Source organism: Phascolarctos cinereus, unplaced genomic scaffold (assembly GCF_003287225.1).
Source record: "Phascolarctos cinereus isolate Bilbo 61053 unplaced genomic scaffold, phaCin_HiC Scaffold_4;HRSCAF=312, whole genome shotgun sequence".
Classification (NCBI taxonomy): domain Eukaryota; kingdom Metazoa; phylum Chordata; class Mammalia; order Diprotodontia; family Phascolarctidae; genus Phascolarctos; species Phascolarctos cinereus.
In genome coordinates this window covers 353,929,399-354,217,756 of record NW_027555847.1, presented here as the reverse complement: position 1 = coordinate 354,217,756, position 288,358 = coordinate 353,929,399, and the positions used below count along the sequence as shown (strand labels likewise).

At 38.5% G+C, this 288,358-nt stretch overlaps 1 long non-coding RNA gene and 2 pseudogenes across 1 annotated transcript; 2 read left to right on the top strand and 1 right to left on the bottom strand.

The window, feature by feature from the left end:
• Positions 1 to 51,837: 51,837 nt before the first annotated feature.
• LOC110216067 (isocitrate dehydrogenase [NAD] subunit alpha, mitochondrial pseudogene) lies at positions 51,838 to 53,057 on the bottom strand (annotated as a pseudogene).
• Positions 53,058 to 99,203: 46,146 nt separating this feature from the next.
• Positions 99,204 to 219,067, top strand: LOC144456680 (uncharacterized). Its single transcript, XR_013485696.1, has 4 exons — positions 99,204 to 99,290; positions 175,478 to 175,537; positions 211,682 to 211,898; positions 218,947 to 219,067. It is a non-coding gene; the product is annotated as an uncharacterized LOC144456680 (long non-coding RNA).
• LOC110216072 (ribosomal protein eL22-like 1 pseudogene) lies at positions 150,801 to 170,168 on the top strand (annotated as a pseudogene).
• Positions 219,068 to 288,358: the final 69,291 nt, after the last annotated feature.

Genomic DNA, 288,358 nt, shown 5'->3' with positions numbered 1-288,358 from the left:
GGGTGAAAAAGCTGCCAATTGGCATCTGTTCTCATTAAGGTGCCCCAGTATTGGTCTGGGGATACCCTGATAGGAGTCTGGGACCTCTGCATATTTCAGTGAACATCCTCTTTCTGGGCTGGAATCCTCCCTGTGTAGCATTACTAGCCAGACCCAGACAGAAGTTTCTAGAACCTCTCTGTCTGTCTCTCTATGGTGACCTGGACTGGAAAAATGACTCACTGTGGCCTTTGCCTAGGATTTCTCCATCATAATTCAGTCTGGTGCATTTTCTAGATCTGTTTGGAGTTTTTTTTTTGTTTGTTTGTTTTCAGTGAGGGGAGAGTGGGAGCTCATTGTATTGCCTCCTTCTACTCCACCATCTTGGCTCCACCCTTCCCATTATCCTTTGATATGTAATGTTCTGTGGTCTATTTTGCAGGTGGATGAAATAAATGTTTTTATAGTTGAATATAAGTTGTAGGATATAAATTCAGCTTCTCTAGGCTGATTGAAAGTGTCCTCAGTACAACTCTTGTAGCAGATAGGATGATGGGCCTTGACGTGTACCTAATCTTATTTCTTTTTTTCATGATTTTAATTTATTCTATTTGGTTTATGTTGTGAAAGCTTTTCATTCCATCCAATTTGGACATTATGAGTCTTTAGCAAGATAAGATTAATCAGTATTTATTAAGTTCCTACAATGTGTCAGGCACTGTGCTAAGATTTGGATATATACAAAGAGGCAAAAGACAGTCTCTGCCTTCAGGGAGCTTACAGATTAATGGCAGAGCCAACATGCAATATATACCTACTTATATATGTGTGTATTTATATGTATATAGTAATCTATATGCAAGATAAATGAGAAATAATTAACAAAAGGAAGACATCTGAATTAAGAAGAGCTGGAAAAGGCTTCCTATAAAAGATCTATACTGTAAACCATTCCTCTTAAGCTTTGATAGATCAATGTTATATCTGGCCAACCATGGGCAATGGTTCAGACTGTAATAATGATCAGGTTTCATACAATTTACTGCTTCAGTTCTCTATTTTGAGGCCTGTTTTTATAGTAGGGGGATTTATTATCTGTCAGTCTAGGAAGGTACTGATCTTTGGACATAGAACTCTCGTGAACAGTTCATGTCTTACCAGGTATTTATAGGTGTTAAATTTTTACAGCCAGCAGTGATGTATGGCAAAATTTCTACTGTTTTTCCCCCTCATGATTTACATTGATTAATAATAGTTCTAGGTGCTTTAAGGATAATCTTTCTATAAATGTATTTTATGTGGCATTGACCTGGTCCTGAACTGCCACAAAAACTCCTCTTTCTCTGTTGGAACAGAGGCAGCTAGATGGTTCAGTAGATAGAGTTCTGGCTGCAGATATTTACTAGTTGTATGATTTTGGGCAAGTCATTTAGCTCTGTTTCTTTCAATTTCCTCAAATGTAAAACAGGGATAATAATAGTATCTACTTTTCAGAGTTGTTGTGAGGATCAAATGAGATGATATTTATAAAGTGCTAAGCACAGTACCTGGTATGTGGTACATGCTATAGAAATTCTAATTATTATTGTTATTAAATACACACAACTTAGCCATTTGTTCAATGTTTCTTTGTCTAAGTATATCATTGGTTGGGATCATGTGGATATTGCTTATGAAGGACCTTTCGATTCCACTTTCAGATCTTAGCCTTTTTGCAGGCACTATCCAGATCTAATGTTAAGTAATTCAGGATCCACAGGGAATGGAATACTATGTCATTTCCTTTTCCACTAAGGGGCCCTCTACTATGGACTCAGGCATGTATTTGGTCTGATTTCAGTCCTGAGGGAGCTTTGCCTTTAATGAGTGGGTCTAGGATCTCTTTTCTCATACTCTTTGACTTGATAAACCCCAATTCCATCATCCTAGGGAAAATATCCTTATAGCTTTTGTTATTGTCAAATCTAGGGTTTCCTCAAGAAGGAGGAGTAAAAAGGTATTCGTTGTATGATACAAATCTGGCAACAGAAGATAATTTGTTCTTCTATCCAAAAGAAATGCTGAGCATAAAAGACTCAGAGTACGTTAACAGGACAACTTAAAACAGAATTCAGTAACAACTTATAACTGCAATGACAATCTGCCAAGAGGCTGATAGTCCAAGCTCATCAGAGTATAAAGCAATTTGTAGGACTGCTAACTAAGCATTTTACATTTCATTTCAGCTCTGTTCTCTGTAAACCACTCGTGGTACATGTCTGTGGGTAAAAGAAGTAAGCTTGGGTCATTCTTCTTACCATCGCTTCTTACTATCCTCTACAAGAATGCTTGGTTTGCTGCCAGAGACTCAGCTCTTGCCACCAACCAGATGGGACCCTGGCTCTCCAGGCACCATGGACTCAGAAGGTCATCTCCAAGCTTGGACACATCTCAGGATAGATAATAATTCACCTTAAATCAGGAAAGGATAGGGGCAGCTAGATGGCACAGTGGATAGAGCATTGGCCCTGAAATCAGGAGGACCTGAGTTCAAATCCAGCCTCAGACCAAACACTTGACACTTACTAGCTGTGTGACCATGGGCAAGTCACTTAACCTTAACCAAAAAAAAAAAAAAGAAAGAAAAAAATCAGGCAGGGATAAACACAAAAGTGGAAAAGGCAGCCAGGGACCCAGGTGGATGTTTGTCTAATTGAGTCTACCTGCATTAACTGCCAGATGGCCACAATCACCATAATGCTGGTGTGGAGAAAGGTTAGCCTTTTCCTACCCCTCACCATAAGTGTCGGAGGTATAGGACACCATTTGTATTGTATAAGAACAAGATCCCAAGCTATAACCTCTCTATTCTTTTAACTGATGCAGCACCATACAATCTCTTACAGGACAGGAGCAGACCAAGAGACCATTCAGGGTTTGCTTTGTCATACCAAAACACAAAGTCCTTTCAGTGTTGGACCACTACACGGCTGGAAGCAGGACCCAGATCTCCCATGTGGTTGACTGGAACCAAGAACAGCAACTCTAAGCATGCCTCATGGAACTACCTTTATAAGTCAGTTCAGCCTCTACCATACTGAGGTAAGCCATTTATGGTTATATTTGATAAATTTGTTGGCGCTTATCTGTTTTCAGTTTTTACTGCTGCTTGTGAAATGAGTGCTTGTTTCAAAAGTATTTCTGTAGATTTTTGGTCTTTCTCTGAGAATGCCTATCAATTTTCTTCATCATTTTTATTGCAGAAACATTAATTTTTCTACTGCTACCTTTGGGTAATGGCTGCTGTATTTCATTAATATTGGAGAGAATTTGGAACTAAAAATAAAAAAAATTTTAAACATGTAATTGGGAAATGTTTAGCAAGATAAATGAAAACATAATATAATACTTTAGAAATAGCAACAATTGAAAATGACAGTGGTTGGAGGGGCTGTGGAAGGACCAATGTACTAATGCATTGTTGATGGAGCTATGAATTGGTGCAATCACTCTGGAAGGCAATTTGGAACTAAACTAAAAAAGTGACTCAAGTGTTCATACTTTTGACTCTGAGATACTATTATGAGACTTACACCCCAAAGAGACCAAAGAAGGAAAGAAACCGCAAGTATGAAAACATTTCCAGTAGCACTTTTTATTATAGCAAAGAATTGGAAATAAAGAGAGTTCCTATCAGTTGGGACATAGCTGAAAAAAATTTTTTAAGACTGATAGAGTGTGGATTTGAATTGTTTCAAACGTGTGCTTGCATTTGAGTTTTGATTTTAGTATGCCAGGAAGTCTCTTAACATTTTTAGCTACAACTGTCACCTGGATAACTTAATGCTCAGAGTGTCTTGCCTAGAGGTGGCATTTATTAGCATTGCCTTCATCCTTTGGTTTAATTTGATCACCAGATTAAAGCTTGAAGCCTTCAGTGTCCATTCTTTCTTAGCAAACTTTAGGAATTTTATACTCATTGAGGTTAGATGACATTTTCCATACCATGGGAGGTAGATTCCATGAAATGAACAAGCTGCTTAATATGTTTTTTTGGTGGCACCATGTGACTTCATTTCATTTATGTGTGCTGAAGGATTAATAAAATGTTTTGATATGACTCCCTCTGTAATTGGGAAGCCAAGGCTTAATTCTGTTGTAGACATAACAATAGATTTAAAGCTAGGCAGAATCACATAGGGCTTAAAATTTCTCCCTGAAATAAATTGTTCTTGACATTATTGTGTGGCAGTATACTCTCAACAGAGAACAGTTTTTCATGGGGACATCAAATACTGGAGAATTCTAACTCAAGTCTGTCGTATATATTTGCAGTACATGAATAAGTCATGAATGCAGATCTGAGTCAAAGGCTTTGCAATAATAAAGGCAGTACAAAGATTAAGAACTTTCTGGAGGCTTATTTAAGAATGACTGGATTGATAATATGTTCCTTTTTATACACCAAAACCCTTTGGCAGGCCCTTTCTTCTTCCTTTCTTTTTTCTTTTTTCGCTGCTTGGTTACTGTGTTTTATGTGTATGCGTTTTTTCACTGATGTAGCCTCTGAATGCTTTGTATAACAGAGCAGAATCATACACCGTTCTGCTATAACACCGTTCTCTGTTTTGAAAATGAGAATTTGTTTCAATGTGAGTGATATATGAGGGAACAATTTGAGTATAACTTGAATTTTGAGTTTGTTTAAGTGAGATTTCTTCTGCAAGAAATAGTAAGAATGCAGAAAACTGCATCACTTTATAATAACTCACAAACCAAAATCTTTCTGATCCCTACTTCCACAAGCAAACTTCAGGTCTTTTTCAAGATAAAGCGCCATATTTATTGTACATCTTCTGGTACAATAGGGGCTATGATCAGGGGAGGTTGGACTGAGCCATTCCCAGTCCCTTTCCCTTTCTTCCATGGCCTCTGGCCCTAGGCCCAGAGTTTTATCCTGTCCAACTTTCAGAAGACTTTGCCTGCCCACCCAAGCAGCAGCCCAAGGTCTTGGACTGCCTCATTTATTTATTGTATTATTTATATATTTCTTAATCACTTAATGTACATAAAACTGTCTACTGTTTTTATTAGGTTCCTATCTTTTTTTTAAAATGTGTCAACTGATGGAGTTTTTGAGCATTGTGCTTCTAATCCCATTTTCTCATAAGCACTGTTGTTTTTATTGTGGGATTTTCCATAGCTTAGTGCTTTTTGGAAGTGTATATGTAATATTATAGCAGAACTTGCTGTAATTGACCTATATTTGGAGGATTCACTGGCATTCTCATATTTGGGTAGTAGACATGAAATTCCATCCATTAATAAAGGTGGGAACAGGTTTTTGTCTGAAAGGAGGCTCTTCCTTCCTTCCTTCCTTCCTTCCTTCCTTCCTTCCTTCCTTCCTTCCTTCCTTCCTTCCTTCCTTCCTTCCTTCCTTCCTTCCTTCCTTCCTTCCTTCCTTCCTTCCTTCCTTCCTTCCTTCCTTCCTCCCTCCCTTCCTCCCTCCCTCCCTCCCTCTCTCCCTCCCTCTCTCTCTCCCTCCCTCCCTCTTTTCATTCCCTTCCCTTTTCTTTCCCTTCCTTCCTTCTTTCCTTTCTCTCTCAGGGTCATAGGATTGTTGGAACTAAAAGGGGCTTCAGAGAACATTTAGTTCAATTCCATCATTTATGACAAAATTGAGGTTAAATTACTTGTCAAAGGTTACACAGGTAACAAGTGTCAGAGGCAAGATTTGAATTCTGGTCCTTTGACTTGAAAGTCAGTGTTTTGTCCACTATACCATTCAGCCTACTTGTGTCCCATTCTATTGTGGGGCTAGATCCTGAAACCTACATGTTTTTGTTATAATTAAAAATAATTCATGTGTATATTAAAATATCAATACATTCTCAATACCCTTCTTTCTCAACTGCTAAATAATTGGTCAGATTGATGTTTGCCACTTATGGTTTGATGTAGGTATACCTAGAGTCAGAGAGATTGCCTACAGCCTCTTCTTTTCAGATACTTTTAATCTTATATATCAGTGACCCACCTGTCAATTTGCTAATATATACCTGGGTAATGATAAGGAAAAAGAAAGGAGATAGAATTCCAAAACAGAGTTTGACCAACCTACTTCCCTGTTCACTGACTCCTCCTACTCCTACTTCCCATTCACCCTTTATATTCATCAGGCTCTTTCTCTTCCCCATCATGTTTTCAACTACCTCTATCTTCCACCCCACTCATGAAGTTTGGCAAAGGATCTTCAGCTTTTCCAGAATTTATTCATCTAGACACTTAAGAGATCACTCTCTTTACTGTGTGACTCCTCCTTACCTTTCATTTCACTCATGAAAAACTGATAAAGAAAGTAGAGCCCCAGCCATTGTAAGGCACCTACATGGTATCACAAAGTATTCTGACTCACTGCTTGGAATCAATGGTTTGTCTGACAGCAGGAAATCCATTCCTGCTGGAAGATTTGTTTATTTTGTGTTCCTACCCTCACTGTGGTATTATGGCCTGGGCAGGTGTGCTCTGATGAGCTATTCCCTAAGTGCTAGTGCTGGATTTGGGTTCAAACGGCCATTTTGATTTTTAGGGGCTAAACAAAGATAAGATTGTGCCATTTTCAGAACACCACTGGAAAATATATCCTGCCCTTTGACAGTTCAGATGGGAAATATGATATTTTTGTGGTGAGGGAGAAAACAGGACCAAAAACACAGCACAATGAGGAATGGAAATAAAGAAAAACACATCCCCAGAAAAAGCAAGAGAGTAAACTAGTGGGAAAGCATGTGGCATATATTTACATGGACTAGACAAGCTCCCTATCTTTTTGGATCAATTTCTCATGTATACAAGGGGACCACACAAGGTTTCTTATAAAATCTGACTGGAGTGTATTTTGGGAGTCTCCCCGCCTCCACTTCTCCCAGCTTTGTTCCTCTCAAAGAAAAAAAAAAAGGAAATGAATTTCTAGGTTTGTAAGCTGAGTGGCCACAAAGCAAGGACGTCAGCACAGTGTAACAGCAAACCTATATAGCATCTGATTCCCAGTACTGGCCTGCTGCCAAACCCTATGGTAAACAAATGTGCACCCAATGTTTTAGCCACAAGCGAATATAAAAATAAGTCTATTCAGTGAGCTGTTAAATTATTACTCTTCTGGCACAGTGATTGCTTCATCTGAGACTAGGTAGAGGCATTTACACCAATATATAAGATTAGGGAGATTTGCTTCTGTCATTGGTTGTCTGTGTCTATGACACGTGAGGTCTACTGGGGTCAGTCTCTCAGTCTTGGGGCAGTCTCTATATCAGCCATTCATGGGCTTCTTGTGCACAGAATAACCCAGTCCCAGGTTGGATCTCCCAGGCTGGTGCTGGGCTGGATGGCTCTTTCTACTTCTCTCTCCTACTTCTGTTAGAGACCTGGCACCATCTGGAACCACACCTGAGGCTGGGTTTGCCTCCATGTGAGATTATTTCTGGGAGTCAGTAGGGATTAGCTAAAACTTGGGCTGAATACATAGTAAAATGTCTTATTTGTTCAATCCCATTGATACAGAATTCAAAATTCAGACCAGGACTCAGCTGAGGATTACTTTTGCCCTCATGTGTAGGGAGGGAGAAAGGTTTGCTAAACAAATAAGAATAAAAATAAGACCATATTAGCCTACTTGAGAGAACAAACTTTTCCAGCATGCTTAAAATGACCACAGAAACCTCTCTTTTCGTGAAAATAATTACAAATGACCATTATTTCAGCAGAATAATATTATCCACCCAGGCTAAAGAGGCTGCATGGTATGCTGAAAAGAACACTGGACTTGGGAGTCGGGAACATAGATGTGTCTATGGTAGGATGACCATAGTTTTGTTTCAGGACAATGAAAATTAGAGAGGGCCAAGGGCACTTACATTCCACGTACATTTAGAAATAGCTGAGCATAGCTCTTAATTACGAAGAATAATTAATTAAAATAGGAAACTACGGGGTGGCCCACTTCCTCTCCTAGTATTCCCATTCCAGCTGAACTCTACTCTTGCCAACTTCCTCCTCTCTGACTTTTTTCTTCTCCCCTGTAGCCTTCTCTGAAATGATTTCACTTTGCCCATGGGGCAAGGTCTCTGTCTTCCTTACTTGAGGTGGTATCCTAGGGGTCTCTCCCCCTCCACGATTATATGTCCTGCAGTATCTATAAACCTCAACAAAATTTGTCTAAAACAGTTGACTTTAGGGCCCACTCCATGTTGCTCACATTTTGTGAAGGTTGCCCTGGGTGCTAGAATTGCTAGTTATAACTGTGGTCAGTAGATACTTATTAGCTGTGTGACTATGGGCAAGTCATTTAAACTCTCTGAACTTTGGTTTCTTTGTCTACAAAATAAGGATATTTGCCCTACCCTATAACACAGGATCATTATAAGGAAAGTACTTAGTGGCTATAAAGTTTATACAAATCGTTAGAATGATTAACTATGTGAATGTTTCTGTTTAGGAAAGCTTTGATAACTGTTTGTTCCCTTAAGAATAAATCCTGTTACTGGACTTCGATGACTCTGGAAGAGAGAGTGAGGCCGACAACTTTGACAGCTCTGCCTCACTTACATACAATTCACCGAGAATCAAGACATCACCCCATGATATCTTTGGTCCTCTTCCAAAATGAAGGACAAGGGGCAGCTAGGTGGCACAGTAGATAGAACACTGGCCCTGGAATCAGGAGAACCTGAGTTCAAATCTGGCCTTAGATACTTGACACTTCTTGCCATGTATTCCTGGGCAAGACACTTAACCCTGATTGTCTCACCAAAAAAAAAAATATGCAAAAATTCCACAATGAAGGACAAACAATAGTCTCTATTTTATACTTATCACTGAGTTAGGCCGGTCTTCCCTCTTCCTCTCCCTAGTTGGTATGAATTAAAGAGACAACAGAGGTCTTCACTCCATCACTACTTACTTGATATATGACCTCAGGCAAGTCATTTAGCTTTTTGGGAGGTTTCAGTTTCTTTATCTGTAAAATGAAAGGCTTAGACTAGATGACTTCAGTGGTCCTTTCCAACTCAGAACCTATGATCCTGCACTTTTTTGGCTTGGCTAAAATTCTCAGAAAATGAAGATCCTAGGTTCATTGTCCTAGAGCTTGGAAGACAATCAGAGGCCATCTAATCCAACCCCATCATTTCTGAGATGAGGAGGATGGAGATGCAGGAAGAAGTGTGTATGTGATGTGTGATGTGTGCCCAAGGTCACACAGGTAATAAGTGTCAGAGGCAGGATTAGAACCAGGTTCTCTGATCACAGATCCAATGGTCTAATAGAAACAGCTTAGAGGGTTCTAGTTTTCCTTTGGGATGTTTTTAATGTGAGAGCAACTGTTCCAAGACAAATGGCATTTCAGTAGTACTTTCTCTTAATTGCTTGCTGACATGTTTACTACTTTGATTTAAACAACTGGTAACCATACTAACTTTCCCCATCACATGGTGACTGTGTAGCTTGGAGCACTGCAATGGAGGGTAGGTGCAGAGTCAGAAGGACCTAGGGTGGAAGCCCAGCCCTGCTACTTAGGAAGCACAAGGCCTTGGATAAAAGACTTGACCTCTCTTGGCCTCAGTTCTCACATTAGTCACACGAGGGGGTGGAGCCAGATGGCCTCCAAAGTTCTTTCCATATCTAGGTTGTGATGCTCTCTGAGAAAGAATTCTTGTAGCATCTGGGTCCTTCCGAGAGGCTATGGGAAAATGGAGTTTCTTGACAACAGGTATCCCTCGATTTACAAAAACAATTACATCCTAGTAAACAGACTTCTTTATATGGTCCCATGAAAGGAATCCATCAATAGAATGAGTTGAAAAAAATTTGGCAAGGAAATTATTGAAATGGTGCTCCACCCTGATATAACAGAAGTGGGATGTTGGAGACCGCTCCTAGTGGCTACTGAGAGCTGACTGTTAAATTTTCATTGTGATCTCTTCTGCCTCAGAAATCATCAAACATTACGATTTGGGGCTTGATTTGTTTTGTTGATTGTCTAAGCTTAAGAAAGTGATGTAGAAAATGTTGATAATGCACATTAAAATTGAATGCATGTCCTGCCTACATCTCCTCCCCCTCCCCTCAGTGGATTGTTAATCATTTACCATCACACTCCTGAAGAGAAGCATTATTCTCAGTAATACCTATAGTTACTGGATCTGGATTTGGAAGTGAGAGGAAACTTAGATATCATCTAAGTCCAATTCCTCTCCTTGGAAATTAGAATTCCAAAAGGCTGTCACTGGCTTGAGGTCACACAGCTAGCAAGTTTTAGAGCCAGATCAGGCATGAGTCTTCTGCCTAAATTACAGTGTGCTTTCCTTGCCTCTACCCCAGGAGTTCACTTGTCCTTTGTAGTACATGGTAGAACTTCTTTTTTTTTTTTTACTGTTGATTTTTTTCTTATCCCCTTTTAGATCTCAGGCATTTATTCCATGTCCAGGGATTTCTTGATTTGATATTCACTGCTCCAATGATTTGCTTAGCTTTTCCTTTGGTTCAGGAATTTAGTGCTACTGGTTTTTTCCCGGATGGAGAGTTAGATGATTTCCTATATTTCTGATTTCTAATAAATAAATCTAGATATGGATAGAGAAAGATAGAAATATGTATCTATCTGCCTTTATTAGATAAACTTAAAATGTAGAATTTTAAGTAACAGAAGTGATATTAGAACAGAAGGGGCAGCTGGGTAGTGGGGTGGACAGAGCCCTGGCCTGGAGTCAGGAAGACCTGAATTCAAATCAGGCCTCAGACACTTACTAGCTGTGTGACCCTGGGCAACTTGTGGCAGTAAAATCTAAAATGAGCTGGAGAAGGAAATGGCAAATCACTCCAGTATCTTTTCCAAGAAAACCCCAAATGGGGCCATGAAGAGTTGGACATGACTGAAATGACTGAATAACAGCAGAGAGCAGGAATAGAATATACATCATCAGTAGTAGTTGTTACTCTGGTGTTTGATGTACTGCAAAGAGGCAGCTGGGTGATGCAGTAGATAGGATGCTGCGGTTGGAATCAAGAAGACCTGAGTTCAAATCCCACCTCAGACACTTACTTTGGGCAAGTCACTTTACCTCTGTTTGTCTCACTTCCCTCAATTGTAAAATGGTGATAATAATAGTACCTGCCTCCCAGAGTTGTCCTGAGGAGGAAATGAGATAATATTTGTAAAATTCTTAGTGTAGTGCCTGGCACATAGGAAGTGCCATATAAATACTAGCTACTGTTATTGTTGTGCTGTTATTATTATTATTATCTTGATAGTTCATTATATTGAAACTACAGGTTGGGTAAAATTAATATGCTTCTCTTTATCACTTCTGTTACTTAAAATTCTACATTTTAAGTTTATCTAATAAAGGCAGATAGATACATATTTCTATCTCTTTCTTTATCCATATCTAGATATATTTATTAGAAATCAGAAATATAAGCAATCATTTAACTCTCCATCTGGGAAAAAACCAGTAGATAAAGAATTCCCTTTCCCGGGGCTGTGATATACAGCTGGACAGACAACTCATAAAGCTTCTCCATTGGCACATATATCTTGGACACACATTGCAAATGGACAGGAAGGAGAAGGGTGGGATAGATCGCCTTTGGGAAATTATGCAGTCCTTTTCGTGAACCCATGCTTCTCCCTGAAACAAAGACCTATCTTTTTAATCCCAGTATTCTCCTGGTGCTGTTTTACGGCTGCAAGTCATGCAATAGCTCAGTTTCCTAAGAAATGAATTGAAGGTCACCCCGTAGGCAAAAGAGAGGCTCATGGTGGGCGGTTAGCCATCTGATTAAGATAGAGCCTTTTTAGAATGCATTTCCATTCAAGTTTTCTCAGAGTGCATTTATGTGCCATGGAGTACTACATTTATTTCTAAGCTGGACCTAACAAGCATAAATTTTATAACCTTCTGATAAGAGATTACATAGGACAAACAGTGTAAAGAATGTTATTCAAGAAATGTATGACTGAAAATTGAAAAAAAAAGTCTATTTACATAGTCAGAGTGAGGGACTGACAAACTGATGAACCACCTATGTGCCCTATTGGCATCCATGAAACGTCAAGAGGAAGGTCCCCACTATATTAAGTGGACCCTATGGAGAGAGGAGAGGATATAAAGGGGGAGGGGAAAGGGGAGATCTCGGGATGGGACAAGCATAAATGGCCTGCAATCTGTATCATTGGGGTGATTACCCATGTTGATGAAATCACAGATTAGTTGATGTAACTATTTTTATTGTTGTTGAGCCGTTTCAGTAACATCCAACTCTTTATGATGCCATTTGGGGTTTTCTTAGCAAAGATCCTGGAGTGGTTTGCCATTTCCTTCTCCAACTCATTTTACAAATGAGAAAACTCAGGCAAACAGTGCTAAGTGACTTGCTCAGGACCACACAGCCAGTAAATATCTGAGTCTGGATTTGAACTCAGGTCCTCCTGACTCCAGGGCCAGAGCTTTATCTACTACACCACCTAGCTGCCCTGATATAATTATTAAGATACCACAAATCCTTGCAAAGTGGCTGATTGCCTTATGTAGAGGTAACACTGGTTAATGAATTTAATAATCCCAGGATTATTAAATTTAATACCCAAAAGTACCAGGGCCTAGCTCAACATTACAAAAATATTTTGTTTTTAGAACCAGAGATATTTCCTCTAGATTTTTATCCCAAAATGGTGTTTAAAATTTTGAATTTGATTTGAAGTGAGCCTTAATTTTACTCTAGTCATTGGGATCAATCTCTTTGGTGACCAAGACAGTCCCTCTTAATGGGATATTTACCAGGTATCACTAGCCTGATGGATGCTAGATGAAACAGGCAGCTGGCCCTATATGTATGGAAAGACTAAGATGAAAAAAAGAGAACAATACCAAGAGATAATGGCCAACAATAGTGACTCGTTGGCATGGTAATTATTTATTCTCATGTTTCATCTTCTCAACCAGATTATAGCTCCTGGATGGCAGGGACTATGTCTTATACATCTTTGTATCCCCAAAAGTACATTGCACGTAATAGGCCCTTGATAGGAGGCTCTTGAATCACTTTCCCAACCCCCATTAGCATTGGTAGGCTGGGTCCCCAAAAGGTGACTTACCAGTTGTTCCCTCAGGATTCTAAGAGACCTTGAAGAGGCTTCCACCGCTCAGCCTCTCACAATGTTTTTCAGTGGATATCAATTAGCAGACAAATTTAATTAGCTTATAGAAACAAGCATTTGGTAAGGTGATATATTATTACCAGTTAATATAAAATGTTGCTCTCCCTTCCCCCCACCCCAAACCAGGAGCAGACTCTTTCACAAATACATACAGAGACCAGGGAAAGCAGACTCAAATATAGACAACGTGATGTGGCATTCACAGCTACTAGAAGAAGCCCTTAAGTGTCATGTAGATTTCTGCTAGACTCTTTAAAGAATCCTGAAGTTAGTTAACTTTACTCAGCATGTCTAGCTATCATCCTAGGTTCTGGATATAGACGTTGCTGTCAGCATGTTGAGGAGAAGTACAAATCCAAAAAATGGATGAGAAATCTCAATCTAAAAAATTCATGAGGTTTACTCTGGTTCAGGGTATATGGGGGCTGAAAGGAGAACTTCTTTCCTTCTCCCAGAAATTCCTTCTCAGGAGCTTGACTGAAACTGACTCTCTTCTCTAGGCTGCCAGATATCTGAGCTGAATCAGTTTCATCTTTTATACAAAATCCACAAGATGTGACAGTCTTTTTAGTCAATTGCCAACCTTAAATCACTTCCTAAGGCAACAGAGTCATTCCACTCTATCCAATGGCTCTCATCCTTTCCCAACTTGATTAACTAGGTTGTTCATACTTAGTTTAATATGGTTAGTTGGTTGGTTGCTTGATTTGATAGGCCTTGATAGATTGGTTGATTCAGGCCTTGTCTAGCACTTGTTCATATCTAAATCATGCCTCTGATCGATTCAATGGAACATTCTTGTTATACTTAGGATGAATTTCCAAACTTTTAACTGCCAACTCTCCTACCTATTTTTAAAAGATTTTTTTTGAGGGAATATCTTTCGTTTTAACATTGCTTTATTTCCTGCTATATCCTTCCCCACCTCCTCCCAGAAAGCTATTCCTTATAACAAAGACTTCACTACTATGTCTGCATCCCAAAGAGATTTTAAAAAAAGAGAAAAGTGCCACTTGTACAAAAATATTCATTTCAGCTCTTTTTGTGGTGGTAAAGAATTAAAAATTGAGGGGATGCTTATCAATTGGGGAATGACTGAACAAGTTATGGTATATGAAGATAATGGAATACTATCATGCTGTAAGAAATGAGGAGCAGTGGAATTTTGGAAAAACCTGGAAAGACTTACATGAATTTATACAAAGTGAAGTGAGCAGAACCAGGAGAACATTGTATGTAGTAACAGTAACAATGTGTGATAATCAACTATGAATGACTTAGCTATTCCCAGCAATATAATGATGGAAGAAAATTCCAAAGGACCTATGAGGAAAAAATGCTATTCACATTCAGAGAAAGAACTGATGGAATCTGAATGCAAATTGAAGCACACTATTTTCACTTTATTGTTGTGTTTTATTTTTCTTTTGGTCTGTTTCTTCTTTTATAACATACTAATATCAAAATGTTTCACATGATTACATATATGTAACCTACAGCAAATTACTGTCATAGGGAGGGAGGAAGGGAGGGAGGGAGAATATTTGGAACTCAAAAATTTTAAATGAATGTTAAAATTTTTCTTTACAGGTAAATTAGAAAAAATAAAATACTATTAAAAAAGAAGCATATGTTCTATTGGGATGGCATGGTAGAAAGAACAGGCAAAATAAGTAAATTTTATGTATACACATACACACAGTAATACAAGGGAAGAGGACAGTAGCAACTTGATGGATCATGATAGACCTTGTGTAAGAGATAGCATTTGAGCTGAGCCTTGAAGTCAGAGAGGGATTTTAAGAGGCAGGGGTAAGGAGGGGAAACATTCCGGGCACAGGGGACAGCCTGTACACAGGCTCAGAGACAGAAAATGGAATGCTGTATATGGGAAGGAACAAGTAAGACAGTTTAGCCAGAACAAATTTATTTGGTGACATTTCTCCCATAGAAGGATTTCTTAGCTTGAATAGTTTAAAAAAAAAAAGAGTGGTGGAACAGGAGAGAATATAACAATTAGTGTATATTCTGGTTGTTAATTTCAAGTCCTTTAAATTGTGGTTGTTCAGTCATGTCAGACTCTCCATGATCCCACGTGGTATTTTCTTGGCAAAGATACTGCAGTAGTTTGCCTTTTCTTCTCCAGCTCATTTTTACAGATAGGCAAACTGAGGCAAACAGAGTTAAGTGACTTGCCCAGGGTCACACAGCTAGTAAGTGTCTGAGGGAAGATTTGAATTCAGGAAGATGAATTTTCCTGACTCCAGGCCCAGCACTTCATCCACTGTGCCACCTAGCTATCCTCTAAGTTGCCAGTCTCCAGTTTCTATACAATTAAGTTCTGATTACCTGTGCTCCTTTGTACTGTGAAAAGTAAGGAGAAAGCAACAGACACCCCACCCCCAACTCATTTTAGCCAGCAAAATGAGACTATCATTAACTATAACTGAAGAGGGGAATTACTTTGTAAAAGCTTGAAAATCTTTTTTGAAGAAGTGCAATATTAAATACTTTTAATTCCTTTTAAGTAAATCTGTCACATAGATGTCCTTCCAGTTTTGCTTTAGAGAATGAAAAATAATCACTTACAATTAGTACACTGATTTTTTTTTGTATGCAAACACATGCTACTGAAGAACTGGGAAATTTTGTCCTTTTATAGAAGCTTAAGCTGGCTCTGCAAAATTGTTCATGCCATTAATTTGTTTAGCAAATCCTTTCCCCCCAGGTAATGCAGTGGTCAACTCCAGACCAGCCTGGGAGAATTATCACAAATTCTGGGCTAGTGGAGTCTCAATGAATGATCTTTTATAGTATTTTCACTCTCTGAGTAGGCTGTAGGAAGTATAGGGAGAAATGGGAGGTCTAGAGGATCCACAGACTGAGTGAAAATTTCTTTGAATAACGGAGAATGGTCTGTATGTACTTTTCAAAGTGTCTGATTGCTGTTTTCCTGTCCTCAGTCCAAACTTTCAGAGTAGTCAGGCTTTTAATAGTTTATGCCTGGAACCAATCTCTCATAAACTAGATTTTCTTTACTGTCCTGTATTGCTACCATCAGAATTGGTCCACGTGCCTGCACCAAATGTTTGGAGAGCTGCTCTGATCTAAGGGAGAGTAAGACCAGTAACTCCATTTGCAGGGTGGCAAGTGTCTCCTTCCTGGAATTGACGGAGGACTTCCTGAGGGGCTGAGTGTTTTTTTTTCTTTCCAGGCAGGGTGGAAGGAATCTGTAACTAGTTGTTTGTGTGCAGCAAATATGGGCTCTTGGACAGATAATTATTAGCACAGTAAAGTGACTTCAAAGAGAGAATTGAAATTCTGAGGCTGTGAGATCACGGTAGATGTGAGTACAACTTTGCAGCATTTGATTACTTTTCTCCCTGGAACAATATGGAAGGTGGAGTACATGTAGCTTTCTGGCTCACATATTGACCCTGTGCTCTGTCTGAAAAAAAAATACTGAAATCTTAAGTTATATGTTGATTGTGCCCATATCTCTAGTGACTTTCATGTGATCTTGGCCGGGCAAGCAGCTGCTCATACAATTGAAAACATCTTTAACTGTTTCCAGAAAGCATTTGCAAACACTCTTAAGTAAGGTTACATGCTTACGGCACAGCTCTAAGCCTCAATTAAGGCTGTTACTGTGTAGCATTCACTGCCTCTAATAGCCTGACACCATAATAATATTATACAGTATCCTGAGATAATGAGAAGAACGTCTAACATCTGCTCACAATCAGAGAACAAAGAAGAAGAGAAGGATGACCCGTATGTCGGCTGGAAAAGTGCTGCCTTTGCTTCATTGGAGAAATCAGATGGATTTGCCCAGGAAATGTGTTCTGCCATCCTGTGTCAATGGACTAGCATGATAGATGAGACTAGAACAACACAAGCTGGAGCCTCAGTGAAGCTGGCTTTGTCAGAGAGCATAATCGTGAGCTTCCTCCAGAAACAAATATTCTCCTTCAGATGGTGTTGTCAACAAGTCAGTCAACAAGCATTTGGTAAGTGTTTACCATGTGCCAGGCGCTGGGTCCAATTAGTTGATAATACAGTTAGGAATGGAGCTACCAAGAGCTTAGGTTGCTTTGGACAGATATTTGCTTTTTGGTCCTGGAGTCAGGAAGATCTGAGTTCAAATCTGGTCTCAGATACTTACTAGCTATGCGACTCTGGGCAAGCCATTTAACCTCTGGTTGACTCAGTTTTCGCATCTGTAAAATAGAGATAATACTAGTATCTACCTCTCAGTGATAATATTTATAAAGCACTTAGTGCAATGTGTGGCACATAGTAGGTGATATTTAAATGCTTATTTCCCCTCCCCATGTCCTCCCTCCCCCCACCACCAATGCTGTCCCTACAGTCCATGTGTTATGGTTGGCACCTTCTCCCTACCTGTCCCCTTATTCCATTTCCTCCCTCTACTGAGGGACAGAGCATCACTCATATGGACATCTAGGGCATAGCTTGCCTGTGAGCCAGCCCTTATTCTAGACCACTCTCTGGTTTGCTGGAAATTAGCTAAGCCAGAACCAGTTTCTGGTCCTGTCCATTCCCTGACATTATGCATGGAGCAACTGAACACCAGAAAGAGACTCATGATCCTGGGCACACGGGAGACATACCTGTCTCACGTAAGGGCCAGGCTATATATATTTCATGTTACCAGGAATCAAGGACTTCACCAGAGAAAAGTGAGTGAGCAGATTTTCCAAGGACACTAATTCTTGCAATAGCCTCTTCTCCAAATCTGTACATTAATCTACAAATTCTTAAATAACCCTCAACATCCTGAGGCTGGTCTAATATGCATGGACAGTTAGAAAAGGAGATCCATGTTTTCTTATAGATTATGCCAACTTATGACATGGCCTAAATAACAACAAATGGCATGTATTTAGCCCTTGTCATACATGCTTAATTCATCTTTGTAACAATACTATGAGGTAGGCACTGTGGGTATTCCAGCCATTTTACAGATGAGAAAATTGAGATTCAAAGAAGTCATGATCCATCAATCATCACATGTGCTCGTGAGCAGCAGAGGTAAGAGCTAATTCCAGGTTGGTCATTCTTCCCACTAGGCTGTGCTGCCTCTCAAATAAAGGAATCTTCTGTCTTATAACTGTTACCCATAATAGCAACAGCTATTAAAGCAATGTAGCAGAGTAGAAGCTTCAGAGCAAGGAAGATCTGGGTTCACTTGGGAGGGATCTGCAGTGATGCCAGTTTAGCCTCAGAATCTTTGACTCTAATATGCTATTTTCCATATTCACTAAGGAAAAATCAAAGACTCAGATGTGAAATATTTTACTAATGGTGATAAATAAAGTAAGCCAGTGTCCAAATGGAAAAAATAATTAAAAATTAATAAATAATAAAATAGCAGATAATTTATTGTATAACATTAAATATATAATATTAATAATATTATATAAAATATATTCTATTTATAGTATACCTTATAATATATGTCATATATGTCACATGTGTCATATAGTGCCATAATATTTATAACATACCATATATAATGATAAAATTAAAATAAAAATTAAAAAACCACAGTATTAATTACCATTCTGTAGTGCCCTGATGCTTCATCACAACACAGGGGTGATACTGGGTCCTCCCTCAAAGGCTATACCAGTAGAACATAAGTTCTGACAGATTCAACCATCCTGGAAAGACTTGCACATGGTTCTGAGAACAGATTTTTGCACATTCTCCAAGGACCAACTTACAAAGAGAGAGAAAGGCCTATCACCAGTAGACTTGCTATTTAGTGATGGATTCTTTGGCCAGGACAGTCCACGAGCCAAAGAAAAGTACCAAATGACTCTCAGTCCTGTGTGGTCCTCTTCTGCTTCTGTAGTGATGGTTATGGCAAGTGGCAAAAAGGAGGTGCTAAGAATCATCTGTTAACATTCATTTAGCTTTTGGTACTCTTAAGTGTGAGTTCCTTGTCCAATGACTAATCAGTGGACATACTACTGAAAGTATTGAATCATATCAATCTTGACATTCTCACCACCATATATGAAACCAAACTATAGGAGAGTGCAGCTAAAGTTTTTCTAAGGACTTTGCTGCCATTACTCAATTGACTTCTCACCCTGGAACAGACTTCTGCCATGCCAGTCCCATCCTAATGCCCCATTCTGTCCCCATTTCGCCATTGGCAAATGCCTTTCACAACCTCCATTTTGGATATGGGCCCAGGTTGATCTTGTTTCATTCCCCTCTAGGCTGTGTTTCTGCATCTAAGGGATTTGCCACCATGACTCAATTGCCTTTTCACTCTGAGTTACCTCAGTGCCTGGGTCTTCCTCACCCTGAAATATAATATCCCATGCTGGCCCCCTTCTTCCTTTGTTTAGTTCTTTTTGGGGGGGGCCCTCCATTTTGGGAATGGTCCTAGTCTGGCCATGCTTCCTTCCTCTCCCAGCTGTGCTGCTTACTCTACTGACTTTCCCACCATGCCCCCTTGAGGGTACCCCTTAATCCCTTTCCAGATTCTTTTCATGTATTGTCCTTTTCCCATTAGAATGCAAGCTTTTTGAGGCCAGTGACTGTCTTTTTCTTTTGATTTTATATCCCCAGCTCTTAGCATAGTGGCAGACATATCAAAAGTGCTTACCAAATGCTTGTTGCTTGCTTGCTAAATATAAGGATGACCCAGAGGTTCTCTTTAGACAGACAAATAAAAGGAACTGGCTGTGTGAGTTTCACTGTGCTATGAAAGGCAACAAGAAACATCACTTCACGGGGTCTTTGGTCACCTTGTATTGCAGTGTTCATGACAAGTATTTGCAGAAGGGCACCCTGAAAGTATTTGCCACTTACGGACCAGCATATGCTGCAGAGGATGAAGAGATGGAGAAAGTATGGAGAAAGTAAGCCCCTCCAAATTAAATCAGCATATTCTTTGACACATAGTACTTTTTGATGCAAAGGTAAGAATAGGCCAGGATGAGAAAAATATGTTGGAAAATGTGGAGTAAGAGGAAGGAATGAGGGAGACCTATAGATTCTACAGTAGCTTCTTGTCATGATGAATACTTTGAGAAAAGAATCAGAAGATGATGTATCAAAAAAGGAATTTTAGATCATGACTCAAATAAGAGTTCAAGCTAAAGGAGCCTGAACAACAGCATGAGAAAAAGGCTTCAAAATAGATGCTGAAGGGCTTGTATACATCTTCCCTTATGAGAGATGAGGCCACGTTATAGTCAAAGAAGAGTATATGTTGTCAGAGAGCAACAGTGACTGAGAAGCCCAGGAAGAAGCAATCATCAAAGACACCAAGCAAAGAGAAAATTAGCACTGATGCCTAGTCTAGGGGAGCATAACAGGGAAAACAGAAGATCCAGGGACACCTGCTCTGTAGAGAATGATGTTCACTTGACATTATCAAAGGACATTAACAAGCAGTTCTGCAGTGCTGGAGGTTTCCCTAGGCACATGTATTCCTTCTGAGGCTGTCCCTCCACCTTCTTGGATGTGTCCTGTTCTTCACTCATGGAATGGTACCTTTTGGGAAAGCATACCCATAGATATCTGGTGGATCATCTTGTCATTTCTCTTGCTGTGATATTTGAATGTAACCCTCCAATTCATCGTTTTGCAGTTGTCACAGTAACATGAGATAGGGAATGGTCTTTTTGTGGGTGAAAAGGACATACCCAGAACTGGTCAGGTTCCACTGGACTTTCCATTGACCTTAAGTAGAATTCTGGCAATAAATATACAAGGTAGCTGCAAGTAAACAGATCTTACTGCATCTCATGTTCCCATGGTAATACTATGACAATGGAGAATGGGGCGGTGCCTTTTGCTTTCAACTGATATGAACTCTGGTTGGTTAGTTAAGAAAATACCAACCTAGAGGCCTGTTGGTTGTGGCATTGAGTGGCTGTTGATTCATAAAACAGAATGTTTTGAAACCTTGTATACTTTTTTAGTGGTCCCACATGTGATAGGGCTCTAGAGGCTATAAACAGGTAGAAGGTGGATGTGACAAAGGCAAAGGAAAGATCTTAATGAAGTTCTATAAAAAAAAATTTGAAGAGCTAGAGATTTCACATTCAGCTGGAAGGATCAGGGAAGGTTTCATGGAGGAAATGACACCTAAGCAAGGCTGTGAAGAAAGAGAAGGATTATAACAGGTAGAGATGTGGAAAGGGCTTTGCAGGCAGGAAGAATGGCCTGGGTGAATAACAGAAGCAAAAGAGGACAGAACAAGATCAGAAAAGAATATTTGTCCACTAGGGTGCATGAATGAGAATAGAGTGAAATATGCCTGGAAACTCCCTCTTCTTCCCTTCTGTTACATAACTAAACACCTTGATATCATCCTCTATTCACTTTTCCTTTACTCCATTCTCCAATGATGAGATGTCCCCTCTTTTGGCAACCCCAACCCATCTCCATGAACCTTCTTGATTCTGACTTCTTCAGCAGAGTGATCAAACAGTATAATAACTGTGAAGTGCTTAGCACAGTGCCTGGCACATAATAGGTGCTATGTAAATGCTTATTCTCTTCTCTTCTCTTCTCTTCCCCCTTTCCCAGAATTATTTTATTCCCTCCATCTCTAATTATTATTCCTTCCATCTCTAATCTTAAAAAAAAAACACTTCTACTGGTTCACGCCCTGGTGTCTACAAACATGCATATTCACATAACTCCAATCCTTAAAAAAAAACTCTCATTCAGTCCTGCTCTACCCTAAAATTATCATGCTTTATCTGTCTTCCATTTCACAGAAAAAAAAATACCCACAATAACCTGTCTATTTTCATTGCCTTGATTTCCTTTCCTTTCATTTATTCTAAACCTTTTGTAATATGGATTCCAACCTCATCACTCAGCTGAAACTGCTCTTTCCAAAGTTACCAGTGATCTTTTCATCACCAGATCTGATGTCTGTTTCTTCATCTCATCCTTCTTGACCTTTCCCATGCATTTGACATGCCTTCTCTTCTTGGATACACTCTCTCTTCTCTGGGTTTCATGTCATTGCTCTTTCTGGGTTCTTCTACTATCTGTGTGACAACTCCTGTTCATATTCCTGCACAAGAACATTTTTGTATTTTCTTTTTTACATTTGGGTACTTTACCTCCATCTTTGACCTTCTAGGGGTATACACTTAATAGTGGTATTGTTGGGTCAAAGTTTTGGTGACTTTTGGGTATAGTTTCTACTTGTTTTCTAGAAAAATTGGACTAATTCACATCTCTACCACCAATGAATTAATATGCCTTTCTTCAGTCCCTCCAACAATAGGCATTGTCATCTTTTATTATTTTTTTTGCCAATATATTGTATGTGAAATAGAACTTTAGCATTGTTTTAATTAAAATTTTTCTTGTTATTAGTGATCTGAAGCATTTTTTCCCATATCATTGTAAGTAGCTTGCATTTTGAACTACCTGTGCATATCCTTTTAACGGCTCTTATTAATACTAATGTGTGCACATGTGTATACATATACACACATGTATATGTGTATATATATACATACATATATATACATATATATATGTATATATATGTATGTACATATACACACATACACACACACACACACACACACACACACACACCTGAGAGGTTAAATGATTTGCCAAGGGTCATACAGTCAGTATGTGTCAGAGCCAGGACTTGAAATCAGGTTTTTCTGACACCATTGCCAGCTCCCTACCCATTATGCCAACTTGTGTCTCCCTATATATCACAATTTTTTACATATATTGGATTTTGGACTTTTATCAGTAGTATATGCTGTGAAGATTTCCCCCCAGGATATACAAAAGGCATATTCTTCCCTTCTCTATTTCAAAATTAAACGACTTTATATTTGAATCATGTATGCATTTTGAGGTTATCGTTGTAGATGGTGGTCTACACTTAATTTCTGACAGTTTGAAATGCTTTATACTTCCTGCCCCTCCCTGTGTCCAAGCCTCTCCTCTTTCAGACTTCCTTATTTTCATCAAAGACACACCACTCTTCACGTCATTCAGGTTCTCAGCCTTAGAACTGTTTTCTTTTCCTCACTCCCCCTCATCCCACATATTAGATCAGTTGCCAAGTCTTATTAGTTCTAGCTCTATGATACCACTTTAGTCTATCACCTCTTCACTCATAGTTATCACCTTAGCTCTGGCCTTCATCACCTTTACTGTTGGTCTCCTAATTGTTCTCCCTGCTTTGTCTCTCCCCTCTCCAATCCATCCTCCATACCAATGTCTAATAGAGGTCTGACCATGTCATTTCCTTAATCAATAATCACAAGTGACTCCCTATTACTTCAAGGACCGAAACAAATTCATACGTTTTGTCTAACTTACAACCTGGCTCAATCCATTTTTTCCAGTCTTTTTATACATTATTCCTCTCTCTACACTCTCTTCAACCAAACACACTTTTTAGTCATTTACCATACGTGACATACCACCTCCCTTCTCTGTGTTTTTGCACAGACTATCTATCGGCCTTGCCTGAAATTCCCTCCTTTCTCATCTTTGCCTTTTAGAATTTCTTCTTTCCTTCAAAGTTTAGCTCAAGCACTACTTTTTATAGGAACCCTTTCCTGACCCCCTGAGATATTATGCTTTACCTTTTAAAAATCACATTGCATTTATTTTGAATATGCTTCTTTATGTAAATGTCTCCCCAATAGTAAGTCAGCTCCTTTAGGGCAGGGAATCTTTATTTTTGTCTTTTTATCTTCAGAACCTTGCAAAGTGCCTGGATCATAATAGATACTTGATAAGTGCTTATTACTTGTTCGAAAATATAAGTTGAAAGCAGATGGTGGATATTTTTAAATGGCAAGCTAAGGAGTTTATACTTTGTTCTATAGACAATTGGGAACCATGAAAATTTGTGATCATGAGAATAGAGTACATTGGTGAGTAAATAGAAGGCTATTAAAATAGTCTAGGCTAGAAGTGCTAAATACTTGGGAGGCATTAGATCTGCAGGTGGAGAAGAGTGAGTGGGTGTCAAATATATTATAGAGGTGAAATCAGAAGGATTTAGCAATTAATTGCATGCAGATAGTTAAAGAAGCAAAAAAGTCAAAGATATCTCTAAGATTTTGAGCCTAGAAGAATAATAGTGTTATTAACAGGATAGTAGTGTTATTAACAGAAACAGGAAAATAAAAGGGGACAAAGGTGTCTAGGGGAAAGATTATGACTTTATCTTAACCTTGTTAATCTGATTGATTTATTGGTACAGCCAGTTGAAGGTGTTTAGTATGAAGCTGGAAATGTGGACTTCTGGGTGACCAGTATTGGAGAAATAGATTTTGGAGTCATCCAGATAAAGGCTATAACTGAAGCAATAGTAGCAACAGGATCACCAAGGGAGAGAGTGTGGAGAAAGAAGAGAAGAATGGTGAAGGCAGAACCTTGGAAAATATTCATACCTCAAGGGTGGGAGAAGAAGATGAACTATTGAAAGAGGGTGAGAAAGTACAGTCAACAGGTAGAAGGAAAACAAGGGAGAGCAGTGTCATAGAAGCCAAGGGAAAAAAAAAGTATCAAGAAAGGGTTGATCAGTGGTGTTAAATGCTGCACAAAGGTGAAAAAAAAAGATGAAGATTGAGGGGGGAAAATCATGAGATTTGGCCATTAGGAGATCATCAGTATAATTAAGAGAGGATTGCTTCAGCAGAATGATGAGATTGGAAGCCAGACTGCAGGGGGTTTAGAAATGAATGGGTATTGAGGAAGTGAAGCAAGTATAGGTTTGGCAGAGAAGGACAAGAGAGAAAAAGAGCTTGAGAGGGCAGTAGTAATGAAGGAAGGTTTTATTATTATTTTTAAAAGGGTAGACAAGAACTAAACAAGACTGTAAATGGAGGGAAATGAACTAATAGGGAGAGACAGATTGAACATGAAAGAGAGAAAGAGAGAGAGGCAGGCTAGCAACAAAGAATCTATTTCTCATATTTCTGATCCAGAAAGAATGCCTATTTGCTAAAAAAATGCTCTGGGAAAAGTTTATTGAGTGACTGATTGACAAAAGAAGTAAAAGTAATCGATCTGTACCTGGTGCTAACATTGATTAAAGAAAATCTAGCTTATGAGAGAATTTTTTTCCTTTACATGTTATCAATTGTTTGACATCATCAGAAACTGGTGGGTGAGACTTCAGGCTGCCTGGGACATGGTGGTATAACCTTAAATTATGAAGACCCCTATACAGTTTTAGAAAAATCTCCCTAATTGTTGCTAATCTAGTTGGATTAGATAGCATGGCATAAGACAAAGCAACCTGAGCTTGTAACACTGATTCTCTAACTACCCTCTCTAGTGTTATTGCTGGAGGAACATGGAAAATAAAGGCAGAAATGTGGCCAGGCAGGAGAAAGACAATGATCTTGTCCTCTGGGCTTAGTTTTCATGCTTGCTTACACTCATTCAGATGGCAAAACGCCAAGGATTTGGGGGACTGGCAAAATTTTTTTGTGGCTCAGACTCACATAGAGACCCAAATAGTTCTGTGGGTTTTTTTGAGGGGAGCCCCACCCCCACCTCTGAGATGGAATTAGAGACATAGGATTCCCAGGGAATTAAGTAGTAGTTAAAAGATTTTCTAACCTTAAGTCAAACAGAAGCTCAGAGCCGAGACTTGGTTCCTGATTAGTCATGTTTCTACTTAGTTGGCAGAATAGTCCATACTCCAAAAGAGGTTTTACTTCTATATGTGTGGATGTGGTTTTTGTTTTGGATAGTAAAAATCTCTCATAGTTAAGGATCTGGGAATAGACAGACTCTTCTTATGTAGGAGAACATTACTTTAAACAGGTTGTTCCCTCATACCTGGAATGTGGGTAGTTCATAGTACATAGGGTATTTAATAAATCTTTGTTGATTGAAATACACACTGGACAAAAGGCTATGTGTGTGTTGTTCAAGAACCAGATGAGTTTAGTTTAGAGGTATTCATTACCAGAAAATAGCTAGCTGTAATCTTTCTCTCTGTCTCTCTCTCCCGGGCCACAGCAAGTAAAAAAGACCATTTACCAAAACGTGGAAGATTGTGCTGTCATGACATGGTGCACCCATACTGACAAAACCATAGTTTGTTAAAGGATTGGGGTATCCTAGTCAGGATACAAAATCTCCATAATCAGAATCTTCAAATTAAAGGGACTTTAGATGTCATCTTTACCAATCCATGAAAAGGGAGTGATTCTATTTTTACTTGAATAACTCCAGTGATGGCAAATTTACTACCTCTATTTCTCATTGAGCAGAGACATTCCAAAGTATATATTCCCTCCAAAAAAGCATAAATTTTTGAGGAGTGAAAAGCCATTTTTTCTGAAATTTAAATGAATAAGCAAATGAATGAAAAACATTTTTAGAAGCTTTCACTATAATGGGGGGACAACAGAGAGAAGTGGTGTGGTGCTCAAACAGGGGTATTTTGGTCTCAGCATGGATGGCAAGGATGGCAGGTGGAATCATAAGGAAGCTAACTGATATACTTTTAAAAATTATGAACTTAACAAACAGCATCAAATAAACATTTCGGTGTACTTAGAACAGAAGAAAGGAATTCTCTATACATCGTGAACTTCTTTTACATAAAGTTTGTTTTTAAAAAGTACATATTAAAATTAACACAATAGTAACAGAAGTACCCTACTTGTTTGTTTATGTCCCTTTCTGAAATCTCTCCTGTCTTTTTCTCATTATTTTTAAATGTTTCACAGCTATTTTTATCCTTCTTTTGCATCACACCATTACTTATTAATTGTACGTTTTCCCTACTCCACAAATAAATGTCCTGCCTTGTAACAAATAAACATAGTCGAACAGAAGAGATAATCACTTTGGCAATATCTGAAAATGGACATCTCATTTCAAACCCCTTTGCTAACAGACAGGACACATACTTCATTAGCAGTCTTCTGAAGTCATGAATTGACTAGAATTCTTCAAAGTTGTTGTCCTTTACATTATTATAATCATTGAATAAATTTATCTTCTGGTCATGTTTGCTTTGTATCAGTTCATACAAATCTCAGGATTTTCTGAATGCATAACATTAATCAATTCTTATAGCACAATAATTTTCCATTAATTGCATATACATATTCATATAGCATAATTCTTTAAACTATTCTCCAATTTATGAGCATATACTTTGTTTCCAATTCTTTGATACAATAGTGTTGCTACATGTATTTTTGCACATGTGGGTCCTTTTCATTTGTCTTCAGCATTTTCAGGGCATATACTGAGTGGTGGTATTGTTGGGTATCCTATGCTCAGCTTGGTGATTTTGGGGGCATAATTCCAAATTGATTTGCAGAATGGTTTGATCAATTTATGGCTCCACCACTGATTCATTAAAATTACTGTCTTTCCACAGCTTCACCAACAATTTATCTTTATCTCTTTTGATATACCCTTTCCTAAAACAAAAATAGTATCAATTTGATTATGGTTCTCAGAGCAAAAAAGTGAAAATTGGCTGAGGAGTGGGGGTGGTGGGTGGGTAGGAAGGAAGGGAAATGACCTAAGTGGATGGCTGGATTGTATATGAAACATGGTCTGATGATCTGAGATCTAAGAGTGTAAAACAAACATGTCTCCAGTGTTTAGTGTCCCAGCTCTCCTTTTCTTATTTCCCATGAAACACTGGGCTTACTTGAATTTATACTTCTGTTGAGGCAGCAATTGTTAGGCTCCGAGGGGAGATAAAGCTTTCATGAATGCAATTTTCCTGTACATTCAGCATTTCCCATGTGCCAGGATATGAATTTGTTTGATTCACATCCACCTGGTCTTTCTCATATACCTGGAGGGGTCCATATGCCACTGAATCAGTTTCTAGTGGTTTTTGCTGAGAATCTGACTCACAGATTTCTTACTTAGAGCATATGCCCTAGGGCCCAGGATGATCCCAAAAGGCCATTAGTAATACCAGTAGTGTGAAAGGGGTAGACTGTGGAAGAAGAATTCTATGTGTTTCTCATAGCCTCAGAACTAGTAACAAGGAGGAAATGTTGCACAGAAGCAAATTTTGACTAGGAAAAAAGCTCTCCCCTTGAGAGATGCCCAGAAGTGAAATGGGCTGCCTCAATCCCTGTGACTTCCCAGACCAAAACACACACTCTGGTCACCACTCCCCTCTATATGTTGAGTCATGATGAGAACATGGAACATGTGTAGATATTCTGTAACCGGTTCCAGTCTGCTAACCATAGGATTAAGAAGGAGATGCCTTCAAAAAGGCCTGAATCGGCCTCAGTTTAGGCTCCTTAGCTATTTTGTCTTCAGCTGTTTGCTGATGATTTGGCTCCTTTGCTGACTGGTGAAAAATGGTGGTGTCCAGAAAGAATTCTTGGGCATTCTCCTTGAGACACATGGCCCAAAGAAAATGGCCCTTGGTCCTTGGCCTCTGTGATTGTTCTTTAGTTCTAGGTGAAGGGAGAGGGTTTTTCAGTCATTTCAGCATCAAAGAGTGATCTTCAAGATTGACCTTCAGGGACCATTCTAGGTGTAGCCAAGATAAGTATTCATCTAGCATTAATGCTCCATTTAGATGTGAGTTGAGTGGGATCAATGTTATATGGGAACTGGGCTAGGAGTGTGCTCCCAAGGCATTGGAAAGAAATATTTGTGTCTTTGTTGCTGTTGTATCTTTGAAGTAAATATTCCTTTGTAAAATTGATTTTAGTAGCTAAATGGATTTGGGGTACAATTCACTGATACCTAACAGTGAGGGAAAGCAGCCAGTGGGGGCTTGTGTAATAAAGATGAGACATATCCCCCCACCAACTCCTCATGGTACCCTAAAACCCTGAGGAGGAGATGTAGCTAACCTTGCTCTAAAAAAAGAACTAAAATTTACTTGCTACATTTGCTTTTTGTATTTGTAACCCTCATTCTTAGTACAGTGCCTACCACATAGTAAGTACTAAATAAATGCTTTTTAATTCATTTGTTTTATTCTTTTATTCACAATTATTGAAGGCCTTCAACCAGATAATAATCAATCATTGAGGGGATGTTTGATCTAGTATTGGTTGGATTAGATGGCTTCTGAGGTCCTTTCTAATTCTGATTTTGTGATAGAAATGATTCTACAAGCTGCACATGGAGGTCAGTCTCTACTTCACAGTCATGCCATGTAATAAACAACCCTTCTTTTTCCTTCAATAGCAGCAATGACTTCTTGTTCCTAGGCTCTGGCCTCCTTTTCTTTTTTCTTCTTACCAATGTACTGACATTAGAAGATTTTGGGTCCAAGGGAGGAGAAAATATATTTCATCACAAATCAATGAGTTTGTTTTGTATATTTTACTGTCCTTATTAAGAAATTTTAGCACATCAAAATTTTGTTATGAAAAACCAAGTTTACCTTGAGGGCAAAAGGATAACTGAGTCCAGCTTCTTACTGCTTTGCCAGGTTCAATACACAATGTTCTGTCCTTAATATCAAGAGTCCTTGATAAAGAGAGCAATCATCAATTAAACAAGTAATATTTTATTTCTATAGGGGGTTCTGCAAGATGCTTCCCTCATAAAAACTCTGCAACATAGTAAACTGACTACTGCTATTTTCAAATGAAAACCCAATGCTCAGGAGGTTGAGTGACTTTCCCATAGGCACACAGCTGGAATCACAGAATTCCATAATTAGAAGGGATCTTAGCAGTTGTCTAGTCCAACTCCTAGCTGAAAAGGCATCTCTCCTACAAGCATTTCCACCCAGGTCTTTTATCTTCAGGTCTAACATTTTCTTCAGTTTCTCTATGCTGTCTCTATAACAAGTGAACAACTCAGTAGATCGTTAGCAGGATCAGGAATAAAACCCATGTGGAACTAATCCACTATTCAAGTAATAGGCAATTTGAGAATGCTGGTCAAGCCACTCCTGATTCCAAGTCCCCTATTCTTTCCATTATACCGCTCTGTGTGCCTTAGGAAACAAAACACTAAGTTGAGACCAGAACTATCAAACTAGTCAGAGATCATGAAGTTGTTCATTAATGAGCATTAGTGATAAAAATTCTAATCACCAAATCTCAGAGTTGAAAGGGGCTTCAATAACCATCTAGGTCAACTAGTATCTAAACAAAAATCCTCACTGCAGCACATTAGACACAAGGATCATCCAACTTTTGCTTGAATCCCTCCCATGAGAGGGAATCCACTACTTCTCAAGGCAGCCCATTCCACCTTTGAATAGCTCTGGTAAAAGGTTTTTCCTTACCTTCAAGTTTATTTCCATTATTTATTTATTTTTGCAGACTGGGACTCCCTACCTCACTTTGGCCACTTCTGTGCCTAAAGCCATTGCCAAAACACTCCCAATCACTGATTGGCATGGAAACTTTGATGTCTGTTTCTGATCTGGGCCAGTTTGTCCCTCCTTAGGCAGCCTGGTCAACCCCTACCCATCCCAAAGGAGTCCCCCTCTCCTGGTTATTGGAACTGGTCTTAGCATGGACACCAAGTTAGTTTAATCTTGATTCAGCTCAGAGCTCTCTATGGGCTCAAACACTCCACTAGGCTTAGTTTTCCTACTAGCAGGGACTGTGGGAATGCTACCATACCAAGCTCTTACCTTAAGTTCACCCTCTTGCTTCTAATTCTAGTCTCTGAGGTCAAGCAGAACAATTTGAATTTCTCTTTCATATGATAACCTTTTCAATACCTGAAGATAGCTATTGTGTTCCTTCCAAAGTATCTCTGGGCTAAATACCTCCTCTTGTCTCAGCTGGTCCTCATATGACCATGGTGACATGGTTTTCATACTCTTCTCAGAAAATCAATGCCTAACTATTATAGGATGTTGATAAGAAACATTTAATGCTTGATTCATTCAGCTCTCAAAATATTTCCTTCTTCAGTTAATTTCCTTCATATGTAAGATTATAAAGGCAGTAGAAATATTATCTCTATCTAAGTGATAAGAAAGAAAAGAGATTTGGATACCGAGGGCCCAGGAACATTTGGGAGGCATCTTGGGAAAGAATAAAGACAGATAAATTCTTTTCCTCCAAGTATGGAACACAAATATAGGGAGGAATCTCTAATCTCCAAAAGACAGAAGCCATAGGTTTATGCAATTTTGAACCAGGAGGAATCTTAGAGGAGATTTAGTCCAGCCTTATTATTTTAGACATTGAGAAATTGAGGTCCTGTCAGTGGGTATATGACTTGCCTATGATTTCACTGTTAATAAGTAGCAGAGTCAGGATTCTGACCATGACTTCTGACTCCAAATCTATGGTTTTTTAGGAACTCTAAAGATAAATTGATCTACCCTTTCATTCAACAATAAATTAACCATTTTCTTTTTGTGAAACCCTTGCTATGTGCTGAAGGTAAGGAGATGGAGGAGAATTATATAAACTATAGATAAGACATTTTCTGCCTTTATTCATTTTACAGTCTAATAGGAGTGTAGAATACGGCCAGATGGGGTCAGAGATTTAGAGTTGGAAGGAATTATGGTTATTATAGACCCAAAGCTAGGAGGGACTCTGGAGGCTATGTCTAACGCCTGCCCCTTGTTAACCAATGAGAAAACAGAGGCATAAAGAGGTTAAATGATTTGTCCAGGGTCACAAAGTTAGTAAATGTCTAAGGCAGAATTTGAACCTAGGTCTTCCTGACTCCATGTCCAGTGCTCTATCTACTATGCCACATTGCCAAATCTAATACACAACAGTCTATGAAAATACATTCGATATTTGAAAACAAAGTGCTATGTGACGTCTAGTGGTAATGTTCTTTGGGAGGCTGTTACCACCTGGGAACATCACAGAAACTTTCCTGGAGGAGGAGGCATTTGATTTAGGTTTTAAAATATGGTTAAGACTTCAATAGGCAAAGAAACAGAAGGAGGACACCCCAGGCACAGGGTAAATGGTAGCAATGACAGAGAATAGCAATATATTAAAGAAGAACTCTACCCATGTCAGAAGCAAAGGGAAATTGAGGTGCCCAGATTCACGAGCTCGGGAGAAGGATTAGAGATGTGGAAAAAGTGATTTTGGCTACAGTGTTCTGTATTCTAGCAGCATACAGAATAATAATCACCATCCAATTCTGGATCCTGGGCAGTGAATTGAGGCACAGGTCTGATTATTATTTGGCTTAAGGATCCTCTAAATCAATCAGTTATTTCAGCAAGAATCAGGATATCCCTGTAATACCTCATTAATCACTCCCTTTGGAAAGGTGGGAAGGAGGAGGAAGCATATGTATTTGGTTGTCTGGCATCTCTCATCCTAACTTTCCATTTTTGTGTTTTCCTTGCTAGACGATGTTGTAAGTTTGAATCATGTTGGACAGTGTCCTAGTTGGAGAGTCAGTTTTGAGAATGGAATGCTAATAGTTAGTCAGCATCAGGCAAACTGTGAAACCAGAAAAAAAAATTTCCTTTACGTGCCAAAAGTTAGCTCTATTCTTGAATCTCTGTGTTTTTAGACAAATCATTTAACCTTTTTGTGTTGCCAGTTTCCTCATTGGAGAAATAAGAATAATAATGATATTAACCTTTCCCTCTTTACCATGTGCTCCCCCTCTTCCCTCACTTCTGGTTATTGCCAATAGATAACTATAACACAATACAAGCTCCCATTAGCATCACATTTTCAAAACATTTTTGGACCATAGCTCTGTGTGGTAGATAGTACAGAGGTTATTATCTACATTTTACAGGTAAAGAAACTGTTAGTCAGTGAATTTCCCAGCATCCTATAGCTGGCACCTTGTCAGAGCTATAATTTGAACTCAGGTCTTAGGCCAAGTCCAGTACTCTTTCCAGGACGTCACATTGCCTGAAAGATTATGACCCAGTTAGCCACCAACTGGATCAAACCACAAACCCACAAAAAATGCACATCCTAAGACAAGATGGCTAATTTGAGAGGGCTGGCTCAGGAAAGACTATTTGGAAGAGAGTCTTGGTGCTATTTTTCAGTCCTTCATCCTTTTCTTTATGAAATTTGACTATAAATGAAGCTTTTCTCCTTGTCTACTACTTTCCAAAAACCATATCAAATGGAGCATGGGAAAACATTTTCCCCAAATTTTGGAAAGAGTGAGGATAAAACCTCTCCTGAGAAACTGTGAAATCTAGTTATACTTAGCGATGGTTGTATTGGCATCTGAATTCCTTAAGGAGAATGTCACACCAAGCATGACTTCAGAAGACCAACAGCGAGGCATGCTCACCTCTTCTCACCAGAGAGACATCCGATGTCAGAGTGGCCCATGTTTTTATCTGTTTTATGCAGGTCTATTTCTTTGTTACAAGGAAGAATTCTTTTGAGAGGTTTGGGGGCTGCGTCATTGGAAGTACAGGGTTATTTAAAAATCAATAAACTTAAAAAAAAAGAAGTCTAAGATTATGTCTCAGATTCCTCCAAAAGTTGGGAGAAAAAGATTCCAGGACCAGATGAGGTAGAAAAGATATGAGTTAAGAGGGCAACATTTAGCTAGAACCCTCTTATCATTATGGGTTGTTGTGTAAAATTGTCCTGTTGTTGAAAGGAACCAATGATTCTAATGTTGGACAACACTACAACACTTAGCTTTTGTTTTGGGTATGGGTAACTTTATTTTGGGCAGCTCGGTGGTACTGAGCACTGAGTCTGGAGTCAGGAAGACCTGAATTCAAATCCAGCCTCAATATTTACTTGCTGTGTGACCCTGGGCAAGTCATTTCACCCTGTTTGCCTCAGTTTCCTCATCTGTAAAGTGAGCTGGAGAAGGAAATGACAAATCACTCCAGTTTCATTGCCAAGAAAACTCAAAAATGGGGTCACAAAGAGTCAGACAAGACTGACAACTGAACAGCAAGAGCCGTTATTTTATACTTCAGTTGGGCTTTAAAGGAATCAAGAAAGCATTTGTATTTCTTTTTCTTTCTGGGGTTTGGAAAACTTGTTCCCAGGGTATGCCTGGGCCAGATGTACAGAGTACAGTGTGTGACCATTTTATAATCAGTCAGAGCATTCTTTGTCTTGGTCCCTTGGTGTTGGATGCCCTTAACCAAAGACAAGTTCAACTTTAATCATAAAAATGCCAATTAAGTTATTTCCAATTCTCTCTTGTTCCTAGGGGGAAAAGGAACTTAGTTTATTTTTGGTCTTTGCTCCTACCTTTAGGCTTTGTATTGTTTTAATTACATGCTGTATCTTCTCCAAGGCAAGGATATTCTTGCCATCTCAGTGTGACAGCATGGTCCCTCATATTCCTAGCTGAAATTTGACAAATAGATGGGAACATTTGCAACATGTTCATTTTATCTCTGAGTGTAGCTGCCAACTCTTGAAAGTTAATAAGGATATTTGGAGAGATATTAGGGAAAGCCCTTAACAATTTTAAAATACATTGGATTTGGAGAGATGGAGTGGAAAACGTTTAGCCTTTCACTAGAGCATAGGGAGCAGAGAACAGCTCTTGAACAGGGACAGCTGGTGTGCATGTAAGCGTGGAGCTATTTGCATTTTAGCTATTAGTGTCTAGTTGGCCTTTTCCACTAATGCTGCTCATGTACTGATTGTTGGTTTCAACGATTTTCTTTATGAAGATCTCCTAATCAATCGCCTACATGGTTGTTCCATTTAATCTGTATTCCCTAGATTACTTCCTGGAGTAATTTATTTTACATTTTGCTAGATTGAGCTGTGTTTTTCTACTGTCCCTTGGTCCAATTACTTAAATGATCTAAATCAATTTGATTTTAGTTATGTGGTCTCTTATGATTTGCCTCTCCTCTAAGTTTACTATCATCTGTAAATGAGATGATTTTATTCTCCATGTCCAGACCACTCAAATGACTTCTCTATTATGTGGGAGATGCACTTTAATCTTCTTACTTGAAAAAACCCAAGTTATTCTCTTTGGATATGGTTCATTTCTAAATTTCAAATTCAACAAATATTTATTGAGTCTGGCACCAGATTAGGATTTGCATGTGTGCCCTATGTAGTTTGATTTTAAGTCTTCTTCTAAGCCAGGTGGCACCCCCATGCCTCCAACCCTTTCTCCTAGCTTTTTAACTGTAGCAATGAGTTTTGCCTGGGAAATCTTGTCAAATATTCCAACATCAAATGTGACTCCACTGAATTCCTATCAACACTCCCCTTGTGGTGCTCAGTAATAGGGCCAGTAGGTTAGATAACCAGAGGCATGTGTGTGTGTGTATGTGTTTATAACCATACTTTCTTGCTATAATTAAGCTATGCTATTCCAGGTGTTCTCCCACCACAGGCCTTAACCTAGTTTCCAAGGTCTCCCTAATAACAGATGCTAAATATATTTGGGCCTGGTTTGTGTCTTGGATTTTTTTTTCTTTTTAAATCAATATAATTTGTTACTTTTTCCAATCCTGGGAATTTCTCCTTAAACTTATAAAACTTAAGGAAGATCCATCAAACTTCCTTAGTTTCTCTAACCCAAATGAACTAAGACCGGATAGTAAATTTTTATTAGCTTTCAGTCTTGTTTAAGAATATCTAGGAGTGGAAATGGAAATTATTTACTCTTGGAACCCTGCTTATTTACATAAGACTGTAGATTTAAAGCTGGAAGCTCTCTGAGAGGTTATCCAAGCCAGCTCCTTCATTTTACAGATGAAGAGATTGTGGCCTAGAGACAATTTGTCCCAAATCACATAGGTACCAGTGGCAGGGCTGGGATTTGCATGGGATTCTTTTGACTCTAAGCCCACTGCACCACCCCATCTCTCTGAAATTTCCTTAGGTCTCCTACATTTTCCTGTCCTGGGTGTAACTAACTGTTTGGCATTTCTTTTTGTTGTTTGCCAATTCCCAAGGCTGATTAGTAAGGTATCAACTTTGATAGCACAAATCCCATTACAACAAATTCCCTGTGTAACAAAGAGATTTCTAGGGCTCCAAATCTGCTTCATTTCCTTTGGGCAATTTTTGATATGATAAAATCCCAGTTCAAACAGAATTTGACTTGTTCTCCAGAGGGAATGGGGAGATATTTTCTGAAGCCATTTAGCAGCTCAGCAGTAGAGACATTCCAAGAACACAGGAATTCCACATTTGTGGATATTTGCACTGATCAGTCGACCATGCTAAGGGGCAAACTCCGGGTTAGATTTTGAGTGACAGAGATTTGATTCAAGCGTGACATTGAGAAGGAGATTCAATTACCTGGGTGTAGAGTTTACTGAAGGGAAAGACAAAACAAAGCAGGAACTATGGTGGCAACTGGGAAAGGCAGAGAGCTTCGTGTCAGATGGAAGGAAATGATATTAGTCTGTTGTCTGAAAGGGCAGAGATTACGTGGATTATGCTAATAAATCCATGAAACATTTTTCAAAGTGGTTTGCGATTCAAGACCTCCACAGAAAGCTTTCTCCTATTACAGAAAAAATATGGTCCAGTCTATTAAGAAGAAAGAAAAGACCATCATAGAAGCCATTTTACAGGCACTAAAAATATTCCTCATTTTTTGTGATATTGTAAGTGAAAGAAGTCTCTGGGTTTCTGATAATAGAACAATAGGTTACATCTGCATAATCCTTTTTTTCTTGGTCCTGACTCGGGATTTAATTGATATAAAGGGATACTCTCCTTCTACCAGAACAGATCAGCAACAGTTGGCAATTTATAGTATTAGACAGATGCCTGGGCCTTGAAAAATTAAGTGACTTGGCCAGAGTCACTCAGCCACTGTGTCAAAGGCAAGACTTGAACCCAGGTTTTCCTGACTCTGAGGACAGCTCTCTAGCCACTACTTTGCACTACCTTTCATATAATGCTTTACTGTTTATAAAATGCTTTCCCTTTGGCCTTGATAAATGTTGCTTGGATGCAACGTTGGATACTTCCCAACAAAATGCTCAAAAAATTCCTTGCACAAAAGTATATTTTGGCTGAAAACCAGTTGAAAGCACTTTCTAATGGGGTGATTGTGATTGATCTCATTTTAATTCTTTCTTTCATAGTTTCCTGAGGATTAATAGAAAGGAACGTTGCGTGCTTTAAATTTGATAATATGGCACTGACGTTGTCTATAAGATGTGGCAAGTATTATACCCACTTACGATGAAGGAGATTGAGAGTTAGCAAGTTTAAGTGACTTGCTCAAGATGACACAAACCCTGCTTTTCCAAATCCAGATCCTGGGCTCTTCCCATTAGACCTCTACTGGTTCCCTCCCATTGGTATTAGGATGTAGTCATTTTGTCATATAGGCAGAGAACGTGATTTTTTTTTTGCTCATAGCTGTATTATATTCTGACAGCTAGGATAAAGCTATTGCAAATTCACTATAACTTAAAATATTTGTGCTACAGCTTAACACTGCCAGGATCCATGTATGCTCATAAAAGGGAGGCCCAGTTAAAATCTTTTGAACATTAAGACCTAAATGTTATTTCTGCAGAATATTCTGCTTCTCTTCTTTCATTCCAAAAGTGAATTTTTAAGGGCCTTGAGGATTTAGCAAAACCTGAAATCTATCCCTGCCTCCTCCACAAGTTGATTTGCCTGTCTCATCAGAAATAAAAAGGAATACCTAACATAAACACTTAGCCTGCTGTGAATCACTTGTTCCTTAACTGTAATAAATTGGTTGAAATAGACTTATTTGAAGATTTTAATGTATTCCATCAATGGAATGCTTTTTGCTAAAGGTTCTCTTCTACCACATTAGATTAATGGACAAAAAAAGGTCAATTTTATCTTTACTCTGTTGGCTGATTCTGTGCTTCCCCTCACCTAGCCTCCCACTGCTCTCCTACCCACCCCTGCTCCTGCTCCCTCCCAACCTTCCAATGCATTTGCTTAAATGGAATGAGGTTGGTGATTTTTTTTTTGTATCTGACATTTGCTAGAGAAGAAAACAGTGTTTCCTCAGATGATTGTGTGTGTGTGTGTGTGTGTGTGTATGTACTATGCATATTATAATGTAACACTTTTGGGGGGACACAAAGAAACATTTGGCCAGAACCTTTATACAGAAAAAAATAAAATAAATCTATAACTTAACAGAAAGATTTTATTTTCCAAATATACTATTATACAATGGTGAAAACAGATTATAATGTTGATCTTTGTAATCTAGGCCTAATTTATTTTCTGTCATTTTAACAGTTGATTCTAAACTTGAGGAGAAGTTGTGAGGGGCAGCTAGGTGGCACAGTGGATAGAGCACTGGGCCTAGATTCAGGAAGATCAGAGCTGAAATCTGGCCTCAGATATATAACACTTACTAGCTGTGTGACCCTGGGCAAGTCACTTAACCCTATTGCCTAGCCAAAAAAAAAAAAAAGAGAAGTTGCATTGACTCTTGGCTTTAGGTCATGTGTATTATAGCTCTTGTTCTTGGATTCAGACTGACGTGAATAGTAGGGGGACTTGGGTAGATACTTAGGACAGCCAGAAGGAGTCAAATAGCCTTGGAATCTGGCACCATCAAGACTTTAGACTGGATCCCAGACTTAGATTCTAAAGACCTTCATTCCCTATGGAATAACCATGGAAAAATAGCAGGTCAAACAAGCGGCACTGACATTCTCCAATTGGTTGCTACTTGTGGGTAAGTTCAAATGGAATAGTAGGAGCCAAGATGGTGGATTAGGGAAAGCAACCCAGCTGACCACTCTCAACATTTCCCTGCGAACAACTTTAAAATAATGCCCCAAATCAAATTTTGGTGCAGCACAGGCAACAAAAGGTTGGGGGAAACATTTTTTCCAAACTAAGAAAGTTTAAGAGGTCAGTAGGAGAAATCTGTGTCACTGGGATGGAAGCCTGTCTAGAGCCCACACATAATGTAAACAGCAGCAGCAGCAGCAGCAGCAGCAGCAGCAGTTTTGGGAGTTCACAGCCCAGACAGTAAGGGAGTCAGACAACTGGTTACAAAGAGGTTCCAGGGGACCGTTTGCTGGCGCTGGGTATAGCTGGCACTTCTCGGCAACTCTACTGCTCATATGCAATTCTATCTCACATCTGCCAGATGGAGAGAAGTGCTGGAGGTTGGTCACAAGAGATTGGGGCCTCAGTCACAGTTTCAAAGCAAAGAGAACACTAGCACTTGTGGCTGTAGGGGAGTAGGGGCCCTTCTTGAGTAAAGATCAGAGTACAGACCAGGAGAGCAGTGACCACACCTCTCCCAAGATCATACTACCTTGGAAGCACTGAAAACTTCCAGACCCCCAGAACAAATTCTGAAAATAGGAGCATGAAAGAGCCTAAAGCTTGGCATAATGCCTCCCCACATCCCCAGGTGAGCAGAGTCCAACTTTAACATAAAGTTCAAAGTGAAGAAATAGGTTAGAAAAATGAGCAAACAACAACAATAGAATCTGACCATAAAAAGCTACCATGAGGCAGTTAGGTGGCGCAGTAGATAGAGCACCAGCCCTGGATTCAGGAGGACTTGAGTTCAAATCCAGCCTCAGACACATAACACTTACTAGCTGTGTGAGCCTGGGCAAGTCACTTAACCCCATTGCCTAGCCCCCCCCCCAAAAAAAAGAAAGAAAAGAAAAGAAAAGCTACAACAGTGGCAGGAAAGACCAAGACATAAACTTAGAAGATAATATGGAAATAGCTACAAAAAAGGCCTCAAAGAAAAATGCTAATTGGACCCGAACCCTACAAGAATCACTGGAAGAATTAAAAAAGAGATAAGAATGGTAGAGGAAAAATTGGGAAAAGAAATGAGAGTGATGCAAGAAAAATATGAAAAGAGAATTAAGTTTGGTAAAAGAGGCACAAAAAATACTGAAGAAAATAGCCTCAATTGTGTATTGAAATGTAACTTATCCAATAGCGAAATAAAAGGGGAAGATGATGAGAGAAGAGGGATGATAAAGGGGAGGACAAATTCAGGGAGGCAGTGGGTAGAAGCAAAATAGACTTTTGAGGAGGGATAGGAGAAAGAGAGAGAGGAAGAAACAGAAGAAAATGAGATAGAGGGAAATACACAGTTAGAAATTATAACTGAATGTGAATGGGATGAACTCACCATGAAACAGAAGCAGATAGCAGAATGGATTAGAACCTAGAGTCTAACAATATGTTGTTTACAAGATACACACTTGAAACAGAAAGACACACACAGAGAGACACACATGTTAACACAGAGTTAAAATAAAGAGTTTGAGCAGAATCTAATATGCTTCAGCTGAGGTAAAAAAGGCAGGGCTAGCAATCATGATCTCAGATGAAGCAAAAGCAAAAATAGATTTAATTAAAGGAGAAAATCAGGAAAACTACATTATACTAAAAGATAGACAATGAAATAAAAAAAAATCACAGCAAGTTTCTCTGATAAAGACCTTATTTTTCAAATATATACTTAGGATAGAACTAAGTCAAATTTATGAAAAAATGAGAGCCATTCTCCAACTGATAAACAATCATAGGGTATAAATAGGCAGTTTTCAGAAAAAGAAATAAAGACTCTCTATAGCCATGTGAAAAAAAATGCCCTAAATCACTATTGATTAGAGAAATACAAATTCAAACAATTCTGAGGTACTACCTCACATCTATAAGAAATGACAAATGCTGGGATGACAGGAACAGGTACACTAGTGAACTTAAGGTGGTGAACTAGCCCAACCGTTCTGGAGAACAATTTGGAACCAAGTGCAAAGGGCTATAAAACTTTGACCTAACAACACCACTACTAGGTCTATATTCCAAAGAGATCAAAGAAAGAGGAAAAGGACCTATACATACAAAATATTTATAGTAGCTCCTTTCGTGGTGGCAAAGAATTGGAAATCAAAGGGATGCCCATCAACTGGGGAATGACTGAACAAGATTGTAGCATATGATTGTGATGGGGTACTATTGCACTATAAGAAATGATGAGGGAGGTATTTTTGTAAACCATGGCAAGACCTATATGAATGGATGCAAAGTGAAATGACAAGAATAAGGAAATCATTGTACAAAATAATAGCAATGTTGTTACAATGATCAACTGTGAAAGACTTGACTACTCTGATCAATTTAATGATTCAAGACAGTTCCAGAGGACTCATGATGTCCTGATGATGAAATGATGTCCATGATGAAAAAATGCTATCCAGAGAGAGAGAACTCTGAGTGCAAATTGGGGTATAATTTTCTCACTTTCATTTTTTCTTGATTTTAGAAAAATACGACTAACATGGAAATATGTTTTGCATAATTTCACATGTATAGTTGATATCATATTGTTTGCTTTTTCAATGGATGGGGAGGGGATGAGACAGAGTGAAAAAATATGGTGCTCAAAATTTTAAAAAAGAATGTTAAAAATAAATTAAAATGTTAAAAAAGAAAATAATTTTTAAAAAATCAGATGGAATAGTAATTGGGGATATTTAGATTTCATTTAGACGTTTAGCTTCCTATAAATCCTGAAGAAAAAAAATTTCCATTGTTAGCATCAAGCAAAATCCCAGGGCTGTGATCTTGATCATCTGCCCTGACCTCAAGGAAGAAGCAAACTGGGGCACCCTGGTCTTTGTAGTGCTTAACAGAGCCCCAAGTCATGGGAGCTCCTTGAGGGTAAGGGTTGTTTCATTTCTTTTTACTTTGTAGTCTCAGCAACTATCACAAGGTCTGGAACATGGTGGATATTTGATAAATACTTGTCAAATTAAATGAATAAAGCAATGAGCTAATAGGCTGGACAGAATGATTCAAGGTAAGACATGACAATTTTGAGTAGGAAGACACGTTCCCTTTTTCTTAGTTCTTTGGTGCCCTTCCCCATCTAGAACACTTCTGCTCTGTCCCCTGAGAGGTAGTGTGATGGAGTGGATAGAGAATTAGCCTTGATGTTAGGAAGGACTAGCTTCCAGTCCTGCTTCTGGTACATATAGGCTGTGTGAAACTGAGTATGTCATTCATCCTCTCAGGGCTCTAGGAACGATAGGATGAGTAAGTTTTGATGGGAAGAGAGGATCAGATAGGTTCAAAGCATGGTTCATTGCAGTGGGGCTTTGGGTAAACAGAAGGAAGCGTGAAGACACTGGGCACTCTGTGGTTTGAAGGTCCCCCAAAGAGAAAAAGAGGCTGAGAAACACAAGAAGAATGCTGAAAAAAAAACTTGCCTACTTTATAATTTTTCCTGGGATCAAGCCTGTCCCCAGTCATTGAACACAAATGAAAAACTTTCCATTCTATTTAATGTTTGTAAACATGTCACACTTCTTGGATGCTTATACTTATACATATAATTAGAGATAGCTTGCTATATATAACAAAAGGTATGTATTTGAAGGACTTTGTGATGAGAAAACACTACATAAATATAATGCTACATTTATGTTTAATAGCAATAATAAATAACATTAATAAGTGAAGTTATTACATAAATACAGGAATGATTTATGTCTTGGTCAGTGCAAAAAATTCCTTCACTAGCCAGTCAATTAATGTTTATTAAGTGCCTGCTCTGTGCCAGGCAGTGTGCTAGAAAAACCAGGAAAGACAAAAGACAAGCTCTTCTGTTGTCAAGGAGTTCGCAGTGTAATGGGGCAGACAACATGCAAACATCTATATAGAGACAAACTATATACAGGATAATTTGTAGATAATCAACAGAGAGAAGACCCTATTAACTTTGTTATTAACAGGAATTGGGAAAGGCTTCTTGAGGAAGATGGGATTTTAGCTGGGACTTGAAGGAAACCAGTGGTTAGAGATGAGGAAGCAGGGAATTTTAGACATGGGGGACAAGCCAGTGAAAGTGCTGGGAGTTGAAAGATGGAATGTCTTGTCTGAGGTGCATTGGGAAAGCCAGCTTCAGAGTACTTGGAGGAGTGTAAGGTGTGAGGAAATGGGAAATGGGAAGGGCAGGTTATGAAAGGTTTTAAAAGCCAAACAGAGGATTTAAAATTTGATCCTTGAGATAGGTGGTAGGGAACTGCTGGAAGTTACTGAGTACAGGGGGTCATGACATGGTCAGATCTACATTTTAAGATCAGTTTGACAGCTGAACAATGAGAGAGAAGGAGGGAGAAAGAAGGGAAGGATAATAGTTTGATTTGCTTCTATTCAACAAGACATTTGTTAAGTGCCTTCTGCATATGAGGCATTATACTATATATTGGGGATAGAAACACAAGAGTAAAAGCAGCCCTTCCCTCCAGGACCTTATATTTACAAGGAGGAAAAACCACATATACAGATAAATAAATACTAAATATATACAGGACAAAGTAAACATAAATAATTTGTTGGGATATTAAGAAGTCACTGACAAAGGGGAATGAAAGAAAAAAAGATGAAGAAAAGGAGGAGTAGGGTCACTGAGGAACAAAAATGTCAGAGGGATCCTTGAGGGAACAGGTTAGGAAGGGGCAAGAAGACAAAACCCGGGAGGGTCCTGTCCAACACAGTCAACTTTGTGACCTTTCTGACAGTGGAGCTGCTTCAACTCTTTGGGTACAATCTGTGTGATTATTGGTTCTTGGAACAACAGTTTGCCCTCCCACCTCAGTTTAATGTTTCCGCTGGCTGACTTTGCTTTCCATGTCAAAGTGCAGCGGGCCTTTAGTGAAAGCAGTTTATTTACATGTTGAATGTGAACTCTTAAGAGCCGGCTGTAGCTCTGCACCTCTTAGAAAAGGCCTGACTTAGGAATCAGTGCAATGGATCAGCTTTGTCTGCAGGACAGATTGAGGAGAGGCCATTTAAAGAGATTAGAGCTCCTCTTTGGGGGACAGCTGTGTATCTGGGCAATATTAGTCAGCTGCATGAAAGATGGAATTAATGGCAGAAGGGAGCATCCAGGATAATAATATTCAAATGGATGGGTGCCATAAAACATTTTAAATGGGTGAAAGGCACTCTTTGAAATACTGAGGTCAAAATGTTAGGAACATTACTGGCTCAGTTTTCTCCAGAACCTTAGTCACTTCTTGGCCGCTGGTAACTTTGAGAAAACTAGAACTTGGTACTAAATGACAGCCATGCTATATACATACATACGTATCCTGGGATCATTCAGGCCGCTTATGCTAGTGCTTCTCCTGCTTCTAGGGGACAGCTGATGGTGCTAAGAGACCTCCTGCCCCATGTACTCTGTGTCAGGGGTACGATGAATGTCTTGTCTTACACTGTGATCGTACCTTTATTTATGAGACTTATTAAGACTTACTGCTCTTTTGCATTGTTAAATTTGCAAAGATTCCTGGGAATTAGCATGAGCTGATCCAGGTCCAAACCCAGATGTCCCCCTCCCACTTCAGCGACCCTCTTACCGCTTTAGCCAGTAATAATTCCAGATGATTTTCTTTGTTTGGATTCATCTTTGTGAAGAGGGAATGTAATAAACGCTTATATAGCACCTACTACATGCCAGGCATTGTGCTAAGCACTATCCAGATAGTATTCCATTTGATCCTCACAGCAACCCTAGGAGGCAGGTTCTATTATGATCACCCCCATTTTACAGATGAGGAAACTGAGGTAACCAGAGGTTAAGTGTACTTGCCCAGGGTCACACAGTTAGTAAGTGTCTGAAGCCAATTTTAACTCAGATCTTCCTGACTCCAGGCCCAGGCCTCCATCCATTTTACCACCTAGCTCCCTCTAAATTTTATTCGAAATAAATGAAAATGAATTTTTATTTGAAAATATTTGAAATGAATCATAGCTAGTATAGAGTATGAGTGTAATATTTAAGTCTATACATTATGGCCCACTGTGGAGAGAATAATACTAGTTGACACTTGCTTAGGGATGTAAGGTTTGCAAAGTGTTTCAAGGACGTTCTATCATTTGGTGGCTCCTGTGAGGTAGTTACGATTATTAGCCACATTTACAGATAAGGAAATTGAGGCTGAGAGAGTGTAAGTGACTTTCCCAGGGTCACACGACTAGGAAACACTAAGGAAGAATTTGAAGTCTTCTTGACTCTGAATCCAGTGTTATTTCTCTGCACCAATCTGCCTCAGATTGCACTGTTTTCTGAGGGCATTAGCCTATCTTCAGGGAGGTTGACCAGAAATATTAAAGGTCACTATTCTCTATGTTCTTTCTCTTGGTGACCCCTTCCACTCCAATGGAATCAACTATCTCCTTTATGTGGATAACTCCTACTTTCTTCTTACTTCTGTACTCTAGTCCCATGTCTCTTTCTGCCTACTGAATTCCCAGGAAACATCTCAAATTCAACATTTATAAAAGTGAACTGCTCATATACCAATCCCCCCACAACTCACCTTTGGCAAAAGTCATCCTGACTTCTCTATTTCTACAATAATCTGCTTCTTCCCCATTAAACTTTTACTTATTCTTGAGTATAGATGAGGTTTCAGATTCACTCTGTCTTAGACAAGGTTCTGTGAACGCTGTGATCCAGTGATACTAGCCTTCTTTCTGTTCCCTGCATAAAACCCTCCTTTTCCTGACTTTCATGCATTTTCATTGTCTGTCCCCTACACCTGGAATGAACCCCTTTTTCAATTCCTCCTCTTGACTTTCATGGCTTCCTTTAAGTCTCAGCTAAAATCTCACTTGCCACAAGGAAGCTTTTCTTGGTCCCCCTCAAGGCTAGGACCTTCCTTCTGAGATTGCCTTCGTCTACATTGCATGTGTCTTGTATGTAGGCAGCTGTTTTCATGTTATCTCAAAAGCCGGGACTATTTTTGCATTTCTTTGTATCCTTTACACTTAGCACAGTGCCTGACACAGTGAGTGCTTAAATAAATGCTTCTTGATTTATGAACCTAGGTACTTCAGAGATTATCAAGCAACTGGTAGCTTTGTAACAAAAGTCCTTTTCTTGTCTTCCTTCCCCTTATATACCTTCACATATACCACTTGACTTAAATAGACTAGTGGAGTCTCCCAATAGGAAACTCCTCTGACACTCTGAGGAATCAAAATGACTAGATAACTGTTCTAAGCCAGTGACCAGAGGCCCTGACCCTGGACATAGCACACGCAACATTTCAAGGAAGGAAGGGGTAGGCTGAGGAGTGTCCTGACAGAGAACTTCACTGAAAGTGCTGCTCGTGATAACATGAATACACAAGGCAACCTCAGGGAAAATGTGACCAGCAAACTGATGGAATCCATCTGCTAGTTCATATAGTCCTGCCTTGTGCCCAAGGAGCATGGAGCAATGGCAGAAACATTGACTCTGGAGTCAGAGAATCTGGATGTAAAGCTCACCTCTGATGATCACTAACTGTGTGACATTAGGTAAGTCATTTAACCTCCCTGAACCTCCATTTCCTCATCTGTAAAATGAGAGTTGGACTAGATAGTCTTTTGTAATTCTATATTCATGATGCTTAAAGAGGGGTACCACGATGCTCTTGTGATGCTTTGTAGCATCTAGGGTGCTAGGAAGAAGGTCTGGACCTAAAGGTTTGCCAGCAGCACCTATCCAAAACACTTGTCACCATCATCTGCAGCTTCATTGGTGGCCTACAGTCTCTCTGTAGCCAAGGGAGTTCTAGGGATGTAAGAACAGCCTGTGCTCAGTCACACTATTTATTAATCATTTCATCATTTATGTTAATGGTAGCATTATTGTCTCATTCTCTTAGGTCTGAAATCTCAGTGTCATCTTTGACTCCTCCCTCATTCTTGTCCTGCATCATCAAACCCCATGACCAAATAAATATAATACACACGTACATATTATAGACACATATATTTTTCTTCAGTAATTTATGTGTGAAAATTGAGTAGTTGGAGAACTTTTAGGTCAATAACTAGGGAAATATGGATACTGGAACAGCTCTATGATTATGGGGCAAATGTAACATGCCCATTCTTAGGCAGAAGATGAGAATTTTGTTACTAAACATTTACTAAACACATCTTATGTACCAGTCATTATCTAAGCATTGGGGATAACAATAAAAGAGGCAAGAGTCCCTGCCCTCAGGTGTCTTACAATCTAGTTGGGGAGACAGCAAACTATAAGCTATGGTGGAGTCATTTGCAGAGAGGATGCAGCATCAAAACTCAGAAGAATAAGAAAGAGAGGTAAAAGGACAGATTTCAGAATTGTGTTAAAGAGAAACCATAACTCTCCTTCTGTGCTGTCATTCATAGCTTGGCAACTGAAATCCCATTTTCTCCACCAAATATTTGACTTAGAAGACTCTCTCTTCCATTCTCATGGTAATTACTACCTGTACAATTAATTTGATGACCAATTCAATTCAACTAGGCAACTAATTATCAAAAATATACTGTATGCAGGGCACTCTCTTAGTCACTGATTTAAGGTTTAGGAATAATATAGTCCCTGCCCTCATGAAACTTATAGTCTAGTAAAAGGATGCATGCAGAGTGCAGTGGAGAGAGCTCTGGGTCTATAGTCAAAGGATGTGGATTTCATTTCCAATTCTGCTACTAACTACTTGTATAACCTGAAGCAAATCACTTAATCTCTCTGGGTTTCCTCATTTCTTAAATGAAGGACCTCTAGATTTTAGTGCACAATAATATATTGTCACTTTTTAATTAACTAATTTGAAGGTACTTGTAAGACTTTCATTCCAATTTGAAAACTTGGGTTTTGATGAGTAAGAAAGAAGAATGTGTTCTCATTCAGTGGTATCTACTCTTTGTGACCCCATTTGGGGTTTTCTTGGCAGAAATACTGGAGTGGTTTGCCATGACCTTTTTTAGCTCATTTGACAGATGAGGTACTGAGGCAGAGTTAAGTGACTTGCCCAGGGTCACACAGCTATTAAGTTTCTGAGGCCAGATTTGAACTCAGGAAGATGAGTCTTCCTGAATTTAGGCTTGGCACTCTATCCACTATACCACCTAGTTGCCCCAAGAAAGAAAACTGTAAGTGAATAAATTCCTACTTGGGTTTATCTTGCTTATCTGAAGTCAGAGTATTCTTGCCTAAGTCATCTCTTCTCCTTCCCCAACCCTCCTACTTCCCACAAAACTATAAATCCTTTGAAGACAGGTATACTTTTGTATCCTGTTCCTCCATGCCCCCTCCAAATTACCCTCAAATTGTGTCACTGATACTGGAGGTATGATCATCTAGTTGACCTCTCTTATTTTTCAGATGAGGAAAGTAATTTATTCAAAGTTATACAGTTTCCTAGTGGTCATCCTGAACTCAGCCTTTTGTTGTCATTTCACCATCAACTATGGTGACGGAGATTAACTCTATTCATATTTCTTTGCATCTCATCTAGGTTTATTGACCTATTCGGAGAGAAAGACATGACTATCTATAAATGGGACAGTTTCAACATATAGACCATAATGTACTGTGTTAGTCAGACTATATTAGTTCCCTAGCCCAATCCATCAATTTTGTATAAAACTTGAATGCAGACTATAACTGGTATTATTTTTCAGTGCACACTTTTTCCTTTCACAGTATATTTTACCTTTCAAATACATCTAATTTTAGATGTGTGGCCTACATTTGGGAGTGGCCTATATTTTGAACAATACACTAGGTCTCATAAGCCATTTGCAGAAACCAGTACGTTTGAAAACTCAATGCAGATCTTCAAAATTGAAGCTATTAAAAGATTCTTATACTTTTTTGAGTTTTTTAAAAAGTTCAAATGTAGCTGATTTATTTTGATTAATAATAATCATAACTGTTAGTATAATAACAACTATACCTTATACTTGTAGAGCTCTTTGTACTTTCAAATTATAGAATATTATTTAAAATGTGTTATGTGTACCTTCTTTGATGTGACTATCCCAGGAAATTCATTTTATACCTGTTTATTTTCATAAGAATATCATTTTGTCACCTATACAAGAGGGGCGGAGCCAAGATGGCAGCTTGAAAGCAGTGACTTGCTTGAGCTCTCCCCCAAACCCCTCCAAATACCCGTAAAAAATGGCTCTAAACAAATTCTAAAGCAGTGGAACCCACAAAAAGACAGAGTAAAACAAGTTTCCAGCCCAAGACAGCCTGGATGGTTGATCAGAAAGGCATATCGAGCCAGGCGGGAAGAGGAGCGCAGTTCGGCATGGGCATGCAGGCCGCAGCAAACCTGGAGCAGGCCTCAGAGGAATGAATCACAGGCAGCTGTGGCAGTTTCCAGACTCTTCAATCCATGAATGCTGAAGACAACTTAGAAGGTCAGTGGGAAAAGTCTGTTTCTGCGGTGCTGAGAGAGGAACTAGGTCAGAGCCAGCTCCAGATTGCAGAGTGCCAGGGTGCAGGCTGTGTTCTGAGCTTCCGACCCACAGACTGAGGGGGAATCCAGTGGCTGATCAGAGAGGGATCGCAGGGATCTCTTTGCCAGTGCTGAGGCAAGAATCTTTTGCTTTGACTGTGCTTGGATCTGGGTCACAGTTCTGGGTGGTGGTCCTGGGGTGAGGAGGAACACTGGCTTGGTGGAACTTGTAGTGGCGGTAAAAAGGAAACCCTCCTCACAGTTCCAAGAGAGAAAAGACTGCTTGTGGCCAGTTGCTCAAAGACCAGAGCACAGGCCAGGAAAAGAATAAACACCTTGACCCTTATCATACCACCTTGCAAGAACTGAAAATTTATAGGTCCCTAGAAGTGGCTCTGAAAACAGCTATACAAACCCCTGAAGCTTGAGACAGTACATTCTCCACATTGGAAGCAAACTCTTACATTAACAAAGAGTTTAAAACTCAAGTAATTGGCTGGGATCATGAGCAAACCTCGCAAAAAGAGTCAGACTATATTATCTTACTTTGGTGACAAAGAAGATGAAAACATACAACCAGAAGAAGACAATAAAGTCAAAGCTCCTACATTCAAAGCCTCCAAGAAAAATATGAATCTGTTCCAGGTCTTGGAAGAGCTCAAAAAGGATTTTGAGAAGCAGGTAAGAGAAGCAGAGATAAAACTGGGAAGAGAAATGAGAGTGATGCAAGAAAATCATGAAAAACAAGTCAACAGCTTGCTAAAGGAGACCCCAAAAAATACTGAAGAAAATAACACCTTAAAAAATAGCCTAACTCAAATGGCAAAAGAGGTCCAAAAAGCCAATGAGGAGAAGAATGCCCTAAAAAGCAAAATTGGCCAAATGGAAAATGAAGTCCAAAAGATTACTGAAGAAAATACTTCCTTTAAAATTAGAATAGAGCAATTGGAAGATAGTGATTTTATGAGAAATCAAAGCATAGTAGAACAAAGCCAAAAGAATGAAAAATTAGAAAACAATGTGAAATATCTCATTGGAAAAACAACTGACCTGGAAAATAGATCCAGGAGAGAGAATTTAAAAATTATTGGACTATCTGAAAGCCATGATCAAAAAAAGAGCCTAGACATCATCATTCAAGAAGTTATCAAGGAAAACTGCCCTGATATTTTAGAACCAGAGGGCAAAATAGAAATTGAAAGAATCCACAGATCTCCTCCTGAAAGAGATCCCCAAAGGAAAACTCCTAGGAATATTGTAGCCAAATTCCAGAGTTCCCAGGTCAAGGAGAAAATATTGCAAGCAGCCAGAAAGAAACAATTCAAGTATGGTGGAAACACAATCAGGATAACACAAGATTCAGCAGCTTCTACATTAAGGGACCAGAGGGCATGGAGTATAATATTCTAGAGGGCAAAGGAGATAGGATTACAACCAAGAATCACCTATCCAGCAAAACTGAGTATAATCCTTCAGGGGAAAAATGGTCATTCAGTGAAATAGAGGACTTTCAAGCATTCTTGATGAAAAGACCAGAGCTGAATAGAAAATTTGACTTTCAAATACAGGACTCAAGTGGAACATGAAGAGGTAAACAGGAAAGAGAAATCATAAGAGACTTATTAAGATTGAACTGTTTACATTCCTGCATGGAAAGATGATATTTATAACTCATGAGACCTTTGTCAGTATTAGGGTAGTGGAAGGGGAAAAAATTATATGTATGTATGTATAGATAGATAGATAGATAGATAGATAGATAGATAGATAGATAGATAGATAGATAGACAGGGTGAGTTGAAGATAAAGGGGTGATATCTGGAGAATAAAATTAAGGGGTGAGAAAGGATTATGCTAGGAGAAGGAGAAAGGGAGAGATATAATGGGGTACATCATCTCACACAAAGCAGACAAGAAAAGGTTCTTACAGTGGAGGGGAAACAGGGGAAGGTGAGAGGAAATGAGGAAATCTTATTCTCATAGGATTTGGCTTAAGGAGGGAATAACATACACATTCAATTGGGTATGAAAATCTGTCTTACCCCACAGGAAAATAGGGGAGGAAGGGGACAAGAGAGCAGGGGGATGATAGAGAGAAGGGCAGATTGGGAAAGGGGTAATCAGAAGGAAGTACTTCTGAGGAGGGATAGGGTCAAAAGAAAGAATAGAATAAATGGGGGGGCAGGATAGGACTAAAAAATTTTTTTAAAAAATATCATTTTGTCTTGTGTTAGTATCTTATTTTATTTCTATGTGTACTTCACGGAAAATAAGGATTGTCTTTAAAAAATTAGCTGTTTCTCCTATTAATTCAGTGTCTTGATCTTTACAGCAAGTCTTTCAATTGAGGAAAAAAACTGTTCTAACTGAAGTAAAATGATTAACAGTGGAAAATGACAGGACAGGACTCCATCCTTACAAGATACAAAACATTTTCAGCAGAGAGACATTCAATAAATAAAACAAAGCTTTCGAAAAAGGTCCATTGGAAGCAGGTGCTGGAGGGCACTTGTGGCCCTGGCCACAGAATGTATTAAGAACAGGCCAGATTTAAAATGTTTGTTCTGTCAAGAAATATGCAAGCCCAGTGTATATGAATGGTAGATGGTCTACAATGGGTTTTCCTGTTGTGTACCTTGAGAGTGACTGCTGCAAAGCGACTAATGGGAGAAGCTTTAATTTGAGTTAGGTCTTCTACTTGGCAGCAGATTTCTTCTATGAAGTCTGAGCATTTGGCATTCCCTCCCAAATCTTTTGTCAAGCTCTTACTGTCTTTAATTGTTGCAAAGCATGCCTTCTTGATCTTTGCCACGTGGTCATGCATCCCCATGTGCTGCAGCATCAACACAGCACTCAAAAGCAGGGCAGGGGATTGGCCATGTCTTTACCAACAATGTCTGGGGCTGTTCCATGAATGAATTCAAAGATTTGTGATTCCCATGATGCCAAAGTTTTCAATTGGTTTGATACCAAGATTCCCCATCAGGCCAGCACATAAATCACTAAGGATGTCTCCATACAAGTCTGGCATCACAAGAACATCAAACTGGAACAGATCTTGGTGCCATATTCAAATAAACTATATCACAGTATATCTCATTAAATTTAACATCCTTATAATTTTCTGCAACTTCTCAGTACTTTTGGAGAAAAACCCATCTGACATTGGCATGCTGTTTGCTTTGTGCACAGCAGTTATATGGCTTCAGTTATTGTTTCTGGCATACTCAAAGGCAAATTTGGCAATACGTTTGCTTGCTTCTTCAGTGATGAGTTTCACAGTCTGTACAACACCATCAACAATCACATGCTCAAATCTGCTATATTCACTTTCAGTGCTCTCCCCAATTGTGACAATATTTATTTCCACTTAAGGGGTTTCCTAGCCTTCATTGGAGACACATGGATGCATACGTGAAGGTCAAAAGTTTTATGAAGAAGTACATTCAAAGAAAGATGTCCAGCTGCTATTGGTGTCTTGAAGAGGATTTTCAGTCCCATCTTGTTTTTGTCCATGAGTTCTTTGGGTTCGGGAAGAATCACCCACTTTTCTCCAGGTCCTTTAATGGCAGAGACATTCCTCTCTTCTTACTGAAGGGGTGCTTTGGCAGCATCAAAAATCTTGATAACAGAAGCTGAGATTTTTGGTCCAATATTATCTCCTGGGATTAAGGTCACTATCTGTGCCTGTTTTGGGTTACTGAACGTTCCCAGTAGCCGAGATACCTTCCAGATCCACTTGGGACCCGCCATCATGTAGCCTCTTCAGGCACAAGCTGTGGTTACACACAAACTCCCCTGGGCTGCCCAGGCCCTGCCTCTTGAGCCCACTCCAGAAGCCTTGCCCCCAGAAGCCCTATCCTCAGCAGAGGTGAGGGAGTGATCTCATAAAACAGATAAATAGCAATTATTTCTGTTCTGCCCCAAAACCCTGAGTGTCTTCCTCTCTCAGACGGATTCTTTTGTGAAGGCAAACTAGGCCTTTCCCCCCCCCTTTTTTTTTTTTGGCCTCATTTCTTACCTTGCCTTAATCACTGAATGAACATTGCCTCAGACAAACTGAGACCTGCGAAAGGCCTTAGTTTAAAAAGGCCAAGGTCTCCCATGGCATTAGGGCTCTCTCTAGTTGTCCTGATGTATGCCTTGCCACTAGACCCAGATGGCTCTGGAGGAGAGAGTGAGGCAGAGACTTGCAAAATCATCAGCAATGATGACTTTGCAAGTCTATGCTTCACAAGTGAATTGGATTTAAGTAAGTCAAGATATCACCCTCCTGATGTCATTGCTCCTCAGAATGAAGGGTAAACAACAACAACAACAATTTCAATACACACACATGTTGAGTGAATTCAAGATTTGAAAAATTGAATGGTGTATGAAGCTTGAAGGCAATTAGGAAGTTTGGGATATTAGAACAGGAAAGGGCCTTAGAGGCCATTTAGCTTAACTCCCTCATTTCACAGATGGGAACGCTAAAGTTCAAGCAGGGAAGCCACTGGCCTCAGGTCACACAAGTAGCCAATGGGGAAATCCGCAAATTGAGACCAAGGCTTCTTATTCCAATCCCAGGGCCCTTCACATTATTCTATACTATATCTCATGGATTAAGTGCCTTTGGGTTAGCTTGTCAAAGATGGACCAGAATTTAGGAGGTGAAGGGAGAAAGACAGAGGAGGGAGGGATTTTATGCTTGGAGGACAACAGAAGCAAAAGCCCTTGAGGCAAGGTGGAGGGTGGAGTGTTTTTGCTTTCACTTTTTGTGGAGCTCATTGCTTTCTTTTATCTGGGTTTTTTTTTTTTTTGTGGAGGCAATCAGGATTAAGTAATTTGCTCAGGGTCCCGGGGCTAGTAATCTTCTGAGGCTGGATTTGAACTCAGGTCCTCCTGACTCCAGGGCTGGTGCACTATCCATTGTGCCACCTAGCTGCCCCTCATTCAGGGGCTGGATATAGATAGGTTTTGCTGAAACCAAATTATTTAATTAATGTTTTCTTTTTTTCTTTATTGCATTTTCAACATGTGTCAGAGGCCCACACAAAGCAGACTGGCTTAATTCAGAGAAACTCACGCCTCTCCCCAACCCAAGCTGTTTGAATTCAGTCAAATGGCTAGATTTTTTGAACTTCATCCTTCCAATCCATCCTCCACCCCCCCTCCCCCATGCTACTGAAGTATCTGGTCATGTTGATAAGTAGTCTATTAACTTGAAATAATACACAGCATGAAGAAAAAGGCATCCTTCCTTATCCCAAATACAATTGAGACCAGACTTGCAGTCAATTCAAATTCTTGAACATAAAAGCAGATACATTCATCAAGTGCCCAAAAAATCAACTTCACAGATCAACCTTGTGATTAGTCACTGGCCCACTCTGTGGGCTGAGTGATATTCGGAATGGGCAAATCAGAAGGAATGTATTTGTCTCCAATGTCACTTATTTACCATCTGGGTTACTCAGGAAGGGAGGACAGGCTGGAAAGATTTTTTTCCCCTAGGTTTGTGAGGATTTTTTTTGAGGGGGGAATTTTGTTTACAAGGCTGGAGTAGACTGTCTTGTCTTTTTAGGTGGGGGAACACATTTTGTCCAAGAACAGACTGGAACTCAAGCCTGAGATGGTGCCAGGGCATCACAGAGGAAAGTGGAAACTTGATGTCTCTCTGGCGAGTTTCCAGTATTTGGATGAACCAATGAATATTCAGATGGTGAAGTGGACTTTTTGACTTGAATCAATTTTGCTCTATCTGTCTCCATGGATTAAATTAACCAGGTACTGTCAAATCTCCATTTTAGGCTTACATACAGACCTACACTCTAAAAGAATGGGGAAAACCCCCCGAGCAAAAGGAATCCATCATATATTTTTTTTAATATGCCAGACATCATATGCACTTTGATGGACTAAAGTCATGGCCCCTAAATTCTTCCATATGAGTTGTAATATTTCATGGAAAATGTGGTTATTTGGGTTCCTTGTGGCTTCTTCAACCCCAAACAAATCACACTTTCATGCCCTGCACCTTAGATGAGAACAACATGGTTTTCCCAAATCTGATCCTTCCATGATAACTGACTTTTTGAAAATTTTTTTTAGGCAATTGGGGTTAAACAGGGTCACACAGCTAGTAAGTGTCAAGTGTTTGGTCTGAGGCTGAATTTGAACTCAGGTCCTCCTGATTCCAGGGCTGGTGCTCTATCCACTGCACCACCTAGCTGCCCCTTGATAACTGGCTTATAATAAGCAATTATTTCTTCAGGTTGAAATAAAATGCCAGTTCTTGAGATTGTGCAGTGCTAATCTGTCTTGGGGAGAGCTTATGCTCTAGTTCTCACATAAAGTTGTTTATCATTATTCTTATTTTCAACAGCTACAGATGACTGGCAGATATTTCATCTGAGACCTTGCCAGCCAAGAGCTACACTTGCATCTCTGGGTATAGAAATTCCCTTCACAGAATGTACATTATAAAGGTCTAGATTCTACAAAGGACACTCCTTTGAATTCAAGCATTCCCATCACCTTATCTGTGCATTGCAGGGCCTTGTACAGGAGTATACATCTCCAAGTTCTAGACAAACCAAATACTTTATATTCTTTTTTAGGCTAGTTCTTTTTAGAAATTACTTAGGACAATGATTTCTATACATAATATATACACATCATACATAGTGCACATATTACATATAATATAAGTCATCTTCAAGTGAGATTTAAGCTGCATGCAAGATGGTGTTCTGCCTTGGTAGAAGGAGTCACCAAATTAGGAGTTGCTTACATCATCATCGTAGCCAACATTTATATAAGTGCTTTAAGGCTTGCAAAGTGCTTTATGGATGTTATCTCTTTTGATCCTTTTAAACAACTCTGTAAGACATGGAAGAAAGGAGAGGAGGGAATAAAAATGTATTAAATTCCTTCTTTGTACCAGGTACTATACAAAGCACTTTATAAATCTTATCTGAAGAAGTAGTTGCTGTTATTATCCCCATTTTACAATTGAGGAAACTGAGGCAAGTAGAGGTTAAGTGATTTTGCCCGATGTCACACATCTTGTAAATGTCTAAAGATGAATTTGAATTCAGAACTGTCTGACACCAGGCCCAATGTTCCAGCCAATGTGCCACTTAAGTAGGTATTATTATTACCATCTCCATTTTATAGATGAGACTGAGAGAGGTCAAAGAATCATGGATCTGAATTCCCTTAAGCTCTTCCTCCCCCCCCCCCAATTAAAAATATAGATTTAGAGCTGTGGTCCAATCTCCTCATTTTACATATGAGGAAACTGAGGGCAAGATAGGTTAAAATGATTTGCCCTAGCTCTCATAGGTAGCAAGTGGCAATGACTTCAGTTCCTCTGACTTGAAACCTTTTTCACGCCAAGTATATATGCCTAGTGTACCATCCTAACTCTCCAAATCACACACAGCTAAGCAGTAAAGTCAGGCTAGAACCCAGGTTGTCTGACTCCAATCCAAACTGATCCAATCTAATAAACATTTATTAAGTGCCTCCAATGTGCCAAGCACTGTGCTAAGCACTGGGGACAAAATCAATTAAAAGAAAGATAGTCCGTGCTCTCAAGGAACTTACAATCTAATGGGAGCAGATAACACACAAAGGAGGCAGGAAAGAATGGGGCAGGGTAGGGGGAATTCCAGACAGGAACCTTAGTCTGTGGAGCTGAAATCAGGCAGAGCAGCAGATGCAGAGTGGAGGGAGCCAAAGGGTCCATTTTCTGCCCTCAGTAAAGGAAGGCATTGGGAGGAGTTAGGTACTTACTCTACTCTTCCTCCTTCTAATCAGAGGAGAGATGAGGCCCAGGGAGGTGGTGTCAGACAAGGCTTCACTTAGCAGCCTAGTGATTCCAAATCAGTGTTTCTACTATCCCAAGCTTACTTACCATTTGTGATCCTGTGTTGATCCAAATGCTTTTGTTCCCATATCTGAAACCAATATTTACTTTTCTTATAGGAGCATAGATTTAGAGCTGGCAGAATGTAAGGGTGTGTGTGTGTGTGTGCGCGCATGCGCGTGCACGTGATGAACCTTTTCTCAGAATGTTTTTGACTGCGTAAAATAAAATACATAGGATCACAAAGTAACCCTATTTTATTGAAATAGCTGTCGAAATATATTTTTAAAAAACCAAGTTAATGGACCCAAAATTAAAAATCCCTCATGAAATCCAGCCTCATAAAATTACAGGGGAGGAAACTGAGGCCCACGTGCTTTGTCCAAGGTCACAGAAGAAGTAAGTAATAGAGCTTGGTGGGATTTGAACCTGCAGTCATCTAAGCCTAAATCTAGTGCTTGCTCCTCCCGTTACAGGACACTACTTACTATAAGGGGAAGCAAGCTTGAGGCACTATGGTATAGGGGTGCTCCCAGAAGGATCAAAAGAAGTAGGCTTGAACACTTACTACCTGAATGACCTCGAGCAAGTCACTTTTTTGTTTGTTTGTTTTTTTGCTAAGCAATGGGGTTAAGTGACTTGCCCAGGGTCACATAGCTAGTAAGTATCAAGTGTCTGGTCTGAGACCAGATTTGAACTCAGGTCCTCCTGACTCCATAATGCTTTAAAGTTTAAAAAGCATTTTACATTTGTTATTCCAGTTTATCTCACAACAACCCTATGATTTAGGTGCTGTTTTATCTCCATTTTAAAGACGAAGAAACTATGAGGCTAGAAGAAATTAAGTGACTTGCCCAGGGTCACACAGTAAGTATCTGAGGCAGGATTCTAATTGAGTGCTCATGATTGCAGATCTGACATCCTGTCTCACAGAGGAGTTGGGGATTTGAACTAGACTGGACAATGTCTAAGGTCCCTCCTGACTCTAAGCTTTATTGATCTGAAGATAAAAGATATGGCCTTTGGAAGAGAATACATCTGGGAAGTGAAATAAGCATCTGGAAATTTGAACACGAGCTCTGCCAGTGCCTTTGGCAAATGACATAATCCCCACCTGTCTCCATTTTCACCCTTTGGAAAATAGCAGGAGCAGCACATGCTCTGGCTCTATTGAACACATGGAGGTTATGGCTGTGTTGGCTATTTCAAAAGTAAATGAGGGCCTGGTTTTCCTACTGCTGGTTTTTGGTTTAGAGAAACCTCACATACTGTGATTTTTGCCAAGGAACCTAAAGGTAAAGGTCAGCATGCTTTGTTCCCTGAAGGCTGAAACAGAATTTTGCTAATGTTCAGCACAGCCATTAGAATGTTGGAATCCAGTTTTCATTTGGGGCAATGAGGAGCTGGTAATTATTGTCACATCTGGGGTTGTTCTGTGAAATCCAGGAATTCTAGTAAACAAACTATAGGCTTGCCTTATTCTCAGCCTGGTTTGGGGACATACATGCAAGCTTCCTGCTGGTTTTTAGCATTCATTTACACCTACTGCAAGAGGCCTTGTCTGGGTTTCCCAGCTGGGAGAGCCTTTCCTCTGAGATTGCCTTCCATCTATTCTGTATATATTTTGGATGTGTTTATTAGTCATACATTATTTCCCCCATTGGAATGTGAGCTCCTTGAGTTTGCCATTTTTTTGTATCCCCAATGTTCAGTGTTTCATAATTTCCTTAAATGCTTGCTGACCAACTAAAGATGAAATGCACTTATCAGGATTCCTCTGAATGCAAAGCTTGACAGAATCCATAGGAAACGTTGATTTGCTGGGGTTTAGTCCTACTTTCCAAATAGTTAGCCATTAATGTGGGATAATGGAAAAATCGCTAGGATTTACAAGCTAAAGATGTGAGTTTATGTCCTGACTCCAACACTTATCAGCTGTATTACTGTGGACAAGTCACTTGACCTTTCTGAGCCTCAGTTTCCCCGTTTGTCAAATGAGGATAACAGTCTAACAATACCTAAGTGGGTTGTGTGCAAAGTTGTTCGTAAACTGTTAACGTCTCTATAAATGTAAGTTATTATTATCTGTCCACTTAAAGTAAATAATGATTTATGCTGGACCAGTTGTCTAGGATGTGGGTTTCATTTATTTTACTAAATAAATGTTTAGGAAAACCTCTAGTGGGAAGGTGACACTGATAATTTCTCAGGCAGCTGTAGTGAGTCTAAGTGAATGGGGGAAGGAAGAGGAGACCTAGAGTAAACTGTTTAAAGGAACAGCCTTCCTATTTGACTCTGGAAGGAAGCCAGGGCTAGGGGTACATATTAGTTATTTGTTCACATTTCTAAACTCACCTGTCTTAATGGTAACTCCTACCCCATCCTAGCTTGGACTCACTGTTGGAAACCCAGGAAGGGGTCTCCTACATGTCTGAAACAGTCCACCAGGGGGATAACTCTCTCTGGATAACTTGACTTTTGCTTGTCCTTAATTTGCTTGTCCTTAATTAAATCCTTCTCCAAGAAGAGGAATATAGGGATTGTAGATTTGGAAATAGAAGGGGACATTGGTAAAGATGAATGAATTCAAGGTGCCATGATTCAAGTTGAACATCAGAGAGGTGGTAGAACTGAAAACATAGGGGAATGCAATTGTGGGAAATCCAAATCCAAATGATTGAACAGAAACACTGTTCTTTCAGGATTTCCTGGGAAAGTCGCTTCCATTCCCAGCAGCAGTCAGGAATCCAGATTTACTTTTTGGCTCTCCAGTAATGCTCACTATCCCTCTTGGTGAGTAATTGCATTTCTCTCTTTTTCAGGTTTCTGGGCAAAGTAGAGAACCCTCCCTACTTCCCCTCTCTTCCTTAATAACAGAGCTGGTGATGATTTACCAGCAAGATAGCTGCTATAGCCTTGGCTCAGATACAAATATATGTAATCAAGGAAGGCATGGGTGACAGCATGGACAGGTCTCTTAGGTTTGGAGGTGGGAGAGTACAATCCATTCAAACCCAGTCAAGTCTCTTGAAAGGAATTTGAGCTTTTGAGGGTTCATGCTCATTAATTCTTGGCCAAATGTGACTTTCCATTTCCAGGGAAAAGATTATAAATCGGCCATTTGGACTTCAAAGGGATAGTATTTTGATGCGTTAAGTGTATATGAGAAGAAGAAACATGTGGATTAAATTTCCCATTCAAATACTTGTAGACTTGAAAACAAGGGAAAAAAGAGCTTGGCCAAGAGGTTCTGGGATTTAGCTGAAGAGAATGCATTTTCAGATTTTAAAATGTTGATTTCCTCCCACTTGTCCTTCCACGGAATGATGGACACATACCTGATATAAATACAGAGGGCAGCAGGGAACAGAGTTAGGACATACACTTCCTAAGGGCAGAATTGCTTCATTTTTGCCTTTAGATCCACAGTGCTTAGCACAGTGCTAGCCACAAAGTAACTACTTAAAAATGCTTAACAATCAACTAAAATGAAGTTAATAGGATCATAAGATTTAGTGCTGGAAGGAACCTTACGAATCATCTTTTTGCAAGGCAGTATGGTCCAGGGAAAAGGATTTTGGATTTCCAGCTGGAGAACCTCACTTACTACCTTTGTTACTCACGGCCTATGTGACCTGGCACAATCACTTAACCTCTCTGGGTTTCAATTTCCTTATTTATAAAATGAAGGATTGAGTTGGATGGCTTTTGGTATCTCTCTCACTTCTATAGATACAATTCTGTGATTAATATATTGGAATCAGATGATCTGAGTTCAAAACCCAGTCTCTGCTGCAAAGATAGTATATGTTTAGCTTTAAGTCACTTAACTTTGTGGGTCTCAATTTCCTCATCTGTCAAAGGATAAGGATGGACAAGATGACCTTTCAGGTACCTTCCAGCCCTAAATCTATAATCCTATGATCTCTGAGTGACAGAATTTACTAAAAGGAAGAAGGATCTAGACTGTCTTCAGAGGGTCACTGTGGTTTGCAAAAATCCCAAACCTAACCAAACAATTTTTACTGGAATGAAGGCCTGGGAAAATGAAACACCAATTACGCTGGCGACAAGTGTTCTGGGTGCCTGTGGCGTCATTGCTCAGCTGGCTGGAGCCTAATGAGTAGTGTCCTTGCCCTTTCCGCCCAAGGCCATTACCAAGGTTTGCAGGACTCTGACTAGACTGACACTTAAAGGAAACTGAAGGAAAAACTAGCTCCCTTGAACTTGGCTGCCCAGTCCCAAGGCTTTCCAATAGCCTAGGCTATGGCTCACTTTTGCCTCTTGGAGTTTGGGATTTCCAAAGTCTACTTTCCCTGTGGAAATGGTCAATAGAGAAGGCAGAACTGTCCACTGCATCTGACCTAGCAGTCTTGATGATACACCATTCTTTCTCCCATATATGACAAGTGGAAAGATCCCTTGATCCATTGTTGAGTAATGTAGAACAAAGCTGGGTTCCCAGAAGGATGTGGTCAAAAGTTAGGCAGTTAAGTCACTTTCATATTACAGGGTGTTGACCTTGTTTATGTTTTCTTGATATAGAATCCCAGAATCTTCAAGTTAGAAGGACTATATACTCCAACACATACCCAGAGAAGAAGCCTTCCTGTGATATACCCAATACTTAATATACCCAATAAGTGGTCATGTAACTTTACTGGAAGACCTCAAGGGAGGGGAATCCTACTATCTCCCATTCTCCTTGTGGCTAGCTCTAATTGGAAGCCTTTCCTGACCTCAAACTTAATTAAATTTGCCTCTTTGTAACTTCTACCCTTTGCTGCTCATTCTTTTTTTCTGGGGCCAACTAGAGCAAGTCTAATCTCTCTTCCATAGAATGATCTTCAAATACTTGAAGACAATTCCCATATCTTCCATGCAAACTCCAGTCTCTTCTTTCCAAGCTAAATATCTTTATTTTCTTCAACCTATCATTATATAATATGGACGTGAGATCCATCATCCTGGTTTTCCTTCTTTGAAGATCCTACAGCTTACTGATGTCCTTTCTAAAATCTGGTGCCTAGCACTGAACACAGTACTCCAGATATCAGCAGAACAAGGAGGAGTAAAGCAGGACTCTACCTCCTTTTTCCTTGAACCTATGAATCTCTCAATGCAGCCCAAGATACCATTAGCTTTTCTGGTTGCCATATCACAACTGTGTGCTTTCAGTCTCTTACAACACCCCCCATCTCGATTTCTAATTATGTTTCCCCCATCTTGCATCTGTGAAGTCAAATAAGTCTAAGATTTATATTTATCCCTATTAGATTTCATCTTAATAGTCTCAGCTCCATGTTCTAATTTGCCAAGATCTTTTTGGATCTCAACTCTGTCATCCAGCATGCTTAGCAATCTCTCCCAACTTTGTATCATCTGCAGATTTGATAATAATACTGTCTGTGCTTTTATCCAAGTAATTATTAAAAATCTTAAACAGCACAGGGCAAAGTACAGACCCCTTGGGTACTCTTCTGGAGTCCAGACAAGCTGACATCAAACCATTACTGGCTGCTCTTTGAGTCTGGCTACTCAACCAGTTGTGAATGCAACTGTGCTATTGTCTAACACACACATCTGTGAATGGAGAACTCATTGAATATAGGACCACACAGAACAGATGCTCTGAAACAAGAACGATAGTGTTGGCGGATAGCAGACCATTGAGATATGGAGATGATTTTTTCCTCTCTGATTCCTAGAAAGCTCTTAGAAGAATCTCTAGAGTTCAGATTCAGTTAGCCTGATTTCCCTCCTCTTTCCCTCAGGACTCATCTTGTGTTTTCACTTCATAGGAAAACTCAAGCGCTGATGTAGAGGAGAGTATCTATGAACTTACAGCCCTAAGTAAAGTATTCTCTTCAAACTTACCTCACATTGGGTGGGTGGTAAGAGATCCTCTCCCTCCCTGGGCTTTGGTGGAAGGGTCTAGTCTTCCAGAGAGATGCCCTTCTGTATCATGGACTCATAGAGCTTCAGAGCTAGAAGGGGACCTGAGGGAGCATCACATTTAACCGCTGTATTTCATAAATGAGGAAACTAAGCTCAATATAAGCAAAGTGATTGGTATAATGGGAAGAGTGGTAGATTCTAGTCAGAGGACCTGGGTTCAAATCTGTACTCTGCCATTTACTATGTGAGCCTGAGTAGGTAACTTCTTCACACCCCAGTTTCTCATCTGTAAAATGAGTAGATTGGATTTTTCATGTCATAGTTCCTCTCTATGAATCAAAAGTTGATAGTTTAATCCACTAAAAATTATAGAAATCATATGAAATTTTCTCTGTAAACCTTAAAATAAAAAGACTCTAAAAATTATAGTGTTACTTGGGGGCAGTCTATGTAGTGTCTAGAAGGGCATGATTAATGATACAATTTCCTGAGTGTTCACGGTAACTTTTTTTAAACTTACAACATGCATACATAAAACAAAAACCCAAACAGGTAATTAAAATGCTTCCCATTTCTAATGAGAGGTCTCTTTGGAAATATGGCAGGCAATCTCCATGCTCAGCTTCCTACTTTTTATTAACTGACATGTTAAAGAAGAAAGCCATATCAATTTTATGTTCCCATGGAGCAGAAACTAATTTTGGGTATTTTAGGCCTGAGAAATTTATGGGCAAACATCAGAAACTTCTCTTGGAATCCTAAGAGAGTAGTAACATTCCAAAAATTGGATGGATTTAGTATCCATCCCATTTAAAATATGGGTTCCTGTTAAATACATGGGTATCCCTGAGTAACCTTCTATTATATACTATTTTCCTTTAAACAAGCCATGGAAAATGTTAGGATTCTTTGGTATGTCTCCCTCACTAATTGGGTCACCTTGGAGATGACATCTTTGAGCTGCTATCTTGATGGAGGGCTCCCTGGGTCACAGGTGCCTCAACCACAGCATGCCACTGGCTTTGACCTCTGAAATAGAGGGCTGCCTGAGCATCCATGGCCAGTCCAGTGGGAGGAGAGTATACTGGTGCCTGGGAAATTAGACTGTGGGGGTAAATCTGAGGTCCCTTTCTCCATCTTCCTTGAGTGAGGGCCAAGACTGCGAAGGAAGGGTCAGGGGGAGGAAATTGAAGTTTCAGTTATACACATGAAATGCTATCTGAAGGTAAAACATGAGATTTTATGTTTTTATGACATACGTTAGTGATTAACTGGTTAAAATTCCTGGTTGTGGGAGGGGCTGTCATTTCTTGGGAGATGATAGCTAAGGGAAAATAAAATTGTAATACTTATTCTGATCAATTAATTGCTTTCCAGAGAAAAGAGAACTTTCAGAGAAAGATATTCCCTAGGAGTTGAGGAGAGATGGGAATCTTTTGTGCCTACAAATCCTTTTTTTTAACCTCTATCCTTTACTCCCATTTTTTCCAGGATTTTCTGTGATCCAGTTTTAAGGATTTAATGTGACTATTATCCCCTTCATTGGTCCCTGCCCTCATCATCATTCACCTAGGCTATCACAATAGCCACTTAATAAGCCTTTACATGTAACCTCTCCATTCTCTGACCATCCTCTACAGAGCTGACAAAAGGCTGCTCCTAAAGCAGAGCTCTGAACACGGACTTCCCTGCTCAAGAAGTATTAGCATTTAAAGCTCTTTATAGTCTGTCTGTGGTCTGTCCTTCTGGATTTTTAATGTATTCCTTCCCTCTCACATAGATTATGCTCCAAACACACTGGTTCTTCTGAGACTTTGCCTTTTCACAGACTAGCCTCCATGTCTGGAGCAATCTACTTTCTCACTTTTAATTCTCATTAACCCTAATTCCCTTTAAACTTTAGCTCAATGCCACCTTTTTTCAAGAGACTTTTCCCAATTCTCCCAGCTGTAAGTCTCCACCCCCCAAATTACTTTGTACTTATCCTATATTTACTTCTCTGCAAATATATTATACCACTTCAGTCACCTTAAGGATACCCCTTAAGGACAAGGGTTATCTTCCTGGTATAGTTGTATTGTCAGTTCCCAGCAGAGTGCCTGTAGAAGTTTAAATCTTTCCTGATTGATTGATTGATTAATGGGAGAGCACAAGTACCAGCTACATCCTTGTGGCTGGTAGTAGGATGACCCCTATTCCCACATTTTTTTTTTGGTATCTAAAAAAGATCCCTATACAAAAGCAGAAAGGAGCTAAGAGCTCATCCTGTGATGAGCTATGGGGACTATGGGGATTAGTGGCTTTTTGACCTCAGTTTTACAAGACTCCTTTGAGAGTCTAGCCAGACAAACCTAAAACATAATTCTACTCTTCTTTCAAGGTCTAGCTCAAATCCTAAGGATTTTGGGTAGCCCACAAAAAATGTAGGGTTGCCACTGTGCACTCTCCTGTTTGTCATGTGACCTGCGGCAACCAGCCATGGTTAGTCTGTCTCTAATCTAACCTATCTTCGACCTGAAGAAGTTTAATATATTTTAATTTTGACCCCTACCTACTGCCGAGTTGTGCAGGTCTGTCCAAATTCCTTCAGGGACCTATCCTGGATCCTTGCAGCCCACATCAAGCTCTTCCTTCTATCCTTCTTATCCTTACTACTTTTTTTGGTGCTGATCATAAATTGTCTTTTGTTACTGAGAGAAGGGGACTATGTTTAATATTCCTTCTGTAGTCCTCTTCCTAACTTTGTCCAGTGAGGCACAGAGTGAGTTTACAATATATACTTGTTAAATGGATTTGGATTTAATTGCTGCTCTGTGTGTGTGTGTGTGTGTGTGTGTGTATTGTAAGCACAAGCCAATAGGCTTAACAGTGAGTTGTGAGGTCAATACGAGCTAATGGCTCATTTGGCAGCTAAGAAAGAGAATGTCATATATGGTTACATGAAGACAGACACAGTGTCTAAGACTTAAACTTTCAGTGCCTCCAGCTTTCTGAGACTAGAAGTTGTAGACCAGGCACTGATAAGTGCAGAGGGCACTTCCTCATTAGAAGATTCTTATATCCATGAAATAACAAGTCTGGTCTCCCTCAAAAGAGTGTCTAGGACTAGAGAAGTCAAAACAAACTTTACTAAGTCCCTGATCACAAATAGAGTACATACTGATCTCAGTTCTTGGGTCATCAACACAAAGGACATTAAAAAACTAAAGGGTCCAGAGGAGGCAGCCAGTACAATGAAGTGCCTCTTGATTTGAAGATAAGTTAGAGGAAAAGAGATAAGTTTAATTCAGAGAAGAGAAATTTGGGGAATGGGTGTGCGACTGTTGTCTTGGAGTATTTTAGGTAAATTCTTGAGAAGAAGGGATTAGGTTTCTTCTGGTTGGTCCCAGAGGGCAGAACTAGAAGTAATAGGTAGAAGTCATGGTGAGGCAGCATTAGGATCAATGTATTTTTTTTCAATGTAAAGAAAAACTTAACCATTGGAGTCAGCCAAGAGTGGAATGGGCTGCTTGTGGAGCCTGGAACCGTAATTCTGCCCTCTAGTTATGAAAGCTCACTTTGGCCTCCAAATTAGGTTTGTTCTTTTCAATGTCTTTCTAATCAATTCAAGAGACCAAGTGTCTGCTGTGTGCAAGCTGGTCTGTTTTACGAAAAAATGCTGAAACATTTAAGAAATGTCACCAGCAGTTAAATTGAATTTTATTGCTTTTTTTTCCCAGAATATATAGATCCCTGAAAGACACCAGTTCAACCTAGATTTGACATTGGCTTATGAACCTACACTGACAATATAAAAGTGTACTGCTTTGAAATGACCTGTTCTTTGAATGGGCAATGAGGGAATAAAATCCATTTGTTTCTTGAAGATTTCAGTCTCAGAGTCTAACAGGTAAGAAATTTGATTTCTCTCTGATCATATTTCATGGCCACCATAAGTGACTGCTTGAAGATTTTTTGTGCTTAATTACTGCAGCTGGAACAAGTTGGGTGTGTTCCAAGTTCAGTGGTATGATATATGTGGATGACGTATACGTGCTTTTGCATATAATAAACGTGTGTGTGTGTGTGTGTGTGTGTGTGTGTGTGTGTGTGCATCTTTTCTTGTTTGCAAGAGAGAGGGATAGGAATGCTCCATTGCTCTCAACATTTGTTTCTTGCCTCTTCTTTCCCCTTTACTCCCTAACCGGGCTTCAAGAAGGCTCTATAAATGGCAAGGTCCCCAAAGGATGCCAGGACTCCATCTTAGTGCATTCTATGAGAATACTGATATTAGGCTATATTTCATATTTATGGTTGCAAAAAATCTATTACAAACATTAACTCCTTTATTCTTTCCAACAACCCTGTGAAGTCCCAGTGGAATTTTCACTTTACAGGTGAGTAAAAAACTTTAGAGAGATTAAGTGATTTGCTCAGACTCAAAGAGTGACAGAAGTGAGAGTGAAACCCAGAGCTTCTGACACCATTCCTCAATTCTATTATGGTAGCCCTGGCTGGAGATCTGGGATGAGTGAAGAGGAGGGGGTAAGAATAGATAAAAGTACTCCTAATGCCCCCTTGGAGAAACCACAGGCCCCCACCATCAACTTTGTGATACTCTTACTTCAAGAAAATTGTATGAAAGAGTAGAGAGCCCTTAGGATGATTGTCTGGGTTTTTACCCTAAAGAAAAGAGGACTTAGATGACCTTCAAGGCCCCTAAAACATTCACCTGAAAATTATCTCAGGTTTGAGTGTTGGCTCAGTATATAGGGAGAAGAGATATAAAGATGGAGAATTAAGGAATGTTTCAACTGTATCCCCATTCTGTACATAGCTCACATGGGGAGGGTCAAAGGCAGGACTTGATTATTTATTGTAATATGTGATAATAAGTACCTACCTGGAAGAGGGATTATTAGCACATGACAGTGAATTGTGGAGAGAGGAGCATAATAGTAAACTGTTCTGGAGGCATTGACGAATACATTGCTTAAAGTACATGCGCTACCTATGGGTATAACTCTGTATCTTGTAAATAATAGTTGTTGGAATTGTACCTCAGATGATCTGGTTATTTCCAAAGTGGTCTAAGGTTGCCACTTTGGCACTAGGCAGCGGTCCCAACACATTTCCTGTTAGAGGGACAGTATGGCATAATGGGAGGTCCCTTAGAATTAGATGACTAGGATTTGAGTTCCATTTACAGGGAGCATGACCTTGAGAAAGTGTCTTGACTTCTTTGAGACTTTGTTTTGCCATCTGTAAGATGAAGTTAATCGTCTCTGACCTGTCTATTTTGCAGGGCTGTGAGGATAAAATGAGAGGGTCTGCTCACGTACCCTGTAAATATAAATTGCTATATAAAGGAACCGAGGTGTATTCTTGTTTGTTAGAACTTAGCTTATTCTTTACTTCTACATTCATTTAACAAACAATCTTTAAATGCCTACTATTTGCCCTTTATTATGCAAGGAACTTGAAGTCCCACAAGTCTAGTGTTCTTTTAAACAGTATTATTATTATTTGTATTGGACAAGAAGAGGAAAGCTTCATGGTCCAGCATAGGGGTGGAGAACCTGTGGTCTCAAGGCCACAGGTGGCCTCCAGGCCACAGGTTCCCCACCCCTGGTCCAGAGAAAAGAATTTTGGCTTTTAGAGCCATAAGACCTGGGTTCATGTTCCACTTTTCCTATTATCTTTGTACTACTTTTATGTTGTTGTTCTTGAGTGATTTCAGTCATATCCAACTCTTCCTGATCCCATTTAGGGTTTTCTTGGCAAGAATACTGGAGTGGTTTGCCATTTCCTTCTCCAGCTCATTTTACAGAAGAGGAAACTGAGGCAAACAGGATTAAGTGATTTACCCAGGGTCACATAGCTAATAAGTGTCTGGGGCTAGTTTTGAACTCTGGAAGAGAAATCTTTCTGATTTCAGGCCCAGCACTTTACCCACCGTGCCACCTAACCTCCCCTTATTCCTACTACTTTTATGCCTCTGGAAAATTAATCTCCTTGCTTCTCAGTTTCCTCATCTGTAAAATGAGAGATTTGGGTTAGGTGGTCTCTAAGACCTCTTCCAATTTTAGATCTGTGATAAAAATGTACTTACGATAATATAGACTTGAGTTCTTCATAGCTACGTGCATTTCTAATGCATTTTCTTGGAGCTCTATGAATTCTAATTTTGCTATCCCTTCATTTGCCAAGATATGACAACCTCCTGGGATTTCAGTTTGGTCATTTACTATAAGGAGATATTCTTGAAAATCACATCAGTCTTAACACAACTGGGATTCTTAGAAAGCTCCAACAGGAAAGGAACCTTGTTAACTATGGTCAGGCTTGACAGATGGTCACCTACTCAGGAGCTAGTTTCTGAGCCTATATATAGGACCTCAATGATCAGGTCCCAGGAAGACTTGTACACCTTATGTGAAAGCCAAAGTAATAGTATACAAAGAGAAATATAACTGTGTTAACTGGATTCTCATGTTGGCTGGCCAGCCCGTTTTCTTTACAAAATGGAAACCTGCTTGAAAAATCTAGTTAAGACCATAAGGTAGTTTGGTGAACAGAGACTCAGCTGAGAAGAATTTGGATGGCCTCAAGGGATATTTCCATCCACCTGAGTGAGCTTGGTGAGTCACCCTTCTCCATTATAGAGGATAGATCTGCCAAATAGACTGGAATATTATTTCTTCATGGCACACTCTTCTGGATGGCACTAGAGACACACAATGTGTCACTATACCATCCCATTTTCTAGATTGAATATCAATCCACATTTTATGATTTCCCTATTCTTTCTTCTCTGAAACACCTTCATCTTCTTACTATATTTACATCCTATCCAGTGACAATTTATATTTAATATTATGCAGTGTTAAATGGAAAAGTCATAGAACTTAATTCAATGAGATAATTCAATGCAGTGAACATGCATGGTACTCTTATTCTGTGCAGGATTTGTTCTACATTCTAAGAGAGATTTGCAGATGAATGAAAATTAGGATAGTCGGTCATCAGAGATAGTACATTCCCTCTCACTTGAAGTCTTCAAGCGACACTGGATGACCAGTTAGTTGGTAAATTGTAGGGGGAATTTCCCTTCGGGTGTGGGTTGGACTGGATGGTCTCCCTAAGTCCATTCCAAGACTGGAGATCAGAGTGTCTACATAATTGAGAAATATTTCTTACTTGAAAACAGTTTTAAAATGTTTATGCTCTGCTGATGTTTCAAAAGGGTTAATTCAGGAGATGTTTTCTATTTCTCTCTATTATTTGAGGATGACTTCATGGAAAAAAAAAAAGGAAATCCAGAACCCCCTTGAATGAAGGAATAGGTCTTACTGGCTTGGAGTTCTCTAGATGACATTATGTCTTGACTCCCCATTGAATAAAGCAGACATTTTTAGGATAAAGGGAAAGCTTAAAGTATGGAAAGGTTTTTTTTTGCCCCACACATATAGAAGAGTCTCAGAATGTGGCTAGGCTTGGCAATGAAAATGGTCTTATCCCCTAAGTTTAGCAGTTCCTGGATTTTTTCCCTTCCCACTCATTTGCATGGGAGAGGCAAAAACGTTTTGTGGTTGAAAAACTGGGAGAGGTGAGACTAAACCTTGAGAGCTCTTGATAGGTTACAGAAAGGGTGCTCTCTAAATAAATTCTGACTGAGAATAAAATTAGCAAGTAGAAATTAACCGTGAAATTAGGTGGACTTTCTGATCCTGTCAAATTAAAACTTTCACAGAGTTTAAGTAACCAATTTAAGCCTAAGGGCACCAGCTTCTAGGAACTATTTAGGATCCAAAGGACTCTGTTGCCTGGGGTGAGGATCCTTCTAGGCAAGACAAACCTTTCTTGACCAGGATAGACATAGGCAGACCTCTTATGGAAAGAAAAGCCACTGAAGATGATTTGGTTTTCTTTTCTTTTTGTTTGTAATGACTGGATGTGTTAGGGACCTTCCCTGCTACTTCTTTGAATTCCCCATGCCAAAAAGCAACAGTGACTGAGCTCTAATAGGTGCTCGATTGACACTTTATTTTGCTGCATCAATTGATGTGACATTGAATAAAAAACAGTGTTCTTGGGAGGGTTTATCTTAGCCACAATTTAAGTTCTATCAGTCTCATAGAGGGGCCCTTCCTGTCCTGGTCAATATCCCTTTTTCCTATACCAGCCATTGCCTTTCTACAATTTGCTTTAGAAAAGGGGGGGTGTGGCATGGTGGATAGAATGCTTGACTTGGAGTCTCTAAGTTCAAATCCAATTTCTGACATATTCTAGCTGTGTGACCCTGGATATATCACTATCTCTCTGAGCCTTTTAGACCCCAAATTGATTCCACTAGCTGATTCTACCTACCTTACACAGGTAATAGCTGTCCTAGAAGTCTCACAGTAGAAACTTGGTTGTCATCTCTTTCCTTTGCATGCAAATGCATTTCAAACATTTTCAGGAATATATAATCAAATGATTGAGAAAAAAAAATCACTTTGCAAACATAAGCCCTCAGAAGTGAGTGATCAATATTCCAAACTCAGTGTGCACTTAGAGGCTGGTTACTGATATAATCAATTTCAGTAGGAATTATCTTCCTTCATACAGAGGGAATCAAGTCATGTTGTCTTCATATGGACCGATCACATGGTACATAATAGGATTTTTAAGTGAGTAAAATCCAAAGGAGGAAGGACACCATGAATAGCTTATCAGTCAAACAGGACAATAAAACATCAACTAGCTTAATGGAGCCAGTCACCTGCCTGTTCCAGGAAGCTGCCTAATTCAATTTCTCATCCCATGCAGACACTTGGGATGAGGGATCAGCCCTAGAACTGCTGCTGCATCTGCATTGAATTTTGATTTTTCTCATTTTCATGTTCTTTTTCAGCAGCACACCCAACATAGATAATCAGTTCAGAATGAAGTCTTCGTTATGTGGGCGCTCCTCTAAGCTGTCAGGAAATAGATTCAAAATAGAAGAAAAGTGGCCAGCCTCTTACCTGGTACTGGCCAACTTGCCGTATTATTACAGTCCAGAAACAACAAATGTATATTGCTTCAAGGCCTCTGAAATAATCGAGCCTGATGGAACAACCAATGTGTGAAACCTTAACTTGGTTCACTTTTTCTTGGGTAGATACAAAGAATGAATCTGGCCCTCTCTAAGAGGCGAAGGTAATTTTCTGTGCTGTGTTTCCCAGACATTGCTTGGTCTGGCTTTCTCACTCATGGGTTCCAAGTTCCTGGTCTCTTTGTCTCTAATGGAGGGATGTTTCACATCCCTGAAAGTGACCCACCTTTGCAAATGACCCAATTAGCATTCTTGGGGATGTGCAAACCACCTATCTTCCTCCACTGCAGTGCACTCTGACAGCAAAGCAGGGTTATTTAAGAACTTTCCCCGGGCCCTGTGGTAATATTGAATAGCATTAGCTGGTTCCAGCCTGTGAGCAAGGGCCGTGTACAGTTACAGAAGCAGGGAGCTTCGACATTTTTCTTGCTTGGCCTGACATTCTAGCGAGCTGCTAGATGTTGTAAACAACATCCAAACTTCACAGGCTTTGAATATGCTTCACTCACTGTAGACAGCGGGGATCATTGGAAATGACGAGTAATTTTGAATAAATAGGATTTCTTGTCAAGTTCAATGCAGAATTTCCGAGGCATGTGTTTTTGATTTTCAAGGCTGTGAATCTAGAGAGACAGGAGCTTCGAGGATAAGGGAGCTCAATCTGATCAGGGCTAAAGAATAAGATTTCCAAAAATTAAATAATCTGGGTAATACAGGTAATACTTACCACTTTAGAGGCCAAAATCTTGCAGGGGGTCTTTTATGCAAAGTTAATTGGATCCAGCTGCCACCCACCTCTATTCCAAACCAAATAGGACTTGGTTATGGTTTCTTTTCTTAAAGTTTGATAAGTAAGATATTTCACTTAGTTTTGGAAGAACTGATTTTTGGTGTTCTCATGGGCATGCCTGTATTCCCTCGACCTGTCTAGTCTACTACAACAGAAGCCTAGTCGCAGAGTTGGAGATTTCCAGCTGGAAAGGACTTCAGGGGTCATATGGTCTAACCCTCTCATTTTATAGATGAAGAAACTGAGTCACAGAAAACTGAAGTGATTTGATTAAGGTGGCACAGATAATAAGTAAAAGACAGACGCAGGATTGCAATCTAGGGCTCACACCTAGGACTCCTTCCATTGTGGCACACTTGTTCTACGATAGCGAAGTGCTATATAGTCTTGGCTTCAGTTCATGTTGAGATTAAACCTATTAGAAGATGAGAGAGAAAAAGTAAAAGAGTTTGCAGACCAATTCTATGTAAAGATGAATAACCAGGAGGTTTTCTCCTAAGTAAATCAAAGCTAAAAAGCTAAAAATTCATTAGCAAATCAAAGCTAAAAAATGTATAAGTTGAAATCCACATGGTTAGAGGCAGTATCCATATTGATGAGCATAGAAGGTTCCAAACTACTGAAAGCAGCATATAGGCTATTTGGTTAAACCTATATTTTGGAAAGGAATATTAGAGAAGTAATTCAGTGGAAATAACACTGGACTTGAAGTTAAGAAATTTTGAGTCTGAGTCCTGCCTCAGACCCTTTGTTGACATTGGGTAAGTCATTTAACTTCTCTTGGCCTCAGTTTCCCCATTTGTAAAATAGGGATAATAATAGTCTCTAAATGACAGGGTTGTGAGGATCAAAAGAGATAACATATTTAAACTATTTTATAGACCTTAATGCACTAACTATATAAATACTAGTTATTATTATTTTAAATTACATTAAATCTCAGCTTATCTTATGTTTTACAAAAAGCCTTCTTCAGCTACTCTAGCCCCACTGATCTCCCTTTCACTAAATCCCTATAGCGACTCTTAGAGTCAGGAATTTAAATGGTGTTCCAAAAGTCTCCCTGTATACTACTGACTCTAAGGATTGCTATCGAGATTCCAGTCATGTCTGACTCTTCATGACCCCATTTGGGGTTTTCTTGGCAAAGATACTGGAGTGGTTTACCATTTTCTTCTCTAACTCACTTTACAGATGCGAAACTGAGGCAAACACATTTATCTGACTTGCCCAGGGTCACACAGCTGTGTCTGAGGAAGAATATGAACTCATGAAATTGAGTTTTCCTGACTCCAAGCCCTGCACTCTATCCACTGTGCCACGTAGGTGGTGCAGTAGATAGAGCGCCAGCCCTGGAGTCAGGAGGACTTGAGTTCAAATCTGGCCTCAGACACTTACAAGCTATGTGACCCTGGGCAAGTCACGTAACCCTATTTGCCTCAGTTTCCTCATCTGTAATATAAGCTGGAGAACGAAGTGACAAAGTATTCCTGTATCTTTGCTAAGAAAACCCCAAATGAGGTCATGAAGAATCAGACATGACCAAAATTATTCAACCACAATAAACAGGGATTTAGAGAAAAAGAAATCAGTTTTAAGTTGAAAACTGCTCTAAGACTTTTGGGACATGCTGTATAATTGTCCTTATATCAGTTTGTGCATTTTCCTCTATTCACCGGATTGCAGATTTAGGACTGGAAGCAAACTTAGAGGTCAGCTAGTACAACTCCTCCATTTCACAGATCAAGAAACTAAGGCCTAGGCAAATGAAATGACGTTCTCCAGAAATAAGTGGCAGAAAATTAGGTTTCCAACCTGAGTCCTTTGACTCCAAAATCAGAGCTCTTCGAGCTTTCACCAACCTTTTGAAATGCTTATCTTTCTTCCCCATCTCTACTCTAAACTCCTTGTGATATCTTAGTACTTTCTCTGAACTCTCTAACTCTTTTCACTCCAGCCCATCACAGGGCTGGGTACTTTGCAAGACTCCACAAACACTTATTTCTTAATCAGAGTGGTAGTGAGGAAGGCACGCTAGGCCAAAATTCAGAGATGCTATCTATCTGTAAAACCTTGGGCAAGTCCCTGAAACCATACATCCCAGTTCCCTCATCTGTCAAATAAGGGAATTAAACTTTACTAGACCATCTCTCAGGCTTCTTCCAGCCCTACCATTCTATGATTCTGTGGTAAGACAGGCACTGGGGCTAGAGATCCTTGGTCTTTCACTGAAAATAGTCAAAGGATGGGGCAACCAGCACAAGTGCACCCGATACCTCCTCCCAGGAGTGGGCCTACTCAGTTGGCTTGCCAAGGTGGTATCAACTGTTTCTAACATCATAGTGGGGGAATCATGTTACTCCCATCATTCCAAGTGTGGAATTCTGGTGAAGACAGATGAGCTCAGTGCAAAGGAAGACTATTAATTGATGATAATGATGGTAATGGGATACAGTCATAACAAAACTAAGTTTAATGCAAACGGAAGTGAGCCTGCTCTGATTGTAAGTAGAAGAGCCTAAATTATTTGCAAAGTCATATATTTCCAAAATTATACGTTAGAAAAACAACTAACCATGTTGGTGTAGATTTAGTTTTCAACATCAGTGATGGATCCTGGTGTTTTTGTAACTGAGTTTGTACCTCATGCTTTCCTCAGTATCTAAGAGGGATTTCCCCACTCTCAAAATATCATCTTGTCAGAAAATCCTCTAAGGCAATGTAGTGCTTTCTACTAAGGGCAGGAGGCAGTAGAAAGAAGACTGTACATGGACAGAAGATTGTATATGACCTCATAACAGCTTTGGTTCTGCTGCTGACTAACTGTATGATCTTAGGAAAGCTACTTCCATCTGCAGGCCTCAGTTTCCTCATTAAAGATGTTGGATTCATAGCTCTTAAAGTCTCTGAAAAGAGACTTTTTAATTTTTTTAGGTTATTTTATTATTTAGGTTATTTTTTATAAATACCATTAGACTCTTAGATGACTATAGAATTAACTTAGGATCCACGTATTATAAGCAAACTTTTTCCCCTATTTTTTTCCCTTCTGTTTTTAGACCTCTTCTCATCTTACTCCTTCCCTCACAGGCATCAATGTGGAAACAGTTTAACATTTTGTAGATTTCCCAGTCCCATTCACTGGTAAACACATGACAGAGTCACCCAGTGAATCACTGGTATAAGACCTTTGCATTTTTTGAACTATTTTCCATGCTGAAATAATTTAACCAAAGGAATTATATTTCCCAATCAATGTGAGACCTGGGGGCAGTTAATAAAATCTTATTTAAATTTTTGAAAAATTAAGTTGGTTTTACTGAATTGAAATTTAATTCTGCTTGAATATTTTAAATGTTAAGGTTCAATAACAGTGGTGCCCTTTATTTTCATAACATAGAACCTTCTTTGCTACTTCTTAGATAGCAGCTAGGGGGCTTGATGGATAGAGTGCTGGGCCTGAAGTCAGAAGGATCCGAGTTCAAATGTGGTTTAGATACTTACTAGTCATATGGCCATGGGCAAATCACTTAATCTGTCTGCCTCAGTTCCCTCAAGTGTAAAATAGAGATGATAATAATAGTGTATCTGTTGGGAAGATTAAATAAGATAATTGTAAAATGCTTAGTACAGTATCTAACACATAGGTGCTTAAAAAATGCTTTCTTCCTTCTTGCCAGGGAGGCAGTGCTAGTTTATTTACTTTTTACTTTCTATTATGGGAGTCAGAATGTTAAAGTACTAAAGAGATTTCCTTTGAATAAGAAGACCTGGGTTCATGTCCCACCTCTGACACATACTGGCTATGAGACCTTGACTCAGTGCCCCAGGAAATATTGACTAAGGGTTGCTGAACGGTATCTGAATAGGATTGCAAGGAATTTCTTCACTACGAATTTCCCTGAAGTGATGAAAGGTCCAGACCAACCTCGCCCCCCAACCAAACAAAATTCTGCTACAATGGGACTGTTACTTCTAGAGGGTCATGGTCTGACAATTTCTTCACTCTTTCTGAAGTTAGTCTCTGCGTGTTCAACTGTAGAGATTTCTTGCTTTGTGGGTTATATTTAGCAAATGTTTCATATCATGCCAGACCCTTTTCCCTGCTACTTACCAGGTTCCAGGCTACCTTTTCCCACTTTCATTTGGCTCTAGGCAGCTAGGTGGCGCAGTGGACAGAGCACTGGCCTTGAAGTCAGGAGGAGCTGAGTTCAAATGTGACCTCAGACCAAACACTTGACACTTACTAGCTGTGTGACCCTGGGCAAGTCACTTAACCCCAATTGCCTAAAAAAAACCCCCACTTTCATTTGGCGAATATTCAGGAAATACAAATTAATTTTGCTGTAAGTCTAAGAAAGACACATAAATCTTTAAAACAAATAAAAGCCCAAGAATATATTTCAAAGTCAGAAATAAAGTATTTTAAAGATACCGGTTAATTTGGATCACTGCTTATTTCCACTGGCATGGATTTTGAAAATTGGCTATTTCTAAGAATTGAATAGTAATAATAATGGCATTTACATAGCACTTTAAGGTTATCAAAGTACTTTATATGTGTTATTTCTTTTAATATTCACAATAACCCTGCTTGTGGCAGGTGCTATTATTATTCCCATTTTATAGACAAAGGCTGAAGAGAAGCTAAGTCACTTGCCCAAGTTAAACATGGTCACTTGCCCAGGTTCTATTAGAGGCAGGATTTGAACTCATTCCCATTATACTACTTGGCTGCATAAATAATACCTAAAAATATGATCTATACCAATCAGTGGATTTTATTAGAGAAAATGTATGCAGTAGTTAATTGTATGTCTGCAGTAAAATACCCAACTGAAAAAAGCCTGGTGTCAAACACACATGCAGAATTTTAACATTTTATACAAATTAATGTCTTTAGGAAGAGTAAAAGAACAAGGAAGAACATCTAAGTTGTGACTTAGAGCCTTTCTCCACTGACAAAATAAGGCTTATTCCATTGGAAATGACTGGTGGATATGGGAGTTGTAATATTGTCTTATCATGGAAATCCTAGTGGCCCTGAGCCACAGATACACTCAGGTTCCTTCATAGGAGCCAATCATGTAGCTGCTTCTCATCACGGCGGTCTGAGTAGGATGAAATATGGGCAAGGCAATAGGCCTGAGTAGAAATTTTGTAAAGTGTATTGTTTGAAGTTGAGTTACATTAGGATCAATTTAAGGATCTAGGGATGTGTCTAGCCAAGAGAAGAGAAGACTTTGAGAGGGTGTGACTGTCGTCTTCCAATATCTGAAAGGCCCTCCTGTGGAAGAGATATCAGGCTTGTTTTGATTGCCCCCAGAAGGATGAACAAGAGAAATTGAGTAGAAGTTACAAAGAAGCAGTTCAAGATCATTGTTAGGCATAAAACAAACATAAAAATAACCTTCCTAATCTTTAGAACTGTTCATAAATGTACTGGGTTGCCTCAAGGAATGTTGGGTTCCTCTTCATAGAAAAGTCTTTAATCAGAGGCTTGTTAGTCATGTTGTACCAAAGATTCCTTTCAGGCATGGGTTGCACTATGTGGCTGTTCCAGTCCTTTCCAAATCTCCCATTCTGTGATTGTGAGATGTTTTTCAGTGTTGACAAAGTAATCTGGGCAGCATGACAAAGAAAGTGAAAATTTCAAGTGGGGCCGTGATCTGCCACCACTTCCTGCTGGCTTCCACCATTGATAAAATTCAAAATGGCAGCATTTGCCACTCTAAGTCGCTCAAATTTGCCTGATTTGGAATGCTCATTATCCTGTATTCCTGTGATATTTTCTGGCATAACGCTCGTTCTTTAGAAGTGCCAGTCATAGGCAACTTCTTTTGGACTTCTGGCAATAGTAAGCAGGAGTCTCGAGTGCATCACATGTGTTCTGTCTGCTCCCTGGCCCTGAGTCTAACTGCCATTACTTACCTAGATATTTGACTTTTAGGGGAACTGTTTGTGTGATCCTCTGCTTGATAAACTGAAGAACGATTCAACGTTTCCTTCACTTTCATTGCAGTGTAAATACTTTTTTGCCGGATAAACAAATTATTCATTTTCTTTTTGGCTTCCCTGTTTATTAAAATGTGAGCTCCTTAAAGGCAGGGGCTGGTTTTGTTTTTGTTTTTTTTTTAACTTTTGTACTTAGCACAGGGTTTGATGTATAGTAGGTGCTTAATCAATGTTTGTTGCCTGCAGACTGTTTAGATGACCAGGGTAGTGGAATTTGAAGGGCAACTTTGATAATCCTCTCTTTTCAACTAGGCAGAGGTATTGTGGGTTACAGCAAATATATTGTGCGTAGTTCTTTTCATTCCTTAGCTTTGGGATGAGAACTTCAGTAGCCTAGAAGGGGAGTTTGATTCCTGTGCATTTGTAGCAGCCTGATGCTAGACTCTGGCTCTAGTCTCACCCAGTCCAATCCACCTTCCAAGATGTCTTTAAATTAATCTTTCTAAAACACCACTTTCAGCAGATGACTCCCCTCATCAAAACCCTCTAATGCCTCCCATTTGCCTATGTGATAAGTACATCTTAGCCTGCTATTTAAGGCCTCACATAATTTAGACACAGTATAATGATTATGGAGAAAACTTCTTTTGGTTTCATCTCTATGACAAAATATCTCAGTGTTGTCATAGTTGTCACTGTTTTTGTTTAGTGTTTCGAAGACACAAAGGAACTTTCTCCCTTCCTCCTTCAATACCTTTAATCCTGCAACTAACAGCTGGGATTAGGTGGTTTCAAATTCATACAATCAGGATGGCAAACACATTGAATTAAATGACAACCACCATGCTTTAAGCTTGCTCAAAGTCAATTTGGGGATCAGGAGTCAGGAGACCTGGACCTAGATTTAGTTATATCTTTCCATCTCTCTGAACCTCAGTTCCTTTACAAAAATGAGGGATTGGATGCTGGATCATCTGTCCCCTCCACCCACATTCTAGGATACGATGTCTTTTAATCTTTACCTTAACATGAACCCTATTTCAATCAAACTGGTCTATCTGTGCCCCACTCATACCCCTTGGGTCTTCTTCCCTCCAAGGAATGCCCTCTCTCTTGGAATGCCCTCCAGCTACCCCACTGAAATCCTCCTCATCCTCCAAGGCCCAGTTCAAATTCCACACTCTCTCCATGTCTTTATTATGACCTAAAGGAGCTTTTAGAATGACTTTAACACCTATTGTCTATATTATTCATTTGGCAATTTAAATATACCATATTATAGTGTTAATTATTTTTTATGCGCCTATAGCTTATCACTCCAACAAGACTGTAAGCTTCTTGAGGCCAGGGCTATTACATATCTATTTTCTTCTTTACTTTTCTGTCAGTAGTTCTCAAACAGTTGTTGAGTAACTAGTATGTGCAGGGGACTAAGGGAAATATAAAGATAAATAAGATAGAGTACCTGCCTTCAAGGAAGTTATGATCAAAATAGGAGAAATAAAACAGAAATAGATAAAATGCAAAGTCGAGTGAGACAAGTTCACAAAAAAGATATTCTCTACTTCCAGGTCTTGTTGAAATGCCTCTGTTCCTTCAAAACCCAGCTTGGTAACTTGTCAGTTACCAAGTCTATTTGCCAATATCAGAGGTGCAAATGCTCACATTGACCAGTCTGAGCTGGCATCAGCAGCCCCTGGGGCATGTGGGACAATTATGGGAAGCATAGGATGGGTTGAGGAGCCCTGTTTGGCTGGCATAGGGTATCTTGCCTAGCCCAGAACATGCATTCAATAAATATGAGTTTATTGATTGATTATCCTTTTGGAGAAAGGTGAAGGAAGTAGATGGAGTGGAGCTATTCTGCCTTGATTTTACATCCTGTTAAAATCCATGAGACACCAGTTCAATTTCCCTCAACTCTGAAGGGAGGGTTGAGCAACTTAAGGGCTCTATACGTTACTTTGTTAGTATATCTGCATCTTGACCCCCACATGGCTTTATATGACAGGAAAATTCCATGGACTTGGTATGAATGGTCTGCCTGATGGGGGCTATGCAAGGGTCTTTTACTGGAGTAATGTATGCTTGCTTTTGTCCCGAGGATGATGAGGGCCAACATTTGGCCCTTGGAACCTAACTCTAACAAGTCTGCACTGGAGCCCTTTTGTATGGAGAATACATTTAGATGAATTATTCAGAAGCTTTTCTTCCCCCTGTCCAGAGCTTGACATTTACCCAACACGGTTACAGGATAATCATTTGTAACACTGACAGGGTAAAAAGACAAATCATCAGCTTTAAATTAAAAAAAAATCCAACTGGGTGTGTGTTGGGGTTATGGGTGGGGGTGGGAACACTTAAAACACAAACTCTTTCATTCAGCAAAATTCTCTACTATGGCTTGAACAGAAGAGAATTGGGAGGATCACTTTGGTGCTAAATTATTGGCTTAGCCTGTTGGTTTCAACCCAGGGGAAAAGGTAATTTGTTTTTGTTGTTCAATAGTATCTGACTCTTCACAACCCCATTTGGGGTTTTCTTGGCAAAGACACTGGAGAGGTTTGTCATTTGCTTCTCCAGTTCATTTTACAGATGAGGAAACTGAGGCAAACAGGATTAAGTGACTTGCCCAGGGTCACATAGCTAGCAAGTATCTGAGGCTGGATTTGAACTCATGAAGATGAGCCTTCCTGATTCCAAGCCCACTGCTCTGTCCACTGAGCCACCTAGCTGCCTAGGAAGGGTTATAGATGGGTCAAATTATAAAATCCAGGTGAAAATATTCTAAATTTCAGTTTTTAGCGGTGATGCAAATGTCAGTTTGACAAAACGTCTATCCTCTCCATCCCCTCCTCTTTTTGTTTTTGGCCCCTTGGTGTAGGAACCCCCAGGCGAGAAACTCCCTCTACTGATACAAATTAGCAATTTAAAGTCTTAGAGAGTTGCCTAGGTGGGGCAGTGAGAAGTTTAATCACTTTCCCTAATCATGAAGCTATTCTATATCAGGTTAGATCTTGAACCCAGGTCTTCTTGATTCCAGGACTAGCAGGCTGTTTCATTGATCACTTCAAACAAAATCCTATTCCTGGTGAATGTTGCCTCCTTTCCTTCCCATTCTTTCCAATCTCATAATCAGCTGGACTATCACCCTGTAATCACTTTGCTTCTGAAATATTTTTAGCTTTACCTGTACCATTGTTCAGAAGTCCTTTCATAATTTCTTTTTACTAAGAGGCAGTGCAAACCTTTCAAGTCATCCGATGGCTTTTAAAGTCTCCCCAAAGGCCTCTGCCAACCCCCTCAAGCTTTTAAAGAAAACATGATTCCATTGAAGCAGACACACTCGAGAGGCCTTTATACTCATCTAAATACCCAAGCCAAATCTATAGGCTTATGAGCTTAACATCTTTCTTTTTAGACAGGCCCTGTTAGGAAATCAGCATATATGGAGTGCCCATGGGTAAAGTCAAAGGATTAGACCAGTATGGGTCACCATTTCAGTCCTAGGGAGTGTTGGTTGTTAAATTTAGGTCTGTTGAATTACTTACCTCCAACCCTAGGATATTAAATGACAAAGACACCACTGTATTCTGATCACAGACGCAACTCTCTGCTGTTGCTTTTCTATGAGGCCCAAACACAGCTCCCGTGCTTCTTGCAGGTGTCAGCACTTCTCTCATACCAAATCACCTGGAATTTTGTTTATATGTTGTATGGCTTCTGGGATAGAATGTAAGCTCTTTTCTGGACAGGGCCTATTTCATGTTTGCCTTTGGATTCCCTGCACCTGGCACACAATATATGCTTGGTGATTGGTTGGTTTATAGACTGATCCATTAAAAAAAGTCTCCTCACAGGTGAGGTGGGAATGGGCCTGCATGGATAACAGCCATGTGTGCTTGCAAAATGCTGGCATGATACTTATTGCAGAGTGTATTGATTTCCGTGGTGATCAGTGTTTCTACAGTTGAACTCATGCTTTCTAGGCTATAATGAAGAATTCACTTTTCAGTATCTGGTTGAACATTTCCTTTCTCTCTAGTGACACCAAAGGTGGTCTTTTAATTTTTGGATAAAAGAAAGGACTCTCAGATACAGCCAAGTCAGGTTAAACAGGTAGGCTGAGTAGGCATCAGCCTTCATGGTATGACATTGGAATCTCAGGAAGAGTGTTTTTGATCCTCTTTCCTTGATGCTTAAAATTAATTTAACTGAAAATGATGAATTATTTTCTCATATTATTAGAAACAAGGTATCCAATTAAAATACCTTCGAATTAACAAATAGGCAAATTTTTACTAAGGCATAATTACTTTCATCATATCCTTTTCTAGATTGAAAGATCCTTGAGGAAGAAATCTTTTATATATTTGTTTGCTTCTGGAAGAAAGCCATAGGCAGTTTGGGTGGATCCCGGTAATGGAGAATGAATGAGACTCATGTATATAGCACAGGCAACTATAATTTGCATTGTAAGAGAGAGTACATACTTTGATGAGATCCATTTAAGTGTAGCCATGTATGTATGTGGGTACACACACACACACACACACACACACACACACACACCACACACACACTCTTATAAGCTCTGGCCTCACTCTTCCAGCCAAAACTCTATTGATAAGTCCCCTGAACCATGCTACTGCTCCGTCTTCCTCTAGAGTTCTAGAAGTACCCCTAAGGAACTACAGGGTTCTTCTAATGCGATCAGCTGGAGCTCCTATTTCAGGGTATTCTCCCCCAATACCAATCATCAGTGATTACTGTCCCAATATAATTTTCCAATAACAGTAACTCCCCAGTATCATCTAATCAGTTGTTAGTTCCTCAATTTCATTGATAGTTAACATCCATTAGCTTTTACAAAGGGATATCTACTGAGGAGATGTAGGGAGAATAGAAATACAATCACCTTCTCTGAATCTAGGACACACTCTCCCCTCTACTGCTTAGGTCTGGGGGAAAGTAGGCTGAAAGTGAACATGGCTACTATGAACATACAGCCCATCAAGTTTACTTCTGGGTATGGCAAAGCTGCTGCCTGGGTGGTTTGCTTGCAAGGATGGCTTCCAGGTCAATGGACTGTTGCCCCAGCTGAAAAAGATCACTCCTTGAGGCTGTGCCTTCTACCCTATAAACTGATTTGGAGATTTACATGTTCCAAGGACTGTATAACAGGAAAACCCAAGACTGGTGGGAGTTAACTTGAAGGTACTCCATATCTAGCCCTTGAAGGTCTGACTATGGAACTCTCCTGTTCAATAAACTGAGTGGCTCCCTGTTGTCTTTAGGATTATATACTGTACAACCCCTGTATTTGGCATTAAAGCCTCCAATTTAACTTCAGCCTACCTTTTTTATCCCTATTATACATTATTTCCCTATGGTCCAGTCTTCTCGCTGTTATTCACAAACAACACTCGATGTCCTGTCTGCTTACCTTTGCATTAGCCATTCCTCTTCCCTGAAACACATTCCCTCCTCATATCTGCCTCTTAGAATGCCTATTTTCCTTTAAGACTCAACTCAAGCTTCTATATGAAACCTTTCATTATTACCCCAATTTCTAGTGCTATTTCATCTCCAAATTATTGTACTTAATAATTTTATATTCTGTATACATCTCTCCAGATTGAATGGAAACTCGGTCAGGGCAGGGACTATTTCATTTTTCTCTTTGTGTTTCGGGGCCTTGCTAGAGTGGCTGGCATATTGCAGGCATATCAATAGTTGCTGATCAATCAGCTGATGAATGAATTTAGTTCTCAGTGGGCACATATCTCTAGCCATCTATTTTCCCCTTCTTCTTCCCATGAACTGTGAAAGAATGTGGTCTGATGACTCCTTAGGGGTCGGTTGCTTAAGTCCTGGGTAGTGCCTGTTGTTACATTTAAGTATATTTAATTACTTACCTCCATTCCCAGGATGTTAAATGACATGAATACCACAATGTTTTGACCCCTGAAACCACTATCTATTGTGTCTTCTCCTCAAGGCCCAATCTAAGTTTTCAGACTTCAGTGACCTTGTTTTCCTGTTTTGTCAATGATACACTTTATTTGGCAAAATAGCATTTATTAAAGAAAAAAAGCCTTTAACAACCCTCTGTATTTTCTTCAGTCAGTGAGCCTGGCTCTCACTACTTTGGTCAACTTAGCTGGTTAGAGCAGCTTTCTAATGAGGCCGAGGTCATGGGTTTCATTCCTTTGCTAGCCAGCTAGCTTAGAATAGAGGGAAAACTTTGTTCTATGGCCACAGCCTGCCCCACCTCCCCTCTCCATTCCATTGCTATGTGAAGACCCTGGGTAACAAAGGAAAAGTGGTGATAGAATGTGGGTGGACAGGGTACCTTTATCTCTACTGGAAAATCATCCCAAAGGGCATATTTTACAGATTAGGGCTAGAAGTGTCTCATGTATAAGAAAAAGGACCTTGATAGCAGCTCATACTTTCACAGAGCTCTAAAGTCTTCAAAAATACTTTCCTTATTCAGAAGTATATAAAGCAATATCATTAGCCCTATTTTACAGATGGGGAAATTGAGGCTCAGGGGGCTTTACCCTTGTCCTAGAATCAAATGCATATAGAGATAAATTGTCTCTTTTTCATTCTTACTTTGAAATTACACCAAGACAGCAGTCTGTCACCAAAATGAAACAGTTTTAATTCCTTCACTGTTTTCTGTAACTTTTTCTTTTAAGAGAGCAACAAAACTATCAACTGAGCTTTATGAGGCCAGAGCAGAAGCTAACGTTTGTTCTGCTGGTTGCCAATTCCTATAACTCTCACAGCAACTGGACAGCCTTGCCATGCTGTTTACAAAGACCCAGACCTGGAGAGCCGGGAGGAGTATTGTATTCCTTTTCCGAGACTTCATTAACTTTTAACGAAGCCTGCAACTGAATATGCACCCTTTTCCCCAGCAGAATTACTGGAGAGAGCAAACTCAACCACATGTGTCATGCTAAATAAACAACATACACTGTGTGCTTCTGGGCACACTTGGTAAATGCAAGTTCACTCAATTTACACAAAAGCCAAATGTGGTCACCCACATTAAGTCTCGTAGCCTCCCAAGAAGATCACGTGAGCTTACCAATCTTATCCAATCTTACCCCCCCTTTGTGAGCTAAGGTCAGTTCTGCTATAACTCTACATGTGTGTTCCCCCAAAGCAACCACACTAGGTAAAACCATTCAATAAAAACTATAGGGCTTATGGGTAAAAGGGTATTAGGGGCACAACACTCAAAAACTTAGTCACTGACACTTTAAAAACAAGATAGAAACCTAATAAAAATGGCAGCACAGTTTCTATGCATGTTAAATGGTTAAGAAATACATAAATACTACATCAGATAGTGGCAGCTTAGCAGCCTCCAGCTGCTGTTTGGCTTGCTCCCTAGTTCCCACAGGCCTGGGCTGGCAAGGTCTCCCACAGCAGACCACAGACTTCAAGTCTGAAGCCGAGGAGAAAGGTGATGGTGGTGGTGTGTGTGGACCAGCCCGCCGTGGCCTACTGCATCAGAAGATACACAATAAATATGTCACTTTACCTTGAAAAAGACCTGAAATTTGCTTGTGGAAGTGAGTGTTGGAAGGATGGCAGCTTGGGAGGTACTATGTTGTGTAGTTTTCAGTATTCTCACTGTTTCTGGAGGAAGAACTCTCACATAAGCAAATATGAAATTCAAGTCATGCTCAAATTGTTCTCTAGTGTAACAGTCAAGTTGGCACAAATTTGTATTTTCAAAACAATCATCATAGCAGAACTTACTATACTTTCAAACTGTAAAATGAGTGGTGAGTCAAGTCAATCCAACCTAGCTAACAGTCATTAGACCCAAAACACTGTTCAAGGTGCTAAGGCTAAAAAGATGGATAATAACAGGGTATTGACCTGTAAGGACGTTAAACCTGTGTGGCATTAAACAAGTTATTCAACCTCTATGGACCTCAGTTTCCTCATCTGTAAAATAAGAGAGTTAGACTAGGATGATCTCTAAGGTCCCTTTCAATGATAAATTCTATGATCCTATAGTTGGGAATAGAGTGGTTAAGAGAAGCAGCAAATATCTATAATGAAAGTTATGATAAATATATAGGTGATATCCAAATACAGTGATATAGGAAACTTAAAAAGGAAGCGAACATTCCAAGCTGGTACAGGTCATTAGGGAGGTATTATCAAAAGTTCCATGAAGGAAATGGCATCTGATTTGGGATTTGAAAGAAGTGAAGGATTTCAACAGGTGGAGATGTTAAAGAAGATCATCCTTGCCATGGAAGACAGTAGGTATAAAGGCATGAAGGCTGGAGAGAAATAGTTGAAGATCAGGTATGTATTCCATGGTGGCTCATAGAATATATTAAGGTGAATATCATGAAATGAAGCTGAAAAGATAGGTTGAAGGCAAAATGGGGAGGTTACAGATTATGGAATCACAGAATTTAAATGGGAAGATACTTTATTTGATATATGATATAGAGCCAATGAAGGTTTTTAAAGAGAGAATTGCATTAGGAAAATTACTTATGTGAGGAACAAATTGGAAATGAGAAGAGACTGTAGTCATGGATATTGGAGACTATTAGTCCAGGAGAAAGGAAATGAGGGCCTGGGCTAAGATGGTGGTGATATGAAAAAAAAAGAGGGACAGATAATAGATGTATAATGGAGGGAGAGTTGATAGGATTTCAAAGTGGATTAGATTTGGGGGTCAGGGACAGGCAAGAGTCAAAGATGTCTCTAACATGTCAATCATTGGTGACTGGGAGGATAGTGACATCTCCAACATAAATTGGTAGGCAGAAGCAGAGACTTAAAAGTTCAGTTTGGGATATAGTCAGTTTGAAGTGATGGCAGGATATTCAGGTCCTGAATCTTGCTAAGATGAAATTTTTTCCCCTTTCATCCTTTACCAAACATATGTAAGCTTATTCCTAAAAGGCTGGAAATTGGGGCACAAACATGAGAGGGAGTAGTATGCAGTTTACTGTAGAGGAAATCAATCAGCAAACATTATTTAAGTGCTTACTATATGCCAAGTACTATGCTAGACATTGGATATACACAGACAGAATTAAAATGGTCCTTGACTTTAAAGATCTTACATTCCAGTTGCTAAAGGTAAGAAATAATTGTAATAGTTTGGCCCATCAAGACTTAGTAAAGTTGAATGTCAAAAGTGGCAAAAACAGTCACTGACTTGTAATGGGGAAAGTCTTTCAGATGCAGGAAAAGCATTTCATACTTTACAAAGGGTCTCAGGTTTCAATATCTCAATTACATATGAAAAGGCTAATGACATGATGGGGCAGCTAGGTGGTACAGTGGATGGGGTGCCAGGCCTAGAGTCAGAAAGACTCATCTTCCTGAGTTCAAATCTGGCCTCAGACCCTTACTAACTGTGTGACCTTGGGCAAGTCACTTAACTCTGCTTGCCTGAGTTTCCTCATTTATAAAATTAGCTGGAGAAGGAAGCAGCAAACCACTCCAGTATCTTTGCCAAGAAGACCTCAAATGAGGTCACGAAGCATGGGACAGTACTGAAAATGACTGAACAGCAATAATAAAAATGAAATGAAAGATTTGCCTCTAGGGCACAGACTTCATTCATCCTCATCTGCATAAGATGTCAATAAGAGATAGCTGATAGGAATTGATCACTATAAGAAAAAAAATGGGTGTCCATTATTGAGGGAATTTGTTCTGACCCAGAAAAGATTATTGAATAGGAGAGGCCAGACCTTTCCAGCCTCCAGCCTAGAGATGACAAACTGTCAAAATACAGAGGCTTCTACCAAACCTAGGCTAATGGTCATGGCCCTTGTTGAAAGAGCATAGCAGCACTCTAGTCAAAAAGAACATTGTAATGTTCTTGCTTCAGGTTAGCAAAGTATGGATGCTGGTAAAGCATTGAGCTAAGAATGTTGCTTACATTTAAAACTACAATATAACTTTGTTATGACTAAATACCTTTACTAAAGAACTAACAGAATCTACTGGAAGCATACCAATGGGGACTTGTGAGCTAAAGGTTAAGAAGGTCCCAAAGGGATACCTTTAGAGCCCTGGGAGAAGTAGCAGCTGCCTTTCTGGGTATTCAGCCTGACACTACCAGTGCAGGTTGTGAGAATGATCCCAGAGACAGATTAAGAACACCTGGGTTCCAATGTTTGTTCCAACTCTTACTAGCCTTGTTACAATGGGAAAGTCACAAACTCTCTGAGTCTCAGTTTATCTACAAAGTTGGAACGTAATTCGTAGTACCCACCTTATAGATTTATTGTGAGGATAGTGTTTTGTATGCCATACAATCCAATATAAATGAGAGTTGTTACTATAATTCCACTTTGGGGAGACTTTACCAATCAGTGGGTGCAAAGTACTCTAGAGGGAGGAGAGAATTTTGCTATTCTTATATTTTTGCTTAGGGTGTGAGGGGAGAGGAGAAGAAGAAGAGAAGGGGGTAAAGAAACTAAATTGTTCCTTTTTCCCAGCAGGATGGGTATGACATCTCCCTTCTATAATGTCAGGAGAAGAAAAAAATACTAGTTTGGCTGAATGTAAGGAGCATTTTGGAGCACTTCAGGAGGCTTTTGGAGAATCGGGAGCTCTAGTCATTCTGTCTATCATGTGAGTTGTAATTAGCAGAGGAGAAAATGCTAAATTCTTGTGATGAAGGAGGAACAAGGGAAAAATGATGTACTAGTGCCAGTCTGGACTAAAGCAGCTTCCTGAGTAGCATAAATAATAAATACTGCTCATGGGCAGCATCATCTTCTAGAACTGAGAGAAGGGGTCTGAGCTCTAACCCTGGCTCTCTCTGACTCTCTGACTATTGGATGTTTGATTTGTCCTTTGTTCTCATCTTTTGATCTAGAAAAATGGGGATGGCACTATTGAACTCTTTGGAGTCTCTGTCATTCACGACTTGATGTCACTTGTAATTAAGAAATATAAGGTATTTTAGCTAAGTTTGCAGATAGACAATTTTTTTTCCTGGCTTACTTAAATTTTTACTTATTCTTTCCATCAGAGTTTGCTTTAGCACTTTCAGTTTTTAGTCTAACTTCTTACAGTGTAGCAGCAAAAACACTACCATGTCCTTATCTTAGCCTGTAGGTCCATTGGGGTCTATGTGGATGGTATACAAAGGCCAACTGTACCTTCAAGAATTGTCATATTTGTAGAGGAATAACCTAGTTTTGCATTTGTGTGGGAAATGGAGCAAAGTGCTTCCATTATCCCCAAATGGCCTGATTGTTAATGTTGTGTGTCATATGGCCATATGTTCTGCCATGCAGAAGAAAAGGTTTGGCTTTTTCTCTTTCAAAGAATTTTGAAAGTAAGATCAGAGAAAATGGAAAAGGACCTACATGTACAAAATTATTTATAGCAGTTCTTTTCGTAGTGGCAAAGAAATGGAAATTGAGGGGATGCCCATCAATTGGGGAATGGCTAAACAAGTTGTGGTATATGATTGTGATGGAATACTATTGTGCTATAAGAAATGATGAGAGGTTTTTTTCCTCCTGAAAAATCTGGGAATTCATATATGAACTGTTGTTAAGTGAACCTTGTACAAGGTCATGGAAATATTGTAACTACAATCAACTATGAAAGAGTTAATTACTTTTGGATCAAGAGAGTGACCCAAGACAGTTCTGAAAGACTCATGATGAAAAATGCTATCCAACACCAGAGAGAGAACTGATGAATTCTGAGTACACAATGAAGTATAATTTTTTCACATTCTTTATTTTACTTATTTTTTGAGACACGACTTATATGGAAATATATTTTACATGATTTCACACGTATAAGTGGTATAAAATTGTTTACCTTCCTAATGGATAGGAGAGGGGCTAGAGGGAGGAGGAGAATTTGGAACTGAAAATTAAATAAAAATAAGTCATAAATAGGTAATAAAATTTTAAAACTTTGAAAGTTAGCTTTTACCTGTGAGCAAGTTAATAATGATCCACCTACAAAGTAAGGGGGATGTAAGATCCAGGAAGGCAGAGACTGGGCTTGCTTTTGTCTTTGATTCCCTAGTACCTAGCACAGGGTAGCAGGTACTTAATAAATGCTTATTGGGTGCTCAGTGAATGCATCTAGGTTTGCATATTTTCTGACTGACTTGCGAGATGCTTGCTGTTCCAATCCTTGCATGATTCAAGAGGGAACATTCTTCCCCTCCATTTGAAGGGATCACCTGTTTTTCTTAAGTAATAATAATTAACAAGTAATATTTCTTAAATAGTAATAAATAAATTTTCTTAATAAAAAAAATCAATCCTCATATCAGTCACTTTCAGAAAACAGACTCCTAAGGTCTGCTCGGCTTTGTTTACCTCTACAATTTCTTTAGTGTTCTCTTTGCTTGTCCTGAGTTTGTTTGGCCTATTTACCGGTTTGGGATCTAGTAGGGTTCTAAAGAAAGGAAAAAATACAACCTAACTCAATTATTCAATCATTCAAATTAAGTGCCTACTTTGTGACATCGAAGCATAATGGATAGACAGTTGGCCCCAAAGCTAGGAAGACGTGGATTTAAGTCCCACTTCTGACACATCCTGGTTGTGCAACCAGAAGCAAGTTGTATAATCTCTAGGCGACTCTTAAGATTATGTTACAAAGAAGGCTCTCACCTGCACAAGTGGAGGGAGTTTCCTCATGAGGATTTCCCTATTGTGCAATAGTGAAGTAATAGGTCCAGTTGCTCTCCCCATGTGCTAAGCAATGATGTTACAAAGACAGAAATGAAACAATCCCTACCCTTAAAGAGCTGGTTTATAATATTGGATAATCAGAGCATAACCATGCTATGTTAAACTTATATATGTATATGCACGTGTATGTAATATGTACAGATATACACATGATTTGACCCAGAGTATTTTCACAGAGAGAAAAGTCAAGAGAAGAGAAATGGGTTATATTGAAGGAGATAATCTTTACCCCTATCCATCCCTATTTTGCACTCCCCAATAACACCAGGGAGGGGAGCAGGTGGTAGTACCCAGAAGTGACAAAGTTGAGGGAGGAGACTAAGTAACGCTGGTGTTTGATGTCACCCTCCAATCACATGTCACCTTCCAATCGCCTTCATTCCCTGTACCTTGCACCCCTCCCTCCAATGCTGATAAAGTCACAGCTGGCTTCTAGGGTGGCAAGACCACATCCAGTGCAGAAACACATTACACTGGACTATAATTCTTGCCCTAATAAGAGTAACCCAGCTCACAAAGGAGAAAACCAACCTGAGGAGCTGGACCACTGAGAACATGGCTTGATCATGAGATTCAGCTGTCTCTAGCAATCTGGACAAAGGAATCCATCTCTACCGAGACCACTGAGGTTGGTTTTCTCCTTTGTGAGCTGGGTTACCCTAAACTATAGTGGAGAGGTGTAAGGGCATAGACTGCTTGCTTTGGGGCTGGAATTCACCTAGCTTAGATTCTGTTTATACTATAAAACAAAAGTAAGTTCTCCTAGTTAGGTGGGGCACTGCCCAAGATCTTGGAGCATGTATCCCAAGGATTAGACCAATCTCATCCATCAGCCTTGTCCTTCAGAGACTGGCTGAATGACTTACAGTAGCTAGTCCCTGAAAGAGGAAATAGAAAGGAAAAACTTTAATCTTAATTGAACAATTGACTATTAATATAATAGAAAAATAATCATTTCCCTCAGCCTCTTGAGGTCAGAGACTGTGCTTTTATCTTTTCTTGTATCACCAGAACCTAGCACAGTGTCTGGCATCTGTAAGCCCTGATTCACTTGACTGACTGACTTTAGGCCTCCATTTTGGTCATTTGTTTTGGTGTATAAATACCATTTAACTTGAGGGGCTGGTTACTTATTCTTCAATGTATGGCACAGACTACATGTCATGTAAAACATGTTGGCATTGTAGAAAGAGCCTTGAATATGAAGAAGGTTCAAGTCCTAATGCTGTCACTTATTACTTGTGTGACGTCGGGCAGCAATGATAGCTGACGCTGATATAGCACTGTTAGGTTTGCAAGGCATTTTACATGCATTATATCATTTGTTTTTTGTGACATTCTAGCACTACAGGCATTATGCTCATTTTACAGATGAGAAAACTGAGGATAAGATTGAAAGATTCATCTGTGGTCATACTCCAACAGTAGATGTCAGAGGACGTATTCGAACCCACCTGTCTCCTGATGCCAAGTCTGTTCTTTCCAAGTTACTTCTTTCCATTATAACAAACTGCCTCTCCTGGGCTACATTGTCCCCTGCTGAGCGTCTGAAGGAGCATGGATTTATATGATCTTTAAGATGGGCTAACCCAGGATGATGGAATCAATGGACCTCAAACCCTGCAGTGAGTTAGGTGGGTGTCTACCCCAAGCATGTGAAGACTTCCCCTGGTGGAATGGCCAGGTGAGAACAATTTCTTCCAATGGCCGTGAAGGTGGCTGAAGCAAGCACTGTGAAGTGCTTAGAGCTTGGTCAGACATCTAAGACACCAAGGTCATCCACTGCATCCCAGGCCATTGCCAGTCATCCTGACTTTTGTCTTGCTACTGGACTTTGATGACCCTGGAAGAGAGAGTGAGGCTGATGATTTTGTGCAACTCTGCCTCACTTAAATCCAGTTCACCCACAAGTCAAAATATGACCCATGGTATTATTTTGGTCCTCTTCCAAAACAAAGAACAAATAAACAAAACCAAACAAACAAATCATGCCACTATGGTCCAAGGATATACTATCTTATAGTTTTATGACTAATAGTGAAGCATGCCTCTTGCCTCTGAGATGAATGAAAAGCCTGAGAGGTAGAATTCTGGGTAACAAATAATCAATTTATTAATTAGGCTAGCTGATAATCAATAAATTGATCATCAGTGGTTTCTCTTGGCAACCAAAGACAAAACCATGGAGATCCCTAAATGCTTAAATGTCTTTTGGACATTTTGGACAGATGAGTGAAAATTAACCCTGACTAAAGAACAATTAATGAGGGGGTGGACATATTAATGAGGAGGTGAGCTAAAAGTCTTCAGTTCCTCCTGCTGAGAACATGACTTAATCATGAGACTCAGCTGCCTCCAGTGCTCTGAACAAAAAAATTCACCTCTACCCAGACCACTCTAGTTGGTTTTCTCCTTCATAAGCTAGGTTCCCCTAGACTCCAATGGAGGGGTGCAAGAATTCACCTAGACTGGATTCTGTAGATTACTCTAAATAGAAGTAAGGTCTTCTAAGTGAGTGGAGGTCATTTTAAGATCAAGAAGCATGTTCCTGGATGATTTGGGCAATCTCATCTATCTACAATGTTCTTCAGAGAATGACTGACTTTCAGGGGCTGGTCCCTGAATAAGGAAATAGAAAAATGCTTAATCCTAATTTAATAATTGGTTATTTATATAATAGACAAATAATCACTTTTCTCACCTCTTAGAAGAAAGGAGGTAAACTATTAGTACAGAATGAGACATGCATTGTTAGACATAGCCAATGCTGATTTATTTTGCATAAGCGTACTACTTTGTTACAAGAAAAGAGTACTATTAACACTGAGAGAGCCAGTGGGAAATTAGTGGGGGGGGGCTTTAAAGGCTGTTAATAAAACATCAATTTTTTTTAAAAGGTCTCCTGCGGCTGTCTTTGTTTTTCTTTCAGATATAGTGTCTGTTGGGGGTCTTTTCTTCTGCCCTTGTGGGGTAGAAGGTCTAAGGGGATAGAAATGTAGAAGGTCTATTTATAGATAAGTAAAAGATTATTTCCCTAAAATGAGACATTTAGTTTGATGACCACTCCTACCTCCTACCTGCAAAAATTCACCCTTTCAGAAGGAGTTCAATGAAATACCAGGAGGCCCACAGGAGAAGACAAGGCAGGGGGAGATCCAGAATTGTGGTTTGCTAACTGTTCTATAGAAGCCTAGGGGACCTCCAGCAACCTCTGAAGAGAAAGCAGGGTTGTTGGAGTTCATACTGGCCCCATATTTGCTTCAAGTTTGGGGCTTCAGGAGCTCACACATACACAAGAATTCCCCAGCCTCCCAATGTTCAGAACACAACTGACTGGGGAGGATATTAACATTGCTTTTCTTAACAGTCTAGACGTGGCTTCCTGGAAATAATGCCAACTGGTAACAGACTGGAGGGCAAAATCCATCTTAGCCTTCCTTTCTTCAAACTCCTGGACCATGATTTTTCCTAGGTCAAGTTGTTGTCTGAGTGGAATTAATACTAATGAGCTGGAAGAGAATCACTAAGCTTGCTTCTAAGGAAAACAAATACATTTCCAGAGAGTAAATGGTCCTTATTTTTTTTTTCTTTGAAGGAAGATTCTGTCCTTTTCTCATCTCTGTCTTCCCTCCTCCAAGTATCTTCCTAGTTTGTGTTTGTTTGTTTTCTAGACCCTACCTTTCTGACCTGAAGGTAAAATTGGCCCATATTGGAAAACAGGGAAACAGTGAATCCTGAACGTACTGGCATCCACCAATTAAGGAACTTGAGAGTGTTTCCTTAGCTCTGCTGAGATGAAAGATTCCGCATTTTCTTAAGCCATTAGGAAATTGTGGTGACAAATTGTGTGATAAGTACTTCCTTGTGAACTCATGGTTCTCATCAGTCCCTGGAGCCTGCTGACTGAGGAGGTAAGAGCAGGCCTTCGGGGGTGACTGCCTTATTGGTCACCCATAAGTTTTTTCCCCTTTCATCTGCTTTTCCACTCCAGAAGCTCCGGACAGATTTTCAAAGGAGTCCACAAGAGAAGCTCCCAGTCTGATTGCATTCCTCAGACTTGGAAGAAGAGTATTTGTTTAGCTGAATTGGGGGGGGAGGTTAGGGGGCAGTCTCCTGGGGCCTGTGAAATTTTACTGAGCCGTGGCTGGGAGGGGTCAAATACCATGTTGGGTTTCTTTGTTTTATGCTTTATTGCTTTTTAAAACTTCCCTTGAAGAGACAAGGGAGGATAGTCTTGCATGTACTTTGGGTGAAGTGAGAGCCAAGCTTGCTGATGTCAAATCTGAATTGGGATGCCGTTCAAAGAACAGAGAGATTCAGAGGAAGGGCCTGGAGACAGGGGATACTTGAAGGAGCAAGGACAGATGGTAAACAAGAGACTGAACAGGGTTAGGGACATCCTGAGACAGGGAAGAGTACCCAAAGGCAATCAGGAGGCTCTTAGGTCACTTTCTCAATAAGATACGCCTTGTCACCATTTTAGTGATAGGCTGTTGGGTTGATGAATTTGACCCTCGACACAACTTTTATCCTCTCTGGTCCCATAGTGGCTGCTTTCCTCAGGAGAGAGGCACAGGATAGCAAGAGACCTAATGCTAATCATAGGTCTTTGAATTGATGGACACGTAGCAAGTCATTTCACTTTGGCTTCACTGTCTCTTTCCTGTTTTGTAGAATGAGGGAATTGGACTAAACAGTCTCTAGGAAGTCCTTTCCAGTTCTTCATTTTTGTGAATGAAGATTGATCAGAAGTGTCCTATTCCTGCCTTCATATTTCAGAGAAGTTAACCTGTTCTTGGAAGGTAGGGGACAGGGAAGATGTTTATCACCAGGGAAATAGTAAATAGCCAATATACTTGAAAAGATAGAAAGTAGCAGAAGACTTTTTTTTTAAAAAAGGCCTGAACTAAGTAAATATCTGGTGGTGGGGAACCTGTGGCCTCAAGGCCACATGTGGCCTTCTAGGTCCTTGGGTGCAGCCTTTTGAATGAGTCCAAGTTTTATAGAACAAATCCTTTTATTAAGAGATTTGTTCTGTGAAGTTTGGATTCAAAGGGCCGCACTTGAGGACCTAGAGCAGACCTGCACAACTTGGCAGTGGGTAGGGGCCAAAATAGGCTAAACTTCTTCGAGCCGTAGATAGGTTAGACTAGAGACAGATTGACCATGGCTGGTTGCCTCTGGTCCCATGACAAATAGGATTGGGAAAAGTGGCAACCCTACATTTTTCTCCAGCTTCCAGAGACTGGCAGACCTTCAGACTATATGCTGTACAGGCCTGACCTAAAGGGCCACAGGTGGCTTTGGGGCTGCAGGTTCCCCACCCATGTTGTAGACTGTAGAGTGCTTAGTGTACAGTAGGTGCTTTACAAGTGCTTTGTACTTCATTCATACAATGTAGTGTGAGTTCTTTTAGGGCAAGGACTATGCTTTATTTAGCTTTATATTCCCGACCATGCCTTATGCATGGCAGGTTTTTTATGACTAGCTGCCTGAATGAATATATAGAGGTATGCTCTGACATTCTCATTCCCATTTAAGCAGGGAAGGCCAGTTCTCCTAGGGAAGAGAATCTCCTTAAACTTGTATCTGAACACTTAGGTAGTATAGTGGATAGAACTCCAGGCCTGGAGGCAGGAAGACCTGAGTTCAAATCTGGTCTCAAACACTTGCTAGCTGCATGACCCTGGGCAAGTCATTTAACACTGTTTGCCTCAGTTTCCTCATCTGTAAAATGAATTGGAGAAGGAAATGACAAACCACTCCAGTATCTTTACCAAGAAAACCTCAAATAGGGTCATGAAGAGTCAGATATGACTGAAACAACTGAACAATCAACAGACTTGTGTCCGTAACATTTTGGTGACTGCATTTTTTTTTTCATTTTATTTGCAGAGGCAGTGTTGTCCAACAGATAGAGTGCTGGGATTGGAGTCATGAAGGCTTGCTGCTCATAATTCCATTTTCCGCACATACTAAAGATGTACTCCATGTTTGTCCCCCACCTTGCACATTGAGCAAATCTTGACTTCCCTCTGGGGCTTAAGCAGATCCCTAGGATTTATGGATTCACTCATAGTCAGGAAATCACATCTCTTTGTTGTATTTGTATTTAGGTGTATTTATGGGTAGACACCAAACAATTTGGGTTTTTGTTTTGTTTTTACTTGTGGTAAGCCAAGTTTGACACTGCTATCCATCTATAACCCTTGCAATGTAGCTGGTTATTACATGTGTTCAGACAGACCATAGGTCAAATCTTGATTTTCCTCTCCCTGATTTAATTTATACTATAAAATCTGATCTAATAAGTCCATTAATTATTATATTACATCTACTCCTGGACTCCAACCTGATCAATCAACTAACAAATATTAATTAAGCTCCTACACTATGCCAGGTAGTGTATAAGAAGTCCAGGGAATCAAAGACAAAGTAAGACTGTCCTGTCCCTCAAGGAGCTTATATCCTGCTATGAGGGGTTTTTTTTCCTAATAAACTGCTCAAAGGAAATAAGGTCATGAAGATTTTTCCTTTGTACAGGAGAAGGTAAGGACAGGTTTCTGGTGGTTCTTCTTGGGTAAAATGGCTGAGGGGGTTTCCCTCCAGGTCAAGTGTTGGGAGCCTGGGCCCATTTGTAACTCAGCAGATGTCTTTCCAGCTCCCATGGCTTTGTGGCTTAGCTACTACACGCAATGCATATTCCCTAGTACTTTTTCCTCTGGTTTCCAAATACCCATTTATTTAAAGGGAAATAGAATCCGTATGTTTCTGATTCATTTGCACTTAGCTTGTTAGCATAGTTTTGTAAGAGCCGGCTGGCAACCAAAAAGTCTTTGGAACCTCTTTTTAAAAGTTGTGTTTTCCAAATGAACAAATTTCTTTTTCTTAAAAAAAAGTATATATATATATATGTACATATATTCAACATATTTATATATTTTAAAAGATATACATATGTGTATATATGCGTATGTACACACACATTTATAATTTTTTTCATACCAACAAGTTGCAGCTTGGTTTGAAACATAAACCTCAGAAGGTTAAACTGATGTCCAAACTTAGCATAATATGCTTTTTACATTATCTGTTTGAAAGCCAGTTGAACTAGTTGACCTACTCTTTTCCGAAATGATTTCATTTTCAAAGGAGACACAAGATGCCTCGGTTTCCCATCACTGCCTTGTCAGAGCACGGGATTTGTTTTCAGAGGCAATCGGATCATCATTTGACTGAAATGAAAGCATGGAGATCTTAACTGCATATTTTCAGGTTGCTGGCTTTCCGCTGACCCTGTATTCATATGATTTGGTGGAGACTTTTAGTGGAAATTGGTTAGCTCCTTGGTTCATAAAGACAGACTTGGGAAATTACATATAATCACCGAAACCTATACTCAACCAGAGGAAAAACAGAAAGAAGCTGGATTTGCTCTGACTTAGAAGGATTTCTCAGAGATTTCTAATGAGAGGGGCACAAGTTCCACAGCTCCAAGTGTATCATTTTACCCACCGAGCCTTGATAGTAAACAGAACGCTGGGACAATGCAGCTTCCTTTCCATTGTGTGGTCGGCTCCTTCTGGGTCAACAATTGTGCACTGCTCAGACTGTTTCAAGGCTCAAGAGAGAATTGTCAGTCAGGTTCTTGGGGGAAACTGAGGAGATGAAAACAAACAAAGAGGTAATTTCCCCATGTTTAACAGCCACTCCATTTTCCTAAGCCTTTTATGTTAAGTGTATTTGTGTTCTTAGGAGATTTTAGGGCAGGATGCAGCTGACCTCAGTTTTGTGTAAATCTTTGAGCATGAGGGGAAAAAATAAACCTCTTCTGTTGTTAATGCAAGTCTAAAGGAGGAAAAGTGCAGATTTAACTTGTGTCAGTGATGCTAACTGATATTTATATGGTGCTTTTAAAAAGAGGCAGCCTGGCTTGTTTGAATGGAGAACTGCCCTCAGTCAGGAAGATATGGGTTCGAGTCATGCCTCTGACCCCCATGGGCTGTGTTATCCTCAGTAAGTCCCTTTACCTCTCAGTGCTCTGGGCAACTCTAAGTATATGAGTTGGAGAGAAGGTGCTCACTTGCACTGACAGAGAGAGCTTCCTCATTGTGAGTTCATAATATAAATCACAGATCTAATCCCCATCTCTTTCCCTTATCTTAATTGATATTCACAGCTGTGAGATAGGGACCACAGGCATAATCTATATTTTTACAGATAAGGAAATTGAGGCAAAGCCAGAATGTGAACCCAGCACCTCTGACTCTAAACCTGGCACTTCTTTCATAATTGTATATGGCCTCCCCTCAAAGAACAGTTCAGATGGTAGTGCCTGGCTGGTTGGATTGTGTGTGTCCTGGCAATCTCCATGTGACAGTGGACATTTCCAGAATAGTGAGAGATGTTTCCACTTCCATGAGAATAGTAGAAATTTGTCCTTGAGCACTAACACTTGACATTCTCCAAGGTTAAGATTCCCTCCTCCCTCTAGTGTTCCCAAGCTTCAGTATTTTGTGCTGCAGAGTGCAACCTGAGATGAGACAGCAATGTGCACTGAATGAGTTCTAATTACATTTACCTCTAATCCTACTCATCAGGCATGGCCAGCCAATGATGCATGTTGATAATGGTGACATCCAATCCCTGAAGCTCAGTTTAGCTAAATTCAACTAATGGAAAGCCCGTTCACCACTTTACATAAACTAGGGCAAACCTTCCTTCAGACATCGGCAATAAAGCTTCTTGTAATTGTGATTTGTATCTACATTTGGATCTGGGTAACACTGGTGCCATGTTGACTACTTTGAGACTGGTTCCTGTATTGCAATGGGGAAAATAAGGGAAAGGACAAAGCTTCTGTCCAGAGGACTGATCTAGATGAGGATGATGGACAATAGGTTCAAAATGCACCCTCGCCGATTTGCCTATGAAAGTAAAATTTTCAAATTGGGTGTGAAAAGATGGGGGAGCATGACCAATGGGGACTCAGATCCGGACTTATGCACAGGGGTCCTTGTCTGCAGTCACCTGAGGGGTTGGTAAACTTGCTTCTGAAAATGCATGATGGCATGTAATGGAGGGGCCTTCTCCTGGAGGCGATGATGACTATTTTCTGTCTGTTTACTACATGCTAACAACAAACCTTTAGTAGGCTGCTGAGGTAGATCTGAGTGTGCATAGGAGAGGGCACAGATAGGCTAAATTTCATTCTTTTTCTGATGATGATTGAGTGAAAAAAAAATGCTCTAATCCTTCAGGTGGAGATAGAAGTTTTGGGAACTTCTTTTCCAACTAGGACCACTATATGGTATCAACAAAAGTCTCTGTCATTTTTTGTTTCTATTGTATTTCATTCTCTTAGGAGAATGAGTGGAGGAGACAAAATGGATGTTTTTTGCTTTGTTTTATTTTGTTTTTATTTTATTTTTTTTATTTAAGCACCAAAAGAACTATCTGAGCAAGGTCCAGTAACTGGAGTCTATATTTTCTGGTAGCCAGGCCTGGAGAGAAGTACAGAGCCAAAGCTGTGGGATTCAGCCCAGCAGTTAACCTAGCAGGCACCGGGTGCAATAGGCCTGTGGCGGGGAAGTGAGACAACCATTGGGACAGCCACTCTAAGTTTCAACCTACTCTGTCTTTGGAGAATGGTAGGGGGAAAAGTATGCCCTGATTTGGGGGGAATATTTTCATACTTTAGTTCTACTGTATCTTTTCATTAAACACTCCTCTATAAAAACTTGTGTTTCGGTTATTTCAGTTGTGTCTGACTCTTCGTGACCCCATTTGGGGTTTTCTTGGCAAAGATAGTTTGCCATTTTTTTTTCTCCAGCTAATTTTATTGATGAGGAACTGAGGCAAATAGAGTTAAGTGACTTGCTCAGGGTCAAATAGCTAGGAAGTATCTGAAGCCAGATTTGAACTCAGAGAGATGTCTTCCTGACTTGAGGCCTGACGCTCTATATACTATGGCACCATGTGGCCAGCCCTCCCTCACTGTAAAATATCAAATAAATGGTCATCTAGCCTCTACTCGAGGGCCTCTAAGGAGGGGGAACCCACTATTTTTAGAGATAGCCCATTCAACTTTGGAAGAGATCTAATGAGTAGGAAGTTTGGGGGGGTTTTTTTGTTGTTAAGGAAGTTTTTTGTTTTTCCTAACACAAAGCCTATATTTGCCTTTTCACAACGTCTATCCACTATTAATGGCTGTGACCTATGGGGACCAAACAGAATCAGTCAAATCTCTCCTTGACAAGACAGCCCTTTAAAATACTTGAGCATAGTTAACATGTCTCCAAACTCTCCTCTATTCCAGGCCTACTTCCTTCAACAAATCCTCATAAGACATGGATTTCAAACCTTTCACAATCTGCATTGCCCTCCGCTGGATACTCTTCCGCTAATTAATGGCTTTATTCAACAATGGCATCCAGAACTGAGTATAATACCCTAAACAAAGTCTGACAAAGGCAGTGTACAATGGAACTCTCACCTCCTTATTCTTAGATACTTTTGTTGTTGTTTTGGAGGACAGGTAGGTAGTATAGTGGATGGAGTGCCAGCCCTGGATTCAGGAAAACTCATCTCCCTGAGTTCAAATCCAATATCAGACATTTATTAGCTGTGCAACTCTGGGCAAGTCTCTTAACTCTGTTTGCCTCAGCTTCCTATCTATAAAATGAGCTGGAGAAGGAAATGGCAAACCACTCCAGTATCTCTGCCAAGAAAACCCCAGATGGGTTGGATACTACTGAAATGACTCAACAATGACAACAACAAAGAAACGATGAATATAAATAATTCAGAGTATGGGAAGATGTATATAAACTCTATAGAGTGAATTACACAGAACAAGATGTGTTGTACTGGATAGAACACTGAACTTGGAGTCAGGAAGAGCTAGGTTCAAATTCTGCCACAGATACTAGCTGTGTGACCCTGTAAAAGTTACTTAAAATCGGGGCAGGTAGGTGGTGCAGTGGATAAAGCACTGGCCCTAGATGAGTTCAAATCCGGCCTCAGACATATAACATTTACTAGCTGTGTGACCCTGGGCAAGTCACCTAACCCCATTGCCTAGCCCCCCCCAAAAGTTACTTTAAATCTCTGTGCCTCAATTTCCTCATCTGTAAAATGAGAAAGTTGGACCCAGTGGCCTATAAAGTTTCTATCAGCTCTAAATTTATGATCCTATATACTCCATGACTATGAAAATGGAAATGGGAAGAACATAAGAAGAGAAACTGCATACTGTGTAATTATAATGACTAGGCTTGTCAACAAATAAGAAAAGAAAAAACACATTACTTTCCTTCTTTACAGAAAAGGGGACCATGAGTGTGGAACATGACTTATGCTGTCAGATTTTGTTGACATATTGGCCAATTTTTCAGAGATGCTTTTATTTCTATTTCTTTTTTTATTCTGTGTTATAAGGGATGACTTTCTGGACATAGGAGTAGAGAGCAATGTGTTTGGAAATGAAAGTGATATAAAAACAAGATATCAAGACAAATTAAAAATAAATGAATTGACTAGATATATGATCTCTAAGGTCTTTTCTAAGTTTTAAATCCTGTGAACTAACCTAATTTCACTTTTTATGAAAATTCCTTGCATGTTTTGCTAAAAATTGAAATAACTTGCTTGTTAATGAAGTTTTATTCTTTTTCTCACATCATTTGTTGTTGTTGTTCAGTTGTTTTTCAGTTGTGTCCAATTCTTCGTGACCCCATTTGGGGTCTTCTTGGCAGAGATACTGGAGTGGTTTGCCATTTCCTTCCCCAGATCATTTTACAGATCAGGAAACTGAGGCAAACAAGGTTAAGTGACTTGCCCAGGGTCACACAGCTAAGTAAGTGTCTGAGGCCAGATTTGGACTCAGGAAGATGAGCCTTTCTGACTCCAGGACCAGCACTCTATCCACTGCACCACCTAGCTGCCCTTCTCACATCATAATGCATCACTATTTTACCATTGAAATTTAAGCAAGACTATCCTTTGGATGGCTAATATTAATAAATCAACAAGCATTTCCTAAGCCCTTACTGTGTGCTAGGCCCTGTCTTAAATGTTGAGGATAAAGACAGTCCCTCTCCTCAAGGATCTTATAGGGAAGAGAGACAACGTGTACTTAAAGAGGTCTAAATAGGATATATGATAGAGCAGATGCAAAGTAATGTTGGAAGGGAAGGCAGATGCCGTTGGGAGACCAGGAAAGGCCTACTGGAGTAGGTAGCATCTGAACTGAGTCTTGATCTTAAGAGGCAGAGGTGAGGTTATTCTAGGCAGGGGTAACAGCCTGTGCAAAGGCCCACAAGTGAGAGATCGAGAGTTGTGTGTGAGGAATAGCAACCAGGCTGTTATAGCTACATTGCAGCATGCATAGAAAGGAGCAATGTGCAGGATGAGCAGAGAGATAGGAAGGAGCCAGGTTGTAGAGAGATTGTAAATAAGGCCAGGTTGTAAATGCCAAGTGAAGGTATATATATTGGATTCTAGAAGAGACAGGGAGTTCTTGAAGACCAGTTCTGCATTTGAACAAAAACAGATGATGTTCTTAACGCCTCCTGGCTTCTTAAATTTTTATTTTGCTCATGTTTTTAAAATATATCTAAAAGTGGAAGTACCTTGAGTTTAGATAATACCAGGAGATTAGTTCAGCTAGTTAGCTACCATGACAACATCCCTTTAAAAGAAGTATGTACTTAGTTTATTGAAAATATCTTATTCATAGGTAGTGGCAGGAGTCTGCCAAATAGCTTTAAGGTGTACCAGGAAAGAAAAGACAGAGGCATGTTACAAACCGAATTTTTAAAGTAAGATTATCCTTATTCTGGAAAGGAAGGAATCATTGAGAACAGATGGAATTTGTTGACTTTTTGCCATAGGACAGAGGAAGAAAAAGGTTTTCATTCAGTTTCGGTAGATGTGTGTTGGCTCACCTGGATACGTGGTGTTGATGGCTTTCTTGGAGGTCATATGACGTGGGCTTTTTGATTGAGCCTCTTTCAGAAACAAGTCTGAAAAATTTTAAGCAGGACAACAAACTCTTGTGTGATGTAGGCATTTCTACAGGGATGAGAATTACTTTGATTATTCTTGGATCCTGGGAAACAATCCAATTTCTTCCAATTACTCCAAACAGGACCCTGGCTTTCCTCCCTGTGTGATTTTTCTTGGTCTCAGTTTCCTCATCTGCCATCTAAGAAGTTTGGTCTCCATCTTTAACACACCTGCCATCTTTTGATCCTGAACATCTTCCTTGTTTGTTGGTTGATATATCATTATTTGAACAAGCTAACCTCTTCATTCTTTGACTGGATTCTTTTCTTTAAGATATGAGGTTTTGCCACAGTAGATTGTAGGAGCATTCCCCTTGTTCAAATAATGATGACATTGATATTAATAATGATAATAGCAAACATTTATATAGGCTTATTCTGCTCCAGGCCCTGTGCTAAGCACTTTATAATTATTATCTCATTTGATCCTTATAATAGCCCTGTGAGGTAGATGCTGTTTTTACCCCCACTTTACAGATGAGGAAATTGGGACAAACAGAAATTAAGTGACTTGTCCAGGATCACACAGCTAGTAAGTGTCTGAGTCTGGATATGAAGTCAGCGTTCGATCCGCTGAGCCACCTGTTCAATTGTTCAGTCATGTCTGAGTCTTTAGGACCCATTTAGGATTTTTTTTTTTGCAAAGATACTGAAGTGGTTTGCGATTTCCTTCTCTAGCTCATTTTACAGATGAGGAAACTGAGGCAAATAGGGTTAGATGACTTGCTCATGGTCACACAGCTAGTAAGTGTCTTAGGCTGGAGTTGAGTTCAGATCTACCTGACTTCAGGCCTGGGCTCATCTCGCTGCCCACTGAGCCACCTCTCTGCCTCTAAATGTGACTGATTGGGTATGAACTCACCCAGCCTGCTACCATATAGCAGGGAGATGCTGACTTAACTATCTAAATGATATTTCTTGCTGGTATAAACTATGTCTACTTATCTTTTGTCTGATGAGCCCATTAACATTTAGAAAAATTAATGTCAAGATCTCAAGGCTTCAACTTCAATCCATGCTGAGAATCATTTATCCTTTTCCATTTCATTGAGACATCAAGAGATAACTCTTTCTCCTGAGAGGCTCAGTCCTTTTCTGGAGGAACCAGAGCTCTTGAGAGGGGTGATGGCACTTTGCTTGGATGAAAGAAAAGGGGGGAAAAGAAAGAAAAGAAAGAAAAAGTATTTGTTAGGTGTCTATTATGCCTGGGCCCTGGACTAAATGCTTTACAATTCTCTCTTTTGATACTGTCAACAATCCTGAGAGGTAGGTGCTATTATTATCCCCATTTTATAGTTGAGAAAAATGAGGCAGTCAGAGATTGAGTGACTTGCCCAAGGTCACACAGCTAGAAGTGTCTGAGGACAGAGTTAAGCCTAGGCTTCCTGATTCTGGACTCAGTACTTGATCCATATAGTTCTGGGGAAGAAGAAGGGTAGAAAGAATGGGAAAGGATCACAAAGAAATGAATGAGATCTCTGTCCTTGGGATGGAGGTGTGGTGCCATTGACTTAAATCTGGAGCTTCAGTCACATATCAGAGGGTGGAATTTGGCCTTGACAATGCATTTCCATCAGACTTAGCCTTGATAGAAAACTTCTGGAAGGCATCCTGCCCTGGGGCTGCCAGGGTACAGGTTCCAAGTTGGCACAACTAGTCTCTGACTAATCTGGAAAAATTAACCAATGAGAATTAAGTGACCTTACATCACCCATAAAATTCTTGCAGAACCTTTCATGCCCTAGAGAGAAAGAAGATTATCAAGAGAGAAGGGGCTGCTTGGAACATGGTTGGTTAGTCACTGTTTATTGACTCTCGAAAAAAGAGGCATATTAATATTAATCAAAAGCTCTGTATGACTTGTCTGAATCCTAATATTTTTAGATGTTACTGTTGTTGAATACACAAACACACACACAGAGTTTTTTTTAAAGTGTATCCTTTGGTGGACAAATTGAGAATTTTTGCTTTGGTCAATGTATTCCCAGCACATCATAAAGGTTCTGGCACACAACAGGCACTCAATCAATGAACAAGCATTTATTAAGCACTTACTATTGCCAGCACCCCTACTATGTGCTAGGGATACAAAAAAAGGGCAAAAACACAACCACCACCCTCAAGGAGCTTACATTCTAACGAAGGAGACAACATGCATGTAAATAATAGTAATTAACATTTACACAGTGCTTAATCTATATCAGGCACTGTGCTAAGCACTTTACAATTATTATCTCATTTGATCCTCACAAGAACCCTGGAAGGTAGGTGCTATTATTATCCTCATTTTACAGTTGAGGAAACTGAGGCAAATAGGGACTAAGTGACTTGCCCAGGGTCACACAGCTAGTAAGTGTCTGAGATCAGATTTGAACTCATGTCTTCCTGACTCCAGGCCCAGTGCTGTATCCACTGCACCACCAGCTGCCTCATAAAAAGGGACACAGAAGATATACAGGGAAGTTGGAAGGTACCTTTAAGGGAGAAAGCACTAGCAGCTGTTGAGTTCTATTGAGTTAGAATGAATTTGCCTTATTTAGATTAAATCTGCACCAGATTTTCAGTTCAACAACTGGGAGATGATATATGCTGCAGGGTCCTCTAAAATTCTGGACTAAGAAAACCAGGACTAGCACAGTATCCCAAAAGAACAGTGTTGCTATTATCCTCTGATATGATCCCAGATAGATTCCAGAAAGAAAGGATTAGCAATTGCATGAAATGATGGCCCTTCTGGAAGAACACTTGACCTTAGGCAACATGTGTTCTATGACTTAGTGGTTAGATACCATTTCCTTTGAACTTGGAAATACCAATAGATTAGCTGGGCAAATTGAAAGCTCTACATTCTGCAGGATTTGAAAAATGGCCCAGATAGGAAAGCATGGCAAACTACATTGGTCTTAAATATTTCCGACATCTGGAGTCCCATGTTGAATAAAATAGTCCAGGGAATGGATCTGTCAGGCATGGATTACTTTAGTCAATTTGTCTTGTCTTCTCACAGTGTGTTGAGTAGCTCTATTTTTATACACTTGGTGCCATGTCTGCTCTTCTATGGGTACTTACAAATATTAACAATGGTAATAGCCAAGCAGACATAGAAGTGGTTATGACGTCTTGGCCCAGAAGTTGCCTAACCGCCAAACATAATTATAGTGATGGAAATGTCAACGCATCTATTTAACAATGCCCTTTCATAATGTTATGGTGATGGAGGGGCTTTTATCTAGTATATTCCTCTGAAAGAAAGGTAATTAATTCCTGACTCGTGAGGTACATGTTCTTGCTTAAGTCCTCTGGAGAAGGAGCTTCCATAACTGGACTCAGTAACTTCATTCCACATAGCTTGCATATCGTAATATAATAATACCTAGCATTTATATAGGAATTTAAGTTTTGTAAAGCACTTCATGTATATTGTTACATTGATTCCCCACAACAACACTGAGAGGTAGGTCCTATGATTATCCCCATTTTAAAAATGAGGAAACAGGCTGAGAAGTTAAAGTAACCTGTCCAAGGTCACCTAGCCAGTAAATATCTGAGATGGGATTTGGTCTCAGCTCTGCCTGACTCTTAAGTCTAGCACTCTACATACTGGGCTGCCTAGCTCAGCTATTCAGAATCATAGGATTTAAGGGCTAGAAAGGGCCTATCTATTCCAAGGGTTCTTAACTGGGTTCTGTGAACTTGTTTATAAAGTATTTTGATAACTGTATCTCAAAATAATTTTTTTTATGTAATCCTATCTATTTTATCTAACGCATTTAACACATTATTCTGAGAGGGACCCATAGAATTTCTTGTTGCTCAGTCATTTCAGTCTTGTCTGAACCCCATTTGGGGTTTTCTTGGCAAAGATACTGGACTGGTTTGCCATTTCCTTCTCCAGCTTATTTTACAGATGAGGAAACTGGGGCAAACAGGGTTAAGTGACTTGCCCAGGATTACACAGCTATAGTAAATGTCTGAGGCTGGATTTGAACTCAGGTCTATGACTCCAGGGCTGGTAGTCTATATCCACTGTGCCACCTAGCTGCCCATAGGCTTTACCAGGCTGCTAATGGGTCCATAACCCAAAATAAGAACTCCTTCATCTTAACCTCTTCACTAATTGGCCTTTTGGGGAAATGTGTTCTATATATTTCCAATCAATTTACAGTTAAAAATTTTCAAGATACACATTCAAAAATTGACTGAGAAGTGTGGAGAATAGAAGATTCTACTGTGTTTATTGTTTGTTGTTTAGGAAAAACCATTTGATTTGACAGAGCAAAATTTAGCTTTAAAAGATATTCTGCAACATGATGTCTCCTATTAAGATCATACAAGATTCCTTATTGGATATAAGAAGAGATATCAAACAAAGCATCAAAGAGATGCTTGCCAAAGTTGTTGGTTACTGATGTGGAGGGTCCCCTGCACCATGTCCCGCTGAAAGAGAGAGTGCTGGCAGATGAGGGCCTCCCGGTGCTCTTCATTATGGAGATCTTTGTACTGATCAAATCAAGCCCCAGGAGAGTGACAGCTCTTCAGTGAGACCCAAGAACACACCCAAGAAATCATGCAGGAAAAAGGAACCAGGAAGTGAATTATTGTCCAGAATATGATATGCAGTGGGGTGGGCAGCCCAGTAAGGTAGCCCATCGTAGACTCCCACTAAAGATAGGCAATAAAATAGGCCCAGAAAGGAACAGGAGGAAGAGAGCAGGCCAGCCAAGCCCTACCAACGGGGAGGTTGTGTGGTTTTTTCAATGATATCTATCTGTTCCCTGACACAAAACCCCCTATTTCTCACATCTAATCAACAATAACTTTAACTCTTTGACAACAATAATAATAACTTTACAATTAATTTCAATGATAAGATTATGTTCACTTTAAAATAGATTTTGCCCTTGGTCTCTTGTATGTACTGAAAGTATAAGAAAATTAAGGCAACTCTGACAGTCCAGGGCCCAATAAAGACTTTTTCCTTATCTTTCCTCATCTCCCTTCTACCTGAGTATTCCCATAGACAAAACAATCTTCTCTAAGTCTGGTTGGACTCTTCTTTTACAGGTGGTTCCTTTCATTAAACACATACGTCACATCAAATCCAGCTTGGAGTGGACCACGGGATGAGTACCTATCATAGACTTGATATTGTTAATACCCAAGTATTTCTCTGCTTCTTCTGTTCCTTAGCCCAGTGATGTATGGATATGAATCATGAAACAATGCAATCTCCAAAGAATCATAGTTATAAATGACCCAGAGGGCAATAGACAGGTATATGGTGGTTGTAAGTGGGCTATGGCCTACTACCAATGATGGCTAGCATGCAAGAGATAATGTAAAACAATAGTTCTTAAAGTGTGGTCCAAGGACCCCAAAAGGTCCCTCAGAGACCCTTTATCAAGTCTGTAAGGTCAAAAGTATTTTCATAATAATACTAAGATCTTTTAATTTCTAATATGATATAGCCCATATGAAACTTTTAAAATGGCTTTCAAGAATTAAAAGGGATACTGAGATAAAAAAGTTTAAGCGCTGTGTAAAAGATAGCCTATGGGACATATATTATTGGAGAAAGTAAGAAGTCAGCCACATAGATCAAGAAATAACATATAGAAAAACCTAGCACTGTACAGACGTCTCCCCAAATGCAAAAAGAACTGGAAAAAGGTCTCCCCGGTGCACTGAATGTATACTCTGTAGAGTAGCTATGGGAAAATATGGTCAAGAATTACAGAGGATGAGGAGGCATGCATGGGCTATGACCTTTATGTTTGGGCAGGATGCCCACAATAATGAAGTCATGGATTTATTGAGTCATGGAATCATAGGAGGTCAGAGCTGGAAGAGAAATCAGATGCCATCTAGTCCAGACTGTACCTGAGTAAGACTCTCCTTTACATCACACTTAATTATTGGCTAAGGTATTTTGCCTTTGCTTGGAGACCTCCAGTGAGGGGCAACTCCCTCTTGGGGCTCCCCATAGCACTCTTGTCTCGATTGAATGGTTAGGTAGTTCTTTACAGCCAGCCTCAACCTACCTCCCTACCACTTCTAGTTCTCTCCTCTGGAGCAAAGTAGATCGGGTCTAATACCTTTACCACATGCTGTTGTTCAGTTGTTTCAGTCAAGTTCAACTCTGTGACCCCATTTGGGGTTTTCTTGGCCAAGGTTCTGGGCTGGTTTGCCATTTCCTTCTCCAGCTCATTTTATGGATGAGGAAACTGAGACAAATAGGGTTAAGTGACTTGCCCCTAGTCACACAGCTAATAAGTGGCTAAGGCCAGATTTGAACTCAGGTCTTCCTGACTCTAGGCCCAGTGCTCTATGTACTGCATTACCTGTCTGACCTCTTTAGCACATGGGAGATCTTCAAATATTTGAAAAGAGCTATCATGTTCCCCAAGTCTTTTTATCTCCAAGTTAAAGATCCCTATTTCCTTCAATGATTTAATGAATACTCGTATCTCCTGATCTTTTTTTATTTTTAGGCAACTGGGATTAAGTGACTTGCAAGGTCACACAGCTAGTAAGTGTCTGAGGCCAGATTTGAACTCAAGTATTCCTGTCTCCAAGGCCTGTGCTCTATCCACTGCACCACCTAGCTGTCCCTCTTTTGATCTTAATGGTCTTTCCCATCCTGGTTGCTCTGATCAATGTTTATCAATGGTCTTCCAAAATTGTTTGGACCAGAATTAAACACAATATTCCAAATGTGTCCAGACTTGGACACAGTATAGGGTAGTTATCACCACATTGATCCTAAATTCCAAATGCTTCCCTTAATGTAATTTGAGACTTCTTTGACTGCCCCGATACAATATTAATTTATATTGAACTTGTAGCCCAGCATAAGACCCCTACATCTTATTTATAGGAGCTGCCTTCTAATTATATCTCCCTCATCTTGTTTGTAAAATTAAAGAACTGAAGAAATATAACCCAGCTTAGGAAACTGAACCCCAGAGTATAATTGGAAGTATTTATTGCTACATATGCAAGTTGGTTATAGTCATCATGCTCATTTTTCTATCATTCCTGCTCTCTGCCTTGGTCCTGTCTACAATTTTTTTTTTCAGTGAAACCAAAGAATGGTGATTTCAAGATTTAAATGAAATGAAAAGTAGTTCATCGTCCTTGCAGTAAAGTTAGGTTCCCATTGTCCAGCATGATAGAGTGGTTTATGTTCTTTAGTCAGGAACTTCATATAATAGAGAAATTTAGCAGAATAGTATAGAGGAAAAGAGTCATGGCAGGGACTTGCTCTACTACTAAGTAACTATATATCCTTCGGCAAATCACTTTTCTCTGGGCTGTTGTCCAGCACCAAAGAGGGATGAATCTAAGGGAGATTCTCGTCTTTCTAAGTTCATGTCAACATTACACTAGTTCAGACTGAAAAAGACACACACTTTCCTGGTAGGAAGAAAGGTAGTGATATCCTGGCTGGACAAAGACTTTCTGGTATCCTCCCTAACCTCTCATTCCTTCTAAGTTCTGCAAGACTTCTTCAAGGGTTCTATAAGGAACTTCTGGAGGTCAGGAGGCCCAGGCTCTGGGAGCATTTTGCTGCTCTCTGGTTGTTGTTGTTGTTGTGTTTGTCTTCTGTTTTTGGAGAGGACCATGACATCAGGGAAGTCATGACATGACTTGCAATTGACTTTGATTTGAATGAGGGAGGGCTGTGCAAGGTCACCAGCCTCACTTTCTCCTCCAGAGCCATCTGGGTCCAGTGGCCAGATATCATCAGGATGACGCTGGCCCTTTTAAGCTAAGATCTTTTCAGATTGTCACTTTGAATGAAAAAAAAATTATCAAACTGGGAGGGGAAGACCCTCAGGGTTGCTGGTCAAAAGAGAAACAGTTACTATTTACATTCACTGTGATCCAGGAGGGCCCAAAAAATAACTGTTAAGTGGTGCTTGGGCAGAGGCCTATTGTCCAATCTATGAGCTCCAGAGTGAATGGGGTTTAAGGCTTGGTCTTTGAGAAAGAAATCTAGCCAGTAAACCCTGAGAAGAAGAAAGAGACAGAGAGGGAAAAGGAGAGTGAACAACTGTCCTTACCCCCTTGCTTTCTCTCCTTCTTCCCTGGGGGTGGGGCACATATGTGAGGGGATTGGAGGGGGAAGTATTCCAACTTCTCTGGGCAAGGAAGAAGGAACAGAAGGGTGAGAAGGGGTTATCCTTACCCTCCACCCTCAATGTAACAAGAACATCAGTTATTTTGAAGGAAATTTCCAACGGACCAGCCAATAGATTGTTTGATTAGTCTTATGCCTTGTCCTGCTCTGAAGGCCAGTTTGTACATCAGTATCCATCAGGAGTTCCATTAGTTTCCTCTGGCTTTGCCCTACCCTGGCATAATTAGCCATTTTCCAGGACATGCTCCCCATCCCATGTAGAACAGGAAAAACTCATGCCTCGAGATCCCATCTGGCTGGTACTGGCTCACCTTCACTGTGGCTTTAGGAAAGGCCCCAACTAAGTTTCCAGAGTAGGACTCTGCTTTTGATCAACTGAGCACAACCCTGGAGATTTGGAGTAGTTTTATCAATGTTCCAGGTTTTCTTCTTCTTAAAAGAGTATAAGGGTGGAGTTGATTTACTCCACCAAACCACTGCATCCCACTTAAAGTAATTGACAAGATGCCTAATCAATCAATCAATTAATTAATTACAATTTCAACTTTACAAGGAGATCAGCAAAGAAACAACAACATGCCTAAGAGGAAATTTTTGAGCACCTCACTAAAGATTCCCAGAAATCAGGAGTTATGAGTTAGACCTTTGCCATTTGTACTTGCCAAGTCCGAGTCCCCTTTCCTCTCTGCATTAGAGAATCTCCCTCAAACTCCTCAGACTCTAGAACCCTGAGGGGGAGACTTGCTCTGGACTAGAGTCTCCTTTATGAGGAGAGGAGTTGGGATAGAGATCCTCAAAGCTTATATGGGTTAGGCTAAGAAGTTGTATTTTGCGAAAAAGAAGTTTTTTGGGGCTAAACAGTTCTTAGCCTGTAATAAGCATTTTTGAAGCCTCCCAAGAATTCAGTTTCACTTTTATAGTTTAAAAATTTGTTTTCCTAATCCTACTGGCTTAGAACATACAGAACAGATTCCTAAGGGGGCTACTAAAAATCAGTGCACGCCTGCATCTGCACTCCCCAGCAAGCTGCTGCAATTCTTTGTTATGTTCTTCAGGGCCAGAGCACTAGAATCAGGTCATTATCAAACTGGTCCCTTTTCTCCACTTATTGAGTCTTTCTTGAATTACAAGGCACATTTTCAGTTTTTGTGTTTGGTAACAAAAGCTGAATCAGGAGCCTATTTATATAATTTTTGGAAAATGTTGAGAAAAGTTGTTCTTTGGAAGTTTTTCCTTTCAATTATTTTCTCACTTCCTCTCCATACATCAGAAGGACTCTTCTCTAGGGAGCTATAAGAGCTCATGTATTGATTGATTAAGTGATTGATTGTATAGTGCAATGGAAAGAGTATATATGTTTGAATATACTTGCGTCTGTAGCTGTTGTATCTTCCTTGATAGAATGTAAACCTCCTGAGGGCAGGGACAACTTCATTTTTGTCTTTGTATCCTCAAAACTTAACATGGTGTCTAGTACTTAGTAGATGTCTAATAAATGCTTTGTTGATTGATACGTATACTACATATGGAGTCAGAGAACTTAGATTCAAATTATAGTTTTTCCACTTACTACCTATGTGAACTCAGTAAGTCCTTGACCTATCCTCAGTTTCCTAGCATCCTTTAAGTCCCAATTAAAATCCCACCTCCTCCAGGAAGCCTTCCCAACCCTTCTTAACTCCAGTGCCTTCCATATTTCCTACTTATCCTGCATATAGCTTGCTTTTCATATATTTGTTTGTATGTTCTCTTCCCCAATTAGACTGTAAGCTCCTTGAGGGAAAGGACAGTCTTTTCTTCTTTTTGTATTCCCAGCACTTACCACAGTGTGTGGCACATAGTAGGCATTTGATAAACATTTATCAATTGATTTGATTTTTTTAATCAATGAAATAAGAGGGTTATATGAGGTCTAACATCTAAGGCCCCTTCCAATTCTAACTCAATGAATCCTATGACCTATTGGTACAATTGGTACCATTATTGGTGGATAATTGGTACAAGCGGTACAATTATCTTAGAGTGATAGCACCTGAATATAAACCTTGACTCTGTTACTTATGATCTCTATGTTTTGGGGCAAGTCATTTTAGGTCTCAGCTTCCTCATATTTAAAAGGAGGGGGTTAGATTAGATGGCTGCTGAAGCCATGTGTAGCTAGAGATCTATGATCTTATGAACTCTGGAGGAAATGTTGACTCAAACTTGAGCATTTGTGTGTGTAAATCTTTGCTCAGTTTCATCTATTATTACCATTTGCAGTACTGTTTGTGAACCCAGCCTGCTTTATAAAATTATATTAGCATTTGTCCAAATGTTATATAAAAAGGAACATAGTGTCTCAAGGGAACTTAGATAAATGGTGAAATCGTTTGAAATGGAACTTTCAAAAGGACTTTAAAGAATCACCAGACTGTGTTGAACAAAGTGGATAGTATATAAAAGGAGGGTAACCAATAGCGCTCATCTGAAAAAAAGAATTCAGCAGCTTTGGAAGGCAGAATGGTAGAGCTGCCATTTTCTAGTTTCTTTATGCATTAGCTTTTTAGACATGATAAAAAAGTAGATTCCTACTAGCCACTAGAAGGATATTTAAGATCTAAGTTGAGCAAAATGAATTCAAGAATGTTTTCAACAATTAACATAAAGACCAAAGAGTCTTTGTGAAAATTGTAGTGATTACTGGAAATTCCTAACAGAAATTTAGGGTAATCTGTTGTTGTTGTTGTTGTTGTTGTTGTTGTTGTTTGTCCTTTGTTCTTGAAGAAGACCAATGACATCAGGAAGGTGATGTCTTGACTTGCAAGTGAGTTGGATCTAAGTGAGGGAGGGCTGTGCAAAGTCACTAGCCTTGCTCTCTCCTCCAGAGTCATCCAGATCCAGTGGTATGATATAGATCAGGATGACTGGAGATGGCTCTGGATTCAGTTGTAGACTTCGGCCTTTTTCAGCTCAGGTCTTTCCCAGGTCTCAGTTTTTCTGAGGCAACATCCATTCTGTAAATCACAGGGAAAGCACTTGTCATTTGGATCAACTCATTTGAATGATGTAGACAAAAAGAGCCCAATGTGTTGGACTCTTTCCCTTTCTACCACCTTCTACTTCCCCCTTAGCCTTCAGCACATCCTTTCTGGAGGTATTGAGATTATCTGAGAATTCATTAATTTACTGAACAAAAATTTATTAAGCACTTACTATTGAGAGAACACTGTGATCTTAAGTATTAGTGGGATATAAAATTTATATTAGACACAATCCCTGCTTTACATTCTAATGGGGGAAGATAAGACACAAATGCAAATAACTGAAGTATATAATATTATGTGATAGAGCTACAAAAAAAAACACTATGTGAAGACTAAAGGTAGACTTTTCTTACTTAACAAAGGAAGGTTTCATGGGAGAAGCAACATTTGAGCTGGACTAGAAAATAACAGGTAGGTGAAGAGGGAGAGTTGAGACATTTTAGGCCTAGCAAAGAATATGAGCCAAAGAATGGAGATGAGAAAATGCAGACATATTCATAAGGCAAAGAGAAGGACATTTTGGATGAACCATAGAGGGCTTAGAAGAAAATATTATGAGATAAGGCTGTAAATCAGGATGGAATCAGATTGTGGAGGTACTTGACCATTTCATAAAGGAGTTTAAGCTTTACGGGTAGGCAATAGAGAGCCTTTTTCAGAACAGCTAGGTAGCACAGTTCATAGAGTGCCAGGCCTGGAGTCAGGAAGACTTGAGTTCAAATTTGGTCTCAGACACTTACTAGCTGTGTGACCCTGGAAAGTCATTTAATCCTGTTTGCCTCAGTTTCTTCATCTGTAAAATAAGCTAGAGAAGGAAATGGCAGACCACTCTAGTATCTTTGCCAAGAAAACCCCAAACGGAGTCATGAAGAGTCAGACATGACTAGAAAATGACTGAACAACAACATTAATAATAATAATAATAGCTGGTATTTATATATTTCTTTAGGATTTGCAAAGCATTTTGCATGTTACCTCATTTGGTCTTCTAAACGTTCTGTTTCCTCTTCAATTCATTATTCCCACCAGCTTCCAAGAGTTTCAGGGTTCTTCAAGCTCTTTCTAAGGATCAGAGAGGACACCATGGCAAACTGCTCATGCCTGACAGCCAGTACATGCTCTGTCTGACCTAGATGAGTTTGGCAGTAGAGCACAAATCTTAGCTCTCTTGCTTTGTACCTTTTTCCTAAGCACAGGTGATTAGACAGTAACCCTGAGATGTACAGTTCCAGTTTTGGAGGCAACTTTATGAGTTGGAAAGGCTGGAAACCCCTGGTTTCCTTAGTTGAAGCTAACAGGCAGCTGGAGGAGGTTCTGCATCAGACAAGAATTCAACTCTTTCCTTAATTTTCCAGTAAACATTGACTTTGAGCAAACAATGCAGAGGCAAGTCATAGATAATAGGATAGTCGTCCTAAGAGTGGTTGTGGTAGAAATGGAGATGAAGGGCTGGGTTTGAGATGTTTAGGGGATGAGGATGAGTCTCTGTTATTTATTCAGAAAAGTTCAGAGATTCTACTGTTTCACTCTTAGGGTTTGCTTTTGAAGGTTTGATACTTTTTTTCAAACTGGATCTGTTTTCTTGGTTTTGAATACCCTGCATTTCACATTCTGCTGCTGTGTTTTTGCTTAATGAGGTTTCCCACTTCCACCAAGGACACACCTTGAGACAAAGGGAATTAAGGTAATTATTCTCAGAAAGTAGCAAAGGCAGACAGAAATAGCTGTGCATCTGGGTACATAAGTTATCATTCACCAGTTTCTTCATTCTTGATTCTCTCCTCATCTCATACACCATCTGTGAGACTTGCTTAATAAAGAGACCATCACAGCAAGGTCCCAGGATTTGGTTTTAATGTTTTTGATTCTAATTTTGCCTTTGCTCTTCACTCTTTGATTGGCCAGTTCTTAGGGTTTGCTTTTGAATGTTTGATGCTTTTTCAAACTGGATCTGTATTGTTGGCTTTCAGTACTTTGTATTTCACATTCAACTGGTATGTATACCTAGTTAAAATACCTGTGTTGTTATTTAATAACATCTCTCATTTCCACCAAGGGCATACTTTGAGAGAAAGGGAATTAAGACAATTATTCTTAGAAGGTAGTTGTAGGCAGACAGAAGTATCTGGGCACATAAGTTGTCGTTGACTAATTTGAAGTATGTTGAATGTTTTAAAAATCCCTGGACAGGCTGTTAACATGTGGATATGGACATACATGACCCAAACAAGGGAACACCTATGGGCTGAGCCCCCTAGATGCTTCCTCCACATAAGACATGTCCCAGTAGAGCATACTGGTAGAGACAGAAAGAAAGGCACCTTAGGATCCTAGACCACCACAGTGATGCCTATTCTTATGTGAAACATTCTTTCCACTCTTTCTTCCCCACTCCTTTTGTTCCTTATTAACTATTATCTCGGTTTTGGCAGAATCATCAACCCAATCTGAGAGGTACCAGTAATGTTTCCTAGCTCTTTATTCCTTTAATTAGACCCATTAATTAAACCCTGGATGTATAAGTGGAGTCTCTGAGGAGTCTCTGCACTTAAACCCAACCCTACTCCCTATACTGTTGCACAAAATGTCAGTCTGCTGTGAATGAAGAAAGGATCCATGGAGTGACAGTGTGGTGTGATGGACAGCATACTACTCCTGATATAAGAAGACCTGGGTTTGAATCACAGCTCTGCTACTCAGAATTATAACTAGGATAGGGCAGTTGGTGCTTTGTTCTTGTTCATTTTTCAGTTGTGTCCAATTCTTCATGACCTCATTTGGAGTTTTCTTGGCAAAGAGACTGGAGTGGTTTGCCACTTCCTTCTCCAGCTAATTTTATACATGAGGAAACTGAAGAAAACAGGTGTAAGTGACTTTGCCAGGGTCACACAGCTAGTAAGTGTCTGAGGCCAGATTTGAACTCAGGAAGATGAGTCTTCCTGACTTCAGACCTGGCACTCTATGCACTATGGCGCCACCTAGCTGCTCTAGGCACTGACATTTGGATAGCATTCTTCCTCCTCTGGAGGGGAGATACTTCCCATTGCAGTCCAGAGATTGCCATCCCCACACTTCATGGTCCTTGGCTGGCCTGTAGCACCCCCTATTACCCTTCTCTCCAAGTCAAACCTTAGGAAAGATAGTGACAACTGGGTCTCAGTCTAATAGAAGAAGAGAGCTACTCTTTCACCTGGTGAGACTGAGCTCCTGGGTCACCTCTCTGGGTCTCATTTCCCTCATAAATGAAATAAAGGGTGGTGATCTTTAGGGTCTCTTCTGACTCTAGACTAGATAATAATAGCTAGCATTCAGATAATGCTTTAAGGTTTACAAAGCATTTCACAAGTATTATCTCATTTTATTCTCACAGTAACCCTGGGAGGTAGGTGCTATTATTATTATTCCCATTTTACAGAAGAGAAAACTGAGGCTGAAAGAAGTTAAGTGGCTTGTCCAGGATTGCAGGGCTAGTGTGTCTGAGGCTGGGTTTAAATTCGGGTCTTTTGAACTTTGGGCCCATTGGGCTATCCATTGTGCCACCTGGCTGCCTACAGACAGAACTTGAGTTAGAGGGTGTAGCATGTCATAGCAATAGAATGTAAGACTTATAATCAAGAAGATAAGGGTTTAAATCTCTCTCTACAGACACTCATTAGTTGTGTGAACTCAGTTTCCTCATCAGTTAAATAAAGATAGTAATAGCACTCAGATAGAGCGCTAGGAGTCAGCCAGTTCATATCTGGCCTCAGATATTCACCAGCAGCTGTGTGACCCTGGGCAAGTCACTTAACTCTGTTTGCCTCAATTTCCTCATCTGTAAAATGAGCTGGAGAAGGAAATGGCAAACTACGTCAGTATCTTTGCCAATAAAACTCCAAAAAGGATCATGAAGAATCAGACATGTCTGAAATGGCTGAACAACAATAATAACATCTACCTCATAGGCTTATTGAAAGGATCAAATAGGATAATACATACACACACACACACATATATATATACATATACATATATGCATACATACACACATACACTCACACACACACATATATATATGAAGTGTTTTGCAAACCCTAAAGAACTAAATCAATATCAATGTAAGTGGTTGAGAGACAGATGGCCTCTGAATCAGGAAGACCTGAGTCCAAGTACTACCTCTCACACACTGGCTTTGTGACTCTGGGCAGATCATTTACCCTCTCAGCTCTCTGATCAATTCTTTCATGCTCTGAGTTGGAGAGAAGATGCCGAACTGTATTTGTGGGGGGAGTTTCCTCACCTGGGAGTCTCCTATCTCCCTGCTCAATTCCCTATCTTTATTATTATTGTTTATCTCACAAGGTGGCTGTAAGTGTTAGGTGAATGTTAGAAGGTCCTATAAGAGAGGTGGGCATGATAAGACTCAGTCTCAATCTACATCTCCCTGGTCTACACTTTCTAACAGACACACCCCAATAAAATTACAGTTCTTCTAAACCCATGCAGAAGCAGATGGAGTAGAATTCTGATTGGTGGTGGGAGAGGGGGGCAAAAGGGGGAGGGATTTTACTATCACCATGGTGTTGTTCTGGTTTCAAGTTCAAGATTCCAGTGACTTGAGCTGAAGTGTGATTGACCCAATGAAACCATCCTAACCCAATGTTCACCACTGTGACTGTGAACAGCTGCTGACAGAAAGTCTAGGAGATATTGGCTTACAAGTACACCACGAGTTTAATAATAATAACAAGAAGAGCTAACATTTATATAGTACTTGCTCTGTTCCAAGCCCTGTGCTAAATGCTTTACAAATATTATCACATATGATCCCTACACAACAGCCTTGGGAGGTAGGGACCATTATAACCCCCATTTTGTTGTTTCAGTGGTTTCCAACTCTCCACGACCTCATTTGGGGTTTTCTTGGCAAAGATACTGGAGTAGTTTGCCATTTCCTTCTCTGGTTCATTTTATAGAAGAGGAAACTGAGGCAAACAGGGTTAAGGGACTTCACCAGGATCACATAGCTAGTAAGTGTCTGAGGCCAGATTTGATCTCAGGAAGATGAGTTTTCTTGACCCCAGGCCTGATGCTCTATCCACCGTGCCACCAAAACTTGATTAAGTCACTTGCCCAATATCTTACTGCTAGTGAGTGTTTGAGGCTAAATTTGAACTCAGGTCTTCTGACTCCAGGCCAAGTGCTTTATTTACTAAGTCCCCTAGATGCCTCACCTGGGTCCCTGGACAATAGACCCAGTCAACCTCGGGAAGGAGATAGTAGATCTCACTGCCTTTTATTGGAGCTTCCTTTTCAATTTAACCAGAAGCAGCCTGAATCTGTTGTCTACCTACTCCCACGAATTGAGGTTCTCTCTATAGTTCCATTTCAATTTCTTATCTCATAGTTTTCCTGCCTTATTCTTTTCCTTTATCAACAGCTTTTTTCTTAGAAACAATTAAAATGCTCCTAGAGGCATGTTTTGAAAACCTACACCAAACTGGAACAATAATAAGTATGCTCTGGCTCCCAACAAGTCTAATTGAGTTTTCTGGGTGCCATTTGAAGCTGGAATTGAGAGGCAACTTGGTTCAGTGCAGAGAGGGTTGCTTGTGGCATGGGTGGGCTGGGCTTAGAATCTGAGTTTTGCTACTCACTACCTGTTACATTAGGGAAAACCACTTCATCTCTCAGGGCCAATTGTCATGATTAATTCTGCCCTATGGCTTTTTCAGATAGGGGTTTGATGGATAGAGGGCCAGTCTTGGAGTTAGAAAAACACGGTTTCATATCTTGCCTGTGACAAATGCTAAGTATGTGACCCTGAATAAGCCACTTAACCCCTTAGTGCCCTAAACAAGCATCTGGGACCATGAGTTATAGAGGAGATATACCTGCATTGGTAGTGGGACTATCTACACTAAGGGTTCTCTGTAGTTCTGAAACAAATGGGTAGGGGTAGTCTGGGAAACTTTCCATAGAAGGTATTTTTTTTTCTAAAGCAAATCTAAATAATTATTTTCCACTATTTGGAGGATACCTCCTGCTCAGTCCTAGTCCCATATAAGGCACAGCACAAAGAGAATGAGTAGTTAGATGGCTATAATGAATAAGGTGCTGGATTTGGGAGTCAGAAAGATCTGAGTTAAAATGCTGCCTCAGCTTACTAGCTGTGTGACCTTAAGCACTTGCTTAACTTACTTAACTTCCCTCACCCTTAGTTTCCTCATTTGCAAAATGGAGGTAAGAATAGCACCAATCTGACAGGGTTAGTGAAAGGATTTAATGAGATGGTTTATGTAAAGCATTTCACAAACACTGAAGCACTATATAGATGTTAGCCTTTTTATTATTGTTATTATCATTATTCATTATCATTATTTCTTTGGTAGTTCTGCCTCTCTTGCCTTAAGACACTAAATTTCAGTCTACAATTGCTTTCCCAGGACCCAGTGTTATAATTCAAAGCAAGCCTCTTGTTTTTGCAACTTGTACTACTGGGCTTACCACTCTGTAAATCTCTCCCTGGATTGGGGATCATGGCATAGCAAAGAGCTGAAGCCACACACATAGTCCAACAGCCCCTCCAGGATTTCTTTTTCATCCCTGGTGTGAAGAATGCAGCAGACCAAACATTGAAAATTGTGGTTAACCAGGAAGCAGCCCTCCTGATTGGCCAGGTCCTTTGGAGCAGAAGTGATCTGTAAAGCAAAGGTAAAGGCATTTTCCCATCTTAAATGGTTTATAAATAGTAGCTGAACACTTGGGACTGGACATTTACGTGGAAGGATTATTGCACCTTTTTGGGTGCTTTCAAGCTGGTCTAAATTTGACCACATACCTTACACTATTAAGCAGGCATGCGAGAACAATCTCTCAGAAATGCCCTGCTGGTCATGTCTTCTGGCTCAGTTAGATCATAGGAGCACCCCCACTGCAGAGCGTCATGACGTTATTGTCATAACAGAGACTACATATACGAGACTGCCTGGGACTTCTAGGTGATTCACTCCAGAGAACTGCAGGCACATTCTGTAAAGAAAGTCGCCTCCTGTATTCTACTTGTCCTCCTACCACAAACTCAGGTGGGTCTTCACCAAAGTTCAATAAAGCGATTTCTTTATTAATTATCAATGCAGAAAATCTACATCTTATTACATGATTGCAGTCTGAGATGATGGGACCAACAGACCTCCTTTCACATGCAGGTTAGATTTCATGGCTATTGAGGTCACTTCTAAGATTGTGTGATTCTGGACATTTGGCAAAAAAAAATGTTTTCAGATTCTGGAGCTATCCTTTTTAAGAAGGCATGAGAAGTTGAGAACTATGTATACTGACAAGGTCAAGACCTTAATAGTTTTCTTTCCATTCCTAATTCCACTCTATTAGAACTAACTAGACTTTTTGCTAATTTGAGGAGAGAGACCTTAAAAAAATTGTGGGGGCAGCTAGGTGGTGCAGTGGACAGAGCACCAGCCCTGAATTCAGGAGGACCTGAGTTCAAATCTGGCCTCAGACACATAACGCTTAGTAGCTATGTGACCCTGGGCAAGTCACTTAACCTATTGTCTAACCCCCCCCCAAATTGTGATGTCATTGTCTTTTGTATTCTTTTCTTCCCTTTTGTTCCTAGGTATACATTTCTCTTATCAGTGCCAAGAGTATATGGAATTCCCAATTCCCAAGAGAATGGGACTTATGAATATTGGTGAGTAGAGGTGATTAGCAGAGTACCTGAAGAGAAAAAAAAAACCCTTGGGAAAAGAGGTCCTGGGGTCTAATTCATGCTCCCAAAAAGCAAACAGTCCTATGTAGAGTCAAGCTAGAGTTCACAGGATGACCCATATCAAAGGGACAAGTAAGAAAGAGAGAAAGGAAATTGTGTCAGTCATCCAAGCCGAGGAAACCCAAATGAAGTTAGACAGAACATAGAAAAGAACGCTGGGCCATGGCTAAATTATGTTGTTTACTCTGCCCTAGGAAGAGCTATGATAGCCATATTCCTCATTTCCCTTTAATTGTTCAGGCATTTCTGGGCTTCTGGATATGAGGCCATGGGGGAGGAGAGTATATGAAACTTGCACCATCCCTAAGAGATTTAAGGTCCAGGGACATTCCTGGAGGTCTGCATGTGGTAAAAAGAAGGATTATCTTTTGTGAACTTCATTGTAGGGGTGAATTGGATGATATGTTGAATTACTCTTTTTTCTGGGTAATAGCAAATGTGTTGTTGTTGTTTGTCCTTTGTTTTCAAAGGAGACCAATGACATTACAGGGAAGTGGATTTAAGTGAAGCAGAATTGCACGAAGTTGTCAGCCCTACTCTCTCTTTCAGCGTCATTGAAGTCCAGTGGCAAGACAAAAGTCATGATGATTGGTGATGTTCTAGGATGCAGTAGATGACCTAGGCATCTTCAGTGTCTGACCAAGCTCTAAGTGCTCCACAGAATTTGATTCAGCCACCTTCATGGCCTTTGGAACAAATTGTTCTCATATGCCCATTCCACTGGAGTAAGTCTTCACATGCTTGGGGTAGGTTTATGGCCCATTAGTTATATTTATCCTGATTTAGCCCATTTGCTAACATAGTTTACAGGAGTGGGGCTGCTGTGTGTGTGACAGCTTCTCAGAACCACAAGTGAGTTCTACTTGAGTGCCAGGTAGACAGTAAAGGTGGATGAGCAGCCCTGAAAAGGAAATAGGAAAGAAGATAGGAAATGTGTAATAATAACATCTACTTATGAAGTCTTTTCTTTCTTCTCCTTCATGGAGAAAGGGGTGATTCAAATGAATTATTCCTAAGGATGTCTGTAAGTGGATCAATAAAAGCCTTCCAGTGATTAGGAAACTGACTGACCAAGAGTGATCCTGAGATTGTAGAATGGATGAATTAGTTTCAGCTAGAGCTCCTGTATGGACCAATCCCCTAAAAAAGCATTGTGTTCTAGAAATGAGGTCGTTCTTGTTTTAGGAATAGAGTTTAGGAGTTAGTCACAAGCCTGCCCCTGGGTAGATGTAACCTTTAAAAACCCTCATTTGCCCTACCATCCCCTCAACCTATCATCCTGTATTTCCTTCTTTTTACCACCAAACTCTTGGGAAAAGCTGTCTATATACACTGCTTCTTCTCTCTTACATCCTACCAAGTCTGGTTTCTATACCCACCACATGACCAAAGCTTCTCTCTCCAAGATCACTAGTGATCTTTTTATTGCTAAATCCATTGGCCTTTTTCTCAGACCTCAATCTGTGTTGACCTTCATGTGCTATCTGACATTGCTGACCACCCCCTCTTCTGATTACTCTCTGACTATTTTCTTCTTAGAGGCAGCTAGGAGGTACAGTGGATAAAGTGTTGAGCCTGGAGTCAGGAAGACCTGAGTTCAAATCCAAGTCCCAGACACATTTTAGCTGTGTGACCTTGGGCAAGTCACTTAACCTCTGTTTGCCTCAGTTTCCTCATATGTAAAGTAGGGATAATTATAGCACTTATCTCAGGGTTATTATGAAGATCAAATGAGATAATATTTGTAAAGCACTTAGCACAGTGCTTGGTGCATAGCAGGTGCTACATAAATGCCAGCTATTATCATTATTATTGTTATCATTATTCTTATTCTTTGGGTTTTTATGACACTACCCTGTCATGATTCCCTTTCTACTTGGTCTACTTTGGAGCTTCATCATGAATGTCTTGCCCACTATGGGACAGCATCATCGCTTCTCCAATCATCCTAGTTTGAAATCACAAAGTTAGACTGGAATGCTTTCCCCATTCACCCCTAGCTCCCTTTAGGACATGCCTACTGGGAGGTGAGACTTAGGATCCTCCTGAGCAAGTCTTAGTATCAGCATAAAACACATTTAGTGACTACCCCCTTCAACATTTTTGTTCAAGTCAAATCATGTTAATATAAAAATCAAGGGCAGCCTGAAAGGGAATAGGAGCCACGAAAGAGCATCCTGTTGGCCACGGGGTATGGAAGTGGGGGACACGGTCCTGCTTTGCTTGTGGTAAGGGAAGAGTTTCAGATCTTTTTTAGACTTTTTATCTGATAAAGCTCCCTCCCTGAGTCAATGTTCAGTGTCTGGTTGAACCAGGAATGTGAAAATAAAACTTTAACATTTTTCAATGGTACGTTTTAACTTGCCACACTTTAGGGTTGATACTTTTATGAAAAGAAAGAGGGTCATTCCAATATCTACATGTGGAGAAATCTAAAGTTATAACACTTTGCCAGGATTTACCCAGAAATGTTCTATCAGTTGACTCAATACTTAAAATGTTGTTGTTCAGTGGTATCTGGCTCTTTGTGACCCCATTTAGAGTTTTCTTGGCAAATATACAGGAGTGGTTTGTCATTTCCTTCTCCAGCTCATTTTACAGATGAGAAAACTGAGGTAACTGAGGCTTGCCCATGGTCCCACAGCTAAGAAGTGTCTGAGGCCAGATTTGAACTTGGGAAGATGAGTTTTCTTTGCACTGTAGTGCCCCCTAGCATCATAAAGTAGATTCATATATTTTGAGCAATTTGAGTACAGTCCTACTGAGATTCCATCATATTATTTAAATTTGTTTTCTGCCTTTCCCCATTTAGATTTGTTACCATACTGATAACTTTGTGGTATCTCTGTTATTTGTTTTAGAAGTGGCCCTGTTTACTATTGTGTTTTTCTATGAATTAAACTTTCTGTATACCATGGGGTGGGGCAGAAGGCCCTATAAAAATAAGGAACAGTTATTTATCCTGATAGGGAAGATAGAAGATGACTTTCCAAGAACATAATGAATTTAGATTGGGACATTTCAAGTATGAGGTAACAGCTAGACAACCAAGTGGAAATGTCTATTAGACTTGGAGATAAGGTTTGTGTTTATTCATTTGTCCGAGACATTTAATGCTTCTTTGTGTTTGTCCTACATTCTTTTTTTTTTCCAAATCCTGGTTTTTTTTTAATATAAATTTATTTATTTTTAGTTTTCAATATTCACTTCAACAAGTTTTTGAGTTCCAAATTTCTCACCCCTCCCCCCACCCCAAGATGGCATGCATTCTGAATACCCTTCCCCTAGTCTGCCTTCTCTTCTATCTCTCCCCCCTCCCTTCTCTTATCCCCTTCCCCTTCTATTTTCCTGTAGAGCAGGATAGACTTCTGTACCCCATTTCCTGTATTTCTTATTTCCCAGTTGCATGTGAAAACACTTTTTTAAAAACATGCGTTTTTAAAACTTTGAGTTCCAAATTTTCTCCCTTCCTCCCTCCCCACCCACCCTCATTGAAAAGGCAAGCAACTCAATATAGGTTGTACATGTGCAGTTATGCAAAACACTTCCATAGTAGACATGTTGTGAAAAACTAACTCTATTTCCCTTAATCCTATCCTGCCCTCCCATTTATTCTATTCTTTCTTTTGACCCTGTCCCTCCTCAGAAGTATTTGCTTCTGATTACCCTCTTTCCCAATCTGCCCTCCTTTCTATCATTCCCCCTGCTCTCTTGTCCCCTTCTCCCCCTATTTTCCTGTAGGGTAAGACAGATTTCCATACCCAATTGAATGTATATGTTATTCTCTCCTTAAGCCAAATCCTATGAGAAGAAGATTCCCTCATTCCCTCTCACCTTCCCCTGTTTCCCCTCCACTGTGAGAGACTTTTCTGGTTTTTTTTGTGAGATAATTTACCCCATTCTACCTCTTCCTTTCTCCTCTGAGTATCATCCTCTCTCATCCCTTAATTTTATTCTCCAGATATGACCCCTTAATCTTCAACTCACCCTGTGCCCTCTATCTATCTATCTATATATACATACATATAATTTTTTTCCTTTCAACTACTGTAATACTGACAAAGTTCTTATGAGTTACAAATATCTTTCCATGCAGGAATGTAAACAGTTCAATCTTAATAAGTCTCATGATTTCTCGTTCCTGTTTACCTCTTCATGTTCCACTGGAGTCCTGTATTTGAAAGTCAAATTTTCTATTCAGCTCTGGTCTTTTCATCAAGAATGCTTGAAAGTCCTCTATTTCACTGAATGACCATTTTTCCCCCTGAAGGGTTATACTCAGTTTTGCTGGGTAGGTGATTCTTGGTTGTAATTCCATCTCCTTTGCCCTCTGGAATATTATATTCCATGCCCTGCGGTCCTTTAATGTAGAAGCTGCTAAATCTTGTGTTATCCTGATTGTGTTCCCACAGTACTTGAACTGTTTCCTTCTAGCAGCTTGTAATATTTTCTCCTTGACCTGGGAACTCTGGAATTTGGCTACAACATTCCTGGGAGTTTTCCTTTGGGGATCTCTCTCAGAAGGAGATCTGTGGATTCTTTCAATTTCTATTTTGCCCTCTGGTTCTACTATATCAGGGCAGTTTTCCTTGATAATTTCTTGAAAGATGATGTCTAGGCTCTTTTTTTGATCATGGCTTTCAGATAGTCCAACAATTTTTAAATTCTCTCTCCTGGATCTATTTTCCAGGTTAGTTGTTTTTCCAATGAGATATTTCACATTGTTTTCTAATTTTTCATTCTTTTGGATTTGTTTTACAGTGTCTTGATTTCTCATAAAGTCACTGTCTTCCAATTGCTCTATTCTAATTTTTAAGGAAGTATTTTCTTCAGTAATCTTTTGGACTTCCTTTTCCATTTGGCCAGTTTTATTTTTTTTTTAGGGCATTCTCCTCATTGGCTTTTTGGACCTCTTTTGCCATTTGGGTTAGGCTATTTTTTAAGGTGTTATTTTCTTCAGTATTTTTTTGGGTCTCCTTTAGCAAGCTGTTGACTTGTTTTTCATGATTTTCTTGCATCACTCTCATTTCTCTTCCCAGTTTTTCCTCTACTTCCCTTACTTGCTTCTCAAAATCCCTTTTGAGCTCTTCCAAGGCCTGGGACTGATTCATATTTTTCTTGGAGGCTTTGGATGTAGGAGCTTTGACTTTGTTGTCTTCTTCTGGTTGTATATTTTGATCTTCTTTTTCACCAAAGTAAGATAATATAGTCTGACTCTTTTTGCTGCTTGCTCATGATCCCAGCCAATTACTTGAGTTTTAAACTCTTTGTTAAGGTAAGAGTCTGCTTCCAATGTGGAGATGTACTGTCCCAAGCTTCAGGGGTTTGTGTAGCTGTTTTCAGAGATACTTGTAGGGACCTGTAAATTTTCAGTTCTTCCAAGGTGGTATGATAAGGGGTGAGGTGTTTACTCCTTTCCTGGCCTGTGACCACAAGTATTCCTTTCTGTCCCTTTACTGTGAGGAGGCTTTCCTCTCTACAGCCACTACAAGCTCCACCAGGCCAGCGCTCCTCCTCACCCCAGCACCGCTGCCCAGAACTGTGACCCAGATCCACACACGGGCAAAGCAAGAGATTCCTGCCTCAGCACTGGCAAAGAGATCCCTGCAATCCCTCTCTGATCAGCCACTGGATTCCCCCTCAGTCTGTGAGCCAGAAGCTCGGGAAGCAGCTGGCCCCCCCCCCCCCGGCCATGCTCTTGGGGAATGGAGCTGAGACCCCGCCTTCCTCTCTGACCACCGACAGAAACAGACTTTTCCCACTGACCTTCTAAGTTGTCTTTGGCGTTGGTGGATTGAGGAGTCTGGAAACCTCACAGCTGCCTGCGATTTAGTCCTCTGAGGCCTGCTCCAGGTTTGCTGCGGCCTGCGCGCCACTCTGCGCTGCGCTCCTAGCTCGGCGCGATACACCTTTCTGATCAATCATCCAGGTTGTCTTGGGCTGGGAATTTGTTTCACTCTGTCTTTTTGTGGGTTCTGCTGCTTCAGAATTTTTTTAGAGCCATTTTTTATGAGTATTTGGAGGGGTTTGGGGGAGAGCTCAAGCAAGTCACTGCTTTCACTCTGCCATCTTGGCACCGCCCCCCTTTGTCCTACATTCTTAAAGAGGACCACAACTTTCTGCTTGATACTACACTTATGAAATACTGGAGATTATGCTTTTGATATAAACTTAATGTGTTTGCATACCTTTTCAGTGGATCAGAAAGTGACCAATCTGGACTTTGAGTCAAAAAATCTGAATTTGATTCTTGCTAATTAAAAGTAAGAGTAAATCCAGCCAAAGAGAATTTGAGAGGACAGTAGGAAAGATCTGACCTCCGAAGATGGGTGTCTGGCCCAATAGAAGTGCAGATACCTCAGGGCAGATACAACTGAGCCAACACACAGCAAGCCCTGGGGGGCAGCTTTGTCGGCAGTAACCACAACTTTGGGAATTTCACCCTATATTATGGGGGTCAGGCAGCTGATAAGGGAAGTAGATAGCAAAACTATAATAGTGATGGACTTCAACCTTCCCCTCTCAGAACTAGATAAATCTAACCAAAAAATAGATAAGAAGTCAAGGATATGAATAGAATCTTAGATAAACTAGATATGATAGACATTTTGAGATTTGGAAAAAAATGAATGAGAATAGAAAGAAATATACCTTTTTCTCAGTGTCCCATGGCACTTTTACAAAACTTGACCTTGTATTAGGAAGTAAAAACTTTATATTTAAATGCAAAAAAGCAGAAATATTAGCTGTATGCTTTTCATATCACAATAAAATAGAAATGACACTTAAAAAAGAGCCGTAGGAGCATAGACTAAAAATTGGAAATTAAGCAATCTAATTTTAAAGAATGAGTGGGTTAGAGAACAAGTCATAGAAACAATAAATAATTTTATTAAAGAGAATGATAAAAATTAGACAACATTTCAAACTTATGAGATATAGCAAAAGCAATAATGAGTGGAAAATTTGTATCTCTGAATGCTTACATCAATAAAATAGAAAAAGAGTAGGCCAATAAATTGGTTATGCAATTAAAAAGAACACATTAAAAATCCCCAATTAAAAACCAGATTGAAAACCCTGAAAATTAAGGGCAAGATTAATAAAATTGAGTATAAGAAAAGCATTAAATTAATAAACAAAACTAGAAGTTAGTTTTATCAAAAAAAATGAACCATTGGTTGATATGATTTTTAAAAAAGAGAGAAGAAAACCAAATCACTAGTATCAAAAATGAAAAGGATGGATACATCACTAATGAAGATGAAATTAAAGCAATTATTAGGAGTTATTTTGTGCAATTACAATAAAGTTAATCATTTAAGTGAAATGGAAGAAATTGAATGAGCCATAAATGGGCTTCCTAAATGAAAAAGCATCAGGACCAGATGGATTTACAAGTGAATTCCACCAAACATTTAAAGATCAACTAATTCCAAAATTAAATAAATCATTTTGAAAAACAGGCAAAGCTGCCCTACCAAACGCCTTTTATGAAACAAATATGATTTGTTTCATAAATCATGAATAACAAAAACAAAGAAAACTGTAGAACAATTTCACTAATTAATATTGATGCAAAAATCCTAAGTTAAGTACTAGTTAGGAGATTATAATAAATAGTATATCACAAAGATTATACATGGTGACCAAATGGGATTTATACCAGGAATGCAGGACTGGTTCAATATAAGGAAAACTAGTAACATGATTGATTATATCAATAATAAAAGTAACAAAAATCATATGTTTATAACAAGAGATGCAGAAAAGCTTTTGACAAAATACAACACTTATTCCCATTAAAAGTACCGAAAAGCATGGGTGGGTATAAATGGATTTTTCCTTAAAATGATAAGAAGCATATACCTAAAATCATTAGCAAACATTATCTATAACAGGCATAAACTAGAAACCTTCCCAATGAGATCAGGAGTGAAACAAGGTTGCCACCAATATTGTACTAGAAATTCTAGCAACAGCAATAAGAGAAGGAATAGTAATTGAAGGAATCAGAATGGGAAATCAGGAATAAAACTCTCTCTTTTTGCAGATGACATGATGGTATACTTGGAAAATCCAGGAGATTCAACTAAAAAGTTAACTGAAACAATTAATTTTAGCAAGATAGTAGGATATAAAGTAAACCCACATAAATCGCCAGTATTTCTATGTATCACCAACAAAGCCCTGCAAGGAGAGATAGTAAAGAAATATTTCATTTAAAATGACTGTAGACAATATAAAATACCTGGAAGTATATCTGCCAAAACAAACTCAAGAGCTATATAAAACATTTTTTATACAAATAAAGTCAGATTTAAATAACTGGAAAATATTCATTGTTCATGGATTGGCAGGGCCAATATAATAGACAATTCTACCTAATTAAATTACCAAAAAGTATTTTATTGAACTAGAAAAAAAATAATGACAAACTTCATTTGGAGGAACAAAAGGTCAGAATGTCAAAGGAATTCATGAAAAAAATGTAAAGAAAGGAAGTCTAGCAGTATCAGATCTTAAACTGTATTATAAGGTGATAATTATCAAAATTATCTAGTACTGGCTAAAAAATAGAATGGTGGATTAATGGAATATGGTAGATATACAATACACAGTAGTAGGTGATTATAGTAACTTTGTGTTTAATAAATGTAAAGATTTAAGCTTTTGAAATAAAAATTCATTATTTGGTAAAAATTATTGGGAAAACTGGAAAGCAATATGGCAGAAACTAGGTATAGACCAATTTATTATATTGATATAAAGTCAAAATGGACATATGACCTAGACATAAAGGGAGATATAAGTAAATTAGAAGAACCTGGAACATTTTACCTATGAGATTTATGGATGGGAGAAGAATTTGTGAATAAACAAGAGATAGGGAGTAATATAAGTGTAAAATGGATAATTATAATTATATTAAATTAAAAAGGTTTTGTACAAATATATCCAACATAGCCAAGATTAGAAAAAGAGCAAAAAGTTGGGAAAAAATTTTATAGGCAGATTCTCAGATAAAAGCCTCATATCTCAAATATATAGAAAACTCTGTCAAATTTATAATAACATGAATCATTCCCCAATTGATAAATGGTCAAAAGAAATTAACGGCTAGTTTTGGGAAGAAGAAACCAAAGCTATATGTAATCATATGAAAAAAAATTCTCCAAATCATTATTGATTAGAGCAAATTAAAATAATTTTGAGATATCATCTCACACCTATTAGATTGGCTAAAAAGAAATTAAAGAGAAAATTGTAAATGTTGGAGGAGATGTGGAAAAATTGGGACATTAATACGTTGTTGGTGGAACTGTGAACTGATCCAACCATTTTGGAGATCAATCTGGAATTAAAGAGTTAAAAAACTCTGTGTGTGTGTGTGTGTGTGTGTGTGTGTGTGTGTGTGTGTGTGTGTGTTACCCTTTGACCTACTAGTACTGCTATTACGTTTGTTTCCAAAAGTAATCGGGGAAAAATAAATAAACTATTTCTAGCAGCTCTCTTTGTGGTGACAAAAGAACTGGAAATTGAGGGGATGCCCATCAGTTGGGGAATGGCTGAATAAATTGTGCTATATGATTATGATGGAATACTATTGTGTCATAAGAACTGATGAGCAGGTTGATTTTATTTTATTTTATTTTTTATTTTTAAAATTTTATTAATTTATTTTGATTTATAAACAATCACTTCCATATGCTTTTGAGTTGAAAATTTTTCTCCCCCTTCCTCCCCCCACCCTCCCCAAGACGGTGCACAATCTGATATAGGCTTTACATTTACATATCCATGAAACATATTTTCACATTAGTGAAGCTGTAAGTAAAAATTAAAACCAATAGGAGGAACCATCAGAAAGATGAAACAAAACTCAACAGAAGGTAAAAATAAGTGATAGCGATTCAACTTCCATAGTTCTTTCTTTGGATGTGGACAGCATTTTCCATCCTGAGGCCTCTGGAGATGTCTTAGATCTGAGCAGGTTGATTTTAGAAAAACAAGGAAAGACTTGCATGAAATAATGAAGAGTGAATAATGAAGAGTGAAATGAGCAGAACCAAGAGATTGTTGTATACAGTAACAGCAATATTATTCAAAGAATAACGGTGAATGACTAAGTTATCCTGAGTAATATGAATGTTAAAATCAACTACAAAGAAACTATGAAGGAAGATGCTCTCCACCTTCAGAGAAAAAACTAATATATAGTTGTATGTATTGTATAGTTTCACTTATATATCTGTATCAAATGTTGGCCTTCTCTAATGCAGGATTGGGAGACGGGGAGGGAAATAGCTTGGAACTCAAAATGGAACCAAAAAAAATAAGTAAAAGAAGAAAGAAAATAAATAAAATGTAAGGATTGGACAAGATAATCTCTAAGGTCCTTTACAATCCTAAAATTCTATGACGCAGGTTCTGCCATGGATAAAGTGATTTGTAACTAATTTATACTGATATTAATGACTGAAAACAGTTTAATATTTTACCCCTTCTAGGAATTAAAAAAATTTTTTTTTTTAGGCAATTGGAGTTAAGTGACTTGTCCAGGGTCATACAGCCAGTAAACGTCAAATGTTTGGTCTAAGGCTGGATTTAAACTCAGGTCCTCCTGACTTCAGGGCTGGTGCTCTATCCACTGTGCCACCTCGCTGCCCCAGAATTTTTAAAATTTAAATAAAGAAATATTGTGTAGGAGGGGAAGATAATACTTAAAAGATCAAATCTCTAATGGTAGCTTTTTCAGAAAAGTTATCCTGAATAAATATCATACTTATTGAATTCAGTAATACATCAACTATATAAATAATTGTGTAATCAGCATTTTATTGGTAAGAAAATTAAGCTAAAGAATGTGAAGAGATTCTTCAAGACAATGGCTCAGTAGCCAGAAGGTTTGGTTTGTTGCTCAGTCATTTTTTCAGTCATGACCCCATTCGGGTTTTCCTAGCAAAGATACTAGAGTGGCTTGCCATTTCCTTCTCCAGCTCATTTTACAGATTGGGAAATAGAGGTAAACAGGGTTAAGTGACTTGCCCAGGGTCACATAGCTAGTAAGTGTTTGAGGCTGGATTTGAATTCAGGAAGGTGAGTTTTCCTGTCTTCAGGTCCAGCACTTTATCCACCGTGCCCCCTACCTGTAGAAGGTTTGGTAAACACTAAAAAGTGTTCAATACTACTTGTTCTGTGCTTTGAGATTGTACATACAAACACACATACATTTAAAAACATTTTTATTGACAGTTTTTGTTCTTATATTACCTACATTTTCTTCTATATCCTTCCTCCTAGAGAACAGTTTCTTAAAGAATTTTTTAAAAAAGAACAAGAGAAAAATATCAGCAATACTGTTTGAAAAAAACTGATACAATATGCAATGTTTCCTATGCATGGTTCCACCACCCCTCTGCCTCTGCAAAAGATGGAGGAAGAGGACATGTCTTCTCATATTTCTTTTTACGTGTTCATACTTTTACAATATTCTGTTTCTGTTATCTTGTGGTGGTTGTTCTTTCCATCTACGTTGTTGCAATTATTGTGTATTGTTTTTCTGCTTCTCCTTACTTCACTTTGCATCAGTTCATATAAGTCTTTCCCTGTTTCTCTGGATTCATTATCTTCAATTGTTTCTTATAGTGCAGACATATTCCATCCATTTGTGTACGAATAAAGAAGTGGTCAAAAGATATGAACAAACAGTTCTCAAAAGAGCATATTCGTTTTTGTGGTTAAATTTGTAAATCCTCCTCTCCCAGACTTCTGGAAAAGTGTAGAATTTTCCAAAAACTGCTTTATTAATGCCTAAATTCTGTGCTTATTTCAGCTCTTGTAGTCTGTGTTTGAAAAATCATTCTGTTGACTGTTTGGGGAAGAATTCTTAAACAAACAAGTCAAAAAGTCTATAAAAGATAAAATCTAACATTTTAGTTACATAAAAGGAAGAAGTTGTTAATTAATAAAATTAACGCAGATCAAATAATAATTGAAACTCTGAAGGAGAAAAAAAGTTTTCCTGTCAAATATCAGTAATAATGTTTATATCCAAGATATATAATTCACACAAGAGTGACTAAGAGTCATTTCACAATAGATAAATGGTCAAAAGATTTCAATGGTTTTCAAAAGAATCGCAAACTATAAATGACTGTAAGAAAATACGATCCACATCAATGATAGCAAGATAAAAGCAAATTAAAACAACTCGGAGATTGTACCTCACATCCTGCAAAATTGCAAAGATGACCCCCCTTCCTACTCTCCACTCCACAAAAAAAGGGAAAGTCAATGTCAGAGAGATGCAGAAAGACAAGCAAACTAATATCTTGTTTATGAAGTGGTGAACTCATCTAGTCATTCTGTCTATCAATTTGTAATTATTCAATAAAGCTTAACAAAACTGCTCATAACCTTTGTCCCAGAAAACTCATTAAAAGGAGGACGAGAACAGAAACAAAGTTCCAATATATACCAAGATATTTATAGCTACACTTCTTGTGGTAGCAAAAGAACTGAAAACCACTGAGGGTATTCCTGAACAAACTGAAGTAAATGGATTGAATTGAATATTATTATGCTGTAATAGCAAGAATTGGAAAATATGGGGAATTTAGAGAAACAAGGAAACATTTGCATGAACCAGACTGAAATAAGCAGCACTAGAAGAGTAACGTACACAATGTCTACAACAATGTAAATGAAAAGTTCAGTGAAAGGAAGCCAAACTCTTAATGGAACATTTTTGTGCTCTGGGGAAGAATGTTGTATATGTTGTTGTACTTACTATGCTAGATGTTTTTGTGTAGTTGTTTTTCTTGAGTAACCAGGCAGGGTTTGATTCTGGAATGGGGGAAAGATAATGTAGACTATTTCCAGAAATGATGCTGATGTAAAAACAAAAGGCACCAATAAAACTTATTTGTTAAACCATCCTATTGATTTATTTTGCTAATTACAACATTTAACCACTTACAGTGAACCTGCAGGCCACTAATAGAAATGAATGAAAAATATTAATATTAAAATAAATATTGTCAGTTTATAACCTTCAAATAGGGCAGCTAAGTGGCACCATGGACAGAGCAGTAGGCTTGAAGTCAGGAAGACTTGATTTGAAATCCAGTCTCAGACATGTACTAGCTATGTGACCCTGGGCAAGTCACTTATCCTTTTTTACCTCAGTTTCCTTATTTATAAAATGAGCTAGAGTAGGAAATGGCAAGCCACTCCAGTATCTTTGCCAAGTACACCCCACAAGAGGTCATGAAGAGTCAGACATGATTGAAATGACTGAATAAGAACAGCAACAGAAAACCTTTAAACATAAACTTTTAATATATAATACTAATGACTTGGAGGTGCAGTGCATTGTCTCAGAAAGGATTCTAGATTTTGAATCAAAGTGACCTTAGTTCAAATCCTAGATTGGCTGCTTACCATCTGTATGACCTTAGGCAAATCACTTTCCCTTCTGGAAGTCTGTTTTTTTCATCTATAAAACATATGGATTGGGCTAGATGATCTCTGAAGTCCATTCCAGTTCTAAAATCTATGGTTTTGATGATATTATAAAGCATCAGAATTTACTTTTTATTTTTTATCCTAAAGCTGATGGTAGCATAATTTAGAAGTACCTCTAAGGTTCCTTCTAGTTCTAAATATGTGATCCTAAGATCCTACCGTCAGTGAAAAAGACAAACATATTAACACTGGCTTGTAGCACTAAAAAATAACACAAGGTAATAAGAACTAATATTATATAGTAATTAAGATTTGCAAAGCATTTTGTGTTCATCATTTTGCTGGATGCTCATAATTCTGAGCCAAATGCTTTAATTATTGTGATTTCTGTTTTACAGAGGAGGAAAATGTATCTGAAGAAAGAGACATACATTCTTTTATTTAGATAATATTTTACACTTTCTTTTTGTTGTTGTTCTAGTCTTCTTGTACAAAGAGATATGCATTCTTGATAGGACAACAGGAAGTCAATAGCTACTTGTATGCTTTGATGGCCAAGGTATTGTTTTAGGCTTTCATTTCGTACATGGCTTATAAATGAATGAGATCTACTCATCAGCCCTGCCATATTCACTACGCATCCTGGTGTGCTGAATGCTGTCATCATCGTACAGAATGTAGCCTAATCGCTACCCATAAAAAAGAAATACAGACAAAAACAGAAACAAAACAAAACAAAAACCTGTAAAACTTTTAAAATATTTTCTCCTTTTTCTTTTATAAATACATTTAAGTGAGGAATCAGAGGGTATGCTTACTAGACTATATTGAATCTATTTATAAAACAATAGAGCCAGAAGGGACCCTAGGCTTGATCTAGTCCAGTTATCTCATTTTATAGATAAAGAAACTGAGGCCCATGAAGGCGAAATAGTTTGCTCAAGGTCACAAAGCAGGTGGCAGAGCTGAAGCTAGAATGAAGGACTCCAATTTCTTGCCAAATGTTCTCCTCTGAACCACAAAGTGAATCTGTTTCCAAATTCTTTGCTCAGGTTTATCTCTACTAGCTGGGCAGACTGTCCAGGGAATGCAGACTTGCCTTCAGGATCTAACAGTGTTGTCTCCCTCAGACACATGTGAGCAGCTCTGGCTGAGTAGAACGCTATGTCCCCTCTGTAAAGCTATGCTTTCATTGGATTAGTGAGACAAGCGGAGGCTCTTCTCGCTCAGCATCAGTCTGGCCTTCTGGTGTCCTGTTTCAGAAGCACATGATTGGCCAGGAAGCAGTCTGGGGAGAGAAGGTTCTGTGATGTCTGCCCATTCTCCTGGTGATCACGGGGCGTGCTAACAGCAAGGATCAGGGGCTCTGCATTGAGTCACAAAGAGTAACCGATCAGGCAGCTCAAATGGTTTGCCCTCTAAGGCATCCCCTTGGTCTTCATGCTCTTCAAGACCATATTTACTCCTGAATGACTCCTCTCAAACTGAATCCCACAGAATTCCTGCTACCCAAATAATGACCTCAGTTGAGTATCTTCATGTCACTCTCTTGCTTGTGACACATTCCAAACAAACTAGACTACTTGCTGTTCCCCATACATGACATTCCAGTTAGAAATTTGACTGCTTCTGTGCCTTTGTACTGGCTGTCCTCTATGCCAGGAATGTACTCCTTCCTCATCTCTGCCCCTTAAAATCCCTTGCTTCCTTCAAAGCACAGCTCAGATGTCATCTCCTCCAGGTGATTATTTTTTTAAAAACTGAAATGTAGGACTCTACAGTTACTATCATTTAATATAACCTTATTGGATTAAGCCTTTTATTCTAGCCTCTTGGGATATTTTTGGATCCAAATTCTGTTATTCAACATGTTTGCTATCCTTCCCAAGTTTGTGGTATATGCAAATTTGGTTAAGTATGCCATCAATGCACCCATATAACTTGCTGCTAAAAATATTGAGCAGAGCAGAGTCAAAGACAAATTCCTAAGGCAGTCCGCTCACTCGAAACCTCCTTTTAGGTTGATACAGATCTGTGAATACTCATTCTTTTGGTCTGGTCATTCAACAAGTTTCAAATACCTCTAACTAAGGTCCACCTATTCCATATCATCCATAAAGATATTATGAAGGACTTTGTCAAATGTTTTAATTAAATTAGATGTACCACATTAACAGCATTAACAGAGGAACAAAAAGAAATGTATTCATTATGGCATAGCATAACTTGCTTTTTATGAACCTTTGCTGGCTCATAGTGATCACCCTTTCCATTTCTATTTGCCCATAAACTTCTTTGTTTGAATATAGCCTAGAATCTGACCAAGGATTGATTCTAAACTTATTGACCTATAACTTAAAATACAACTTCCACTTTAAAAAAAAACCCTGCCCTTCTCTAGTGCTATGAAACACATTCTCCATGATTTTATAAAGGTAGTTAACATTAGAAACCCAGCAGTCATAGCCACAAATTATTCCAGTCTTCTGTCCATATGAGTCCTTTTCCCTTTTCTCGGATCTCTTTGGAATACAAACTTAGTAGTGGTACTACTGATTTGAAGAGTATAAGTAGTTTTATAACTTTTTGGTGTGTAGTTCCAAATTGTTCTCCAGAATGGTTTACAACTCCACTAACAGTGCATTAATGTACCTATTTTTCCACATTCTCTGACTTTGTCATTTTCTCTTTCTGTTATGTTAACCAATCTGATAAGTGTGAGGTGGTATGTTAGAGTTGTTTCAATTTGCATTTCTCCAATTAGTAGTGATTTAGAGCATTTTTCCATATGACTACTGAAGCTTTGATTTCTTCTTCTGAAAACTGCCTGTTTATATCCCTTGACCATTTATCAAGTGATGAATGGCTCTTATTTTTATAAATTTGGCTCAGTCCTTTATCTATCTGAGAAATGAGATCTTTATCAGAGAAACTTGCTATAAATCTTTCCCCCAGTTTTCTGCTTTCCTTCCAACTTTGGCTGCATTGGTTTTGTTTGTACAAACTCTTTTTAATTTAATGTAATCAACATTATCCATGTGAGCCTTGCTATCTCTTACTTGGTCATAAATGCTTACCTTTTCTATAGATCTGACAGGGAGTTTAAGGAGCTCATATTCTAATGAAGGAGATGATATATATGGAAGGGTTTCAGCATTAAGTCAGAGGGAAAGTCCCATGGTCCTTAGGGTACAGCAGCAAAGGAGAGATTGAGGCCTCTTCTTTAATGTCATTTCTCTTGATAAAATCATACCCATTTTTGAACCATGAGACAGCACCAAGGGCTTTGGCTGCAAGAACTTTGTTTTCTGGGTTTTCAGTAGCAAAGGCAGGAGGAGTTGCCAGGGAGATATGGTGGTCAAAGTAGTGGTGGGTTTTTTTTTTTCACTTGCCTGGTCTGTGCTGCCTCCCTTATCTCCCTCAGGGAGTTTTGCTGCTTCATTTAAGCTGACTTGTCTACCCTGAGAATGGCAGTTTGTTGGCATTTGGTGAGGATGACTGGCCCCTTCTCAACAGGATTTGTCTTCCTGGATGATGCCTCTGAGTTCTGGGCTAAATGCTGAACTGGTGGTCTGTGGGTTGCTGGTACCCTCAGGGCATTTGTCCTTATCTGCCCTTTAGTGGCAGTTGGCCAGTAGTTGTTTTTGGTGCAGCTTTCTCCATTCAATAATGAACTCATTTCTTCTTAAGGTATAGGCTCTTTTGACTTTTGGGAAGTAGTTCTTCCTTAACAGAACCAGGTCAAGAATAGCAATTCCCTGGATCTTTCTCCATTGTCTGAAAGTAAAATTGTATTAAAGCCAATCAAGAAATTGTTAGCTTCTCTGCTTTTAATAACTTCAGATCTATGCACAAAGTCTTCCATCAGTTCAATTCACTGAACATTTATTAAGCAACATTTATTAAGCCAGACTGTGTGCTCCATGCTAGGGATACAAAACCAAAAATAAAACAGGTCCTGCCCTCAAGGTGCATACATTCTATTCAGAAGATATTGTGTGTACACAAATAAGTAAATACAACATATATACAAAATAAGTTCAAGGAGAGAGTAATAATAACTAGGGTGTTGGGTAGGATAAAATCAGAAAAAGAAGAGGCACCCAAGCTTTGTTTTGAAGTATAGTAAGGGAAAATTGAGCAGGAGACTCCTAATCAATTGATTTTTCCCTAGCCTCGATGCTGGAATTACAGAATATAGGGGAAGGTAATAGAGACAATGAGGTGTTCAAGTTTTAAATGAAGTGTGAAGAACTGCCTAGACTTAGTTATCTCTTTTACGAGGTGTGAAGAAGTGTTTTTACTCAAACTTGAGGGAATTAGAGGGCAGCAAGACATTGGCTGGTTAAAGGTTCACATGACCCTAGCAGCCCTTTAAAAAATCAAGGCACATTATCTGAGAAATGAGTCAAGGCATGAGGCAGGAAGAGCTTTCTTTCCTGTGAGAATTAGCCCTTCTATGTACAATCAGACTGTAGAAAGGAATGGAATCCCAGTTGAGTGACCTACTCAGCAGAGATGTTTTATCTAGGAAAAGCAGCAGAACTGTAAGAGGAGAAAGGCTATCAGGACATTCCATTGCCTTACATGTGAGTTGCTTGGGTTATGTGTGTTTCCTATGTTTTTATTTTTCCATCAGTGAACTCTATGTAAATTGTGACTCTTACCATCAATACCACATGTATTTGTGAGAGTTCATCTTAGGTTTCTGGGGCAAATGATTTATTATTTTTCTTACCATATCAGTTACAGTAAACGACTTTGCCTGGAGCTAATGGTGTCAATTGGATGAATATTAAAGGTAAACAGACCAGTGTGGGGCTCATGAGCTATGAATTTTAAAAAGGTACACCCACAGAGTACGTTAAACATGGCCATCCTGGAGAATATAACCTGAGTATGAGTTAGACTATAGTTCAGATGGGATGCTACAGAAGGAAACTAGGACTTCTTTGAAGGCAAGGTAAGGAGGGAATCTTCAAGTATTGGAAGGACTGTCACATGGAAGAAGTATTGGACTTGTCCATTTTGGTCTAAAAATGCAGAAACAGGAGCAATAAGTGGAAATCTCAGAGACAAATTCAGTTTATAATATTAGAGTTTGCCAAAAGGGAAATGGGTAACTTCAAGAAGTGGTAGTTTACTATCATCAGAGGTCTTCAGGCGGAAGCTTGATAACTATATGGTAATTATAGTCCTAATGAGAATTCCTTTAAGATATGAGCTGGGCTAGGTGACTACCAAAGTACTTTCCAACTTTTAAATTCTGTGATTATTTTATCCTAAGTGCCCTTCTGACATAGAGGACCACCTTTTCAAAGGCACAAAGATGAGAGATGGCATGTCATTTACAGGGAAAATCAAGCATGCTATTTTGAATAGAACAAAGAGTATAGAAAGGGAACAATATGAAACAGATGGAAACAGGTGGATGTCTTGATCGTGTGAGCATTAAGTGCCAAAGTGCCAGGCTGAGGATTTTGTCTTTTGTCCTGGCAATAATAAGGAGTTGTTGAAGATTTTTTAGAAGGGTGGCAACATGGTCCAATCTACACTTTTGTAATATGAATTTGGTAACTCTGTGGAATTTTTTTTTTAGGGAAATGGGACTAAAACTTTGATTTCATTGGTGGAGGGAGTTCCCCGGGAGGAACTTATTCTACCAATACAATTCTGTGCTTCCTTTGCAGTTTATATTCCAGGTACTCTTTCTGGCCACCTACATCTCCATGGTAGTTAATACCCTGGTTCATCCCCAGGCTGAACCCCTAAGGACAATGAAAACCTATCTGAACTAATTTCCTTGGTTATTAACGTGCTTTTGCATATTATTTTCTCCCTACCTAATTGACTCTGAAACCCCTGGCTGCCATGGTCAAAACCCCATTTTTATTCTCTCAATGACCAGTCTTTTTTTCTCATTGCCTTCCACTCATGCCTTCCATTTTCTACTTTAAAGATACCCACCTCTTCTGTTTGTGCTCTCTGAAATGCCTATTCCATAGGTAACAAATTAACTTTAATCTTGAATCTTTTCCTTCTTATAATCTCTCTGTCTTCTAGAACTCCCTGAGATCTGGCTCCTTCCCCATGGCACAACCTCCCCAGCACATTTAAGCACTGGTAGCACTTTCACTCATGCCTCCTGACTCATTGGTCATGATGAAGGAGTTGGAATATTCCTTGCTTCCCATTGTCACTCCTAGACTCTCCCACTACCACCAAAACTCAGTATCATCTCCTCCTTTGGGATTCATTCAATCCATATTTATCACTCAATAAAGATTCTGGTAGCTGTTGTCTACCAACCTTTAGGACATTTTCCTTCCTTCCTCAATGAGTTGAGTGCCTGGCTCACAGTCTTTCCTTCTCAACTCTTGACATCCTATTAGAGGATCTCAACATACATATTGATATTCCCTTAAACACCCTAACATCTCAATTTCTTAACTTGTAACTTCCCAGGATCTCCTCTTCCAACTCACCTCAGATACACATAGAAATCAACATACCTTGATCTTTTCGTTGCCCATAAATGTTCCATTTCCATATTCAAGAATTTCTTTAACTGATTATTAATTTGTCATCATTCCACCTATCCCTTCTTCTACAAGCCCTGTTCTTTGTCCTCACTGTGACCTTCAGTCCCTTCACCCCTCAGTTTTTCCCCCCAATGCCATCACTCTTGCATGGGCTACTTTTTTCCCTTTCATATCTCGACCCCATGGTGAACCAATTAAAACTCTACACTATTTTCTTCTTATGAATATCTTGTCCCCATCCTATTAAAGATCTTGTCCTGCCAAATCTCAGACTCTGATTATTCCTATGATCCATTGCCTCTATTCTTATGAGATGCTGAACAAAGCTGGAGAGAATCATGAAACTGTGTTTCCTGGGTCCACTATAAATTTATGTTACGTAACCTTATCTGATCCCTCACTAAGGCAAGGCAACTTTTTATGTTTCCTAAGTGATTCACTGTCCCACTTACCATGTGGCTTTTCCACACCAATTTGCCTGGACTGTGTGAGGGGGAGTAATGTTTAATAAGGCTAGAAAGGTACATTGGAACCAGGTTATGTGTGTTTTAAATGCCAAACAAAAGATTTGCGTGTGACCCTAAAGGTAATGACAAGTTTACTGATCAGAGAAATGACCAATGCTTTAGGAAAATCATATTTGGCAGCTGAGAGAAGGCTGGATTAGTGAGGGGAAAGATGAGGTAGGGCAGTACTGTTGAACTCAAATAGAAAGAAAGGCCATTAAAATCTACATATGCAGGCTGCATATTGAATTAGAAAACCACATATTAATATAATTTATGTTTTATCATATTTTTATTTATTTTGTTAAATGTTTTCCAATTTCATTTTAATCTGGTTTGGGCCACACCAGGGAGTGTTGTGGGCTATGTGTTTGATTACCTCTTCTCTAATTTAACATTTTCCTCCCAAGGATGAATCTTCTTTTGAAAAAAATTTTATTTCATTAAATATTTCCCAATTACATGTAAAAAATTTTTAACAATCATCTTAAAAAATTTTGAATTCCAAATTTTCTCTCTCCTTTCAGCCTACCCCCCTTCCTTGAGAAGGCAGGCAATTTGATTTAGATATACATGTGAGGTCAAAATATATTTCAATATTAGCCATATTACAAAAGAAAATATAAACAAAATAAAACAATAAAAATAAAGATAATAAAAAGAAGTATGCTTCAGTCTGCATTCAGAGTTCATCGCTTCTCTCTCTGGAGGTGGATAAAATTTTTCATCACAGGTTCTTTAGAATCCTCTTGGATCATTGTCTTGATCAAAGTAGCTAAATCTTTTACAGTTGATCGTCCTTACAATATTACTGTTACTGTGTAGAATGTTCTCCTAGTTCTGCTCACTTCACTTTGCATCAGTTCACATAAGTCTTTCCAGGTTTTTCTGAAATCATCCTGCTTGTTGTTTCTTATAGCACAGTAATATTCCTTCACAATCATATACCTCAACTTGTTCAGGCATTCCCCAATTAATGGACAGCTTCTCAGTTTCCAATTCTTTGCTACCAGAAAAAGAGTTGCTATAAATATTTTGTACAAATAGGATTTTTTTCCCCAGCCCCTTTTCAAAATCTCTTTGGGATACAGTCCTAGTATTGCTGGATCAAAGGTTATACACAGGCTTACAGCCCATTGGGCATAGTTCCAAGTTACTCTACAGAATGGTTGGATTAGTTCACAACTCTACTAATAATGCATTAGTGTCCCAATTTTCCACATCCCCTTCAGCATTTGTCATTTTCCTTTTCTACCATGTTAGCCAATCTGACAGGTATGAGGTGGTATCTCAGTTGTTTTAATCTACATTTCTATAATCAGTAGTGATTTAGAGCATTTTTTCATGTGACTATTGATAGCTTTGATTTCTTCTTCTGAAAAGTACCTTTTCATGTCCTTTTGCCACTTATCAACTTAAACGGCTCTTATTTTTATGAATTTGGCTCAGTTCCCTATATGCTTGAGAAATGAGGCCTTTATATCAGAGAAACTTGTTATAAAAATATTTTCCCAGTTTCCTGATTTCATTCTAATTTTGTCTGCATTAGTTTTGTTTGTGAAAAAACATTTTAATTTCATGTAATCAAGAATATCCATTTTATTTCCTGTCATCCTCTTTATTTCTTGTTTGGTCTTAAACCCTTCCCTTCTCCACAGATTTGACAGGTACATTTTCCCGTGATTCCTTAATTTACTTATGATATCACCCTTTATGTCTAAATCATTTACCCATTTTGACCTTATTTTGGTATACCATGTGAAATGTTGATCTCTGCCTAGTTTCTGCCAAATTGCTTTCCAGTTTCCCCAGCAACTTTTTGTCAAATGTTGAGCTCTTACCTCAAAAGTTTGGATCTTTGGGTTTAATCAAACACAAGATTACTGTGGTTATTTAGTCCTGTATATTCTGTACTAATCTATTTCACTGATCTACTACTCCATTTCTTAGCTAGTACCAGATTGTTTTGATGATTAACACTTTGTAATATAGTTTGAAATTTGGAACTGTTAGGCTGCCTTTCTTCACATTATTTTTCATTGATTCCCTTTGCTGACCTTTAATTTTTCCAGATGAATTTTGTTATTACTTTTTTCTAGTTCTATAAAATAATTCTTTGTTAGTTTGGTTGGTATGACACTTCATAAATAAATTAACTTAGGTAGAATTGTCATTTTTATTATGTTGGCTTATCCTACCCATGAGCAATTTATATTTCTCCAACTGTTTAGATCTATCTTTATTTACGTGAAAAGTGTTTTGCAATTGTGTTCATATAATCCCTGGGTTTCCTTGGTAGGTAGACTCCCAAGTATTTTATATTGTCCTCAGTTAGTTTGAATGGAATTTCTCGATCTCTTCCAGGAGTGTATCTTGATATAAAATGCAATTCCATCTTCCTTCCTACCTAAACTGTTCTTTTAAATTTTTGTATAATTTTCCATTACTGTCATTAGTCACACTCCACCAAGTCTTAGTCATGTTCATGAGGTGGAATTTATGCCTCATAAATAAGTCTAGTAAAGGGGATAAATCATGTATACAAATCATGATGATTCAAGGTAGAATTGAAAATGACACACAATTTCCTAAATACAATCCAGCCCACTTTCTTCCTTCTAATTATGACTTGGGCCTATATCGTAGTATAAGATAATATCATATGTACTCACTTGTCTCCTGCATGCCATAATCTGTGTAATATTTATTATTTATCCACTTGGTTTTTCCTATGTAGATTGCCAGTCAAGTCTCCTTGAGTAGTTCCCATTAGATTCTGAGGCTGGCTCTTAAAATTTTTAGCAATCTAGAAAAGCTTCAAATGGGATTGACTGTATTTATTGTCTGAGGACCAACCTTGCTAGGTGTTGAATAACTTGTTACAAGGAGTACAGGGTGGGGCATAAAGTGGATGATTTTTTGGTCACAGGAGCATTTGAAGAACAATTCAGAGAGGGGTTGATTGTGATCTGAATCAGTGAAGAGGATCCTCACAGTAAAGCAATCACAGGTGCTTCATGTTTTAAAGTAAGATATGCTGTTACTGACTGTCTGATACTGAACAACAGCTAAGTCATAGAGTAACAGAGAATGCAGAAATGGTAGAGGATGTGAACTCTCCTTCTTTTTCATTTTCTCTTCCTTGATTCAACACTGCTCCGTGTCTCTCTGGACACCTTGTAAGTAATTGGAGTGTCAAGAGGGGATTTCCATCTAATGCCTGAGAGCATTTGGGGCAATGGCCCTGAATTTCCAATTGTGAATATAGCCCACAGGAATGGGGCCCGGAGAAGTTATATGTTTGTAGGAGTAGGTGGATGAAATGGGCAAGGGAGAAACACTGTCAGGAAAGTGAATGAAGGCAAAAACTAATGAAGTAAATCGTGATTTTTCTTTAGTCTTATACTTCTTTGTAACTAATCCTTAACTTACATAGACTTGTTCTAATACTTTATTGGTAAGTAGGTTTGTCTGTGTGTTCAGAATGGATCTCCTTGTCTCTTCTCTCTCCCTTGTCCTTATAATCAATCAGATGCCACATCTTGTCCAATGAATCTCCATGGCATTTCTTGTATCCATCCCCCTTTCTCTTTTCAAATAGCCACCACTGAGTTCAGGCTCTTACCTCCCCTCATCTGGACTATTGCAATGGCCTCTTAATTTGTCTCCCTCCTTTCAGTCTCTCCCATCTCCAATTCGTCCTTAACATAGTTGCCCAAGTAATATTCCTAATGCCCAACTATTTCAAGACTATTGCTCAAGAGTCTTCAGGGATTTCTTGGGATCAAACACACTCCTGTGTTTGGCATTGAAAGTCCATTACCAGATCTCAAAGTATATTATAAAGCAGTAATCATCAAAACAATACAGTACTGGCCAAGAAACAGAGTGGTGGATCAGTGGAATAGATTAGGTAAATACATTGTAGTAAATGACCATAGTAATTTAATGTTTGATAAACACAAAGACCCAAGCTTTTGGGACAAGAACTCACCATTTCATAAAAACTCCTAGGAGAAATGGAAAACAATATGGTAGAAACTAAGTATAGACTAACATCTTACACTGTGTACCAAGATAAGGTCAAAATGAGTACATGATTTAGACGTAGAGTGATACCATAAACAAATTAGGTGAGCAAGGTATAGTTTACTTGTCAGATCTATGGAGAAGGGAAGAGTTTATAACCAAATGAGATAGATAGCATTACGAGACGTAAAATGTGTAATTTTGACTGTATTAAATTTAAAAGATTTTGCACAGACAAAACCAATGCAGCCAAAATTAGAAGGAAATCAGGAAACTGGGAAAAAATTTGTTACCCTAAGTGTTTCTGATAAAGGCCTCTTTTCTCAAATATGTAGAGAACTGAGTCAAATGTATAAAAATACAAGTCATTTCTCAATTGATAAATGGTCAAATGAACAGGCAGTTTTTAGACAAAGAATTCAAAGCTATTTATAGTCATATGACAATACCTCTACTAGGACTGTATCCCGAAGAAATTTTTTTTAAAAAGAGAAAAGGACTATTTGTACAAAAATTTTATAGCAGCTCTTTTTATGGTGGCAAAGAATTGGAATTGAGAAGCTGTCTATTAATTGGGGAATGGCTGAACAAGTGGAGATATATGATTGTGATGAAATATTACTGTGCTATAAGAAATGACAAGCAAGATTATTTCAGAAAAACCTGGAAAGACTTACAAGAACTGATGCAAAGTGAAGTGAGCAGGACTAGGAGAACATTCTACACAGTAACAGTAATATTGTAAGGATGATCAACTGTGAAAAATCTAGCTACTTTGATCAACACAATGATTCAAGAGGATTCCAAAAGACCTATGATGAAAAGTGCTATCCACCTTCAGAGAGAGAGAAGTGATGAGCTCTGAATGCAGACTGAAACATACTTCTTTTTATTATCTTCATTTTTATTGTTTTCTTTTAGAAGAATTTGTAGCTCAAAATATTTTTTAAAAAGAATGTTACAAATTGTTTTTACATGTAATTGGAGAAAAAAATAAAATATTATTCAAGAAAAAAAGTTCTTCATCATTGGATTCCATTCTATTTTTTCCAGTTTTGTCACACATTACTCCCCTTCATTCATGCTACAGCCCAGCCAAACTTTTTTACTTGCTGCTCCTCCTGTACAACATTCCATCTTCCGTTTTTGTCTACTATGCCTGGAATTCATTCCTTCTCCTCTCCCTTTCTGCCTCTTATTATCCCTAGCTTTCTACAAAGATCAGCTCAAACATCACCTCCTACATGTGGCTTTTCCAAATTCCCCAAATGTTAGTGCCTCTCCTTTGAAATTACTTTGTATTTACCTTGCATGTATTTTGTGTCTATTTATACGTGTACATGTTGCATACCCCACCCCCTACCCCAGCAACCCCCAACCACCCTGTCCCAATAGAACATATGCTTCTTGAAGACAAGGACTGTTTCATGTTTGTCTGTGTAATCCCAGAACCTAACATAGCACTTCTTTTTGGGAAGGTATTTAATAATGCTTGTTGAATTGAAATGAATTGTCCTAGCCATTTACTTTCCAGGAACCTTATCTTATCTATAAAATGGGGACAATAATCCTTGCCTACCCTATAGGGTCACTGGAAAGATAAAATTATTGTGTGCTTCTAAAAGCAGAGTGAATAGCATGTTGGGCCTGGAGTCAGGAAGACTTTTCTCCTTGAGTTCAAATCTGATCTCAGATGCTTAATAGCTACGTGACCCTGGGCAAGTCACTTAACCCTGTTTGACTCAGTTTCCTGTGGCAAACCACTCCAAATAAGGTCAGGCAGAGTCAGATACAACTGAAATGACTGACCAACAACAAAAAAAGAGGTAAAGGACTTTTTACATTTCAGAGCAGGTACTTCTCTAGGGAACTCACTCAGCTCCTAATCTTTCATTTGTGTGAATTGTGGGAAAGTCAAGTTTTCCTAAGCTGACACCTCTTCCCTGCTCTCTCACCAGTGTTCCAATAAAGAGATGCCATGAAAGTACCTAACACCTTGAAGTTATTACTGTTCCTTTGTGTCTGCTTCCAGAATTTCATCCAGGATGTGACAGCTCCAGACTGAATCCTGGGTGATCTCAGTCTTTGCAAAGTTTCCCAGGCCTCTGCAATTCGAATTGGCAAATTTCTCCTCTGGCCTGACTCAGCACTTGCTACCTTCTCTCTCATTTCCAAAGAATAATCTGTAGAAGGGGGCTAGGGAAGGAAGGAAGAAATGAGTGACTTGGATCTCATAGGGAGGTGCTGGCTTAAACTAAAGTTTTGTTTGCTAAGGAAAATGTTTTATTTAGCCAGGATAGACGCAGCTGGGAAAAAGGCATTCTTCATTCTAAATAACTCATCTAGTCTCACACGGAGAAGCCAGTCACCTACAGTGATGGAATCTGAGGGAACCTGGGAAGGCCGTTCCCCAAGCAAACTTCTCTCTCCCTCCCCTCCCCCCACCAGGGCCCATAGCCTTCCAATTCCATCATTAGAGGATGATTCCTTTGAATAGAATCACTCTTTTTCCTAGTCTACTCTTTTAACATATATTCCTGCCAAGAAGGGGTGAGGTATTGAGTCACTCACACACTCGTGTTCATTGTTAGATCAAATTGCTTACCTTTCTCCAGGACAGGAAGATGAGTGATTATGAGGACAATGGGGACCTCTGGGAAAGAGGACAAGACCCTAAAGGGTGCAGACAACAGGAAAACAGAGGACCTGTATGGGAAACTTGCCCTACTGTGCAACTTCGTCTGGGCAAGGATGGCCTTCATCCTCACCGAGCAGTGGAGCTTCGAGCTCCGTAGTGATAGTGCTTTTGTTTGTGCTGGGACCAAATCTGGAAAAATACAATACGTTCCTCCAGTGCCAGCCATTCATCACCGGGCAATGCTTTTTCCAGACTAACTTCAACAGAGTGAATACGTGCTGCCACATTACAGTTCAACGTGGCTAGAGCAAACACATTTTTCCACAGAAAGTTTGCAGCCTGTTAACAAAATCAAGGCATGAAGCGCACTGTGAAGACTCACTGGGTACTCCTTCTGGGTGTTTTTGGGACCTTGCAACCTAACTACCAGAGAGAGATTCTACCAGGGTAGAGAATACCAACCACACTTCCCAGTTGGATGCTGCTTAGAATTTACTCTATTAGGGTCTGGGATCAGTACAAACCAAGTTGGAGAAGGTAGGATCGGTGCTGCTTCCTACTTAAACAAGACTGAGTTGAGCCATTAACAAATGAGTTGATTCATAGATCCCCTCCCCTTCTTTCAATGAGGTGAATAAACTTGAAAGGGTAGGAATATAAGGACTTCTTACACTTACCAAAGTGTCCTAGAGCTAATCCTAGGAAATGACTTTGTGGTATACTGAAAAGCAGTGGACCCACAATGGGCAGCTAGGTGGTACAGTGGTTAGAGCACTGGATCTGGAGTCAGGAAGACTCACCTTTGTGAATTCAAATCCAACCTCAGACACTTACTAGCTGTATGACCCTGGCCAAATTACTTCACCCTGTTTGCCTTAGTATCCTCATCTGTAAAATGAGCTGGAGAAGAAAATAGCAAACCATTCTACTATCTCTGCCAAGAAAACCCCGAATGGAGTCATGGAGAGTTGGACATGACAAATTGCTGAACAGCAAGTGGACCCAGAGCCAGGAGACACCTAGGTTCAAATCTAGGTTCTGACATTTGCTAGCTGTGTGGCTTTGATTAATTCATTTCACTATTCTGAGTCTCAGTAAAATGGGGATAATTATATTTGTACTATTTATCTCACAGGGTTGTTGTGGTGAAATGTTCTGCAAACCTATAAAGCACAAAATAAATGTGAGTTGTTATTTTTATATTACGAATTAAATGGTTCACTCAGGGCTCCTGCTTCAAGGCCAGGCAGTTGGAGTTGTCCAGCAAGTAACTAGTACATAGAAGGAAAGTGATGGACCAGCAAGAGAATGAGACTTCAGGCTTGCATGCAAACTATCAGTTGCCTGGCAACAGTTTCTCCCATCCTCTCTAGATTTCAAGAGGTCCTCTGGCTAATTCTTTTCACAGAAATGTCAGAGTTAGGAGAGATCTCAAAGGCCATCTAAACAAGAATCCTCTCTACCACATACTCAGTAAGCACCCAGATGCTCAACTTTTGCTTGAAGACCTCTGGTGACACTTCCATGTCACTTTTGAAGAGTACCAATTATTTGGAAGGGTTTTTTGTTTGCTTGCTTGTTTTTATTTATTTTTTGTACATCAAGCCTAAATTTTCCTCTATAATTTATGTCCATTGCTGCTAGTTATGCCTCCAGGAGTCAAGAAGGACAGCTTTATTCTCTCTTCCAAATGATAGCTCTTCAAATATTTAGAGATGGTTTTCTTGTCCTCCCCATTAATATTTTTTTTCTCCCAGTTTAAAACCCACAGTTGCTTCAGCTGGTTCTTGTCTGGCATAACCTCAAGGTCCTCCACCCTTGTACACACTTCATCTTATCAATGATCTTCCTCACGTGTGGCACCGAGAACTGAAGACAATCATCTAGAAGGAGTCTGATCAGAGCAGAAAAAGAAAGTTGGAAAGGAAAGATGTAAGCATTTATTAAGTTCCAGACACTGGGCTAAGCACTTTATAATTCTTATCTCATTTGGTCCTCACAACAGCACTGAGAGGTAGGTACTACAATTAACCCCATTTTACAGATGAGGAAACTCAGACAGAGGTTAAGTGTCTTCCCTTGGGTCCTGCAGCTAGCAAGTATCTGCATCCAGATTTAAACTTGGGTCTTCCTGACTCCAGACCCAGCGTTCCGTTCACTGCACCACATGACTGCCTTTATTACAGGAACACTGTCACCCCTGCCCTTGTCCTGGACATGGGCCTCTCTTAATTCAGCCTAAGGCTGGGTTAGCTCTCCAGGCCACACGTCACATTTTTGATTCGAATTGAGTTTGTAGTCTATTAAGCCCCCCAGATCTTTTTTTTCAGACATTGCTGTCAAGCCTCATTTCCTCTAGCTTGTACTTGTGAAGCTGATTTATTTAAACCTGTATAAAACTGTAAGACCCTATTGATTTTTTATTTTAAAATTCCATTTTATTTTATTTTCATTTCTGAATTCTCCCTCTCTTACCTCTCCATTCCTCAGTCATTGAGAAAGCAAAGAAAATAAAACCCAGCACAAATCTGAATAGTCAAATGAAACAAAATCCCACATTAGCCGTGCTTCAATCTGCGTTCTCAGTTCTTTACTTCTCTATCTGAAGGTGGGCAGCATGTTTCTTTATCACAGTAGTAATTTCTCTGGAATTCTTCTTGGTCATTGTGTTGATCAAAGTTCCTAAATCTTTCAAATTTGTTTGTCATTACAATATTTTATATAATCAATTTTGTTATTGTATAAATTATTCTCCTAGTACTGCTCATTTCACTTTGCTTCAGATCACATAAGTATTTCCAGGGGATAAAACCACTGCCTTCATAATTTCTTACAGCAAAGTAATATTTCACCATATTCATGTGCCACATCATGCCCCAACACCAAGTACTCTTCCTCTTTCCAGTTTCCTCCTATGTGTTGTCTTCTCTCATTAGATTTTAAATTCCTTTGAGGGCAGGGTCTGTCTTTTTATTTAACTTCTATTTGCATCCCCAGTGCTTAGCATAGTGGCTGGCATACAAAAGGCACTTAATAAATATTTATTAACTTAGTGACAGCTGGAGAAAGGGAAGAAGTCCAAAATGTAGGCATCCAGGTGGGAAATTAAAAGATATCTCATTTGTGTATGTTCTGCCAACTATATCATATTTCAGTGCCAGGCCCTTGTCACCATCATCATCATCTTCTCCTCCTCCTTCTCCTCCTCTTCCTTCTCCCTCTCCCTCTTCTTCCTATTCTTCTTCTCTCTCCCACTTCCTCCTCTTCCTCCTCCTCCTCTTCCTCTTCCTCTTCTTCTTCTTCTTCTTCTTCTTCTTCTTCTTCTTCTTCTTCTTCTTCTTCTTCTCCTCATTCTCCTCTTTCTCCTTCTCCCTCTCCCTCTCTCTCTTCTTCCTCTTTCTCTCCCTTTCCCTCTCCTTCCTCCTCCTCCTTCTTCTTCTTGCTCTTCTTCTTCTCCTTCTCTTCTTCCTCCTCCTCTTCTTCTTCTTCTCCTTCTCCTTCTTCTTCTTCTTCCTCTTCTTCTCCTTCTCCTCCTCCTTCTCCCTCTCTTCTTCTTCTTCTCCTTCTCCTTCTTCTTCTTCTTCTTCTTCTTCTTCTTCTTCTTTCTTTCTTCTTCTTCTTCTTCTTCTTCTCTTCTTCTTCTTCTTCTTCTTCTTCTTCTTCTTCTTCTTCTTCTTCTTCTTCTTCTTCTTCTTCTTCTTCTTCTTCCCTCCCCCTCCTCCTTCTTCATCATCATCAGCATCATCACATTTTTGGGCTTCTTTAGATCTCTTTATTGTTCCTTCTTTCCCCAGGAAGTGAAAGGAAGTTTTCATCATTATTATCATAATCACCATCATCATCATCATCATAATTATCAACATCATCATCATTGTCATCCACATCATAACATTTATATAGCACTTACTTTATGCCAGGCACTGTGCTAAGCACTTTGCAATAATTTGATCTTCACAACAATCTTGCAAGATAGGTGCTATTATTACCTTCATTTTACAGATGAGGAAGCTGAGGCAAAGAAAGGTTAAATGACTTGCCAAGGGACACACAATTGATAAGTGTCTGAGGCTGGATTTGAACTTGGGTCTTCTTGACTCCAGTCCTGAGCCACCTAGCTGCCCCCTAATTTCGAGAAGAAGAGCACTAATAAGTAGCATAGGGGGACAATTAGGAAAATATTTGTGTAGGAAGTAATATCTGATCTGTGCTTTGATGGAGGCTAAGAATTCTGTGAAAGGTAGGTCAGGAGGATGTGATGATTGATGATGGAGAATGAACTATTCTTAATGTCATTTTAAGCTTCACAGACTAGGTATATAGCTAGGTCCCAGTTAGTACAAATAATGAATCTCATGAAGTGATTACATGATTTGAATTTGTACTATTCAGAGTCATAATTATTTAAAATATGGTCATTGGTTCCAGCTCAATGGAAAGATGTGATACAAATTCAAATAGTGGCAACAACTTCACTAGATTCATTAGTCATACCTAATGTGAGCCATCTAGTCATTTAAGTAGCCCTCAGTATTTCTTTTAATGCAATTTGTTATTAAATTGCAAGTAGATAACTCTTTTCAAAAGGCTGAAGAGTTATGAGTTTCTACCTCTCATGCAGAAGAGATTTGAGTTCTTAATAATCATTTTACATGTCATCTCAGATGCTACTGGTAGCCCCAAAGATCAATGTGTGTCAGAAAATTATACGGACATCTAGAAGTGGTGTCAGGGCTTTCACCCTTAGGCTCTTGCTTTTGCCTTAAATTAGAAATGTTTCTTTGTGGGTGAAACAAATTGCATCATTAAAGGCATTAAGACATCAATTAGTTAATTTGCTGTAAGGAAAGTGATTTTTGTTTTTCTGTAGTATTCTCTGTCTCTCTGTCTCTGTCTCTCTCTCAAATAAGTTCAGATGACCAGATTATATCCTTAATATTTAATTTCATTGACATTTAAATATGATTACCTGGTACCAAGCCAATCTGGAAACATTTAAAATGTCAAGAAATGTCTATTTGGGTGCATATGCACGTGCATGTCTCTCTGTGCATATGTGTGTTAGAAGTAGATACTTGCTTGTCTGTGGGTTGGGAGCAGTTGATTCTGAAGAATGTAGGTCTTAAGTAAATTAAGGTGATGTTAAATACAAGTCATATAGAAAAGATAAATTCCTGCCCATTGTTCTTCTTTCTAGCAGATGTGCTCAAAATTTTTTTGTCCCTGTAAGTTTATATTCCAAGGTCATGTGGGGAAAGACCCTGAAGGAAAATCTTGGGCGTTAGTAATGTAATTTTTAAACTGATTCAAGAACTTATGTTCCCTGGGGAAATGTTGGGCATTTTTTTTGGGTGGGTGTTGGAAATATTGATTTCCTTTACAATTCTAAGCAAGAGACAGTGTGGTGTAGTAGATAGAGAATTGGTCTTAGAACCAGGAAACCAGGACCTGGGTCTTCTGTGATATATGTATATACATATGTATGTACATATGTATGTATGTATGTGTTTGTGTATATATATGGAGAGAGAGAAAGGAGAAGGGGAAGGGAGAGAGAGAGGCTGTGTGACTGTGGTAAGTCACATAACCTCTCAGTGCTCTTGTCCAGACCTTACAGAGACTGCCAATCTTTACTGGTAAGGTAAGAGGGAGTTTCCATATCTGGGAGTTCCTTAAGTGAATGAAATGATGCATTTTGGTCCTATCCCTACACCTATTATTCTAAGCACTACAGATATTTGTCTCTCTATGATATACATATATATACACACACACACATGTATATATATATATATATATATATATATATATATAAAATATATATATATATATATATATATAATATATATATATATAAAATATATATATATATATAAAATATATTTCCTAGACTTATGATCTCCACATATATGTATGTGTGTATATGTATGTATGTATAATAATATGTTTATTGTGTTATATATAATATATAAATATATGTATGGTTATATATAATGTTTTTTGTGTGATTAGAAGTTCTTTAAATTGGAAAAAAAATTAGTAGAAGAGTGAAAAAGATTCACTGTTTAAGTTGGGAAATTACTCAAGTCAATAAAGTCCTAGAATCTCAGAGCTAGAGGCCTTCTCAAGGGTCAACCTGTCACCAAAAGCATCCCTAGCAAACAGTTATCCAGGTTGTGTTGAATGCCTTTGATGATGGACATCATGAAGCAGCCCATTTCATCTAAGTGGTTAGGGTATTCATCTTTATATTAAACTAAAACCTCACTCTTTATAACTTCTATCCACTGGTCCTAGTACTAACCTCTAAGGTCAAGCAAAATAACATCTTCCATATAACAAACAGTTCATCTTCAAAGAGTTGATGACAGTGAGCTTATTCCTTGATATCCCATCTTCATTAGACTAATGATCTTCCCTTTCTTCAATTAGTAGAATCTCAAGTACTCTTGACATCCTAGTCATCATTGTCCAGATTCCACTATAATCTGTCAGTATACCTCTTAATATTTCATGCCTAGAACTGAACACAATACTGTAGATATGGTTGGACCAGAGGAAAGTATCTCCTCTTTTGTTCTGGATACTAAACTATCATTGCAGCCTATGACCACAGTAGCCTTTTTGGAAGTCACATTACACTATTTACTCATTAAAATTGTGGTCACCCTCCCCAACTAAATTTATTTCCCCTCAGCTGTTACATAGTTATGTCTTCCCCATCTTGTACTTGTACAGTTGCAGTTTTTAATTGAAGTGAAATATTTTACAATCATATTTCAGTACTTTTTGTTTACTTCTAAGAAACATCATCTTGTTAGACTCAATCCATTGTCAGTCAATAAATAATAGTCAGTAAACATTTGTAAAGTACCTTCTATGTGCCAAGTCATTGAGGAAGGTAATGGAAACGAGGAGTATTCTTTGCACATACTTACAAATATTCCTAACTGAACTATGATCCATCCCGAATTTCTTCATCTTGTTCATAAGGATGTCTCAATTTAACTCAACAGTTAGTTAAGTACTTAAACTGTGAAAGACCTTGTTCTAGGGGTCATGGGGAAAAAAACTCAACCTTCCCCTATTAAACAGCAAAACTGTCCCTGCTCACACACAGCTTGAATTCTCCTGACAGGATATACCATGTAAATAGATAAGTAAGGGGCAGCTAGGTGATGCAGTGCATAGAGCACTTGCCCTGTAGTCAGGAGGACCTGAGTTCAAATCCAGCCTCAGAGATATAACACTTTCTAGCTGTGTGACTCTGGGCAAGTCACTTAACCCCAATTGCATCACCTAAATAAATAAAATTTTAAAAATAGGTAAATAAATACAAGGAACTTTGAAGGAGAGGCTCCACAATTGTATGAAGAAAGGCATTCCAGAAATGGTAGCACCTGAACTGAACTTTGAAAAAAGGTTAAGGATTCTGAGAAGCGTAGTTGAGTGCATTCCAGGTACAGGGACAAGTTTATTGTACTGTGTTCTATAAGTAGGGGTGTTGTGGGGCTCAAATGAGATAATGGAGACATAGCATTTTGCAAACCTTAGAGTTACATATAAATGCCAATTATTACTACTATTATTACTAGTCTCAACTCACCAGGTCTCCAATCTGGTGATGATTTCATTCCCCCCTGAGCCTTCTACTTAACTCCTGATGAGTTCAAGCAGTGTTTATAGAGCAATACAGTATGTGCTGGTAAATGTTAAACAACCATGGAAAAAGAAGTGTGCACACACAGTTTTAAGTTTAATCTGCATAAGCAATACTTTCTTAAGTCTAGACAATCAACAAAACAATAAATCAAGCCCTGATTTGTAGCAATTGCTGATTTCTGAGGTTTAAGTGTTCATATAGAGAATCTAATAATCAGCCCTTGCAAGTCAGTTAGAACTGGCTCCAGCACACCCCTGTCTATAGAGAATATATTTAATATTTTAGTTTTTCTTTATGAATTCTTAACAACCTAGAACATGGTCAGTTTTTGTGAAAGTACAGATGTAAAGCTGAGAAATATGTAAACTTATGATTCATATTTGGTAATCATTAGAGATCATAGTATCATACACTTTAAACTGGTATAGAACGTGAAGGCCATCTTGTCCAGTCATCTTGCTTTAGAGATGAGGAAACAGAGGACCAGAAAGGGTAAATGATTTGCACAAGATTATACAGGTCATCATAGAGATGGGATATGAACCCAGATCTCAAGCTTTCAAAGTCAGTATTGTTTCTATAGTACCACACTGACTCTAATTTTTCTTCAATTCTATCCAGATTCTTATCTTATTTTTTTGTTTATCCTCTTGTTAAATTTGCCCAGTTCTGAAAAGGAGCACAGTAAAGTCCTTCACAGGTATTGCTTCACTATTTACTTCCCCTAATAGTTTCATTAGCTTTTCCTTTAAGTACTTATGTACTAATGAAATTCATTCATTAACAGGGCAGCATTTATTAAGCATTTACTTTATGTCAGGTACTTTGCCAAGTGATGGAGATACAAAGACAAAAAAAAAAATCCCTGTTCTCTAAGAGCTCGCAATCTGTCAGAGGAAACACCATGTACTTATAGAAGTACACAGAGAATAAATATTAAATAGAGAGTAGTTTAGGGAATGAAGGCACTAGCATTTGGGGAGGGGAGGAGGGAATCAGGAAGACTTCATGGAGAAAAGAGTGGTTGAGCTGAATGGTGAATGAAGAAAAGGCTTTTAAGAGGTAGAATTGAGGAAGGACTGCTTTCAGGGCTTCAGAGATGGCTAATGCAAAGACAAGTATGAATAAAAACCAATTTGGCTAAATCATAGAGTGCAGAAAGAGGAATAATACAAAATGAGACTAGAAAGTTAGGTTAGGGTCAGATAGCAAAGAATTTTAAAAGTCAAATGAGAGTTTATATTTTATCATGGAGTTAATTGGAACCCACTGGAGTTTATTGAGGAGAGGACTGCCATGGATCAGAGATGAACTTAAGGAAGATAAAAAATAAAGTCTTCTGTTTGGAATTAAAGCTTCTCATAACTCAACCTCTTCCTACCTGTCCAGTCTTCTTACACTTTACTCCCTTTCAAACCCAGCTAGCTGCTTACTTCAGTTCCTCCAACATTAGTCCCTATCTCCCAACTCCAAGTCTTTGTACTAGCTGTCCTCCATGACTAAATGATCTGTCCCTCACCTTTACCTTTTATTGTTTTGTGGAGGTTGAAATGGAATGATGTAGTAACAGATTGGATATGTGGGGTGAAGAACAGGTTGGAATTTAAGATAATGCTGAGATTGCAAACCTGGGAGACTGAAAGGATCATGGTGTCCATGACAAAAAGAGGTCAGAAGAGGTCCAGGTCTTGGGTAGAAGTTAATGACTTCTGCTTTGGACATGTGATGCCATTCATTATATCCTGATGGTCTCTTTTAGCCATGTCTGTTTTAAATATTGCCTTCTCCTCCTCCTCCTCCTCCTCCTCCTCCTTTTCTTCTTCTTCTTCTTCTTCTCCTTCTTCTTCTTTTCTTCTTCTTCTTCTTCTTCTTCTTCTTCTTCTTCTTCTTCTTCTTCCTCCTCCTCCTCCTCCTCCTGCTTCTTCCTCCTCCTTCTTTTGCCAATGCTACTTTTTTATATTCAGCTGAGATCTGATAGAGTCTATTCTGACCTTTACTTTTAACTCTAAATGAATCTCTAAGTTTTAAGTATGTTGCTTGTAAACAGCATATTGGATTCTTTCTGATCCAGTCACCCAAACTCTTATGTTTTTGAGTAAATTCATCCCATTGATATTAATGGTTATTATTGTTATTATTACATTTGTCTTTCCTTGCGTTCCTTGCATAAACAAACAAACAAAAAAAGAACCTGAAAAAATTAAAGAAAAATTAGAGTCAGTGTGGTACTGTAGAAACAATACTGACTTTGGAGGCTTTTCATAATATTTTCTTTCTTTCCTTCTCTCCCTACTCTTTATGAAAAAAAAGGTAGAGAAAAAAGGATGAAATGAACATTAGTAATCTTTAATTGGAATGTTTTGCTTTGGAGACCTAGGAGTTGAGAGAATAGCTCCAGAGCATGCATCATTTCTGTTTACTTCATTGTATTTCCACATGGTACTCTTTCCTCCTCATCCTTTTTGTTCTTGATTCAGATAAAAATAAGCTTCATGATATGCCTGGTCACCTAATCCCATTGTTTTACTTGTTTAAACTATTGTCACATCCCAATTAGGAAAAATTGCATATTTCTCCCTCTTTATTCCTTCCCTAATATATTGCCTTCTCTCATTTTATTTTCTCTCAAAAAAAAAAGCAAAACAAAATAAGAATAAATAAATGCAGGCCATGTTTGTTTTCCTTTGTTCTCTCTTTAACCCCCGAAGACAATTCTGAAGAAACATAGTCTCTTTCCCCACTTATCTCTTTGCCTCCCATTAGTATTCTTATGTGATCATCATTGAGCCCTTTCAAGCTGCTCAAACCTGGTTACTTTTCTAGGTTTTTCAGTCACCTGTGTTTGCATTTCAGATTCTTTACAACTCTGGTTTCTCAAAAAGAATGTTTGAAAGTCATAAATTCTATTAAAGATCCATCTTTTTAACCTATAGGATTATGCTAAGCTTTACAGGATAAGCTGTTCTTTCATTTTTTCATTTTCCTTTTGCTTTTTGATGTATTATAATCCAAGCTTTTCTTTCAGCTAGCAGATAGAGTGCTGGTTGTAGACTCAGGAAAACTTGGGTTTTAATTCTGCTTTAGATACTTAGTGAGATAGTTCTAGACAAGTCACTGACTTCTTAGATTCAGCTTCTTTATCTCTAAAATGGGGATAATAAGCTGCCAACAGCTTCCTGTGGCCCTTCAAATTATCTTCTTCATGAGGTGGAATGAAGAAAAAGACTACATAGTTTGTGGAAGGTGGAGATGCTGGTAACAGGGAAGACCAGATCAACAGGCTTATTAGAAGAATGAACTAAAGGTCTCTACCATGATTATTTTTCTAATGGTCTGTTAATAAAAATGCCTGTGACAAAAAAAAAATAAAATGGGGATAATAATAGTACCTACCTCATAAGATTGTTGGGGTTCAGCTGAAATAACATGTCAAGCACTTTGTAAACCTTAAAGTATTATATAAATGCTAGCTATTATTATTTTATAGTAATTTATTATCTTGTGAGATTCTTTTGTACTTTGTCTCTTTTTTCCTTCCTGCTTATCATAATTTCATTTTTCATGAAAGCTATGGAGTTTGGCAATCAAATTTCTGGGTGTGTAAATCTTGGGGTTTCTTTCAGAAGGAAGCTTGTGGATTCCTTCTACATTTTCTTTGCCTTCTGTTTATAGTAGGTCTTAATAGTTTTCTTTTAAGATTTCTTACATTCTAGGTTTTTGTTTGCTCATGATTTTTCAAGAAGTACAGTAATTCCCAAATCATCTCTCTTAATTCTATTTTCTTGGTTGTTTTTGAGAATAGATACTAAATATATTTTTCTAACATCCACTCCTTTAAATTTGTTCTAACATTTATTGTTGTATCATTTAATATCTGAGTTCTATTTACTCCATTGTCTTCTCCTTCTATAATATTTCACTTAATGAACTTACCAGCTTCCATAGTTTCAATCACCTTTATACTGATGATTTTCAGATTTATTTGTTGAGTTTTGACTTCTCTCCTGACCTCCTGTTTCCATTTCCAACTACCTAATGGACATTTTGAATTGGATACCTCATAGACATCTTGAACTCAAAATGTCCAAAATTGAACTCATTATCTTACCCCTCTCCTCACCCTTCCTAACTTCCCAATCATTGTCAAGGGTACCACCATCCTTCCAGTCACCCAGACTTGCAACCTAGCTGTCATCCTTGACTCCTCACTCTCTCTCACACCCCATATCCAATTAATTGCTAAGTTCTGATGTTTCTAGCTTCATAACATCTCTCACATATGCCTCCTTCTCCCCTCTGAAACTGCCATCATTCTGGCTCAGGCCCTCATCTCATGCTTGGACTATTACAATAGCCTCCTGATTCATCTCTCTGCCTCAACTCTCTCTCTACTCCAATCTACCTGTGAAACCTGGACAGTACATCAGTGCCATGCCAGGCAACCATATTATTTCCATTTGAATAGGAATATTCTGAAGCTGCAGAAAGCACAACTACAAAGATTTGGTTATATTTGAATACAAAACATACTTTTTCCTAACAGGCTGTTTCAGGGAGAACTCACATAAAGCAAGTGCTCACCTGGAGATCAGAGAAAGTAATACAAGGACATTCTCAACCTGGCCCCTTTCAACCTTTTCAATTTTCTTACTCCTTACAACTGTCACTCCTAAGCACTCTGTGATACAGTGACACTGACCTCTTTGCGGTACTTTCAACTAAACACTCTGTCTTTTGATCCTGGGCATTTTCACTTGTTTTGCCCCATGTCTAGAATGCCTTCCCTTCTCATCTCTGCTTCCTGAATGGAATTCTCCAAGAAGTTGTTCCTGATTCCCTTTACTGCTAGTGACTTCTCCCTGTTGATTATCTACAATTTATCCTGTTTATATCTTATTTGTACATAGTTTTTTGAATGTGGTCTCCTGCATTAGACTGTGAACTCTTTGAGATCAAGGACTGTTTTTTACCTTTCTTTGTATCCTCAGCATATAGTTCAGTACCTGACATATAGTAGGTGCTTAATAAATACTTATTAACTTGGCAGATTTTCAGGGAGTCCACTACTTGAGTAAAGTTCTAAACTTTTTTTTTTACTGAGATTTTAATTCTCAGGAATAAAAGTTTAATTTCATTCTTCAAAAGCTTTAATTTCATTCTTTATTACTTATTTGATCTCCCTTACCCACTCTTGGAGTCTCTGTGCCCAATCCATTTGTTTTTCCTGGGCTTCTGATTATAATAATTGTAGAATTATGTTTTTCTTCTGGAATTGTATCTCAAGATTTTCTTAATTTACACTGAATTATCTACTTTCTTCTGTTTGTTTATGTTGTTGGCCTGTCTACTAAGAATGTATGAGGAAGGCCACTCTACTTGTTACTTTCAAGCCTCTCTCTTTTAAAAAAAAGTATTTTATTTTCCCCCAATTATATGTAAAAACAAAATTTCACATTCATTAAAAGTTTTTTTGAGTTCCAGACACTCTACCTCCTTCCTTCCCTTTCCTCTCTCATTAAGGAGGCAAACAATTTGATATGTTTTAGATATGTAGTCATGCAAAACATATTTCTATGTATATTACATTGTGAAAGAAAACACAGACAAAAACCCCCAAGGAAATAAGGAAGTAAAGAAAAAGTATGCTACGATATGCACTTAGACCCCATAATTTCTTTCTCTGGAGATGGATAGAATTTTTCATTATAAGTCCTTCAGAATTCTCTTGGATCATTGCATTGTTAAGAATAGCCAAATCATTCACAGCTGATTATCATACAGTATTGCTGTTACTATATACAATGTTCTCCTGGTTCTGCTCATTTCACTTTGCATCAGTTCATGTAAGTCTTTCCAGGTTTTTCTGTAACCATACTGCTCATCATTTCTTACAGCACAATAGTATTCCATCACAATCATAAACAACATGTTCAGCCAGTTTTGATGGACATCTCAATTTCCAATTCTTTGCTACCACTGAAAGAGCTTCTATAAATATTTTTATACATGTTTTTTGTTTTTCATCTCTTTGGGATATAGACCTAATAGTGGTGTTGCTTGGTCAGAGGGTATGCATGGTTTTATAGCCCTTTGGGCATACTTCTGAATTGTTCTACAGAATGGTTGACTCACTATACAACTTCACCAACATTGCATTCATTAGTTTCTCAATTTTCCCACATCCCCTCCAAAATCTGTTATTTTCCTTATTTGTCACATTAGCCAATCTAATAGGTGTGGCATGGTAGCTCAAAGTTGTTTTAATTTGCATTTCTCTAATCAATAGTGATTTAGAGCAATTTTTTTTCATATAACTATAGATAGCTTTGATTACTTCATTCTTTGACCACTTATCAATTGAGGAATGGCCCTTATTTCTATAAATTTGACTTAGTTCTCTATATATTTGAGAAATAAGGTCTTTGTCAGAGAAACTTGCCATAATTTTTTTCAGTTATGATTACTATTTGCCTCCATCCATTCTCTCCTGTTCATCCTATTCTCTCTCTCTTTTTACGCTGTCCATTCTCATAAATGTTTTGCTTCTGACTTTTACCTCCCCCAATCTGTCCTCCCTTCTATTAACCTCCCCTCCTTCTCTTGTCCCCTTCCCCTCCTACTTCCCTGTACAGTAAGATAGATTTCTATACCCAACTGAAGGCATATATTATTCCCTCTTTGAGTCAATTTTGATGAGAGTAAGTTTCACATGCTCCCTCCCCACCGATTTCCCCTATGTTCCCCTCCACTGTAAAAGCTCTTTTAAGCCTCTTTTATGAGACAATTTACCTCATTCTACCTCTCCCTTTCACCTTTTCCTGGTTCATTCCTTTCTCACTCCTTAATTTTATTTTTTAGATAATCATCCTATCATGTTCAAGTCACACCCATGCCCTCTGTCTATATATAGTCCTTCTAACTGCCCTAATAAAAAGAAAGTTTTTAAGAGTTACAGGTATCATTTTCCCATGTAAGAATGTAAATAGTTTAACCTTATCGAATTTCTTGTGTTTTCTCTTTCCTGTTTATCTTTTTATGCTTCTCTTGAGTCTTGTATTTGAAAGTCAAATTTTCTACTTGGCTCTGGTCGTTTTGTCAGGAATGCTCGAAAGTCTTGTGTTTCTATTTTTTCTACTGAACAATTATATTGAGTTTTGCTGGGTAGGTGATTCTTAGTTGTAACCCTAGTTCTTTTGCCCTCTGATCCTTTAACATAAAAACTTAAATTTTGCGTTATCCGGACTGTGGCTCCATGATATTTGAATTGTTTGTTTTTGGTTGCTTGCAATATTTTCTCCTTGACCTGGAAGCTCTGGAATTTGGCTATAATATTCCTGGGAGTTTTCATTTTGGGATCTCTTCCAGGAGGTGATCAGTGGATTCTTTCAATTTCTATTTTACCCTCTGGTTCTAGAATATCACAGCAATTTTCCTTGATAATTTCCTGAAAGATAATGTATAGGTTCTTTTTAAAATTATGCCTTTCAGGTAGTCCGATAATTCTTAAATGATACATCCTGGATATTTTTTCCAGATCAATTGTTTTTCTAATGAAGTATTTCACATTTTCTTCTATTTTTTTACTTTTTAGATTTTTTAAAATTTCTTGATGTCTCATAAAGTCATTAGCGTCCACTTGCCTAATTCTAATTTTTAAGGAATTATTTTCTTCATTGAGCTTTTGTATCTCCTTTTCCATTTGGCCAATTCTACTTTTTAAGTAGTCCTTCTCTTCAGTGAATTTTTCTATATCTTTTCCCATTTGGCCAATTCTGCTTTTCAAGGCATTCTTCTCTTCATTGGATTTTTGTACATCTTTTTCCATTTGGCCTATTCTTTTTTTTTTTCCTACTCTGTCTTTTTAAGGTGTTATTTTCTTCAGTATTTTTTATGCCTCCTTTACCAAGCTGTAGACTCTTTTTTCATGATTTTCTTGCATTATTCTCATTTCTCCTCCCAGTTTTTCCTCTGCACTCTTACTTGATTTTTAAAATCCTTTTTGAGTTCTTCCATAGTCTGAAAGCAACTCATATTTTTCTTTGAGGCTTTGGATGTAGCAGTTTTAACTTTGTGGTCTTTTTCTGAGTTTGTGTTGTGATCTTCCCAGTCACCATAGTAACTTTCTATAGTCAGTATCTTTTTCTGCTGTTTGCTCCTTTTCTCAGCCTTGACTTTTAACTCTCTGCTCAAGTGAGGCTCTGCTTCCAGAGTGGAGAGGCCACTGTCCCAAGCTTCAGGGTTGTTTTTTTTTTTTTGTGCAGCTGTTTTCAAAGATAATTCTGAGAACCTGTAAGTTTTTTCATTCTTCCAAGATAGTATGATCTAGGGAGAGGTGTGCTTACTACTCTTCTGGCCTGTGCTCTGGTCTGTGAGTGACCACAAGCATTCTTTTCCATCCTGAAACTGTGATTACGGTCCCAGCTCCCCCGCAGCTGCAAAGTCTCATGTACAAGTGCTCCTCCAAACCCTGGGACTGAGACCCAGATCTAAGTATGGGCAATATAATAGATTCCTGTCCTTGGTGCCAGCAAAGAGACCCTTGTAATCTCCTTCTGACCAGTTATCTAATACTATTATTATCTGTGAGCTGAGAGATATGGAAACCATTGCCACTGATTCAGTCACCCCCTAAGGCCTACTGCTGATTTACTGGGACACAGCTTGCATTGGAGTGTGCTACACTCTCACCCTGGTGTAACAGATCTTTCCTGCCAATATTCTAAGTTGTCTTGGGTTGGAAAATTGTTTTACCCTGTCTTTTTGTGGGTTTTTGCTCCAAAATTTGTTTTGAGGCACAATTTAAATGTGTTTGGAGGGGTTTTAGGGAGAACTCAGGTGAGTCCCTGCCTGTTCTCCACAATCTTAATTCTGTTTCCTCACCCCCAAACCCCCAGTCTCTCTTGGCTGCGCATTCCTTAGTTTTTGTACTGGAACCAGGGTGTAAATGGAGGGCTTCAAGAAGCCACACTAAGCTCTCAGAGCTCAGCCTTGAATTGCAGCTTCTTGGCCTTATCTCCTCCACTGTTCTTGTTTTGGGACCCTGAGACGATGGTGGTGGTGCTAGGGTAGCTGAACCTTAGATTCAAATCTTTGTGCTTAACCCTTTCTCCAGTCCTTGATGGGGCAGCCAAACTGGTGTACTGGTGGTCTCTGAGCTTTGCCCCTAGCTGCAGTCCTAAACTATGATTGGTGGGTCCTGGGATCAGAGTAGGTAGGGTCTGCCTTCTCCTACACTCTCCAGCTGAAATGCTGTGTTGTTGTTGAGCCCTGCTTCCTGTTATGGTACATCTGTCTTGAGGGAAGAGAGGCCATCCTTTTCTCTGTGCTCTGACTCCTTGCCTAGCTCTTCAAAGGGCTGTGAAGGTAAAGATAGCACTCCCTAAGTATCATCTCAGACAGGTTACTGTTCTTTGTTGTGGGTTTGTAAATGTCTATGAGTGTGTGGTGTGGAGTGTGTGTGCGTGTGTGTGTACGCGTGCGTGTGTATGCGTGTGTGTGTGTGTGTGTGTGTGTGTGTGTGTGTGTGTGTGTGTGTGTAGCACGGCAAGGTTTATCTTACTTGTGTTTTCTTTTCAAGTTTGTTGATGCTCTATTTCACCTGGCAAGACTTCCCACTGTTTCAGGAATGATTCTCATGGGAATTGTGTTCAGCTGGAAAACTTTTACATACTATCCTTTCTGTGATACATACCATCACCATTTTGTAGGTCTCTGGCAATGTTTCTCTCTGCTTGATAACCAGAACATCTGCATTGTCCTGAAGCTGAGGTTGTAGCAATGAAAAGACACAATTAGGATATGTGCTCATTATGTCTCTGGGAACCCTTTCATGATCTTTCCTGCCTTAAGGGAATGTCTTTGCTACAGCCCCAACAGCTAGGTGTTCAGAAGTCAGATATCTTGACAAGAATTCAATTCATGAAGCATTTGTCAAGCAATTTACCAAACACATATCTATTATGTGTCAGCCACTGTGCTAGGTACTGGGGACACAAAGATAAAAATGAGACTACCTCTGCCCTCAAGGAACTTACAGTATAACTGGGATAAATAATACCTACATAGATGAATAAATTCAAAAGATATACAAATATTTTCAGGGAGTAGGAGTAACACTAAAGACTGGAGAAATTGAGGAAGAACTCTTTTAGGAGGTAGCACATAAATAGAATGAACAGACTTGGCCTTCTGTAGGAAGAACCCCATGTCTTTAGTGTAGCTTCAGTAGTTAGAGTTTCTTCTACTTCCTTTTCCATTCACTGATCTCTTATGATTCATTCTAATCATATAGATTAAAGACTCTAGATCATAAACTGAGAGATGGAAGAAACACCATATATTCCAACCCCATCATTTTATAGATGAGGAAACTAAGGCACATTAAGTTTAAGTAACTTGCCCACATTCACACAGGTATTAAGTATCCATCACCTCCTTAGGATTTATTACTTCCTGGCCTTCTTCCAATCTGTCAACAAGCTTTTTATCTCCCAGTTAGAGGGTAGGGGAGGCATGCCCTGAAACACTTATTCTGGTAGCCAACTTTTAGTATATCTATACCTATAGTTATATATCTATATGTAGAGACATATAGATATATAAAGATAGATGTAGGTAAACACATACATTTATGTAGCTGGTGATTTTGTTCACTGGCTATATAAGAAAACAGCACAATGCCTATTGCTTGGACAGCTCCCTGTTTCTATACTTTTCAGTAATGTGATGAATGAAAAGTTTGAGAGACATAATTTCTGGGTATTTACTCACTTTATTAATTATGACTAGTGAATAATTAATAAAAGGATGGTCATTTGGCTATTTCTTGTAAACCAAAGATGGATCATGGTGGCCTCCTGATGCTCATTGAAAGAATGGGTATTCCCAACAGGTGGCAATAAACTCTGATTGATGAACAATTAATGAGAGTATGAATTTTATAATGAGAGGTGGACCTATTCTAATGAGAGGTTGAAGGACATGATTTTGATTATGTCATTCTTACTCCTAGGCCACCCCCAACCTTGAGCAATCTAGACAAAATATCTACCCCCAATCCAAGCCTGAGTCAAACACAATGGGCTAGAATTTGCCTAGATTAAATTCTTTTTACTCTTTAATCAGAACTAATCTTCCTTAGCTGGATGGGGAGAATGTTAAAATCCAATCTCATTATCAGTCCTATTCTTCAGGAGCTCATCTGACCTAGTAGAAAATGAAGAACTACTAAGGGAAAAAATCCTGGATCTCCCCAATAGTAATTGGTTATTAATATGGGAGAGAAATAATGATCTTTCTCAATATGGAAAAGGTTAAGGTTATAGTGCTTAACAACTCCCTCTGGCAATTCATATTGTTAACAGTCCAGCTCTTTTCTCTCCACATTGTGTATTTAAGACAGTACCACCAGATGACAAGAAAACTAAACAATCAACTTAGAGGTTCAACCCTGGCCTTACTCATCTAGTAGAAGAAGGAATTTGGACATTTTAAATAGTTTTTGAAGGAGAAGGTTGAGGTCAATGGCAAAACTGGAAACCAAGAGAATAGAGACAACACTCCAAAAGGCATTTAAAATATCTTATCAAGAAATATCTTAAGAAGAACAATTTCCATGATTGGGCTTAATGTGGTTACACCTGATAAAGAGACTAAGAGACTTTGTGATTTTCAGATTAGTCAAGATGAGGAAGGATCTGAATCTGAAGATTAGTTGGAGCTCTTTCTCTAGGACTTTGCATTTTTAAAGGTGTTGAAAAGAAAATTATATGAATGCAGTTTAATTAAGTTAAATAAAACTTATAGCAGTACCAAAAAATAAAGCCCTATTGAAAAACCTGGAATCCTATAAATGCAAAATCTCAGAGCTGGAAGGGAATTCGAAGGCCATTAGGGGTAACCCATTCCCAAATAGATACCCCCTACAAAGAGTGCCCCCAAACTGGTCACTCTGCCTTTGCTTAAAGATTTCTAATGAGGGGGAACCTACTATCTTCCATTTCATGTTTGGATAGCCTTAATTGCTTTCCTAACATCACACCAAAATTTGGCTCTTTGCCATTTCCATCCCCTCTTGGGCCAACTAGATCTGAATACCTTTTCTACATGGAAGACCCTCAAATATTTGAAGACAGCTATCCTGGCAACCCTAAGTCTATTTTCCAAGCTATTCATATCTTTTCCCTCTAATCAATCATCGTGTAGAAAGACAAAGCCCTTCGCCATCCTGGCTGTTCTCCTATAGAAACTCTGATTCCCAGAACTGAACACAATCATATGTAGTATGATTGTGGGGTGATAGTGGTGGTGGTGTGGAGCCCAGTGGAAGTATAGCTTATCTAGTCCTGAACAATATTCTACTCTAAGTGTAGGTTCAGATCATATCGTTTGGTTTTATTTTTAATTTGCCACATCATAGAGTTGATTCATATTAAGCTTGTAGTTCACTAAAGTTCTGGAATTTTTTTTTCAGATTAACTACTGTCTGATCATGCCTCTCCCATCTTGTACATGGGAAAAATTTTTAAATAGTATTTTATTTTTTCCAATTACATGTAAAGACAATTTTTAACATTCATTTTAAATAAAATTTTGAATTCCAAATTTTCTCTCCTTCTCCTTTCCCTCCCCTCACCAAGTGATAAACAATTTTATATAGGTTATGTATATGTAATCATGTAAAACATTTCCTTACTAGTTATGTTGTGAAAGAAAAAACAGTTTGCCAAAAGAAAAATTACAGTTTGCAAAAGGAAAAAAAAACATGTAAAAATAAAGTGAAAATAGTATGCTTCCATCTGTATTCGGAGTCCATCAGTTCTTTCTTTGGAGATGGATAGCATTTCCATCATGACACTTTTGGATTTGCCTTGGATCATTGTATTGCTGAGAAGAGCTAAGTCATTCATAGTTCATTATCACACAATGTTGCTCTTACTATGTGCACTGTTCTAGTTCTGCTCTGCTCACTTCACCCAGCATCAGTTCATGTAAGTCTTTCCAGATTTTTCTGAAATCTGCCTGCTTGCCATTTCTTACAGCACAATAGTATTTCATTATATTCATGACCACATCTTGTTCAGCCATTGGGGGAAAAAAACCCCAAATGTAAGAGTTTACAATTGTTGCCATTAGTTCTGGCCCAAAGTTCTATAACAACCTGTTCTATCTGGGTACTGTCTTCCATGGATTCCATGACTGTCATTTTAATAAATCTGGAAAACCTACCTATTGACTTCCTATTCCACTATATTTCTTTATTACCCCAAGTGGCTCAGGTATGAAAATCAGTCATTGTAGGTTCCTGCAGAGATGCCTTATGTTAGACAGATTAAGACATTAAGCTGTACCAAGCAAATATAAGACCTGACGAGGATATTCTACATCACTCACCCCTTTGCCATTTATGCAAGTTTTCCCTACTTAATTTTAAATTTTAAATTATAATTATAATTTATAAATTTATAAAAGTATAAATTATTCTTTCACTATGTTGAGATATAATTTCTGCAACTAGAGAACTTTAATTCATTCACAGCAGCTAGCTATGCCATTACCATACCCTCACCCATCTTAGGCTTCATTTCTCTTTTAACCTGTTTATTTTTACCTTAGTTGAAAATCATGCTTGGTGGAAAATATAACAGTAAAATGGGAGATGCCTAGTTCTGTAGTTTCTTTGTTGTTTGGTAACATTAGTCTAAAGACACCAAATAAGAAGCCTATTCCTTTGTTTTTTTCCCCTCTCTGAGCTTCTCCTCACTTGCTCACCCTGCTCCCTAACTTCCCTATTTTTTTTTTGTCGAGTAGCAACAGCCTTCCAGTTATCCAGTCTGTAGCCTCACAGTTATCCCTGACTCTTTACATTCCCTCATCCCATCTATCCAGTTAGTCAACAGATGTTCCTCCCCAGCATCTCTCACATCTGTCCCCTTTTCTCTTCTCACACAGGCTATTACAACAGGCCCCTAAGCAGCCAGTCTGCCTCTAGTCTCTCTTCTCTCCAATCCATCCTAAACAGAACTGCTAAATGTATCTTCCCAAAGCCTCCCCCACTCAGATCCTTCAGTGGGTCTTGTCACTTCTAGGATAAAATACAGATTTCCCTTTTTAGCATTTCAAACCTTTCACAATCTGATTTCAACTTGATTTTTTCATTTGTCTCCTTCATGCATTTTATATTCCAGCCAAATTGGCTTATCTATCTTTCCCTGTACCTTATTTTCAATCTGCCCCCTCCATTCTTTCATAAAGGCTGTCCCCTCATACCTCCTGCATGTTCTCCTTTTAATCTCCAGCGCTTGGAATACTGGTCTCCCTTTCAGGCTCTGCTCAAGCAGCCTCCCTATAAGAGGCCTTTCCTGGTTCCCACAGTGGTTAGTGCTCTTCCCCGCCTCCAAATTGCACAATACTTTCTGTCTGTGTATTTTATATTTACTTACCTGTGTACACATTATTTTTCCAACCCCCCCCCCAGAAGTTCTTTGAGCTAATCAGAACTAGGAGAACAATAGTTATATTGACTTTTTTGTTGTTACTGTTCAATCGTGTCCAGCTCCTTGTGACCCTGTTGACTCTATGTGATCCTGTATGAGATTTTCTTGGCAAAGATACTGCAGTGGTTCATCATTTCCTTCTCCAGTGAATTAAGGCAAACAGAAGTTAAACGACTTGCCCAGGGTCACACAGCTAAGTGTCCGAGGCCAGATTTGAATTTAGGTCTTCCTGACTCCAGGCCCACGGAACCATCTAGAGACCTCAGATATGTTGACTAAAATAATGTAAATGGAAAGAGCAGAAAAACTCAGACACTATGTAATTGTAATGACCGCACTTGGTCGCAAAGAAAAGATGCAAAAATGTATTTCCTTCTCTTTGTAGAAGGTGTGGAATGTTGCATGTGCCCTGAAACAGAATTGATTACATAAGTTAGCTTTGTTGAACTGTTTTCCCTCCCCCATCTCTTTTCCTTCTCCTTCTTCCTCTTCCTTCTCTTCTTTTGCCTTCTTTTCCTCTTCTGCTTCTTTTTCTTCTTCTTCCTGTTTTATGAGACAACTCCCTGTACAAGGAGATAAATGAAGGTGATAATAATCAATCAATCACTCAATAAACATTTATTAAGTTCCTACTGTGTGCCAGACACAAAAGAAGCAGTCTCTGCCCTTAAGGAGTTTACAATCTAATGGGGGGAGGATGATACACAAAAGGAAGTTTAAAAGGGGTAGGGGTGGGGAATGGAGGTGTGATGGTGATGATGGATGATGGTGGAGTCCAAACCAAGTAGTACAGCTTGTAGCAAATAAAGAGGCCCATCTTCCCTTTGGGCATCTCTGGCCATAGAGTGATATTTAGCTCTTCCCTGGAAGTTTTGGAAATCACTAGAGAAAGACAATCCATTATCTCCTTTGCTAAGTCTTACAACAGTCAGGAAATTCTTCCAAATGTCTTATTTCAATTACTCTTGCTGCTAGTTCTTTGTAGAAAAAAAACATTCCAGCAAAATCTTTAATCTGTATCAAGATTATATGATATTTCCCTCCCACAGCCTTCTCTTCTCTAGGCTAAATAAATTCACTTCCTTTCCTCTGAGGGGATATTTACCACACCCTTAATCTGAACAATTAGAGAATTAAGAGTAAAGGAGCAATTTCCCTTTCCAAGAAGCTGTTCCCATTTCTGTTGTTTTAATTCACTGGCAACTTCAACCCCTTTTGACAGACTATACATATATAAAAAAAAATAGCTTGTTAGTTGGAGAGAAGCCTTTGAAGTTCTTATTTGTAAAGGGATCCCAGAATTGAATAAATGCTCCAACAGTGCTACTGTCTCCTATATTTGTATTGTGTCTTTTCATCTTAAGAGTTCCAGTCACTGAGGAAAAAAAAATCATTTAAAAAAAATACTACTCTGAGTCTATACTTTAAAAGCATATTCTTTTCCATGGGCCAGGCCAGAAATTTCTGAAGAAGTCACTGCCAAATTGAATCAGGTTTTGCATTGGAAATAAACAGTCTTTCCTCTCTAGGGAAGCATCAAGAATTAAGACCTTGAATCTGATGTCTCATCCCAGACAAGTCAGTTATTCACTTTCTGATCCAGGCACCTTAGATTCAAACTCTGGCCATATCTGAATGATGATAATAAAACACATACACACACACACACACACACACACACTGCATGCACACACACACACACACACATGCATGCATGCACACATGTACCAAAAAAGCACATTGTCTTGAAAAATGGTCAATCCATTATTTCCAGTCATCCTAGCAGCCAATTCAGATGATGGTGCTGGACACAGAATAAGTACTCAGAAAATACTGGTTTATTGATTGGAAATCATGTTAATCAGTTGTCTAGTTATGGTGGTAAGTTCATAAAAGCTAGAGCCCTTGTAGAAATGGAAACAGTAAGGAGGGTCTGTGGCATCTTAGAACTTTTGCTTCTTGTTCATGCTCCCTAACCATCAAGAGAGAGAAAAGCTATGGCATTTCCCTTTGCTGAAGATGTGAGATGCTTGTAGGCCATGGGGGGAAAGATATTTTGGTCTATGCCTTATTGGTATGGGAAAACCAAAAGAAAAAATGATGTCAGACTTCTCTTGATTAGATTGTAAATAAGTGCAAAGCTGGGTCTTTATTCTAATCTAGACATTGTTTCTGATAGTTATAATTTAGAGAAAAAATCCAAAAAGAAGATGGATGTCAAGGAACCCAATATGTACATTTGGCATAAGTCATTCTACACGCGCGCACACACACAACACACACACACACACACACAGAGCTATTTTAAGTCAACAACCCTTTTCCGAAACTTAGAAGTTGAAACCCTTGGGCGTCAATTCAAAGCCCTCTAAACCCTCTTTCCAAATCTCTGGGACACTGTTGATTTTTGATTTATGGAGATGTAGAGAAAGTATTCATTAAAAGCTGCAGCTTAGTACATCGAAGCCAGCTGTTCAATCTGGGGAAATGTCATATATGAAATATTCTTCTTTTCTCTAATTTTCAGATTCTGTGCTGGAGTATGAAGGAGTAGGGAAAGAAGACAGTGCCTGTCCAAGTCACTCAGGTTAGATTACCATCCCAGGGGGAAAAAATTTAAAGTTTTAATCAAATAAATGCATCAGACTGTCATCAGCAACATGGGTTCAATGCCTTGAAGAACCATGCCTGAAAATAGAAATCAAGCCATTGCACATTGTTCTTAGCACACAATGAGATTATGTCCAGGAATAGGGTCTGAAATGCCTCTGAGAGGTTAGCTGTACTTCATGTTGGCAGTAGCTCCTGTAGTTACCCACCTTTAGTTTACTACCAGCGTCACTGGGGTTGAGGAGAGCGGAGTGTCTGAATCTTATTCTGTGTCTGAAAAGGCTGTTATGGGCAAAGGAATCCAAGGTGGTCCTCAGGGGATTGGCTTCCTGAGGATCTTCTGAGAAGGCTGATTTGAGCTGACACACCATTGTCCTCTGGAAACTTAATAGATCACACATTGTTTTCCAGAAGTGAGGCCTTGTAGACTCTACACTCCACAATTCCTCAAATATGAGAACATATGCATGAGGGGGTGTAAATTTCCAGGGCTTTCAGGGGGAAAAGAAAACTTATATTTTGATAACCATGTTCACATGACCTTGCACTTCATCTTGAGAACTGTGGTAGGAACTGGCTAGGTGCCAGCCCTCAAAATAGCCTAGTGTAAAATGTTTAAAGTCAATCCTTATGATATACATGAAGGCTGTTTAGTTATTATAACACATTTCCCTATAACACTGTTGGCCCATGCATGATGGATCACTGGGTTTGCAGTGATTACAGAAGATGTTACTTCTTTTGTAGTGCAGAAATATCAGAGCAATAGAGTTCAAGGCAAATTGCCATTAGTGAAATCATGATCATTATATCCTAAGTTAGGTCTATATGTAAATAAATAATAACTTATTTCAGTAGAGTATATCAGTCAACCAAAAAGCATTTAGTATTTCCAACTATGTGCCGAGCACTGTGATAGGCACTAGGGATTCAGAGGAAAAAATGAAACAATCCCTCCCTTGAAGAGTTTACATTCTATTAGGGGAGACAATGTAAACATATGGAATAAATACAAGATAATTTGGGATGGGGGCAAAGGCACTAGCATCTAGAGGGAAAAGGAAAAAGGTTTCATGTAAGCAAATCAAGAAAAACAAATTGTAGATACATATCAATTTAGGAATTTCTATTTTGAAGAGTCAGAGCACACCCCCAAATAGAAGATGAGGACAGGTGTGCTGACACCCATTGACCTCTCTACCCTTCTATTTCCCACTGGGCACATTGTAACCACTGTTCCTCCTTTTTCCAGAACATAAAAAAAAAAGATAGAACCTTGGCACATATCTTTTGAAAGATTGCTAATATCTAATCTTAACTATCACTGTAGTCTGAGGATTCTTAACTTGGGTTCCATGAAATATATATTCACACGTGTGTGTGTATGTATTATATTCATATATACATACATATACACGTATATAGATATAGTTCAAAATTAACTCTCTCGTTAATTATATTACATTGTAATTGATTCCTTTTGTAAACCTCTGTATCTTACACATTTAAAAATGTTAATCTGAGAAGGGGTCCATAGTCTTCAAACCTAGCCTACCATTTGCTTATTCTGCATACTCACACAAGCTCTTCTCCACGCCTGGAGTGAATTCCTTACTCATTGGCATTTCTCACCATTTTATCTCATTCAAGATTCAGTTCACCCTTTGAGAAACCTTCCCTGATGCTCCCAATTTTCAAGGCTTTAAATAAATATTTGCTGAGATGAACTTAATTAAAAAACTTAACTAAAAACTTAAGTTTTTAGACTGAGGAGTGCTTGTCCACCACCTCTACCCCTCCTGAATGTCTGCCTCAATCCAGATCAGACAACATTTTGTACCTGGTTTGGGGAACGGGGAGATTTCAAGACACTTTAAAGAAGCACAAGCGTCCCTAAAAGCTTCCTCTTCTAATTGTTCTGGACCCTAGTCACCATAGACTGTGCATTGGAAAAAGCAACAGACTTAGTTAGCAACAGTCGTCTTGAATTCTAATCCTCACTTAGCCATTAACTCTCTATAAGGGCTAAAGGATTTGGACTAGATGATCTCTGGGTTTCTCTGGTGCCGATAGTCTGTGTGTACACTTGACTCGAATATGGTAGAGGCCTAGAAAGGATTTCTTTTTCCACTGTCTAATGAAAAGTCCCCAGCCCTGAAGTTAGAACACTTGACTTATAGCCTCAGCAGAAAAATATACTAGCTGTACATTTGTGTACCTTTGGGCAAGTCGCATAACCTCTCTGAGACTCAGTTTCCCCATCTAAACTGGGAATAATAATATTTGTATTACCTACCTCAGTGTTGTAATAAGGATCAAGAGAGCTAATCTGTGGTTAGTATTTAGTAAACTGTGAAGGGCTATATATAATAGTCAGCTATTGTTATTATTATTGTTTTTTTTCCCCTCCAACTAGGACTTTGTGATTTTTAGGATTATGGATTTAAAGCTGGAAGGAACCTCAGAGAACATCTAGTCCAACCCCCTTGTTTTATAGATGGGCCATTTCCCTGAAATAATGCAGAAACACAAGGAATGTTGACTGGTGGTGTACTTATAAATGAGTGGAGCGTTGGGATGCCACCACCTCTGAGTGCTATAGACAAGGACCAAATAAGTAATTCTGAAAATCCATTAAGTAATTACCATTATCTCTTAAGATCAGTAGGATCTGAATCTTTGCATACTTTTAGCCTGTACATGCTGGTTCATTTCTGCTTTTCTTCAAGCCATATTTACAATGTATTTGTGATATCCTACTTTTATGGATTTGTTTTTATCTCCCCACCCCCAGAAGGTGAGCTTTCTAAAAGGGAACATAATTAAAAGCCAAACATGTAGTGAAGGGATCTACCCGAGATGATAAGAAATTGATGACCATTTTTTCAATGATGTTGAACACGACCATTAACTTTAAGTCTGTTCCTGAATTGAGTAAAACATTGTTTTTTTGAATATATGCAGGACATCTTGCGGGTAATTTCAGGGGTAAAGAACTAACATAAAGCAGAGCTGGAATTTCTTGCAGAAGGTAAAGTGTGAGCTGAGACCTGAGGTAGACCACAGAGATGGAGATGAAGAAGGAGAATGTTGTAGACATGGGGGACAGCTGTGCTTTTACTAATGAGGAAACCAAGACCTAGAAAGCTGAAGGAACATTTTCAAGTTCACATGGCTGGATAGAGACAGTGGGACATAAAATTGTCTGTCAAGATGGTATTCTTTTTTTAGGCAACTGGGGTTAAGTGACTTGCCCAGGGTCACACAGCTAGTAAGTGTCAAGCATTTGGTCTGAGGCTGGATTTGAACTCAGGTCCTCCTGACTTCAGGGCGGGTGCTCTATCCACTGCGCCACCTAGCTACCCCGATAGTATTCTTTCAATTACATGCACATGGTGCAGGAAAATAGGTCTGGGCAAGATAAGAAGTCAGATAACCTGAGGTAGAGTCCTTCCTGTACCATTCATTACTGCATGACATTGAACACATCACTTAACTCTCTGAGCCATCAGTTTCCTCATCTGTAAAATGGGAATAATGCTTATGCTTCCTGCCGTAATTCTCATTAGGATTATGAGTAAGGTACTTTGTAGACCATAAAATTCTTTGTAAATGTGGGCTCTCATAATCTACTTACCATTCATTGTTTTGCTCACCAATTCTCCCACTTTGGCTACATCAAAGGATAGTAATTATACATAATGGACTAGATAACCTTTTAAGTATCCTTCCAACCTTTTGCTTCTGTGAAACTCAGAGATCAACATGTAATAAAATTAAAGTGTAAAAGTCAAACATTTGCATACTAGGAGTATACATCATGGGAAACAGAGTTTGGGATGCAGCCTCATTAATGCAAGTCAAAGGTCAATAGCTCTAGTCTAGTCTTACTAAAACGAAGTGCCAGGTTAGCTGTCATGGCTAGTGCTAGCTTCCAGGGGCATCATGTAAGATGAAAGGAATTTTCTCACTTCAATATGAATACTAGGAAGGTCTATAGGAGACTGATTGCTGAGGCAGTAAAGAGTACAAAAGACAGAATTGACCTAGGCCAAAAAACCCCCCAAAACAACAACAAAAAAAACAGTCAGGGGGACAGCTAGGTGGTGCAGTGGATAGAGCACCGGCCCTAGAGTCAGGAGGACCTGAGTTCAAATCCGGCCTCAGACACTTGACACTTACTAGCTGTGTGACTCTGGGTAAGTCACTTAACCCCATTGCCTAGCAAAAACCAAACAAAAAACAAAACAAAACAAAAAGTCCCTAAACCAGGACTGGTTCAACTCTTTTTGTCAGACTCACAGTTGCACCCTGACTGGTTTTGTTTTGTTTTGTTTTGGTGAGGCAATCAAGGTTAAGTGACTTGCCCAGAGTCACACAGCTAGTAAGTTCAAGTGTCAGAGGCTGGAATTGAACTCAGTCCTCCTGACTCCAGGACCTATGCTCTATCCACTGCACAACCTAGCTCCCCTAGTTTATGGACTTAAAAAAATTATTTATTTTTAGTTTTCAACATTCACTTCTACAAGATTTTGAGTTCTACATTTTCTCCCCATCTCTTCCCTCCCCCCCACCCCAAGACAACATGCATTCTGATTATCCCTTCCTACAATTTGTTCTCCCTTCTATCACTGTACCTCTCTTCTCTTATCCCCTTCCTCTTCCATTTTCCTGTAGGGAAGATAGATTTCTATATCCCATTACCTTCGTATAGTATTACCCAGTTGTATGTAAAAACAACTTTTAACATGTGTTTTTAAAACTTTGAGTTCCAAATTCTCTCCCTTCCTCCCTCCCCACCCACCCTCATTGAGAAGGCAAGCAATTAACGATAGATTATACATGTGTAGTAATGCAAAACACTTTCATGATAGTCATGTTGTGAAAAAATAGCTATATTTCCCTCCATTCTATCCCACCCCCCATTTATTCTATTCTGTCCTTTGACCTTGTCCCTCCTCAAAAATGTTTGTTTCTGATTACCCTCTCCCCCAATCTGCCCTCCTTTCTATCACACCCCTCCTATCCCCTTCCCCCCTACTTTCCTGTAGGGTAAGATAGATTTTGAGTGTGTATGTTATTCCCTCCTTAAGCCAAAACTGATGAGAATAAGTTTCACTCATTCCCTCTCACCTCCTCCTTCTTCCCCTCCACTGTAAAAGCTTTTTCTTGCCTCTTTTATGTGAGATAATTTACCCAATTCTACATCGCCCTTTCTCCTTCTCCTAGTACATTCCTCTCTCACCCCTAAACTTTATTTTTTAGATATCATCACTTCATATTCAACTCACCCTGTGCCCTGCCCTCTGTCTATATATATTCTCTCCAACTACTTAAAAATAAGAAAGGTCTCATGAGTTGCAAATATCATCTTTCCATGTAAGAATGTAAACAGTTCAACTTGAATAAGTACCTTATGATTTCTTTTTTCTGTTTACCTTTTCATTATTCTCTTGAGTCTTGTATTTGGAAGTCAATTTTTCTATTTAGCTCTGTTTTTTTCTAAAGAATGTATTAAATTCCTGTATGTTATTGAATGTCAGTTTCCTCCCCTCATTTATTACACTCAGTTTTGCTGGGTAGTTGATTCTTGGTTGTAATCCTATCTCCTTCGACCTCCAGAATATTATAGTCCAGGCTCTCCAGTCCCTTAAGGTAGAAGTTGCTAAATCTTGTGTTATCCTGATTGTGGTTCCACAATACTCGAACTGTTTCTTTCTGTCTGCTTGCAATGTTTTCTCCTTGACCTGAGAGCTCTGGAATTTGGCTACAATGTTCCTGGGAGTTTTCCTTTGGGATATCTCTCAGGAGGTGATCAGTGGATTCTTTCCATTTCTATTTTACCCTCTGGTTCTAGAATATCAGGGCAATTTTCCTTGATAATTTCTTGAAAGATGATGTCTAAGCTCTTTTTTTGATCATGGTTTTCAGGTAGTCCAATAATTTTTAAATTATCTCTCCTGCATCTCTTTTCCAGATCAGTTGTTTTTTTCCAATGAGACATTTCACATTGTCTTCTATTTTTTCATTCTTTTGGTTTGGTTTTATAATATCTTGATTTCTCATAAAGTCATTAGCTTCCATTTGCTCCATTCTAATTTTTAAGGAATTATTTTCTTCAGTGAGCTTTTGGACTTCCTTTTACATTTGGCCAATTCTGCTTCTGATGGCATTTTTCTCATTGACTTTTTGGACCTCTTTTGCCATTTGGGTTAGGCTATTTTTTAAGGTGTTATTTTCTTCAGCATTTTTTTGGGGTCTCCTTTAGCCAGCTATCGACTCATTTTTCATGATTTTCTTGCACCACTCTCATTTCTCTTCCCAATTTTCCTTCTACTTCTCTTACTTGCTTTTCAAAATCCTTTTTGAGCTCCTCCATGGCCTGAGACCAATTTTTATTTTTTTTTGGTGGCTTTTAATATAGGAGCTTTGACTTTGTTGTCTTCTTCTGGTTGTATGTTTTGGTCTTCCTTGTTACCAAAGTGAATTTCTATAGTCTGAATTGTTTTTCTTTTCCCTGCTGTGTGTTCATTTCCCCAGCCAATTATTTGCCTTTGTAACTCTTTGTTAAGGTAGGGCTCTGCATCCAGTGTGGAGAGTGTACTGTCCTAAGCTTTAAGGGTTTTGTGCAGCTATTTTCAGAGATTCTTCTAGGGATCTGTAAGTTTTCAGTTCTTCCAAGGTGGTAGGAGAGATGTTTACTTCTCTTCTGGCCTGTGCTCTTGTCGGTGAGTGACCAAAAAGCACTCTTTTCCTCCCTGGAACTGTGAGGAGGGTTCCCCCTCCACTGCTGCCACAAGCTGTGCTATGCCAGTGCTCCTTCTTGCCCCAGGACTGCCACCAAGATCTGAGTATAAGCAAAGCAATAGACTCCTACCTCAGTGCTAGAAAAGAGACCCCTGTAATCTCCTTCTAATGAGTAGTTTGGTCCCCTTACCATCTGTGGGCTGAGAGCTCTGGAAGTAGCCACTGCCACTGCCACCACCCTGGGGCTGTGCTGAGGCAAGGGCTGGACTAAGCTCCTCTTTAGCCCAGGTCCAACAGACCTTTTCCCACTGACCTCCTAAATTGTCTTTGGCGTTTGTTTGTTGAGAAGTCTGGAAGCTGCCATAGCTGCCCATGATTCAGTCCCCTGAGATCTGCTCTGAGTTCACTGGGGCCAGGTCTGCGTTGGTGCACTTGCACTGGATTGTGCTCTTTTCCCAGCCCAGTGCAACAGACCTTTCCTGTCAAACTTCTAGGTTGTCATAGGCTGGAAATTTGTTTCACTCTGTCTTATTGTGGGTTCTACTGTTCTATAATTTGTTTAGAGTCATTTTTACAGCTATTTGGAAGGGTTTAGGGGAAAGCTCAAGGGAGACCATGTCTTTGCTCTGCCATCTTCCTATGGACTTTCTAAGGAAGAGTTCTGACCGTGCTCTTGCAGTAAATAAAATATGTAATAGTTGCAATTCAATAAGACATCAGGAGATAGGGGCACAACAGCAAATATAGCCCAGCACTTATTGTAACTCTCTGGAGCTAGCAGCTTAGGGCACAGAAGAGAAAACAGCCTAGCAGATGACATCAACAGCTTTGTGGAGAAACAATACAGGTCTGTTTTAGAAGAGCAGTGTTCTAGCTGAGATGTGTTCCAAGGACTCAGTGGTTCAAGTTCAGATCTAGATTCATGGGGTGCTTGGCTATATGGTTCCCTATGTATGCTCCCTCTCCCATCAATGGCATGAGAACCTATGAGATGTAGTGCCTTTGGCAGGATGGAGTGGGAATGTTCTTGGGATTTAATTTGCTCTTCTCCTTTAACTAAATATCTTTTGCTTTGAAATGGCATGTCCCCCAGTTTGATTTGGTTAGAAAGAAGTAATAATCAATTACAATTAATTTTTGCAAAGAGCAGATGTGAGGATTATATAGCATTTGTTTTCTACTTTATGGAATGAATATAAAGAATATATTCATGATTCCAGGAGATTGATTAAAAATGAATACCAATCCAACATATGGCATCTCATCATTTAAAAACACTTATTTGTAAGTATAGTTCCCAAGAAGGTGCCAGCCTGCAGAGCCAAGCAAGACATGAAGTACTTTTGCTTATATTTTATTTGTTTTTGTCCAGATGAAAGATAAATAAGACTGACTAAAGGTCTAAGTGGGAAAGTTTTGGAATATCTATATTGTCCTTTCTGGTCTCTTTCCCCCTGCCTTCCTGCTTACAAACTCCTTGCTTTTCCTCACTCTATCAAACAGGAAAGTTTGATAGCCACATTTGTACCTTGACTGAAATTTATTAATATCAACGTGTTATTTCTTCAAAGTATCAGAATTCTCATGTACTTTATCTTTCATTGTGGAGGGGAAAAGAATTTATCTCTTATTAAAACACCTGTAGGCAATAAAGAACAGGTAAAGTGTTGGGTTTTTTTTGGGGGGAAGGGCATAGATTCCTTGTACTTGGTATCATACTACATCCTACATACTATAGTCTGATGCAGTGGGAGAAGTACAGGGTTTGGAGCCAGAAGACATGGTTTTGTGTCCTGACTCTTCTATTTACTAGCTATGTGACCTTAGTCAAGACATTTCTCCTCTCTGGGCCTCAGTCTCCTCATCTGTAAAATGAAGGGGTCGGATTAGATGATCCTTAAGACCTCTTCCAATTCTAAATCCTGTAATAATTGTTCCTTTACCACATTTAACCTGTATGTGTCTGTGTGTAAGACTTCTTCCTCTCCCATATCTCTTAGCTGAGGACCCTGCTCCTTTACTGGAAAAAAATGAGGCTGTTTGATTGTAGCTCCCCCCCTCTCATTCTCTTCATCTCAAAATTCACTGACACTCTCTCTTCCCACTCTTTCCTCCCCTTTCCTCCAGGCTTAGACAAATAAGTGTTCTTTCTCCTTGCCAAGACCATCCTTCTACATTTGTACTTGATCCCTTTCTCTCTTTTTTTAGTAGATTTTGTCTCCAATAATTCCCTCTGTCTTTTAGATCTTTAACTTCATATGTCAATGGGTCCTTTCCCTGACTTCAAATAAACCCAAGTTTCTCCCATCTTAAAACAACAATAATCAGTCAACCAACCAACAAAACCACCTTTTCTCTAGACTCTACCACCCCCCTCAAGCTATCATTCTATATCTTTCTTCTCTTTCTCTGTCAAACTCCTTGAAAAGGTTTTCTGTGCTCTCTACCCTCTCTCCCTCATGTCTTCCTCACTGCTAAGCTCTGTAATCTGGCTTTTGACCTCATCACTCAACTGAAACTGTTCACTTCAAAAGTATTGATGATTTCTAAATGCCACATTTTATGATCTTTTCTCATTTCTAATCTTTCTCAATCTATCTTATGTATTTGACACTATGGATTACCCCTCCAAGATAATGTCTCCTCTCTTGACTCATCATTCAAATTATGCTTCCTAACTGTGGATGTTACCCAAGGTTATGTCTTGGGCCACTTTCTCTTCTCCCTCTATACTCTTAGCAATCTCCAGCTCCCTTGGGTTTAACTATCATCTCTTGCAGATGACTTTCTCCTCTCAGCTTCAGGTCCAGGTCACAGGTTGCCTATTGGATATTTCAAACTGGATGTCCTGGAGAAATCTTAAATTCAGCACACCTAGACTGAACTCATTATCTTTTTCCTTAAAGTCTCCCCTCTTCTAAACTTTCTGATTTCAGTTGAAGACACCATTATCTTCCCAGTATCTAAGGACAGTTAATCTCAATGTCATCCTGAGCTCTCCACTCTCCTTTTCCCCGCATAGCCAATGAATTGTAAATCTTCACATTTCTACCTTCACATCCTCTCTTGCATCTGACTCTCTTCTCCACTCACACAGTTACTACCTTATTTCATATCCTTATCACCTCTCATTTAGAATGATCACTTTAGTAATCTCTAGCAAAGTGCTTGAAAAATGTACCTTGCATATTATCATTACTATTGTTGTTGTTACCACCACCATGTCCTAGATCAGGAACAATATAAAAAACAAAAATATTCTTAAAAGCCACTGTCAAACCATTGGCATTATTATCATTGCCATTACTAACACTATCTATCATTTTAGACTTTTCTGTAATACAGACCATCACTTATAAAATGGTATTTTTAAAAAACTTTGACACATGCCTTATCCTCCTCTTCCTAGCATATTGTGCTAAATTCAATAAGCCTGAAACATTACAAAATCTCCTGAGTAAAAGTTGTGATTAATCAAAAGAGATCACTTTTCTCATCCACACTAGAAAACAAAGTATATTTTAAAACCATGTTGCCCAGATTATGTCCCATTGTAGCTAACACTATTAGCTTTTTATATAGCGCTTTAAGGTTTGCAAAGCACTTGACATATCCTCACAACAATCACATTAGGTAGGTGCTATTATTATTATCCCTGTTTTCAGATGAGGAAATTGAGGCACAGAGAAGCTAAATAACTTGCCTAGGGTCAAATAGCTTGTGTCTGAGAAGGGATAATGAACCCAGGTCTTCCTGACTCTAAGTCCGGTGCTCTGAGTCTTATCCTATCTGCTTCACCAAGCTAGATGGATATAGATCGAGTCAGCCAATCAAAATATTTATCTTGAACAGGCACTTTAAATAAAAAATGACCTGAGCCCAGATTTCGTTTAGAGCATAAGACTGGGCAGAATTACACTGGGGAAATTGTATATTGCTTTAGATAATTCTAAGCTTTTTGCTTCTGCAAAAGTGCATGTCTCTAAAACCAATATTTTCTCACTGATTCTATATAAAACTATGAGCATAATGCCACAATCTCTGAAAAATCCGAATGGCAGCTGACTCAACCTACAGTGGAAAGACACATGGCTGTGTCAGGAGACTGTTAATGAACGCCGATTTGTGCAGAAGTAGTCTAAACCATGTCACAGAAAAGGAAGCAGCTCAGTCAAAGAGCAAGAACGAAAGACAATAGTTGTATTACTTGAATGTCACATTTGTGGTCTTGCAATATTAAAAAAATATGTCATTTTAAATTTTTAAGCAGAAGACAGTCTCCAGCAGACTCACATTTGGAAAATCTTCTATGGAGGATTTATGACAGGCAAGAATGACAAAGAAAGAGAAGGCATGGGTGATTTGTGATTTGAATTCATGGGAAGAGTATGTGGAGATTAGAGACCCATCTAAGTATTTACTTACGTAAGAATCATTTTCTCTGTCAAGGATGAAAACACTGACATCACTTTGATTATGAATATTTGAAAACTAACAAAGTGAGGAGAGAAAAACCAATTGATTTAGTTTGGCCAAAGTATTAAAATTATAGTCTCTTATGTAAATTGCTTACCATTTATACCCAGTCTCCAAGCAGCATACTATTATATGCATTATTACAAATGTTAGATTAACTTTGTTTTAGATTTTATTTTATTGTAATAATAAATTTCATATATATATACACACTATATATATATATATATATATACATATAAATAAAACAATTTATTGCTGATCTGATATGGTCATCTATGCTACTCAAAAATAGTAGAAGGCAGGCTATAGGTAATTTTTGCATTTATATAATGCCTTCCATCATATAAATAGGCTTTGATTGATTTTCAAAACAATTCAACAAATTGAATAATTTTTTTTAAAAAATCTTTCATTTTATAAATAGAGTCATTGTGGTATAGTGGGAATCAAGAAACCAATCCAAGTTTTGTTGCGTCTTGTTGTATGACCTTGAGCAGGTCAGTCAGTCAAGTAGCATTTATCAGGTGCCTACTGTATGCCTGCCACTGTGTTAACACTGGACAATTTAGTCTTTCTGTTTCAATTTCTTCCTTTTTTTAAATGAAGATAATAATTCCTGCCTAATTGTCAAAGTCATTTTATGTGTGAAAAAAAGACTTTAAAAAGCACAGTATGACTCTGGGCAAGTCTCAACCTCTCAAGGTCACCAATAATCCTCTAAGACTATGAGTTACTTAGTAAATGTTTATCTGCAATAGTGAAGAGAGTTTTCTTCTTACCTCTTTGAAAGCTCGCTGTATCAGTTCTGGTCCCTTGCCCCCTTCTCCAACAAAAGGTACCAAAAAGAAGGATTACATAAATATATTAACATATCAAATGATCATTATTGGATTCATAGAAGTAAGCCAATACATTAATCTACAATTCGATCAAAAATTTCTAAAGTGGGTAGGATAGTTATTGGTTGTAATTCCTCAGTGTTGGGGCTACTGGAATGAAAGATCACTTTTAGAGTGGGGTCACCATGCACCCTTGAACTGTGGGGCTGGGGATAGGTGAGATTGAATCAGGAAATTGAATTTAAGAAATAATGGTAAACCTTGATCCTGTCACCATTTCTCATCCAGAATCAATGGGACTTTTTGAAAAGAGAAGGGCCAGAGGGAATTAGTTTTTAAGGCCGTGGGACATGATATGCAATTGAAATATCTGTAACTAAAAATGTCTGGGCCTTCAGAAGATGGCAGACAGGGCAGAGATCAAAACCTTCCCTTCCTGGCCCCTTTCCTTTCAAATGCACTTAGCTCTCCTGGTGGGGACTGCTACAAGTAGAAGTTTGTGAAGACTTTTTCTCTGGAAATTAGTTTTGCTTGGGTTTCCAAATGAATTCATCTAGCGCAAGAAAGCCCTAAGGATAATCTTGTAAGAAAAAGAGAACAAGAAAGTGTGTATGGGGGCAATTAATTCCCTGCTGTTTTCCTAATGTTTTCTTCTTAACGCCTTTTCCAACTTTGAGTTTTCTTGCTTCAGCCAAATTAAAGTTTTCTTCTGTTAATCATTGTTTTTTAAAAGAGCTGAAAATAATATCTTTTCCTTTTCTCTATTGATCTTGATTCTGAAGGGGAAAATTTTGATGTCCTCAGCCAACTTACATTTTCTTAAATGAATCTTCATTTTCTCCTGCCAAGATTAATCTAAATACCTCATACCTGGCTTAAGATTGGCACCGCTGAGGTTGTGTCTCTGATTTAAACAAAGAAGGAAGAAGGAAAAAGGCATTACATGGAAAAAGGAGGAGAGGGGTTTGGTGATGCTTTATCAGATAATTCCAGTACTGGAAGATTGAACGTAAGACCAATTCTTTTTCACAAGAATTCCTCCATCAAAATATGAATGAAAGAGAAGGTAGGAAAATATACACCCAGGCAACAAGTGTTTATAAAGGGTTTACCATGTTCTGTGCTCAGCATTGGGAACGTAAATACTAGCAAAACAGAAAGAAGGCCCTTGCCCTCAGAGAATTTACATTCTAATGGGGAAAGACAAGTACAAAATAGAACTGAAAAATAAGAAATGGAGAGGGGAGTACTCATAACAGGGCTTAACAGTACTCATAACAGGAAGAGTCCCGAGAGAGTCAGAAGCACAGATGGGAAAGGAATGAAGGATGGCCAGCCTGGGCCCTTCCCCAAAATGGAAGCCCTGGAAGGAACACGTCAATGGGAGAAAGGGCTAGATGGTCCTAGAATGAGAGGAGGGCTCAGGTATTGTGGTGAAGTTCAGTGAGTCAGAGGCTCAGCCAGGTGTGGAGTGAAGAATGGCTGGCCTGGGCCCCTCCCCTATACAGAGCAAAGGACTATGGAGTGACATGGGGATGAGACATAGGTAGAGGTCAAATTTCACCACCCTGCCTTACTTTGACTTTGCTAACACAGTACAGAGACTTATCACATTCACAACCCTATCCTCAGAAACATTCAAGTTCAACTCCTTCATTTTACACATGAGGAAACTGAGGCTCAGAGTTTAAATGACTGAGCTGCTATTCAAACCCCAGTTTCCAAGTCCAAATCCAGTACTTTTTTACCACTGCACATCACTGCTTGTAGAAGAAATTAATATTCAGAAGTGAGAACTGGAACCATAAGACAACATAGAGTCATCATACTCATTTTAGTAGCAGCAGCAGCTAAGCAGCACAGTGGATAGATCCGCAGACCTTTGGTCAGGAAAAATCCTGCCCTGAGACAGTTTCTAGCTGTGTGACTCTGGGAAAGTCATTTAACCTCTGACTGACTTCAATTTCTTCATCTGTAAATAGGGCTAAAGCTAATCACAGTACCAACCTTTTAGGGTTGTTGTGAAGGTCAAATGAGGTAATATTTATAAATCATTTTTTAAAACTCAAGGTGTAGTAGACATGCCAACTATTATTATTAGTTTTTTAAAGAAACTGAGTCCCAGAAGGGTTAAGTGACAAAAGTTCAGCATGAAGTAAATTCCGAACCAGAATTCAAACCCATCTAAATTTAGTACCCCTCTTTGCTACCCTTATAACATAAATTAAAGCTGAACTTCATAAGTGTTAGAATGAAGGGATCATAGAAGAGACCATGGAGCTGAATTGCTCATTTTACTGATAGCTGAGACTTTGGATAAGGCCTAACCCAAATGCCCATTGTATGCCATGGCAAAAGAAGCCTACATTTGAAAAGATGTCTACACACATAATACAAAATGCCAATACCATGTTTTAGTCTGACTGTGAGGTGAAAGTAATTGCAGGGAGTGGGGTTGTTTCTATTCTGTTTCAATTTGAATGAGAATTGGTATAGGAGTCCGAGGAAAACTCCTATGGTACTATTAATGAGGAAGTGGATAGGAGGGAGGGTGAAGGCCCTTTTTTTGGTCACATACTTGAAGATCCTCTTCAAGGCTCTCTGACTCCTTTGGTGTGGGCACTCCCTCTACTGATGCAGATGTCTTAGTAGATGGTCTTTGAGAGAAAATATGACTGACAAATTCATGGCTCCATAACAAAGCTGATGATGAGGGTGTTGGAGCTTTGCCAGGCCATTCCTGGGTTGGAAGGCCTATGGTCCATTCTAGGGCTCCTACTTGAATTCCATGCTTCATTGGCACAGGGGGTTGAAAGACCCAGGACCACCTATATTCTAGGAAGCTATAAAGTTAAATAGAGACCAGTTCATAACTGAAAATGTCCCACCAACGTCTTGAACTAGTGAGGGAGGCAGTGGAAAGAACACTATATTTGGAATCAGAGCACTTGAATTTGAATCTTTTCTCTACCACCTACCACCTGTGGGACCTAGGATGATTCTCTTAACTTCCACAGGACTTGGTTTCCTCGTCCGTAAAATGAGGGAGTTGGACCAGACAGGACCTTTCTGGCTCCAAATCTTTGCTCCTAAGTCACCTGCCTCTCTTTGGATCCTTAGCACTGAGCATATCTTCTGGAACGTTGGAGATTAAAGCTGGTTGACTTTCTTGTTGTTAGTTAACTTTGGGGTCTGTTTCCTCATTTGTAAAATGAGACATTTGGATTAGATGATTTCTAGAACTCTTTGAGTCCTAGATCTAAGATCCTGCTTCTAATGATAAGATGTAGTGGAGAGGGAAAATTGAGAGGAGGGGGAATTAGTATTGAATTTCTGTCCCTTTGTGCTTGGCCCAGGTCCTTCCAGAAGGATGGCTTCATCTTTTGTGCAATAGAGAAACAAAAGGAGTTCCTCCCCGGGGTGGTGAAAGATGCAGATCTGGACTGTTGTTCATTTATGGATGACTCACAGGCAGAGCACAGAACAGCAAGCTAAGGAGAAGAGGAAGTGAGTTCTAATGAAGAGACCTTTGGCAGAGGGAGGCACCTTTAGGGAAATCAGAGCCTAGGCTACAGCCTCCTGAATTTGAAACTAATGCTTTTGCTGTCTCAAGTCTTTGTTCTAGCACCTACACATAGGATTTAACATTGATAAATGAAGTGTCCCAGTATTGTCTGGTCTCTGGAACTCTCCTGCATTGGGAGGTGGGGGTTGGGGTTGGGGTGGGGCAAAGAGCTGTAGGGAGGAGAAAAGAAAGCAAAGAGATTTTCTGGGATAGATGTGATAAAAGACAGTGACTTGAAGCTTCCCAGTGAAAGTGCTTTAGAACATCCTGGCTTAGGGATTTTTTTTCTTTTTCTTTTTTGCTTTCTACTAATGAAATATCTTCTATTTATCTTCCACAAAGCCATGTTTCATCACTGTAAAATGAGATTTGTTTCAGGCTGGTAGATTTGTATACCTTAGCTAGCTTTTCAAAAGGGGAGAGGTAAAGGAAACTGTTTAAGAAATCTGTACAGGAGTGTGTGCACTTAGCCACATACACATGCGTGTGTGTGCGCGCACGCACACACACACACACACATTTGTACATACATACACGGGACTTGATTTTTTTTTTTAACCTCCAGACCACCAAGCTTGTGTGGAGCTGTGGAGAGCTGGTCTGGTTTCTGTTTGGATTGGATATTTTTATTTTTAATATTTGTCCTCTGAGTCAGAAGCGGTTATCTCTTAAAAGAAAAAATTGATGTCTTGAAAGCTGGGTGTTTGTGCTTTCTGCTCTGAAATGTTAACATTGAAGGAGCTTCCAATGGACTTTGAAGTTCACACCCTGCTAAGATAAATTAGCGACATTAACCCTTCCATCTGCTGATGTGATGGGTTGGCTCACAGACTCCCTTCTCCAGGCAGGAGGTGCTCGTAGTCAAGCCTGAGTTTGCCTAATGTGGATCACAAAGAGAATGAGGTCAGCCCCTGAGTGTGACCCTGGGTCTCCTGCTTCTGTTGATGTGTTTTTGTACGGAGTGTGGATTGCCCGGAAGGCTAGGAGTCAGTTTGAACCTGATTTATGGGGGTTTTATGAAAAATACGGGGGAAAGGCACCTATCTGGTTTCCTGAAGCATTAATGTTGAAGATAAATGAGGACTTTTTGTTCTTTCTCATATTGTGACCCCTCTAGCTGATTTCTGAACTAGCCTTCTCCTGTTACTCCATTCTTTGTGCCAGTTAAAAAAATTATAAACCTGTTCACCCTCATCTATCACATATATGTGTTTACTTCTGAGCCTGACTATCTACATTTAGGCATTCTGTCTTGCCTATTCTTTCTAGGATGAATTAGTTCATTAAGTTAGAGCATAATGCTCATGAAGGCGAAGTTTAAGCCTGTTGGCTTTGCTCTGTTTCATGGGCCCAGATTGGGCTGCTCATCCTATTTGGTCATCTCCCTTCTCCCACAGTGATAAATTTGATAATTCTAAGGAGCTCCTTCCTTTCCAGTGTTCTTATACCTTACTCCCCTCCATGTACTCTATGATCCTGTGACACTGGTCTCCTTACAGTTCTTTCCACATAACACTCAATCTCCCAAATGCTGGCATTTCACTGGTTTTCTCCTCTGCCCGGAAACACTCTCTCTCCTTGTCTCCACATCTTTCCTTCCCTGGCTAAGTCTCAGCTAAAGTTCTACCTTTTGCAAAAAGCCTTTCCTGATTCATCTTAATGTTAATGCTTTTCTTCTGTTGATTGAAATGGAGATAATTTATCCTGTATATTTCTTGTCTGTGCATAGACAACACAGTCGCTATGTTGTCTCTCTCATTAGAGTGTGAACTCCTTGAGAGCATGGACTGTTTTTTTTTCTTTTTGGATGTTTTTCTTTGTACTCCCAGCATTTAGCACACAGTGGGTACTTAATGAATGTTTGTGGACTGATGAGTTGACTAAAACACAAAATTGGCCATACCACTTCTCTCTCTGACTCAAAAATCTTCAATGGCTTGGTGGCACAGTGGATAGAACACTGGCCTGGGTCAGGAAGACTCATCTTCCTGAGTTTAAATCTGACCTTAGACACTTAGTAGCTGTGTGACCCTGGACAAGTCACTAAACCCCATTTGCCTCACTTTTCTCATCGTTAAATTCCCTGGAGAAGGAAATGGCAAACTACTTCAGGATCTTTGCCAAGAAAACCCCAAATGGGGTCATGAAGAGTTGGACAAAACTGAAAAACTACTGAACGACAATCATCTCTCTCTCTCCTCCACTTCCAGCCTTAATTCATAACACTCCCTTGAATGTTTCCTGTATATGCTATTCCAAATCCCACTGCTATATATTTTCCTTGTATTTGTTTTTAGTTGTTAAAATAAATATCAATTAAGATCAATTCCATCAATGAAATATACATGTAAAATATACATGTAATAGCTTTTTATATGAACAGGAACTCTTCACAAATAAGCTTGTATAGAAGAGTTATTTTGGGATATCTAGTAATTACATAGATTTGGTTATAAATGACCCTATAGTGTAAAAAATTAAAATAATATTGCTGATAGCATGCATGTAATTCCTGTCCTTAAAAAAGGCTACACAGTATTTTATTTTCTATTTGGATTTTTTTTTCAATATGGCAAAGACTTCTGGGTTCATATGATAAAAACCTATAAAAATTGCAGAGGCATATGTGAATAGGATTTATACAATTCATAGTAAGCTGAATAAAAATAAAGCAATCTACCTAAGTTATATTTTACAGAGAAACTGAGGTCCAGAGTAAATGTTTTCCATGTGCCTTTCCAAAAGCAGTGCCTCAGCCTCTGGAATGCATCTCCCTCTTCTCCCTCCCTTCCTCCCCCTGCCCTTGCCCTACCACACTTTGTGTTATTTTGCTTATAATTTGTATTTACTTGTGTTTTTGTCATATCCCTCCATGGTATAAGCTACTGTTTCATTCCATCCCTCCTCTGCCTTCAAATCCCTATCACCTAGACTAGTGCTTTTCACAGAGCAGTCACTCAATCATAAATATTTGTTATGTTGACTAGAATCTTGCAAATATGTACTTCTGGGGAGTGAGTATGCATGGTGGTGCATGTCTATGATGCCAGGGAGGCTGTGGATGACAGCATTCTTGAGGTAGACCTCACTTCTGAGTTACACTGGGCTAAGTCAATCAGATATCTGATATGAATATGATGAGCCTTCAGGATGGGGGCCACCAGACCTAAGGAAGGGCAAATCAGCCCAAGTCCTAAATGCAGCAGGTCAAAGCTCCCTCATTCATCAGTAAAGAAATTGGTCCCATGAACCTGCAATTTCAACTTGAATGAGATAAGGAGACCTAGTCTGAAAAAAAAAAACCCAAAACCCAAGAAAAACAAAACCATCATTGCTATTGGAAAAACAACTCAAAGGATTGCCTGTCTGTCAGGGAGTCAGAAATTAAAGAGGACTAAGGATTTAGAGCTGGAATCAATCTTTGAGATACCTCAATGCATTTTGTGAATGGAAAAACCAAGAACTCAAGAAGTTAAAAGGCTTTCCCAAGATTCCATAGATAGTAATTAGCAGAACTGGGGTTTTTAAGCTTTTCTTTTTGTCTTTATACATGAAAAACATGTATCTCTGTGATTCTCACACACACACACACACACACAAAATGCCATCTATATAGGGGTCCGGGTTCCTTTTGGGGAGAGACCATATTGTTAGATTGGTTATATCCTTTACCTAAAATTGTCCAATAGATCCTCATACCTATTCATCCATCTACACACACACACACACACACACACACACACACACACACACACACACGTACTTGCAAGTACACTATCTACAATGTACCAAGAAGAAAAGTTTATTCATAACAGACAGTAATATTAGAAATTAGCTGGTATTTCACAAGTCTCCTAATGTCAATTACAATTGCCAGAAGAAGATTCCATTCAAATAGAAGTCAGTTACCTTTAGCATTATCCTCTCTTGGAGCAAAGGTTCTTATGGTCAGTAGTCCCTTCTTGTGTTGCATTGTAAAGTTTAACGGAAGTCAAATCTGCGGCTTATGGGTCTCTAATTCTGTGTTGCTCCATGGATCATTGATTGGGCTGCATCTTTTGCTTCCTTATCCATCACCCAATCTGATGAAGTCTCCAGGATGCTATTCATTTGTGACAGCTTTCCATCCATGACACTTAGCCATTATAGAAAGTTCCATGTCCCTTCCTCCTCTGTCCCCCAATCCATCTAGTAATGAATTATCTCTCAGATGTTACTGCTTTTAAACAAAACTACCAGGTTAGGGAGATCCCCTTCTGATGGCTGTTTCATCTTCTACAGCTTAGTATTGCACCTAGATGCATGGGCAGCACCCAGACCACAAAGAAATAAGCCCTTTGCAACTTCACACAGAGAAACTGCTTTCTTTTTTGGAGTATAACCTGCTGCCTTGAACTGGAGATGGATCAGTGACTTATATGATCTTCAAAAAGGGTGATTGATACCTAATCTTAGTCCTGGTGTTCTTCCAATATCCTGAGTGAGGGGGCATCCCTTACCCCAGGGACTACATTCTCATTATCCAGATTATGGGTCCTCATTTATTCTTCTATTTTACTTCCATTCTATGAATTGCAGCCATACATTGTCAGTAGAAGAATGCTGAGATTAACAAAATGGGCCTTTGTTTCTGGGATCTGTGTAGGATTATTTTTTTTAAAAAGTACTGTGAATTTTCCAAATACTAAACAGCCTATTTTCCTTCTGTTCAATTCTGGGGTCAGTATCATGTTCATCCACAATGTCTATCTAAAATATAGGTCCCAGGGCAGCTAGGTGTTACAGTGGATAGAGCGCCGGCCCTGAAGTCAGGAGGACCTGAGTTCAAATCCAGCTTCAGACCAAACACTTGACACTTACTAGCTGTGTGACCCTGGAAAAGTCATTTAACCCCAATCGCCTAAAAACAAAAATGAAAACAACAACCAAAAAACCCAAAATATAGGTCCCGATGTACCAACTTTATGAATTGTCCATCCAACCGTACATCATTGTTTAGGCCAACAGTTCTCAAAATATGGTTCAGAGGACTCCTGGTGTTCCCTGAGACTCTTTCAGGGGGCCGGGGAGATCAAAATTATTTTCACTTCAATACTAAGAGGTTTCAATTCCAAATGCCATAAATATTAACAGATATAACTCACCTACACAAAAAAAAAGGTGTTTAGGGTCCTCAATAATTTTAAGAGATCCCAAGACCCAAAAGTTTGAGAGCCATTGATCTAGGCAATAGGTATTGATCATCCACATGGTTTTTCCTATGTGAATAGTTTGGCCAAACTCATTTGAATATTCACAGATATCATTTAGGAGGCTCTGCAGTGTTCCAGGGCCTGATGTGTAGAGCATAATGTCATCTGTAAACAGGAGCATCTGGAAGACCTCACTATTTCTGAGGATGCTGCATGGCTATGAGTCATGGAATACCACAGACTCTGAAGAATTAGTTGCAGGTCATCCAAAGGGCAATGGAAAGGCACATGGTGGGTGTTAGCAGGTTGTGGCATATTACAAGTGAAGAATTATGTAAGTAAAGTAAAGGATACTAGCAGAGAACTCTATGAACAGAAAAGAAGGTGGAACAGTCAGGTAGCAAGAGACAAGAATTATTTTGGATAGCCTGAAAACTTTATTGGTATCTAAAATATGTCAATATATCTGGAGAAAGAAAGGCCCTCATAATGTTAAATGGAACTCCTATGGACCTTCTGGAGTCACTGCCTGTCTGGAACCTCCTGATTTGCCTGATATCCTGACAAAGGATTCTACTTGGTTTATCTCTATCTCCTTCTTCCTTCCCTGATGCAGAGTACTCATATGTTCCTCCCAGGAGAAGCTCAAATATTGTTCTTAATCTTTTACTTCACCCCACCTTCAGCTGCACCATGTCCATTGTTTTATGAGAACTGTTAGGCATAGCATTGGTTGAGAAGGTGTAGATGAGTTTGTGATACGTACTTTTGGAGGAAGTATCCACATGGGTGAAATACAGATTCGTGGATTCATTCCCAGTAGTTACTGGAAGCAAAAACAAAAATACCACAAAACCAAAGCAAAAAACAAATTATATCCTCCTGTACCTAGAGGATCTAGAATTTCCCAACCTGGTGTTGGTTACATCTCAAATAAGATCCTAGGGAGAATGATCCAAGGCACTCTTTTCTCATTTTTCTTAGGTGTGCCCCTTCTGAGGACATTAACACTCACAATTCTTGCTCACGTTCAATAAGATCTCATTTTTACAGAATCTTGAACTTTCTGAAGGCAGAGACTATTATCTTCTATATGTTTACATATTCTACTTTACAACATTTGTCTTGGATATCCTGGAGGGTCCTTGACTAACAGTTTAAATTATGGTTTTGATAAAAATTTCAAAACTTGAAGACAGCCAGGATTTCATTGATATTGGTGTTCCCATCAATGGACATAGATAGATAGGTAGGTAGATACATAGGTAGATAGATAGATAGATAGATAGATAGATAGATAGATAGATAGATAGATAGATAGATAGATAGACAGACAGGTAGATAGACAAATCAGGACTTGCCCTAATGAGGAAAATTTATTCAAAATTCATTCATTAAAATTTATTAATTCAGATCAATATCTTTTTTTCAAGTGATAATCTTAAAGAGTGCCTGGAGGGACTAACAGGTTAAGTAACTTACTAAGAATCATTTAGTTATTACTTAGTATGTATCAGAGATGACTTGAATTAAGGTTTTTCTGACTCTGAGGCCATTACATACATATGTATGTACTTACATACATGCATATGTACATACACACAAATACATACAGATGCATGTGTTTATGAGTCCTTGTGTATTAATGTATATATAATGTATATAAATGTATGTATACATATACGTACTGTGTGCATACACATGTACAATATATTCACATACATGCACATAAATATTTATATTGTGTGCGCATATATGTGTATGTATATCTAACTCTCATACATCTAATTTATCTGCATAATATACAAAAAGTAGAAATTTGGTAATTATATGATTACTATAAATGTGTATGTATGTTTCTATTTGTATATGTGTGTGTGTGTGTGTGTGTGTGTGTGTGTGTGTGTGTGTGTAGCAGGGATTAGACTGGAGTACACCCCATAGGGCATGCACTGAGTTCCCCTGCCAATTTGTGCACTTGCATTTGGAGATGATGAAGCAATTTCTTTATTGTCTGCTGAGCAAGAAGAGCTGCTGAGATAATGGACTTCAAAATAGGAATTACTCTGTCCTCTGTCTCTTTCTGTCTTTCCATTTGTCAATTGTGTCAAGACTTTCTAAGCCTTTCCCTAAATCTAGCCATGATAGACATACACGCGTGCACACATACACATATATACATAGACTCATATACACACATTATTTATACATATTATATGTGTGCAAACCAATAAACTTTGTGTTACATGCAAATATCAGCTTTAAATATAATTCACTTTAGAGCAATCTAATAAAGTAAGATAAAGACCATATGATGTATATATTTTCTAAGACAGAGTGTGTGTATTAAGTTGAACCTTGGAGTAGGGCTCAAATCTCAGTTCTTAAGAGATTTATCTTAAGATAAATCCATGAATTCTTGGGCAAATCAATAGACTTCTCTGAGCCTTAGTTTTTTTGTCTGTAAACAGGATAATGATACTTACACTGCTCACCTCACCGAGAGGAGTGATTTGTAAGCCTTCAAGTGCTATAGATGTGTGGGTTCTTAATTCTTAACAGTTTTTAAACTTACCATCTTCCTTTCTTAAAATCAAACACTACTTTAAAGAAAGACTTTGGGAGTGGTGGCACAGCACAGTGGAAAGGGTACTGAGGTACTCTGATTCAAATTCTGCCTCTGACGACTTATATGTATAATCTTGGGCAGGTCACTTAACCTCCCTTAGACTCAGTTTACTCATCTGTAAAATGAGAGGATTAGACTGGATGACCCCTGAGGTGCCTCTCAGCTCTAGATCTATAAAACCTTTTTCCCCCCTCTTTCCACTCACCATCAACTTTCAGATCTCATCTCTAGATTTTTTTTTCTCGTGTGTACATTTCCACCAGTGTTTCTATTTATCTCTCTTATTCCTCTTCCTGAGGTCTTTCCCTCCCCAATCCTCTGCTTTCCCAACTATCCTTGGTACCTAGGGAGGTCCAATCTCCCTTCAGTTCTCCAGCTTTACATCTTGGTAGGTCTTTTATTGCTCCATGTGGACAGAGCATCCTTTTGTTCTGGAAAGACCCCATATCTTATGTCACCAATCCCAAAGAGGCCTTACTATCAAACAATACCCACTTTTATGCTTTTTGGTTGTTGTTATTGTTGTTTTCATCTTATTATTATTTTTTGGCAACAATAGAGTTTGCTACTTTGCAGCCCTTTGGCCTCTTTCCCATGACAACTGTTTTTTAAGATATAGAGAGGTTTTTTGTTTGTTTGTTGTCAAGAAACTTTAATAATAGGACAAAAAGTTGCAAAGGAATTTAACTTGTTTCATCATATGTGCTGTTAAAATACAAGAAGCTAAACAGCAGTTTAAAATGTTAGCATTCAGGATTCCTTTGGACATTTGAAACTCTGATCCTGTTTGAAACATTCTATCTGAGGGTGAGGGAGATTCCTTCTTGAGCGTTTTGAGGTTACACTATGCTGCACAAGGAAGGGAAGGGGCATTCAACAATGCTTTATCTCTCTGATCAGCAGCAAAACAAATTGAACCAGAAGAATGCCATTCCATTACTTTATTGGAGATTGTAATTCTGCAAAAGCTACAGAAACCAGGATTTCTGGTTTTTATGCTGGGACCCAGGCGTCCAGATGGGCCACTGAGAAAAGAACGAAGGGAATTCCATGAAATACAGTGGAAAGAGCCCTGGCTTTGTACTTGCAAGACCTGCATCTTAATCTCAGCTGCACCACCTGCTAGCTGTGTGACCTTGAGCAAGTCACTTCCTCCATCTTGGGCCTGTTCCCTTGTCTGTAAAAATGAAGAGTTTATACCACTTGATTTCTAATATTGCTTCCTACTGAAAAATTGTGATTCTCAGTCTTATGTAGAAGAATGTAGTACAGTAGAAAACGTACTGGCATTGGGGTTAGAAGTCTTGGATTCAGCTTCTGGCTTTGTCATTTATTACCTGTGTGACACAGGGCAAGTCACTTAAATTTCAGTTTCTCTATTTGTGAAATGAGAGGGTTGGATTAGATAATATATAAGATCCCTTTCAGCTCTACATTTATGGTCCTGGTGGTCTTTCCAATTCTGAGTACCATGATTCTTATGTCCAGGATCCATTTGCAATCCAGCTCTAGCAATATATGATTCCATTTCAACATTAGATGACATCTATAGGTTTTTTTTTCATTCTCCTCTTCATTCTGAGATGTATAAAATGCTGCTCATGTAGGAAATTATCTGCCTTAGTTGGGTTGTAGAAGCAGGCATTTCCCCTCACCCCATGATTCATTTCTTCTGCTGCCTGTCGTCATGTACCCAATACACTCTTTTTTATGAGCCTAAAAAGGAACCTACCCAGATGATCATTGATCACTTGGAGAGAGACTCCTTAGATATCCAGATAGCCTAGAAGGAATTTTACCACCCACTGTTAGATTTCTTTCTCTCTTGCTTTTTAATGAACTCACAGGTCAAATCCCGTTGTTTATATGAAAGGAGATAAAACACACCTGTTCTTTCGGGTAGTGTACTTTGGGGTTCATAGAATATATGACTTATTTTGGACGGGCTATTTATAACACAGCAATCTATAAACTAAGTGATGTATTGCTATAAGTTAGAGACCCACAGCTCCGATTAGAATGCAATTTATATTCTGCCTGAAAAGGAGGCCAACTCTTAGTCTGCCCATGGAAAGGGGAAAAAAGCTGGGTCCAGATAAAATCAGTTAAAATAGACAGGAATACTTTTCTCAAATATTATTCATAATTAACTATTTCCTGGGCTATTTGTCATGTCCACAATTTCCTTCACACACAATTGAATTAATAAGCCCAGGACTATGAGTCTGTGTCTGATGTTTCAGCTTCCTGAATTTGCTTATTGGCCTACCTCATAAGCCATGAGAATCCTGGTATTGAAATTTTCTGTAGCAAGTATTTTCAAGCCTTCCTTCAACCCCCACTCAAATATTTGATCTTTAGTTTCTTATTCTTTCTGCACTAAGAAAATTACTCAGAGTAGTGACTTTTAAATTGCCCTTATCTCCCAGAAACACTTGAAGGATGATCACTTTTATTGAAAAATTATTATTAAAATCACTTTTATTTATTAAAGTTAGAATAGTTTTACTCACTAACAATTTTTACTCACTAACAAACATCTCTGTTTGATTCTTAGCCAAAGGAAACAATTCTCAAACTTCCAAATAATAAAGTAATCCTTTATTTAGGAAGTCCAAAGACTGTTTCTGCTGGCTAAGAACCAAGCAGGGCTTTTGTTAGTGAGTAAAAATTGTTAGTGAGTTTGTTATTCACTACAATAAAATTATCCTAACCTTTATAAATAAACAATAGTTCTGTTCCCTGTCATAATATATATGTACATAATTACATTTTTATAAATATATAATTTCCCTTAAGAATCTTATTTCTTCCTCTCCCCTCCTCCTCCTTCATTGTTACTGGAGTTATTTGTTTATTAAAAACTTTAAAAATTACTTTTTCTTTTTCTGTTAATCATTCTGGTTCATAGCTGAGGAAAGCAAGTCTATAAGCTCCTCTTCCTTAGTGACAAGTAGATAGAGCAACTCATTGTTAAGTATTGTGCCAACATATTTCTTTACATTCATGTATACTTCATTATTTTGTATGATTTTATTCAGGAAACCCCTTGTTTCATAATAGGTGGGCACAAATCAACCTCTCTCTCTATGTATTTCTTTGTATTCTGGTTTTCTTAAAATGCTGCAGTGTTCTCTCACTCATCTTTAACATTGAATTCTTGGAGTTGGTTAATTTCCACACGATTTTCTTGTCAATGAAAACTATGAGCACATAAATGTGGAGCCCATATGAAAAATCCCCCTCTCATGTTGGACTTGTTGATAGCTAAGAATGTCTATTCACAGGGCAGCTAGGTGGCACAGTGGATACAGCACCGGCCCTGGATTCAGGAGGACCTAAGTTCAAATATGGCCTCAGACACATAACACTTACTAGCTGTGTGACCCTGGGCAAGTCACTTAATTCCATTGCCTAAACAAAAAAAAGAAAAAGAAAAAAGAAGAATGTCTATTCATAGTATCAGCTTCAAAGTCCTTGAAGAAAAAAATGTCAATAAAGCTAAAAGTTAAGCGTGGTCTTTGACCTCCAACACATAGCCCCCATTTCTCTGCAGAAGGAAAGACTAAAAGCTCTGAATTTGGGTTGATACTGTCTTCACTGACTTGTATCCCAACATTTCCTTCAAAGATCAGCTCAAATACTACCTTTCACATTAAAGCCTCCTTTGACTCCTCCAGCTGTGAATGCCCCCTCCCAAAATTGCCTTGTCTTTACTTTGTGTATACTACCATGTCACATGTTGTCTCCCCTGATAGAATGTATGGTTCATGGGACCAGGAACAGCTTTATTTTTGTCTTCGTATTGCCAGAGCTTAGCACAGTGCCTTACATACTGTATGTGTTTTGCTTGTTAATTGATACTAGTAGACCAGCTGTAGACCTGAAGCCAGGGCCAATTGCACTTAGAGGATTGAGATTTGACTTCTGGATTTGATCTGCGCCTCAGTTTCTTCACGTGTAAAAATAAATGATTAAGCTGTCCCTAGAAAGATTAACTTTTGGAAGAACTGCTCGTGATTCTGTGTTATTTAGAATTTCCAGGATAGCTTCTGGTTGTCCTGGGTAGCCTTACTTCAGTAGGTATGATGTAGGAAGCACTGTATACATTAGGAAGATATGGTGTGTTAGTAAAATGCACTTTAGGGCAGATACAATGTTATCTCTAGGATGGTGTAGAGACAAGGGTGAGTTACACTGAATCCTCTTACCATTTTATACAAGTAATATCTCTTTAAAATAATGTCAAGGAAATCTTTAAAGTGAAAGAAACAAAAGAGTAACGCTTAGCTTGAGGAGGGTATATGAAAGTAGGTGACATGGGATGACAGACTCTATGGGTTAAATGTATGCTTCTTTCCCTCCTTTGTTCTTTCTCCCCACCAGTTAGTTGCCTTGCTGAGTCACTCCCTGTATAGGGGTATAGAAATAAAATAAGTGCTTAGCTCCTGCCTTCAAGGAATTTATAGGCTAGTAGGTAAGAGACAAGACATGTATATAAATAAACACAATATAGTTTAATATACTCCAGTGGATCTGTGATTTCATCAACACGGGTACTCTTTCCAGTGGTGCCAATAGTAACCAATCCAAACCTTCTCATCCTGTGAGAGCCTTTTCTATGTCCTTCCATAAATTGTAATGCAAGATCTACTCCATGTGTCAGAGGACTTCCTGTAGGTCTTTTAACATTATAGCATAACACTAGTGTTAGTCATCTATTATTCCTTGAGCTGAGCTTTCATGACCAACCTACCTTCTTTCCTTTTCTTTCTTTCTTTTTTTTTTTTGGCTAGGCAATGGGGTTAAGTGACTTGTCCAGGGTCACACAGCTAGTAAGTGTCAAGTGTCTAAGGTTGGATTTGGACTTAGGTTCCCCTGTCTCCAGTGCTCTATCTACTATGCCACCTAGATTTTTTTCTGATCCTACATTTACTGGATGATATCTTTTGCACTATTTTTTAATTCACATATCATCACTGGTCATCTGCTGTCACACCTCTCTGTTGCCTTTGGGCCAACTGCTGTAGTGATTCTTCAGATATTGTGGTGTTACAAGAGCTACTGCCACTGTAAGCTGCTCCATTAGATTATAAGCTTCTTGAGGACAGGGCCTGTCTTTTGCCTTTTTTGTATGCCCAGTGCTTAGCACAGTTCCTGGCACACAGTAGGAGTTTAATATTATTTTATTAATATTACAGAGTAGAACATAACATTACTGAAAGAACATTAGTGTCAAAAAGGTGGGGCTTTGCTCTTGGGAGGAGTTTAGAAGTGTTGACAGTGCTATGTAATTTCCCAAATATAATCTCACTTCCTTCCTTCTCTTTAATTCTAGGCCCACTTCACTGTCCTCAACAGTGCCTTTTAAAGACACTGTTCATCCAACTACATACTAGTCTAGACTAGTGACACTAGGCATTCTTCATCCATTTGGTCTTAACTAGGGGGTGGGTGGGGTGTTCAGGGAGGACTAGCACCTCTCGCATGAGGGCTTGCTGAGCCCTTCTCAGGGCTGTCCATCCACCTTTGGTGTCCACCTTTCACTCACCTCTCATGTGTGGTTCCAAGAAGCTGTAGTGTGTATAGTGGCCACACTCCAGTAAAACTGTCTGGGCAGACAGGCTAAACCAGAGTGAGAGTAACTGCTAGACCTGAAACCCATTGGTGAGGTAGGGGGATGTCTATCCCCACCATGTGAAGACTTCCATTGGTGGAATGGTCAGATGAGAACAACTTGTTCCAACAACCAGGAAGATGGCTGAAGCAGGTGCTGTGGAGGGCTTAGAGGTTGGACAGACATAAAAAATACCAAGGTCATCCACTGCATCCTGGGCCATCTCCAGTCTTCCTGGCTTTTGTTTTGCCACTGGACTTTGATGAGTCTGAAAGAGAGAGTGAGGCTGATAACTTTGTGCAATTCTGCTCTACTTAATCCCAGTCAAGCTATTACCCTGTGATGTCACTGGTCCTTTTGAAAAATGGAGGATGAACAGTGGTCTTTCCTGAGTGGATTGTCAGGCTGAATTCTTTGAATGATTATGGATCTCACTGAGGAGGCTCTGCAGTATTCATAGAATCAGAATGATGAAATCTGCAAAAAGGGAGGACTTCACAATCTATGGGGAATCCCTCTTCCATTTGGATTTTACATTGCACATCCCCATGACAATAGCAAACATCTTATTGGTTTGTTTGTTGGTCACAACACAGGGCGAAGACTAGGGCAAAAGAGAGCTACACATTTCTGAGAAAAGGCTGAGGAAGGAAAAGGGAGATCATTTTTAGCTGGGAGGAGGGGAAGATCAGGGAAGGTTTCATGAATGGGGTGACACATAAGACCTTGAAGGAAGGAAGGGAAGAATTGGAACAGGAAGAAATGGAGGAAGAGGGAACTTACTCCAAGTCTGGGGGATGGTCTGAGTAAAGTCAAGGTAGTGTGTTGTAGTGGAAAAAAGCATATGGAGTCAGACAACTCTTTGGGCTTAAGTTCCTTCATCTATAAAATGAAGGGGTTAGATTAGGTGGTTCCTATGGAATCTTCCAGGTCTAAATCTATGATGCTATGGTGAGAAAGGAAGGTACTAAGCAGTGAAGTTTGGTTTAAATATAGTGAATGAAGGAGTGTTGTACGAGATAAGGCAAAAAAGTAGGTTGGAGAAGAATTTGTGAAGGCTTTGAATACCAGGTTGAGGAGTTGGGTTTTGTCTCATAGGAAATACGGAGTTACTGAAGACTTTTGAACAGGGGGATGTTATATGAGCATGCATTGGGAAGATTATTTGGATTATAGGAATATGGATTTTGAGCTGGATCTTAGTTTTGAATCCTTGCTCATCTGCTTACTTTGATGAATGGTAGGCAAGTCACTAGAATAAGAAGACCAGACTAGATGACCTGTAACTTACTGTCAGGCTCTAAATCTGATGATCTTATAATATTGAATGATTTCTTCTTCCTTTGAACTGCTGGAGAACTTCGTGCCACCCCAACCTCCGCACTGTACTTTCACATTCTTCTTTTTACTAGAATTATTTGTAAGTGAGCTCCATTATGTCCTCAGCCAGGGGTGGACTGGAGCCAGCTCAATCAGGGCATGAGAACAGACTGTTAAATTTTCACTGTGAACATTTATATCTCAGAGGGCAAAACCCACAAATCAGGGATCACTTTGTTATTTTGTTGATTGTCTAGAATTAAGGAAAGTGATGGAAAATATTAATAATGCAGATTGAATTTAAAAGTGTGTCATGGGCGTATTTTCTCTCCAGAAGTCTCCTCCTCACCAAATGATTTTGTGATCTGTACTAGGACCTCATTCAACATTCATTAAATGAATTGAAATAACAAATATTAAGTCTGCTACCTGGATTATTCAGTTTCCCCAAAAGTACTTTCCCCCTCTCTGAACAACTAAGCAAAAGTACTATATTCTTAGATAATTCAAATGACTTTGGTTTACCCCCTCTTCCATTTTCTAGTTACAGCTCCAGTTTGAAACTTGTCTGAAAAAGAATGCAAAAGTCCAACAACTCAATATAAAAGCCTCCAATTTTTCTACTTTCAAAAATGATTTAAAGCCCTTTGACATATAAAGTACTAACAAAAAATCCTCTGGCCTGTGTAGGAGTGGGGACACTGTCTTTCAACTGCTGGCTGCTATTTAGTAGAGAGGAAAGGAAAAAATTTTCCTTCATGTAGGCAAAGAAATAAACCCATCAAAGAGCATCCATCACCAGGAGCTGCTCTGACCGTTTACTGGGGAAGGCCAATGAAGATGTCACTGCTATGGGGTTTTTAATTATTATTAAATAGCTCTTGATGGAACAATTGATACCAAAGGGCAAAAGGTCCTAGGTTTTATGTCCATAGAAAAATAGTTTGAGAGTGAGTAATTTCTGGATTCAAAAAGTTTGTGATCAGCACCTTAATCTGCACAAAAATCAGTAAATTGGGACCTAGCTTTTAATGCTTGTCTAGATGAGGAAGTAAATAGAGGCAATGAGGGCATATAGGGAAAACTAAAATATCTTCCTCTTAGATATTCCTTCTGTGTTCTCCTTTTCCTCCCCCTGACCAAACATTATAGTTTCAGATAGTTCTAATTTTCCTATCATATCAAAAGTCTCTTTTTGAAATGTCTTTGGTAAAGCCAGAAGTTTATCCAAGTGAGTTTTCTGTTGGTTCCATGGCTTCAGAAACTCCCTGGAATCCAGTTTGATGGTGTCGTGGGTTGGTAAGAGCAGAACTTTCCACACTTCTCAAATATATGGGGAACTGAGCCAAATTTATAAGAATACACGTCATTCCCCAATTGATAAATGGCCAAAGGATATGAACAAATGATTTTCAGAAGAAATCAAAGCTATCAAGAGTCATATGAAAAAAGTGCTTTAAATCAGTATTGGTTAGAGAAATGCAAATTAAAACAAGTCTGGGGGGCAGCTAGGTGGCAGAGTGGATAGAGCACTGGCCCTAGAGTCAGGAGGACCTGAGTTCAAATCCAGCCTCAGACACATAATGCTCACTAGCTGTGTGACTTTAGGCAATTCACATAAACCCCATTGCCTCACCAAAAAAAATCTCGGGTATCATCTCACGCTTGTCATATTGGCTAACATGACAGAAAAGGAAAATGACAAAGGCTGGAGGGGATGTGGACAGATAGGGACAGTGGTAGAGTTGTGGACTGCTCTAGCCATTCTGAAGAAGAATTTGGAACAATGCCCAAAGAACTACAAAACTGTGCATGTCCTTTGACCCAACAATACCACTACGAGCTCTGAATCTCAAAAAGATCAAGGAAAAAGGAAAGGGGCCTATATGTACAAAATATTTATAGCAGCTCTTTTAGTGGTGGTAAAGAATTGGAATTTGAGATGATGCCTATCAATTGAGGAATGGCTGAACAAATTGTAGCATATGATTGTGACGGAAGACTATAAGAAATGACGAGGAGGATGACTTCAGAAAAACCTGGGAAGATTTATATGAACTGATACAAAGTGAGTAGAACCAGGAGAAGAGTAAATACAGTAACAGCAATATTGAACTATGATCAGCTGTAAGTGACTTAGTAATAAAATGATACAAGATAATTCCTAATGACTTAAAATGAAAAATGCTATCCACCTCCAGAGAGAGAACTGGTGAACTCTGAGTGCAGATTGAAGCATACTTTTTTCATTTATTTTATTTCCTTTGCCTGGCACTCAAGGCTTCTTCCATCTAGCACTTACCCAACTTTCTGGTTATATTCAATATTATTTGCCTACCTTTCTAGTTATATCCAATATTACCTCCCCTCAAGTATTCTTCATACCAACCAAACTGGACTACTTTATTTTCTGAACACAACAGCATTCCCTTACTATCATGCTCATAACATTCTTTATAAAATCCTCTTCCTTCCCTTTCTTATTGAATTCTTACCCATCCCTTAAAAGATGACTCATATGCTGCTGTTTCCTTGAAGTCTTACCTGATCTTCCCATTGGCCAGTACTGCTGCTTTTGCATCTCATGGAGCAATTTTCTTTGTACTTCTCAATTCAATGATCATATAATTTTGTAAATTAAAGTTCTATATTTGTATCTCATCCCACCGCTAGACTGTATGTTTTCTGAAGGCAGAGACTGAGTCTTCTCTAAACTACATCTCCTCCAGGGCTAAGAACAGAATTCTGCACATAGGATGTACTTATCAATCAATCAATCAGCAAGAATTTCTTTTAAAGCACCTTCTCTATCCCAATCACTGCAAAAGGCTAGTATATAGAGAAAACAATGACATGTCCCTGCCCTTACAGAATGTACATTGTAAAAAGGGAAACAATATGGAAATATAGAAGTAAACACAAAATATATGAACGAGTGAATGAATAAATGAATTCTATGAGGGAAGGAAGATGAATGAAAAAGTAGTAATTATTATATGTCAGCCTCTATGTCAACATTGGTGAAGTCATCAAAAGAATGAAGAATATGAGGGTGGGCAGGTTTAGAGGTATGACGACTAATTTGGTTTGAACTTGTTGACTTGGAGATAAAACAATCTCTGCCCTCAAAGAACTTAAATTCCAAAGGAGACAACCTATATAAGGTTCACTGTTCAGTGGCTAGGGAAGGGAGTTTTCTTGTGTGTAGTCTCAGAAATAGTGAGTTAAGGTACAGGGCAATTAATTGACATGCCCTTTTTAGAAGTAATGGAGGTACTGATTTCATTACTGTGCCAAGAGCAAGAGGAGAAAAGGAGGAGGAGAGGCATGTGTGTGATAGCAGGACTGGACAGCATTGTGGTTGGCTGTGAGCTCCTTCAGACCTGAATTGGGTTTTCTGTTTGTTGTTTTTTGCATTTCTTTGTCTCCCTAGCACTTTGCACAGTGCTTGGTATGCAGTGAGTACTTAATAAATGCTTGTTGACTGACTGACTGACTGGGTGGGTGGGTCGATGTGAAGTATGGTCTAGCCTGGACCAGCTGGATATAGTGGGCTAGATGAGTTTGCACTCTCTCCAATCAAAGCAGCTCAGCCTAGCATGGTAGATCCAGAGCTGAGTAGGATTATCTCCCCCAGGACCTGGGAACATGATGGATAGTGGTGGTGAGGTTTCTGTAGGTCCCATAGGGAGGGTGCTGTTTCAGTAGAGGCCCACAAGTGGAACAGAAGCAGGGCAGGCAGATGATAAGATGCCTGGGGTGGATAGCTGGATGGGATGTGAACATACCAAGTAAATGTGGGATAAGTTTGAGAAGGCTCTTAGCAGCTGGAAGGATCAGGAAAGGACTTATGTAAAGGGCTATCTTACTAGCTGAGCTTTGAAGGAAGCTAGAGATTTTAAGAGCTGGAAGTGAGAAGGAAGTACATTCCAGGCATGGAAGCTAGCCTGTGCAAAAGCAGACAGATGAGCTGTGGAATGCTAAACATGAGGAGCAGCAAGGAGGCACTTTTGATCACAGTGTCCACAAAGAGGAATAAAGGAGAATAAGACTGCTAAAGGCAGATGAAACTTGAAGAGTTTATTTTTGGGTCTAGAGCCAATAGGGAGCCACTGGAGTTCAGTGAATATGGGGATGATAAGGCCAGACTTGTGCTTTAGGAATATCACTGGCAGCTGTGTGAAGGGTAGAGCAGAGAAAGGAGAGACTCGAGGCAAACAGAGATGTATTAGTAGGCAATTGCAGTAGTAAAGGTGGGGACTGACCTAGGGTTGTGGAGAGAAGGTCTAAGGATGCAAGAAATATTATGGAGACAGAAGGGACAAGACTTGTCAATTGGTTGGAGATGTAGCTATTATAAGTCACTCCAGGATCTTTTTTTAAATATTGATTTACTTATTTTTAGTTTTCAACATTCACTTCCATAAGATTTTGAGTTCCAAATTTTCTCCCCATCTCATCCCTCCCCCCACCCCAAGATGGCATGCATTCTGTATACCCTTTCCCCAATCTGCCCTCCCTTCTCTTTCTTCCCCCTCCGTCCCCTTCCCCTTCTATTTTCCTGTAGGGCAGGATAGATTTCTATACCTCATTTCCTGTATTTCTTATTTCTCAGTTGCATGTGAAAACAATTTTTTAAACATGTGTTTTTAAAACTTTGGGTTCCAAATTTTCTCCCTTCCTCCCTCCCTACCCACCCTCATTAAAGACTCGATACCTACTCCAGTATCTTTGCCAAGAAGACCCCAAATGGGGTCCTGAAGAGTCAGACATGAATGAAATGACTGAACAACAACAAAGGGTGTATGTGTATGTGTATAATATATAGCATGTATATTTTATATAATATTATATATCTATATCTAATATCTCGATTATACATAGCTAGATTATTATATAAATTATATATTTAATATGTAATAGTATATAATATATATGCTAAATGTTTGTAAAATGAATGAATGAATGAGCAGTCCAGGACCAAAGCTCAGGTTTGCCGATTTCCGTTGCAAAACTTTCTTTTATACAGGTAGCATCTTACATAAGTTTTGATTCAGTAGCAATTTTTTGGTAATATTTGATAAACTGGGGAGAATTGGAATGAATAGACAAGGTAAACTGTGTCAAGTTATGAAAGAAGCAAAATTAATTTTCATCATTCTCCTGTCATAGTAGGGGAAAGTTTCATGGAGGAGATGGGATGTGAATATCACCAGTGTTTGTACTGGTAGAAAGTAGTTGGGGGTGGAGTGGGGTGGGGAGAGTGAGCTACAGTTGCAGAGCTCAGCTTAGGCAAAAGCACAGAGGCAGAAATGAGAAGGGACAATAAGGAGTGTTAGGAGGATAGTGAGGAGCCTGACCTGACTGGAGGTATGTCCATTGATTGTGGGGACTTGGGGAGTGGCTCCTGGGGGGCTTTGAAATGTGCAGAAATTCATCTTTGGGAGAAGAGTTGAGTCTGACAAGTCAGTTTTACATGCTCGGTTTTTACTGTAGGAACATTCTTATTGTTTTTGGCAGGACAGTTGTTTTTCTAATGAGTGTAAAGTTAGCTACTTTAGCTTATCAGCCAAAAAAGGTTACTAATGGGTGCCTAGCTGGGGTTTCTCCTCCTGAGTGACTTTGGATGCCCATTATATAAATAGCGTACAGTCCCATAACCTGAAGAATTTTAAGAAAGGTGAGAACCACACTATCCACTTTAAAAAAAATTCAATTTCATTTTATTTTCAGTCCTGAATTCTCTCTCTCAGCCCTGCACCACCGCCATTGAGAAAACAACAAAGACAAGACCCATTGCAAATATGTGTGCCAAGTAAAATAAATTCCACATTAGCCATGTGAAGGAAGGAAGGAACAGGAGGAAGGAAGAAAAGAAAGAAAGAGAGAAAGACAGAAAAGAAAATATGATTCAGTTAGCACTCTATCTCCATCAGCTCTCTATCTGGAGGTGAGTAATATGTTCATCATCAGTCCTTTGGATTTGTGATTAATCATTGCGCTGATTCCTAAGTCTTTCGAAGTCATTAATATCTTTATAACACTGTTGTCATTGTATAAATTGTTCTCTTGTTCTAGCTCACTTGGCAACATTTCTAACTAGGATTTCCATATTTTTCTGAAACCATACTATGGATTACATAACTTGTTTAGTTTATCCACTTTGGAAAAGAGTGACAGCTACATTGCCCTGGGAACTGTCACCACATTTATTCAAAGACCTGGCTGGAGTTTTCAATTCTCTGTACTGTGTCTCACTTGGCTTTTGTGGCTAGCTGATACCCTAATTAGAGCAAAACTCTTTTGAGGGAAGAATTCCTGATGTCTAGCTTTGGAAGCAGTTTCAAATTCTGCACTCCACCCCACCCCACATAATCATTAGGGATGTCTATCTATCCAATATTACATTCTTCTAAACCAGGGATCCTTAACACAAGGTCTGTGACTGTATATACTTACATGCATACACACATACGTATATCACACACACAGTATTTCAATATAATTGATTTCCTTTTTAAAAAAATATATTTTATTTATTTTCCCAATTAGACATAAAACAATTTTAATATTCTTTTTTTTCAAATTTTGAATTCCAAATTTTCTCCCTCCCTCCCCTCCTTCTCACTGAAAAGGCAAACAATTTGACATAGGTTATACATGTGTAGTCATGCAAAACACATTTCCATATAAGTCACGCTGTGAAATAAAACACAGATTTAAAAAAAAACAAGAAAAATAAAATAAAGAAAAAAGTATGTTTTAATCTGCATTCAGGCTCACCAGTTCTTTCTCTAGAGATAGACAGTACCTTTCATCATAAGTCCTACAGAATTATCTTGGATCATTGTATTGCTGAGAATAGCTAAATTATTCACAATAGATCATGATACAACATTGTTGTTACTGTGTACAATGTTTTGGTTCTGCTCATTTCACTTTGCATCAATTCGTGTAAGTCTTTCCAGGTTTTTCTGAGAGCATCCTGCTCATCATTTCTTACAGTACAATAGAATTCCATGACAATCATATAAAACGACTTACTTAGCCATTCCCCAATTGATGGACATCTGTTCAATTTTCAATTCTTTGACACCACAGAAAGAGAGCTGCTATAAATATTTTTATACATATAGGTCCTTTTCCTTTTTTTTTTTAATCTCTTTGGCTTAAAGACCTAGTAGTGGTATTGCTTAGTCAAAGGGTATGCATGATTTTATAGCCCTTTGGGCATAGTTCCAAATTGCTCTCCAGAATGGTTGAATCAATATACAACTTTACCAACAGTGCCTTAGTGTTTTAATTTTCCCATATCCCCTCCAACATTTGACATTTTTCTTTCTGTCACATTAGCCAATCTGATAGGTGTGGGTGGTAGCTCAGAGTTATTTTAATTTGCATTTCTCTAATCGTAGTGATTTAGAGCATTTTTTCATATGACTATAGATATCTTTGATTACTTTGTCTAAAAACTGCATGTTTATAATTGGATTTCTTTTTTAATCAAATGTAATTTATTCATTTAAAAACATAATTGTAAAGTAAGTTTCACCAGACTGCCAAAGAGAATTATTTGGATCTCAGGTACTTGAGACAGGTTTTCATTCCTGATGTTCTGGGATCTGAGAAGTTCCTTCTTTTATCTCTCTGCGTCATCTTGGACATTGGCTCTCACTTCTCAGTGGTTCTTTCCTTAGCTGAAAAGTGGTCATAATATTGTGATGACACAAAGGAGTGGTGATGCTGGCAAGAGGATACATACAGACCCGCTGCAAAGAACTTTTTTTGGTTTTCTGTTCATGAGATAGAAAGCGTTCTACATTATTGGATTAAATAATTATAAAATTATATTTTTAAAAATTTTAAATAAATTTTGATTCAGGATGTCAACAGTATTACAATAGGATGTGAAGTTTCATTTTTCCTAGTTTTTCACAAGATCCTTCGAAGAGAGATTGGTCTTACTTTCCTCAGGAATGGGAATGTACAGGCAAGTCAAGGAGAACCATATTTAGTAAATTTGGCTTCAGGGACAAACTTTACGAAATATGCTCAGGACAAATTATACTAAAGGCTCTAGTTTATGAGGGGCCCTAGGCATTCTCATTTCACTCCCAGCTTGATCTACTCTTTGCACTTCTTTATCTCCTCACCTTGCACCTACATTGTAGGCACCTACTCTTTCTCACACTCTATTATGCATTAGCTTTCCTCATTAGAATGTCAGCTCCTTTAGGGTAGGAACTATCTTAATTTTCTTGGATTTGTATCCCTAGTTTGTAGAAAAGGGCCTAGCAACATAATTGTTGTTGTTTGTCCTTTGTTCTTGAGGAGGACCATGATATCAGGAAGAGGATGCCATGACTTCCAAGTGAATTGGATTTAAGTGAGGGAAGGCTGTGCAAAGTCAACAACCTCACTCTCTTCCAGAGCCATCTGGGCCCAGTGGCCAGATATAGATCAGGAAGGCTTGAGATGGCCCTCCCAGCACATAATAAGTCCTTAATAAATGCCAATTCTCTCTCTCTCTCCTCTCCTCTCTTCTTCCCTCTCTCTATCTTTTTCCCCCCCCCCAGCTTATTCTATCTGATCTGATCCTATCCTACCTTATCCTATTTATTTATCTTTTTAGGATAAATTTAATCGGCAGGGTCATGGGATAAGAGACCCCAGGACACAAGACACTGGAGACCTTGGGATGGCATAAGCTCACTGCTAGGGAGCCTATCTGGTGATGGGATGGAGGAGAAAGGGTGGGAACAGGCTGAGGAGGAGCTGCCATCTGCTACCTTGCTTCTTTTAACACTTATTCTTGATGACAAGGTGCTAAGCTCAGTAGTTTTTAGTGGGCCACAGAGGAAGGCTCCACACCCTCTAAATGTTGGCACCCTGGGCCCCTGGTTTCCCCACCCCTGTTAGGGGTCTGAGGTTAAGTAACTTGTCCAAGGTCAGAAGGATAAGTAGCAACAGAATTGTTGTTAGCTCCCTAGCCTCTGACTTCAGCACCAGTTGTTCGGGCCATTATGGTATTGCCTGATTTAGCACCTCTTTGCAGGGCAGTACCTCAAGGACAGCAGAGGGGTACAGCTGTGGCCTATGTGGCTGTAAAAGAATCAGACAGAAAGGAGGGTTGATTTCATGGTAATGGACACTCTGGCTGCCCTTCTCCCCTGCTAATTTGGAGTAGTCAGTTTATGATGGTTCTGTAGGAGTTGTTCATATTTGGAAGGAAAACCAGGTCCCCTTTAAGGAGACGGTTATGGAAATGGCTGACTACAGGCTGGCTGGCTAGCTTACACATATTTACTAAAACATCTGGGTGCGACATATACACAGCTGTTTGCTGCATCTCATCTATCAGCAGGACACAGTGAACATGGTAGTTACTTTCCTCAGGGCAAGTTAGGATAAGATGGGTAGAATGGAGTACAGTTCAATCCACAATCACCTATTGGGCATTTATTACTTTGAAGGTTAAATAGCAAGTAGCCTTGGACTGATGGAATGCCTTTTAGCTTCTTTCTTGACTTTTACACCAAACCCCAAAAGTTGCGGGATATTTGACTGTGAAGGTTCCAAATGGAGAGAGGATATGACAACTCAGGCCTTGTCAACTTTGTACAATGCTGATTTCTGTCCCAAATTGCCCATTTTGCAGACTTCTATGGAGAATTAGGAGAAAAAAAGCCTCCTTTAGTGGTGAGTATGAACAGCATGACATACTGTTGTCCCAGGAATGTGGCTGCATTCCCCAAATGATTTAGTGAGCTGAGTCACCATTAGTAAGAGCACTAGTTTGAAGGGCTTTTTTTCCCCTAGTAATGGGAAGTACAGAATACTGAAGAAGTAGTAAGCTTGCTGCTCTTGAAATCAAAGATCTTCAGTTCAGATCCAAATTTTGCCATTTACTATTTGTATATCCTTGGGCAAGTCATTTCTTTGTTCTGGGCCTCAGCTTCCTTATCTCTAAAGTGATGTGTCTGGTTCATGTGAACTCTAAAGTCTTTCCCAGCTATAAATCCCATGAAGTTTGTGTTAATCATCTGCCTAGTCTCATGTAAAAGTCAGCAGAGAAGTTTGAGGCCATGGAAGAGACTAAAACTGCCTTGTCTAGGTAAGGCTTGAACCCATAATCTTGGCCCCATTCCCATACCAGGGAACTGTACTATTCAGCAACTGACTTCAGTTGGATAAAGTTTTTTGTATGCCAATAACAACTCAGAGGTAATGGTAAATGTCATGGATAGGTAGGAGAGATTTCTTAGGACTCTTCTGTGGTTTCTTCTTCCATTAATGTTAATAAATCTCTCTCTCTCTCTCTCTCTCTCACACACACACACACACACACACACACACACACACACACATACACACACACACACATACACACACACACATCTACTCCATTCTCAAAGAAAAAACCCTCACTTGGTCCATCTATTCCCCACTAGCCAATATCTCTTCTCTATTTCATGGCTAAATCCCTTGAAAAGGCCATAATCAGTGTCTCCGCTTCCTTTCCTCTTATACCCTTCTTAATTGCTGCAGTCTGAGTCCCAGCTTCATCATTTGACTGGATCAATTCTCTCCAATGTTACTAATGATCTTTTAACTGCCAAATCCAATGCATTTTCCCCCCTAAGTCCTCATCTTTTTTGACCTCTCTGCAGCCTTTGGCACTGTTAATCACCCTGTCCTCCACACTCTCTTCTCTCTAAGTTTTCATGACACTTCGCTCTCCTGATTCTCCTCCTACCTCCCAGACCATTCTCATCATTTTAGGGGTAAGGACACAGGTCCAGAGAGGTAAAAATAACTTGCCAAAGGTTACACAGATAGAAAATGGAAAAGCATCTATCTGAACCGAGGTTCTCTGATTCTAAACGCAACACACATTCCACTACTCTTGGCAACCTCAAGTTAATGTTCTTACTAAGAGCGAATCAGCCAAGTCAATCATTTGGGGAATGAAGCCATATCTAGGTCATACCCACTGTGGGTATTCTTTGAAGCTATGCTCTGGTCCCTTATCTCTTCTTTCTATATGCTTATTTCACTTGATTATCTCCAGTGCCTCTGAATTCCATTTTCATCTCTATGCAGATACTTCTCAGATCTACTTGTACAGCCCCAACCTTTCTCCTGACCTTGAGTCTCACATCTCTAACTGACTACTAAATATCTCAAACTCGAAGCTCCACAGGTATCTTAAACTAAACATGGCCAAAGCTGAACTCATTATTTTACCACATAAACCATTCCTCTTTTCTAATTTCTCTCTTACTGTCAAGGGGCACTACCACCCTCCCAGTCACTCACTCAGGCTCACAACCTAGCTGTCATTCTTGACTCCTCACTCACTGACACCCCATATCTAATTAATTGCCAAGTTGTGTCAATTCTACCTTCATAACATCTTATATATATACATATATATATATATATATATATATGTATATATATATATATACCCTCTTCTGTTCTCTGACATTGCCACCATCTTAGTGCAGACTGTCATCATATCATGCCTGGACTACTACAATAGCCTGCTTACTGGTCTGCCTTCCTCAAGTCTCTCCCCAGCCCAGGCTACCCTCCATTCAGCTATCTAGTTCTTCTAGTTCTAGGTCTCACCATGGCACCTTCACTTCTCCATCTTCAGTCAGTTCCAGTGATTCTTTATTACCTCCAGGATCAAAAATAAAATTCTCTGTTTGGCTTTTAAATCTCTATATAACCAGCCCCTTCTATCTTTCCAATCTTCCGACCTCTTACTCCACTCCATGTGTTGTATAAGTATGTGACCATGGCCTCCTTATTATTCCTTGCGAGAGACATTCAAACTCCCATCTCTGCATTTTCCCTGGCTACCCCCCTCCCCCATTCTGGGATCTTCTTCCTCCATATTTCTGTCTCTTGGCTGCCCTGGCTTCTTTCAAGTCTCAGATAAAATCTCACCTTCTGCAAAAACATTTTCCCCATTCTGTCCCCCATTAATTCTAGTGCTTTTACTACCATTTATCCAGTATCTATCTTGTTTATATGAAGTTGTTAGCATCTTTTTTTCCTCATTAGATTGTAAGCTCCTTGAAGGCAAGGACTGTTTTTGCCTTTCTCTGTATCTCCAGCACTTAGCACTACACCTGGCACACAGTAAGTGCCTAATAAATGCCTCTTCACTTGACTTTACACATGCACATACCCAAGAAAAGCCTTGATAATTGTCAGCTTCGTAATAAAAACTCATGCTGCTGACTGAATGTATTTAACATCAGTCAAAGCTCTCTGTATTAAGTGGATAGAATAAGAATATTCTTATTTAGGATCAGACTTCTTAGGCAACAGTTTCAAAGGCCACATCCTTTCCATCCTTTCCTGTACCTAGTATCCCAATTTGTTTTCATAGCTACTGATTTTTATTCATTTTCTATACTTTAAACTGATGCAAGAAATAAAATACTAAGAAGTGTTAAATTCATTTTATTAGCAACAAACATCTGCCAATATGAAATTATTCCATGTGGGAAAAATGGGATGAGATAACTATCGAAATATTAAAGTCAACAAAAAACATTAGAAAGCTGAAATTGGGATTCTTGGCTAGAGGAGCATCTACATCTGACTGGAATGGTTTCCTTCTGAAGAAATAGGAAGACTTGCTGAATGAAGTTCAAAGGTCTGGATTGTAAACCAAGAAGTTGAGATAAGTGTTGGGATCTGGCAGTATAGATTTCTCAGGCTTCTTGTAGGGTTTAGTAGGGCATCTTCTCCATTCATTGATGTAAAAGAAACTCATAGAGCTAAAAAGTTTTAAGAATTGTCCTCTCAGTAATAAACAGACTCATACACTGATCATAATGGCCATTATTACAAGGCAGTCTTTCTAGACTTCATTTTTTAAAAAAAAATTCCCCATCAAGTTTCCAATAAAAATATCTGTTCATTTTCATAAGTAAAACCCAATTTCTATATAATCACTGGATTTCTTCTCTTCACAGGCTTGATCTGTTCTTATCAGTCAAAACATGAATTATTTAATTTCAAGAAGGATGCATTAAATGCTTCTATATGCCAGTCACCATGCTAGATGCAGAAGACAAAAACAAAAGTGAAACATCCCCTGACATCCACAAACTTGTATTCTGCTGGAAAATGTAAAGTGTACACAGATAAGTAAATACAGAATGTACGTAATCAGTAATCAAGCATTTATTAAATACCTACTATCTGCAAGCACTATGCTAAGCATTATACAAAGGCAGAAATGAAATGGACCCTGACCTTAGGGAGTGTGTATTCTATCTCACATTCCCTTCTATAAAGAAAGTAATTTTGGTCCTACCAGGGTGCTAGACATTACGAAAAGTAAAATTTGACAGACATACAATCTTTCTATCCCAGAAATTCTAATCAGAAAAACAAGACATTATTGCTATAGATATAGATGTGGTGAGAAATGTTTATGTTATGAACCCAAATCTAGACCTTTGAACTTCATTCAGCAAGTCTTCCTATTTCTTCAGAAGGAGACTATTCCAGTCAGATGTAAAAGTTCCTCTAGCCAAATATGAAAAATGAAGGTAGAGTTACTTCTGCTTAATTCAATGATTTTAGTTCTTTCTTTCTCATATATCTTATTATGATAAGTAGCTCCAGGTAATGAGGAAGAGAGAGGGAGGGAGTAGCAGGAAGAACAAATTAGGTTGGAGAGGAGGGTAATGTACAATTGAGCATCAGGGAAATCAACAAACCTGAGCAGAGCATTATGGTGATGAGAATTTGTGAATAAAGGAGGAAGAAACCAGGGTGAGGTACCCAGGGGAGTATACTACAGGTCAGCTGGAGGAAGTAATTAGAGAACAAGATGCTGAGGAAGATCACAGAGCAAGCACAGGTGCAAAATATGGTTCCAATGGGGGATGTCTGGATAGCTGCTGTGTTTTACATAGCTCAAAAGTGACTAATGGATAAATTCTTGATTTGCCCTTCAGAAAATTTAATCTTTCAGAAGGTGTGGACAAGCAGCTAAGTAGCTTTGTTCTTTTGAACAAGATTCCAGATAATAAGCAGGGAATGAAGGGTAATGTAGAATTGACTGGAATTTAGGGATGCAGTGACTATACCATCTTTGAGTTTGTGATAGATAAGAACACTGAGTGTAGCCTCATGCATAGCTTTGACTTTGGGGAATATGAGGAACTTGGGAGGTTACTCAGTAGGAAAGGAAAGAGAGGCTTAAGTACTGCCCTTCATGTAGGTAAGGTATCCCCTTACAGTTGTTCTACTTGCAGGGAAAATTGGGAAATGGAACTTTTAATCAAAATTTAATCACAAAGTCTGCCTGAGTTGTGCCGTATTTAGGGACATAAGAAATCAGACAGATTCCTGGAGATAGTGGGGTTGGGGAATAGGGAAGTGGACCTGAATCTACCCAAGTTATAGAGAGCGGTAGAACATGGTAGCTATGATGAGTTATATTTCTAAGAGTAAGAGCAATGAAGGTATGCCTGCTTTAGAACTGCCTCCCTGGCATGGAGATTGGGATGTATGAAGGGGTACAACAAGAACTGGCACATAGTAAGTGTTTAATAAATATGAGATTGAAGTGATTAGTGAACTTGAGATAAAGAACTTTGGGAACTGTGATGAACAGAAGTATTCCAGGTTTGAAGACAGGTAAATGTTATTCTTAATATCAAAAAAGGGGGAGATACAGGTACTTTCAAACTACATAACAAGGTCAATTTCTGATAAAATTCTAGAGTAGATCCTTGGAGGGATGATTTGTGAGTAGTTTTAATGGAAGCAACAATCATTAAGGACCAGTTTCTTCAATATTTCCATACATTAATGGATCTGTGGTCTCCTGTACATGGGTACTCCACCCATCAGAGCTGATATCAACTTATCCACCCCTTCTCCATCCTTCATCAGGAGTCAAACCAATGTACTAGAGGGAGGTCTTCCTCTAGAATCCAGATCCTTTAGCTTTTAATGAATGCCAGTGGATCCTACAAGGTGTCCATCACTTATCTCTCCCACTACATACATGGCTCACTTTCTCTTTAAGTCTTATATCTCTCTGACATCCTTTATGCCAATTCTCTTTATAAAATTCTTTGCAGGTAACATATTGCAGGCTACTCACATCTTGAATGAATCAATGAAAAAGCATTTATTAAGTGCCTATTATGGACAAGGCATTGTCCTATTAGATGTAGGGGATTCAAATTCAAAAGTGAAATAGTCCCTGTCCTCAAGAAGGTTACATTCTAATGGCAGAGGGGGAAGGCAAACAGACAACATTATATAAGGGAAGGTAGAGTCAAAGGGATTGTGAGCAGAGTTGTGGCAGTCAATTGTCTAGTCCTTTCCAGAAGCAATGGTAGTATTGATCCATTTACTGTTCTTAGAACAAGAGGTAAAAAGTGGCCCATGGTTGAGGGGCAGGTAGAGATGAAAGTAATAGGGCAGACAGCAAGATTTCTAGAGTAGGAGGCTGGATGGAATGTGAAGCATGATATGGGAAGGGCTAGACATAATGGGTTAGGTCAACAACAATTCAACAAGCATTTATTAAGCACCTGCTGTGTGCCAGGCACTCACTCACCAAATAGGACAGCTCAGCTTTACTATATATATATAGGAAATACAAAGTAGATGAAGAGCACCCATTTTCTCTAATATTACATGCAGTTCAAAGGACAACCTAAAGAGTCCATCAGTACTTGTATTTTGAACATATTCTGTGAATGGACAATGAACTAGGTCCAGAATGGAACAAGAGGAAAGAGTGGGACTGATTGCCTTTGATCTATTTTTGATGACCTTAAGCTCGTCTCTGAAACAAAGGCTCACTTTTTTTTTCCATCAATAATCTTATGGTAAAGAGCCAGTATAGCTTCATTTAATATGTCAGTCCAGGTTAACCTGATTTCTTTCTTTTTTTTTTTGTTTTTGACAGAGATACTCGACAAGCTACATGATAGATGGTATGTTTGTTGCTCAAAGACCAATCTGGCTAAGTTCAGAGAAATTCCCTACCAAATTTACCTGAGCAATGATTTTATTTGGAAACCCTCTGGTTTTTCTCTACTGCAAATAATGCTAGCTTCTAGTTTTAGATATTAAGGAAATTACTTTTTTATTCTTATACTTTTTAATATTTTAACTTAAATGGATACTCTGTTTTGTTAGTTTATTTTGTTTATTGTTCTCTTGGCAATTTTCTTACTTTTCTTTTATTAACTCTATTATACTTCCAACAATGGTTGTTTCAAACATCTTGTCTTTTCAAACTCTTACACCATTGCTTCACTCTATGGGCTAAGCAGAGGACCTTCCTTGTTTCACTTTACTGAGAAAAGAAGTCATTTGCCTTGAATACCTTCTCACCTACTCTAGAGCTTATCCCTATACCCCCTCCTTTGACACCATCCTCCATTCTTCCTTCTTTTATTCATCTTGGATGAAGAGGTAACTCTTCTCACCAAAACCAGTCTATCTACTAGGGTTCTCGATCCAATCCACTCCCATTGTCACTAGTAGATTATCTCTGCAATTAACACTCTACCCTTTTCCCCTCCCCCACCTAATCTTTAGCCTCTCTCTGTTTTTTGATTTCTTCCCTGCTGCCTACAGATAGGATCAGTGCTCTACTGAACTAAAAAACAAAAATGAAAACAAAACTCTTTCAGTTTATCCTTCCATCTCCTCAAGCTGTCATCTTACATCTCTCTACCCTTTCATAGCCAGACTCCTGGGGAAAACGATCTCTACTCAGTGGTTTCATTTCTGTTCTTCTCACTCATTTCTCAGACTTCTGCAAACTGGCTTTTGATCTCATCATTCAGTTTTAAATTCTCTTCAAAGTTATCAATCTATTAATTGATAAATTCCATGGCCCTTTCTCAGTCTTCATTCCCCCATGACACTTCTGAAGCATTTAATAATATTAATCACTATTTTCTTCCTTCCTTCCTTCCTTCCTTCCTTCCTTCCTTCCTTCCTTCCTTCCTTCCTTCCTTCCTTCCTTCCTTCTTCCTTCTTCTTCCTTCCTTCCTTCCTTCCTTCCTTCCTTCCTTCCTTCCTTCCTTCCTTCCTTCCTTCCTTCCTTCCTTCCTTCCTTCCTTCCTTCCTTCCTTCCTTCCTTCCTTCTGTCTCTCAGCTCCTGTTCAGTCTCCTTCACAAGTTCATCATCTATGTCTTGTTCTGTAACTTTGGGTGTAATCCAAGGCTCTGTTCTGAGCCCTCTTCTGTTCTCTCTCCACATAATATCTCTTGGTGATCTCATCAGCTCCTGTGGATTCCCATTTGCCATGAAATCTTTCCTTTAGATCCATGCTCTTCCATCCTCCTAGAGGTTTGTTGGTCCCCCAAAAACTCTTCTCTCAGAAGTGAAAGGGGAGGAGGAGAAACCAGCTTGGCATATTGGGAAAATAAAATTTAGCACCTATGTGGTTAATGGGTTTTCCCTGGGAATATCTGAGGGGAATCAGGAAAATGGAGTCTCCCCTTAACTTTGCTATGTGCTGGTATCATCTTAGGCAAGTCACTGCCCTTCTCTGGGCCTCAGTTTTCACATCGGTAAAGTGAGAATTCTGAGCTGGATGACTTCGAGGTGTCTTCCAGCTCTGCCTATGATCCTATAAACTCTTCTCCTTCCATATTGAAATAATATCTAGAAGTTCTGAGAGACATTCACTGTACACCATCAATACCCTAGTTGTCCCCACCAACTCTTATCCCACCTCCCAACAAAGGCACGACTTTTATGTGAGGACCACATTTCCAAGCAACACAAATTCCCAAGTTGCTTGTAGGTGGAAATTTAAGGTCCCTAGGACCTTAGTTAGCATTTTACTCATGTAGGTCTGGCATGCTTCCTATTGTACTATTGTTTATAATAATAATAATAATAATAACAATTATTATTATTCCCCCACTGTAGGCAAATTCCATGAGAAGGAGGGAACTGATCAGCCTAGCACAGTGCTCTGCACACAGTAGGTGCCTAATACAACTTCGTTAAATTGAATTGAAAGTTAGACAAGTGAATTCTGAGGATGTCATGAGGTAGATGGAGTTTCTGAAAATCACTTGCTACTACTTTCTATCCTCATCTCCAACCCATCCATATCCTTACCCCATCTCCATCCTCATATTCCCTTCCTTTCCCTTCCTAGAGATAGCCAGAATAATAGCAGCAACAACAAAATCATCTTATTTTGTTTTTTTTTTTTTAGTTTTTTCCTTTTATTTCCTTTTCCAGTTCAATTTATTTCTCTCTCCCTCTCACCCCCTTTAAAAGAAAAAAAAACTCTTGTAACAAAATAGTCAAGCACAAAAAAAATCTAATTTCTTCAAGGGTTCTGAAGCACATTTTTGTACACTAACTCACTTGATCCTCACACCAAGAATCCCAGGCAGGCAGAACAGATATTTAACCCCATTATACAGATGAGGAAGAAAAGCTGGCAAAGGTTAGCGACTGGCCCAAGGCCTCAGGGCTAGTCAGTGTTCAGGCCACAAGAGAATGCCCATTTGACCTCTGTAGTTTTCTGATGGTGGTCATAATCTTAAAGGAATGCTGATAACATGCAGGCTGTGTTTGAAAGCCTCTGGTGAATGTAATAGGATCTCTGTCTGTGAAGCAAACTTTAAGCTAGTTGATGGGACACAAGTACAGAGAGATTCTGAAAGCAGCAGGCCCAGAATACCTGTTGGGGACAGAAGAAAGCAATATTGCTGCCTGGGCGTTTGTGCACAAGGATCTCCATTCTCTCCTCTCAGAAGACAAGACTACAAGTCCTGGTTGTTACCAAAAGGATTTGTTAAAGCCAAGTATTAGCAGCGGCAGAGCTAATGTTTATAGAGAATGGCATTTATAGCGGAGAGTTTTCCAGGGCAGGATATTTCAATAACATAAAACAAATCACAGGAAAATACCAGGCCCCTCTCCCCACCCTCCTTTAAAGAAGTATTTACAATATTCATTTTATGAGAAGTTCACTGAGCTGTTGAAAGAATGTTGAAATGAAAGGCCCCTTGTGGAACTTTTCTCCATGCTCAGAAATAAATGTTTCAGGGGGACTCTTCCCAGCCCCCCCCAATCTTCTAGGCTCTCTACTACCACTCCTGAAGCACTGAAAGTGGCAAAGTTTCCACTAAGAATGCAATGGTATCAGTACTATTGCTACTTACCTTTTCTCCTAGTGTTTGGAGATTTCCAATGACTCATCATTCAGAATTAGCAAATAATACTATTTGCCTATGAGAAGAAAGCAAAGGTCATTCAATGAACCTAATATTTGTCATTCCCTTTCTCTCCCTTCTATGGAATCAATTTCTTAAAAAATTATGCGAAGACAAATTTTTCATAAATACCATTCCTTTTTGAATTGTGATTTCAAAGTCAACCAGAGACAATTATTTTTAGATAATTAGAAAAAATAAGCAAGGAAAATAATAATTTGTTTTCAGGCTGTGGACGGGTCTAAACCATATGTAAAATGAGATTGACGAATGAATTAACAACTTGAAAGGAATTAAAGCAATTAAAACCCTACATAATCAATTATTTTTTATGGAAATTGTACAGCTCAAGTAGTACTTGTCAAACTAGAAAGAACAGAGCCACAATTAGGGCTCTCTTCCTGGGCAGAAAATTTAGAGGATGTAGGGTTCCTTCTGGCCCTGGCTATTCCATCCTTAGCGGCTGTGGTGGCTGAAACTTGCCCCCTTCACCAGCCGCTTATCTCCCTTGCCCAGCTTTGCCTCTGGCAGTGATCACACATTTCTTTCCTTCAACCATTATATTTTCAGCTGTCCCAAGGTAGGCCTCCTCCTTTCTACTTCATGCACTTCTCTATGTCTAGACATTGCCTGGGTTTTGCTTTCTACTGTTAACTGACCAGGGAGAGAGGGGGATAGGGAGGAAGAAGGGGCTATGATTTAGGATCTTATAATTTAGGATCTTGTGGTTTCATGATTTCACCCAGGTGCCTCTCCCAGGGTGATTACAAACAAAATTTTCACCAGGGGCAAGGCTGTGAGGCTGGGGATGAGTGTTAAGGGGAAGCTCCTCTGGAGGATGGCTTTGGGTAGGAAGTAGTCTCCATGCTTGGGTCAGAGGTGGCCAGTAATGTGAGGGGCAGGTTGGTGAAGCATATCCTGTGACACGCTGACTGGTTCTACAAAACTAAAATTACAGAATGCTAGAATGCTGGAGCTGGGAAGGACCTTAGAAATCATCCAGTCAAAACCTTCCTTTTACAGATGAGGAAACTGAGAACCAGAGAGAAGGATCTCAGCCAAGTTCATACAGCTAGTTAAGAGTCAGAATTAGAACTCAGAGCTCTTGGCTCGTAATTGCTCTCAGTGGAACTCAAGGAGTTAACTAAATTAAGCCTTGTGACTCCGTCCATCAGAACCAATAGACATTGGACCAAAACTAGGCAACATACTGTAGTTCTGAGTGAAATAAGTATGGAAATCTTAGCCTGTCGCAAGCCTGACTTCAACTAAGTTAAAAATTGGGGTAGGGGGAGATATGAGGAGAAGAAGAGAATGAATTACTGAGCTTCTTCCCTTGCATCAAATGAAGTGGGTAATACAGGACACCCCACAATTTTTTTAAGTAATCATTTTGTTTAGTTTCTAACATTTATTTTTGTAAGATTTTGAGTTTCAAATGTTTTTTCCCTTCTTCCTTCCCCTCCCCACTTCCCAAGACAGCAAACAATCTGACATAGGTTATACATGTACAATCATATTAAACATATTTCTACATTAGTCAAATTGTGAAATAAGAATTAGAACAAAAGGGGAAAACCATGAGAAAGGAAAAAAAAAACAACAAAAAAGTGAAAATAGTATGCTTTGATTTGTATTCAAACTTTGTAGTTCTTTCTCTGGATGTAGATAGCATTTTCCATTGTGAGTCTTTTGGAACTGTCTTAGGTCATTGTATTGCTGTGAAGAGCCAAGTCTGTCAAAGTTGATCATCACACAATGTTGCTGTTTCTGTGTATAATATTCTCCTGGTTCTGCTCACTTCACTTGGCATCAGTTTATGCAAGTCTTTCCAGGTTTTTCTGAAATCTACCCTCTTCCACAACACAATAGTATTCCATTACATTCATATACCACAATTTGTTCAGCTGTTCCCCAATTGATGGACATCCCCTCAATCTCCAATCTCTTGCCACCAAAAAGGAGCTGCTATAAATATTTTTGTATGTGTGGGTCTTTTTCCCTTTTTATGATTTCTTTGGGATACAGACCTAGTGGTATTGCTGGATTAAAGGATATACATGGTTTTATAGCACTTTGGGTATAGTTCCAAATTGCTCTCCAGAATGGTTGGATCAGTTCACAACTCCACCAACAATGCATTAGTGTTCTAATTTTCCCACATCTTCTCCAACATTCATCATTTTCCTGTTTTGTCATGTTAGCAATCTGATAGGCATAATGTGGTACCTCAGAGTTGTTTTGATTTGTATTTCTCTAATCAATAGTGATTTGGAACATGTTTTCATATGACTATAGTTTTAATTTCTTCCTTTGAAAACTGCGTGTTCATATCCTTTGACCATTTATCAATTGGGGAATGACTTGTGTTCTTATAAATTTGACTCACTTCTCTATATATTTGAGAAATGAGGCCTTTATCAGAAACACTGGCAGCAAAAATTGCTTCCCACCTTTTTCTTTCCTTCTAATCTTAGTTACATTGGCTTTGTTTGTGCAAAACCTTTTTAATTAAATGTTATGAAAACACTGTTTATGACAAAATAAAACAAACCTTTGGAGACCTGCCTTGTCTTTCAAACAACTGGTAGACTTGATTTTTATTTTCTGTCTGTTGTGTAATTTGTGCTTAACTGCTTGTTGTGGCTTCAGCAAAAGCCTTGCTGGGAACTTGGGGCTAGAAGGCTACCTTTGACATAAAGCCTCTGTTCTGCTCCTACTGCCCACTCTACCTAAAGTCTACTATGAAGTGTCTCTCTTTCAAATAGCTCTGGGGCCTGGCTCAAGTCCTAAAGCTTGACTCCTCTTAGAAGCCTGACCGAAGAAGCTCTGTATCATTAGACTGTGTCCCCATGATCTAGGTCCATTTTCACAGTGTGATTTTGTTGACCATTTGTCCTTCAAGGGCATAACAAAGAACAATCTGTATTCTTTATTATTATTATTATTACTATTATTATTATTGGTGAAACAGTGATTTCATTCACTTTCCAACAAGGACACTAGGAAAAATCACCTGGCTTGCTAGAGCACAGTCCAGTTTGGTTTGTGAGTGAGCAAAGATGAACTTCAGAAAAGTTGAATGGGTGGTGAGGGTGGGGTAGGATGTAGCTTGGAGTTCTCTTTGGGGACATCAGAGATTTTCAACCAAATCCAAAGGATGGCGCAAATGACTAGATCCCTCAACCTTTCAGAAGGAAAGGAAGGAAATTTAAGAACAATTAAAATAACCAAAAAAATTTCAGAAGGAAATTTAAAATCTGTAATTTAAAATTTTGAAATGTATATAATTTTGAAATCTATGATACTGTCATAGTATAATAGATTTAGATTTGGAAGGGAACTCAGAAGCCATCTAGTTCTGTCCTCTCATTTTACAAAAGAAAGGAAATAGGCATTTATTTATTAAGCACCTACTTACTATGTGCCCCGAACTGTGCTAAGTGCTTTGCAAATATCGTTTTCCTCATGATAACCCTGAGAGACAGGTGCCCATTTTACATCAGAGGAAGCTGAGGCAGGCAGAGGTGAAGTGAACTGCTCACGGTCATAGCTAGTAAGTGTCTAAGCTCAGATTTGCACTCAGGTCTTCCTAACTCCAGACACAGTGCTCTATTCACTGCACCGTCTAGATGCCTTCTGAGGAAACTGAGACACAGAGAGGCCATGTGATTTGGGAAACTAGGGCCCAGAAATGTTAAATGACATGTCCAAGGTCATGCAAATAAGTCAGTGGGGACTCTGACTCCACATCCAAGGGTCTTTTCAAATGTACATTTTGGTCTGTACCACAAAGAGCTTGCCAGATGCAAGGAATGCATTGCACTAATTATACTTCAGTGTCTTTCTGAAACTGGTTCTTCGCTATTTTTCCAAGGTGCTTGGGTTTTGTGTTAACCTCACCTAGAATCTTATCGCTGGGGCTCCTGCTGGTGACCAGCCCCTTTAAAGGGCTCTGCTCCCCGAGCGTACTTGCAGCCTTTAATCTCTGTGTGGCTAACACAGCTCTGAAGTATTTGCCTCCATCAGATCCTGCAGTGATTATTTTTGGTCTTACTCTACCCGGTCCCCTCTGTAATAGCTTCTCTGATTACAAAGTATCACCCTACCTCAGCTGTTGAAACCTGGTCATTACACAACTGTTTCAATGAATCCTGAGCGACTTGTGATTTTTTTTTTGATGACCTGGTCACTTCATAAATTCCCTCCTCTCCAGCAGACATGCCCTGCTGGCCTTCCCTCCACAGACAGCACTAACTTCAGGAAGTGTAGAAGCCCTTCACTTCCCATTTGGATCAATTGCCAGTCCCTTCTAAGGGCTGAGAGCTGTCCTCTTCTCACTTAAAATAAAGGCAAAAGTTAACTTCCTGTGTCCCAGATAGCCAGAAAAGTAAAACTCAGTGTGAGAATTGCAAAGCAAATGGAATAAAAATAGAATTTTTGCCTGACTGAAGCAAAACCTGTTTCTCCTCTGAGATCCTCTGACTTTTTGTGTTGTTGTTTGGGGGGAGTTGTTGTTGTTGTTGTTTTTAAACAGGCAGAGATACAGACACACAGAGAGGAAGGATAGGGAGAGAGAGGGGGAGAGAGAGAGGGGAGAGAGAGAGAGAGAGAGAGAGAGAGAGAGAGAGAGAGAGAGAGAGAGAGAGAGAGAGAGAGAGAGAGAGAATGTGAATCTCCTGTTTTCTCCCCTTTGGGGTTTTCTACACCGCTAATTGCTGGAAGTGGAAATACCAAAATACCATCAGATGCAGGGCACTTCTGGCATTTCAAGGCTAGGTCGGACCAGGAAATGCTTCAGGTTTGGTCAGGAAAGCTGATCTCTTGAGGTTTCCAGTCTAAATGGCTTTGAAGAGGCATCCAAATCATCACCAGGACAATATCTGGCTTCTCTCTTTTGTTCCTCTGAGACGTAGTAGTCTCTCAGGTCTCATGGATCCAGGTCATCTTCATCTTTTCTGCCTCAAGTGAGTTTTGTGGGTCTTTGTGGTTTGCCTCAAGATTGGGCCAGGTTAGGGAGGGGAAAAGGGAAAGGTTAGGAGGATAAGAGTGTTTGAGAATTGAAACCTATTTAATAAACACATTAGGTTTGTCCCTAAATACTCAGAGTGGTGAGCTAAAACTGAATTCCTGTGGTCAACTGGTGCTTTGGGGGGAAATCTGCAAAATCTCTTTCTTTCGCACCTGACCTCCTATGTTTCCAATGTAGGACACTCTTCTCTGAGTTGACTTGATCTGGGATGGCCCTGGAGGGACTCTTGGTGAAAAGTGCAAATGAGGTGCTAAAATGGTCCTACCAGGAGTTTCCTGATGGCAAATATCTCCCATGAGGAAGAAAAAATGCTGGTTTCACTTCTTTCATTCCTCAGCCTTCACTCAGTGGCCGGCCATTAGAATAATGATCTCTCTTCCACCATGAACCCTTTGTCTCTTTGACCATGTGTTTACCAACCTACTAATTTGCACTCTCCATAACTCCTGCCATCTGCCCTCTTTATTCCTAAAAGCTGATGGACCTTGTTGGAGGAAAGAATGAGAATATAGAAACTGGTTCTACCCCATATTAACCTCAAGACAGATAGTGTGGAGAAATGAATAACAAGCAAGGAAGGAAGGAAGCAAGCATTTATTAATTGCCTGTTATGTCCCAAACACTGTGCTGTGTGAATATTATTCTATTTGTTCCTCAGAACAACCCTAATAATTAGGTATTATCCCCATTTTATTGTTGAGGAAACTGAGGCAAACGGTTAAGTGACTTGTCCAGTGCCACATAACTACTAAGTATCCAGAGCTCTATCCACCACATTCTTGGATTTAGGCAGACCTAAGTTCTGGCTGTGGTGACTACGGGCCAGTCACTTCTCAGGGGCAACTTCCTAAGATGATAAATTGCTGAATAGGTGTCAATTTGCATTGCTACAGGGAGTTTCCTTATCAAGAGTTCCCTTTTCCATTGAAATCTTAGTTTAGTCCAAAATAAAACAATACAATTGAGACTTCACTGCTCTGCACAATTTTTTTCCCTTAAAATTTTCATTGCTAGCCTTTGTTTTTACCTCACTTTCCTTTTCAATATGTCCCTTTCCCTTCCCCACTCACAGAGCCATCCCTTATTACAAAGGACGCTTTTTTTAATTTTTTTTTTGGTTAGGCAATTGGGGTTAGGTGACTTGCCCAGGGTCACACAGCTAGTGAGTGTTATGTGTCTGAGGCTGGATTTGAACTCAGGTCCTCCTGACTCCGGGGCCAGCGCTCTATCCACTGCACCACCTAGTTACCCTTGAAACCCTTTTTTTAAAAAAAAAAGGTAAAGGAGAAAAGGATTCCACAAAACTAATCAACTGAGTCTGACCTATATTCAATGCTTTATCTGCCTTGCTCCTTGCCTCAGTAAAGAAGGCGGGGTGATTGTAACAAACTTTTTCAGTCATCTCTTTTTGACTTTCCAACTCATTCTTTTCAAGAGGTATTTCAAGTCCTTCTGTTCTGTCCTCAAGCCCTCTACCATTTCTGCTCAGCAGCTCAGCAAGTAAACATGCATTCATTAAATACTTATGTGCATGACAGGGGCTGTGCTAAGTTCTGGGATACAAATAGAAGAAAAATGAGACGGCTCCTGACCTCAAGGAGCTTACTTTCTAAAGAAGGAAGGCCACATTAAAAAAAAAAAGCTGAAAAGTAAGGGGAAGTGGGGAGGATGGGAGTGGAGGTAATGATGAAGTCTAGAGAATGGTGGACTGGTCTGGGCCTTTCTCAAAATGGAGTTTCCAGGAGAAACTCATTCGTGAGAGCAGGGCACCCTGAGGGAGGAGGCAGAATACACATGAAGCACGGTGTCAGGTGACATAATCTCTCATTTTAGTGAAAAGTTTGAAGACATTTGGAATCTTCCAAACCATCTTTACTGCTCTAAGCCCATATTCTTACCTGTCCTTTCCTCCTCTCCTGTCTGAAAGAGATGGTCCTCCTCACTGCTAGGCTAACCTATGTCCCATCCCTTCTCATCTCAAACTCTTGATCTACCAATCACTTCCTTTCTTTTATGCATCTTCGATCTTTCTTTCTTTCTACTTTCTCCTTCCAGTTGGCCTCCAAACATGCTCAGGTCTCCCCTGACGTGTCAAACAAAAACATCTAACCTCAAACCTTCTCATGATCCTATTTACCTCTCAAATTATCTTATTTCTCTCTTGACTTCATCATCAAACTATCAATGCTTTTCCTTCCTTCATACCCCCTCAGTCCTTCAGCCTTTGAAATCTAGCTTCTCTCCCTACCACTGTGCCCTCTAAGGTGTTTTAATTAATTAAGGTAAAATTATTTGTGAAATCAATTTAATTCTATTCAGTGAGTATTGATTAAATAAGGCAGTGTGATAGGTACTGGTCATCAAAGATTTAAAAAGACACAGTCCCTATTCCTATTCTAGCAATTGCCTTTCTCATTCCTTATTCTCTCTGTCCTTTCTGTAGCATTTAATGCCACTGACCATTCCTTCCTTCCTGATACTCTCCTCTTCCCATGTCTTCCATGACACTGCCCTTGAATATTTCTTTTACTACCTCTCTAATTACTCCTTTTCAATCTCCTTCACTTACACATTATTTTCTCTATTCACTACTGTGTCGTGCCCTACCTCCCACCAAATGCTTCTTTTCTCTCTATCTAGTCTCTCCCTTGGTAATAACTCAGTTTAAATTATTTGGTGTTTGTTCTTTCCAGTCAAACTATTATAGTAATTGTGTATATTGTGTTCCTGATTCTGCTTACTTGACTTTGCATCAGTTTACATAAGTCCTCCCATGCTTCTCTATTCATCGTGTTCATCTTTCCTCACAGTGCAGTAAGATTCCATGACATTCATGTACTATAATTTGCTTAGCTATTCCCCAATTGATGGGCATTTGCTTTGTTTCCAGTTCTTTGCTATTATAAAAAGTGCTGTTATAAGTATTTCAGGGAATGTCATCCTTAGGGTATAAACTTGGCAGTGAGATTTTGGGGTCAAAGGATATGGGCATTTTTGTCACTTTCATAGCAGAATTCCAAATTGTTTGTCAGAATGGTTGGACCATTTCACAGCTCCACCAACAGTACATTAGTGTGCCTATCTTTATTCATCCCTTCTAACATTTCCCATTTGTCATATTGGCCAATTTGCTGGGTATGAGGTGAAATGTACAAGTTGTTCTGATTTGCGTTTCTTATTATTACTGATTTGGAGTAATATTTTATGTGGTTGCTAATAGTTTGCATTTTTTAAATAATTGTTTGTTCGTATCTTTTAACCATTATCCATTGTTTTTGTTTGTACATATTTGTTTGTTTGGGCTAGTTGTTGACATATAAGTCTTTTATCAGAGAAATTTTATGCAAAACATGCTTCCCTCCACCCCCCCCAAAAAAAACTCTACTAGTATTGATTTTATTTGTGGAAAAGCTTTTCAATGTCATGTAATCAAAATCATCTACTTTTATCTTTTATGAGTGCCTCCTTCCCTTGTTTGGTTAAGAATTATCCCCCAGTCATAGCAGTAAAAGTTACCTGATTCTCTCCTAATTTTTTCATGGTGTGATTTTTAATATTCAAATCTTGCATTTGTTTTGAGCTTATTGAAGTATATGGTACAGTGTTAATCTAAATCTAATTTTTTACAAACTGCTTTCCAATTTTCCCAGTAGTTCTCATCATGTATATAGTTCTTTCCCCAAGTAATTTATGTTCTTAAGTCTATTATGCACTAGGTTATTGACATTAGGATTCTTCCTTATCTAGTCTGTTCCACTTATTTACTTTTCTGTTTTTTAACTAGTACCAAACAGCTTTGGTGATTGTTGTTTTATATTATTTGAGGTCTGAAAGTTCTATTCTCTCTTTGTTCCAACTTTTTAAAAATTTCTCTTGAGGTTTTTTTTTATCTTTTGTTCCTCCAAGTGAATGAATGGATTAAAAAAGTATTTATTAAGTGCTTACTATGGGACAGTTAGGTGGTACAGTGAATAGAATGTCCAGTCCACAGTCAGAAAGACTCATCTTCCAAAGTTCAAATCTGGCCCCAGAAACTTACTAGCTGTGTGACCTTGGGCAAGTCGCTTAACCCTGTTTGCCTGAATTCCTCATCTGTAGAATGAGCTAGAGAAGGAAATGGCAAATAACCCCAATATCTTTGTCAAGAAAATCCCAAATTGGGTCACATAGAGTCAGACACAATTGAAACAACTGAAAAACAAAAGTGCTTACTAGGTGCCTGATGCTGCTTAATGATGGTGCTAAAAATACAAGCAAACAAGACTAGTTAAAAAACAGAAAAGTAAATAAGTGGAACAGACTAGATAAGGAAGAATCCTAATGTCAATAACCTAGTGCATAATAGACTTAAGAACATAAATTACTTGGGGAAAGAACTATATACATGATGAGAACTACTGGAAAAATTGGAAAGCAGTTTGTAAAAAATTAGATTTAGATTAACACTGTACCATATACTTCAATAAGCTCAAAACAAATGCAAGATTTGAATATTAAAAATCACACCATGAAAAAATTAGGAGAGAATCAGGTAACTTTTACTGCTATGACTGGGGGATAATTCTTAACCAAACAAGGGAAGGAGGCACTCATAAAAGATAAGGGATGGTAACATACGTAGGGAAATGGTGGCCAGGGAGTAGATTCTTTGATAGAGAAATCAGAATGAATGGTGATTAGAGTCCTAGAACAAATTGGTTGATATGTCGTTACCAGGAATGGAAATAGTGATTTTTGGAAATGGTATTGAGGGGTTTGGGCAGAGCAACATAAAGTGAAGCTCACCATTTGAAGCCCAAGGTCACAGGAGTGGAACTTTTCATTCCAAATGGAAGTATAAGCCTATAACATAGGCACCATGTCATGGCAATGGCCAGGAAGTGGCATCCTAAGAAATGCCTACCTTATGACCTGCAAATCCTTTCTTGAATCCATAGCTAGCATCATTTTCTGATGTTCCTTGATCCTACCTCCCTCTTTGAATGACTTTTTTCATTCATTAGACCTCATTTTGTCACTCTGCTCCTGACTAGATGTGTTCTTTCCTTCAGATCCAGCGTCTCTGATCCCAGCTGGGCTACTGGTCCAGTCTTACCAATGACATAGTCAATAGAGGGTGTGGGGGAAGATAGAAAAGGAAACTCTCTTCTTTCCCAGGGGAAATCCCTTATGAGGGGCCTGGCTGCAGACTAGACTAAATTTAGTTGTTATTTTGTCTAGCTCTATAAAGCATCCCCTTAATAGTTTGATTGGCATAGTATAAAATCTGCAAATTAATTTAAATAGTATTGTCATTTTTATTATATTGGAGCAGCTGAGCCAGAGTAAAGAATATGCCTCTGATTTCTTAAGTATTCTGAATGTGAGGTTGAATCACAGATGTTTTACATATTTTCTAGTTGATTTGAAGGGGACTTCTCTTACTATTATTTTCTCCTGGATTTTATTATTGCTATTGACTTTGTGAATTTATTTTGTTTCCTGCTTCTTTATTGAAGCTATTAATTTGTCTCAATTAGTTTCTTGACTGATTTCTAGAATTTCCTAAATAAATTATGTTAGGAAATAGTGATGGTTTTATCTCCTCTTTGGCTATCTTTCATTATATCTTTAATTTCTCTTGCCTTATCAGAAGCATTTCTAGAACTATGTCAAATGATTGTGGGGAAAAGGAGCATCCTCACTTTACTCTTGTATTTATTGTAAAATTTCCTAATATTTATATATTGGATACAATGCTAGGTTTTTATTTTAGATAAATATCTTTTTATCATATTAAAAAAGTTCTGTATGCCTGTGTTTTGTACAGTTTTAGCATAACTGGGTATTATATTTTATCAAAACCTTTTTCTCCAACTATTTATATAACCAGGTAGTTTGGGATGCTTCTGGGTTTTTTTTAATCATATTTAATTATATTCATTGTTTTTGTAATTTTGAATCATCTTTGCATCCCTAATATAAACTTAACTTTATCATATACTGAATTTTTGTAGGTTTAAAATTTTTTTTTGTTTTGTTGCTGTTATATTTTTCTGGATGCTATTTAATATTTTAACATAAAAATTATTAATGATTCTAGCCTATAACTTTTTTTTACTTTAACCTTCCCTTGTATAGATAATAGGACTGTATATATTTTGTGTCATAAAATGAGTTGGGAAAAGGTATTCCCCCCTTAATTTTTAATGAATAATTAGTGTAGCATGATTAATAATAATTATTTTAAAGTTTGATAGAATTCTATTTGTACCAGGACTTCTACCCTTTGGAAATTCCTTTATAGCTAATTTAATTTCTTTTTCTGGAATCAGGCTATTTAATATCTCTATTTGGTGTTCTTTTAACTCGGTAATTTTACATTTTTTAGATAATACTGTATATCTTTCAAATCTCATTTTAGCTTGTGTATACTATATAACAGCTGATAATTTTCTTGAAGTGTTTCTGTTATCCATTTCATTAGTCTTTTCAAAGCATCAGTTTTTAGTTTTATGAAATATGTGATCTTTTTGTTTTTTAATTACCTTTAATTTTCAATATTTTCTCTTTTGTCCTCATTTTGATTTTGTTTACCTGTTTATTTTCTAATTTTTAAATGATACATTCTGTTCATTAATCTTCTCTTTTTACATTTTGTTGATCTATGTTTTCCCCTACTGACTACTTTAGCAATGTCCCAGAAATGTTGATGTCTTCTTTCTTCATTATCATTCTCTTAAATATAGTACTTGTTTCTATGATTTGTCCTTTAGCTTCAGAATGACTTTATTAAATTTCTTTTAATTCTGTTTCTTTTATATGTGCTTCCTAAATTATCTGCTACTGTAATTGCATTGTGGTCTGTATAGGCTCTATGTAGTTGCTTTGATCTTTTCCGTTTATTTATAATTTCTATGTGCCCTAGTATATGGTTTATTTTTGTAAAGGTGTGATGTGGTATTGAGAAATGTGTATATTCTTGAAATGTTCTCTTTCAGAAGATATTGCAAATCTTTAAAAACTAAATCTCCCAACAGTTTGTTGTTTTGTATTTTGCCTTTTGTTTCTGCTTCTGTTAGATTTGTTTGGCTCCTACAGAGGAATGTTAAAGTCTCTTACTATTATTGTATTATTATCTGTAACTTTTTTCAATTTAATTAGCTTTTCCTATATTAATCTCATTGCTATACAACTTGATACATATATATTTAGTATTGATATTAGTTCATTGCTTGTAGTTCCTTTAAGCTTAATATTGTTTCCTTGTCTATCTCTATTGATATTATAAATTATAAATTTTACTTGATCTCAAATCCTTTTTTTGTTATTGTTCAGTCATTTCAGTTGTGTCCAATTCTTTATGACCCCATTTAGGGTTTTCTTGGCAAAGATGGTTTGCCATTTCCTTCTCCAGCTCATTTTACAGATGAGGAAACTGAGGCAAACAGGATTAAGTAATTTGCCCAGGGTCACACAGCTAGTAAGTGTCTGAAGTCAAATTGGAACTCAAGCATTCCTCACTACAGGCCAAATGCTCTATCCACAGTCAGCTGCCCAAATCCTTCTTTGGATTCACTTAACTTATAGTAAATTATGTTCCAGACTCTTAATTGATTCTGTGTGTGTCATTACTTTTTAGATATGGGGTTTTTTACATACAACAATTTTGGGGGTTTTGTTTTCTTTTCCATTCTTTCATTCTCTTTTATTTGATTGTTGAAACCTTCACATTTATGGTGAAAACAGGAGCATTTAGGTAGTGTAAGGGCAGCTAAATGGCACAGTGGATAGAATGCTAGGCCTGGAGTCAGGAATTTGAGTTCAAATGTAGCCTCAGATACCTAGCTGTATGATCCTAGGCAAGTCATTTAGCCCCTATTTGTCTCAGTTTCCTTTCTGTAACATGGGGATAATAATAGCATCTACCTTCCAGGGTTGCTGTGAGAATCAAATGAGATAATAATTCTAAAGTGCTTAGCATAGCTCTTTGCACTTAGTAAGAAGAGCATGAAGTAGAACATCAGGAATGCTTTAATTTACATTTATCTAATTGTTAGTGATTTGGAGCATCTTTTTCAATGATTTTTGATGGCTTAGATTTATTCCTTGGAAAATTGTTTGTTAATGTTCCTTAGCCATTTATATCTTTGGTAATGACTCTTAAGTTTATAAATTTGAATCAGTTACTTAGAGATTCTTAAATATGAAACCTTTATCAGGGAATCTTGTTGCAAGGCTTTTCCCATTACCTGCTTACCTTCTAATTTTAAATAGATTACTTTTTCTGTGCGAACACTTTTAAATTTTATATAATCAAAACTTTCAATTTTATCTCCTGGGATCCTCTCTAGTACTTATGTGATCATGAACTCTTCCTCTATCCATAAGATCTGGAAGGTAATTTGTTCATGGCTCCTCTAATTTGTTTCTAATGTTACCTTTTATGTTTAAGTCATGTATACAAAATAATGAGTCTTTACTCCAGTAATTTGGATCTTTGGTCTATATATTATGCTACTATATTTGCTTTTGTATCTTTTATAATTAATCTGTTCCACTGATAGACTTCTTTATTTCTTAACCAGTATCAAATTGCTTCAATGAGTCCTGCTTTGTATTATAGTTTGAAATCTGGTGCTGATATGTGCCCTTCTTTCATATTTTTTTTCATCATTTTCCTTAAGATTTTTCACCTTTTGTTCCTCCATATGAATTTCATTATTATTTTTGCTAGAGCTAAAAATTAATCTTTTGGTAGTTTGATTGGTATAACACTGGAGATGTAAATTAGTTTAGCTAGTTATATCATTTTAATTCTATTCATTTGAACAACTTATTTATAATTAATATTTCTCCTATTATTTAGATATGTCTTAATTTCTACAAAAGAATGTTTTATAGTTGGACTTACATAGTACATGTGTATTTCTGGGTATATACATCCCCAAATCTTTTGTATCTTCTTTAGTTATTTAGAATGTGATTTTTGTTTTTATTTCTTCTGATTTTTGTATGTTTATATATTTATTTGGAAATTTTTACTAATTTACTGATTGTTTCAATTAATTTTAGAGAATTCTTTAAGGTTTTCTAAATAAATCATTTTATTATCTGCAAAAGTAACAATTTTATTTTTTTCTTTGCCTATATTCTCTCATTTTCTCTTTTTGTCTTATTGCTATATGTATATATATTTATATATATATTTCTAGAACTATGTTAAATATTAATGGTAATAAAGGGCAACCTTGCTGAAGTTCTGATCTTATTGGAAAGAACTCTTAAGTTTTCTCCATTACATAGGTTTCCTCTTGATTTTAGGTGGGAATTATTTATAATATTAAGGAAAAGTCCATTTATTTCTATGCTTTCTAGTATTTTTAAACAAAAACAAGTATTGGATTTTGTCAAAAGCCTTTTCATCATCTATTGGTATGAACATGCTTTTATATTTATATCATTTGCGTTATTAATTGTATTCATACTCTATCTTCTGTTGAACCCCACTGCATTCATGATATAAATCCAAGTTGGTCATAATGTATAATCTTTCTAACGTATTGTTGAAGCCTGTTTGCTAATATTTTATTTAATGTTTCTGTGTCAATCTTCATTAGTGACACTAGTCTATATGTTTTTTCTCTTCATTGACTCTCTCTTGTTTAAGTGTCAAGACTACATATTATAGAAAATAATTGGAAGGGAACCCTTTCTTCTACAATAACAAACCAGTTATATAATACTAGGGTTAATTTTCTATAATTGTTGGATTCAATTCACTTGTAAATCTATCTGATCCTGGAGGTTTTTTCTTTGGAAGTTCATTTGTGTCTTGTTCATATTCTTTGTCTGAGATTAGGTTGTTTAAATTTTTTTGCTTTTCCTACTAATCTGAGTATTTTATATTTTTGTCAGTATTCATCCATTTCTCTAAGCTCTCAATTGCATTAGCATATAATTGAGCAAAATAATATCTAATACTTTACTTCCTTTTCAATTACTATGAATTCTTCCTTTCATTTTTTATACTAACTATTTTCCCCCTCTCTTTTAAAAAATCAAATTAGACACATTTTAATAGTTTTTAAAAAGCTTTTCATATTTAGTAATTCAATAGTTTTTTAATTTCAACTTTATTGATGTCTTGTCTTTAATTTTCAGAATTTTTATTTGTTATTTAGTCGGAGGTTTTGAAAAATTGATTTTGTTCAAGTTTTTTAGTTATGTATCCAATTCATTGGTGTGTTCTTTTTTAGGATAAAAATGTGTAGAGATATAAAATTTCCACTTCAGAATAGTTGCACCCTATAAGTTTTGGTATCTTACCTCATTGTTGTCATTTTCTTTGATTAAACTTTCTATTTTTTAAAATATTAATTTTTTCTTTGACCTACCAGTTCTTTAGAATTATTTGACTTATTCTCCAAGCACTTTTAAATTCTTTCTTGAAAGGAAAGTATGTCAGCTTTTCTTTTTTCACTTTTTTTTGATGAAGTTACAAAACAGTATACATCTCCAACATACCATAGAATAGCTGAGAGTATGATTAATTCTTTTTTGCTACCATTCAATATTGTACCTTTTTAAAAGAAATTTTTCTTTCCTTTGTTATCTTCAGTATTCTTTCTTATTCTTCCCTTCCAGTCTATTTCCAATTTTATTTTCTGATTCCTTATTTATTCCTTTTTTATGCTTTCTGTGTCCTACCTGTTGTTAAAGTTTCTGAAGTACCAGGTTCAAGCTTCTTTTGACCGCTCTTTGTGTTATTGGCCTTATAGCTTTTGTCCTATGTTCCTTTTTTTCTGCTATTCTTCACTCACAGAAACACCAATAAATGAGGAAAGCAGCATCATGTGATAGAAATGTGTTGCAAAATAATGCATCCTGATGTGACCCCAGACTTATTGCCTTCCTTCACCATGATCAATCTATAGTCTGAAGGCTATGCCGCCTTATCTATACCCCCACCACTGCCATTTTCAGTGTCAACTACCCTTAGTAAGTCATGTATCCCTTCTCCTGGGTCAGAGTGCTACTCATGAAGGCAGAACTCTCTCCCTGAAAGGTGCCTTCAAATACACAAAATCTTTCCAGGCTAAACTCATGCAGTCCCCATTTTCTACCATAGGTACACTTCCCTGCCATGAGATTTTCAGTTGGATTCTATATTTCCTCACCAGGGCCACATCCTTCCTGTTCTCCATTCCATTTCCTCCCTTCTGTCACCTCTTCTATTTTCCAGACTCCCAATTACCAAAAGACAATAAGAATCAATATCCCTATGCTGTTCCCCCATGAACATAGTATAGATATGCCATTCCCTCTGTTCCCCATCTTCTCTGATCCTATTTATGAAATGTTCCTCTCTACAACTCTTTTCTACAAAACGTATCCCTTTGCTTGTGAGGGGTTGTTGGAGGGATTTAGTCAATGGTAACTCAATTCAATCCTTCTACTTTTGCTTTTCCTGATTTACTTATTTAGATTTTTTTATGTTTCTGTTGTTTGAGATGTTTGCAAGTTGAATATTCTCCTCACTCTTTTATTGTTGTTGTTGTTGTTGTTGTTTGTTGTTGTAGGAATACCTCAAATGTTTCTCTTATTGAACAACCATATTTTTTTTCATTGATGGTGAAACTAGGTTTAGGTTTTTTTTTTGTATTACAATTTAACCTCCTTTGTTTTTTATAATACGCTATACCTCTACTCAGCTACCAAAGTGATCTTTTTAAAGATTCGGTCTGATCATGTCACCTTGTAGCTGTTGTTTGCCCTTTGTTCTTGAAGAGGACTAATAACATCAGGAAAGTGATGTCATGACTTGCAAGTGAATTGGATTTAAGTGAGGCAGGGCTATGCAAAGTCACCAGCCTCTCTCACTCCTCTGGAGCCATCTGGGTCCAGTGGCAAGGTATAGATCAGGACAACTGGAGATGGCCCAAATGCAGTGGGAGACCTTGGACTTTTCCAGGTAAGGTCTTTCCCACATCTCAGTTTGTCTGAGGCAACACCTATCTGGGAGGGGTAGACCCTCAGCATTTCTGGCCAAAACAGAAACGATTGCTATTTACACTCATTCTGAGCCATCAGAACCCAAACAATGACCAAATGAGTTTTGGGCTGAGATGGCCAGCCATGTCACCTATCTACTCAATAAACTCCAGTGGCTCCCTATTGCCCCCAGGATCATGTATAAAAGCCTCTGTTTAGCTTTTAAAGCCATTCAAAACCTAGTCCATTCCTATCTTTCCAGTCTTCTTACAATTTACTCTCCTCCTTGTACTCTACAATCCTGTGACACCAAGACACTCTTTCTCCAGACTCTGTGTATTTTCCTTGACTGCTCTCCCAGGTCTGGAATTCTCTCCCTCCTCATCTCAAACTCTCATCTTCCCCTGAATCCTTCAACTCTAAGCCAAAATCCTACCTTCTGCAAGAAACATTTTCTTTTCCCCCTTAATACTAATGTCTTCCCTTTGTGATGTACACACACACACAAACACACACACACATATTTATATATCTTGTATGTACATTATTGTTTGCATATTTTCTATTAGAATGTGACCTCCCTGAGGGCAGGGAATGTTCCTCCCCTCCTTCATTTTTTTTAATCCTCTGCACTCAACACAGTATCTGGCACAAAATATGTGTTCAATAAATGCTTGTTGACTGACTGGTTGACCATTCTTTACCCTTCTGCAATTTTCCATGACTGCCAAAAGTTTTGTGCAATTCAAATTATATTTCCATCATGTTTAAAAGTCTTCATCTTGTCTGCTTGGAAACTTTGTCATTTGTCTTTAAAATAGTCAAATTAAACCACTATGTGTCTTAAAGTTTAAAGTATAGATTTTTTCCCTTTCTTTAGGAAAGATCTGCGAATTCTTTAATCAGTGCTTTGCTATCCATATTTGAATTTCTGTATAGTTTTCTTGTATTATTTTTGACATTATAATATTCACATTAATTTTTTTTTCATATTCTTCTTGGAGACCAAAGTTCTTTACATTGTCTCTGCATATCTTATCTTCCAGTTCAGCTGCTTTAGGCTGTATAGAATTTATGACTTCACTTCATGTTTTTTTTCTTTGCTTTTCTTAGGCCAAATTTTCTTCCATATTTTTGAGTTCCACATGTCAGTCTTTAAACCTACCACTCTGATAGTCTAACTTCTCAAATCCAAAAACTTCAATGGTTCCTCATTAACTATTAAACAAAGTATAAACTTAGCTTGATGTTTCCCTTCACGTGTCCTATCTGTCCAGGAAAATTAGAACCTTCCCCTCTTCTATTTCTGTGCCTATACTCACTTACATGCCTTGTGTCTGGAATGTCATTTCTGCCTGGTGAAATGAAGTTCTTCCTTTACTTTGAGGCCTAGCTCAGGTCTTATCTACTCGATGAGTTGGTGATTCCTCTCCATTCCATTTCCCATAAAGTGAAAGTGATCTTTCCTTCCTCAGATTTCTCAGATTACTTTTCCTGAATCTCTGGTTTGCATTTTTCATGATCTGATACATATCAAAGTTACTTGAGTATAACTCTCTCCAATTTATATTATATGTTGCTTGATAGCAGAATCTATATATTTTTTCATCTTTGCATCTCCAGCACCTACTGTAGCATCTTACATAAAGGAGCTGCTTAATAATTACTTCATGAATAATTCAATAGTTAAATACAATGAACATTTATTAGCAACTTCTTATGTGGAAGGCTCTGTGCCATGATCTGGGGATCCAAAGATACAGAGATGAATAATGTAAAGTCTCTGTTCTCTCTCAACGAGCTTGTGATCCAATAGAGGGAACTAGATGTGTACAAAAATAAATATAACATAGAGTAGAGTGGAACGTGCATAAAAGGCACATTATCTTATGGTATTCAGCGCTGGTAGCAAGGGTAGACAAGATAGATAGCTGTCTAGAGATAATTTTCAATATTGCTCTTTATTTGTCTATACATTTTTAGTGAAAGAAAACTCCACTTTCCATGACATGCATGAAATAACTATGTGATGAATACACCCACATGTCACGAAGTAGCATGGCATAACAGATAGAATGTTGGACTTGGAGTCTGAAAGCTCTGGGTTCAAATCCAACCAATAACAATTACTTACCCTTGCAGCTTTCTCATCTATAAAACTGGAATAGTAAAATCTGTACTCACATGTTTTTGGGAAGCTCAAGTGAGATAGTGTATGTTAAGTGCTTTGAAAAATTCGAAGTGAAAAATAAATACCATTAATTATTACAAAGAAGACTATAAATTTCCTATGAACAGTAATACAGATCAAATGTAGTCTCTAATTCATGCCTAAGGCTTGCAAATGCTTTGTCCTTGGCTCAAAAGAGAGCTCACAGGAAAGGGGTTACTTTTGACTTACAGAACTGGAAAAGAATTCATGGAAGAAGTCTTGAGCTGAATATCATGAGAATCTAAATATTTCTGTGAGATTCCAGCATAAATCCTTGCAGACTTGAACACACATTACTGAGTAGATCACTACTTCAGTATGAGCATGCATTTAAGGGTAACATTTCCAAAGCCATGGGCTGAAATGGAGCGCTCTCGGAGAACCAACAAATTTTAAAATTGGAAGGCCTTCAGATGCCATCTAGAGCGGCCTATGTTTGAACAAAATTCCCATTTTAACATGTCCCACAAGCAGTCAATCAGCCTTTACTTGAAGGCCCCTAAAGTAAAGATTACCACATCACTGGGCAGCACCCTCCACTTTTATACTGTTCTATTTGTCAGGAAGTTGGTCTTTAAGTTAAGCCTAAATCTGCTATCTGGGGTCAAAAAGAACAAGTGTGACTCTTCTCCTTCATGACAATCTTTCACATACTTGGAAGATGGCACGGCACACATGTCTTCACAGAGTTTCCCATATTGCTTGGTTCAAAGGATGGCTTTGTGAAAATGAAGGTTTTTGTATAAAAACTTGACCTTCTGGTTATAAAATTATTTCCAGTTTTGAAAAATTATTTCAGCTTCCCCTACACATGTGCTGCTCAGTCTGGCACTTCTGGCGAGAAGATGAGGGGAGATTTTCAGCATGACCATTTTTACAGCTTGGAAGATAAACAATTTTATCTTTTTCATATATCCCATTTGTTGCTATGAGTTCTCCAAGGGAAGCTGGCCATCTCCTCCATCCCAAGATTATTTACACTGGCTTACATTCATTCATTCTGGACTCCTTTACCAACAGGGAACTGAAATGTTTTGTTCTGAGAATCCCAAACTTGGAATTGATGCTTCATCTTTTTGTATGATTTTGTAACACCTCTCAGTCTTCCCTAAGGCATTGGGAGGTAGCGTAAGAGAAAGAATCAGAAGCTACATTTCCTTCCATAAGAATCAATCAATAGACCAGCATTTATTTTATGTGTTAGGTTGAGGGCAGCCAGGTGGTACATTGACTAGAGTGCTGGGCCTAGTTTCAGAAAGACTTGAGTTCAAATCCAACCAAAGACACTAGCTATATGACCCAGGGCAAGTCACTTAACCCTGTTTGCCTCAGTTTCCTCATCTGTAAAATAGGTTGGAGAAGGAAATGGCAAACCACTCCAGTATCTTTGCCAAGAACACCCTAAATGGGGTCATGAAGAATCGAACATGACTGATACGACTCAACAACAACAACGACATGTATCACGCATTGTAAAGGGCCTGAGTATAGTCCTTATTCTATAACTAATTTGCCATATGTAACAGCACATAGAAGGGTGGAAGAGCTAGAGAGGTTCTGAAGTATGTAGCAGAGAATATAATAATCTTTACCATGGATGTAGAGTTTTAAGCTTTTAAAAGCACTTTACAAATGTTATCTCATTTTCTTTTATCCTCACAATAACCGTGGGAGGTAGGTGCTATTATTATACCCATCTTACAGATAAGGAAACTGAGACAGACAGAAATAGGATCACATAGCTAGTAAGTATAGGATGTGTTACCCAGGGTCACTAAGCACGGAGTCGATTTTCTTAGTAAAGGAGGAGTGCCGGTCATCTGCAGAGACAAGGAGTAAAGAAAAAATTGGGGGCTTGAGAAAAGAGTGCTCAAAACAGCCACTGCGGAAAGCATTAGTCAGAGATGAATAAGAGCTTTTCCATGTAGCAATGAGGACTTGGTTAAGGGTAGATAACATTCATAGCAGATCCAGATGGTATAGTTGTTTTATTTCTTTTAGCAGTGTTGAACAGATCAAGAGTAAGAGCAGAGGAGTGACTGAATCAGCAGCAGTAGCTTCTGGAGTTTTCATCCCACAGATGCAAAGGGTGTGAGGCAACTGGTCAAAAAGTGATTACAGGGAACCTTTTGCTGGCATTGTTTGAAGGACTCTGTTGAATTACCCATATGCAGTTCTGGGTGATGGGAAAGATCAAAACACAAACTTAGAAGACAATAAAGTCAAAACTGCTACATCCAAAGCCTCAAAGAAAAATGTGAATTGGTTTCAAGCCCCCCAAACAAGAATTCTTGAAAGAGCTCAAAAAGGATTTGGTTTTAAAAATCAAATAAGAGAGTTACAGGAAAATTGGGGGAATGAAATGAGAGTAATGCAATAAAATAATGAAAAAAGAGTCAACAGCTTGGTAAAGGAAGCACAAAATATACTAAAGAAAATAACACCTTAAAATCAGAATAGGCCAAATGGCAAAAGGGGTGCAAAAATTCATTAAATAACTCCTTAAAAAGCAGACTTGATCAAATGGAAAAAGATGTTCAAAAATTCACTGAAGAAAAAACTCCTTAAAAAGTAGAATTGTCAAAAGGGAAAACAGAGATACAAAAACTCACTGAAGAAAACAATTCCTTAAAAATTAGAATTGGGTAAGTGGAAGCTAAGACATCAAAAAACAATCAAACAAAACCAAAAGAGTGGAAAAAATAGAAGAAAATGTGAAATATCTCTTTGGAAAAACAACTGGCCTGGAAAATAGATTGAGGAAAGATAATTTAAGAATTATTGACTACCTGAAAGCCATGATAAAAAAGAGTCCAGATGTCATATTTCAAGGAATTATCAAGGAAAATTGCCCTAATAGCCTAGAATCAAGGGATGAAATGGAAATTGAAAGAATACACCAATCACCTCCTGAAAGAGACCCCAAAACAAAAGCTCCTAGGAATATTACAGTCAAATTCCAGAACTCCCAGGTCAAGGAGAAAATATTGAAAGCATCCATAAAGAAGCAATTCAAATATCATGGAACCACAGCCATGATAACAAGATTTAGCAGCTTCTACATTAAAAGATCAGAGGGCTTGGAATATGATATTTTGGAGAGCAAAGAATCTAGGATTATAACCAAGAATCTACCCAGCAAAACTGAGTATAATCCATCAGGAGAAAAAAGAGATATCTAATGAAATATAGGACTTTCAAGCATTGCTGATGAAAAGATAAGAACTGAATAGAAAATTTGAGTTTCAAGTACAAGACTCAAGGGAAGCATAAAAAGGTAAACAGGAAAGAAAAATCATAAAGGATCTAATAAGATTTATCTGTTTACATCAAATATGGGAAGATAACACTTGTAACTTCTAAAAACTTTATCATTATAGGGCAGTTAGAAGTATACATAGAGCTTGGGTGTGAGTTGATGAAGAAGGGATGATAATATTAAAAAAAATTAGGGGGTGAGAAAGAGGGCTCCACTGGAGAAGGGGGTGGGGAGAGATAGAATGGAGTAAATTATCTCACATAAAAGATGTATGAAAGAGCTTTTACAGTGGAGGGAAAGATGGGGAAGGTGGCAGGGAATGCTTGTACTTTATTTGTAATTTGCTTTAAAAGGGAATAACATACAGATTCAGTTGGGTATAGATATCTATCTTACCTTACAGGGAAGTAGAAGAGGAAGGAGATAAGATAAGAGGTGGGGAAGATAGAAAGGAGGGTGGATTGGGGGAGGCAGTGGTCAGAAGCAAAACACTTTTGAGGAAGGTTAGGGTGAAAGGAAAGAGAGAAAAAGACAAAAAGGGGGGGAAATAGGATGGAGGGAAATATACATAATCATAATTGTGGAAAAAATTTTACAGCAAATTTTTGTCCTAAATGCCTCATTTCTCAAATGCATAGAGAACTGAATCAAATGTATAAGAATGGGGCAGCTAGGTGGTGCAGTGGATAGAGCACCAGCCCTGAAGTCAGGAGGACCTGAGTTCAAATCCGGCCTCAGACCAAACACTTGACACTTACTAGCTGTGTGATCCTGGGCAAGTCATTTAACCCCAATTGCCTAAAAAAAATGTATAAGAATACAAGTCATTCCACAGTTGATAAATGGTCAAATGAAAGTGATTAGAAATTTAGGTTGATAAACTGGGAGGCCTGGAAATTTGAGGGTATATCATTATGAATATTGAAGTATGAGAGAAGGAGGCTGGGATGGAGACAATGGCTATTAGACAGGTATTGATCTTCTGGAGAAAAAAGGGATTGGTCTGAAAATCAAGGGGTCAAAGCAACAAGTGTGTAAGCAGTGTGATATGGACTGTTGAAGGGAACCTGAAAGAAGGAGAGGTTGCAGAATGATGGTAGCAGAGGAAGAGTCTGCAAGTGGCAATGAGGAGCAAGGAATATGCCAACTTTTCCACTTGGCTCTATGTCTCAGAGGGCATTAGAAAAGGAATACCAAAAACTTCAGAAAAACATGTCATCTGGACAAAGCCAGGTTGTTGGCACCAGAAGATGGGATTGTGAGGAAAAGACCTAGGCCAAAGGGGAGTTTGGTAGTCATAAAGCGAGGATTTTGGAAGGCCCAATGAAAGAGGACAGGAGGATAGGGGAAGAGGGAGGCTGGGGGGAAGTAGGGCTGATTTAGATAAGGATGAGAATTTGAGGAGAAGTAGCACACAGAAGTTGTTTTCCCTAAGAAGAAACAATGATAAGTAAGAGGTAGAAGTTTCCATAAGACAAAGCAAATACCAGGAATGTGGAAATTGTTCTATGTTCCATCCAAACACAGTCCAGGGTTTTACCTCTGCTATGTCTTTGTTCACATCGTTGCCTATGGCTAGAATGCCTTTCTACCTAATCCCTGGCTTTTAAAATTCCACTCATCCTTCTGTCCTCTGTGAAACAGTTGTAAAATCATTCCCTCTAGTTGGCATTCCCTGAACCCTCCTAATTGGCCTCACTGCCTCAAGACTCTTCCCATTCCAGTCCATCCTCTCCATCAAAACAATTTTCTTTAAGCTCAGATCTAACCACATCATTCCTCTACTCAAAAAATCAAGTGGCTCCATACTGTCTCTTAATATTTTAAATTTTTTTGTTTTATTTTTAATTTATGGAATAAAATAAGCACTTCCATAACATAGTATAAAAAAAGATGATTGCACATGAAACTGCAAATCTAATATGTACAACTTACTATTCCTTACTATTCCTTTTAAATATATGGTTAAGTTATCATGTAAATGTATTTTTTAATTTTTATAATTATTTATTATTAATTTTTCCTTTCCCCCCCCTCCCCTCAACCTAAAAATGGCTACCATTAGACATAAATATGTGTATGTATGTAAAATCATTCAATACATATTTTCTATTTATTAGTTCTTTCTCTGGATGCAGATAATGTCTTCCTTAATAGGTCCTTTGTAGTTAATTTGGGTATTTGTAATACTCAAAATAGCTTATTTACTCAAAGTTGTTCTTAAAGCAATATTGCTATTACTGTATAAATGTTTTCTTGGTTCTGCTCATTTTGCTCTTCGTTATTTCATGCAAGTCTTTTCATTTTTTTCTAAGATCATTGAGCTCATCATTTCTTATAGCACAATAATATTCCATCACAATTATATACCACAACTTGTTCAGCCATTCCCTAATTGATGGACATCCCCACAATTTCCAGTTCTTTGCCCCCACAAAGAGAATTGCTATTAATATTTTAGAATAAGCTTGTCTTCTTAATTGGGGGGGGTCGGGAGGGAGGAAAGGAAAGAATTTGGAACTCAAAGTTTAAAAAATAAATGTTAAAATTGTTTTATATGTAACTTGGAAAAATAAAATACTAAATAAATTTTAAAAAATAAATATTTTAGAACACATAGGGTTTTTTTTCCCCTTTCCCTTAATCATCTTTGGAAATAGACTGAGTAGTGGTATTGCTGGGTCAAAAGGTATAGGCATTTTAATAACTCCCCACACAAATTAGGCTTGACCTAGCCTTCTAGCCTCATTGTCCATAATTCTTTCTTCAACAGTCTGTAATCCAACAAAATTTGCTTTTTCTTTGTCTTTCACACAGGACACATCATTTCCCATCTCTATGCCTTTGCCTTTGCATATCCCCTATACACGAAATGCATTCCCTCCTCATCTCTGCCTCATTGAATTCCTCTCTTTCAGCTCAAGTGCCACATTTTCCAGGAAGCCTTTTCTGTTTTCCCCACCTGTGAGTGCCCTCCCTCACAAACTACCTTGCATTTAACAACTTAACTTTTATTTGTTGCAAATATCTTTATATTTATTTTGGAGATAAACTTTTTTCTGCAACATTATGCTGTAATTTCCTTTGGTTAGCACATGACCTGGCACATAGTAGACAATTAACGCTCATTGATTAATTACTATTCCATCCTATCCTGGCTAGATTATAAATTTCATATGGGAAGACATTATGTTTCAATTATCTTTGATACTCACCATTAAATAATAATATAATATCTAATATTTACATAATTCTTTAAGGCAGACAGAGTTCTTTATACATGTTATCTCCTTTGGTTCTCAAAACTCTCCCAGAAGGTATATGTGATTATCCTCACTTTACAGATGAGGAAAAATGAAGTTGAGAGAAGTTAAGTGCCTTTCCCAGGGTCACACAGATAATATGTCTCTGAAGCAGAATTTGAACTCAGGTGTTCAAGATTCCAAATCCAGCCCTCTATAGATTTCATGATGTAGCTGCGAACCAATGGAGTGCTTTGCACACAATAAGCACATAATAAATGATTGTTGAGTGAATGAACACTTTCTTTAGCTGAGTTCATTTGATCCTTACACACAGCCTTTGAGATAGGCATTATTATCTCATCTTTGCAAACATTAAAGTGCTGTATAAATGCTAGGTAGCTATTATTATCATACCAATGAGAAAGCAGAGATTGAGAGTTTAGTGATTTGGCCAGATTCGTATAGGTAGTAAGTACTTGAAGAGGAATATAAACTCAATTCTTTTCTACTGCAAATTCTGTGCTTAAAAAAAGAAGGTTAAAATAATTTTCTAAATGGAGAAAGGAAGCATTAATATCAAAATATGATGATATCAATACCTATTGACTGAGTAACAGATTAAACTGTCATTTCTACAAACAATAGCAAATGTTCTTGGAAGATTAAGAATTACCTTGAGCCATTCAAGGAAAATTCTGTAGACAGAGAGATCTCAGGATCTCTTTGATCCTCAAAAGTTTAAAAGGAATAGAAGAGATTGAAAAAAATTACTCTGAATCCTGTTGAACTGAAAGATTTGGGGTCTTGATCTGAACTGGGATAATATTTTTAGACTGTGTATTCCATGACAGTTGTACTAACAGATTTCTACTCTCATCCACAAAGGCCTCCATTACAAATATGTAACTAATCCATCTCACTGGGAAGGGCAGTGAAGTGCCTTAGGGCAACCAGGTAATGTAGTGTATACAGTAGGAGGGCTGAAGTGAGAAAGACTCATCTTCCTGAGTTCAAATCTGGCCTCAGACATTTACTAGCTGTGTGACCTTGGGCAAGTCACTTAACCCTATCTGCCTCAGTTTCCTCATCTGTAAAATGAGCTGGAGAAGGAAATGGCAAACCACTTTAGTGTCTTTGCAAGAAAAACCCAATGAGGTTGCAAATAGTTGAACATGACTGAAAAATGACTGAACAAAGGTAAAGTACCTTACTTAAAAAATCAGAATGATACCCACATAGACTCAGGAGGATGTACCTGCTAAAGGGAGAGTCTACAAAAGGATAGAAAATGAAGTTAAATTGAAGTAATAGTCATCTCTTCACATTTTTATTAATGAACAGAGTTATTACCTCGAAAACAGTTACCAAGCAACTGTCTTGGCTGAGAGGACTAAGTAGGGTAAAAGATGAAGTTTGCTCCATCCCTAGGGAGGCCAGTGAATTTGACCTGACTGGTCTTTTGAAGAGGTTCAGCAGGCTTGGAGTTGGGAAGGACATCTGTGGCAGAAATGCATAGCTGGCTATTTTTCTACTCTCTTTAGGAAAGATGAATTGACAGTAGAATCCCATAGTTTTCTTTATTATCAAATGTCCCTGATGATCACTCAAGACTTTTCCATTTCTTCTTTTGGTCTTGGATTTTATGAAAAAGAATTATCAGTATGATTTTGTGTTGTGACATATTTTAGCCATTTTCCTATGTGAGCCTCACTGCCACTGTGTCACATGAGAGTCATTTGGGGACGAGTGAAGGACTTTGGAGGTCAGAAAACTTCACTGGCTAATATTAATACCTATTGACTGAGTAACAGATTAAACTGTCATTTCTACAAACAATAGCAAATGTTCTTGGAAGATTATTGTGCCTCTCATTGAGATAAAAATGAGATTCTCGGATGGATCAAAAAGACACATGTTGTACATATGTCATAAAGCCATTTTCACATTATTTCCACTTTTAGAGGTCTGCAGGAGTGTTGTAACAATTAGCCAAGAAAAAGCAGGGTAGAAACTTTAAGTGTTTGTAGAGGGGACCAATTGTTACAATTGTCTACATGTGAGAAATTTGGTACCAATTCTATGTTTTTTTCCCATTATTTAAGTCCTTATAATCACCAAAATATGTGGTTAAAATTATTTGTCTCACTTTTTAGCTTAGAAATTGAATCTTACTCATACTGGTAAGGGCGAAATTTGTCCTTTCTTAATACTCAATGGATCAAACTTTGCTAGAATCATCTTGAAATTGCTCCAGGACCTGATAGCAAGATGATCTCAGAAACCCTGAAGGAAGAGAAAATTTATCTACATTTGAAATGCATTAGGGAGTAACTGCAGCTCCACTTGATATATAATGACCTTAAAGGACCCAAGCAGGGCCCATTTCAATTAACTGAGCTTCCAGATTGATGGAATTACATTTCTTGGTGATCTCAATGGTGAATGTTAAGTTATCCCCATATTGGGTGCAGTCTTTTGGCCTTAAAGCCTTTTGAAACCATCTTTACCCAGTGAAGGCATTTCCTGAGCTATGCAACTGCTTTTTCCTATTTTGAAGTTCAAATGGAAAGGGAAAAAAAATCTTTCCATTAGATGGTATTGTAAACATGAATATGCTTTTTTTTAAAAATGTGCAGCATTTGTTATTTTCTTTGTGTCTGGCTTTACATGAAACATGTTTAATTGAACAATTTACAATAATTTTTTTAAAAAAACTATGTAAACAGATTAATTCAAGCAAGATTTAAACTTTATAAGTTATATTATAGTGATTATTGAATTTGGAATATGAAGACCTGAATTCAAATTCCAGCTCTGCTACTGATTACTAATGTGATCTTGGCAAATAAATTAATTTATCTGCACCTCAGTTTTCTAATCTATAAAATGAATATAATGATAGGCATAGTATGCACTGTGAAGAACTTTTAGGGATGACGTGAAATACGCATGTATAATGGGGACTGGCAAAGAGACGGCCAGTCTTTGAGTATGTACAATTTACTCTGCAAAAAACCTGCATGGATGCTTGGGGAGAAGCCTGTTTGTGAGCATGGTGATGGAGAACCTTATCAATTCAGAGCATGCACAGGTCTTATGGGACTATTTCCTGTCCACTTACTGTGTGGTGAGTAAAGACCTTTTACTTGGCTACAGAGCTCAATGTATCTATAAAAGCCCAAGTCTCTCTCTTTTCCTTAGTGGTAAGCAAGGCAAGAACCACCTTTGAGTAGAGAAGGAGGTAGAATCAATGCACCACACTTCCCCTATGCAGGCTTCCATGACACCCTGGAGTTTCTATTTCTTCCATCTGTTTTTTGTCTTTTATTTCCTGCTTTTAAGTGAATGATCATTGGATATGTGAAGGACCAGGCTGCAATCTTGTGAGCTTTGGAAGATTGGAAGAGCCATCAGAAGTCCCTTGCCAGATGTCAAGAAAGATCCAGGATTGAGAAGTTATCTGCTTAATCCAGTCCAACAGTAGATTAACCTAGCAGCTGTAGTCCCCTGTGTCCTTTAAGTAAGAAAGTGACTCATCCATGGGCTGTCCCACATTCATGTGTGAACTTGGGGGGAATGTTTGTAATAGTCATGTTAAGTTTGACTTTTCCTGGGGGTCAAGGTCATAGCAGGGAGAATGTACTTTGATTTGAGGAAATGTCATTGTACTTCAAGTCTTGTTATACCATTTCAGGAAATATCCCTTTGTAAAACTAATTATATTAATTGATCAATGACAATACTGAAGACATCAATATCACTTGGTTAAATGATTGTAGAGATAGTGACTGGCACTAGAAAATTATCATGGAGCACAATCATTGGTGATTAATATGAGTATACCATATCACACAGGAATACACCAGCATGGAGGCTTAAAAGCTGATAGAAGTAGAATAACCCCATTGCCCCCTAGAACCCTGAGGACAATATGTAGCTAGCCATGCCATGAAGCCCCAGCTTCTGAGTGCACTTCCTTGTTTGGGTTGGGAGAGTTAGTCCAGGGCCTGAACTACATGTATAAAATTTTTTCTAAATCATAAACTGATACAGTCTATTTTATTTTTAAAAATTTTACTAAGTGTGCACTGTGTATGTATAGAACTATGGTAGATACTAGGGAAAACAGAAACTCAAGACACATTCCAGGACATTTTGGAATTTATAAGCTAATGGTTATAAGGAAATAAGGCAAAACACAGTCAATTATGTAATGTAATGTTACCTAATAAATACATTAAACAGTTACCAAGCAAAGTGCTTTGTGGTATCCAAAGGGTAATTTGTTACCAATAGTGGGAATTAGGGAAGACTTCATGGAGGGAGTAAAATTTGAGTTGGGCTTTAAAGAATGGCTAGGAATCCATTCAGTAGAGAGGGGGAAGAAAGATATTCTGGGGATAGGGTGCAGCATTAGCAAAGGCACAGAGGTAGAAATGCATAAGGATTATTTCAAGGATTGAAAACAATCCTATTTGGCTAGAGGATAGTCAGCATGGAGGAGACAAATACAAGGAGAGGTTGGAAAGACTGAATAGTATTAGATTATAGATGTCTTTGAATGCCAAGAATATGGGGTTTGAATTTTACTTGGGAGAACTCAAGAAGATTTTTGAGCAGTTCTGTTATTATAAATTAATCTGGCAATAGTATGAGGTATTGATTAGTGTGGTAGGTGTGGTAAGACAGTGGATTCAATAAGACCTTTTGAGAGGCTATTCAATTACCTAGTTGAGTGCTAATGATGGCCTATACTAGGATGATGGCAGTGGAAATAGAAATAGGGGGTGGGAATTTATGAGATATTGCAGAGTACTTGAAGAGTTGAGAATTGAGAGTACTTGATAATTTTTTGTATGTGAGAAATGAGGCAGAGGGAACAGTCCTTAAGATAACCCCAAGATTCTAAACATAGGGGATTAAGTGAAGGAAATACTCTGCATAGAAACAATGAAGTTCCTGTTACTTTCATTCCCTTCACTCCTGGAAATGAAGGAAAAGAGCTGAGATAGCTTGTATTGGAGGCCCCAAATATTCTCAGCAAAATGAGCAGCTTAGCCTCCTCTTGTAAGTGGGAAGTGTGACCAAGTGGTTGAGGCTTGAGGGGAGAGAGAAACATTATTGTGGGGAATGAGATATATAATGTCAGTTACTATTATACTAGGTTAAACAGAGAAGCATTTAAGGGGGGGAAATCAATCAGTCAATTAACAAACATTTATATTTTCCTACTATGTACTAGGCACTGAGGAAGGCACCAAGGTTATAAAGACAAAAATGAAATAATCCCTGCCTTTGTAAAGCTTTCATTCTGTCAGGGGAGAGAGCATGTACCCATGTAAATGTATACAAAATATATAAAGAAATTAAAACAAATTAATAATGATTGTGATGGAATGCTACTGTGCTATAAGAAATGAGGAGCTCAATGATTTTAGAAAAACATGGAAAAACTTGCATGAAATAATGAAGAGCAAAATGAGCAGAACCAAGAGAACTCTGTATAGAGTAATAGTAATATCTTTTTAAGAATGACTTTGAGAGAATACAAGTTATTTTGTCTATTATAAATATCCAAATTAACTATAAAGGACATATGAAGAAAGATGCTCTCTGAATCCAGAGAAAGAACTAATAAATAGAAGTATGTATTGAATAATTTTACATATATGTAAATTTGTGTCTGATGGTAGCCATCTCTAGGGTGGGAGAGGGAGGAGTGGAAAGAAAAAAAAGAAAAAATATTATATGACAATTTTGTTGTATATTTGAAAGGAATAGCAAGTTGTGCATAGTAGACTTGTAGTTTCATATACGGTCATCTTTTTATTGTACTATATTATGGAAATGCTTGTTTTATTACATAAATTAAAAATAAAATTAAAAAAATTAATATCAGTGGTGCACTAGCAGCGGGTGGGGGGGAGCAGAGGAAAGAGAATCAGGAAAGGTTTCATATATGAGGCTGAATTTCAGTTGAACTTTGAAGGAAACTAGAGATTTTAAATGTTGAAGGTAAAGAGTGAGTCCTTTTCAGGCACAGAGGACAGCTAGTGCAAAGATACAGGGTTGGAAGATGGAAAGCTATGTGTAAAGAACATCCTGAAGGCTAGTTTGGCTGGACCTTGAAGTCTGCGCTGAAGACTAAATATAATGTATAATAAGGATGCAAAGGTAGATTGAAATCAGTTTGTAAATGGCTTCAAATGCCAAGCAGAGGAGTTTGTATTTGATCCTTCAGGTAATAGGAAACCACTGGAGTTTATTGACTAGTGTGTGTATGTGTATGTGTATGTGTATGTGTATGTGTATGTGTATGTGTATGTGTATGTGTGACATGGTCAGACCTGTACTTCAGTGAAGATCTCTCTGTGTGGAGGATGGATTGGAGAGAAAGAATTGTGGCAGGAAAACCAATTAGGAGGCTAAATTACCAAATAAGGATTGATGAGTAGCTGTGTCATCATTGTTTTCAGGTGATGATTAGGCTCTGGCTAATTCTGTCCAAGGCAAAATATTCTGTGGGTAGTATGTGTGTATTGGAAGTATTGGAGGTAGGAAAGTGAAATCCTAGAGACCAGTGACGTCCCGCATGATACCATTTGGTAAGGAGTAGGATCTTGATAGAATTGGCACACTGTCCTCTCAAGGCATACTGTTCTAACAAGAACAGTAGCTGTATGATGGGACCCAGGGTTGTGTGTGGTGTTTTTATTTAACTTTTAGTTTTTATTTTTGGTTCCAAATTCTATCCTTCCCTTCACCTTTCCAAGTTTGGTGTTCCTAGAGGGCACAGGAAATATATATATATATTTTATAATATAAATAATATAATATAAATATAATATATTTATAAAGTACCTACTATATGCAGAGCCCTGTTCTGGGTGTTGGAAAAGATATAAAGTTGAGATAAGACATGGTGCCTTCCTTCAAGGAACTTATTGTGTAGTATGATGATAAGACTCTAACAATGAGAGCTATAACATAGACTATTACATGACAAGTAGATTAGTTACAAAAGAAAGTGCTATGTGAGAACTGAGGTCATTACCAGTGGGGGGAAGAGGGAGGTGTAGAATGTTGTTAGGCAAGACTTATTAGAGAAGGTGAATTACAGATTATAGGTCACTTAGCAAAAAATGAAAAGAAGAATGAGGTCTCAACTTAGATAAATGAACATGCCCCTATCCTTTGGAAGCAATACAAGGAATAACTGCCTAGGTTATTGATCTCTAAGAAGGGCATTAAATGTCCTTGGTGGGTGGTTATGAAACACAAGGTCATGAAGCTGATGGATGCTTTTTGGCCATTGGAAGACAGAGAAGTGAATGATTGAATGAATAAACTTGTGGCCTTCTGATGGGCCTCTCTGGGTCAATCACCACCATGAAGAAATTCTCTACTAGCCCATCATAGAGAGATCCCATAAAGACAGAGTGGGGATGAGGGGAGGGCAGAGGAGAATGGGATCCTCTGCATACTCCTAATTCTCAAAGATGGTTCTGCAAAGATGTTTTTTCTATACAGTCACTGCAGTTTCAATTTATTTTCCATTTTAAATCACTGTGTCAAGTTGCAATACAAACTGTTTACTCACCCGAGTTTTCTAGCAGAGTGTTCTTTGGGGAAAAGAGATGAGGTTCTCTTGTGTGGCATGCAAGCTGGCTCAGTTTGGAAAGTGTTTGGGGAGCCATTTGGGTGAAAAGAGCTTAGCATATAAGATGGATTTTGTTATAAATGCTCTGGACTTGGTGAATTAAACAATGCTACTGTCCTACCATCAGTAACTCAAGCCCTTTGAGCTGGTTCCCCAATGGGGATGGTGAGTTCCCACGAAGTCATATACAGCTCTCTAGCCTGGTCTCCCTTATCACAATGACATTTACAAGTCATCTGTCCAGGTAACAGATGGTGGTGATGATGATGATGATGATGATGATGATGATGATGATGTCATATTTCTTTAGTGAGAGAAATATGACATATTACAAAGAGAACAGACCTCAGAGCTAAGAAGATCTGGGTTTAAATCTTACCTTTGACTCAAACTGGCTGTGTGGACCTGGACCACACTTAGCCTCTTAGCGCTCAGCCAACTCTCTAAGACTGTAAATTGCAGAACAGTTGCAGGATATGCATTAGTACAAAGTTTCCTCCCTGAAAGTTCTCCACACCAGTGAAATAACAGGACCAGACAATAATAGTAATAGTGACATAGGTATTCTCCAGAAGTTTTCCCTGGAACACTGTTGAGATTGTTAATATAAACAAAATATTGGCTCCATTGTGCTGATAAGGAAACCAAGACTCATAGAGGTTATGATTTGCCCATGTTCTCTGTGCCAAGACAACTAGCCCATAAGAAGTTCTAAACAGGAGATGGGTACAATACAATCTGTGACCTGTGCCAGTTGGTAGAGTTTGGATGGATGAGAACATAGCTGCTTCCTTTAAAGGAGACTCAATAATTATGGTGCTGGCTCAGAAGGGTATGAGGAATGAATCATGGGGGCTGTTGAGGTTATTGGGGGTGACCACAGTCCTCTCTCCTCTACCTCTCAATCTTTCTTAAATTGTAGAACCCTGGAGTTGGAAGGGCCTCTGGCAGCTAGCTAATGAAATCCATATTGGAAAGATAACCCCTAAAACTACATGTCTGTCAGTGGTCATCCAACCTTTTCTCCAAGACCTTCAAAAGGAGAAAAATGTTGCCTCTCAAAACATCCTATTCCACCTTGGGATGGCTCTGAATGTAAACAAGTTTTCCCTTATGTCTAGCCTAAATTTTCTTCCTCTTTTGCTTCTATTCTGCCCTTAGGGATCAAATGGGACCAATCTAATCCATCTTTCACAATCTTTCAGGTACTTGAAGGCAGCTGTCATGTCACGTCTTGGGAAGTCCTCTGTATTTCCTCCACTTAACCACCTCTTCTCCTTTTCTTCCTTCTCTTTCTTTTCTCTCTTATTCCTTTCTCACCCTCTCTTTATTCTACCCCCTTCTGTCTCTTCTGATTAGTGGCTCATTAGAACCAATGCCTCTCTCAGTTACCATGATGTGTGGAGCTGGTTTTTCCTTTCAGTGAGGTATGTGCCCTATTGAAAGGGTCTAAGGAGCAAAAAGTGATTTAGCCAATTAGGAAAAAAAAACCTATTGAGTGGATTTTGTTGTTGTTGTTCATTAAGCTTCTCATACATAAAATGAACTTTGGATTTTGCAGAATTAGTTTTCCTTTGCGTTATCACCAGGCCTAGAGAATACTAAATGAATTGCTCAATTTGCATTAAAAATGTGAATATACCAATTCCCATATGTGTTTACGTGAGTATGCTTAATATATCAGTCCAAATACATTCTCATCACTGTTTTATGTAGATTTGTTATGTAGATTCTCTCTCTCTCTCTCTCTCTCTCTCTCTCTCTCTCTCTCTCTCACATACACACACACACACACACACTCATGTTGTACTGGGAAAAGCCATGAATTCTGTATCAGAATTTCATGTTAGTAGGCCTGATTTCTATTGTAATCCTAGCTCTGTCACTTAACTAGTTTGTGATGGGCCAGTCATTTAATCTCATTTCCTAATCTATAAAATGGGGATGATAATTCTTGCATTACCTATTTCCTAGGGTTGTTGTAAGGATCCAACTAAGCAGGGTAAGCAAAATATTTGCAACCCTTAAGTGCTAAAATGTGAGCTGTTTTTATCTTTCTTGTTAAAAATATTGTACTACACCTGCTACAAATACTCTTTTAGGATATGGAAAATAGAAATGAAGCTTTGATTTTAATTTCAATAGTTCAAGATAGCTATTATTGAGGAGATCTAAGAAGGTGAATTTGTCTTTTACTACATTTTATTATGATTAGTGTTGTTATATTACATTAATATAGCATTTATAATTTTGGGGGCAGGCTAGGTAATGAAGTTAAGTGACTTGCCCAGGGTCACAGAGCTAATGAATATCATGTGTCTGAGTTCGGGTTTCAACTCAGGTCCTCCTGACTCAGGGCTGGTGCTCTATCCACTGCATCACCTAGCTGCCCCTAGCATTTACAATTTTCTTTTTTTTCCCCCATATTTTTTTATTAATTTATTTGTTTTTAGTTTTCAACATTTACTTGCACAAGATTTTGAGTTCAAATTTCCTCCCCATCTCATCCTGCCCCCCACCCCAAGATGGCATGGATTCTGAATATCTCTTCTCCTAATTTACCCTCCCTTCTATCTCCTCCTCCCCTTCTCTTATCTCCTTCCTCTTCAATTTTCCTGTGAGGGGAGGATAGATTTCTATACCCCATTTCCTGTATATATTATTTCCCAGCTGTATGTGAAAAAAAAAATTTTAACACTTGTTTTTAAAACTTTGGGTTCCAAATTTTCTCCCTTCCTCCCTCCCCACCCTCCCTCATTGAGAAGGCAAGCAACTCAATACAGATTATACATGTATAGTCATGCAAAACACTTCCATAGTAGACATGTTGTGAAAAACTAAGTATATTTCCCTTAATCCTATCCTGCCCCCCCTTTATTGCATTCTTTCTTCTGACTCTATCCCTCCTTAGAAGTGTTTGCTTCTGATTACCCCCTCCCCTAATCTGCCCTCCCCTCTATCATTCTCCTGTCCCCTTCCCCCTGTTTTCCTGTAGGGTAAGATAGATTTCCATATGCAATTGAGTGTGTGTGTTATTCCCTCCTCAAGCCAAATCCTATGAGAATAAAATTCACTCATTCCCTCTCACTTTCCCCCATTTCCCCTCCACTATAAAAGCCTTTTCTTGTCTGTTTTTTGTGAGATAATTTACCCCATTCTGCCTCTCCCTTTCTCCTTCTCCCAGTATAATCCTCTCCCACTTAATTTTATTCTCCAGATATCACCCCTTCATCTTCAACTCACCCTGTGCCCTCTATCTATCTATCTATCTATCTATCTATCTATCTATCTATCTACATACATACAATTTTTCCTCCAACTACCCTAATACTGACAAGGTCTCATGAGTTATAAATATCATCTTTCCATGCAGGAAAGTAAACAAGTTCAACCTTAATAAGTCCATTATGATTTCTCTTTCCTGTTTACCTCTTCATATGTTATTTGAGTGTTATATTTGAAAGTCAAATTTTCTCTTCAGTTCTGGTCTTTTCAAGCATCAAGAATGCTTGAAAGAACTCTATTTCACTCAATATACATTTTTTCCCTTGAAGGGTTACACTCAGTTTTGCTGGGTAGGAGATTCTTGGTTGTAATCCTATCTGCTTTGCCCTCCAAAATATTATATTTCAAGCCCTGCTGTCCCTTAATGTAGAAGCTGCTAAATCTGGTGTCATCCTGATTGTGTTTACGCAATACTTTAATTGTTTCTTTCTGGCTGCTTGCAATATTTTCTCCTTGACCTGGGAACTCTGGAATTTGGCTACAATATTCCTAGGAGTTTTCCTTTGGGGATATCTTTCAGGAGGTGATTGGTAGATTCTTTCCATTTCTATTTTGCTCTCTGGTTCTAAAATATCAGTGCAGCTTTCCTTGAAAATTTCTTGAAAGATGATATTTAGGTTCTTTTTTTTGATTATGGCTTTCAAATAGTGCAATAATTTTAAATTCTCTCTCCTGGATCTATTTTCCAGGTCAGTTGTTTTTCCAATGAGATATTTCAAATTGTTTTCCATTTTTTCATTCTTTTGGTTTTGTTTTACTGTGTCTTGATTTCTCATAAAGTCACTAGCTTCCAATCACTGTATTCTAATTTTTAAGGAAGTATTTTCCTCAGTAAGCTTTTGAACTTCCTTTTCCATTTGGCCAGTTTTGCTTTTTAAGGCATTCTTCTCCTATTGGCTTTTTAGACCTCTTTTACCATTTGGGTTAGGCTATTTTTAAGGTATTATTTTCTTCAGTATTTTTTTGGGTCTCCTTTAGCAAGCTGTTGACTTGTTTTTCATGATTTTCTTTCATCACTCTCATTTCTCTTCCCAGTTTCCCCTCTGCTTGTCTTATTTGCTTCTCAAAATCCTTTTTGAGTGCTTCCATGGCCTGGGACTGATTCATATTTTTCTTGGAGGCTTTGGATGTAGGAGCTTTGACTTTGTTGTCTTCTTCTGGTTGTATGTTTTGATCTTCTTTGTCACCAAAGAAAGATTCTATGGTCTGATTTTTTGGTGAAGTTTGCTCATGATCCCAGCCAATTACTTGAATAACAAACTCTTTGTTAAGGTAGGGGTCTGCTTCCAGTGTAGAGAATGTACTGTTCCAAGCTTTGGGGGTTTTGTGAAGCTGTTTTCAGAGATACTTGTAGGGACCTGTAAATTTTCAGTTCTTCCAAGGTGGTATGATCAAGGGAGAGGTGTTTACTCCTTTCCTGGACTGTGCTCTGGTCTATGAGTGACCACAAACACTCTTTTCTGCCTTGGAACTGGGAGGAGGATTTTCTATGCACCATCACTACAAGCTCCACCATGCCAGAGCTCCTCCTTGCTCCAGAACCGCCACCCCGAAATGTGACCCAGATCCAAGCACAGGCAAATGAAGAGAATCCTGCCTCAGCACCAGCAAAGAGATCCCTGCAGTCCCCCTCTGATCACCCACTTGATTCCCTCTCAGTTTGTGAACTGGAAGCTACAGAAGCAGCTGACACCCCAGAGCCGTGCACTGGGACTGGGACTGGAACTGAGATTCTCTCTCAGTGCAGACACAGACTTTTCCTACAGACCTTCTAAGTTGTTTTTGGCATTTGTGGGTTGAGAAGTCTGGAAACCATCACAGCTGCCCATGATTCAGTTCTCCGAGGACTGATCCAGGTTTGCTGAGGCCTGTTTTGCCCGTGTTCCCACGCTGAACTATGTTCCTCTCCCCACCTGGCATGATACACCCTTCTAATCAACCATCCAGGTTGTCTTGGGCTGGAAACTTGTTTCCCTCTGTCTTTTTGTGGGTTCTGCAGCTTTAGAATTTGTTTAGAGCCTTTTTTTTATGGGTATTTGGAGGGGGTTGGGGGAGAGCTCAAGCAAGTCACTGCTTTTACTCTGCCATCTTGGCTCTGCCCCATATTTATGATTTTCAAAGCACTTTTACGTACTCTTTTGATAGATACTACAATCCTGCTTCCAGTCTTTTCCTGCTCTAATCTGTCTTCTATCCAGCAGCCAAATTCATCTCTCTTCCAAAGGTATAGTTCTGGCCATCTTACCTACTTCCCTGCTAAAAAAAATTTTAGTGGTTCTTTATAGCCTCTAAAATAAAATATGAAGTCCTTCTCTTGGCATTAAAGGTATTATATATGTATGTGTGTACATATATTATATATGTATGAATGCAAATACATGTAGTTATTTTTTGTTTTTATATCACTTTGCTTTCCCCCTACACACAAATATATCACTTGTAACAAAGAATTAATAAAAAAGAAATGCAGTTTGGATAACCAACCAATGCACTGTATAGTCTGACAGAGCAATATTCCGTATTCATACATCTTTACCTCTTCAAAGAATAGAGGGAAATATATTTTCTCATCTTTTTTCTAAGACCAACCTGGGTCATTAAATTACACAGCATTCAGTTTGGTTTGTTGTTGTTCTTCCTATTTACATCTTCATAGCCGTTCTTTATACAACCTCATTTTGTGCCTACAGAGAGAGAGCGAGCTTATTATAGGCTCATCACTAAAGTCTCAGTTAATACATCTCATAGGTTCTGTTCTCTCACCCCTCTGTAATTCACCATGGCCTCCTCCTTTATAGCAAACATTCACTCAGAATGCAATAAAATTAGCTTTTTTTTTGGAGACAAAACACATTATAAAAGCACAGATGGCAAATAAATAAAGTTTAGATCTAATGGGAAACTCCCCAAGGTAAAGGCACTAGGTCCCAGTATAGTGAGACTGGGCAAGATAGGGAAACAGCCAAATTCTGCAAAGGCATATCCCTCTTGCAGCAGGTTAGAGAGCCAAACAATGCTCCAACTGCTCATGATTATATTCAGTTCAAGTAGCAACACTTCTTACTCGCAATCATCTCCCTGCTAGCAAGTGTCTATATATCTGTACTACTCCCACCCCCGGGAACAGGAAAATTGACAGACTTCCTCTAGTCTTGTACATTTTCTACTTTAAATTAGACTTTATTCCCTCTTTCTAGTTGGGAAAGTTTCCATCAAGTCCTTTCCTGATAAGAATCATATGTATATTGTTTTCCTGGTTTTGTTTATTCCACTTTTCAACCTAGCACTTAAAACTTTTCAATATTTCTCTCTAACCTACATTTTCAGGATGACTTATTATTTCCCTTTATGTATTTTAGCCAAACTGGATGAATAGGATTTCCTCAAGTAGGCATGTCATCTCCCATCTCCATGCCTTTGCCTCCATGTCAGGTCCCTGCCCCTTTCCCCTGACTCCCACCCCCTTTCTTCCTCTGCTTCTTAGAATCCTTAGTTTCCTTCAAGGCTCAACCCTTATGTGGCCTCCTGTGAGAAGCCTTTTCTGAGTCTTCCACTTGTTCTTGTTTTCCGTATCCTCAAGTTAATTTCTATGCATTTTGAATGGTTGAGATAGAGCTATGAGAAGATTATGTGTATAGAAAAGGGAAAGCAAGTGAATTTTGGACCGATAATAGGAAATTTTCAAGTCCTTCCAATTTCACTGATCTGAATCCTTCTTGTTTACTTCACTAAACATGATGTTGATTGCCATACTTCTTTTCCAAGTGTGTGAGGTTGTCTGCTCCTAGGAAGACAATGACTCAAAAATAGTCATTTTTATTACCCTCATCACCACATAAAATCAATACTAGCAGCTAACTGATAATTGCATGCCTTTTTCCAAAGTTCTTTGGACTGTTTCCATGTAGAAAACATCTTTAGTGGAAAGAGTGTTGGATACAGAGCCAGGAGAACTAGACTGAGCTCAGGCTTAGCAATTCACTATCTTTATGCCTGTGGGCAAATAGACAAATATCACAGAGCCTCCACCTGAGGATAATAAGACCTGCCTCACAGATTTGTTGTAAGGATCTTAAGATCATAGATTTAGAGCCAGAAGGAAACTTAAAATCTAGATTAATTCATCATTTTAAAAGGAATAAACTGAAGCCAGAAAAAAAAATATTGACTTGCTTCAGTCATGAATAGAGGCATCTTGGTACAGTGGAAAGTATAAATGGAATGAATTCAATCATAAAACAGAAAATAACAGAATGGATTACAAGACAAGCACAATACAAAAATATGTTTACAGGAAACCCATTTGAAACATTCACAGAAAGTTAAAATAAGAATTTGAAGCAAAATCTATTAGGTTTCGACTGAACTAAAAAACAAAAACCAGAGGTAAGATCAATCTCAGACAAGGCAACAGCAAAATAGACTTGATTTTAAAAAGATAAATGAAATCTATATTGTGCTTAAAGTTACCATAGACAATGAATTAATATCAATATATATATACACCAAGTATCACAGTATCTAAATGTTTAAAGGAAAAGCTAAATGAGTTACAGGGAGAAATAGAAAACAAAACTATAATAGTGAGGACCTCAAAGTATCCCTTTTCAAACTTACATAAATCCAACAAAAAATAAACAAGAAAAAAGTTAAAGACTCTAATAGAATTTTAGAAAAGTTAAATTTTTAAAAAGTTAAATAGACTGTAGATAATTAATCAAATGGGAATACATAGGAGATTACATATTTCACAACTTCAGAGGACACCACAGAAATTGACCATGTATTATGGCATGAAACCAACATAAACGAATGCAGAAAACAGAAATATTAAACTCATATTATGGAAAAATGCAAGAAAATTTACATTCAACAAAGACCACTGAAGAAAGGATTAAAATTAATTGTAGATTAAATAATTTATCCTAAAGATCATAAAAAACAATTGGAAATTTCATTAAATGTCAATTTACCACTCTCAGACCTAGTTAAAACTAACCAAAAAATAAACAAAAATGAAGTGAAGCACCTGAATACAGTCTTAGCAAAGTTAGATATGATAAACCTCTGTAGAATATTAAATGGGATTAGAAAGAAGTGGTCTTATTTCTCAGTTGTGCATGGGCCCTTCACAGAAATGGGCCAAATACTAGAACATAAAAACATTGCCAACACATGCAGAAATGCAGAAGTATAAACATCTTTTATAGACCACAATGCAATAAAATTATATTCAATAAAGGGCCTTGAAGCAAAGATTAAAAATTAATTAGAAGCTAAATCCTAAGATGTTGGAGGGTCAAAGAACAAATCATAGAGACAGTAAATGATTTCATTAAAATAATAATAATAAGGGAACTACCTGCCAAAATTTTGGGGATCAGCCAAAGCATACTTAGGGAAAAACTGATATCTCTAAATACTTCCATCAGTAAAAAGAAGCAGCTCAACAAATCTATCATGTAATTTAAAAACCTTAGAATGCCAATTAATTAAAAACTCCTAATTAAACTCCAAAATAGCAAACCTGAAAATGAAAGAAGATATTAATAACAGAGCAAAATTACCGTTGAGCTAATAAAACTAGGAGCTGGATTTCTGAAAAATAAAATAAAGTAGATAATCCATTAACTACCATGATTTTTAAAAAGGAAGAAAATAAAATTACTGGCATCAAAAATGAAAAAGCTGAACTCACCCACCAAAGAAAAAAGAAATAAAAACTTTGTTAGGAGCTAATTTGCTAAATTATATGCCAAAAAAATTTAAATGCAAATAAAATTAATGAATATTTACAAAAATGTAAATTGTCCAGATTAACATAATGATAAATAGAAGACTTAGATAACTCTGTATTAGAAAAATAAATTGAATGAGTCATAAATGAACTCCTGACAGAGGGAAAAAAAAAAAACAGGAGCATATGGATTTTTACAAGCAAATTCTACCAAACATTTAATGAGCAAATAATTTATGTCCCACATAAACTGTTCAAAAAAATGCAAAAAAGAAAGTATCCTACTATTTTCCTTCTATGACACAAATATGACCTTGATATCTTAATCAGGAAGAGTCAAAACATAGAAAGAAAACTATGGACCATTATCCTTAATATATATTGATGTAAAATTTTTCCAAAAAAATAGCAAGGAGACTACAGCAACATGTTACAAACATTATATACTATGACCAGGGTGGATTTATTCCAAGAATGAAGAGCTTACTCAATATTAGGAAAACTATAATTGGCTGCATAAATAACAAAAACAAAGAAAAAATCATATGATTATATCAATAGGTGCAGAAAAAGCTTTTGACAAGATGCAATTTGCAACTTTCCTTAATATGATAAATCACATCTATTTAAAACCAAGATCCAGAGACTTTTCCAGTGCGATCAGGGGCAAAGCAAGTATGTCCATATCAGAGAAACCTGGGAAGACTTCCTTTTAATGAATTCACTCTGTAGTGAGATGAGCAGAACAAGAAGGACAATTTATAAAATGACAATATCATAAAGACAAACAATTTTGAAAGAGTTGAGAATTCTGACCAACACAATGACTAACCATAATTCTTAAAGATTCATGGTGAAACAAACTGCCCTCCTCCTGATAGAGATATGATAGACTCTGAATGCAGGTTGAGATAGTTTGGGGGGGGTAGACTTGATTAATGCAAGAATTTGTTTTGCTTTATTATGCCTATCAATTACATGAATTTTGTTTTTCTTTTGCAATGTGGGAGGAAATAGAAGGGAAATTAAAAAGGCCTTTGTTAATTGAAAGAAAATTTAGTTTAAAAGAAAGTTTGTTGGATTTAGAGTGAGAAAACTTGCTTTCAAATCCTGGCTTTGTCAATTATTATTTATGTGACCATGGGCAAATCACAAACTTATTTGTGCCTCGGGTTCCTCATCTGTAATATGAGGCAGTTGAACTTGATGGCCTATAAGATCCTTTCTAGCTCTAAATCTAATAGAATCATAATTCTATTAATTCAAATCCCTAGATTACAAAAACAGATCTCTTTCCAAAGAGGTTGTGTCTATCAACTGCTTTCCCTCTCCCCCTTTGCAATCTATCTGACTCCTTTGGTTGCGCTGCTCCTCTCCCTAAGGCAGCAGATCATCACAGGGCTTCATCAGGAGCGAGCAGACTAAGTTCATTTTCTTTTTTGACAAGATTGGTACATTGGCATACCTGGAAAACTCTTTATACAGTTCTCTTTAGTAAAGCATTTGACAAAAATCTCCTCTGCTATTTGTAAAAACCAGATGGAGAGATGTGGCCTGCATAATAGTACATAACTGTTAAGTAGGTTTTAATTAAAACTAGTTAAATGTTTTAACATCCTTGGAAGGATCTAATGGAATCCTTCCCCCCACCCTCCACTGAGATCTATGATTGTCCTTCTGCCATTTAACTTTTATTTTTCATTTTGACATGGAAAAAGGCTTAAATGGTATTTTTATTAAATTTATGGTTGACATAAAACTGAGAAGGATAGCTAACATACTGGATGACAGATCTGGGACCCAAAAAGCTCTTAATAGACTTGAATGCTGAGATGAATCTAAAGAAATTAAATATAATACAAAAAATGTGGAGTTTTTCCTGTAGTTCAAAAACTCAACATCATATGTATAAGATAGAGGAGGTATGGATAGACAATAAATCATCTGAAGAAGATGTGGAGGATTTTGTGGACTGGTTGGGGAGGGGAGGAAGCAAGCATACAGTAAGTGCTTACTATGTGCCAGCCACTGTGCTAAGTTACACTTTACAAATATTTACAGATTCAATATGGCACAAAAGCAATAATATGCAATCCCCCTCACCTCCACCTTCCCCCAAAAACTTATACACTCTTACACTTCATTGAAAGACATAAGATCTGCAATCAGAAGAGCAATAGTCCTATTATATTCTACTCTGCACAGACCACATCTGTATTCTGTTTTGAGCACCACATTTAAGGAAGGAACCTGACAAGCTAGAGATTATACATCAGAGAACAACCATTATAGGGAAGGGCCTTGAATTCATGCAATGAGTACTGGTTGAAAGAAATGAATAGCCTGGAAAAGAGCAAGTATAAAAAGATGCAATATGTTTTGGGGTATTTGAATGGTTATAATAAGGAAGAAGAATTAGATGCAATTTGCTTAACTCCTGAAGGTAAAATTGGGAACAAAGTGCGTGACATTCATTTGGATATGAGGAAAAACTGAATAGCAATTAGAGATCCAAAAGTAGAATGATCAGCTTCAGGAAATAGTGGTTTCCCCATTGCTGGAGGTCTTTAAAGGCTGAATAACCACTTTCTTGCATAGATTTTAGAGAGGGTTGTTGTTTAGGTATGACTTAGAGTAAGTGGCCTCTCAAGTGCCTTAGACAGCTAAGATGCTGTGACTATGTGATTTAGGGGACCCTTGTATCAGCTCTTGAATTTCTTTTGGATCATGGGGCACTCTAACTGAAAAAAAAAGTCTACATTTCATGTAACACTAAACTAAATTGTGATGGGAAGAGTAGTCAGTTCTTGGGTGGAACAGTGAAGCTAAGTAAAAATTTTGGAGAAGCATGAGGGCCTGAATGATTTCAAAGGGCCTGTTAAAAGGAATTGGTGGAAGAGAAGGGGACTGAAGGATAAACAGATCCACTGGAGCCAAAGGGTAAATGGAACAGAAGGCTTTAGTCAATGAGGACCATAATTTATATATCTTCTAGTGTACATAGGAAACCCAAGGGACAGAAGATGCTGTATATCATAGCTATAAAGTGATATGAGGAAAAGAGTAGACAGGCCAGGGACATCATTACTATTATATTATGTATTGCCATCAAGAAAGGAGTGTCATTCAACAGACGGAAGACAGGACTTGGAGTCAGAAGAACTAGTCTGGAGTCTTACATCAGCCAGTAACTAGGTGTATGATTGGATAAATTATTTTCACTTCTCTGCCTCACTTCGTAGTTATCAATAAAATGAAGGAGTTGGGCAAAATTGTCTCTAAGAGTCCCTTTTTACTCTGTCATTCTCTATAAGAAAAGGCTAAGGTTTGGCTGATAGACTGACAAAATGGGCATTGAAATGAGGTGGAATGTCCCTTATTCTGACATTTTGGGGATAATCTTAAATCCATTCTTCCCCTTTCTCTTCACCCTTGTATCTTTACTTTTTATCAATCATAAATGCATCCTAGAATGTTGCTTTGACTTGACTTTTCCTTTTCTTTTTCACTTTTCCAAGCTTTAGTTCCCTTATCTGCAAAATGAGAGGATTGTACCCTTACAGTCTCTTCCTACTCTAAATTCTCTAATTCTCTAATCTCATGATTCCTCCAGTTTTTTTTCTTTTGTCTTCCATTCAATCTTCTTTCCTTCCCCAATCCTTTTCTTCCCATTCTCTTGCCTATCTTCTCACCCTACCAAAATGGCCCCAGATTAATAGCCTAGTAAAGTTATGTAAGTCCAGAGATTTGTAGAGGGAGAATGGGTATGTGGGGAAGGGTACAAAAATAGTTTTTATACAGATCATCCCAGTTCTTTTTCTTCCACTTTAAATTCTATGCAGAAATATTTCTGAAAAAATTTTGGCTAAAAGACAGTCGCTAAATTATGCACATTAGTAAGGAAACAGAAAAGTTAATAATGTTCAATGACCTAATTACTTGGGTGTGTTTAATTTTCCAAGGCTAATAGCCCTAGATTACTATCAGTTGAATATGAGCTAGATATTTTTTTTCTTTTTCCATGGTAAAAATTGCTTAACATTTATAATGAGATAGTACCTCTAATGATTGATTTTTATGTTTGTGCAGTACTCAACAGAAAGGATTCCCAGAAACAATCATCCTCTTTATCATCTCCTAAAACTCATCACTTCCCTAATCAAATGCCAAACTTCTTTAGGTGCAGCATAGACTTTCTGTTGTTTCCCTTATAATAATAGCTTATATCTGTATTTTGTACCTCTCAGCTACTGTCAAGATGGCTGTTGTTTAGTATTAACTATTCAATTTACAATCCAAGCCCCCATCCAATGAATTACTACATTCCAAAGCAGAGACATTTAATCCAACAGAAAAAAAACATATACTTAAGATATGAAACAATCTAAATAAGAAAGAAGGATGTCAAGTAGCAAAACATTCTCTGTGTCACTATAGAAGGAGGTACAACTTCCTGCACTTCCAAGGGAGTTAACATCAAATTCCTTTTCAATCCTGAATTTCCATCATAGTAGGAGGGCATAATTGCTTTGGAACTCACAGTCCCAGAAGTGGACACAGACAGCAATGTCATCTGTGTCTTAGAGTGTCTTTGCCAGCCTCTCTCAGCAAAGACAAGAGAATACAGAAAGCCCTCATCTTGATTTCTGAGTCAAAATGCTTCAAATGTAATATTGGGGTCCAGAGACACCATAGTACTATGGTACTCTTTGTTTCTCCACTTTGGCCATAACCATATTGCCTATCTTATCTAATAAGTACCCTTGCACTTAACTTCTATTTTTAAACCTTCTGCCTTGTAGAGCAGAGATGTCAAACTCATCATCCATGGGCCATGTTGCAACCCACAACATTGAGGTCAATTCCAAATGAAAACATAATTGGGAAATATTTAACAAAATAAATAAAAATAAGTAGGTCATAGATAATGTTCTATGGTTTTCAAAGTCAATATGTGGCCCACAGGGATCCCTATGTATGGCTTAATGGCCCCATTTCTATTTGAGTTTGATACCACTGTTGTAAAGTATGCCTCCACAAAACTGAGTCTTCCTGGTGACACTACTCTCCTGTGAGCTCCAGAATAGCTAAAGCACTTTGAGAAACATAGTCCAGAGAGTATCTCTCACTAAGAGAGATTCTTTCAGCTTTAAGCTGACATCTACATATCTCTTTGATAAAATTATATTTTATTTCTGTGACTTTTTTGACTCACTAACTCACTAAGATAATGTCATGTAGTTCTTAGTTAATTTTAATCCTACTTTCAGTGACTGTTTATTGAATGTAATTTTATTGCATTGTGTTCAACAAAGAATGTGTTTACTATTTTTCTCTGTATTTGTGAGATTTTTATACACTAATACATGGTCATTTTTTGCAAATATGCCATATAGTGCTGAGCAATATATTTTCTCCTTTCTATTCCTTTTCAATAATCATTGATCCATTTTTAACTTTTCTAAAACTCTATTTGGGTCCTTAACATCTTATTTATTTTTGGTTACATTTATCTAGGTCTGAATAGGGCATATTGAAGTCCACTATTATAGTTTTCCTATCTGTTTCTCCCTATAATTCATTTAGCTTTTCCTTTAAGTACTTAGATCCTATGCCATTTGGTGCATATATGTTAAGTATTGATATTAATTCATCATCCATGGTACCTTTCTGCACAAAGTAGCTTCTATGTTTATCTCTTTTAATCAATTCTATTTTTGTTATTGACTTGTCTGAGATCATGATTGCTACCTCTACATTTTTTTAGTTCAGTAGAAACATAATGTTTTTCCCCTGTTAAGTGTTTCCCCAACATTTTATTTTAACTATGAATTTTTATGTTGCAAGTGTTTCTCTTGCAAGCAATGTTGTTTTCTATTCTACTTTATAATCCATTCTGTTATCTTCTGTTTTATGGGTGACTTCATTCTATGCAAATTTTCAGTTATAACTGTTAATAGTGTATTTCTTTTCATCCTTTTCACTTATACTTTCCCCTCTTTTCGTCATCAGCACCCCTCTTTATAATTAACAAAAGGGTGGTGAGACTATGTTCAGCTCCTGTGATCTATACTTGATGACTAGTGCACTTCTGCTCCTCTGCACTTCCTCTTCCTTCACCAAGACCACACTCACAGATTATTAATCTTACTTTCTTCTCCTTTGAAACTCTTCTTCATAAGCCAAGATCAGAGTTTGTTTTGCTTATGATCAATCTTTTTTTTAAATCTACCTTCCCTCTTATTCCCGTATGTATTTCCTCGTTTCCTTTTGAGTTAAATATTTCTGCATCAAATTCTGTGTGTGCATGTGTATATGTATGCTGTTCCCTCCTTTGACAAGTTCAGATGATAGTGAAATTTTCTTCTCTTTCTTTTCTTCCCCTTTCTTCACTTATGTATTCTTTTTCTCCCTCCCTTTCTAATTCTTCTTTTAAGATCATCAAAACCACAACTAAGCCCTCTACCTTATGCAACTCCTTTTGTCACCCCTGCTAACAGACTTCTTTAGAGACATATCCTCTCCTCCATTAGAATATAAGAACTTCATCCTTGTATATTTATTTCGCTTCCTCCTTCTTTGGATGCTCTATTTGTTTATATTCCTTGTATTTCCATTGTCCAATATGTTTGCCAGGCAAATAATCTCCTCAGTTCTAGTTTTCTTTGTAGGAATGATTCAAATGCCTCTATTTATTGAATATCTATCTTTTTTTTTTTTACTGATGATTAAACCATTTACTGATGGTTTGCAAAGTATGTCACTTTGGGTTTCATCTTGAGTTCTTTCACTTTTCAAAACATTCCATTCCCTTCTTCAGTTCCCAGTGGGTGTAGAATAGTCTTTTGTTATTCAAATTTTCTTTCCTTTATATTTGAAGGTCCTTCTCCCTGACACTTTCAGAATTTGTTGCTTGCCATTAGAATTAGTGCAATTTAAACATTATGTGTTGGGTAACCACTATAATTTAACAATTATGTGTTTACAGCAAAGATTCCCTGCCCCCTTTCTGGAGGCAATTTGTGGGTTCTTTCAGTGTGTGTGTGTGTGTGTGTGTGTGTGTGTGTGTGTGTGTGTGTGTGGTGGGTTCAGAAGTTCTAGACCTTTTAAAAAATATTATTTCTTGCATTATCATGTTCAGGTTTTTGTACTTTTGTCCTTCCGGGAAATCTATGATCCTTAAGTCATCTCTATGTATCCTTTTTTTTGAGATTATATGTTTTGCTTGTACAGATATTATGGTTTCTTTTAATGTTATTGCTTTTTGTTTCTCTTCTTCCAGATCATCCTTTACATCTGTATATTTGCATTCTCAATTAGTTCTCTTTTTTGTTTCTTTGGTAAGTTTTGCCAGCATGTTACCTGGTTTTTCTCTTCTGCTAGTTATTTCTGCTGTGCAGACCATATATTCTGCTTTATCAATTTGTGTTTCTCTCTCAAACTATTCAAGAACATCCTGCTATGGTTCCATGCTCTCTTGGGAAACCACAGAGTCCACTGCTTCATCAGGTGGTGATACATTTTCCTTTATCTTACAATATTTATTCATAAGTGTCTGGCCTTATTTATCTGTCCTAGAGGCCATATTACCTTCTGTTATTAAATATCTTCTCTGTTGGTTTATCTGCTCTTCTCAAGGTCTGTAACTGAGCTTTCTTCCTTCTGGGATGAAGAACAACAACTACCAATCTTTTCTAATTCTTTCTTCTAGAGCTCTTATTTCACTTGTTAGATAATTTTAAACTCAATAAACAATAAATAATCAATAAATACTTATTAAGTGATTAATGTGTAGCAGACACTATGCTAAGTTCTAGGGATACAAAAAGAGGCATTTTCTCTGACTGTTCCCCATCTGGAATGCTGGAAAACTTTCTAGAAAAGTTGGAATGCTTTCCCTCCTCTGCTCTGCTTAGTGACCTCCCTAGTTTCCTTTAAGTCCTAACTAAAAGCCTTCCTTTTGCTAGAAGCCTTCTCTTAATTCTAGTGCCTTTCTTCTGTCAATTACTTCCTATTTATCCTGTATATATCTTGCTCTGTATCTGTTTCTTTGCACATTATCTCCCCTATTAGAGTATAAACTTTTTAAGGGCAGGGACTGTCTCTTGCCTCTTTTTGTACCCCCAGCACCAAGCACTGTGCCTGATACATAGTAGTCACTTAATAAATATTTATTATTTATTGTTTGTTAAGTACTATATTCTTCAAGGATCTTAGGGATGGTTAAGGTCAGAGAACTAAAGACTTTCCAAGTGTCCTATCTCATCTCATCTAGGACAGTCTCATCACTGTCCTATTGGCCTGAGCTTTACAGGCTATGGATTCTACTTTGGATCTAGCACCACAACTGTAGGATTTTTCATGGGTGGACCTCTGGTAGGTAATTGTAGTTCCCACCCCCTATCATTTGGCTGAAAATGTTCAGAGCAACAGACTGGCATGCTAACTCCTAGTCTGCACCCCCTGCCTTAGTCACTTTCCCTGAGCTGAGTCACACATAATAACTGTGGGGTCAAAGCAAATGGTCTACCTCTGGTCTGTGCCTATGACTTGAATCTGCGATATTGCTCTATGTTCAGAGCTACACAGCCACTAGTCCATTCCTATTTCACAGTTCCCTCCTTAGTCACTTGCTTGTAAGCTGAATTCATCATTCTGCGCTAGAAAAATGATCCATTGTCACTTCTCTTTGGATTTCCTGATCATTAGTCTATGTAGAACTCTTCCTAGATCTCTGTTGGAGTAGCTGTGGGAGAGGTCTGGGCTATACCTCTTCATCTTTGCCAGTCTATTTTAAACATTTCAACTGCTTTAAGAATCATAAAGATCTTTCTGTACAGTAGTACTGTGAAGTAGACAACATTATGTCACATGATACCCACGGATAAATGACTTTCCATGGTATTGTTGCCATTCATGAGTCAGACCAATCTGGGACCTTACTGAAATGAGATGAAACACCCATAACATTTGACAGGTAATACAACAAGGTGGTTCGTTAGCCATGGGATGGGAAGAATATTCAGATCACAGAAAAGATATTTAACAATGATGCAATCTTGGTTCAATTAAACACAGTTTCCCTGCCTTAGAGTTGCCCATGGTGGTCTGCCTGTCAAGCCTAAGTAAGCAGCTAGAGCTCTTGTTCCCTGGCCCTTCTGTACTCAGGAAACCAGGAAACCATGACATGGACTCAAGCCCAGAGTGCCCAGTGCCAATCAAATTCCAAGGATAGCCCTAACACCACCTCAGGGAAAACCATCAATCCAGCCTGGGGGAGGGGGGACCCTGGTAAGTAATACTTCTATCACACATGCTTACAGAGCTGTAAAACATGAAAGCTAACACTGTAACATCTTCTGATTCTCAGGATTAGTTCTCCGTTTCACTACTCAGTACAACTAGCAGGTAGTCAGTCTTTTCATCGTTGATTAAAGTTCTAGGTCATTCAAGAACAGCTGAGAAGGAAGGCAACATGGCATATTGGACAGAGAACTAGCATCGGCAATGGGAAGACCTGGGACCAAATGCCATCTTTGATAAATACTAGCTGTCACCCTCTATAGCTTTCAGTGCCCCAGAACAACTCTTTAAGGCTACAAGTTGAAGAAAATATGTCAGTCTGCATTGGGGGAAGGAATTCCCTATACCGTGGAAATTGTAGGTTGAGGCCTTATCCTGTCTCAGGCTCAGCTTAAAGTATATTATTCATTAAGGTTTTCTTGGTTCCAAAACCAACTTGGTTTGAACAATGGAGAAGTACTACACATGCCTAGAATTGCTTTTGACTTCATCATGATTCCCTCACCTTCTCTTTAACCACCTCTTCTTCTGTGACAAGAAAGCAATTATTGCTTTTTTTTTTTTTGCACTTTCCCCCATTATTTAAACTAAAATCTTAGTTATATTGCTCTAGAGGTTTTCAGGGTAATAGTAACAGGGGTGGGTTGGTAAATGTTTAACAATTGCTTTCCAAAAACAACTAATGCACACACACACACACACACACACAACACACACACACACACACACCCATTTTTATTTAATTTGCATTATTAACATTTTCTCCATTACTTTCTTAAATCTAGATGATCAACAAAGCAATGAATCAAGCCTGTATTTTTAATGTTTGCCAATTTCAGGAATATAAATGTTCACTCTGAAAATTTAACAGGTGAATCTCTTGAGTCAGTAAGAGTTAGTCCTGGCATGCCCCTGATAATAGCTGACATTTATGTAGTAATTTAAAGTTTGTAAAGTACTTTACATGCCATCTCATTTAATTCTTTCAACAACCCTTTAGGGGAAGTACCACAGGAATTATTCTCTCCATTTTACATCTGAGGAAACTGAGGTTAAATGACTTGCTTATGGTCACACAGCTAGTATGTATCACAAGTAGGAAGTGAACCTAGGTCTTCCCTAGTCTGTGGCTAGCATTCAATCCACTATACCAGCCTGCCTCCTTGGGATCCTTCCTAAGCTTCAGATTTTTGCCTCCATTGACACCATACCCAAAACTGCCTCTTTCTTTAATCAGGTGAGTTGGTCACACTGGCCATTTGACATAATGTATAATAAGCAACAATTTAATTGACTGTTTTGACCATTCAGCTGGTTGTTCTTTCACATAAATGGAACTATTGTGGGACTTTTACTTTCTTTTTCACGAGCTGATTCAACATTAAAGTGTTCCTCCCCACAGTGTCAGACTTACTGGAAACATAGGACTGAATCACTTGTTGCTCCTGTCTCCTATACCTGATACCCCCTTCATTGGATTTTATAAACACTTCTAAATGGATTTTGCAGATAATGACCATTTCTAGGTCCAAGAGTTCCTAGTATAATATAGCAGGAGTCAGATGAATTAGTAGTCAGAACAAAAGCAGTCAGACTCATGAGACCCTCGAATTTTGCAAAGATGCCTAAACCGCACAAGACGAGCTGTACCCTGATTGAACTTCACCCACTGACTCACTGGAAGACTGTGGAGAAGTCATAGAGAACCAGTCACTGGTTCCATTGGCTGGTGACTCAGCTCCATTGCCTTCTAGGAGTGAGCCAAAGAAGGCTTTCACTGTCAAAGAGATATCCTATTTCCAATCAGATCGTTCCATGGCTCCCTACATTTGCCTCTGAATTTGCTTTGTAGGAACAAGTCTGCCCTTTATGTACTGGCAGAGGAAGAACATTGACTGAAAGTCAGTGTCACAGGCTCTGTCAGCAAAGAGATGAGTCATTTAAAGGTCGGGAAATGGGTCCAAAAGAACAGCATGTTCAGCCCAACACTGAACAGGTAGCCTACCATAGAGGCTTTGCCCAATGTGGCTCTATACCATTAGAAAGCAGGTAACTAATACATGGATTTAGATGTAGCATTAATAAAATAATTACATTCAATTAAAAACTGGATATAACATGAATGACCTTACAACAAAGTATTATCAATCTTTTTCCCTGTCATTCTGTCCATGTAAAGGAGGATTCTACCAGATGACCCATTAGTAAGCATCGGAGTTTTAGGAAGGCCACATCCAAGGCATGGCACAGAGTAGGTACTTGATAAAAGTTGACTGATTGACCTGAGGCTCTTCCATACTTCCTACTTTTTGTAGGAACATACCTAAGGTATGTTTATGATAGTTCTGTCTAGATTCTATTGTGAATAGTCCTGAACTTTCAATTTAATTTTTTGTTGTTGTTTTCAGTCATTTCAGTCATGTCCAACTCTTTGCAACCTCATTTGTGGTTTTCATAGCAAAGATACTGGAATGGTTTGCCGTTTCCTTCTCCATCTCATTTTGCAGATGAGGAAACTGAGGCATTCAGGGTTAAGTGACTTGCCTGGAGCCACACTGAGGCCAGATTTGAACTCAGGAAAATGAGTCTTCCTGACTGTAGGCCTGACACTCTATTCACTGCACCTGATCTAATTATCATCTTAATTATCCACCACTAAAAATGGAATGGGGAAGAAGTGATGGATTCCCCCTCCATGAAGGTCTTCACTTATCAGGTGTGCTGTATTGGAGATTCCTTTCATGTATGGGTTAGACTAGATGGCACCTGAGGTATCTTCTAACTCTCAAATTCTGTGCTTCCATGTCTCACAGGCAGAACTTGAACCTAGGTCTTCTTGACCCTGAGGCCAGCTCTTTATCTTCTATTGCTATCCTTCTGCTTTTAGGAGAGAATAAGCAACTACAAGTAACCAAATTAAGTTTTCAATGTTAATAATAACAGCACCTCAGAATCACAGAATGTCAGGGTTGGAAGAGATCTCAGGTGCTTTCCAATTCAACTTGTACTTGAAAAATAATCCCCTGTAGACTATACCCCTAAAGTGGTCATCTTAAAGATTACTCATCTTATGCCTTAGTGTGAATTTGTTTCTGAGCCCAGACTGATTCAGATCCATTCTCAAGAACTGAGGGGGGAAAGAGATCTCTTTTCTAATGTAACTGACTTCTCTCTGCTCATAGATTTCTAATTTTATTTTTAAAGTGATTATAAAGTGACACAGCAATCAATACATAAGATATGTTTTTAAAGTTCATTTACATTCATGATCTCATTTAGTCCAAGCCAATCCTGTGAGATATGTATGGCAGATATTTGATTCCCATTTGACAGATGAAGAAACTGAGACAAGACATGCTCAAAGTTACAAATGTACTTAATAGCAGAGTAGCTTCAAGTGATGCAAAAATGGATGTGATTTATAAAGAGATTTATAAATTAGAGCAGCTAGGTGGTGCAGTGAATGGAGCCCTGGGCCTGCAGTTAGGAAGACCCATCCCCTTAAGTTCAAATCTGGCCTCAGACTTTCTAGCTGTGTGACCTTGGGCAAGTCGCTTAACCCTGAGTTTCTCAGTTTCCTCATCTATAAAATGTGCTGGAGAAGGAAATGTCAAATTACTGTAGTATATTTGTGAAGAAAACCCCAAATGGGGTTACAAAGAGTCAGATACAACTGAAATTGAATAACAACAATAAATTAGCTGATGGGAGAAGACATACATACAATAAACAACATAAAGCAAATGCAATAAGGTGGTATATTAAGGAGTTCAATAAGAAGAAACTCAGAAGAGGAAGGTATCTGGGTAGAGGTGGTGTGAATATAATAATTCCCATTTATGGAGAGCTTGCCTTTGTGTGAGATAGGTAGTGCAATTAGTATTATTTTCAATTTACAGATGAGGAAACTGAGACTTCGAGACTCTAAGTGACTAGTAGTCTATGTTTACACAGCATCTGAGGCAGGATTCATGCCCAGCCTAACTCCAAGTCCAACATCATAACCACTGTGGCACACTGATTATAAAATCACAAATTTAAAGGAGCGAGAGAGCATAGAGGTTGTCTAGTCTAATAACTCATTTTACAGATGAGGAAACTGAGGCTCAGCAAGAAGTGATTTGTCTAAGGTTACACAAGGAAGAAATGCCAGGACCAGAATTAGAACCCAGGGCCTCTGATGTGCAAATTCTGTGTTTTTTTTTTTCCAAATGCACCACCTTGATTCTTTAGGAAGCAGGAGTGACGTAGAAGGCAAACCTTAAAAGACAGGAGGACTTCACCTAAGCCTTCACTTAAGGGTCGTGTGAGTTACCATATGCAAAGTGCTTCACAATCCTTAAAGCCCCATATAAATGCATTATTATTATTTCTATTAACCTTCAAGGATGAATAAAGGTTTTAATGGTGACCATTACAGAGACCTCAGTTTTGAGAAGTCTGAGATGCAGAGAAATCAGACAGAACTAGTCATCTACCAATGTTTGCCTATCTTGATGTTTTGAAGTTAACCATCCTAATGGTTTCTGGTGCCCTAAATGCCTTGAATTTAGGTAGACATCTTTGGTGACTCAGTTTCCATGTAAGGGCTATAACATAGACATATCACACGCTGATGCAATTGAATCTGGATTCAGAACCAGTTCCTGAATCACGATATTCAGGATACTTTTTGAGCTAGGCATGGAAAACTACTGCAGAAAGCAGTCCTTCACAAGCAGGCAAGCCATAACTCATGCTTGTCTTCCAATTTGGGTGTGGGCTGTGCCAAAGAAAGCCAGCAGACTAGCCTTGGGAGGATGGAGAGGGGAGGAGGGAGGGAGGGAGCAGAAAGAAGAGTCTCTATTATATCCCAGGCACAGAAACATTCGGCTCCACATCTCTTCTCACTCCATCTCTCAGGGCAGGGCTGAGTAGAGCTGAATGGAGCCCTTCTCCCCCTCCCCACTGCCCCCAAGGATAATCTATATTTAGAATGTGTTATTTGGATGCTGTGATGACCAATGTCACGCTCATGCTCCCCGCCATCATTTTGAAGTAGTCATCCTATGCCCACTCTTGCTCACTCCGTGGACTTTTCCCCTGGAGGCAATTTGCCCAAGAGGATCAGAGCCCACTGTAGCCATCAAGAGGACCATTTGTGAGTCACTCAGGGCGTGTGGGTGAAGGAGAACAAAAGGGGAGCCTGTGTGCCTGAGGAGCAGGCAGGGGAGGGGGGCCAAATCATGACTTGCTGAGTCCCACTGTCTCAAAACTAACAAGTTACGCACCAGGAAGAGTGTGACAGGAATGAACCCACTCACATCGCTGCTGTTGTCTCCTCTTTTTAAAAAATTATTTTAGAAGAAATTCCAGCTCTGCGAGATCTATTGGGCTCATGCGATGATTGGTGTATTATGCATAAACTGATGACGTTGATGTTCAGACTTTGCAAAGTTCAATTATTTTATATTCTGAACTTATTGACAAGAGCATTTCTGGGACTAGGGATAGGACTACAGGCTAAATCTAATGATTTGTCTGAAACTGATCAACTGAGAATTCTTAACTCTGTTATCCTTCCACTTCCCCCACTTCCTGCCCAAGCCTAATCAGTACCATTCTCTCTCCCCCTTCCCCTAGTGTGAAGCAAACAAACAAAAATACTCCCTCATTCAACAATTATAATACAAAGGAGGCCTATCCATATCTTATACTTACAAAGCACATTTCTTTCTAAAATTATGTCGAAGTACTTCACGTAGATTAGTTCCTAATGGGATCTTCAAGAGGTCTATTCCTCAGCAATATGCTTGGTCATACTAAAAAGGTCTTCCTTAGGCGCGTTGTCTGAAATCCTTTCATAAAAAAAGCAAAGGAATACATGAAATTAGGCTGTTTCTCCTACTTTCAGTGGTTAGGTAGTATCACCATGGCTAGGAATTCACACAGTTCTGTTTACTTTCAGTTCAATTAATGTTTTCAAAAACCCTGGCTCTCTTCCTTTTATTCCTGAAGTCATCATTTAACTTCTCTCTTCCAATCAGTTGGAAGATTGGAGGTATGATATTGCTAATATGATTTGGATGGCCTTTAGAAAACATTTGAGGTGTCATTCTAGGCCTTCATCTATGATCACTTTTACAGCACCTGAATGCCCTGCTAACACTTAACAGGAAAATCTGCACGGGATGACCATCTTAGGAAATAGTAGTGAGAAGGGCCTAGATGGTCTCTAAGTGCCCTTTCTACTCTAACAGAAAGGCGAAGGAGGAGGGAAGAAGCATTTATTTAGCACCTGTGTCCCAGGCACTATAGTTATTAATTTGACTGAACCAAAGACATGCTTGTTGTAAACTCTACACATTGACTTTAATTCTGCTCTCTAGACCCACTGAAGGTCTAATCCTTTCTCCACATTCTAGCCCTTCAAATATTCAAGGAAAGCTGTCACATAACTTAAGCTTCTGTTATTAAAGCTAAACATTTCCACTTCCTTCAGTCATTCCTCACAGTACATGGTTTCCAGTCCATGACTGAATTTGAGGGGCAGGATGGAAAGAGAGCTGGTCCTGTAGGTGGAAAGACCTGGCTTCAAGCCCCATCTCAGACAAATAGTTGTGTGACCTTGAGCAAGTACCTTAACTTTTCAGTGCTCTGGGTAACTCTTATATTATAGATTTCAGGGAAGCAAGCAAGGAAGGAAGGAAGGGGAGGGAAAGAGAGAGTGAGGGAAGAGGGAAGGAAGGAATAAAGGGAGGAAGAAAAGAAGAAAGGAATGGAGGGAGGAAGAGAGAGAGGAAGGAAATAACTACTAAGTGACTACAACCATATTATAGTCACTTAGAAGCTACTACATGGTGTTAGGCACCTTACAAATATCTCATTTGATCCTCACAACAGCCCTGGGATATAGGTGCTATTATTATCCCCATTTTACAATTATGGGAACTGAGGCAGGCAGGGGTAAATGACTTGCCCAGGGTCCCACAGCTAATAAGTGTCTAAGGCTGAATTTCAACTCAAGTTCGGTGCTCTAGTCACTGTACCAGTTAGCTGTCTAGGTGTCAGTCTGCATTGGCAGAAGGAATTAATTGTCTCACCAGAAACTGAAATCAGAGGTACAATCCCAATCTCTATCCCCCCAAGATTGCTTTTGGCTTTTTTAGCAGCCATATCACTCTATGATTCACACTGAGCTTGTATTAAATTAAAACCTCAGGTCTTTTTTGCATAAACTTTTGTTAAACCAATTCTCCTGAACTTACGTGATTGCGGTTTTGATCTGACAGAGAAGAATAGTACATTTTATCTTCTTTGTTTTAACCCAACACTCCAACCGCAAAAGACCCTTTTGAATTTCAATTCTTTCACTCCATGTTTGTCAGAGATGCTTCCTATCACCTGTAAATTCTCAAGCACACCATCTAATTTAAGTCCCTAATAAAAAACATTGAACAGGACATGTCATAGGATTTAGTCTTGTGGCATTCCCCTAGATACCTTCCTCTAAGTTGACATCAATCCATTAATCAATTCAGATTAAATACGCATGCTCATTTAAAAAGCATGGTTTTACTGTCTATCATCCAACCCATTATTCTCCATTTTATCCACAAAGAGAACAAGAGAGGCTTTATTAAATACCTTGCTAAAAACCAGATACTCTATGCCAGACTTAGGATCATGGACCTAGAGATGGAAAGGGCCTCCCAGGTCACCTAGTCCAAGCCTGCCGTTTTATAGATGAGGAAAACAAGGTTCAAAATCATAAAGGAAGCAAGCATCAGAAATGGCATTTGAACCCAGACCCTCTCACTCCAGAGTCAGTATTTTTCCCACTGTACAACACTGTCTTCTATACTCTCTGAGAGAAGAAAACACCTATGTTAAGCTTATATCTCCCCTGTTTTATGTCTCATTTGGTATTAATAATAACAGGATCACTAAATAAAGTGGCCTCTGTTGTATTTATTGAAGATTTTTATATGCTGTTAACATGTACCCAATAGAAACCTTTTATAGAATTAACAACAAAAATCAAGTCTTGTATTCTTTGTGCAGCTAAGTGGTGCCAGAGTACACATAGTGCTGGGCCTGGAGTCAGGAAGACTTGAGTTCAAATCCAGCCTCGTACTTTTAATAGCTCTGTGATACTGGACACATAACTTTACTTCTGTTTGCCTCGTTTGTAAAATGAGGTAACAGTACCTGCCTCCCAGAGTTTTTGTGGCAATCAAATGAGATAATAATTGTAAAGCACAATGCCTGGCATATAGTGCTATGTAAATGTTAGATATTGTTGTTCTTAATATTATGGGAAACACATGATATACTGAAGAATATAATCTGAATAAACCTTCCTTCTCATATTTTTATTAATATTTCAACACTCTCAAAATCATATCACCTCCAACCAATCTCAGATTTTTTTAGTGCCATTTTCATTTCCTTATCTAGCATATCAGGAGCTATATGTAGTGGTTTTACCAACATTGCTGGAGAAATTGTTTGTCAAAAAGATGGTGACAGAATTTTTCTACTTCTTTCTTTCTCTTATTCTCTTTCCAGTTTCATATTTAAATTACTTTCAGATTATCTGGCTTTGCTCCATCTCACAAAAAAATTTCTGCAAATTGGGCTTTTCTGCACAATGCTTCTTACTGTTTTGTTAAGTGATGTGGTTCATAATCTTCTACCATTTCCATATGGTTTCACAAAAATGCTAATATTCTAAACTGGAATTGCCCATGGCTACCATGACTCTCTCGTAATGGATCTGTTTTTCCTTGCTGAGGCAATTCTTTGATGCTTGTGACCCAATTTTAGCAGTTGCTTTGCATTGATTCAATTTCTATTTAAAAATAGAATGTTTGTATTAATATTTATTCCTTTATCCATATTCACTTTTATGTGTCAAAATTTTATTTTGAGTAGCTCATATTGTCTTAATTTCAGGCCATAAGTATTAATATTTATCCTTCCCCCCCCCCAATTTGGCATTTATTGATTGGATCAGATTGCTGGTTTTATAGGAACAACTTTGATTTGAAAATTACTCACATTATTTTGGTAACCAATCTATAAAACAATTTTATTTGTTGCACAGTTGTTTACTATTATTTATTACTTTTCATATAGTTATCACTGTGTCCAAAGTCTTCTGACTCTCTTTTTAAAGAAAATGTTCATGCTATATTAAGTGTGTGAATTCTTTATAAGTTTCTGAAATATTTGTTTCTTGATCCTGAATCATGTTTTTCCACACAGTTTTCATTATTCTCTTCTGTCCCCACCTTTACATTGGTGCCACCAGGTCTTAAAGCATACATTGGCTTGGTTTTTATAGAAGCTTTTTACAGGATTTTTCCACCTCTTTAACCTCTGCAATAGATATTTGCATATAAGGTGCCATCATTCTCATGGTGGTCATTTTGTCTACGCTCATTATGATCAATAGAAAGTAATATGACTACTTGTCCATAAGTTTCTTTTTGCCTTTGGATGGATGATAAAACCAACTTTTCCTGTTCTATTTGCCTTTCTAAGGAGAACCTATGATTCATCCTTCTGTTTTCCAGCAACTTCTTTATATCTTCTAATTACATTGAAAGGGATATTGTGAACATTGACCTAAGTATGTTCCTGCCATAGCAGATTGGGTGGTCTTTGTATAAGGAACAATTGAGTTATTGTTTATGGATGCTAGAAAGACTGTGTGCCTATCCTTATGCCACTGTAGAATTATCTCTAACAAATCATGAGATCATATAAGACCAAGGATCAATTTGTATTTTGATTCATTTCATTGGTTGCTAAGACCAAAGAATTCATCACCAATTGGCCAGCCTAATGGCAAAAAGTCTTTGCATACTTGGACTCATCCTCCAACAGCAGATAGGCTGGCAGTTACTAAGACCATGTACACCACTTTTCCATCACAGAAGAGCCTGCCAGAGCTTAAGTTACTGAACTCAGGTTTATATACATCCCATGATGAGGTTTCTAGAGGACTAATCTGAGAACCTTATATAAAAAAAAAGAAGAAATTAATTTAGTTTGGCTCTTGGCTCTGTGTTCCCTGGGACCATGTACCCTCATATTCACCTTGGCCATTTGTAAATTGGCTGCCTAATTGTTTTACTCATTGTCTTTGTGACTTCTCTAATCATAACTCCATTTCCTGGCCACCCCTTCCCCCATTGTCTGCCCCATTAAAATATAAGCTCTTTGAGATCCAGGAACCCTCTCTTTTTGGTATTTGTATTTCCATCACTTAGTAGGTTGTTAGCACATATTAAGCCCTTGATAAATGCTTTTCATCCATTTAACATAGCTTAGGCTGGCTTCTAGTTGTCCCTTTATTTTCTAAGTGCTCACAAACCACCTATCTTTTTTAGAACATTGCTGAAAAATCAGCATCAGATGTATCAGTCTAAAATTTCCAAAATATAGCTTTTCCCCTTTTTTAAACTTGGCATGACATTTTTCTAACTTCTGTTTTCTGACACATCTCCTGTTCTCTCTAAATCTTCAGAGAATACTGACAATGGGTTAATGATCAAGAAGTGAATTATTTCAGTGCTATTAGTTGTAATATTGCTAGATCTGGAGAACAAAACTTATTTAAAGCACCTAGATGCACTCTTTTTAAAAAAATTTCAATTTTATTTTCAGTTATGAATTTTCTCCCTCCCTTTTCCCCTTCCTCCACTTATTGAGAAGGCAAGAACAAAACCTAATACAAATATGTATAGTTACGCAAAATAAATTCTCATAGTAGCTCTGTCCAAAAGAAAGAAAGAAAGAAAGAAAGAAAGAAAGAAAGAAAGAAAGAAAGAAAGAAAGAAAGAAAAAATATGCTGCAATTTCTATTCTGAGTGCATCAGTATCTGGAGGTAGAAAACTTGTTTTATCATAAGTTCTTCAGAGTTATGGTTGGTTATTGTTAGTCAGAGTTACTACGTCTTTCAAAGTTCATGTTCCTTACAAATGTCGTTATTGTATGAAGTGTTCTCTTAGTTCTTTTCACTTGACTTTTTCTTTCTGCATATTCGCTGTATTTTTTACTTGATCTGGAAGCTCTGGATATTGGCTATAATATTCCTGTGAGTTTTCATTTTGATATTTCTTTCAGGAAGTGACCAGTGGATTCTTTCACTTTCTACTTTGCCCCCTGCTTTTATGATATCTGGATAGTTTCCTTTACGACATCTTGAAATATGATGTTTAGGTTCTTTTTCTCCCCCCATGGCTTTCATGTAGTTCAATGATTTTTAAATGATCTCTCCTCAGTCTATTTTCTAGGTCAGTTATTTTTCCTGTGAGATATTTCATATTTTCTTCTACATTTTAGGTTTTTAAGCTTTGTTTATTATTTTTTGATGTTTCATGGAGTCATTAGCTTCTACTTGCCCAATTCCAGTTTTCAAGGAATTTTTCTCCAGTAAGGTTTTGTACCTCTTTTACCA